Genomic DNA, 288,358 nt, shown 5'->3' with positions numbered 1-288,358 from the left:
TTGGTGAGCACCTGGCAGGCACCCCACTACAAAAGGATATTGTGAAATTAGAGGTTGAGAGATCATTTTTTTCTGACTGCTCTGTGAACATTCAGAGGCTGGGCTATGGTAAACCACTGAAGCTGGTTACTACCTGTATAAAACACAGCAGGTATGACACTTATCCCGCTTCTCTGAGCCCCAGCAGAAAGTGCCAGTAATACATAGCAAGCACAGACCAGTCATAGACAAATTTGCTTATGGATATACAGAAGAAGCAGCAGTAAGCTGGGAGGCTGAACTCCTTCCATCTTGCTCTCTTGCTCTCTTCTACCACCTGCAGCACTGAAGGGCTGTGCAACAGAATCATGTCATGGCACAGAAATTATAATTGCTCAGTCCCAGCTCCCCTTTGGTCCAGAAAACAGCTGTATTCATCCTCTACTGAGCAAATCCATGGAGTACTCACCTTTGGTCTCCAATCGTATCTAATTTATCCCTTTTTATCTTGCACTATCACTATTTTCCTCTAAATGGCTGCCTTTATAGTTCATGAAAATACCTGTCTGGATGGGGAAAATACTGTCACAAAAAAAAAACACACCACACACAAAAAGCAAGCCTACAACCTGCCTCACCTAATCACAGCCATTAACTGTTTCCTCTGGCCAATAAATGTAGTCTCCAATTAATTAAACTCCACCCAGTTTAACTGTCTGTGTTGGCCACATACTAAAAAAGTCATGTGCTGTGCTGTTATCCATCTCAGCTTGGTAACAGCAAAATGTCTGTTTATTGTTGGCAAAGGTTCCACAGAGTCCCATTATTTCTCCCTGAATCCACACATAAACACCGAATAGGACAGGACTGAGAATGAAAGTCCCTTCCTGATCAGCACATTTCCCCCAAGCCCATCTGTCACCCTCGAGGCAGTATCAAAGCACTGCTGCTAAAGAACAGCGTGAGGAGACTTGGGAGGGAGTATGTTCTTCTTTATTCAAGGAAAACAGAGGACGCTTCAGGAGTTTCACCAGTTCTGTTTATTTTTAAGCAGAATGATTCATATTGCCTTGCGAGCATATCGACCAACTTACAGCAAATTGTTTAAACAAAAACAATTATCCTCTTGCCTCCCTTCTGAGGTTTGCTTTCCTGATACAGTACAGCCATATGGTCCCTGGAGTTTCTCAGGGTATGAGTGACAACCTCTTACAACATAAAAAAAAATTGCAAGCCATTATTATTGTAAAAATGTCAATCACTGACACAGTTACTCTTTAAAGAGTCTTTGGGTTAAAGTTTACTGAGCATTACGTGTAGACATATGCTCTTTGTTAGACTTTTGGTAGCTTCTGTACAACCCAGCAACAAAGCCTGCAGCATCCTAAGACACTGGTTAAACTGATGCCACAGAAACCGGCATCATAGAAGTGAAACATCAACTCTGACTTGGACACCTTCCAGATGAAGTACTTGGCCCAAACTGAAGTCAGACAATGGCTGCTTAACAGATTGCTTTTCAAAAGAAAAATACATATTCATCTTTCCTCTTTCAACCAAGAAAACATTCTTTATCTAAAAGGAGGGGATTCCTTTGTCTAGGAGCAAAAAATCAGATTTAGATGGTTCCACAGACTGGCAATGAAGAACACTAGGCCTCCTAGCAACATTCTTCAGCACCCTTTGCATGCAGACTTGGCTCTATATTTCTACTGCTTGCTGTAAGTGGCAGTCATATACTTCAGAATATGACTGTATATGGAGTCTGTGTCTGGCAGTAATGAACAGTAGGTGGTCTGAATTACTCATTACTCTCATGCCATCGGATGTGGGGCAGCAAGTTAAGCAGCGTGAACAGAGCTCTTGGGCATACAATCAGGAGAAAACATCATCCTTTGTGCTCGACTCTTGAACAGTTTCTTGCATCATTTCCTTAATATACAATGAACTGAGCTGCAAGCCTTCAAACAAGCCCCTAGAAATTCTCCAGGGGCTGCTCTTCCCAGGTGTTCTTCTCTTCCCCCAGAGACTGTGGGAGGTTCTTTTGCTTGTGAACCACCACCCCCCACCCCCCCCCCCATTTTTATGAACTATTTTCTCTATCTGCTTAAGAAACCACTTTTGTATCTTTTCTGCTAAGATCTTTGTTAAAATGAAATTACTTACATTGTGGCTTGGCTAAAGCAGTGTGCTAGAGAGAATTTAGCTAGGCAGCAAAAAACTTCAATTTAAGGGGGGTGGTGATGTTTCCCCTCATTAATCTGTTTCTACGGTACAAAATGTTTTCTGCAGCAAAATGCCTCTCACAGCAAGTTTGTATGGTTCTGTTCCTGAATGTTCCTTGACTGCTTTCTGCTTTCTTTAACAATGGCTCTATACCATGCGTCAAACATCTGATTTATTTTTACAGCATTACAAATGCAATGCATTTCATACAAAAGCTCTTTCATAACATCAGTTTTAATACAGCACAGCTACTTTAATATGGTATTTTCTAAGAATTCGTAAGAAGCCACAGGTGTATAAATGGCCTCTTCTGCATTTTCAGGTACTTATTGTCAAAATCACACAAATACAGAATCCTAGGCATGACATCAACAGGAAAGAGAAACTTTGGTATTTTTGCATATGAGACATTTTTTCATTATGCAGACAGAAACCACTAACTACTGTATAGACAATTCATCTATCAGCCCCCACAGACTCTGCCTGGTTCCTTTTGAAGACGTTTATTCTTCACAAACACAGAGGGCCTTGTCTGTACTTCAAAACTGCACCAGGACAACTGTATTACTGTAGTACAAGCACTCGGGGTGGACAACATAGAATCATTTTATATCCATGCAAATACAGTGATACGGGAAGGCCAAAGCTTAAATCTTTTCTATACTAGCAAAAATTAGACTCATTTGGGTTGAAATAGACTTTCAAGATCATCCAGTTCCAACCCCCTATCGTGGGCAGGGATACCTTTCATTAGACCAGGTTGCTCAAAGCCCTGTCCAGCCTGGCTTTGAACACTGACAGGGCAGCCACAGCTGCTCTGGCCAACCTGTGCCACTGCCTCACCTCACTCATAATAAAGAACTTCTTTCTAATCTCTAATCTAAACCTCCTCTCTTTCCGCTTAAAGCCATTCCCCCTTGCCCTATCACTACAGGCCCTTCTAAAAAGAGCCTCTCCAGATTTCTTGTAGCCCCTTTAGGCACTGGAAGCTGCTCTAAGGTCTTCCCAGAACCTCCTCTAGCTGAACCAGCCCAGCTTTCTCAGCCTGTCTTCAGAGCAGAGATGCTCCAGCCCTTGGCGCATCTTCGTGGCCTTCTGCAGACCCTACACAAATGTACAGGTACCAGTACACCTATAAAGCTCTAAACAGTCACGTGTGCATGTGCAGACCCACATATACACACCTCCCCCGAAAAACTGCTATTCAGCAATTTATCTCCGTCATCTGCCGAAACCAAGAAGTCCAAATCCCTACCCTCGCTACAGCCGGGGTGTGACTTGTGTGAACTTTCTAGGATTCTGACCTAACTTTTCAACCTCAACCACCACCTGCAGGACTCCAGGCTGACACCTCTACATGCTGGCCTGCCCAGAAACGTTCACTTCACTCAGGAAGCCAGAACAACGACCGAGCTCTCGAATAAGGCCTTCAACGGGAAGACCGTGCCCGGCTGACAGCGCCCCCCCGGCACCCACCATGACAAACACCCCTCAGCCGCGGCGCCTGCCGCTACGTCACTTCCTCTCCGGTTCGCCCGCGCCGCCGAGTGCTTCCGCCTGCGCGTTTCCAGGGCAACGCGGCGCCCGGCTCTGTGAGTAGGGGTGCCTGGGGCCGGGGGGAAGGTTCGAGCGGGGTTCAGTGGAGCCGGGACGGCCGGGTCGGGCGCTCCCGCTACCAACCGGGCTTCCGCGGGGAGGGCTGCGGGGCCCGGGGAGGCCCTTTCTCGCTCCCCGCCTGCCAGGGGCTGTCCCGCAGCGCTCCGGGGGCTGGAGGAGCGGAGCAGATGTCGCGGCCCGTCTCGGTAACTCCGCGCGGGTCCTTGGGCCGGTATCAGCGGGCCTGGTTGCCCGGGAGGAGCCTGCAGCCCGGGACCCAGGCGAGAGGGAAGGGTCTCGGCCTGCGGTACGGGTGAGGGGTGGGAGGAGCGGTTGGGCAGGTGCCGGTTCCAGAGTCCCGGAGCCGGGCAGAAGACCCTTTGGTGTCCCCTTGCGACAGGTCCGGGCGGGGGCCTCACGGTGACAGCTCCCGGGGGGGGAGGATAGGAGAGATGTCAGGAGCAGCCCCAGCCCCACTGCCCCGCAGAGCGGCACTGGTTAAGGGAGCGGTGTCCCAGCCAAAGGGCGCTGCACTGAGCCGGCTTTTACCAGTTGAACAGTTTAATCTTGGATAGGATCATGCATCTGGAGAAGGAATGGCATGGCCGCCATACAGCAGTTTATTATGATAGACTCAAGTACTTAATCACAGCGTCTTACCTTTTTGGCACAGCTTGGCTCCGTGGGAGATGTCAACCCCTCCCCTCGCCGGGGCCGGCATACCGCCAGGTGCCTTCTCAGGGACACAGGCTCAGGCAGCTCGGGAGGTAAATACAGCTTCCCTCTGTCGAATTGGCCAAGAGACTGTGCAGGACATTGTATTCCGGACCATGGAAATCTTTCAGTTACTGAGGAACATGCAGGTGAGAAATAACTTTCTTTTTGTGTGCCTCAACTCCCCATGTGTTTACCAGGCACAGGAGATAGCTTAGGACATTTAAATGCATGACTCAGTCAAACTGCTTTGAAAAGTTGATTGAAAAAGTGAATGCTAGTCTTAGTATATTTTCATACTTCTGTACATTAAGTAAGGATGGAGAAAGTTCAGAAATGCTGACTTGTTATTGTCCCCACAATAAATATACTTTAAACACGCTGAGTATTTGGGTTTTCCTTTATGAATAGTTGTCTGTTTATATGCTAGTTATGTTTCTCTGGTTCTGTGAAAATCTGGGGATTATTTTTTGAGGATTTCTCTTTGATTTTTGTAATATTTTTCACCTAGAACTTTTGGATAATTTGTTGTTACTAAAGTGGACATAGTGCTTACTTGTGGCTACTTACTGAGAAAACATACAAACTTCTGTTGTTCTTTGTTGAGAGCAGAAGAGAAATAATCGTTCCTATTCTCTCTCTATTTTCACAACTGACAGTTTTCTCCTGTAGTTGTCTTAGGTACGGGTATATATACTTAGAGTTTGCTAACTATGAATTCATTTTGTGTCTCTGAATTGTGACCTGGGGTTGAGACGCGAAGTCTCAAAGTGTAATAACAACAGTGTCATGCTTAAGCTTTTTGAAGACGTTTGCTGAAAAGAGTTAGAGGTGACAATGACCAAAGTGTAGAATCCATGAAGCCTTTTGACAGCAGTGATTTGCACAGTAGATGAGCAGATAAAATACAGAATTTTGCAGATAAAGAAAATAGACATTTCAGTGATTTCTGTGCGGATGCTGTGATTGTCTTACTTTAAAACGTACAAACCCCCTCTGAATTATTTTAGCTGATATATGTCATGTGACAGAAACTTTACTGTTTTTAACATTTTGGGGGTTTGGTTCTCAAAGTTACCGAATGGTGTTACATATCATACTGGAACATATCAAGACAGACTGGGAAAGCTGCAGGAACATCTCCGTCAGCTGTCGATACTCTTCAGAAAACTGAGATTAGTCTATGACAAATGCAATGAAAACTGTGCTGGGCTTGATCCTGTTCCCGTAGAAGTAAGTATCTTTATTTGTATCTAAATTAGAGATCAGAATAACCACTCTCTGCTTAGTGTATCACCGATTCTCTTGAGTTGCAGGAGACTTATAACAAGTTTTAAATGACACTGGAATTATTCTGTGGACTGAATTCTGTTTATTATTTGGAGTTGGTTGGAACATTGTGAAACTTTACCATTAACATTAACGATTCTTACCAGTTGGAAGGGATCCAATTCTGAAATCAACGTTAATTTAAAATTTTAGTCTTTTTCCTCAGGCTTTTTACTGCATTCACCAGTTCATTTCTCCTAGGAAAAAAAAAAAATGGTCAGGGCAAGTTTGTGGGGTTTTATTTTATCTTTTTTTAAGTAAGTTGTTGTAGCAGGAAAATGTCTGCTTTAAGCTCTCACCTGCCAGCCTAGCTCTCTGAGTAATAACCACTTTTCTCCTTGTTTTGGCCATCAGTCTGTACCTGCAACTCTTAACCTGTTGTGCCACTATCAACCAAATCTAAGTGTGCAGTGATGATGAGAAAGTTAACAGCGTAAGACTTCCAGGAAGCAGGATTGGCCAAAGTTTTTCCTAATACAAATGCTGTTCCTATTAAAATCACAACTTCATTTTTCCTCCTCATATGTTAAGTTGCTTCTAATTCCTAGTAATACCCTTAAAACCTATTTTGATTTGAGGAACTACTGCTCTATATTAACCAGAACTGCGAAGTTTTTTAATTAATGAGCTCTGAATTCTGAAGCAACTCTATTAGCAGACTTCTGATTGTCCATAGGGTTTTAATCATTTAGATATAATTTTTTATGTATGAGTCTCTTCACTGAATAGGAATAAAGAAATGAAGGAGTCCATTCTGTACAGTCCATTCTAGACTACTTATTGCTTTATGGAAAAACTCCTATTAGGTGGTCCTGTGGGCCTGGTCCTAAGACTAGCCAAACAGAGGCCCACTAAAATAGCAAGTCATAATTAGGGTATTAGCCAAGTAGCTATGTAAAGCCAGTCATAATTATGTTCAGTGTATCGCTGAAATACTTTACAGTAATGACAAGTTCATGTTTGTGGTATAGTAAATTTTAAAATCACAATCTGCAGAGTTTGAAAATACAGGGATTATCAGTGATAAACATCTTAAAGACTGAGTTCCACCTGCAGTTATGAAATTTCTTAGGTCTAGGCATTGTGATATGTGGGATTGTATCTTCTTGAAGCACATGAGTTTTCCTGGGCAGCAAACTGAGTTTACTGCAAGGCCTTTGGGTTTGAGGTGATGAAGTAAGCTTGTCTCCGCTTCCTCTTGGGAAGTTTGAACCTTTGGAGAAAATAGTATTACTTTCTGTGTCATATGGCTTTTTTTGTTTGTTTGTTTGTTTGTGGTGGGTTTTTTGTTTTTCTTTTTTCTTTTTTTCCTTTTTCTTCCTTATTTGCTTTTTTTTCCTAAAGCTGATGTTTCTTGTCTTCACAGCAACTTATTCCATATGTTGAAGAAGATGGCTCCAAGCATGATGATCGTGGTGCTGCAAGTCAGCTTCGTTTTGCTAGTGAAGAGAGAAGGGAAATCATGGAAGTAAATAAGGTAAGAAAGTTGAAATTAATTTGCATAAAACTAAAAATGTCAGTTTGTCATTGCAAAGCTTAAATTTCTTGATTGCTGTACTAAATGCAGCATGTGTGATAACTACTGTCAAACTTGCTATTAAATACTTCTTGCGGAACTAATTCAGAATTATGTTTTAGTGAGCAATTTTGGGGTTGTTTTTTTTTACCTGTGCCTCTGGATGTAAAGTTTAGGATTCCTGACAGTTTTAACTTGTGTCTCTTTTTCATGGGATCACAGAATGGTTTGGGTTGGAAGGGACCTTCAAGAGCATCCAGTTCCAGCCCCCCACCATAGGCAGGGACACGTTCCACTAGATCATGTTGCTCAAAGCCCCATCCAGCCTGGCCTTGTGCGCTGCCAGAGATGTTGCAGCCACAGCTTCTCTGGGCAGCCTGTGCCAGTGTCTCACCACCCTCATAGTAAAGAAGTTCTTCCTAATCTAATCTAATCATCTAATCTAATCTAAATCTTCCATTTTTCATCTTAAAGCCATTCCCCCTTGTCCTGTCACTACTTGCTCTTGTAGAAAGCCCCTCTCCAGATTTCTTGTCAGCCCCCTTTAGGCACTGGAGGCTGCTATACAATCTCCTGAGAGCCTTCCCTTCTCCAGTCTGAGCAACCCCAACTCTCTCAGCCTGTCTTCACAGGACAGGTGCACCAGGCCCCTGATCATCTTTGTGGCCTCCTCTGGATTTGCTCCAATAGGTCCACATCCTTCTTATGTTTGGGCCCCAGAGCTGGGATCTCGCCAGAGCTGAGTAGAGGGGAGGGATCACTTCCCTCCGGCTGCTGTCCACTCTCCTTTTGATGCGGCCCAGCGTACTGTTGGCTTTCTGGGCTGTGAGCACACACTGCTGGCTCATGTCCATTTTCTCATCAAACAATGCAACATCCCCAAGTCCTTCTCCTCAGGGCTGCTCTCAACCCGTTCTCTGTCCAGCCTGTATTTGTGCTTGGGATTGCCCTGAGCCAGGGGAAGGACTTGGCCTTGTTGAACTTAATGAGGTTGGCACTGGCCCACCTCTCAAGCGTTTCAGAGGCCCTCTAGATGGCATCCCTTCCCTCCAGTACACTGATTGTACCACACAGCTCAGTGTCATCAGCAAACTCGCTGAGGGTGACTCAGTCCCACTGTCCATGTCGCCAGCAAGGATGTTGACATTTATTCTTTGGAATACAGTGTATTATGTATATGCTTAACCCACTAGATATTAGCACTTCAGATTGAAGTAAGGTGCCTGTTGTACTTACTTCTTTTTAAAACTTATTTTAGGTGTTAAAAAAACAGGTATTGAGCATCAGATGTGTAAATATTATTTCAATGATGCGAGTTGTTAAAGAAGTTTCAGGGCAACCTTCTGTATTTTGACAGTTTGAAGAAGACCATTGCTTTTGTTAAGTGCTGAATTTATTGAGTGTTGGCACATTCAGAGAAAAAATGTACTATGTATGACAAAGATGCTGCTAAATTTTCAGTGTGAGTGGCAGTATGCAATCGAGTGCAAAGATGGACTCTAAAAATAAATATGCCGTAGGAAATGCTAATATAATATTGAGATTAAAAATACGTAGTTTTAGCAGACCACAATTTCTAACATGTTTCTTCAGTCTGTAAAGTACCAAGATAGGTTTAAATAAATGTTTCTGTTGTTGTAAATCAGTAAATGCTCAGTAAAATGCATAACCTACAAAAATAAATGAACAAAGGAAATAAATGAGTAAACTACTTCTTTATGGAGAGAATAATTGTTGGATTTTCAGCTTTTAAACTATTTCTGCTACTTTAATTTGTCTTCAGCAGTAAGAGATGTATTGAGTTTTTCATAACCAATTTATTTAGAAAATGTATGCATATTGTGTAGGACAAAATGAGGACTACCAGAAGTTAGAGAAAAGCAATTGTCAGCTTTCTTGTTGTATTCTTTCTGTTCAGTGCTGATGTAGCAGGTTTGTATATATTGTATATGTAATGTACTGTGAATTTATGCACATTTATTTGCAATCTTTAAGTGTTAATAAGTTTAACTGTCCATATTTGCTGTGTTTTTAATAGTTCTCTGACATGGTTTTGCCCTTGTTGTTGTATTTGCATGCTACTATGTTTTTAAACCTCTTTGGTGTGATCTTGTGAAAAGAATTTCATAAATGTTAATGATGAGTTTTGAATCTTAAAAGGTTGATGGTGTTACTGGACCATTGGTAGCAAATTTGCAATAAGAATGTGTTAAAGCCTTCACTTAAATCTGGTCTCAAATCCTGTATTTACACTTAAATTCCTTGACCCAATTTCCAGATTTTCTTGAGTGCATTGGGTTGGTTTTTTTTGCCTCCCTCCAACTGTCTGAGCACATCCACCACCACTTTCCAAGTTCCAATTGCAATACAGACAGAATAAGAAATTGGTAGAAATAAAGAAATTCCTATTTTTACAAAAAAAAAAAATCACTAGTATCGGGTTAATTGGCCTAATTTCTGACCGTGGCTGCTGGGCTCAAATAGCATTCTGGTTCTCAGCTGGCACTCCTGACAGCTTTTCAGTCCTCTGTAGTATGGAATGTCCACCTCTGACTCAGTTTTGCTTAATCTATTTTAGCAAAATCCCAGTAATACAAAATGTTGATGAAAATGCTGTGACAGGGAAACCAATGTGATAGATGGTGAAGCTTTTTACATTCTTGACCCACTGTCTTTACTTCCATCAGCTGGTCATCCTGCTCTCACCTAGTGCTTTTTGATGTGATATGCAGTACCAAAAAAGGCCTTATTGCAATAACCCAATACTTTGATGCTATTGACACATTTGAATTCTTAGACCTTTCGTGTGTCTCTTAATTTTGCCCTTCTTGATGTGATATCACAGCCAGTCTTATCTCTTTAGTGGTTCTGCATGTATGTGAGGGACACGAACTGCCCTGCAGTGCGGAGCTCAGCCAAAACTAGTAGACCCTATAAACCTTATGGATCATGTGTTCTCAGACAAAAACATCCCTCCTTCCAGGAGTCACCATACATAGCAGTTCTGCTTTGCTACTACAGTTGTCTGGAAGGGAGCATCCCCAGTGGAGGGGTCAAGGAACACCCTGTAGTTCCTTTATTCACCATCTCATTCATGAAGTAGAAGACCCTGTTGATGTAGCACAATTCCTAAATACTGCAGTACCTTTTGATGTCAGTTTACTGAATAATAGTGGCATTTTTTGGTCTTATTTATTTATTTCTTCTGATATATTAGACTTGTCTTTTTAGGTCGGAAAGTTTAATGTGCTCACCTTGGCTAAGTAGTACTTGTTCATTAATTTAAAATATAGATTAGCTTACAAGGTAATGAATTTCTGTCCTAGCAATTCAGTTATAATTAGCAATTGTAGGTTTAAATTCAAACTATTAAGCTTAAAAAGAAATGGAATTTTTTGCCTGCACTAGGAATGCCACTATTATTATAAAACAACCAAACAAACCATTTGTGGAACACCAAGTAGCTCTACTTTTGTACAAAACATTTTTGTACCAAAAATGTAGCTTATTCCTTGTTATCTGTATTTGCTTTCTGGGACTGTAAATTGTTGAGGTGATTGACTCTTTTCTGGAGTGAAGAATTTAGTCCTCCAGAATCAGTTTAGCATTTGCATTCGTCTACTAGTACAAGTCCTGATCCAGTTTTCACTGAACATAATTACTATTTGCAACAGTTGGAAGCTATTACCAAAATTTCCTCACTTGTTTGCATATTTTTTTGAGATGTTCTCTCTACATGTTTTTTACATTCCAAGTATTGCATCACCTGTAATATTTTTAAGATGTCAGGCTCACCTTGAGTCTGTGGTTTTGTAGTACATTTGACAGGACTTACAAAATAGCAAATCACAACTAAGAGCACTTTAATTTGTGTTGCTACCTTATCAACAGTTTACCCCTTTTTTTAAAAAAGAAATTGAGCAAGAACAGCATTGTTTTTTTTAAGTGTTGTAGGTCTGCTTTCAAATGAAACACTTGGGAAAGCCCTCCCATAATTCGTAGTCTTGATACATTTGGGTGAAAATGAAACTATGTGAAATAGCATTAGGACTTTCCAGGTGGCCCTTTAGAAAAGTCATGTTTGATTCTTAGTTAATCTTTGCTAACTGGTTAATAGTGATTTTGCTAAGAGAGGAAAAGACGTTCTACATGACAGGCATTTAAGTTAAGCTGTTACAAGCTTAGCTCTGGGCTTTTTTGATAACAAGCATTGTGCAGCTGATGTTTAGGGAAGTAGTCCTTAAAATGACAGCAATTTGCAATTAGCTTTTCCCTTTGGAGAATCGTACCTGAAAACTACTTTTGGCCATGCTGAAAACCTGCATTCTTTTTAAACTACCTTGCACGCTATTTCCACATATTTTTAATTTGTTTTGTAGTTGTAGAGTCCTTTTACACCCAAAATATGAATGTGCAACAAGGAACACTGTAACAAGAGGTGAAGAATTGCTTATTTGGACACCTTCTCAGCAGATTAATGTGCCCTACGGGCATTTCCATCCTGTTTTGGATACCTGAACTGTCTGTGCAATAGCAGAATTGTAGAGGAATTTAGGCTCAGTGGGAGGTCTGATTCAACCCCTACCTCAAAGTAGGGCTAGCAAGCAAAGTTAGATCCAATTGCTCAGGTTCATATCCAGTAGCATTTTGAATATTTTGTGAGGATGGACATTCTACCCTTTCTAGGCCCTTCTTAATTATTGATTTTTCACTGAAAAAGTGTTCCTAGTCTTACATTGGAATTTTCTTAGTTGTAACTCATGTCCACTGCACTCATCCCTGTGCTGTGTACATTCAAGAAGAGTCTAGCTTTGTCTTCTGTGATCTTTGTTAGGTAGCTGAAGCCAGCATTGTGATCCTGCCTTAGCCTTCTCTGCTTGAGTCTGAACAAATATAGCTTTAATCATCTTGGTGGCCTTCCACTAAATGATCTCCAGTATGTTAGTGTTTTGTATTGAGCCCCAAATTGGACAATCATTCTCCAGATCCAAATAGAGGAAATAACAATTTCACTTGAGCTGATTGCTGCTTTCTTCCTAATACAGCACAGCATGCAGTTAATCTTCATTGTTGAGAAAAGATCTGTTGCTGACTCATGTTCCACTTGTCAGAAAGTTTCAAAAAAGACCTCAGGTCTTTTACTTTAGTATCAATCCTGAGAAACATCAAGAGTGACCAGCTGCTAATTGGTCTTGATACTGATAATCACAGCATTTAGAATCCAGTAGCCTCTCGGTTTTCCATCAACCCTGTCATCCACCTTCCAAACCACATCTCTCCAGTTTGGCTACAAGGATACTGGGAGACTGTCTGAGCCTGACTGATACGAAAGTCCTCTGCTCTCCCCTTGGCCCCACAGCCAGTCATTTCTAAGTAGAAGGCAATTATGTTGGTCTGGCACAACCCATTTGGTAAATCCAGGATGACTGTTCATGGTCAATTTACCATTCATGTGTCTGGACATGGCTTCTGGAAGTCTGCTGCAGTCTTTTTGGGCTCAGGGGTTAGGCTGACTAGCCTGTAGCTTCCATAGTTTTCTGGATCCCCCTCCTCACCTTTCTTGAAGATGAATTGAGATGTTTCCTTTTTCATCAGGAGCCTCTCCCCATCTGCAATAGAAAATTATATAGAGTGATCTTGTAATGTCATCAGACAGCTCTCTCAGCACTCAGATGCATTTTATTCCATAAAATGAAATACTTCATTTTCTGTTTCATATAAAATGTTGTATTCAAAGCTTTTCATGAAGCTTTCTATATCAAAACAATATCATGTTTACGAAGCTGAGAAAAGTTATGAAACACCACACTTAAAGCTGTCCCTACAATCCCAATTGTCATATTGTCCCTTTTTGTCTTCATATAAATGCATATGGTACAACTGTTATTACATTATCACTTCTTCCCCTCCTCCCCCTTCTTTTCTGGAAGAGTCCTTGAGGTTATTCTGCTTTTGTTGCAGACTAAGTACTGTTTAGATTGAATCAGTATTGTGATAAGTAAGATTATAAGAGTCCTGGTTTATGTGTCATTTAACTTGCTTGAGTGTATTAAATAAGCAGGGAATTTGGGAATGAAAAGGAAGGATTCAATGTGAGTAGTAAGTAATTGAAGGCTGCTCTTGAAAACTGGATTTTTGTCTTTAGCTCTGCCACAAAATGTCTGTGGTAGTTGTTCATTCTGCCCTTTATGGTTAGTGATAGCTGTCCTTTGAATATGTGGGAAGCTGATAAAATACCAAGTTTAGTGATGCACTTGGATCTTAGATGCCTCTGGACAAAGTTGATAGGCACTCCAGTTTTATCCATAGTGTTCCTGTGACTTAGTTTGCCATCTGTAACTGAGAATCTTACAACTGTGTGATTTCATGTTAAGAATGGGGATGTAACACCAAGGAGTGTGGTGGAGGAGCACCTTGGGGAATGGATAATTCCATTACAAGCTACATAGCTTAGAGGTTACTCAGTAAATAACACCTCAGACATTATCGTTGGATGATAAATAATTGGTATGAAGCAAACATCCATCCATTTTAATGAGCACACTCCTCTTGGAACAACAGAGCGGAGTATACATGCAATTGCTGTTTGGTTCAATATGTGAAAAGTATTGAGCATGCAGTGGAGCAGAGGCTGTCACTGGTGCCTCTGCTTATTTCAGGAAGAGTGATGCGTGCAGAAGGAACAGTTTCCTTGCAGCTATCAGATGTAGCAGGAGGCAGAAAACCCAGTCTCTCATTTCCAGTAAGGGTAGCAGCTAGAATAGTTATGCCCGTGAGTGACATCAGGAAAAGCTGTAGTTATTGAACAATGAGTGAGTTAATGTTTCATGGCGCAGTAGGTAGTGTATTAGTGATGAATGCTTTTAACCATTTTTAAAAATATTATAAATACATGAATATGTAAATTTATTATGATGGCAAATGGGCCTTGCTATCAGTTAAGTAGCCATAAGTTCAAGCATCACCTGTCAGCTTTAAAAGAGTTTTTGCAAAGTGTTGAGTGTCCTTCTTTTTCCTGCTGTGCGCGTATAACATTGCGAGTCTTTTGACTATCAGACTGAAGGCTGGAGGGGAAGAGGTTTATCCACCTCCTTACTTCAGAGATTTCATTATGAAGGACTCACTTAAAAAAAACAACAGTGTGAATTGCCAGGGCAAGCTTTATTTTTCTCGCTCATCACAAACATTGTGTTTCTGTAGAGGGTTTGACTTTTACATGGAAAAGTAGAGGCCGCTGTTTGTGTAAGGCTTTCAGCAATCACTTCCTACAGAAGTTTAACGGTCAGAAGGAGTAATATGCTTATGAAAACGAACATGATGCAAATTCTCTGTAGTAGAGTCAGGATCAACAAAATAAACATAATTGGTTTAATTCTGCAGGTAAAAGCACTACTATTATTAATATTTAATGCTTTACTAAGCATAGATATACTTGTGGCATGTGCTGTTGCAGGTCTGGAAGAGAGCAGGTAAAAACTATTTACTTTTCATTTTCTTAAGCAGCAGAAGTGCCTGTACAACATAGACAAGTACTTCTGATGTTTTTACATGCATCAGTTGGAATATAGCATAGTGTTTATGCTATTATCATTGCCTGAACAAGAAACTTTTAACAAATGGATTGAGTGCAGAATAGTAACTCATAGTGATATTTAGGTTTTAAAATGATGGATGAGCTTAAGATGAGAAGAGAGATGGCAATAGTGTGCAAAGGAAAGTTCTTATACATCCCTGATAGAAAGTTGTAGATTGGTCTAGACAGCCCTGATGAATAGAATCATAGAATAGTTAGGGTTGGAAAGGACCTTAAGATCATCTAGTTCCAAGCCCCCTGCCATGGGCAGGGACACCTCACACTAAACCATGTCACTCAAGGCTCTGTCCAACCTGGCCTTGAATGCCACTAGCGTGGAGCATTCACAGCTTCCCTGGGCAACCCATTCCAGTGCCTCACCACCCTAACAATAAAGAACTTCTTCCTTATATCCAGTCTAAACTTCCCCTGTTTAAGTTTTAACCTGTTACCCCTTGTCCTATCACTACAGTCCCTAATGAAGAGTCCCTCCCCAGCATCCTTATAGGCCCCCTTCAGATACTGGAAGGCTGCCATGAGGTCTCCACGCAGCCTTCTCTTCTCCAGGCTGAACAGCCCCAACTTGCTCAGCCTGTCTTCATACGGGAGGTGCTCCAGTCCCCTGATCATCCTCGTGGCCCTCCTCTGGACTTGTTCCAACAGTCCCATGTCCTTTTTATGTTGAGGACACCAGAACTGCACACAATATTCCAGGTGAGGTCTCACAAGAGCAGAGTACAGGGGCAGGATCGCCTCCTTCAACCTACTGGTCATGCTCGTCTTGATACAGCTCAGGATACGGTTGGCTTTCTGGGTTGTGAGCACGCACTGCCGGCTCATGTTAAGTTTCTCATCAACCAACAGCCCCAACACCAGTTTTCATTCCAAATGACATGGAAGTGAACCAACAATGAGTTTAAGTTTAAAAAAAAGTATTTCAGTCAATGTTGAAATTCTTGTGTCCTACTGAACCCAACTCTGTATGAAACATGTCAAGTTCTTTATGGCATGCTGCAGCTATTTACTGGATGTATGTTATAGTTCTCCCACTTTGTTTCATTTATGTGGCTTTTGCGTTTCTGTATGTGTTTTCATAAATGTCCTGCCTAAGCCTACTACAGGTTACTGGAAGGTGCAGTCCTTGCCAACTCCATCATGCTGGCCACAGTACTTGCAGCATCAGTCAAAATGAAGTTACTCATGTTGAAAATTATATCACCAAAGAAGACCCACTAGGATTGGGTTTCAGTCAGACCATTTTTCTGACAGAGAGGAGCCAGCAGAAACATGCCTGGTGAGGTGAATTAGATCTCCTAAATTCACTATAAACTGTCTCATATAGGATAATTTTCCTGTGCTATCTGTTCTGGTTTCAGCTGTAAGAGTTTTTTTTCTTCCTAGTAGCTGGTAAGGTGCTGTGTTTTGGCTTCAGTCTGAGAACAGTGCTTATAACACACTGATGTTTTTAATTGTTGCTAGATAGCACTTACCCTGATCAAGGACTTTTCAGTCTCTCATGCTTTGCCAGTGAGGAGGGGCATGAGGAGCCAGGAGGGAGCAGAGACAGGACACCTGACCCAAACTAGCCAAAGGGGTATTCTATACCACAGTACATCATGCCCAGTATATAAACTGGGGGGAGTTGCCCAGAGGGGATCTGTTGCTGCTTGGTTTGGGTTGGGTATTGGTCAGTGGGTAGTGAGCAATTGTATTGTGCATCACTTGTGCTTTCTGAATCCTCATTTCTCTTCTTTTGTTGTTTCCTATTATTACCATTATTGTTATTGTTGGTATTCTCTGTATCATCACAAAATAACTATATTTTACTTCAGTTATTAAACTGTTCTTACCTCAACCTGTGGGGTTTACATTCTTTCAGTTCTCCTCCCCATCCTGCCTGGGAAGGGGGAAAAGGTGGTGGGAGAGCAAACGGCTGCGTGGTGCTGAGTTACCAGCTGGGTCTAAACCACGACACTATCTTAAAAGAGATAGAGTCAGAAGCTGTAGCATGTATGTAGGATGAAGTACCTTTTCTTGTTTGATACAACTGTTAATCCTGAGAAGCAGTCCAGAGTTCAGCTAAGTCTTTTCAGTAGAAGGAGGAAAGAGTGGGAGACAACTTGCAAGCAATCTGTTCACATGAAATTTGTCATTACTGCAGAAGCTGCTTACACAACTTGCCTGTTTTCCAAGAAGGCCATTTCACCTGTCTTTCCAAGGTTAGACCTGAGCTGAGAAGCTCTTAAGGGGTCCAGCCAAGTCTTAAAAGCAGAGGCCAGCACTGCCAGTGGTGCAGAACATAGTAATCATGTAGTACTTTGTGGTGTGGACCATTGCTTGTCAAAGATTGGTAACAAAAGATCACTACATGCATTTCAAACAGGAGACCATGTGCTCTGAAGTGGTGGTTTTTCCCCTCTCTTTATTCTTTTTTCAGCCTAGCAATCCAGAAATGGTGCTTCATCTTAGATGTTTTTTTTTCTATAGAAGAGCTAAGAAAATAGTTCTTCACTGAAGACAAGGATCTAAAATTATCTTCAGATGAAGTAACAGTCATATACGTCTTGTCTTTACAGGTGCTTTGAAAACAAATGAAAGCCAGTTTGAAGGTTCCCTTGTCTAGCATCAAGTAAAGATCAGGCAATTTACAGTTTCATAGCACTTGCCCAAGAAATGAAAACAATCTAATAGAATGAGTCTTTTGGGTAGCTTACATAAAGTTCATGTGAGCATACCTACATAACAGTATTTAACAGTACAATTAGACATGGATGGAGAGAGGACACAATTTGCATATCAGAGGTTAATGGTTCTTCTTTCTATCTGTGACCTGAGTAACTATCACTGACCATCAGCCTTCATTTCTATTAATGAAGGCTTTGAAAAACTGGACTTGCATGCCCTCAGTATCAGCGAATGGCATTTTGTGTTAAACTAGTATTTTTGTGTAACATTCATTGATTTCTCTAGGAATGAATGTTGAGGATGGCAAACAGAGATATGTTTTTCAATGCCGTAGGTATGAACATGCTTGTTTATTTCATCCCTCTTGTGCTTTCTCAGACATCAGAATCTTACATTATGAGCTTTTGTAGGAAGACACTTGCAATTCTGTCATTTGGATCCTGTGGTAACTACATGCTTCTCAGTTTTCTGTCTTTAGGAGCTGGATCTCTGCTGTAGATTGTGAAGTCTAGCAAACAGAAAAGAAAGAAGTATATGATAAATGCACATAGTTATCTTTAAAATATTTTTTTAGTCTGTCAGATGCTTGTTTAGAAATTCAAAGTTAGTGCACATGAATTGTCCTACATCTGCTTTTACATCCTTCTCAGGAGTCTGGAATTGAGTGTTGTCTCTGCTTCCAGAAAATTTATCCACCAAAGTCTGGGTTCAGGAATGTTTCCCTTACTCAAAGTCCTATGTTCCCTGTGTAATCTAAGTCTAATGACGTGTTACTTCAGGCCATTCTTACAGGTCTGAAGTGAACAGACTCTTTTTGTCTCTGGGCTTCTTTCCCAGCTGACGAGATGGACAGCTTAAACATATCAGTGTGTTGTCCACATCAAAATTCAGGAGACTGATTTTTCAGGATATTGCTTCTTTTGTTGCTTCCTTTATCACTGTTCCAGTTACTTTGGTTGTATTACTGATCTAAGTCACCCTTCTAGTGTATTGCCATTTGTGTAGTACAAATAACAAAGTTATGACAAACCTGAAACATTTGAAATAATTTGTCCTCTTTTGATGGTAACAAATCTTTCCTGTGCTTTCACTTTCCTTCGAACTGTGGACTTCCCTAATGAATAAGTAGTTTGATCTCTAATGTGAGAAATCTGACATCTTATCAAACTGGAATGAAATGAAGGAAACAGGTTTTTGTTGAACAATACACAGTAACTTAGTTCTTGACAGCTTTGATTTGAGCAGGAAAATGAATAAATCAGACAATATGTGTATTATTGTGAAACATGAAAGGTTAGGGAGATTGTGTGATGTCTTAATGCACTGATCTTTCTTCTGTAAAGACATAATTTTCAAGTTCTGGTTATGCACCCAAATAAAAGTGAGTTTGCTGGTATTCTGTTCCTTCAAATGCTTCTGCAGTTTGCAAAACCAGTACATAATTCTGAACAATTCAGACTGCTTGGGAATATCTGTTTCAAGACAGGACCCCTTACCTACATAGGCAGAAGGGCTGGAAAAGCTTGCTTGGCTTCACCTGTACCTTGTGCTTAGTTGAAGTTTCTGCCATTAGTCCCTCACTTTTCTGTGCGCCTAAATTATACAAAATATATTCACATAAATGTATCTGTGTCCTGATTTTTTTTCTTACTACTTGGAGTACTAGTTTGTGGACTTTGGAAAGAAAGGACCCATCCCCTCATGCCTCCAGTTTTTGAAGGGGGCAAGTGTTTTGATTAAAAGAAGTGTTGTGAAGTGAAACAGCATTTCCCCTCTTAACAGTGGTCCTTAACTTTCGAGGCTTTCTTGCATTTTTTAGAGTGTGCTTTAAAGAGGATGTACTATCCCATTAACACTGCTTGCTGACAACTGAGAAAAAGATCCATATACCATTTAATAATACTGTAATTTTGGTTGAATTTCTGAATGTGCTGTTTGAACTGATCACAAAAAAACTAACCATAAACTCTTCCCACAGAAACTGAAACAGAAGAATCAGCAGCTGAAACAGATCATGGATCAGTTACGGAATCTTATTTGGGACATAAATGCCATGTTGGCAATGCGGAACTGAACACGGAGAATCAAACTTTGCGATTGGAAAAGATACCAATTTGGATATACTTAATTTCTTCTGAAGAAGTAACATGTTTTTTTCCACAACCATTTTGCAGTAATGTTTGAAAAGTCTTCAAGATTAAAATGTTGGGGTTTTGTAATAACTTACATGGTGTTGGTTTTGTTTTTCATAAAAGATTCATCCTCCAGGTGTTAATCTGAGCAATTCAGTGAGGCTGAATATAATACAGCCTAAGTAAATTGCTGTAGTAATTTGGACTGCTATGCAAATGAGGGTTTTTATAAATGAATTGTTTCTGGATTTATTTTTTTTCTATAATACAGTTGACACTGCTTTAAAAATGTGTTTTCATGCCCTTCTGCAGTGCAAACCACCTCTACAGGGAGGAAAAATCACAATACAAAAAAGCTCTAGTAAGCCACAGGACCACAATAGGCAATCAGATATTACAATTCAATATGTTTTCCTATTGTGCGAGCATACACTACAGGCTACTATGCCACGTAAGCACGTCTTATTCCATATCCTATCAGTGGGTATATATTAGATAAATTGGAGCAAAAATCAAAACCTACATAAAATGACCCCTATATTATGGATATAATTAAGTCCTTTTAAGGCTACATATGTGTAGCCTCAACGTTAACTTCTTCTGTAACTATCTGTTATAATTTCTTGAGTACTGCTCCAGGTATTGTATGATGAAGTATTCCTGTAGTATTATGTATGGTTGGAATACTTCGGATTTGTTTACCAGAATGTACTGAATAAATGCCTCATTAATCTTTTCTCTGTCACTGTGAGTCCTAGAAAACTTTTGAGTACCTGAGCAGTACATTATTTTGAGTTAATCATCAACCTTCATCTGTCTTTGTTCTGCCTCTGGTATTCCTCACAGATTTTGTTAGCCTTAAATATAGCCTTAATAATTTTTGTTGTCCAGGGATGCTGCCAGTGGTGTCTCTTTTATCCAGGTAAAAGAATATGTAAAATAACACCATTTCGGTGCACATCTGTAGGGTACTGTACTGTTAATATTTGTCCAGTTGAAAGCAGACCATCCTTATGATTTGCTTCTTGTGTATTACTTTTAACTCTCACTCCATGCCCCATCAGATTCCTAAACAGTTTTATGTGAAAGATTTGCTCAGAACCTTCTAGAGAGCCCAGTTAAATGGTATCCTTTTAAAAGATACGGGGTTTCGATATTGAATGCTTATTAATCTGAGGTATATGGGGTTTAAAATTTTGTACTGCTTTTGCTGTTCTATCAGTCTTTTTATTTTGTTTTTTAATAATTTCAACCCATTTGCCTACTCCTTGAGGTAAAATTTTACCTTGAGGTAAAATAAAGACATGTAGTAGGTCTGATCACACCTGCTTAACAGTGTCTTTTCCCTAAAATTGGGTGCAGTATGGTTGTCTCTTGTTTCTACTTTTGAAGGCTTTATATCTTAACAGAACAATGGATGCCCAGTCTTATAATTGCAAATAAACAGTTGGAAAATGTTCATTTTGATTAGTTTACCCATTGTTGAACATGATGTGTAACTATGACCATATCTAGATGTGAGTAGATGTCGCAACATATTACAAATAAGGACTTTTTCTTTTCTCCCACATTACAAAAGGAGTGGACAGCTTACTCAGTGGCAGAGCTATCAGCAGAGCTGTTCATTTCCCATCTGCATTGGCCACTGTGGCAGACTTGTTGGTCAGAAATAATGGTTGATTTCGGCAGTTGTGAGAGGCAGAACTATTTTATGTACAAAGCTTTTGAAAAGAAGACTGCAAGTAGAGATTTTGATTCTTTAATACGCGAGCACATTTTTGTGTTTGCAAGCTGTAGTGGCAGCTTTCTGTTTGGTGTGTGTATAAGCATTCATCCAGCTCAGAAGTATTTGAAAGATCCAGGAAGAAGGATTTTGAAATGGCATCAACATTTTAATTGTGTGTGTAAAATTCACAGTACTTAGTATTTTGCTCTATTTTTGGAACAACTCTGGAAAATGGAGATTAGTGTAGACTTTGCTCTACTGCCTGTATACTATCTGTGTATTCTTACTAAGCATCTTTAAAGTTTGTTGACTTTTTTATTGCATATAAACAGAACAGAAGTAACCTAAGATATAAATAGGAGTGTAAATATTGCAACTAGGTGTTTGGCCAGTACAATATTCAGCTTTCTCTGTGCAGCTGCTAGCAGTAGCCAAGGTTTATACTACAATTTTTCATCTGGGAGAGAGGAGAAAACACTTTAAAGCACTACCAGAATAGATGGCACAGTAGCTAAATTGAAAGTGCAGAATTGACAGAATTGTAAATTATCACAGTAAATACTGTCAAAACAGGAACTTTGCAAGGTGTTGGACCAAAACTGTACAGTTTGACTTACACAGATGAAAGTAAGGGTAGTGAACATAATTCATATGCTGTCAGATCCATGAATAAGTATGGCCAAGGAGTTGGCCAGGAAGATTGCAGTTTTAAGAAAAGTGGCAAGTCCTCAGCTGTGAAACACTTTAGAAGAAATTACTGGGCATCAACATGTGCTGAAATGTAGTATTTTAGTAAGTGCTAACTGAACTTTAACTGCTGGTTAATGAAATGGCATCAAATGAAGTGCTTACAAATACCAGCGAAGCAATACCAACACAGATGTTTCCGTGTTTTGTTTATACATCACTGACTATTTCTGCTCAGGCAGAAGCTGGATAAGCGTACAGACAGCCCCAGGAGCAGATACCAGAACCTAGGATGGTCCCATATTTGGAATATAAAAATATTTGGGGAGGTTGGGGTTCTTAGGGCCCTCTCTTGCACAGAGGGGGTGCATGGAGCTATGCACTGGGGCTCTGGAGCTAGGATGCTGTGTACTTTGTGGCATGTTTATGAGAGCACGCCAAGTTAACTCACGGTTTCAAAGGGAAACCATTCATCCAACACTTTTGTAGACAATATAGCAGATATTCAGTGTTCAGTGACACAATACAGAAGATGCCGTGTAGGCACTATGCAAAGATCCAAGGGTTTTGTTAAGTAAAAAGACGAGAGTGCAGAGCATATTTATGCTTCATTCAGGAAAGGTGTAAGGAGTTTGCCTTTCCTCTTTTCTTCCAAAGAGGCAGCAAGGCCATATCGAAAGTGCTCTTAATAAGCCATGGCTGTTATTGTCCTGTAGAAAAAAACCTGCTCTGATTATAGTATTTCTTACTGATGGAGAAATTGGAGCTTGTGCACAAGTGCTACTTAAACTAATCACTGTAAAGAATGGATTTAGTTGGAGTAGGACAAGGATTCCAGTCTCATAGGAAACAAGATTTCATCCTTGTTCAAGATGGCTGCACAAGCCAGAAAGACTACAGCTGAAGGATGACTGATATCTGCTGTGGAAAACAATGAGCTCCAGATGTAGATTTGGAGATCTGAAGTTCAGAAAAAGATGTCAAAAAAGATACAATGACACCCAAGGACACTGTCAGTCACTGAGGTTTAGAGAATGGATTATTTCAGTTACTTTGTGCTAACAAAGAAAATGGGGAAATACAAAGGCATTTACAAATATATCAGTACAGAAAAAATATTTTGGGAAAAAAGCAAGTAGTTTGCTCACTCTCCTTATTGAATAGTAATGAAGACTGATACGGTAGAGCATCAGGGCTTTAACAGAGGGGGTTTTTGCTAAGTTGGAAGGTTACTCTATACATAAAAATAACAAGCTGGCTGATACATATCAGGATATTAATGAAAGTGACAAAAAGTATGTACCAATAGCAGGTTTTATTTAAGAAAATGTATTAGATAACTGGATTGTAAGAGGTAAATAAATGCAGTGTAGTGATTTTTTTTGTCTTGCTACATGTAACTTCTGTGTAAATTTAAAGGATTTTTCTTATATAAGGGATGCATTCTGGCTTCTGTTGCAACACTACACAACAAATAACACTGCTAAAAGCCACGAACGGTATTTGTATTGATGTGAATGTCGTAGGAAGTAGAATCCATGTTTGACAGCACTTCTTACTGGACTAGGTCCAGTGAAGACCGCAGGCATATTTGAGGCATGTTTTTATGTCCACTTCATTCTAGGAACATCTTAGCTTGTTGTATGCCTTGATGTTTGTTTGAAAGCTACCTAATTGCTTAGAGTTCTGCTTCTGCCCCTGTTCCCAGCAGCTGATGATATCTCATAATCACTGCTGAGGTTGTATAAACTCTGATTTTCTGCCCAAATCCTATAAGAGGCCAGATGTGTGAGGCCCTCTTTGGCCCTTCGTGTTCTCACTTCTCAGCTGACTTTACTATAAAGCTGTAGAGCAATGTTCTGGAATAGAGTTGAAAATGAGTGGCTAAAAGGATTGAATTACACACACACCTGTGATAAAATCCTTTCTGCTTGTGCTTTCTCATGAAATCTTGCTTGAAAAATACATTCAGATTTGCCTAAGTAGGAAGAAAGATACGTGATTTCAAAATTGTCTGAGTAGCAATGGATATTGATGCACTTGTCTTTATAGCGATGTAGAGGTTTTAGAAGTATTTACAGTCCTGGCAAGGGGGAAAGAGGGTCATGAAGACAGTCCATTACTGAAATACATTGTTGAAGTGGGAAGACTTTCAAACAATAAGGAGAAAATACAAGGAAATACAATGGCAATAATCAAAACTTAGGTGCACATGAACTGACCATAAAATAGAAGCAAGGAAAGAGGATTTGGGAAAACACATTTTAAACCTGAGTTAAAGAAGTAATTGGGATGCAGTGAGATTAAAAAAGCCACTGCAGTTTTGGGGAACATAAGCGAATATTTCATAGTAGTGAATGCAAGTGCTCTGAGACCAGTAATTCTGCATGATATACTGCATTAGTTTTGGGGTCACGTTAGTAACACAGTGAAAGACAAGAATACTGATGTGCTACCATATGGATCATCACTGAATAACTTGTGAAAGCAAAGATAAGGCTTAAATGTAGAAAATTTTGGGTAAATGCAAAGAAGAGGTCATTGAAGTAATTTGGAGTGGCCGCAGTGCAGAACAATGAAAGAAGGTAAGCAAGAACTTACTTCACCAAACAGCAATGAGGAGGAGTGGGTACAGGAACCTCTTAATGCCAAGATAGGAAGTTAAACTGGGAAGTTAGAAGATGTCTTTTGAGTTACTTGGAAATCTTAAAACTAAACAGCACAAAAAGACTAGACAAATGCATTGGGAAAAGGAAAAAAAAAAAACCCAACTCCTATCTTGCATTGGCAAAGCAAGAGGTGGACTGAACTGAGCCAGCTGGTTTTACACCTTCAGACTTCATAGTTGTAAAACATCTTTTATTGGATGAGTATCTGTCAGATGATGAGCTCCTGAAAGCACCTGGACTAGATGCCACCTTCAAGTATTAAACAGGTTTTCATGGCTTCTTTGTGGTGATTTGCTGCTGAAATTCCTCTTCATGTTAACATGCCTTCGTGGAATTTGTTAGAGGAAGTGGAGCAAAAAAGGAAATGCAGCAGCACCTTATTTCTCCCTCCCTGTCATCCCACCCTACATCCCCAGCCTCCTAATCCTTAGTTTTGGCTCCTTTCCCAGTGAAGAGCTGCTCTGTGACCTTGCTTCAAAGCTGAAGTAGTAGCTGATGCCTGTTGACTATGTAGAACTTCGAAAGCCTTCTACTAATGGGAAACACAGCGCTATTTATACACCCTTCCCCAACTGACACTAAACCCAACTGTAATGTTAGCATGCCCTGCAGCATGAATGTGCTCAGAGGGATCATATTTGTTCCAGCACAGGCATGGAGAGGTGATCTAAGTATGTAAAACCTGTGATGGTGTTTTGCCTCAGACCTAGAGTAGCATTAGAAATTGTTATGTTAAACCACATGCTACTTTTACAGCATTTACATATGTTACATGTGTTTTTGTTCAATGTGGGAGTTTTTAATTACTTTCTAGGAAACGAGAACTTTTAAAGGTCTTCAGTAGTCTGAGCAACCGCATCTAAAATGCCCTTCAGCAATCACAGAAGACAGAAGTAAAGGATGGAAATAGAATTTAGGCTTTGCATTTTCTCACAGAGAAGAAAATGGGGTTTTATGTGTGTTTAATTACTATTGCCACAGTCCCGATTTCTCATCATAATCATTTGGTAGCTTAGATTTTATAAAGCTACAAGCCCCACTCTAGCAATTTGAAAGCAATAAGCAGATTCAGGGTAGTTAAGCTAAATACAATTAGATCTATTTATTTTACAGCTCCATGAAGTTGTAGAGACCACTGTAATTTAAATTAGCTTTACAGAGTCAGAACGGACTTGGAATTAATTCATGCTGTACAGCTTTCAGATCTGAGCTTTTGGGCTTGACTCAAACAATTCAGCTAGTTTTCCTGCTGGACAAAAATGCAAGCAGAGAAACAGTAAATCCTACAGTTGTGCAAACTCGTGTCACAGACAAGAGTGACTGGTGGAAATTTCAGCCTGCTGACACCCTGAACTACAGTTACTGAGCAGATTAGGGGATGTACTATTGCCATTTGCTTCACTTAGCACGGTATCTACCACAAGAAGTTCATTACAAGGGCAGAGCCCAGGTGGGTAGCAGAAGACAGCAATATTCACCCTCGCACATGTGGACTGACTGCATTCAGGTTTGAGGCACAAGTATTTATTCCTGAAGTTGATTGCGTCCATGTGCCATGCATATGAATTTTCAGAAGCCCCTTGTATCAGTTTTAGTACCTTTTAAAGGCCTTTCATTAGCTCACAGCAAAGTCTCTGCAGATCAACACTATACTGGTATGCCAACAAAGATCTCTACTTGTATGGGTGAAGATGTGCAAAAGTGATGGGCATCTCTGCCTCTGAAGAGCAGAGTAAACAGGAGGGACTAATGACAGAAACAGAGCAAAGAATTGTTTCCCCCAGGACTGAAGGGTTTGTTTTCCCTTTGTTCCGTATTTTTGTCAGCTTTTTACTTGAATATGTGGAAAACTCCACTCGGTGCATGTGGGTTTCCATTTCCAGCTCCAAGACCATTTGCATTTGAAGTTTGGGTTCAGGCTGTCAAAAGGCAGGAATTATCTGCAGTGTGCAAATGTGAATGTGGAGCACAACTGCCCAGGAGCCTGGTGATACATCATCTCCAGGGTTTTTGTCGAGGTCTTATATTTTAACAGTGTCAGCCTCCCCAGTCTGTTCCAAGCACGATTTACACCCCTTCTGTCTCCTAAGAGGAGAGGAAATAGAGGCGACAGAGATGCTCCCAGCAGAGTGACTAATCGTTACCCTTCAGGAGTGTTCAAGGATAGCACCTCTACTAATCATTACACAGCTGTTTTTAAAACAAGGGAGAAAAATCAAAAAGCAAAGCAGTTAATCCCGTTTCCCAAATGCTCTGCAGTGCACATCGTTATCTATTCAGCTTCTCGTAGTCATTACCAGAGAGAAATTAGGTCTAGTAATGGTCAGTACGATGCTGTCAGTGACACACTTCAATTTTAAATAGAGTCTGTTTTCTGCCTGTATCAGCTATTAACTTTACTGTCATTGTCACAGAGCCATCAATCTCAGTCTGTCCCAAACCCATTTTCTTTGTGGAGTCAGCCCATCTTCCTTATTTCCTACACATGCAGATTTTAAATCATCTTGTAAACCTTGCACCACAGCAAGGGTTTAAGGCTGCAAGACTTGGCGGGCTGTTCCCCTCCACAACATACACTCAGTATTTACTATCAGACGACAGATTGCAGCTACTATCCAGACTGGGTCATGCCAGAAACAGGAAAACAGAAGAGGAGCCCTAAAGCTGATATGGAATGGGTGAAAGCCTGGTTCCACTGAAGCCAGTGGCAAATGCAATAGAACTCAATTTCCAAGTAATTGCTATAAAAATTGTTTCAGAGATAGTGAAAAAGTGGCCTTTGTGGATCTTGTACATTTTAGAGGTGATCTCTGACTTCATCAAAGCCCCTGAAAGCATCAGAAATGCCTCAGTTAGTTGCCTTCCAGTTTAATGTGGGAGAGTTTGTTACCAGAACATTTTAAGCCCTCAATTGGAAGAGTCTTCTGTTCTGGATTTTCCCTCTCTTCTGGTCTAACAGTGTCTAAGAACATTAACTTTCAAGGCCCATAAATTTCCTCAGAATCTCTGGAAGGGCACAGCTTAGGGAGCATCTGTGTGATTTATAAAGGCTAGCTGTGATAGGAAGAGTTCCTTGAATAGAGAGCATGTTCTGATCTTCATTTTATTCTATAAACATGAATCCTTCAAGCAAGAGTCGTTTTTAATAGCGACAGGGAAGTTTCTGCCTCTTGGGTCCATCACAGAAAGTTGCTTCATTAACCTACATCTCATTGGAAAAAAGTTATAAAGAGACCAATTCGTTAAATACAGCAACTGTGATGTTGTGTTTCATTGGTACATAACACGGTGAGTAATGAAACCTGTGTGATTCTGGCTGGGTACCTGTGCAATTACTTTGTTGTTAAAGTGGTGAAATTGGTGGGCACTCGGAATCTGAATACTGCAGGAGCTGTATTGCCACTTTGAGTGCCATGTCCAACTAGGTGACACTAATATTTGTTGCAAATCTTGTGCTCAAATCCCATCTCAACCTGGAGATGTCTATATTACTGCAATGAAGGCTAGGTTTTGCTTACAGGAATTCTCAGGCTTTCTAAGCCTTGATGTAACGGAACTGCTGTGACCCTTAGATAGCATCTAGATGTTGGCAGAACTCCTGTACTGACCCTTCTCATCACTTCTCACTCGGGAGCTGGAGCGAGTAGTCAGTTTGTAAATGAGGGACAAGAGACTGCACAAGAAGATGCAACACCCATCCCATAGGCGATTAAAGCACTTCCTTGAAAGACCCACATTCAGGTCTTAGACCTTTGGTAGCACATCAGGCTCAGCTTGATGTGGGGGTGCAGCTTGAAGGGGGATGCAGCAGCATGAATCAGGCCTGAAAAGCGCCAACTTTATGCCTGGAAGGTGCACTCTCATATGCAAGTCTTTTTTTGCATACATAGAAGGCTCACTGCAGAGAGAGAAGGCAAATGTGTATTTCAGAAAGCTGGGAGATGCCATGGAGTACGTGCATGATTTACATTTGTTGGAAGGTACCACTCCTGAGTATAAATCAAACAGTTGCATCCAGAAAAGAGAAGAGCAAAAAATACTACTGTCCTGGGATTGCATGGCAAGGTGCTGGTAGCAGGGGGACTACAGGGGTGGCTTCTGTGAGAAGCTGCCAGAAGCTTCCCCCATGTCCAATAGAGCCAATGCCAACTGGCTCCAAGACAGACCCACCAGTGGCCAAGGCTGAGACCATCAGCTGGAGCAGGTTTACTGACAATAGCTGTGACCCCGCGGGGGACCCATGCTGGAGCAGTCTGTTCCTGAAGGATACACCCCATGGAAGGGACCCACACTGTTTCCTGTGGGAGGGACCCCACACTGGAGCAGGGAAAGAGCATAAAGTGTCCTCCCATGGGAAGAAGGAATGGCAGAGACGTACGATGAACTGACCACAACCCCTATTCCACATCCCCCTGCATCATTGTGGGGGAGGATGTATGGAAAATCAGGAGTGAAGCTGAGCCAGGGAAGAAGCGGGGGTTTGGAGAAGGTGTTTTAAGATTTGGCTTTATTTCTCATTACCCTGCTCTGATTTGATTGGTGTTAAATTAAACTGATTCCCCCAGTCAAGTCAAGTTTTGCCCATGACAGTAACTGGTGAATGATCCCTCCTTGTCCTTATCTCGACCTATGAGCCTTTTGTGATATTTTCTCTCCCCTCTCCAGCAGAGGGCAGCGATAGAGTGGCGTTGGCAGGCACCTGGCATCCAGTCAGGGTAAAACCACCCCAGTTACACAAAGAGAACCAAGCAGGTATTCCCTTTAGCTACAGCATCAGAGGATAAAGACAGAGGTGGCATCATGTAGGAAGCCCACTGCAGCAAGGCGCACCGGCTATTTTCACCACCAGGCTGTGCCAGCTGCAGTGAACTGCTTCCCTGGTCAAGGAATGGCGCAGATGTGTTGGTCTTTAAACCGGTGTTACAGCTCAAGCATCAGCAGGGCCTTTCCTGCAGTCTCTAGAACATCCTTTAGCATTGCATCTGATCCTCTAAGGCTGCTTCTGCAATGACAGTGAATTTGCAGCTGTGGGATTGAGCATGAGACATGGTCTTAATACCTTCTCACCAGATCTTTGCAAAATTGCCTGATAGTACTCTATTAGAGAAAATATACAACACATCCTTCTCCTTATGCTCTCTTCACACACTTGTAAATGGTGCATAAGAAACAGAGTCCTATAACTGTTCTTCTCACAACAGACACACACCTCTATAGCACCAGCTGCACACATAAAATCACAAAAGTAAGCTCCCTTATTCACATTTCCTATGGCTGGAAAAAGCATCCTTTTCTGATTGCAATCAGCATTCTTGGCTAAGCCACTGGATCTGTAAAGTATCTTGCCTGATGGGGCTCCAATAGCCAGGTGAGATCCTCCACAACTCCTTGGGAGGATGAGACTGCAGTGCCTCTTCCCTTCTAGGACTTCTCTACGTAAGAAAGATAACAGCTAAGACCAACTATGAGAAGACGCTTCATGGCAGGAGAACAACAATGTCCTGAGCTTAACCTCTGCCAGTTAAAGATAGAGGAGTTCTCAGGAAACCCTGGTTTTCACTCTGACTGTTTTTGGACCTGGGAAGGGTCTCCGATTCAAAAACTGTAACAGCACTCCATCTGTAAAATAAGAAGGATAAGAAAACTTAGCTGCAGTCCTCTTAGTTTTATTAGTTATTGATGTCTAGAAGTAGGTTGGCATTGTGCAAGACGTGAAGAGTGCTGCTGCCTCCAGGGGCTTTTAACCAATCAATCACAAATACAAGCCTGGAGCTTATCAGTAGCCAGAATGTGATATAGTTTTGGCAGTGTTTGGTCTTGTCTGAATGGCAATGTCATATTGGAACAGGGAGATCTGTAAAAGCACAGATTGACAGAGGAAGGTGTGCTTTGAGAAAGGATGTATGAAAACAGAGGTGCATTCCTTCCTAAACTGCATGAAAGAAGCATTCAGTTGTTGAAGATGGTCTGGAGCATGGAGGGGTGGATAAAGGCATCACTGAGGTGTGATGTGATGGCTTGAGTGGAAACGAGAGCAGGAAATATTGCAGTTGATGCTATAGGTCAGAGCAGTGTTCTGGGGAGCCTTGAAGGGAAGCACAAGCAGCTGAAATTTAATGCAGGAGGCCAAAGGAAAATGATGGAAGAATTCAGAGGTGCCGCTGGTGAGGCAGATGATTTACTGAGGCATTTGAAATAGGTTGCAAAGGAAAGAGATGAAAATGAAGAGGAGGCTCTGGTAGTCTTGAGGAGAAATGATCAGGGCACAACCACAATTTTTGTCGCAGGGCTGATGAGTGAGCCTTAGAGAAGTTGCACATTGTGAAATGAGGTAATTTGGCAAACGTCTGGCTCTTGTCTCAGACTGGGAGAGATGAGTCCCGGGAGATTTAATTAACATGTAGGACTCCTTGTAGGAAATTGCTAAGTGTTGCTGCGCCCAGAAGTTTCTCAAGAAAGAGAAAGCAACTTGAAAGATGGTCACGATTCCCTGATTTCAGACAGAAGCTGCCAGAGTCGCAATCTGTGCTTGCTGTCCAGGTGATGAATATTCCGATCTGTTGTCTCCCCATGAATAGAAAGCTCTAGAAGGACCAATTCCTTGTTTCTTGAGCCTCCAGAGGGTTCGCTTTGAATGATGTTTGAAATGTAGCTCAATAAACCTTTATGGAGAGGTAAAGTATAAATTCTATCTTGATTTCATATTGACCTGTTATAGACAAGCAACTGTTCCAAAACTGTTTTCACATATTCATTCATCTCCCTTTAGAGAATGCAGTGTGCCAGTTTCTGAGAGAGAACAAAATTACCATCTATTATTTTTAGATGCAAGCAATTTGCGGTTAATGTTACTCTGCCGAAACAGGGAACCAAACTCCCCATTTCAAAACCAGTTTATTGGACAGCTGTAAAACTCAGTGTGAAGGAAAGAAGAGGTATTTTCACCTAACTCAAATAAGCCGACATGTACTGCCAGCCTACAAGACTGAAGCTGGAGGAGCTCAGCAAGAGAAGATGAAGAATATTAATGTGCTGAAATGTCTATATATGGATGCAAGGAGCATGGAAAATAAGCAGCAGGTACCTGAAGAGGTACTAAACAATGAAGTTTACGAACTAGTGGGCACAGCTGAGGTGAGGTGGGCTGATTCCTGTCCATGCTTTGAATCTATAAAGAGGGAGACAGTGTGCACAAACAGGCAGGGGTGTGGTGGCAGGGTGCAGCTGTGTTTTCCCACTTGTGGTGCATGCAGTGGACTCAAATGATGTTCTGTTTTCCTCAAGAAACTTCAAATTGGTGGATCAGAAGAAACAACGAGCATGGTGGATCCAGCTTTTTTGTTCTTGAGCTCCTGGAAATCCACAAAGTCCTGACCAAACTGGTGTTTGTGATTAAAGACAGCTCAAACACTTTCAGTTAAATTAACACTCGAAAGCTACAAAACACTGGATGCTCTGTTTGCATGTTGGGTGTGTTCTTATGAAGCTTCCTAACTGCAGTAATTAGTACCAGCCTTGGGACAGGCCACCCACTTTCCCACTTTGATGTCAGCTACTGAAGGGAAGAATGTAAATAGAAGCTGGACTGTAAACACAAACACCTACTGAGGTCTTTGGTCCAGTATTGTAGTCACTGCTTTAGGTTAAACAGCTCAAACATATGAGAAAGAACTGTCCCATGAAATGTGAAACCATAAAAAAGGACATTTTAGCCAGCCCTAGGCATAGGTAGTTTGACCATTAATTGTTTGCACTTCTCTTTTGCACACAGTGTTGATCACTGAAATCCTACATCCATTAGCTGAACTCCAGTGCTCGGATCCCAGTTTTACAGTGGAGCTGAGAGCCACAGCTGACCTGAACTGGCCAAAGGGATATTCCATACCATATAATGAATGCCATGCTCAGGCATAAAAACTGGGAAAGAGGAAGAAGATGGTGGAGTTTTGGCTTCAAAGGTGGCCATTGCTCAGCTTCTGTGCCTGTGGGAGGAGGTGAACGATCTCCTTTGTCTCACTTGGGTTTTTCCCCTCTTTCCTTCACCTGTTAAACTGTCTCAACTCATGAGTTTTCCCACTTTTGTTCTACTTGTCCTCTCCCAGTGGAGCTGGAAAGCCCATGGAAAAAGTATTCTTGTGAGCACATCAGTGTGAATACAGCAACATGAGACATTGTACTAGCCGCAAGGTCAATGCCAGAGCTATTTCTGTAGCACATCAATGAAGAGTGACACCTTCACCCTGTTGTGGCACCCGCTCCCCAATCCTGGGGTGATGAGATATCTCAAGAGTCCATGTGAATTATGGAGTAAGATGTTAGGTACCCAGGTTGCCACCTTCTGCTAGGAAGGTGCCTTTCCAGTTAGCTTCCCACAGATGTATGTGCAGGACTAAATAACTATCTAAGGATAGTTCATTCAGAGACACTTTTCCACAGGCAGTATGGATAAGATTCCACCAAGTTTGTCTCTGTCCTCCCTCCATTAGTGAACGCTATCCCAGAGAGCCTTGAAGCTTACCTTCTCCTCAAGCCATAGGCCACATCGTACCAAAACACCACTGTGGAAAAGAGTCTCACATCAGTTGAAACACTCTGGGAGGAAAAACACCAAAACTTATTATGTATGAGGTTCTCCACAGGAATCCTTTCTGAGACAGAGGCTGTATGCTAAATGTATAGATTGCCGATTGCCAATTGCCTCCAGGACAAGCCCCAAGCTGTTGGGCTCTAACCCACACTGTGCCACTGGCCAGGCTGTGTATTCCCTGTTGCAAATGCCTGTAGGCGGGTAGGCACAGCCTAAGCCTTGTTGAAAACATGATGGGAAAACACAGGTGTCTACCACAGCGTACCTGCAACGAGAGGATGCATGCCTCCAACAAGGCAGTTGCGGGGGCACAAGGTCCTGGTCTGAATAAGGGAGTTGAAATGTCCTCCGGTGCCTACTCTGACCAGCAGCATGACTGCCTAGCCTCCTTTCTTCCTTGAGACTGGTTTCATGGCTGGTTGCTGTGGAGGAAAAAAAGATATGAAACCATCACATCTCACAGTGGCTGGACAGTGTGATAAAATACATGGAGGAAGAATTCTGGTTTGGCAGGGACAAGCAGAAAGAGCCTCACGGGCTGCTTACCCAAGGGTGAGCTTTACCAAAGGTATTTGTGGCACAGCCTCCCGGCCTCGAGAGGCAGCAATGCTGCTTGCTGGTGGTGGGGCTTTTTATATCCAGGATGTTACTGCGGTACCTGCCCCGTACTTGGCACCCTGTGATGCCACTATGACACCCATGAGCAACCCAGAGCTGACGGGATGAAGCCACACGTGCACCTGGTGCTTTAGACTCTTCAGACACACGTTCCGGATTCTGCTTCTGTTGTGCTTGCCGCTGCCCTCATGCAGCTGTTTCCTACTGTCTCCCCATCACCTCCAAAGCTGATGTCTCTGCTCCTCTCCCTGCATCTGCAGAGCTCCCTCCCAGACTTTATTAGTTTAGCTTAAATGCTTTTCAGCAGTCGATGCTTCCTTGCCTGGATCAGTCAGAAGACAGGGAATACTTGTTTGACTAAACTACCCCTTAATCCTTCAACAGGAAGCTTTTATCTAGCAGAACCAGGGAGTGAAGCACACAGGACAAAGGCTTGTTAGCAGAAAATATTGCACCTTCGCGTTTCCTTTGGCAGCTTGGCAGCAGACTGCAACACTTTACAGACACCCGTGTGTCAAAGCAAGTCATGCCGTGGGGCTGGATGCAGCCTGCTGGGAGCAGCAGAGGGAGGGCAAGTGGAGATGGGTCTGGGATGAGACACTGCAGTCTGCAACTGCCCCACATGTATTGTTAAATCTGCACTTTCAGATGTGAAAACAGTGTGGGCCTGTCAACACTAAATATGTCAGTCACAGGTAGAAATTGCCAAGCGTCCTGCAATCCTTATTTGCATGAAATCAGGAATAGTAGGAGGAAATCTGCCCGCAGCAGACTTTCAATTTACGTCAGTCTGCCAAACTCTCCAGTGAAAGCAAGCGCTGTGTGAACACTTAGTCATCGCCTTCATTTAACATCCAGTGGGTGTAATGTTTGGCAGCCTAGCCCTCTGAAGAGACAGCCCTGGCATCTCATTTTAGCACATTATCCCATTATATTGTGCGCTGTAGTATCCTGGTGTAAGGAGAGCAAGGAAAACACATACCTGTATGTGCACAAGGGGCATACAGGCAAAGCTGGATGGTCTGGGGCAAGCAGAGTGCCTGTGATTAAAAAGCTGGAGGGTGGGAGATAGAGCAGGTAAGGCGAGGGGAGAGCTGGGCCTGCCTGATGGGACTGGGGGATAGACAGCAGCACCCCTCCATCTGAGGAACTTGTTCCAAACCTGCTCCTGGAAAGAAGCAGAAAATACCGTCAGAGACAGAAACAGGAGCAGCATTGCTCTGCCGCACTCAGCACAGCTTGGGAACTTGTCCTCAGCTCTTGCTTTTTTTGGTGCTTTGTGTCTTCTCTCCTGAGTGGTGCTCCAGCTACAGGAAGCGTGATTCCTTGGGCTTTGCCAGGCCTTCCCAGGGACATTGGTCGGGTCACACTATGCCTCACAAATGGTCTGAGTGGTGGAGACTGGAGGTTGGCCTGTGCCTGAGCTGGCGGGTCTCGGTCAGGGTGGACTTAGGTATCCTTTTAGACATCAAGCTCATTCCAAATCTGTCCCTACTGGAAATCAAAGACAGGTTTTCAAGGATACCCAGGTAGATGCATGATGCCAAGTGTGATTAGAAAGTATCGAAGTGCACAGCATTGATGTTTGCTAAATCTTCATCATCTCTTTTCCAACAAATGTTATGAATATGTATTTATATCTGCAAGCCCTAAATATCTATTTTGGTCTTCAGGTGCTTAATATCTGCCTAATCTAAAATCTAAGGCCCAGATGGACCCTCAAGGGCTCCGTGCCTTCAGTGATTTTTATGTAGTTGGCAATTAAGAGCAGACTCATGCAGCTACAAGTGAGACACTGCAACACGTAGCTTTTAGACCTCCCTGGTGCAGAACACAAAATAAGAGTGGGTAAATAGAGATTACAGCCATCCTGGTAAAATAAACATACCCAGAAGCATGCTGTCACAAAGGCCAGCCAGCATTGAAGCTTGCAGAGGTAGGAAGCCACAGGCAGACTGCCTCCTCAGAGAGGTTCTGCAACATTCCCACTCCCAGATTGTGGGTAGATGCTCTTTGGCAGACCAAGGTTTGGCACAAGCCAGAAAAGTTTCCAGGAGCCATTCGGATGGTTTAAAAGCACACATGACTGAGTTACAGCTTCCCTAGAGCCCGCCTGGCGCTCCATAGCTGACCAGCACAGAGACTCATGGGCAGGGACCAGCAGCGGTGGAAGAAGAGACCTTTCATCCACCTTCAATAGGTGGCCTATCTGCTATGCTGAAGCGGGGTGTGTTACTTGTGCCCCCTCTTCCTGCCTCCAGAAACACTGACATTTTTGTACATGCTTCCTCACTATTTCTTTCAGCCTTGGGCTTTGCTGGCCAGGCACTGTCCATCTTAGACATTCATCTGCCCCAGGCAGTTTATAGGGAACTTGAACATCATGGATCTTGAGGCAAAAACTCCTGCAAGGGCTTCACTGTTGTGTGCTCAGCTAAGTGACAGCAAAATCCCTCAACTGCATTTCGTGCCCTTTAAAATGTTATCCCTAGAAAAACTGGTTGGAGCTAATGTGATGCCTTTGAAACCCTTTAACAGGCTGTGATGACAGGAGCATCCCTGAAATTCCACCAATGTTAAGGGCGAAGGAGCTGGGTATTTTTATTTGCAGCTAGCCTGTGACCTGATCCCATGAAAGTCTGCTTGTTAATAGGCCTGAGACGAGTGGGATTACTCTCATTACTCTGTAAAGAGTGAGCCCACCAGCAGAACAAACACTGGCAGAATCAAGTAGCAGATGAGCCACCTTTTCCAAACACAAAAAAGCCAGCAAGCCAATAAAAGAACATGTTAGTTAAATTAACTATCACACACAAACTCCACGTATATATTTACATCAACCTTGGGATAGCCACCGCCACTTACTAACATACAGTCTAGACTCTGTCCCAACAGAAGCGTCTCCAGCTAATGCTGCTCCAATGCACAGCAATGCCCCTGCCGCAGCTGTTCCCAGCCAGGGGAGTGCTCCCTATAATCCAAACCATGTGCCAGCTGAGCGCCAGTGGATAAACTAATAGAATCCAGCAAGACAAATGTCTGCGAGGTTAACTTCTGCTCTCCTCGGCTTCCTCTGTGACCTCCTTGAAGAGCATGGGATTGTACAAAGTAAATTAGATGGGAATTGTGTTCACTCTGTCTCTGGTGTGAACATAACACTACCATGTTCCCTATGGGCATTTCAAATAACTTTCAAGAATCAGTATAAAAACATTACTACTAAATTAATAAAATAATATTTAAGCTGGTAACTCTTCCCTGAGGGTTGGAAGCCATTTTTTTTTTAGCTAAAATTACACAGGTGAGCATCTCCTGAGCAAACTGATCCCAACAGTGCAAGGATGAAGCAAAGCAGGGGAGGATTACTCTCCAAGGCAGACATCTTCCTTGCAATAGACTTTTGGTGTTCTTTTCAGATGTCTTCCAGAGGACCAAACAAGAAACATCCGATAGGATCACGCCATGGTCAATTAGACCTCACCTATGGGAAAGTTTTACCAATGTTCAGTCCACATTTTTCTCGTTAGATTTTATCCTACTGCTCCTCACTGGCTCCATCCCTGGCATCCTTTACAGTAAGAAACTGGTCACATCAACAGTGTCTTTAAAAGGCTGGATTCAGGGCCTGCTGGAGCAGTGGGAGCACTCCTAGTTACCACAGTGTTGTTACTGGTCGGGGCAACCTGCGGCTGTCCTTTAGTCAAAGCAGAAATCCCTGTTCTAATAGAGATACGAGGTCTTGTCCTCCAGCAGGAATCTGGTGCACTTATTTCCAAGAGCTTCTGAGTTAGAGTCATTCTGAGCAACAGCTAGGGACTGTTTTTCAGTGAGGCTGAGGAACCAATATGTATAATGTGCTTATTGTCTGTGAAAGTCAGCCACATGTGTAAGGATATAGACAGATGTGTTCTGCACTGGGGAAAACAGAGCTGTTTGGGAGTTTTGATGAATATGCCATCTCTGCATATGGATATTGTGCCTTTCAAAAGAGAGGGCTGTGTGGTTTGTATGGACTTTTGTAGCCTGAGGTGTCAACTTCTAAATCTTAATGAAGCCATCTTTGGGGGGTCTTTTTTCCTCTCAACATTGTATTATCCACAAAGACACATTTTCCCATCGTATTTCATTCTTAGGAGAAAAATGCAGCTGACAGTGATGCTTGCTGAGACTCCGTCAGCTCTAGCCTTATTTCAACAGCACTGTAAATGTATTACAGGACCAATTATGCCTACAGTGTTAGCCATTGGTCCCGTTTTGATGATGATTTTGACATCTCTAGTATCTTCTTCAAAGCTCTGTATGGGCTGGGTGCCATGCAGTTTGATGGTGAGCTTTCCCCATTGAAATCCATACAAGTCTAGCACATGGGCAATTTCACAGAATGGAAATTACATTTCCAAAAATGCACAGTGTTGATATCTTTTCCTTGGGCATGGGGCCCACTTGCTGCCTTCTGAGCTGAAAAAAACTCCAGTTGTAGCAGTGGCTTTGTGCAACTTATTTAAGGAGCAGAGTCTCAGCTGCTGCAGGCTTAATAGTTCCACTGATTTCTGTTTCCACCTGATAAAATTACAGCTTGTTTGTTTGCTTGTTGGTTTCATTTAAGGTTTGAATTGTGGTGATGATCCTCACAATATCCATTTCCTTCTGCATCTTCTGTCGACACATGGGTGCTGAATTGGGTTGAGCTGCGATTCAGGAACAATTCGTCTTAAAACAACTGCTGGGTGAAGCTGTGATGCAGGCTGTGGCAATGGGAATAGGGTGATGGACGTTGGTGTTGCTGCAACAACCTGGTTATCCGTCGCTCCGTCCTCTTACATGTGCCACAGAACCAACAAGATAATGAACGTTTTGACCTGGGAATAAAACCCCAGTATTGGAACCCAGCACAGTCACAGCTCTGAATTCTTCCTGATCATTTATCAGGACAAAACACACCAGAGCAAAACAAATGTAAAATGTTCCTGTTCTTATTCTGTAGAGCCAGTTCATACCTATATAGAATCTTCTCCACATGGTTTGATTTCAGCAGTCTGAGGACACAGCATGCACACCGGTGGAGAATCAGACTGTGTCATTTTACTATGGAGTTTTAGCTGTGTTTCATTTCAGTAATATTTCACAGGAGGCTACTGTGACTGACAGGCACCATATAAATAAAATATATGATCATTTCAAAAGCATAACCTGTGGGTTGCTCTCTTGTGCTGACTACATTTGCCACTAATGTTCTTCCTCAGACATAAATACAATGAATCAATGAAGCTGCTGGACCTGGTGGTTTAAAACCAGTCTATAAACTAAGCATGTAAAAGAGGTACATAAACCATAAGGTGGAAAACGTGTATATATATATATTTATATATATATATACACATATATATGCCAGTTACTGTCACATATTCACATAGTACCAAAATGTCAGTTTCTTCCTTCTCAATCATATAGTTTTAACAAATGTAAAAATAAATCACCAGTAAAAATGAGTCGTGACTCAGTTGCCCACATAATGTGAACTGTGATGTGCCCTGCTTGTCAGTAGGTGTCATGCAACACCACAGTTTTTAAACACCTGGCTTGCATGAAAATGTCCCTTAAACAGGCTATTCACCTCCAAATGGGTTTTATTGGTTTTTTAAGGTCACAAATATTGTCATCTGGGTGACGAACATGTCTAATGGGAGCATCCACTAATGAGGAACTGCAACTAATTCCCATCTCTTTGATTACTCAGTTGGCTGTGTTTGGAAAGGCAGCAGTAGACAACATATCAGTGAGCTGTGTAGACAGGGTAGCAGAGAAGAAAGACTAAGCACAAAGGCATCAAGCCTAATACCTGCTCACCTCTATATTACCTTTTCTTTCCCCTTTTCTCCCCATGCCTAAATAATCCAATAAAAAACTCCTTTGTTTCTGTCATAGCTGCAAACACAACTCAATAATACCATCATACAGATCAGCCAGCTCAATTTTTCTCTAATCCAATCAATAAAATGACCATGCTGTGCTTCCGGCTCCAATTTGAAATTGAGGATGATAGCCTGAAAGAAGTAAATCCCAATCTGCTGCTGATCAGACCTTAGGGTATCATTTCATTCAGTTGCTGTTTTCACAGCTCGGTCATACGCACACTGATCCTGCAAATGCAGCAGTGAAGCTAAATGAACTGAGGAGCAAAACAAAAGTTGAATTTTACAGGTTTAGGTTGACTGGAGCCCTCAAAGAGCTCAGCAGTTACCCCAGCCATGAGTTAAGTGAGTACCTTCATATAGGAGGAGGGTTCAGTCGCATGCCTGGCATCACATGTGCAGGTGACATGACAGACCACATGGATTTATGCTTCTGCACCCCAAACCTTTTATTGATTCACACCCCCTGAGAGGTTCAGACTGCCCTGAGACAGGGCATTAGATATAGTGGTTGAGATCAGCCAGGTATTTCCATTACAGCTCCCCCTGGCTAATTCCTGATAACGCTTTGAATGTCTATTGATCAGGTAGATTTTTTTTTTCTATTTGCTCCTGCAGTTGAGATCTCATTTGATTTGTTGGCATGAAGCCATCATTGTTGGCTTTTTTTTATATGAAGAGAATGACTTTTTTTTTCAACTTCTATAAAGAAGAAAATTATTACAGCTCCCTTTTTTTTTCTTCAAAAAACATCTTTAATGCCAAAGCAGTTGGGGGAAGCAAGTCTGACTTTGTCAGACAGATAGATAGGCCTCATTGTAGAGAAGTATTTTGGAGTGTTCCAGTTAAAATTGGTTTTGATTTGCAGAGTTAAGAGCTGTTGAGAACTGCACATGCAGTAAATGTTTTAACACTGAAAATGGTGAGCTGGGAAGAGGCAGGAGCTCACTGCTGCAGCTGCTCTCCGGCCAGGTTTGCTGAGGCATGGGATGTTGGAGGCCCCCAGGGGTTGTAAACCAAAGAGACCACATGGAGGGATCCTCAACACTAAATGAAGTGAACTGGAGCCAAAACAGTGCTAAAGTCTCCATGGGCATCCAGCCTCTCAGACCTCTACTAAATGCAGCCCTAAGAGAGGGTGAATAGTTTTTTTCCCTTTGCCAAAGTCACACTTGGGAGGGGAGATGCCATGCTGGTGTCGCCAGTAAGGCAGCAAAGTGCTCTGACAGCATATTGATTTTGCACAATGTAAGATACTTCATGGAGAGAGATTTACTGTGTGACTGATAGAAAGGCAGGTAGCTGTGTAATCAGAGAAAATGGAGTCTACTAGCAGCATCTTATTTATGGTTGTTTATTGTGAAAACAGAGCACCCAAGAAGGACTGTTATTTTCCTTTTAAAAGCTCTTGGAACAGTTTCCCTATACCACATGCTGTACTGCAGTCAGCAAACTACTGGAATAAGTAACTTGGACCAGTGTTTTGTTAACAGGTATGTATTACTAATAGCATATTCATTGATCTATCACTTGAATGTTGCCAAATCTTTATTCTAGTCAGAACCTCTGGAGTAGCTATAAACTGTTCAATGCCATGGCTGTACGCCCCCAACACAATATCAGTCCCTTCCCTAGAGAGTGTATTACCTCCTATTTATGTCATTGTTTCTGCATCCATACAGGATGCAGAACCTATATGCAGAGCATATCCATCTGCAAGTCCAGCATCTGGTGGTGAAGACAGAGAAGACCTGGAAGGGCGCTAAGTAGTTGTCTGTCAGGTTGTTGATACAATCTATAGATTGAGGAAAGTATGTAAATGTGGAGTATTCATACAGCTGGAATATAGAGAGATGCAGAGATGTAAAGAGATGTGTGTGTATGTGAGTGAAAGACTGTCCTGGGTTCAGCAGTAGCAGTCATGTTTCTCCTTCTTGGTAGCTGGTGCAGTGCAGTGTTTTGACTTTCGGCCTGGGAACAGAACTGATAGCGATGTTTTGGTTTGGCCAAGGACTTTGTGAGCCTCATGCTCTGCCAGGGAGGAGGGGAAGCCGGGAGGAAGCAGAGACAGGACACCTGACCCAAACTGACCAAAGAGGTATTCCATACCACAGCACGTCATGCCCAGGATGTAACTGGGAGTTAGCCGGAAGGGCTGGGAGACGGCAGGGTTGGAGGAGGTATTGGTCGGAGCTTGGTCAGGCTTGGGGGGCAAGTTATCGGTCAGCTGGTGCTGAGATGTTGTATTCTCTTCCCTTGTTATTTCCTTTATCATTATTATCATTGATGGTAGCAGCAGTGATTTGTGTTATACCTTAGTTACTAAACTGTTCTTATCTCAACCCGTGGGAGTTGCATTCTTTTCGATTCTCCTCTCCGTCCCTCCGGGAGTAGGGGGAGGGAAAGAAGGGGGGGGGTGTGAGTGAACGAGTTACCTGACTGGGTTTAAACCACGACAAAGACATAGCTTCATTCATAAAATTTATCCAAATATGTGTCTGCAGATACACAATTTCCAGACATACTACAGAGCAGTAGAAACAGAAGGGTGGATGCGCATTTGCAGAGATATCCAGTGCTCTAAGCAAGAGAAAATACATAAATACAGCAAATAGCTTAGAGCAGCAGAACTAATGCAGGCTGTTTTCCTATAGATTTGTGTCCTGGCTTGACTGTACAGCATATAACAACATGTGAGCTCCACAAGACTATGTCCCATGTCTGGGAACCTGACAGGGTTTCCTAGCATCGAAGAAAGAGATAGACAAAGCTTGTGCTGCAACCTTTCCTCCAGTGGAGATGACAGTACATTTGACAGTACTTTTGCTGCCAATTTTCATTAAATCTGTAGGGATACAGTACCTCTGAGATATTCTCAAAAATGGGTGAAAATATATTAGTAATACATATCCATACACTCACACATGTGCAGGGAATGCTTACTGAAGCATGGAAGCCAAGATAAGAAGAATATATAAAAAAGCTCTCTGATCTCTAAGCTGCACATTCCCAGCGTGACTCAAAATAGCAGAATGTATTAAAATATTTCTCAATGTGCTCTTAATTTCAAACATGGTTCTTTCTATAGAAGAAAAAAAAGAGGTGCCCCTCTCAGGAGCTGAACAAGAGGCCCATGTGTAACTGTTAATAGAATTGAAAGCAGCGGGACAATTGCACTCATGTGGTCCCATGTCCTGTATCATGCCAAAGAGTGTACAGTGAGGTAGCTTCCACATGCACAAGGCACAATTAGTGCCATAAGCTGAATAACTCTTTGGTAAGACTATACCTGGAGCCCCATACCAGTTCCTCTGTCATGTGGTAACGAAGAAGAATTCAGTCTGGAATAGGAGAGAGTAGGCCTTTTAGGGTATTCAGGGATTATAGCATTTATTTTTTGAGAGGGGCTACAGGGATTATAAATTTTTTTTTTTTTGAGAGGGGCTACAAAAGATTCACTTGTTTAACTTAGCAAAATAGAGGCTGAGAGAAAGCATGGTCACTGTCTGTAGAAATATATGTGGTTAAATGTGGAGATTACTGCTAACGCAACAGTTTAAGGTTGTAAAATAATCTTCTAAAGTTACACCAAAATTCAAAAGAAACCATCTAGTGAGCAGAGGAACAAATTTCTGGATCTGCATTTTAACACAAGGTAAATAATGAACTCATGTTAAGATGTAGCTTAATAAAAGGTTGCCAGGAGGGTGTTTGACACAGTGGTATGTGACTAGAAGAACTTGGTCTCTGCAACCCAAGATGTTCTGTATCCTTCAGGAGGTTCTAAAGGACTTCATTCAGTAGTTCAGATGCTGGAAATTTGGAATTGAGCTCTATGCTGTGTTGGAAAACATTGTGTCATAGGGTAGGTCCGCAGTGAAAAGCCACATTCAGCATTGAAGTAGGATTGGGATCTACCCAGGAATAAAGGGGAACTTAGGCCCCTTCCCCTACGCACCACAGCAAATGGCATGCCGTGCAAGCCTCCAAGTGATATGGTTGCAGCCCCATCACTATGCCCACTTAGCCTGGCACCATGTCAACTCCTGTTAAAGGCTATCCCATTAGCAAGAAGCACAGTGCTCTATCCTGTTTCATGACTTTACCATTTTCTTTGCTCATGCCTATTTACTGGGCTTGTAAAACGTGTAGAGCCTACAAGTGGCAGAAAGAGTCTGACTAAAAATATAATGAAGGGAATTCTGTACAACACAGACATGGAAACTGTGGAAGGCGTCAGCTATAACGACAATGCTGCTGGACACGCATAATTGAATGTCACTAAGCCACCCAACAGCATTCCATGTTACGTGGGTTTGTTTTCTTTTTCCCGGATACTGCTGAACAGATTGGTGGGAGTCTGAGGGGAAGAAACCAGAAAGAATTATATTCTGACTTGCACCCTGGATGCTGAGCCTCACCTTCCACCACCCTCCAGCCTGAGATCGTTTCTCCCAATGTGTAGGTGTAGGAGAAATCTCATTCCTAATGTGGCAAACAGTCTGTATTTCATTCTCTCTTTATGTTTATCAGTAACATAAATCTCTTTTCTTACAGTACAGAACATCTCTTGGAGGCAGGAACTCATTGACCACATGCTGCAGCAGTTGGAGAGGCATGCCTACTAATTACTGGCACTCTGCAGCACTTACATCAACATTTGCTGTTGAAAGTAATAATAATGAGCCACAGCACGGGTTGGATCATGCAACCAATGGCTTTCTTCCTACCTCTTTGTTTTTACCCTAGTTTTCTCTTTTCACTTTCCATCCTTGCACCCTGATCACCTCACTCATCCCCAGACCATGAACAGGCTCCAGGTCTGACAAAACTTCCCAGTTGAAATGAAGGAAAATGAAGGCATTTGGCCTGTCTGGAAATTTGTCTGAGACAGAGATTTCCCCTGAGCCACCCTCATCTATTTTAAAATGTATATTTAGGCTCATGTTCCCCAAGGTATGGCAGGCCTGGCTGTGACTGCATGGGCTGGTGTTACAGAACAATTTTCCTATACTGAGTGAAGAAGGAAACCTTTGTAGATCATAGACATAGAAAACTGGTTATATATCCATCCAGTTCTGAGGTGTTAGCCACCTTCATTCAGACAAAAAAGATATCATGGGAAATGATGGTGCATTGAGTTAACAAAGTGAGGTCCACTTATATGAATTGAGATCCAACGCTTTAAAGAATATGGTAATGTTAGAACTGAGGTTTTATATGGCTAGCTCTTTGCATTGTCCTCCTTTTAATCTCTTACATCTCTGCAAGTTCCTCATAAGCAGGTAGCCCCGGCTAGACAACTTACAGACAGCTGTGGTGGATGCTTCAGAATGCTGCTGCAACCCTGACTGCCCTTGTAACAAACATTTCCCTTCAGATGCTTCATAAGTTATTTCACAATGACTTATGTCTATGGTCTGAGAGCTATTGCTGATGTGCTGGACTCACTTGCTCTGGTTTGTGACAGTGCCACCCTGCCTGAAGCAGGGCACTGTGCCAGCACAAAGAGCAGAGCATGGTGCATGCCTTCCTTCTCTTCTGCAAATGGTTGTGTCCCTGGTCCCCTTTCCATGCAACTTGTCTCAGAGAAGTCAGCTTTCTCTGTATGCCAGTGAAAGAAAATTGTCAATCCCTCTGAGGCAAACAGCCAGCCAGCATCAACTCAAGAACTCCCTGCCTCTTCCTGCAGTATATCAAGAAATTAGATGTAGTATCAGGAAGTTCAGCTCACATTGTCTTCTTGGTTGGGCAATACAAAGGGTGACTCCCAAAAGGTGCCTAAGCCCATACCCCAGATCTTCCCTCACCTGGAACTTACTTCCTTGTTACTTTTCTACCTGTAGAACAAATCAACTTCTTTCCATGCATAGGCCACCTTAGTATCTCTTAGCTGAATTAAGGTATACTAGCAGTCTGGAGACTCACAGATATGCTTTTGGCAACACATGCTTGGCTCCTACAAGTCCAAGGAGAGCACCTAGGTGCCACTGAACAAAATGAAGCAAACTACATCCCATGCAGCACGTGAAGCCTAAAGTTTAACTGCTTTATTATCTACTCTTATCTTTCTTTCTTATTTTGATTAATACTTAAAAAACCCACTACCAGTAATTGCCAGTATTTTAACTGGTAACTTGTGCTTTTGAGCTGAAGAAGCTAATGTTGTCATAACACGTCAGCCTAAGGGACATGTTGTCCAATATCCTATTTCTGAGGAAAAGCAAGGGAAGAGCGCAGCCACATATACTGGTACTGCCATGAAATATTCTCCTTGCCTCCAGCAGCTTGGGGACTACACAGGCTGTGCAGGCAGTTTTGTATGAATGATAATGTGATATATAGTCTTTGTTTTTAGTCAGCCAGCACATATAAGAAGCTTCTAGGATTTTAGTCTGCTCAAGTACAAGGCAAAAAGATATTTAGACATTATTTCTATATATGAAAAGGAAAGTACTGTTTCTTTCCCTCAAGGTATTCCTATTTTTCTCTTATTCTCAAGGTTCTCCATGCTGGAAAAGCAAGTACACCTGTGAGTTGAACACATCTTTTGAGTTGAAACTGATATGAGGACTTAATGGGAAAAAAACCCAAAATGAAACAAAAAACCATAATATGTGGTCTCAGTTGAGTCTGATTTTTTCCATATAAAAATCTACATTGATGAATAATTGTTAAATCAGAAGATGGATGGTCAACTGGTAAAACAACCAGGGTAAGTGTTAGTTTGCTGACTGTTTTCCCAAACCAAAGCCTGGATTTTTAATACTACCAAGGGATGTTAAAAAAAAAATTAGGAAATTAGGAAAAATTTCTTCACCAGAAGGGTGCTCAGGCATTGGAACAGGATGCCCAGAGAAATGCTGGAATCACCGTCCCTGGAAGTGTTCTAACCCATGTAGATGAGGCCCTCAGTGACATGGGTTAGTGGTGGTCTTGGCAGTCCTGGGGTAATGGTTGGATTTGATGATCTTAAAGGTCTTTTCCAACCTAAAGCATTCCATGATTAAAGATGGATGCCAGTAAGTGCCAAAGATAGTCTGTACAATGCACAACGGGAAGTTTTAGTGGTTCTACCAAGTCCCAAATTATACTACGTGCTCTGAGTGTCCTGGCACTTGCCTGTTGAACTGCTACATACATATGTGCTATAGCATAGCTAATTTGAAATACTACTCAGTCTTCAACCCCCACTGATCTCAGTGTTTAGTTTCTGGGGGAAAAAGACCAAAACACACAAAACAAAACAAGAAAAAGATTTGGCTATCTTTTCAGGAGTCTGGATATGGAGACAGAAAAATGGATATTCAAAGCTTGGCACCAGATGTCTGATGGCATGTTAGGAGAATCAGTAAGATTGGATAGACAAAAATGGAAAGTAAGGTTCACCCAACATAATAAGAATATATCTGCAAGCAATTACTGTGTCATTATAATTTCACAAACAATATGTATTAACTATTACACAAATCTCCGCAAGTGCTAAATGAAATGTTCACCATTATATTCCAAATGCTTTATCACAAAAGACATTTTGTGACATCAGAAACTAGTTTTCCTTCCACTCAATTATCTCCATTAACTGGTAATGGAGACTGAATCCCTGTCATGTGTTTTGTAACACCGATCCTCATTAACTGAGTAAACAGAAATACGGCCTCATTGGCAACATGACTCAAGTGACCAGAAAGCAGAGATCACTTTAGCCAGCGATCATCTATCATCAGTTGCTATGCCAGGACATGAAGTTAGCATGTAATTAATAGGCACTCAGGGTGAGCAGGACCACAGATGGAATCTGGAGCAAGCACCACACTCCCACAAAAGCCCACAGCTACATCAGAGTGCCAGGCTGCTTTTATAGTAAGCATTTTATAGCACCAGGTAGATTTCAATCCCCCCCAAACCTGGAGCAACTTATAAAGTAAAATGACACAAACCCCAAAAGCACAGCTCACACAGACACATAACCCGCTTTTGTTTTCTCCCATGCAGAAGTGCAAAATTGGACAATTATCCTTCCCTTGAAAGACTTGAATTATAAATGACATTTCTAGATCTCTATAAATGGGTAATTCTCACACTGTCATGTAGTAGGGCTGATGCTTATTAATTCTGACCTCACGTATAAAATGCTATCAAACCAAGGACCTGCTTCAGAAAAACATTTAAGCATGTGCTTAAGCTTAAGTGCTGCAATGAGGTCGGTGGAAATAAAGTTCATACTTAAGCACTTTGCAAAGCAGAGGTGTCATTGTGAGTTGAAAAGCAGCTCTGGACTGAAACTGCTCTGACTCCAGAGAGGCTGCATCCGCTTTGTGTCACTCACTTGAAGGGCTGAGCGGGGAACACAGCTGTGCAGACACAGCCCCAACCCCAAAACCCACCCACTTCAGCCCTGTCGGCCTCTTTACCACATTCAGCATAATTGCATGAGCACAGCTTGAATCTCTTCTCACTTCTGCAAGTGTAAATCACAAGTAAGTCCTCTGAGGAGGGGACTGAACAGTGGAAACGGGGAGGGAGTGAGGCCAGCTCTTCCTCTGTAGGTACTCCATAAAATGGTACCAGTGCTGGAAAAGCAATCCCAAGGAAAGAGAAAAAAATAAAAAGGAAAAATGTTTGCGTAAAACTGTCATGCACAAGAGCACAGGATTCCCTCCTGTGCTTCTGTCATCACCTTCTGATTGCCCTTTAGCTCTGTCACTTATCTAATTCTTCCTGAGTTTGCTGAGTCTGGTTCTCGCTGACAACATTTTAGTGCAAATCCACTCATTGCAGTTACACACTGTTTGTACCAGCAGGAGTGGGTGAGTGGCCCTTACCTTCCCACCACCAAGCATCTTCAATTCACAAACACAAAGGATCACACCCGGCATCTTGTCCCTTGTGGGTTGGGATGTACAGGCATGCAGTTATGGGATTTATTAAAGGAGAAGGTGTTCTTCCTGCAATTTCCATAAAATCTGTGCAGAAAGTGGGAGAAAAATTGTGAACATCTGGCTGTACCCGTAGCTGGTACAGAATTCCATTACCATGTTGGCATGAGTCCGTGAGCATGGCACTGCTAAATAATTCATTAATTAGCAGAAGTTGCACGTGGAAGATGTACACTAATCTAACACAAAGGAACATTGTTCTCCATGGTAGAACAAGCTTTACAGAAATGAGGTATTTGCCATCTGATGTCGAACCAAAGCATAGAAGGATGTTGTTCTTCCTCCAATGAATTTAGTATGTGATAAAAGCTCAGAGGAGACTCATTGCCCATGGATGCTCATTCTGCATCGTGGGGACAAGGACAGCTGCCTTCCCTCCCCATGGCAGTTGTGTCCCTGGGCTGCAAAAAGTACTGCCAAGACAGAAGGTGTGGTATAATCAGGATTAACACCAAGTGACTTGGCATAGCAGCCCAGTCACCCCAGCCCTCTACACAAAGCTGATGAAGAGCTTTCAGGCAGGCAAGACGTGGCTTCCGCTCCCTTTAAACTCTTCCATTGCACAATATGTGTTCCCAGTCACTGGATGAGAGTCAAGAGGACAGCATGGTGAAACTTGCTCATGAGGTTCAGTAGGGCACACTGAGCTCCACAGGGCAACATCCAGGCCACCAAGAGCCCAGGCTGAGGTCCTTAACTGTCCCAGAGGAGGTGGGAGGAAGTCCCAGTGCTGGGACTCCTGCTGCCATTCAGTGCATCACCACACTCAAGAGAGGCATTTCCTCACTCTGAGTCATAAGGCATCTTGATGTCCTCGGTGTCTGCAAGCAGCAGTTCAGGTTCTCACAGGATTAAGCCTTAGAAGAATGTGCTTTAACAGCAATGAGAGCATAACTAGAAATCAACATCAGCTGGAGAACCCAGACAGAAGCAGCATAATGTTGGTCACTTATTCATGATTAATTCAACCATCTCTAATTTGCCTAAAATACAGAATTTGCATTCATTCTGAATTTGCTATATTAACTTCCATAAAACATGACTTTGGCTCCCTGCAAAACCCATTTCTCATTTCTTTGTAAGCTAAATATTTCCATCCTTTTTCCTTTCATTTTTTTTTTACCTCTTTCTTTTTTTTAAAGCACTGAAATCAAGTATAGTTACAGTCTATTGTTCTTGCAAAGAATTGCTGAATAAAAGAGCAAAACTCTGTCAGGTCTCCATATCACCTGAATAAATGCCATTCTCAGAAAGGACAGTGCTTTCATCTTAATTGCTAGCTAGCAACAAAAGTGCTGGAGTTCAGCACTTCAATATAAATCAATGATGGAAAAAAAATCATAGCAATTTACTAGAAAAGAGAGTATCCTTTATTGTGGGTATTTCATAATTCTGCAAAGGTAGGAGTATTATATAGCCTGCTTGCTCTGCTAACACGACATTTATAAATCCCTATTATGCCGGTTTCCATCATTTGAAACTTTTCCTTTTTATATTCCTGAGCAATTTGCAAACAGTGTTCTGTGCCCTGATAAACACTGAAATACAGATACCTTGCTGTACCCAGTACTTGTGAGTTTATAAATGAGCTGGACAAAGCACTTGTGATTTAAAACTTAGTTTTTTAAAAAAAACCTACACACCTCTGAGACTGCAGAGCTATAAAATATCACCCTGAATAGGTGTGTGATTCATTGCAATGCATTTAATGTCAGGGCTTTCATTATTTAGCATGAAACCTGGCCAGAGTGGCTGGCCCCACTCCAATGGGTACTACAGTTCCCAAAATCACCCCCTCATAATCATGTAGCCTGATCTAGTGTTTGCTCAGCCCAGTGCAATGATTACAATGCTAAAAAGGGGACTAGTGACTTGAAATATCCATCCATTCTCCCCTTATCTCTGAGCCTAATCTCAGAGATAAGGGGAGAAACTCCAAGTGTATTGAGTATGCAGAAGCAGAGGGGCCTAAGACCACGGACGCTGGTGGGTATCACCTTTCCCAGGAGAGAATGTTTTCTCACAGAGCATTAAATTGAGAACTGCTTGAAAAAATAAAGAAGACTTTAATTAAATAGGATTAATGTTTCTTGTCATGAAAGATTTTTTATTTTTTTTGCTAAAATGGCAAAAATTTATTATAGCCAAAACAAGCCTTTTCTGGTGGTTACGGTGGTGAGACATTGGCACAGGTTGCCCAGGGAAGCTGTGGTTAACCCATCCCTGGCAGTGTTCAAGTCCAGGTTGGATGGGGCTTAGAGCAACCTGGTCCAGTGGAAGGTGTCCCTGCCTATTGCAGGGGGTTGGAACTGGATGAGCTTTAAGGTCCCTTCCAACCCAAACCATTCTGTGATTCTGCAATTCTATGAGTGTTTTAAACGTATACCCATAAGCCAGTGTGAATCACTCACATTACTATTTGAAGCTGACATCCAAACTTCTCCAGCAGCTGGTCCCTGTATCCAATTAATTTTCTTGACAGGACCTGAATATTAAGTTGTTGTGGGTTTTAATTAAATATTGAAGAATTATGGTGGCAAGGCATGACAGCCTGCTGCAAAATAATTTACAGTATCCTGTTACATTGTTATTTTAAAACAATTTTCCTAGCATGTTTAATCTTCTTAAAACCTGCTGCTAAATGAAATTACTGTATTTTGCTATATATCAAATAATGATAAATGGCATCTTGCATTTATATGTGCCTTCCATATCCAAGGAGCAGAGTGCTCACTCCTCCTTACCTGCCTCCTTGCTTCCCTTAAAGAGAAAAACATTGCTTTCCATCACTGAGAAGCCTGAGGGTTTTTATAACAAATCCTCAAGGGGGTCACTTATATTTTAAAAACTGGGCTCATGCTGAACATGTGCTATTACCATCAAAGGCAGAGAGGTCAGAATGGATATTGCAAATCTGCACAAACCTGCTTTGTCTAACAGCTCGGGTCAGAAAGTGCCAATTCATGTGTCTGATATTTTAATGCAGTTTGTGCATTGGCTGATAAACGATCACAAAATCCACTGTTCAACAGTGACTAGGTGTGTAATAAAATGGGCTGGATCCTGTCTTCCCGTTCAGTTGCAAAACCCCACAGAGCATGGTGAATTCCTTCATGAAGTTCAACCCAGAGCAGGATTTATCTGGCAAGTGCCAGTATCAGCAGGTATTGTGTCAACCTAGTCTGGAAATACATGTAGAGCTGGGCTGCTGCTTCTTTCCAGGTCTTTATGCAGTGCTCATCCCCTCATTAGCCAAGCAGTGATCCACCGCGCTTACCCTTTCGCACACCCTGAGATTGTCTGTTTAAAATAGATCTCCGTGGTACCAATATTCGAATATCAACGGCTATCTGAAGGATGTTAGAATAGAATTTTCATATCAGCTTTGTTTGAACTAAACCAGATGAGGAACAGAAGATCTCTGAGCACACAGTGTATTTTCCAAAGGTTAGAAAGATCTTTTTTCCAGAACGAGCAGGAAAAAATGCAGTTAATTCTGACAGCACAGACACTGCTGCCATTGTGCAGGCAGAAACTTGAACTTCCCAGCTGTCTTGCTGGCTCAACACTCCATTAGAGGTTTGAAAGGGAAGAATACATGCTGGAAATGTTGTTTGGAAGAATAGCTCAAGATAGGCTGCTTTCACAATCAGTGTTCTGGAAGCCACATTATTATTATTACTATTGCTGTTACTATTACTATTACTATTTATTATTATTAATTGTTAATTATTTCTGTCCTCCCCTTTATAGTCTTCAACTTCCAGGGACATGATAACACACTGCTATTCCTCAAAACCATAATCATGGCAAACGAAACTTAGGCCAGCATCCTCAACAGTAGCAGCTAAAATCACACAGCATTGGTGCCACCTTTGAGCTTTATGAGGGCTATAGCATACGGGGGCTATAGTATATGGATGGCTCAGCTCACTCTCTCCTTCCCAGACCATGAAGAGCAGGGGATGCCCAGGCAGTGTCAGCCTGCTCCACCACTGGGGGGAAAGCATTTCAGCAACAGATGGTGCTGGAGGAAGTTATTTGCTGGCAGTGAGATCTTCACTTGCAGAGCCCTATTCAGTTTCTACAGTGATATTTAGTTCCTGCCTTGATAGTGCATCCCCACAGCTTATGTGCTGTCTGCAGAGTGGGGGACATACATGCCTGCCTGAGACCCACCTCCCAGCCAGTGTCATCTCAGGCCTGGACTCCCCATGGAGTGACATACCTTCGTGCAACCCTGCCATCACAGAGTGTTTGGCCAGGCTGCCCATGGACAAGTCCAAAACTTTGCCCTCTAGAAGGTATCCCCAGTTTAGTTTTTGGGACCTAGGGGTGATGTGGATAATGTGAGAGCAAGCTATCTGCAGGTTTTAACAGCCCTGCTAAGCACACAGGTCATGAGGAGTGGCAGAATTCATTTTACTGTATAATTCTCGATTGACAAGACAGGCACAGCAAACAAGACAGGCTACAGCAAACAATACCAAACTGAGCAATGCCATTCTAACCTGCGCACAAAACCAGGCAAGGTGCCTGTGGGCCAGCCTGAATGTCACTGCAGAAATCCTGCTCAGTGTTGGTCTTGCATGGTATGATACAAGGGATGTCTGTCTTCTAAAGCAAAAATCAGCAAACACAATAATTTCAATGCAGCTGCAAACACAGCAATGAAAATCTTCATTAGGATGTGGGAAATAACAACAGCACAGATTAAAAAAGAAATCCATAGTCTTCCTTTCATAATTTTTCTATTGAGCCTACTAGCCTTCCTCAGACACACAGTTCATTTTCTTTGTATGTTGCTTTGAAACATCTTCCTACCACAGCACTGCTCCTCCATGGCACCCTGCAGAGAGGCCATCCATGCTAGTGGTACCCTGCACGTGGCATAGGTGACAACTTCATGCTGGAACAGAGGAAAGAAATTTTCCTCTCCCTCTGTTTCTCTTAATGTATATTCACCTTTCAAACCAAGCGACTAGGATTGCTGCCATGGAAGGGCTTTGGGGAGCCCATGTGACAAAAGCTTTAAAAGCATAAAGCGAACTATTAGTTTTTATGAATCCCAAAAGGCTCTTCTGAGAGTTGCCCAAAGGGAACACATGAGCAATACTTGAGAAGAAGAAATATTATTTTTCAATAAGGTATAAAATATTTACTATCTGCCAGTGATGGGCGCTGAATGATTTGTGGATATTACTTTGACAGCACAGTGTTTAAGGATGCATTTCACCCTACATAGGCAATCATCAGAGTAGTATATCAAAACCTAAAAATCTCCTGCCAGTATAGGTATTGACTGCATCTGAAAACAAATGCATGTCTAAATCCACCATGTATAACTTACCTTAAATTCATGTGATTCTTAAATGTGTGCATACCTATTGTATGCATTTCCCGATGGGCAAAACTCACAGCTGATATGTTTCATTGCTCAAGAAAAATCAAGATTCTATTTTACATCACATGCAGAAAATGTAGATGCCTTTCCTGTTATTTGCTTAGGCAGGGTGGCTGTACTCCATCCTGCTGAATGATAAATAAGAGCTTCCTTTATAGTCAGAGCAGAGCAAAAAGTAGCCCTAGGAATAATTCATCTTCTTTATCAATATCCTGTCTTCAGATGGGAGAAGATGCTCTGTGGAGGTGCCCACTTCTCACTGATGGGCTGCTCAGCCCAGAGTCCATGGAAAGGAGAAAAATGAGTACTGGTAAAACAGACATTCAGTATCTTGCATTTGCTCAAAAATACTTTCTCAAAGTTTGTGATCAGCCTCCTCATAGCTTGTGGATCTGTGCAAACCTCCCAGGAACAGTAGTCTTTGCTCCTCTGGTTTTAATCCATTCACACCCAAACCCAGTGGCTGCATTTTTAATTCTGGCTTCCACTGAACTCAAAGTGACCTGAAAGGCTATGGATATCACTGTTCAGGATACAAGTATTCAAAGCTCCAGGCTTTTAATGATTTCAGAGCAAGGGCAAGGTAAATCCCTTCAGTTTCTCACTTTTCCCCCAGATGTTATGTGTATTCTCAAATTGGTTTGAAACAGCAAATTTAAACTAAGACTTCACATTTGCACCAAGGATGTAGTGCAGGTGCGCATATACAACCCTAGGCCACTCGTGCGATGTTACCTTCTGAGTGCATCAGCCGGTAGTAGCACTAGACCTCTGGAAGCCTAATTACATGCTACTGGGTTATTCGCAGGAGTGAAGCCTGTAAGGTCAGGCTTCCCTAATGAGAGAGAGATCCCTTCACCCAAACCTGACATGGAGCCACCTCTGGTATGGACTGTGGTAGTGTATAACAGTGCACAGCAAGACAACCTGACTGAATTAGGACAAGAAGTGGGAAAAGAATAATGTTGTCAACAGGAACTCCAGAGAAACTGTGAGTAGGCAGATTGCAGCTACCTGCGCTGTAACTGGGCCAAAGAGTGGGGGGACTGCTCTCAGTAGCACAATAGTAGCTGCACTGTCCCAGTGATCTGAAGGAACTAAACCCTGATTTATCTCTCACACCTCGTATTAAACTGCACAGTCTCCTTGTAACTGGCTTGGGTAGGAGTAAAGAGCAATACCTTGGAGTCAGCTCTGTAATGTGCAAAAGGGCCTGATGTGGCTGCTACCTGGTGCATCCTATGCAGCAGATGACCAAGCTAATCCTGCCTGGTTGTGTGCTCTGAAGGGAGGGCTTAAAGCTCTAGGAAGTAATCTGCTTATAGTTGCTATTACTTTCCCTGTGCCAGCTTGCTTTATGGAGCTGTCTGGGGTCATTAGGAAGTTTCTGGATTTTATGAGACTTCTAAATTCTTCAGGTACCTATGAATAAACTGAACCACATGAAAACATAGCCTAAAGGAAATGAAGCTTCTGAGTCTAATACTGGATGCATGCCTGAAAAAAATCTATGAGTGCACCAGCAAGCTTAGATGCCTTCCCTTCATACCAAATTCCTAGTGAGTCCTTTGTTGCTTTTTATTGTTTTCTGTTGCTCAGCTTCAGCTTGACAGCATTTAAAACGACCACAGCAGAGGCACCTGAGCTAGCAGGGCTAGAAAGCATCAGTCTCAACCTCTTAAATATGAAGAGACTTCAAACTATCCTGAAACAACCCTTTTGCTTGCTGATTTTCTGTGATTCTGATCACAGAAAGCACTAGGAGGAGCATGAAGTTGTTTCCTTAACACTGGGAATGCAATTGTTCAGGCATCCCATGACACACCAGCATACAGATTAATATTGATGAGAAAGCTGCCTCTGCTGATCTTATCTCCAGCATTAATTTCTCAGCCAACCCATGTTCTGTTAGCCTGAAACCACACGCGGAGTCCATGTGAAGAGCAAGTCTGGTGTGTCACTGGGCTGGGAAGCTTGGAGCCCAAACCTAGCCCCTGGAAGGATCCCCTGGGTCTTTGCTGGTGGAGCAGTCACTCCATGTCTGTCAGTGCTAACCTGTTGCATGAGTACTTGCACATGGCTTCTGCAGTTGGTTGGGATGTGTTACACGCCAAGTAGCGACCCACTTCAGTTATTAACTAGTACATCACTAATGTGATATACCTGGTTTAAAGCATTCGGGCTGTACCTGTCCTGGGTTCAGCAGTAGCAGTCAGAGGTTCACACAGTGCTTCAAAAAACAGAGCTGACCTGAGGAATCAGATATTTCCTCCAGATCTGGTGTTTGCTTCCCAAAGACTACCAACTGGAGTTTACAATGTGATGGATCGTTCAAATGATTCGTATCTGTCGTCCAAAATATCTTAAAGACTGCTTAAAGCCCTCAATAAAATATGCACTCGGTAACTTTGTTCTGCTGCTGGAACTGGACGTCCCCAAAACTAGGGCAAAGCTTATCTGTGGAGACAGAACTGGTCAGCCTGTGACTGGGGAATGAGTTCCCTCAAGACTTAAGGTCCCTGTTTCTCTAACCTTGCCTTTTCTAAAATAAATACAGAGCAACATGAGCATTTTTCAAAGAAAACAGAGCCAAACAAAAACAAAAGAGATAAAGCTGTACCAAAAAAATACATTGCATGGTGCATGTTTCCCTCCAGAGGAGGGGAGAAGAGGAAATATCACAATAGATATTAATCACATTACTTAATGCATCACTGTAAAGAATTCAGATACTGTCAAGAGCAACCGATGCAGGTTAAAGATCTGAATACTCAGCCCTTCAGCCAATTTGTTGAGTGGTCAGCTGTGATACTTTAAATTCTCTCTTAAAACTACTTTAGAACTGGAAAGCTACAATCTTCTTCCTTTCTGTAGGGGAGATCAAGATTGATGTCCAAGACTGACATGGCTACCAGACAAATTAGTAGGAATTTTGGTAAAAATAGAAATAGGGGATGTCTGAATACGTGTGATATATTTTGGGAACACAGCACAGCTTTCATAAAGATAAGTCTTGCATTAGAATTCTATGATAAGCCTCTGAAGGAGCTGACAATCAAGTGGGCAAAGGGGATCCAGTCAATAAAGGGTTCTGTGCTGAAATTGTTTTGTATAGTTTCACTGGACACCCAACAGGTCAATGGGAAAGGAAGTAACAATCATTCCTTGCACAGTAAACCTCTGAGCTGAAAGTGGTTGAAAGGTGCTCCTAGTATCATGTATGTTTGTCTTGTTCTTACAGTCTTCATTATACAAATATCTTCACTCTTCCCTCCACACAAAGGTAGCAAACTAAATAAGCTTTGATCTGACTGCTTGCCATTTTATCCAGCTATTGATCATTTCAGCACCTTTCATCCATTAATCAACAATAAAGGATTAGCATCAGAGTAAGAGACAAGGTTAGGAATTTGGGAATGAGTTTGAATGTCTCTTCATTCATTTCTTCCCACTGGACTCAAATCCTTCCTCCCTGAATGGCAGTGGCTCTACTTTCCCATCAATGACATGATACGAAAAGACAGAGGTTCCTTGACTTCGCAGTAATGAGGGACAGTAGACACCCTATTTACAGAGAGGACAGTAAAAAATATGTTGTAGGAATACAGACATGGTCCGTCCTTGGGTTTACGAATGATAAATAGCAGAATTCACTTCAGCAGAATGCTTTAATGACTCCCAGGTTCAGGGCAGGTTAAAGAAAAGCTACCTGGAAGCATAGAGGTGCACAGTAACACAGTGACAATGAGTCTCTTTCTTTTAATGACTATTTGCGGTTCTGCTGACAAAGCCCTGTAAGCCATGTCGCTCTGAAGTAATGAAAGAAAGCCCTGGGTTACAATTTTCAGGTTCTCAGAGAAACCTGCTCATGACTTGGTGTGACTTCTATCATGCCACCAGCAGCATTAGCAGCCTGGAAGGAAAAAACTAGAGCCCTTCAAAAAGTAATTTAAGAGAGATCTGCAGGGAAACTAACCCTGTGTGAGCTTTGGTTTGGTTTAAGGACTATCTCTGTTAGCAGGGGTGAAACAATTTTCTTCAGTGGTGTAAGGCAGACAAAACCTGACCCAATTCATTTAGCTGCAAACTGGCAACTACAATCTTTTGAGATGCTTTTAGGTACCGAGGACAGCCACGTGAGGCTGCCCAATGAGGCTCTGGGTTTCCAGGGGACCCATTACTTTCAGAAGGTTAGCCACAGAGAAAGAGGAATGGGGGGCATCTGCAGTGGCACAATGAGCTGCACTCAGTGTTTTACGAACAGAGAATGATTGAGTTAGATTGGCTGCTTTGGATTTTGGCCCCTGAGGACCATAATGACAGCAGAGGCCTGCCCTCCTGGTCAGCATGTATGGGACCTTTGTCCTTTGCAGTGACAGAAGAGAGCTGTTCTTGTAGCTGTGAATCATGGCCTGCTGACAAGGTCCTTCAGCTTTATGGGGATGATGATATTTTCTTTTCAAAGCTGTGAGCTACTTTTCTACACTGTAAACCAGATGCCTTTTATCTCAAGCCCAGCACCTATGTGAAAAAATATCAATATACACAGCTCTACTTTGAGGTACAGCAACCATGAGATGCATTGCAAGAAACAGGCTCCAGAAAACAAGGGATAATCAATGTCAAGCTGCAAACAGTGCAAGAGCTTTTTCTGTTGGATGGTCTTCAGCATCAATTAGATATTCTTCTATTTTTACCTGACTTATTCTGTTTTTATGTAAAGGGCTCAGAAAATCACTAGTAAATAAGTGTCCTGGAAATACAAATATAAAAATATACTTATGTCCGTATTTTTCAAATCACTTCTTACAAGTCAAATCTTAAGGCCACAAGAAGGTGCACTGCACGCGTAACTAAGTGCGTGCAGAAGCAACTGAAGTGAAGCTTGAGTCCACTGAGAAAAACCCATGATAAAAAAAGAAAGGCTGAAAACCTCCTGGAAAGCTGTAAATATAATTAAAACATGGAATGGAGAATGTCAAATGGATTAAGGTTAATGGTTCATGCACTGCCACAGCTTGCTTATGAAGAGCATTAATGGTTTTATTGGAAAAGAGTAGAAAAGGAGCAACGTTCCTCACTTCTAAAGCAATCTGCAGAGCTACTGACCTCAGACATCTTGTGGTTTAAGCCCAGCCATGCAGCCACTCTCTCACTCCCCTGCCCCTCTTCCCCTCGCTCCCGAGGGATGGGGAGGAGAATCGAAAGAATGTAACTCCCACAGGTTGAGATAAGAACAGTTTAGTGACTCAGGTATAACACAAATCACTACTGCTACCACCAATAATAATAATGATAAGGGAAATAACAAGGGAAGAGAATACAACTGTTCACCACCCGCCGACCAATACCCAACCTGAGCAGTGATCAAGCCCTTACGGGTAACTGCCCCCAGTTCTACATCTTGGGCATGACGTGCTGTGGTATGGAATACCCCTTTGGCTAGTTTGGGTCAGGTGTCCTGTCTCTGCTTCCTCCCAGCTTCCACTCCTCTCCCTGGCAGAGCATGAGACACAGAAAGTCCTTGGTCAGACCAATCATTGCTAAGCAGCAACTAAAAACATAGGTGTTACCAGCGCTGTTCCCAGGCTGAAAGTCAAAACCACAGCACTGCACCAGCTACTAAGAAGGAGAAAAATGACTGCTGCTGCTGAACCCAGGATAAGACATTTCTCCATCAGGTAAAAAATGTCCACCTCAAGAATGTGGTGTATTAAGGTGAGTACAGAAAACACATGGTTTTGCATCCTGAAATCTGATTGAATCTCACCTGCTTTGCAATCTGATACAGAAGAAGATGTAGCAGGAAGCTTGGGCTGACTTGAAAAACTTATCTCAGAGCACCTCTTTCAGCTCCTGCATCATTTGGCAGTGTCGTTTGGTACCACTGTTCTCTCTGTGATTTCAGACACTGGTGGCTTTCCTCCAGGCAAATGCTGGCTGGGGAGATGGGGGAGAGGCTGCTGAGTAGGAAAAGCCTTTGTTGGATATGCTGTGCATGGAGAAGAAATCCTAATGGTGTCCACATCATGTGGAGGGAGGTGGGAAAGCACACATAGGGGCTGTACACTGGGGAGCCAGATAAGAAATGGAAATCCCAAATCCAGCATAAAATGTGAAATAAGACACCAAAAATGGTAATACTTGGAGAAAGGATTCAGAAGGGTAAGGTTCTGGTTTCTTCGGGGAATTAGTAACACAAAAGTCAGTCTGATTTTGCTCAGTTAAAGAGAAACAATACCTTCCTGACAAGATACCTCCAAGTACAGGAGATGACTAGTTAGATTACTCCAAACAAAGGCGGCTTTGGTGACAGCAAAGTTTCCTTTCTTGTGTCTCATGCTCTTAACAGATGTTTACTGAGAGCACTTTTTTCCACTGTCTCTTCAAAAAGCTAGTTCAAAGGACTTAGGAATTCATGACCATCAACATAACAAAAGAAGCAATAAATTTATGCACATCAAGACTGATGTGCCAAAAGCTCCAAAGACTAGACCCAAGCACGCAATATAGTGATGTGCTATGATACAAATAAGATGCTGTGATCTATCTCAATAAATTATTTTTATTACATATTCAGAATGTCTCAAAAAAAAACCCCATACCTTCTCAAGGGAAGTGTTTTGTATTAGAGAAATGTTTCCCTTATGAAGAGGTATCTGTTTTATAGGCATTCCAAGTGTTCTTTGTTAATTGGACTTTTTTTGCTCTAGCAAGAACATTTCTATTCTAGTTTTGCTTGCTGTGGTGTTGTTTCTATCAAACTAAGTAGGTAGCACCACCACTAAATATAGACAGGCACTCTAAATATATGGACTTTTCAGCTGTGGAAACAGAGATACCTTTACCTTCAAGGGATCAAGACTAATATTTCTAAAGTGATAGCTTCTAGTCCACATCTCTCTCTGATATGAGTACATTTGTCTTGTTTATTTCTATTTCCACATTTTGTCCTAACTTAGCTGCTTTGCCATCACACACTAGCCTCACATTAAAGATGGCGGAAAAAAGTGTGCTTCCTGATTTATTACCCTCCAAAAACGTTTTCTATTTTTAAGTAAGGAGTGAGATTAAACAAAGACAGGGAGTTATAGTAAGGAGAAGGTGATCATATTTGAAGCTGCCACTGTACCACTGTACACTTTAAAACCTAGACAGCAATTAGTAAGAATGGCATCCATCTGCAACAGCCACAGAGGCTAGTGAGAGTCACAGATTTACTCGGGTTTGGCATGAGAAATCGAATTATATTTATAGACTAACTGTTGTGCTGGGAGGTGCTTATGGCAGTCAATAAGCAAAACAGAAGAGCCCATATTTTTGGTTAAGTATTACCAAAAGACGGTATCTGTGTTTCAAGAAAAAAAGTCATTGCTCTGGTACTATCATCCAAGATTTCAAATTCAATCTACAAGCTCATGGGCAAGAAATGCAACTTCTGTCCATGCTGCAAGTGTAACAATTGCCATAGTAAGTGGTGTTTTGCATCATGAACTTGCTTCAACTTCTGAACATCTCAAGGGTAATGTTAAGGAACCACCTGAGAGGTGCAGCTGTGGGGCAGCCAAAACATCATTGAAGCAAGGTCCACATTCATAAAAAAGAAGATGCTTCTTCTACCATATTTCATGGAAAAACATTTGTTGGACAACAGTCACTTGTATTCAGTAAGTGCCATTTGCCTCATTGACCAATATCACATCCCAGCTGCTGTGCACACAGTTTGGCAAAATCAAAAAGCATAAAAATCATCCCCCCCAGCACTATGTTTACGATAATGTCCACTGGCATAGCCTCATCCTAAGAGGTGAGGATAATTTGACCCAGTCTTCTTACTTGGACTTTAGTGATAAAGCGTTGAAATTAATCTCAATCAGTGTTCTTCCAGACACTGATGTACTTAACTGACTCTAGTTGCCATGATTGGTTCAGCTGTGAACACTAAGGCATGCAGACAGAAATGTGATACTACCGAGACTTTGGACTTAGGCCAGTCAGACGTAAAGGCAGGGAAGTTAGAAAGTATTTTCCAAGCGAGGAGGCACACATACATCTGGGTAAGTTAGTGCAAGCAGGAAAGGATGGGCAGTTAGCCACAACTTCTGAGACACACATGTATTATTTTAAAGTAGTTTTCCTTCAATATGTCTGTCACACACAAATTTATTATCGTCACGGAAAGCTCATTCCTTTCACAGAACTGGCTTCTAGTTGTATCTCTCTAAATTATATGGGTTTCTCTAGCACAGGTTTGCTGTTTGGGAAAGGCACTATAATCATCTGGAGTAACAAGGCCAATTCACACAGAAATACTTCTTGTAGAAGCTCAGCATTAAGATGGTAATATGCCTTAGGCTCAGTATTCCTCTGTTTGAGAGATTCTGAATTTCACTGAACAGATTTACTCTCAAGAGCTAAATAAATGCTTATCTGTACTATCTGTACAGTAGCTTCAACTGCCACATAAACTCAGCAGGTTACTGCCCTTCTGTGCCACCAGTCTTATGCCATGCCTGCATGAGCAAACACTATTTCTCTACCTTTGCATCTGCTTTGAGATCTCAAGATACAAATTGGTGATCAGAGATGGAAGAAAACCAAACGGGCAAGTCCATATCATGGTAATTCCATATCAGGGCTGCTAGATTCCTATCCTGGCACAGTCTAAGCTCTTGCACGTTGTTTGGATATGGTCCCTGTCTGCTTTGGTCCAAATGCCTGAAAAATTACATGAGAAGAAGAAATAGGGGATAAAAGACTGAAGAAAAAGCTTCTGAGAGTATGGGCTGTCTTTCAGTACAGCAACTACTTAGCTAGTGACCCTCTTCAGCTGGCATCCAAGGTGCCACCAGGCATGTCCTGTGGATCCAGAGTTATTGTGACTCAACCTGCCTGAAGGGGTGCAGCCCAGGCTCAGTTCCTGAAAGTGCTTGTCTTAGAGAAGAAGACAACAGTTTAATACTATAAACTGACTCTGGAGATCCATGTTTCCCTTCTCTGCCTGTATACCTACCCCTTTCCTTCCAGCTCTCTTGAAGCTAATCCATCCAGTGCTGCCAGCTTGCTTTTGCACTTACTTTTTGGGTTGTCCTTGACTGAACCAGACACAAATGTAGAAAAATGTCAGGTTTGATACTGCTGAACACTTTTTAGTGTGATATGGAAACCTGCTGAACCAACTAGAGGCCAGATTGTCCCGTTACGTATGGCCCTGTTCTGCTTCAGGCCGGTGAGTAATAACTTTGGGCATATTTCTGTCACTTGGAAAGAGCAGTGTGCCGAGCAGCTGGGAGCTCACTGGGCTTGTCCACCACCTCCCGCTCCAGTCCTCCCACTCCCACTGTGGTCATCTGGAGGAAGATGTCTCTCCAAGAGCTCCTGGAGAGGCCACATCCCATTCCTGCAGACACACAGCCTGCATGAGAAGCAGGGCTGGCCACGTTGGCCATGCCGAGCTGCCTTTAGCACACAGAGCAGACATCTCTGCAAGCCAGCAAGCCTGCTGGCTCCTCAGCTCTGGCTGCTTTGGGCAGTGCATCTGGAAAGCAATGCCTAGCAGAACAACTGCCAACAGTTTTTAACTCGTCTTGAGCATGCTGTGTTCTCCTCTGGTCTGGAAATCATGTCGAATCAAGCTATCTTTCATGAAGTTCATACCTGTGCCAAAACAGTGTACCTGCATATGCTCTATGAAGCAAGTAGGTCCCCATATGGTGTTCAAAGTTATGGAGTGAGATAAATGGGAAGGAAAAGCTCCTGCTCAGATCTTTCTCGTCAAGCCCAGAAGACAAAGCAACAAAATCAAAACCTTCCCTCTGGTGCCCTTGACAACAGAGAAAACCACCTATAAACTGACTGAGATACTAGAGAAGAGCCGTGAGGAGGAAGAGGAGGAACAGGCAGCAAAGAGTCCCAAAGCCCCACAGCAGCTCCTGCCACCAGCCTGGGGCTGTTCTGTGCTCACCCGCCCTACTCAGAGCTTGCACCCCCAGCACAGCTCTGACAGAGTGTTGAGCTTTCTACTTGTCCCTGGGCAAATAGTTTGAGGAAGCATTCAGTCTTTGTATTGTCAATTCATTGTATTCAGTCTTGTCACGGGGCAAGCAAAAGGGTTAATCCATCACTGCCACATGCTATCACCAGCTTTCTGATGTTGCCTGATTTCAAAACAAGGCTTAAAGCATTTCTGACCAGCAGCTATTACCACGCTCTGCTCAATTGCCTTCCTCACACATTTCTGCAGCACGTGCAGGTGGTTTCGATATACTGCAGACACTATTTAGCCACAGGTTAACCCAGACTTTCTCCTTCCCTCTTTGCAGTCAGTGCACTCACTTCCAACAGGTATCACAGCAATTACATTTTTTCCCCTTTGACTTATCAGCCCCTGTCCTTTCCCACCTAATAGACCTGTGTGCCTGTTGGAAGGTTTTGAGAATAGGATGTGGGAATCCTAGCCATCCCAAAACATCATCTCAAGCTATGCAATTTGTAGCGCTCTCAGCTGCTTCACTGGGAAGCTTTCATGGCAAATTAAAGTAAGGATTGTCAAGACATCTACCTTCCAAGACCACAAAATTGCTTGGTTTGGCACTTTTTTAAACAATATTTTTAGAAAGACTGTAACTGAAACAGAAAAACAGAACAACAGAAAAATTTGACTCTTTTCTTCACAGATTTACTCACAATGACAGGGAGCTTTGTTTTCTATTGCATTGTTTCCTATTCAGACAATGTGTGGATATTTATGAAACCCCAGAAGTTTCATACTTTGTGGGAGGGATGCCTATCTGTCTGAGAACACCCACTGAGTGTATACTTTCTGCAGTTATTGTTTGAATTGTCCAAGCTCCATACAACTCCCAGAGGAGGCCTCTTCTGATATTGTAGATGGCTATCTCTGCAATCTGGCAAACTACCGAAACCCAGAGAAGTGCAGCAATTTCCCAAGATCATTTACAGTACATGTAGTAAAAGCTCTTTCTGACGCCCAGCCTGATACCCAGATTACAGAAACCAAAGCATTTCTTGGTTTGGGTGTTGGGGAAGTGTTGATTGCTAATGTTCAGTGTTCATCTTTTCAGTCAGCAGAAATAACATCCCAAGATAGAGATGACCAACAATTTTCAAAGTAATAGAAAAGCGCAGATCTCATCAATAGATGAGGTTAGAGAGATGTGGTCTGTACTGCATTTATGACTGGCCTGCATTACAATGAACATGTGCAGTTTAATGCAGTTAAAGATAATCTCTATTGCTTGCTAAACACATTCCATCAGTTTTACATTTATGCAGCTAAAGGCAAATGTTTAACATTTGGTTAATGCCCCATATGTCTAAAATATTCTAGTTCCATCTGACATTTTAAAAATATTTTTATTTCCGTGGTATTCACTGAGTACATTCATTTCTTCTAGAGCCGAGTACCCCATCCTCCCTTTTGCCACAGCATTCCTAGACTTGTCTGCCATGATGTCTTAATTTTTTGGCTCACTAATCTAATTTAATCTAATGTAATTGGTTTGGCAGCTCTATTAACTGTTTTCTTTTTTTCTCTTTGTATGTAGGTGCTAAATGAGGCAGAATGCGTGCATGGGATGTGAGCCTGCCTTCTTCTACCCGCCCATTTTAAAGCATGATTGCAATTTTCTGGACAGAGGCAAGAAAAGTGGGACAACACAGCCCCTCTGTGCAACCCACCTGGCAGCAAATGAAGCATCCTTCATGGTAGATTAGCAGTGAAGCCTGCTGGCAAGCAGTGGCCCAGTGCAGATCAGGATCAGCTTTGCACACACTGCTAAGGGTGACTGAGGTGCATGAAAACTGTACCTTGGTAAGGTCTTTCACAGACAAATACAGAGACAAGGGCGACAATACAGAAACAAGGGTGTCTTGCTTCATCCAGGTGAATTCAAGTTTGATAATGGCTGGGAACCCTTACCACTGAAAGCTGTGCTTTGAGCTCCTTGTAACAAAATTAGGCAAAAATACCCAAGCAGATATAATTATTTCAGTGTTTTCATTTGATAACTGCTTCTTCACACATAACTAGCACCCTACTTTCCAAAAAGTTGTAGTTCTCTGGTAATTCTGTACTGAGGGCAACAGTGCAACAGGTTTTTCAGCAAGACACTAAAGCCATTATAATAAATATCAAAACAGCAAGTCAGCCTTAATGTTTAATGTAGTGAGATTCGAACACAGCTTAATAGATCTTCAAAATTCACAGAAACAGCATTCTTGGTTCTGAAGGAAAATCTTCCAGTTTTCTATGTAGATCAGTTTGTAAACTAAAATTGTAAGGAAACCCAAGCAAGTTTTTATTTCTGAATCCTCATCATGCAATGTTGTGAGGAAGATTTATTAGTGTGGTACTGAAATCAGAGCCGCTGCTCTGACTGCAGTCAGAGCAAACCAAATTCTCTGCTTATGTAACTTAGTTTAGGCCGTGGGTGCTGTGCCCAAAGGATACTTTGCCTGATGCCACAATCAGATTGCTCCAAGAGGTAGATTAATTTAGATTCAATGGATTTCTGTCAAGGGAAAATTTAGCCTAATATTCCTCACTGGGGCTTCTATCTAGGGAAATATTCTAAGAGGAAATTTAAGTGGGTTTTGACTGATTTTATTTATCGAATTCCAATAGAAGTCCTTACTGGAGAAAGGAGAAGGTCAGCTTTTCCTCAGCACAATCCAATTTAGATGTCAGAACAACAGCAGGTGCTTTTGAAAAACCAGTGATAAATTTTTTTCAGAACTTGGGGACAATTTCCTTGTCATGGATGGTGAGGCACTGCTCAGTCATGACAGGCTGCAATTTCCAAAAGTACATCTTTGCCTTTGCTTGCATCAGCACTGGTTTCCCCAGTGTCGGTGGAAAGAGGCATGAGAGAGGTTTGCATGGCTGGGGATTCTGGCCACAAAGGATGAACAGTACTTTAAGAACAATTTACACAAATATCTATCAGGGAAAGCACATGGCAGGTTTAGTCGGGTCTGCCTTGGACATACATACATACTGGACAGCTTCTTGTTCTGCACTCCTTGGCTGCTTTGATGTCATCTCCTCTCATACAGATTCTACCCTCTTGTCAAAGGAGTAGAGTTGTATACTTCTTCCCTCTGCAAGATGTTGCTTTATACAAATGCTGGCAAATGAATCCTGATAAAGTAATTAATCAGTTTAATAGAATGAAAGCCCTGTATACTAAAAGGTGACATGAAATTATTGCCTAGCCTATTAAAGGAATAAGCCTGCTGTAGCCCAATTACACCTTCACTATATACAATGAAATAGCTCTCAAGCAATTCCTCAACAAAGGGATAAACCTGTCATGAAAGAAAAACTTACTGTTCATCAAGGCTATGTATTCAGGAAGTAATACTTCTTTCAGGGTCATGCTGGTAGTAACTCAGCATGAGATTAAAGGAAATCAGAGGGTGTCTTCACTGCATTTTATATTTTCCCTTTGTTGAGCTACCATCTATCTAAACCCCTGAGCTCCACCAGCAGAGAAGTATTCAGTATAAAACAAAAGTGTAAATACAAAGACTAGCAATTTATATATATATCATATTTTACTTTCTAAGGACTTTCTTCCTGAAAATAATCTTCTTACGAGTTACATCAGTTAAAAACTAAAGCAACTACTCTGATTTCTTTTTTTTTTTTAAATTTTCTTGATTTACACTGGTGTAGCTGAGATTAGAATCAATATGAAGTATTCAGACTCCAGGTTCCTGTATCCATCTATATTCTGCTCATAATCTAAGAAAGAAGTGTGAGGTGAAATAGTTCTAATGATTTTCAGTGTTAAGAAGAATTCCCCTATCATTTTTTGCAAAAAAAGGACATACTAAAATAGAAAGGATCATATCACAGGCTCTTGGATAGCTGAGCAGCAGGTAAAAATCACAGGGAGAAGAGGCTGTGAAACAGGCTTAACTATTGATTGGATGCCGAGTCTCATTCTGAAAAGTTTAAGCTGTATATTCCATGAACTTCAGTTGCTAAAACCTTTTTTAACAGCTCTTCCAGGCTATGCAGGCAACTGTATCTCTCACTAACTACGTATCTAATCAAGTGTAATTAGCATGGTTTTCTTCAGAGAAAAATAAAAAATGACCCAATGCTATAGTATAGAAAATGCATTTTGTGAAAGGAAGAAATTCAAGAGATTTAAGAACTGGCATTTACAAAATGAGCGATGCTTTTTCCATCATAGATTTTTGTGAAGATCAGTGGAACAATTGCTCCAGTTAAATATGATTCCTGAATCATTTAACAATCATTTAAAGGAAAGCAGGTTTTTGCTTCTGAGCAATTAGAGGTATGATCAGAAATCACAGAGCTTCTGAGCAGGGAAAGCAGAGCTAGTTATAATTCTGCTTCTCCACAATGGGGTGAAGAATTGCAATATAATTAAGCTTCCACAAGCTTTTATGGAAATATTTATGAAATGAGAACACCTTTTAAATAAATTACTAGTCTATTTATTATTCTAAAAGTGTTGTATTTGTAAAATATTCACCCTGGCTTTATTGTTAAAGTTGTTCAGGAGTCAGGCTCAGCGAACAGTCAGTACCCAAAATACTGAACATTACACCACAGTCCATGCCGACTACATGACCCCGTCAACTCAGGCAGAAGAGACAAAACATACTGGGATCACAGCAAGTGGAATGGGGAAAACGTGCCTCCCCAGCATTGTCTTTCTTTACCCTGACTACACAAAGGCTGTCAAATAAACACTGTGTGAATTACGGGTCCCTTTATTTCAGAGAGAATATTGCGGAGCCTCAGGGCTACAGGAAAGTGAGGCAGGTCAATAGACACAATAAAAGTCTTGGAAACATTCTCCTAGGAGAAGAAATTGCAATGATTGGAGTTATTTACCTGAAAGTTCCATTTCATGAATAGGAACCATCTAGCTTAGGATGGCTGAAGTGGTTTCTGACCTAGAGATGTTGGCTCTACCCTCTTAGCAGATCCCATTTGTGCAGTAGTGCTGCCAAAAATGTTTGTAGAGCTCCTGCTGAGTCCCATGGTTGAGGTCAGCTGGAGGGGAGACCACTATGACCAGCTCCCTTCTGGGCTGTGAAGACCATAAAGAAGGCAGAAGGGACATTTGTGCTTTTCCTGTCTCAAGGCATAAGCTGGAGGCAGGAATGGAGATGGTAGGAAGGGAATAGCAGTGAAATTAAACACTGAACCAACTCAAATAAATACCAGAGAAAATTTGTTCCTGACAAGTGGACCTAAGCCATGGACCTTGATTCTGCTGGGCACCATTGGCAGTGAGAAGGTGAAAGAGCTGGGTGTGAATATTGCTTTTTTACAAGTGGTGTAAGTGAAATTGCTACAGTTTTGACTCTTACTAAAAAGAGTAATAATCTGTTTTATGCTTACTTTGAAGTCTTACTTCACTGCTGAGCCAATTTGTAATGAGTAGCTGAAAAGGATCCCCAAAGCATTAGCTCTCATCAATGAAGGGCTTCTAGCACCTTCCTTTAAAGGGAGAAGTATGGGGCACTTCCAGATGTACCATCAGAGCTGGCCCACTGTACTGCATCCTGTGCTCATGGCCAGCCCCATTGGGCTGCAGACACGGGACTGTCTCCAGAGTTCCTCTGCTCAGAGTCACAGTGAAGGGATGAAACAATGGTCACAGGTCACACAGCAAGGGACACTCCAGCCCAGCACAAAGAGAGAATATTTCACAGAGAGAGTAGGGGTCCAGAGAGGCAAGTGCCACCTCTGCCTGTGGAGGGATTCAAAAGCAGCCTGGACAAGGCTCTGAGCAACCTGGAGTAAGCAAGCTCTTCTTTGAGCAGGAAGCAAGAGTAGCTGGTCCCTCCTGTCACATTTATCTGACGGCCTGATGTACTTCACCAGAGAACATTAATACCTCAGTATTACTGAGACTTGTCCTGTGAGATGCTGGAAGTAAAGGTGGAAATTGATTCCACATACAAATGACAGGAAAGACAGAAAATTGACTCCTGGGTTCTACAAGGCTTTACATGCAGAAGAGCCAGTGCTGGATGCCACCAACCCTTTACAGACCACGAATGGAGGGGAAGGAGAATATCAGTGTATGACAGCACTGAGGATGTCTATCACAATAGCTGGACTCTTAACTTGCGAATGGATCTACTTTAGAGAGAAGCAAGTTAAATAAAGATTAATCTTTGTATTCTTAGGGAAATGAGAAAGAAATGTAGAACGACCTTTTACCAATTCACTGATACACTTTTCTCACTGTGTCTGGCAAAAGGCAATAATAATCACCCTACAGAGACTCAAGGAAAGTCATCAGCGTACATTGTTCCCATTTGATTTTTCATCATTTCTGTCTATCTCCTGCCACAAATCATCTGAAATTGTCTTCATTCATTATAAAAGAATATAATTAGGAATCATATGAAAACATTTCTTTTTTTAAAGAGCGCTAACTCTGCAAATGTCTGGTGGATCAAGAATATTTTCCAGATCCCCAGGCTGCACTGGAAGGAAATTGAAGCTGTATTATTTTTCCGAGATCCACAAACCTCCATTTTCATTTTATTTCAATTTTTTTTTTTTTGTTGTTGTCCCTACTGACCTCAGAAACTCATGCCCCCAGGGCATGGAACAATCAACTTTTCTGTTATTATTTGAAGAGAGATGTTTGTTCCATGTTTTTAAATAGCAATGCAATAATAAGGCAGAGGTTTATTTGACTCACAGACATCAGCAGCTGCAGTTCCTCTCAGCAGAATAACCACAGCTTCCCAGGCTGCAAGGTTTACATGACATCCTTACACATCCTATGCCCAGATTTATGGCCAAGTCCATCTGCTAGGCCATCTTAGAAAAATGATTGTGTTATTCTAGAAACTGGGTCTCTGAAAAGCAATGTAGTATATACCAGCAAAAAGAAACGCATTTCAAAGCACAGGAACACTTTCAAAAGATAAAAATTCATTCCATCACAATGAACTGTGTAGGTGTTTGTATGTGCACTCACATAACTTGCATAGTCCACAAGACCGTTTAATGGCTTCATGCACTGGTGCTAAATGCAGACAGACTTCACTGGTTATCTCTCCACTGCTTTTTGCCTTTCATTCAAGTCTCCAAACATGAAGCATTTCATATACCTTTTTGGCCACTTATCCAGTCTTCTTTTAAAAACAACACATTCTCAGTAGATGCAGTTCTTTCTTTGCTCTTCCCTGTAATTTCATGATATACTATCAAAGTGTAAGCCCTTGCCTTTTGAGACTACCAAAACTCCTGTGGGCATCAAATCAGGACACCTACATGTTATGCAAGCATAAATACTAAGTGCAGCACAGTTATTTTCTGACTTAAGTACTGTGGTGTAGCCACTGACTGTTTTTATTCCTCCATCCCCTTCATTTTTGCTAGCAGCATGTGAAGGCACTGATTCTGCATACGCTCCAGTGAAGAGCACAGGGTGTCTTTTTCTCCACTGACATCAGTAAGGATGGGATACCTTCCATGAAACCTATTTGATCTTGAAAAACAGTTTTAAAATTAGCTGAATAAATCTGATCAACAGCAAATTTCAGATCAATTGACTTAAAAGTGTCACATCTGTGACTGTCTTATATTCCAGACCTGCTCAGCCAGAGGGAATTTGCTTATCTTTCTTGATGTCAGCAGAGCTTGCCGTTTTACACCAATTAAGGATCTGTCTCAAATTACAAAGCAGAATAATAGAAAACCTATTTTCTTTTGTTCTGTGACCTTCCCTTACAAAATTGCATTCACCCAGTGTGAGTAATTTCCATTGAATAAATTTTTCCCATTACGATCAATAATGGAAGCAGAGAGCAGATGAGAAGATACCGTAGCTATGTTGGCAAATTTTCCCAACAGATTTGAATGACTGCTTTATTACTCACAAATACTACATTTTTAAAGCAGTCTTACATGTTTTAACTGCAATGGGGAACATAGCTCGCTAGACCATCACTGCAAAGCACTGCCTGAAGCGCTAAAACATTGAAACTAATGATCTAAAATTTCATAGAGAGAACCACAGGCTACATTGTGGGTCTGTGCTTCTGCAACAATAAAGTATTTTTATGTAAACCAAAATGACACATATAATCTCACGGATGGAGCATAGACCACGGGAAAAGAAGTGGTGTGTACATATATGTATAAAAATATATATATATAATCATAGAATCATAGAATCGTTAGGGTTGGAAAGGACCTTAAGATCATCTAGTTCCAACCCCCCTGCCGTGGGCAGGGACACCTTACGCTAAATCATATCATCCAAGGCCTTGTTCAACCTGGCCTTGAACACTGCCAGGTATGGAGCATTCACAACCCCCCTGGGCAACCTATTCCAGTGCCTCACCACCCTAACAGGAAAGAATTTCCTTCTTATATCCAACCTAAACTTCCCCTGTTTAAGTTTGAACCCGTTACCCCTTGTCCTATCACTACAGTCTCTAATGAAGAGTCCCTCTCCAGCATCCTTATAGGCCCCCTTCAGATACTGGAAGGCTGCTATGAGGTCTCCACGCAGCCTTCTCTTCTCCAGGCTGAACAGCCCCAACTTCCTCAGCCTGTCTTCATACAGGAGGTGCTCCAGTCCCCTGATCATCCTCGTGGCCCTTCTCTGGACTTGTTCCAACAGTTTCATGTCCTTTTCATGAGGACACCAGAACTGCACACAATACTCCAGGTGAGGTCTCACAAGAGCAGAGTAGAGGGGCAGGATCACCTCCTTCGACCTGCTGGTCACGCTCCTTTTGATATATAAAACATCTCCTGCAAGACACAAACAGTGTGACTGGTAGAATCTATCTTTCCCTGTCATGTCAGCCTAAATGCATGCATGATATTGAACGGGCTAAATTAATTTTACTTCTTCTTTTCTCATGCCAACAAATTCATCCTGATGATGAAAAAATGTCATTTTAGTTTTCATACCAATTCTCATAACGTTTGATTTTGTTTTGTTTAAAAATGTCTTCACTAACATTTGACAGGCTAGAAAGGTCACCAAACAATTTGAAAGACTTGTCTGATGATTTTCCTATTGTGTTGGTGAGCAACATCTTTATTTTGAGTCCAGGAACAACAGAACATGCTTTATTTTCCTTTCCCAACAAGCAGCCTCAACACCATGAGCTCTTGGAATTTCTGCTTCACATTGGAAACTTAAGCAAATCATTTCAAGCTCAGTATTCACCATTTTTTTTCCTGCTTCAGAAATCAAAACAATGTTTACTGAGTTTGTAGTCACAATGGTCTTTCATGTAAAAAGGATTATAAGGTAAAGAAGTACAGGATGGAATAACAGCTATGTCAGATGCAATGCAGCAATGGAGTACAGCTTGTCATTTTAGCCAAAAGGCCACTAAGGGAGCATTTAGAGTGGCAGGATAAAGGTAAGCTCTGAGTTTTTTTCTGTATCTTGTAATATACATGCTGGGTACGTTTCAGGCATGCCCCTGCCCAGTGTAGGCTGGTGGGACAGGATCACTCCCTGAAACCCACTTGTTTGCATTGTTCAGTGCAAAAGTGGAGATTCCATGCCAGCACAAACCAGTACTCCTGGTTAGAGGCAGGACATGAACTACAGTCCTGCACCCAGCACGAGTTTGGAAGCAAAAATGCCTGCAGCCAGGTTGAGGAAGGGGACATCCATCCTACCTACCACTGCATGCTGCTGGAGAGGCTGCCCACCTTGTGTGGCCCATGCACTAGCTGTTCTGCTGCAGGGATCACCAGCACGTGCCATCTTTCAGCCCCTGAGCGGACACCGATGCCTACAAGGTTGTTGTGTCACCTTGTTGTGCCACCTCGGATGGCCACCCAGATTACACTGCAAGTGCTGCACAGTGAGGCAGTCAGAGTCACAGCATGGGCATGTATGAGAAGTGCCAGGCTTGGGCATCTTCTTACAGCCACCCATTGACTGCTGTAGAGCCACGGACAAAAACCTCTGCTGTTTGAGTGTCAGACAATGTCCTCCACTTGAGGCTTTATTGTATGATCTTCATGGGTGGTAAAGAGCTGGAGGGGGAAATACTTGTCCCCCACCAGGAATTATTAATGCCTTCCTTTATGAAATGAGAAAGGCATGTATGAGCAATCCCTAAACACAAGTTAGATGGCTACCTCAGGGGGTTGCTGGCCTGGCGAGGTGCCATCTCCTATTTTGCTGTGCACTTTCAAGGGAGGCCTCCAGCATTTCCTTGATATTCTTCCCAAGTTGGGATGGGCCATGCGGGTAAGTGCAGCAACTGTGCTTCTTTCAAGCAATAAGCTCTTCCAAGCAGTGAAGAAGGAGCTACTGACACTTGACATGAACAAAAATCATGTCAAGTAATTGTCTGCAGGGGTATGGAGCTGAGGCTAATGTCATAAGCCTGCTTTTAGAAAAATGGATCTCTGTAAATGTTGTATGTACACATTCTACATATTATATGCATCTATTTGCAGAAAGTATAAAGATGCACAATAGAGTAACAGCTGGGAATACTTAAAGCTCTTGAGCCTTATTTTTTAATAACTCCTTAGTGAAAAACCAAACTGAGAAACAAACCAAAACAAAAAAAGCCCTTGCAAAAGAACAAGAAGGAGAACAGATAGCCAGGAGCAGAATGGGTTTCTGATTAGGCTAGGAGAGGTAGTAGGTTACAGCTGTGTCTGTAATTTATGACTTTGCTGAATTATCCTTACCTTTTATAGAAAAAAACAGCAAATTCACAGGTATTCAGTAAAATATTCTATTAACTAATTACAGGGGGATTTGTCAAATGTTTTGAAATACTCAGATAGGGAAACATCTGTGCTGAAGAAAAGGAGCAGCCTTCTACCCTGTAACCAGAACTTCTAAGGATGAAAGTCTGGACTGAAAAAAACATCACCCAGAGCTGACACCCTACATAACCTAAGTGCAAGTACTAAGGAAGTGAAAAGCAGAGATTTCTTTAAAAACGCAAAAAAAACAAACAAACCCAAGAGCAAATTTTTCTGTGATTCTTCTCTAGGAAGGACGTTGTACTTTGTATTTGTACAGACCATGTAAAACTTAATAAAACAAGACTACTCCCACCCTTTCGAAATGCATACCAAGCCCTTCCAGGCATCTCTAATTCAGGGGTGATGCCTGAACTTTGTTTTGCCCATTGTTCAATTCTGGCAAATACATTTAGCCATATTTTATTAGTATATTAGCTAAGATTCTATTATGGGAAGAAACCAATGGATTTAGGGACACTGTGCAACTCTCAGAGGAGCCAGTCAGTAAAGTTCTGTGATCCTGTGTCTCCCATGGATTAGGCATGTTATTTAGCTTTCTCTTTCTAGAGCCTTGCTCATGAAACAAATGAAGTGGTGCCCTTCAAAGCTTTTTTGTGCAAGAAAGACTTTAAACAGGTTACACCACACCCATGTCTTCTGGTAACTGAGATATAATATGCATGTAAATTAGATAGCAGTGCTGCACATCCAGGGAGTTGTCAATGCAGCCCACATGGCAGAAGGACTCCTGGGTTGTTCCATTGCTCCTATATTCTCCCACAGGAGAGAGAAGGAAAAGGACTAAAAAGAAAATGGAGTCTTGTGGATTTGCAGCTTTCCTAATATGGGTATCAGGCTCCCAGTAGTCAGCACTTTAGAGAACAGCAATATTAGAAAATAACTTAGAAAAAGGGGAAAAAAAGAGTGATACTAAAAATAGTGAAAAAGCCAAATGTTCCTGTGCTCCTGCTAGATGAAGTGCAGCAATTCACATTTAACAAACAGTAATCAAAGATAAGAATATAAGTCATAAAACACAGCAGGTATGCAGAGAAATCTGAAGCATGGGGTGATGGCTGTAACAAAAAATCCCACACCAAACAAACAGGAAAAGCAAAAGAAAGGATGAAGACTGCACAAGAACTTGGGGTAAATAATAGAACTTTTTGTCAAATATATTGAGAAGAAGAGGTCATCAAAGGATTCATTTGGGTCTTCCAAAGACAAAAGTGCAGAGCCCAGATGCCAGAAGAGGTAAGCATTACAGAACAACGAAATGAACCTTTTGCTGCACTGTTGATGAGGGAGGAGGATGAAATGTTGCCAAAGAGAGAAACGCACTTCCCCAAGTGAGAAAATCAAACACAAAAAAGAACTCAAGGTCAAAGAATAAAAAAGTGATAAAGCAATTAGATTCTGGAAATGTTTCTGAGGTTCTGGAGCTGAACAAGTCCCATCCCACTCATTGGGAAGAGTACAGCAAGGGGCCCCTTAAACTGAGCCAGCTTGGATTTATTGAAGTTTGGTCATCCCTGATCACTTTCTGTGATAAAATAACCAAATCTGTGGGAGATCAGTGGGTTCCCAAGTGATTTTGATTTCAGTGGAGATCAGTGGACACCAATTATGTCAACTTTAGCAAGGCTTCTGTCAGTGTCTCCACAATATTCTCATATCTGAGCAAGAGAGTTAAAAAGGATCATACAGGAGTAAGGGCAGAGTCCACAGTTCAAGACAGAAAAGTTGTTGCCACCAGCAGTGTCTTGGCTTGCTGTGCAGATTTGGAGCAGTCTCAGGGAAAATTCTCCCCATTGGTTAAACCCCTGCTGTTTTCTGCCTGACTGACGTAAAAACAGGGTCAACCAGCAACCCAGCCATGGGACCGCCTACCAAAGCAGGGGCAGCTTTCCTGGAGCTAAGGGCATGATGATGACTGTGCTGAAGATATGCAGGTATGTCCACAGGCATGTTCTCTGCAGCAGAGACCTGTGGTACAGGTCTCTGTACCTGTACACAGGTTCAGAGATTCTTTCCCACCTCTGGAGAAACCACACAGAGAACTTCATGAGCAGGAGCAGCCACCAGAGCAGGAACCACTCAAAAAAATTCCACCTTTCTTACCAGAGTCTTCTTCATCCTGGGTTAAATGCCTGTTTGCTGCAGAGCACTTGCAAATACAAACATACTGACTCTGCCTGTAGAAATCCCTGAGAAACACAAGTTGCTGAAGACTGGAAAAGTATCCTAAAAGTATGACTGCTTTTCTGTCCCGTTCCTGAGAGGGACTGGGCTGAGTAGACTGTTTTTCCGGTTGTCTTTTGTAACATTTTTTTCCCAAGTGATTTTGAGTTCTATCCATAAAATGGGAAGTTGTTCCAGCAACACAGGGACTTTGTCAGACTATATTCACAGTAATAAGGGGCTGTTACATCTTCAGGTAAATGCAGATCACGAAAAAACATGCTCTTATGCTTGTAAACAATTACGATTTAAAATGTCATGAAAAGAAGTCAATAACCCGTTCCCAGGAGATCAGCAAGTAGCATTGTCCAAAGATTATAACCTGTATTCTCAATAGATAGCTGTCTCTTTTCCCTTTCAAAGAAACAGCCATATATCACACTGCAACTCATCACAAAAGTGTAATAAAAGGGAAGGGATAAAACATGCTGATGAAACAAAGATAAGCCAGCCTAACCAAGACAGGAGATTGTAAGGAACTCAAACTGGACTAAACCAAACTAGGCAACTGGACAGGAGCAACTAGATGAAACTCAGCCTAGACATGTGTTTTGCAGGGAACAGTTTAAAACTACTTGTGAACATCTGTGGGCTCTGGATCAGCTATAACCTCTAAGGAAAAGATCAAGGCATTATTGTGGACAGCTCAATGAAGATATGTATCCAATCTGCAGCAGCAATCACAATAATAATAATAATACTAATAATAAAAACAATAAAAATCTAGGGGATATTGAGCACGGAACAGAGAATAATACAGAGAACACTGGAATCAATGAGGTATCTTTGGCCTTGCCAAGTCAATAGGCATTTATTTTGTATGCCATGTCTCCTGCAATCCACAGCCCAAAGTGCCTTGCAAACTAAGGCAACCTAATTGCAGAATTAAATAATAAGAAGGGGAGATAAATTTGATTCTCTTTCAAATTTCACAAACTGGGCAAAGGGTTGAAATGAAGACTGGATGATGGCTGCAGTCCTTCACAACTGATGGAGAGCTTCTGCCTAGACAAGACCAGACAGAGAAGAAGAAGAAAAGAAAGCAAAGAAAAAAGACATGCTCTGAATGCTGAATAGGAAGGTTTGCTAGGTTTGTTTGTGAGTAGACATTCCCATGCATAGAAAAAAAATCTATATATAATGGATTATCAGAGGTTCGCCTTAGGGGAATCACAGTCACTGATTCAGTGACTGCAGGGGAGGACCTCAAGTGAGGCAGCCAGGGTTCGAAGTCAGCTGTTTCAACTTTCTGTGCCCATTTTTCATTTCCCCTTTTTTGCCTGGTTTTTCCCCGTTGGCTACATATTTTGTAGGTTACAAACTATTTATTTACGTTTTCTGTATGTTTGTGCAGAATGGGAAAAACACAGGGTATTAACTGAAACAAATGTGCAAAACAATGCTGACAGGCTCAGAGCAGGGTAGCTGAACATCTGATCTGTCAAGGCCATGTCAGATGTATGCAGTTTTACAGCAATAGCAGTAGGGTAGATTTGCAGACTCAGAAGGAGGAAAAGAATGCAAGGACACTGCTGAGAGAAACTAATGGAAAGTCTGAGTTAAAGAGGCATTAAGAAATGCAGGTAAAGGTAGCTAAACCTCAGATGAATGAGGTCAAAGGCAAAGTAATGATGCTGAATCCTGCTGGAGGGGTTCACATTCAAACTTTTAAAGTGAAAATGAGTCACTATGCCCATCATGCAGATAGAGAAGATAAGAAGAGAGGAGTTAAAGATCATCCACAAAGTCATAGAGTCTGGCACTAGTAGACTGGGGAATCAAACTCAGCTTTGCAGTGACCTACCAAGAGTGCAGAAAAGTCAATAAAATGTTCTACTATGAGAAACACCATTAATGTGCTCTGAAAAATTCCAGTTAGAGGTGAGTTACAAAGAGTAAAAAGGTGAATAAGGGAAAAAAGAAATCGTGTCCTGAAAATGGCATTAACTTGGGTCACCTTATTTCACAAAAGGTGTAACAGAAACAGAGCTGATAGAGAAAGAATAAGTAGGTTGAATTGGCACTGCTCAGCTTTTGGGTTGTAACCTCAAGAACAGGTACAAAATCAGTGCAAGAGGGCAAGCTGAAGGAGAACTGGCACTGTAATATGCTGAGAGCTTAACTTTAGTCTAAGGCAATCTCACTCACCCTTTGCCTACACATCCTTCTTTTGAGGTCAAATATTCGCTGCCAATCTCTCAAAACACATACTCAGATCCGGTATATAAGCTTGGCATTAATATCATGGATATATATTTTATTCTTACATGCAGAGTAAATGTAAATGTGCCAGGAATTTAAATTTTATTTTATGTAATGAATTGCAATCTGAAAAGGTTGCATGGAATTAAGTTAGAGAAAGGATCAGCATGGGCAGACTTTTGAAAAATAAAATAAATAGAACCACAGAATACCAGGCTGGAAGAGACCTCAAGGATCATCTGGTCCAACCTTTCTTGGCGAAAGTAAGGTCTAGACAAGATGTCCCAACACCCTGTCCAGCTGACTCTTACAAGTGTCCAACACGGGGGAATCCATCATTTCCCTGGGGAGATTATTCCAGTGGCTAACTGTTCTCTTTTTGAAAAAGTTTCCTCCTATGTCCAATCAGAATCTCTCCAGGAGTAACTTAAACCCATCTTTTTCATGTCTTTTCTGTGTGACTTCTTGTAAGAAGGGAGTCTCCATCTTCTCTGTAGCCACCCTTTAAGTACTGGAATGTGGGGATAAGGTTTCCCCTGAGCCTTCTTTTCTCTAGACTGAACAAACCAAGGTCTCTCAACCTTTCCTCATACAACAGGATTCCTAGCCCTTGGATCATCTTTGTGGCCCTTCTCTGGACACTATCCTTTTTGCATAGTGGGCACCAAAACTGAACACAAATTCCAGGTGTGGCCTGACAAGCGCTGAGTGAGAAAATGACACCTTTATCTCTGCTGGTGATGCTCTTGCTGAGGTAACCCAGCATCCTGTTGGCTTTGCCACAGCTGCACACACTGTTCACTCATACTGAGCTTGCTATTCAGCAGGACCCCAGGTTCCTTTCCACAGAGCTTCTCCCCAGCTGGGTAGATCCCAGCCTGAGGTGCACTCTTGGAGTGTGTTTTTCCAGCTGTAAGACCTTACACTCCTCCTTGTTGAACTTCATGAGGTTCTTGTTATCTCACTCTTCCAGCCTAACCAGGTCATCCTGCAGGGTAGGTCTCCTTTCCAAAGAAATCAGATATTGAATATGGATCTATTTTGTAACTTTTAATAACTGAAAAAAAGACTGAAAAAAAAGATCTCTTTATTGAATGAAAAACTATTTTAATGAAGAACTGGATGCAAAAATAAGCCACAGATTTTATTTAGTAAATTCCCTCTTCTGAAAGAGTGAAATAAAGGGGTAGTAAGGGGATGATGGAGTGGGGAAAGATGCTGAGCATCATTTTTTAAAGAAAGAAGCTTCAGTCTAAATTTGACTTTGTGTAACACAGAGCTAACCGTCTCTCTTTTAAAAAGGTGAACAAGTAAAAAACGATCAGAAGTGGTACTTTTAATTAAAGACTCAATATTGTTTACTTACATCTGCCTTCGTGTTAAGAGGGAGAAAAGGGAGAGGGGAGAAACTGCAACAAGATAGTTTGAGGTTTTGAGGTTGTTTTCTTCTTGTTTAGGAAAAAAAAAAAGCAATTTTAAAATCTAATTTTGAAAATTAAAAATGGTACAAAATAGTCTGAGGAGATGCTGTTTGATCAAAGACAAGGAGTCACCTTGGTCACATCCATGCAGGTCACTGTTTGGGACAAGAGTTGAGGAAGACACACATGACCCTTTTCCCACTTGCACAAAGTGGTAAAGCATTATATGGTAGAAATGCAGAAATCTCAGAAAACTGAACTGGAAACTATGTCTTCCCTATAGGGACCTCTGCTTCCATGTTTAAATCCTATTCCCTGCTTTCAGTTCTGTCATAGCTTCCATCTCAGTGCTCCCTCCTTTTAGCACTTCTCAAAGTAATACAGTTGACTAGATTAATTAACCTGAAACCATCATCCAACTGTAAAATCCATATTATTCCCAAGGTAGTAACTTCTTTTTGTTCACTGATGGTCCTGACGGTACTCTGGAGACAAGAGTGAATCTGGACTGTAATAAACATAACATATTTCTAAACCTTTTTTTTCCATATGCAGCTATGCTGAATAGACACCACAGCCAGGTGAAACAGGACGGAGAAGTGCTTGAACAGTCATGGTCTCTAACCGCCTGCAAGTCATTTTGACTTGTTCAGCTGCTAAAGGTCCTTTGCCTATGTTGCTGATGTCAAATGGCTGTACTATATTAAAGCCAATAAGCTTCCTTGTGCAGAACTCCATTATCTGCTGTCTGAAGGCACTATTCTCACTGCTGCTGGTGCCACTTAAACACAAGTGGTTTGGCTTTTTTTCCATTTTTTTTTCACATCACTGTCTGTGATCTGTTAAATGAAATTGTTGGGACAAACTTGCTCATTGACTGCTCTTTGAGGTCTTACTTTTTCATCTGAAAGACTTTAGATGTGTTTCTCTAAAATATTGGGAGATTGAGAAAATATCTTTCAGCCTTAGCCAAGTAAGTGAAAAACCCACGGCTATGCCAATGAAAGGAAGACCTAGCAGCTCTCCCCAGATTCTCATTGACCTCCCACAACAAAGTGATCCTGCAAGAAGGTCCATCCATCTAGGCAGAGCAGCGTGCTCTGAGCCACTGTAAAGTGCTCTTCACTTTACAGAGTGATAAAGAAAGAGCGTGTTTCCTGCCTTGCAGCACAGCACAAGAATGCCTGGCATGTTTAGGGGTGAAGACTCCATTATCCAACTTAACTATATGTCATTAATTATTGTCATGGCTGACTTGCCATCTTCCACATTCGGAGAAGTGAATCAATCCCAGAAAGATCACCGAAGTCCCCCCACCTATTTTTCAAATGAAGCATCAGGTAAACAAACTCCTTTAGATGCTATGGACTGACAGCATCTTATCTTCATTCTGAAAATGGCACCTCTGGTCTCAAGCCTTCCCTAAACCTCTGCCTCATACTACATGTAACACACTTCTTGGTTAAAAAGACAGTAAGAAATAAATGAATACATTATTAGCCTTGTTAGTCAACTGAGGAAGGGATCTGGAGTCTGTAATGCAACATGGTCCAGGACTCTTTTCAGAAACTACTAATACAAAATCCAAGCGTAAACCCAACTTTTAGAACCACATATCCTAAGGTTTCTTGGAGGCGTTTTTTCATAATGTCTGTGTATTGTAGTCAGGACAAGCAGTGTCATTTCAGTTTCTTTTCCCCTCTCTGCCTTGTTGTTTTCAAGTGAAAAATGTCCTGTTCTACATTTACACTGCTCCGGTTATTGTTCAGTTATGACTTGCCGCAGGAAACATCCTGGCAAGAGGACATCCGAAGGGGATGTTACTTCTCCAAAGCATCTGGAAATTAATCTGCTCCTCTGAGTATCCTGTGAAGGCAGGACAGGCAAGTCAAGTCCCTTTTGCTCATGTCTGGGCCCATATTAATATATTTTATCCTTCAGGTATTCATGTAAGGAATAAATGGCTGACTTACTAAGCAGATTCGAGACCACATGGAGCTAATGAAACAATACACAGCTGCATCCAGTCAAGAAGACTTCTTCCCAGGAGAGAAATACACTCTTAGTATGGCAGGTTATGGTTGCCGTTCCTGATACTATATGCTCCTCCTCTCTCATATTATCAGTTACCTTGATATCTTCCCTCTTTTACAGTCCACACCCATTTCAGAAACCAAATAGCACTCTGAAGAATTTATTGCTCGGGAGCACTGTAGAAGTAAGAAATATTTCTGGAAATCAGTTTCCCCAAATGTACAAGATTTTTATGCATAAATGTGGGTTTGGAACAGGCTTTCTGCTTCTCAATTATGCAGTAAAACTGTACCAAACACAAGGAGGTCGAAAGATTGCCCAAGGTCACAATGGGAATCAGTATCTCAGGTTGAGTGAAGCATACAAACATGTGAGCTCTGATTTTCATCATCTAGCTATTGGACAACACTCTTAATTTCCAGTGACTATTGATTTACACCCTTCTACCCTCGGAAACAGCTGGCATTTTGTTAATTCAATATCCAATAGTTCATAACGATCCTGCTAAAGATAGACTGCTACAGGGCAGTCAAACTCCATGAAATGATTGTGTAAAAGTGCGATCAGGAAGTAATATTTCTTACATAGTCTGGTATATAATTGCTCAGTCTGAGGAAACTTTTTGCTCAGCTAAGTTTTAGGTACAGTTGGTAAAAAGATTTCCAGTGGAAACTGACAAATTCAGTCAAACTCAGCGTTGTTGGGGTTTGGTTTAATTTTGAGGGATGCTATTGAGATTTTCCATTTTGAGAACATGGAAATTCCTAGAAAGGAAGAAATGAACAAACAAACAAACAAACTGCTCAGGAGACGTGACTACAGGGAAGATCTCCTTAAAAGAGAGGTTAATAAAAAACAGAAAGGATTTTATCGTGTTGTTCATTTTCCAGATTCTATGGATGACACAGCATGTCAACCAGCATCATTCACATTATTTGCCATGATACTGAATCACAGCCATCAGGGCATGTGACTGGCAGCTGTTGGTGTAGTGGGGCTGGTGAATGACTGGTTGTCACTTATACCTACTGCATATGTGCCTACTGCACATATGGAGAAGCTGTGGTTGCACGTGCAGCCAGCTGCTCATGGTTTGTTTGCAGATTCAGATAGCAATAGCAAGGCACAGAGAGCCCTTTTCAGCACTGCTGTTTCTTTCTAATTCTCTGTGCAAAATGACTAGAGATTTCCATTAAAACATCAAAATCTCTTTCTAGATGTAAGACCAAGTATGCTTAAGATAAAGAAATAAAAACTGTATAAACAATATTAGCATTCAAAAACTTTTCCAAGCCAATTGCAGTATAATTAATTCAGTGTAAATTTGCGTTGACCTTGGATACAAAATGATCTCTTTCTGCCAATAATTTGCATAGTGGATATTGCTTTTGAGTCAGGAATGCAGTAAATTGCAGTGTGAAGGTTTTAAAGAGTGAAAAGGAAGTACAGGCTGAGTCTCAGCTAAGAGAGATATGCACAAGTCAGGAGGGACACCAAAAGAGTCAGAAGAATTTCCTTCCTCCGTTGAGGAGAGAACTGAATTGTTTTTAAGGAGTAAATGCCTTTTTGTTTACTCAGGTATGTTAATCAACCTGGAAGCTTATAAAGTAAACAGTATGTAGCACAGAGAAGACAGAAAATGGCAGTTCAAACTACATCTGCTGTCCTGACAGCCTTCCCATCAACCTGGGCACACCTTTGTGTGGGAAGGGGGTGGTGTGGACCTGGGCATCTCACTCCATGCACTTGTGAACAAGCAGCTGATCCAGACACAGCCTGCATGAAAGCAGAACAGAAAGGAGAATCAAGATGTTTTCTGTCCTCTGCACTAGGTTTTGCTTAGACTCATCTCTGAAGACTTCATAGGCAGTAACTGGTGGAACTTCTGAGATCCACCCAGCCACAAGGAGAGTGCATCAGAATAGACAGAGCAGGGCTTAGTCCCTCTACCAGTGCAGCCTCTTCCTTGGAGGATCTTTCTCCAGCCATGGGCAAGGCACTGAATAGTTCTGATTCTCCCTCCTCTTGTCCATGCTTTTCTCTTTCTTCCTTACCCTTATATTGCACCAGTTCCTCAGGGTGTATCCAACATCTCTCTACAACTTCAAACCCCCCCAGTCCTACCAATAGGACAAACACTGCTTGGATCCTTTCAGAATACTGACAATTAGTCCAGGGCACCTCGCATATGCTAAAGCACCTCTACCCTGTGAGCAAAGGATTCTCTGAAATGGTGGAAGGACTCAATGCATCTGAAAGCTGCAGCCCTGCACCTTCAAAGCAACTTTCTTGACCATGGTTTGTCATATGCACCGTGCTTGTTTATTCTCAGTGTAACATCAAGCCAGCATGAGTATTTCCACTTACTTACTGATTGATATTGCACAGCATGAATTGTGGTTGCTATTTCTGTGTCTCCTTTTAACACATACAACTATTTAGTGAGCTATTCACACTACACGATCTTAATCTAGTTCAGTCGCAATAAACATCATCTCGTGTTTGTAGGACTACTTTGTCCCACAGGATCTGAAAGTACTTAGCAGAATTGTACTGTTTTCCTGGATAGACTCATTTTTATTCAATAAGATCATAATGTGCCTTGTACCGGCAGAGATTTTTTAAGTGAATCTTAAGATGTGTCAGCCCTTGCCCTAGAGGATTTCAGTAAATATGCTTAGATCATTGATTCATGCAATTCTGGACCTCTTCCACTTTATTTTGAAAAGTCAATATTTTTGAAGGATTCGGTATAGAAATGTTAGCACAGTACATTGGTAGAGACAGCTCTTCTTCTGAGGGGATATGAATGCTAGCACCAGAAAAACACTGTAAATATTAAGAGAATATTGCTCATGACAGAGTAGTAGATGAAGTAAAATGAGGCCCTAACTAAGTACATCTGTTGTTTATTGGCAGGCACTTCCAACAGTGAGGAAGACTTTTATGCTACATGGCATGACACAGAAGTTGTCAACAAACACAGTGTGGTTTACAAACCATACTTTACTTGCTGCCTGAAGGCATATTCCACCACCTTCTCCAAATCTTGAGCACCACAAGGGAAAGGGTTGGATGGCATTTCAGAGCAGGCACCACAATGGAGTCCCACCTCTGTCCATGGCACATAGCACTATGGATGTCACAGAAGCCAACTGGACCACTTGCACTCGATGGTGCTTTTGTCTTCCTGGAAGCTCAGAAAAGAGCCATGTTCAGCTATCTGGCCCCACCATTGCCCTGGGCTGCCCCTGTCATCCCTGCTCTTCTCATCTGTACAGTGGAAGAAAAAAAACCTGCCTACTGCAGTGACATGAAGGGCTTTGAGACAATGCAGTGTAAGCACTGGGTAGATGTATATGACAGCTGGGTCAACAACAGTAAAGAGCATTTGACCTTCCTCTGTTTACACAAAAGATGGAAGAGGAGGGGGTGGCTGCGAAGTAGACATGAGCTACTTCAGTTGATATTGTTGGTGCTGAAGATTCTTCTACATGAGCTGAGAACAAGGGACTCAAACATACACATCTACTTACAATATAGTAATCGGCCACTTTGCAATGTCTTTGTAGCCACAGGACAATAGCCAAGTGACACTCTGCCTCATGACACCCTGCTCATTGATATTGGCAGAGTAGGCAGATGAGTGACACTGCCTTTGACCAGTATTGGCAGTATAGACAGACTGACAACACCCTGACCCTGCTTGACATCAGTAGTGTAGGCAGGATACTCACGTTACTCATGTAAGATATCTTCTCTCAAGTCTTGCTAACATTGGTGAAGACAAGGGATGGCACAGCTTTTACCACATTCAGAACGTATTTCCATCATTGGCTGTTGCTGTCAGATTTGACAGTGTTAAGGCTGAAAGTACTGCTACTCTCACCCAGCTGCTGCAGCCACAAATTCCATTTTGTGGATGAGCATTCCTGGGCTGTGCTCAGCAGTGCCTGGTGATTCAGTACCCTATGTCCATACTGTTGGCCAGACCCCTGTGCAGCACAAGTGGGACTTACAGTGAGGGTGGAAAGACTTCGGAGCTGCTGGCTTGAAGTAGCCTCTGTGACACTGACTTTGCAGTTAATTCATTGTTAATTCACTATTCTTTTTGGTGCCCAGCGTGGGGCTCAAAGGGTTGAGATAACAGCAGATCTGACCGGAGTGTGTCTAATTGTATTTGTGATAAGCATTCCTTGCTTTGGATTAATTCCCACTTGTCACAGTCCTGATTTATCGTCTCTCAAAGTCGCTCCTCTTGATCTCACAGTTTCAGAATGTTGTAACTTACTTAGAGCCGGTATTTGCTGTGTTAGTGTTTATCAAGTGCGGGGCCTGGGCTAAGGTTCTTGTCTCACTGTGCTTCATGGCAATGACTTGTAACACGGGCGGGCTCCAGCAGCAGGGCGGGACGGACGTGGCCGTGGACTTGTACCTGGCCGTCCGGCTGCTCTTCACCGTCCTGGCCCTCGCCCTCGCCTCCGTCTTGTGAGGCCGCGGGGAGCCGAGGGGGAGCGGCCCCAGGAGCCGGCGGCTGCTGAAGCGGCCCGGGAGAGCGGCCCCGGGGAGCAAGCGGAGGCGGGAGCGGGGCCGGAGGCAGCGAGGGGACGGCTGCCGGTGGAGGAGGTCGGGGCGGTCGAGGAGAGGAAGGAGGCGGCTGCCGAGCAGAGGGAAAAGGCGGCGGAGGAGCCGAGCCCCGCGGAGGAGCCGAGCCCCGCGGAGGAGCCGAGCCACGCAGCCGAGCCCCGCGGCGTCTGAGAGCATTTCCCGGAAGCCGCCCGCCGAGCCCCAGGAGGATGCAGGAGACCAGGCAGCATTTCCCAGCAAGGCAGAGGAGGAAGAGCTGGACTCCGGAAAAGAGAAGCTGGCGGTGGGAGAGCCGGCAAGCACAGCAGCTACACCAGCCCCAGTGACAAGCACAGCAGCATCGTGTGAGAGTTCTGAAGGTTTTGAATGGCCTTTGGGTATCCTTGGGACCTGCCTGCTGATTGTGATGGGGATCAGCATGTTGGCACACACACAGACTGTTTTACCCACAACCATTTTGTCTGATCTCAAAAGTTAAGCAGTCAGGTTTGGGTCTTGACTGGGGGGGGACCAAGAGATTTTCCCCAAGGCTGGAGAGTCATGAGTGGCAGGGTGTGTGTGACAGTATGGGCAAGTATCTAGTTCACTGGGCCCCTCCAGTGCTTTGGAAGCATCGGAGATGAAAGGCAGATGTATGGAGTCCCCAGCAACAAGCCACAGAAACTGCTGAAGGGGACAGTGAATTATTTTGGGCCTGGTGGGTCCATGGCACTTCAGGCCATCAGAGCAGAGATGCAACACAGAGATGGACTCATGATCAAGGGGTGGACTTAGCAATGGACACTATTGCCCAGGTTATTCACGAGTGTGAACACTGCACACAGTCTCTCCTGCTTTGGAAGACTGTTACAAGAGATGGAACCCTACGTCATGGACCGGTTGGACTCAGCAGCTTTATATGGATTGGTCCATGCACTAAGAAATGATCTCTTTCTCTCTGTCTGTGTGTGTATGCAGATGTATATATGTAAGAGCGATGGTATACTGAAAACAGGGGATCTGAGCACGACATGAATGGTATGGAATAAGGGGTGGATACTGTCCTGGGTTCAGCAGTAGCAGTCATTTTTCTCCTTCTTAGTAGCTGGTGCAGCGCTGATAATGCCGATGTTTTTAGTTACTGCTCAAATGTTTGGTCTGACCAAGGTCTTTGTGAGCCTCATGCTCTGCCAGGGAGGAGGGGAAGCCGGGAGGAAGCAGAGACAGGACACCTGACCCAAACTGACCAAAGAGGTATTCCATACCATGGCACATCATGTCCAGGATGTAACTGGGAGTTACCTGGAAGGGTTAGTTCCCTTCGGGGTCGGACTAGGTATCGGTCGGTGCTTGGTCATTCAGGGTAGGGCGATTTATCGGTTGGCGGTGGTGAGGTGTTATATTCTCTTCCCTTATTATTTCCCTTATCATTATTATTATAGGTGGTAGCAGCAGTGATTTGTGTTATACCTTGGTTACTGGACTGTTCCTATTTCAACCCCTGGGAGTTGCATTCTTTTGATTCTCCTCCCCCATCCCTCCGGGAGCAGAGGGAGGGCAAGAAGGGGGGGGGGGGGGCGGTGAGAGAGAGACTGTGTGGCTGACTGGTTTTAAACCACGACACCACCATAGCTGCTGTTGGCTGCAGACTGACAAGAAGCCTAGGAGCAGCCCAGGACAGTCTCCCCTTTCCTCCCAGCTGATACAACTGATGTTGATGATGTTCATGCTTTCCCACAGAGCATCAGCACTGCTTGCACTGGATGAGTTCCTTGCAGTGCCAGCCCTGGTGCCCTGCCACCACTTACTCCCTCCTATGTGCTTGTCTTTCGTGGGTACCAGTGTGCGCATGACCGTGTGGCAGCTCCGTGGGGAATGTGGCCAACACCACCCATGAAAAAGGATGCTCCTCAGCTGCACCAACATTCTGGTCTGCCTTTGTGGCCACACAAATAGCCAGGCCAGCCATGGGCAGCAGCATGAGGACCAGAGATCAGCAGGGCTGCTTAAGAGAGAGCAATGCTGATGAAAAGGGATATCACAGCATGGCTGCTGAGCAGTCTTTCTCAGCCTGAGCTTAGCAGGAAGGTTGTTGCTTCTGTTTAATACCAGACAGAGGGTTCAAATGCCTGAGAACCTGTCTACTTTCTTCTAGATGTATTAATTGGTCTGATATAAAACCCCTCTCCCCATGACCTTCATCTCATGCAGAACGTAAACAACCCTTAACGTAAATAGCAAACTCCAACTACATGATGATTATGTAGTATTAAGCGAAAATGGAATATGCCGCTTTATATTAGCTGCACAGGAAGGCAATGACACGTCTGTTAATGGCGTACACAGCCCCAGTACAGGAAGATACTTGCAGACCCCAAAAATATGATGGAGCCAGTCTTATGGACATGCGGCTTCAGTTCCCAGCCCATGCATAGGCAAATTCCTCACTCCTGGATGTAAAACAAGGGCACTATTGGTTCTCACATCCCAGGAGCTTCCTGGGGACTAAGGGGCTGATGCTTGCAGAGTCTTTAGCAGCCACAGGCACAGAACCTGTTTTGCTGCTATTGGGCTGTTTTTGCAACCAGTGAACACAGGGCAACTCAGCCTGGAAGAGCTGGTGTACACAGGGTGGTTCTCTGTTCAGTCTGTGAAGAGTGGGGCTTATGATGGTCCATCTCACAGGGGTGAGCACAAGGGTGAGCAGGAGCGTCTGTTACACCCACCAGCGGGGAAAGCTGCAGAAGTAGTGGGACAAGACAGCAGCTTCTGCCATCCCCAGCACTGGGTCTGAGGCAGGCTGACTGCCTGTGCCCTATGCAATAGCAACCTGGCATTGATGTCAGCACAAGCTGAACCCAGATTTGAAGAAATCTGTTTATCTCAGTCCTTACACCCTCTTTCTCACCATCTAGAGGTAAAGAAACGTTCCGCATGAGGTAAGGAGGGTATCCATTGCTGGGAGCCAGGAGGTCAGAGATTTGCTGTTGTAGGTGCCAACCAGGCATTCCCCTGACATGACGGATTTACAGACAGGGCAGCACCAAAGGAGAGCGGCTGCCTGCTGATGTCATGGAGAACATAAAACAAGTGTTACTGACCATAAATAATAACTTCATCCTTGTTCTTTGCAGAACATTAATAAAACAGTATAAACCTACTCTTTGCACAGATCAATAATTGATCAATAATGAAGTCCCAGCTTATCACAAGCAGGGACTCTTATGGTCCCAGTTAAAGTGCAAAGTGAACTAAAAGGGGACACCTCTCATAATAATTTCAGTATGTTTGCATGTTTAAAAGATGAGTGGTACTGTTCATTTCTAGTTTTTATCTTCAGAGCCACGCTGCAAGCAATGGAGTCTAAGAAGCCTGCTGACATCATGCATGCAGCACCGGGAATGGAAACATCCTGGTGCTAGTGCTGCCTTCCTGAACATGCTCCCCATCCAACAAGCAATGGGAGGTGATCCCATGTGGTCAGAGCTGCTGCTGGGATAGACAAGTCCCATGAAGAACGTGGCAAAGGACCTCGGGAAAATATATCAAAGCAGAGGCTTCATGGAGTAAGTGGTAAGGCATCAGCAGCAGCTGAATTTGGGAGAAGAGCAAGGGCTTTGGCTCAGCACTCCCTTTCCTTCTTGGCTGGAGAGAGCCCTTTTCCATTGACTGTCAGTATCCAGGCAGTCTTTATTCAAGTTTCTACAGACAAGTCCAGGGGCCCAGGCAGGGGAAGTAATTAAGTTTTTCATGGGAGCTGGATCTACCATTTCTGAAGCAGACTGATGTGCTCAATGTACATCACAGGCCTGGCCTTTGGACAGATTTCAGGAAGGCAGAGGGACACGTTTTATCCATCAGTCTTCTCATTTCTGCACTGGCATAACCAGAGCTGCAGCAGTAGATCTGCACGCTTAAGGCCTGTGGGATTGTGATGGTCGTCTCATCTGCTTGCCTGTATATGGGAGCCCATCATTTTTCCCTGGCAGTGCCCACATCCAGCCCAACACCATGAAGTTCAGCAACAGCATGCTCCTTGGGAAGACAGCCAAGCCTGATTTACAGCTCCAAGTGATGGAGATTCCCTCCCATCCCTGGATAACCTGTTCCCATAATGAATTATGAGGGGGAAGGGAGCTGTTTAGTCAATGGTATTTGTGTAGGATGATTTTACACGTTGCAGCCGTGCCCACTGCAGTAAGTAAATTGCCCCCTGGCTTTCATAAACATCATCTGTACACAAACATTATCCAGAGCAACTGTATGGCAGAGAAATTCTCCAGTGTAAGATAATGTCATCTCCACAGCAATAAGAAAGGTAAAACAGTACTTACCAGCTGGGAAAGAGGGAGAGGTGACAAACAGCAGCCAGCTGTAAAATGACCCTGTCAGGGCTGCAGCTGCTAGGGTCTGCCTGATTTAAAGCATCAGCCCCACAAAGGCATGCTGAGGAAACTAATTCTGTAAGAGAGTCACTTCATAGGCAGGAAAATTACAAGGCACCTAAAGGTCAAGCTGCTTCTGTGGGTTGGCCTTGTAATATGGCCACCAGCAGAAAAAATGTTGGAAATTAAGTTCCATCTAATCCAATGGAATTGGCAATAAAGCTGGGACTGCTCCATTTATTTATTTATTACATTAGGTCCAAGGGAACAAGAGCCTTTTTTCTTTCTAAATTTGAATGCAATGATAGCCAGCTCTTCATTAGTGCTTTCTAACCTCCATCTTGGAGCACTTTGCAGAGGAAATGATGGCATCATTCCTGCTTTACTGGTGGAGAAACCGATGCCCAGAAACTGAGAAGTGATTTGGCCAAATTCTTGCAACATCCCAGTAATAGAGCAAAGAAAGGAACCGGACCTGCTGCACTGTGTCCCTTCCCTGTGTCCTCTCAAGGTGTGTGCAGCAGGAGAAAAGCCCTGACAGTCCAGTGGAAATCTACCACTACAAACTAGGTACATTTGGCCTGAATGATCCATTTTGACCATCACCAACTCACTGTCTCCATCTCTGAAGGCTGCAACAACCTTCTCCATCATGTGATCAAGGGGGCCAATATATTTGCTCATATAGTGTAGACTTACCTAATAATGCTGTAGCAATGATAGCAGCTCAGGTGTCTCTGTATTAGGCTATGTGATCTCTCACTTGAAAGATGGGACACAACTGCTTTAGGCCATTTAGCCATTGCTTTGGTCACTGAATGTTGCTTTCCTGGATGGAAAGCCTTGTCTTGTGGCTGAGAGCCAGGCACCATTGCTGACAGCTTCCACACTCAGCCTCCTCCCCACCACCCTGCTCTGACCGAGGGAATGCTGCTCCCAGCAGCCACACTTCACTGAAAAGCAAGAGAAGGAAAGAAAGAAGCCCTCGGTCTGCAAGCCAGGCTGTAGAACTGGTGCTGTAACCATTAGTAGGAAGGATTGTAAAGCAGTGCGGTGCTGAGGAGCAATGGGACCTTTCCTGTAGGTGCCCAGAGTACACAGCAAGGATGCAAAGAGGCTACCCTTCACTTCCAGAGGTTTTCCTGTCTGGCCATCAGCCAGCTGAACCAGAGCATCTGTTCTCAGCAGCCCAGCCCTTAGAACTGCAGCTTCTCTCACCCTGATAGCAACCTGCCCAGCAGAAAATTTTAACCTGCTTTTAAAACAGGAACGGGTCTGTCCGAGGTGCACTCTGACTTCTTCACATATGTTTAAAAATCAACCCTTCTTCCTCCAGCATCCCTCTGCTAACACAAAGCAAACCGGGAAATTTTGTTTCTACCCACTGGCGTCAATGAGCAGCCTCTTTATGCACCAGGACACAGCAGGAATCTGAAGCCTTCATCTTCCATCAGCATTTTCAGCTTCCATAGAGGACACAAAGCAAATTGCTATGAATTCCTCCAAAGTGTGGACTGAGGAGTTAATTGCATACACATCAGGACACTGGCCCAACACTGAGTCCCACAGTACCAGCAAAGGCATAAACCAAACAGCAGTTATTGCTCCAAGGGCTTACCAACGAACAGTTCTGCATGGTTTTTTCATTTTCTTCTGTCTGAGAACTCTCTGATGAAGCGTCCCAGGGGAGGCAGCTGCCTGATGAGTACTTCAGGAAATTTGGCCCTTATCTGCAGGTGCTTAAATGGGAGCTGAGCCCTGGGGAAAAATCATGCCTCTGAATAGCATTGTAAGTGGCAGTGAGGATGGCAGGGAGCTATTCCCTTGTCAGGAGAGCATGGATGTGATCCAGTCTGGACCAAGGCAGGAGCAGTGAGAGCAGCATAACCTTGTGGAGCACTCCTCAGCCCAAGCATTGAGATGATGCAGGCAGCTGAAGGGAAGCAGGAGGAAAAGAATAGACAAGGACCCACGGACCCATCAGCCACAGTACCAGAGGCAGCACCTTTCCTCCTGTCAGCATGGAGACACTTCTTGACCTTGGCCAACACCAACACACACACAAAGCAAAAGAAGGCTCTAGCAAATCAAAAACTGCACTAAACTGCCTGTACAACAGGTACTCTGCTCTGGTGGTTCTGGCTATTCAAGCACCCCAGGCATCACCAAGCATTGGCTTTGTATTGTAGATCCCCCTTCTCAGTCCATTAACAGCTTGGCAGTATTCCTGCCAGTAAATAAAGCAGGACCAGAGCACCCAGCTGCCTGCGCTGTTCCCCATCAACGCGCTTCCTGGTGGAGTTCTGGCCTGTGCCAGCACCCCCCACCACCATGCTGGGAATGGCACAGGCTGGAGACTGTTCCTGCCAGCATCTGACCATATTCATATTGGTTTGAAGGTGGAAAGAGAGGGAAGCATGTGAGTGCATGCAAGCCGGGACGTGGGACTCGGCCTCAGGGCTGGAGAACAGACCCTGCACTGTTTCAGCCTTATATTTGGAGACATTTCCCAGCCTTTCCTCATTTCCAGCCCATGGGCGTCAGCAAGGTCTCCCCTGCTCTCCTCTGTATCCTCGGTTCCCTTTCTTCGCACCAAGCACCAAAGTCACAGGCCAGGGTCTAGCGTGCTTTACTCCAGCAGTGGGACTTGATGCCTTCATCAACACATTATAGAATATTGATTTGGAAATCATGATCCAGTCAAATTTCTATGCCTCAGAGACATCTCTCAAGTTATATTTCTGCTGTCTTTGCTAAACAACCAGTTTCTGATACAACCCAGTGCAGACTCCCAGCCAGCCATTTTTCTCCCACTCTTCAAATCCTGAGCTTATCCCATCTAACTTTTATCTCCACGGTTTGCTTGCAAAAGAAACCAGGCAAATTACATGTGACCTTCTCCCTGTGCTCACTTCATTCTCACTTCCCTCTCCCCCCCACCAGCAGGCCATGGGTTTGCTTCCCTCTAGTCCCTGAAGTCCCCAAGGAAAGAACATCCACAAAAGTAGAATTTCGATGCTTTTCTTCTTACAGAAAATCTGGCCCAGTTTGTTTTTCCCTTCCTTTTCACTCTGGAAACCTTTGCCTTTTCCCCTGGTTGCTCTCATATCTTTTTAATGACTCCTCAGGGCCTTTCTTCACCTTCTTAACAACTTTCAGGGAGAAATGATGTGGATCTCTTCTCCCATTTCTCTTCGCTTCCTCTTCCAAAGCTTATTCACAGCCTACTCTGCTCATAAACTGATAGTTCCCAGACCTTGCTTCTCAGTTCAGATCTGCAGGGACCCAGCTCAGTGTGTTCCTCCATACGTTCTACCACATCTTTCTGCTCACTTGCTCTCTAAGCAAATTAATTGCCAATTAATCATTAAAAGTGAACCTCTCCAAAAGAAACAAGGAAAAACCAAAAACAAAAAAGAGAAGAGGGAGAAGCAGACAAAGAAACAGGCTCTGCAGCAGAGCAGGGAGGGTGGCTGTGGGAAGCCAAAGCTTGGCAGCTTCCTTTCCCTTTGCTCTCACCTTCTGAAGCATCCGACCTACTGGCAGCTTTCCTGGAAGGGAAAGAGCCTTTGCCGCTCCCCTTTCCTCCTCCTCTATAGAAATGGCAGCAGAGAAAGCCCCTCTGAAGTCTTTGGGAAACAGATCTGGCTTCTCAAAATGCACAACAGCCCTGTGAGCGTGCCACTGCCTCATCATATTCCAGTGCCAAGGGAATAGTCCAGATCAGGCTCTTCTCACATCCCAGACTCCCTCCCCAGCCAGCTCTGGGGTGTTCCTCACTATTCAGTTGGTCCAATGGCAGGTTTATGCTTTCATTGGTACCTTCAGCATAATCAGGTTGTCCCTTTCTTTCCCTTTAGTGTTTTTAGGTACAATAGACACCTACTGAGGAGCAGGCAAATCCCATCCCTGCACTCCCATCAACAGAAAGCAGCAGCATACTGCTGCCCCTAAAGGGATGTTTCCAGCTGCCTTCACTGAATATATGATCACATCTATAGATGAATGACTTGTGCTATCCATCTCCTTGCAAGGGCAAGATCTGTGCCCCAGATAGAGGACGTATATATATTAAACACTGAGGATACCAATTTCTGCTGTGCTCCAGCTGCTGAGGGCCACTCTGATGCAGCAGAGTAAACATAAATCCAGTTAAACTGGGTTTACGGCTGCTTTGTGTTAGTAAACTGGCACAAAGCAGCTGGAGTTTACCAGTAGAACTGGCACTTGCAATATTCCTGGGTCCACATCAGACCTTATTTTATCGCCCCACTTCAGATGGCAAAGGTGGGAACTGTACATCTTGAGCAGAAATGCAATTAAATGTGTTACAGACAATGATGCACTTTCTGTGTAAAATTACGCTATAGCAAGTATTTTATGGGAAACCCTTCAAAGTCAGCTGCTTTTTAGCACAGAGCAGAGAATTGAGGTTCCCAGGAGCAGCAGTGCTGCAATGATCTTATCCCACAATGTCGTCCTCACTCCCCAACCCATGGTTGAGCATTGTAATTAATTATGCTGTAGGGTGTAAAAAAGCTGATATGTTGCCTCCTTCTAGGTATTTATATACTGACTTTCTACCAGAGTCAAAGGGGCTCTTCTAGCCTGGAGTTACATGTGGAAAGTTCATTGTTCACACAAGGTTTGCAAAACCCACTAACACGATGTGATTTAAATTTGAAGTAGTATAAATTTGTAACCGGATAAAAAGGGGCAATCGCAGGAGAGTGCAAGACAGAGCACGCTTAAACCAGTGGCTTGGAAATGTAAAGTAAGTAAAAGAAAGACTCAGCACTCTTTAGTAAAGGAGGAGGTTGTGTAAGCACTTGAGAGGGGAAGAAAAAGAAGAAAGAAAAAGCGTTTCTTACATGGAGAATTAATCTTCACATTGACCTTCAACCTGCTCTGGCACTTACACAGTGGTGCAAGGGGAAATGCGGACATAGTGCAGTTGACATAAACAAATTCCTGTGGAGGAAATGCTTCTGATGGAGACATCCATTCTCCAGACTCCAACCCAGTGTGCTGAAGCACAGCACACAACTCCTGCTCTGCTCGTGGAAAACTTCCCTCACAAAGCGTAGTTTACAAGAAAAAAATACATATAAAAAACACCCGTGTGGGCAGGTTTGGCTTTCTCCAGCGCCGGAGCTGCCATTCTTTGGCAGTGAGAAAAGCCTTTGGCTTTGCAGGCTCTCCTAACTCACACTGAGCCTGTGTGGGTTGCGGGCCTGGAGTATCTGCAACTCTCTGATCTACTGCATTGCTCAAGGCAGGACTGATGGCAGTAGGCTTGGGTTGTCAGCTAGAGTGAGTTACTCTGTCCGGTAAAAAGACGGATGCTATTGCCCATTCAGTAATAAAAGGAAAAGGGAAGCAGAAAGAAGAGATAGAGACACTTATAAGTTTGATTAGGGACAGAATTAAGCCAATGCAGTAAATGGCACTTGATCTGCTTTAGTGACCTAATGCATTTACTTCCTCATACTGCGCTGTGTGGCTGATCACATTTGACGCGTAACACATGAAAAGAACTAGAGGCCATTGCTGGAAAGTCCCAGGAAGCAAAGCAAATTGTCTGGGCACCTCGGGTTTTCAGTGTTTCTGACCTGCACAGCACACTGTATTTGGTAGCATCTCTCAGAGGTCGCCTGGGCACCAACTTCATGCTCCCGCTGATTTTGCCTTGTTAGGATCAGCAGTCAGGGCTCCAGCCCTGCATAAGTCCCAGCAGTTTACTTGCTTTGGTTTGATTGAAACAACACAGCTGCTTTCTTTTTCAGACCGAAACCCCAAGAAAACTTGGTACAACCTTGGAAAACTAAATAAGCTGGTCAAGTTTGCCAGCTGCAGAGTACAGTGGAGCTTCACTTGTTCGCATAGCATCAGTCCATACACACAGATCAGGCTGGCTGTCTTCAGAAAGTTCAACCCCGAGGGCTCAGTGGAGGCTCAGATTTCTTCCTTTACATTACTCCTTGGGGAATATCCAATGCCAGAGCACTGGAGATGTGAGAAAGGCACCAGTCTTAGAAAGATGCTAATTGTTGGGAACGTTGAGTTCTCCTCCTCGTCCTGGCATTGATTTGCCATTTTTTTTTGATCCTTGCCACCATAGTCAGGGAAGAGGCTGAAGACCCAGACAGCCCCTCAATAGCTGCTGAGTATACATCTGTCATACCCCCAGAACAGCTAGAGCTACAGACACTGTATATCCACAGTTGTAACGAAGTGGGACTCAACAGGGTGGGGTGGCCATGCCTCACAAGCGTGGATCCAGTCCCAAGGTGACCTCAAGCCATGCTCACTGCAGTGGTCCGCAGCTAAGGAAGCTCACTGGTCTGCTGTGGGGCTCAGGGGAAGCATGAGGAAGGCTGCAATAACTTTGTATTTACTGCAGTTGTTGTTGAGAGCAGAGCTTGGCCCTGCTCTAAGAGAGGGAGAGAAAAATATACACTGGATTTATTTGCCTTTGGAGTGAACTAGACAGATTTCAATACTTAAGGGGATTGCATTTAAATCATCTGTGGATTTTGAAAACAACATTATTGCTTGGTATCACAAGCTATTCCCAGTTTTTAGATCCTCCTGAGCTAGACTCGGTTTTAGTCCTAATAGCACCAATTCTGTTATTGCTGCAAGGGAAATGGAATTGCAATGAACTGATATACATTTTCCTTAACAATTATCAAGTGACAAATGTTTTATTTCAGCTTCTCTTGAGGATTTGCTGGATATTAAAAATAATCTTAATGTAGTCACTGGTTGGCATTAACACAGTGCTCTAACTGCCTGTTGCAGGGAAAGCAGAGAATTGTGTTTTCTTGGCAGCCTCTTACAAGGTGCTGCTCACATTGTAAATGTACTTTGCTACCAGGCAGTATCAAGGCATCACCGAATGAAAAGATGTTTTAACATCATGCTTTGAAAGTCTAATTCCACCCTTTTTCAGCTCAAACCAATCCATTGTCTTCCACACAAACAAGAGGGATTTACACCAGTTGAAGGCATTTCCTCTTGCTGTATTGCCCTTCATTACTGTTTTTTAAATTCTTGGATTTTGGACACAATTTCAGACACTTTTAACTTGCCCATTTTCATATTGTCTTTCCAGGTCCCTGATGTTCCATCAGGGGTAGCAATAGTGTGTATATGGCAGTACAGGCCACCGGTACATTATCTACTGCATCTTAAAGTTCCACAGCAAGTTGAGGTGGTGACACAGTAAAATGGGGCAGATTTTCATAAGAAGCCTCTTACCCACATAGCAAATCATGGGAGAGCTAAAATCCTGTAATGCCTAAACATCTGACTTGTCCATTTCAAACTTTTACTTTGAAAGAGAATTGCTACAGATGCCTCTGTTTCTCCATCTCCATGTCAAGGTGCCATAAAAGGTCCTGAACACTTTCTAAAGCTTTAGGACCTTTTCAGTCTTCTAGAGGGCTATCAAACGAAAATCCCATTGGAGCTGCTACAGACCTCAGGATACTTAATACAAGCAGGAGCTGAATGTGGATCCCTTTCAGAAACAAAGAAAACCCAAAATGTACCCCTCCGTTGCCAGCAACTGATCTGCCTTGTGGTATTTTGTGATGGCGAATGGGAGCTGTTTCTTCATAGAGGGGAAGGGAGAAATTTGAGGGAACATATCTTACAGACCCAACATTCTCATTTCTGCTGCAGCTTCAAGGGAGCATTGTGTCGGCTTTCTGCAGTCACTGCCTCACCAGTTGTTACCATCACATTCTTCCTATGAAATCTCAGAAATGGCTTTTTCTGCAGTTTTCTGGAAAGAATAGCTGTTCCTTAATTCACTTCACCAGCAAAACAATAGTTAATTGCAGGAAGAAAATGGGGAGGAGCCCAAGCTGCACAGAGCAGCCACTGCAGCACGGAGCAGCCCTCCATCCTTAATACGCAACAGAAATACAGGTAATGTGCAGAACGAGCTACCCAGCACTAGCAGAACCTGGGGCAGGCAGCTCATAAAATCCACATATAGCCCTGAGTGCCATGCAGAGAAACCTAAGTGTGGAATAAAGCACATCATGCGGCTACTGGAATGTCACCGTCACCCTCCTCGAAATCTTGAGCAAAATCTGTTTCTGTGTGATAACATTGCGAGCACCATTAGCTAATGGCTTTAGAAAGGAAAAGCAGAGACTTGTTCCTTTTCTCTCTAATATTAAAAAGGAAACTAAAATAAGGCGATCAGTGCCAGCTCTCTTATCTATCTCCATTCAAGTGATAACACATTGAGTTTCAGTGAGATCAGTGAAAAAAAGCCCTGGAAAGTGTATTTAAAGTTGAACTGATTCTGCATTAAATATTTTGGGCCAGATTGTCCGTTCATGTAGGCAATAAGGCAAGGTCCCAGGGACTTCACAGACCTGGCACTGGTTTATTCCAGCTGAGAATCAGTTTCTATTCCCAGTGCGGCAGGTTAGCAACCAAAACCGACACTTCAGTGTGGGGCTCTCCCCACCTAACAAGTGCAAGGCAGAGAAGCTGTGACTGTCCCACCCTTGGCAGCACTCAAGGCCAGGCTGGACGGGGCTTGGAGCAAGCTGGTCTAGTGGAAGGTGTCCCATGATCTTTAGGGTCTCCTCCAACGCAAACTGTTCTATGATTCTGATTCTATTCTATGATCTCCAGTGGAGTTTGTTCTTCCTTTATAGACCGCTTTTCTCTACAATAGAGATGAAACAGGCCCAAGTCTCTGAGGACCCCATTCATCTGATTCAGTATGGATTTGATCTTTTTGCTGCTATACAGGCTAGAGGAGTGCACAGCCATAGCAGTGGTTGGGTTCAGCTCAGCAGTGCACTTTGGAGGTAACTATTCCAATTGCCCCCACTTACCTCATGTGGTTCACATCAGTGTCCAGGGCAGTGTGGAGCACACAAACTGGATCCTTTTCAGATGAAACTATGCTGGAAGGTGCAGAGGCAGATCCAATGCACTCAACCTCGACATCTGAATCCCCCCTCCAAGATGTCCATAGCATGAAAGACAGGTTTCACACTCCAGCCCTACACCAGGTAGCCTATGCTAATTGCTGATGTAGACAGCAGTCTTCTGGTAGGTCCTGCAGACATAACTATCTGCATTTAATCAAAGGAATTACACTTCACATTGTTTTGTATAAATAACACAGTGGCAAACCAAGAATTCAAGCGTAGAAGGACTAGGAACACTGTTCTCAGCTTGTTTTCTGGCAGGGAGAAGCCCATAGCCAGTATCAAACACTGATGGCTGTTGAGATGCTCTGCTTTGGAGGAAGCCCTGCTGACTCCAAGAACCAGGAACAGAGAAGACTCACCTACAGCTTTCAGCCTCTTCCCAAGATAAATCAGTCTTCCATGACTGGCAGATCAGACAGGATGACAACATAAGGACCTCTCCATGCTCTGGCAGTCTGAACCCCAGAAGGGATGAGGCCAGCCTGGACACCTCTGATGGGAACAAACAGGTGACCCCTCAGATTTACAGCCCATTATCCTGATCCCACTGGTGCTACCAGGAACTTTCCCAGCATGGGGTTCCTCTGACCAGATGTTGCTGCCGGACCTGCAATCAGTGTGCTTGCACTGCCAGCAGACAGAAACTAGCACACATGAGGTGTGCTTATCTCAGCTAAAGCCAACATCTGAAACAGGTGAGGAGGATAATCCTAAACAATACTTTCTTCTGCCCATTGACTGCACAGAGAGGTGTAGGTGGAATTAGGTGGGATGAACGCAATCCCCGATTATGACAGGATTCCAATAACCCCCTAACAGTAAATACAGGTCAATAGATGAATATGTTCTTTGCCTGCAGGTATCAGCTTTCAAAGACCCCTGGGCTGGTGGAGCAATCATTTCTGCACATACACATTTACAGCGACTGCTCCTAAAATTCACTGCTACCTACCAATGACTGTGTCACAAGGCAGGATGCTGGCCTGCCACACACAGGTGACCTGGACTGAATGTTCTTCTGCCCTTATGTAAGATCGTGAATGCCTGTCAATGTTGCTGGACAAGTTACCACTTTGCACAGATGCTATACCATGTGTATTACCCCTGTAACAGGGACACAGGGTATACATACAGCCATTGCTCAGGTCAAGCTGAGGAGAAAGCAGCTACAGAGCCACCCATTAACTGCCCTGAACTTGAGACACTTGGCAATCACTTGGCAATTTACGTTCTCAAGAGCACAAGGAAGATTTGTTACTCTACCTTAAAAATCAAACCACACCGCAACAGAAATGTACGTCCTTTATTAACAACTTTGCAAAATAAATCTGGAGAAAAAAAGTCTTTGGTGACACTATCTATAAAAAACAACCTATCTTGAGATGGCAAACCTATGATGTTATACAAGTTAATGAAGTAAACCAAAGTATATGGCTTCTTAATTTCTCATTCTCTCTTTTTCTCTCACACACTTGCCTTAGGTTTAATTGCACCATGTTGTCAACAGTCAAACAAGGAGGGAGAAACACTTTAAAAAAGATGTGGCAGCACTATGAAAACATTGGTAATGCATTAGAAAATTATTCTCAAAAATGTACATTTTATACAAAATAAGATTGTATTTTTGTTTGCCTTTTTTTTTTTTTTTTGCTTTACATTTGCCCATCTAAGAATTCCCATTCCAGGTTTCCGTTCTCCAAACACTATACAGATTTCCTCTCAAAATAAATATACAGAATTATGTACAAGGTCACAAGGCCCACTGGATCATCACTGATCCACTGTGGAACAGCCACTAAAAACATCATGAAAAAGTGGGAGGGAGCATCCCAAAGCATCTCATGAGTCCCATACCTTCCCTCCCTCCAATTTAACCCCTGCTAATTTAACTTCAACTTAAAAACCGTGTATGAAGATGGTTAAAATAGCGGTATAAAGGCCAGCTCGATTTAGTTTTAAACAAGGGTGAGATGTACAGCATTTTGGAAGATGTGTTTTATTTCCAGCAGACACCAGATAAGACCCTGCATGGGACAGGTCCCTTCTTGGAAGAGTACAGGCTTGTCCCATGAAATCCCACTAAAGCCCAGGGGAATGGCTCCATCAGGCTGTGGGTTCTGCAGTAGGCAACAGAGCCAGCCTGGAAAAGCCATAGAGCAGAGCACCAAACCACCCCTTGTGGTATGAGGATGTTTAACTGGAGGAATTGATCAAACTGTTGTCAATCAATACAAGTGTTACGGCAAACATTGTCCATTGGTTCCAATATGGGGGGAGCGAGGAAGAGGAGGACACAGCATTTTACACTGGGAATGGGAAGATTAAATAAAATCCTGATCTACTTCTAGTTGTTTCTTTCATTGCCTCAGTGTCAGATGATGACTTCCATTCTCCAAATGATATCTTTTGGTAAATGAGCTATTTTAAAAGGCGCTCATTGGTGAAAGATTAATTCCTTTGTCAAAGTTAGTTCTAAAAGAGAAACGGGAATCTGAAATTGATCAAATCCATGATGTTTTCTGATGGAAAAGATCAAAGCGCTCGATATGCGTGCATTAGCACACTGGTGTGTTCACTAGGAAATTGTTACAAAGCTTAAACGTTTGCCTCTAGAAAAAGCTATGGTAACAATTAGAGTTCTTCACAAAATAGAAAGAGGTCAAACAAAATCTTGTACAGGCCCAAGGGACTGCGAGGAGAGCCAGGCACTATGTTGGAAGTTTGCCCCTGTTTTTGTGCCACGTTTTTCTCATGAAACCCTCCTCCTGCAATAGATCTCATTAAAATTATAACTGGGAAGGGTTTTTGTCTCTTTTTCTTATTTCTTTTCTCTTTAATAAATTCAATTAAAAATTCATCAGTTCTCCCAAACTCTAATCCCTGCTTTTATTCTGTTATAATGGCATGGATCTATTCACATTCATCCATCCATCTCACCCCTGATTAAATTAAGGTCAGTAACCTTTACGAAAGGCCACATGCGTAACTCTCAGTCAAGTTATCAGGCATTCAAGTACCTGTAAAGTAAAGGCTAACATAGCCTGCTGTTAATGAAAAATAATAGTAATTAAAAAGAACTACAAAATGAGCAACAAGGAGAGAACCTTGTCTCAGCACCATCTGAATTAAGGGGGGGCGGGGAATTAAAAGGAATGAAGAACCATTAACTTGCATGCAGGGCATGACAGAAGGGTGATTTCATTCACTAAGGGAACAGCACAGCTCTATCCAAAATGGATACATAAGGGAGGTGTGGAAGCATGCCTACTGTCCTTCTCAGTGCTGGCTGATAACGTCTGCACTGAGTATTACACAGCAAGTCCCTAAGCCGGATCTGTGCCCAGCTCTTCCCTGGGTCCCTGTGCCATGGACACAGAGACCAACAGCCGTTCTCGAGACTGGCTGTGAGGCACATTCTTCCCTAGGGAGACGGCTCTGCCTGGGTAACGTGCTGCAAAGAGAAATGCTCCTACCTATCCACATCCCTTCTGGAGCTAAGCCTGTCATTGTTGCTTGTTTAATTAGGGATCTGTAAACAGAAAGGGCCTTGAGTCACATTGAGAACGAGCTTTAGCACAGTCTCCTTCAGCCACCCCAAAAAGCAACGGTAACAGAATGTCAAACAGCTGAAAGCCTTGGCCTGACTCCCTGCACCCCAAAAATGGTCACCTACTTTACTGAAAACCCAGCCCACGTGCACCAATATGGCATTAACTAAAACCCACACAGAATCCTTGTTTTTGTAGGGTCCCCTCTGTGCCACTCCCTCTCCCTGGCCCTCTTGCTGGCTACTGACCATTAACTGCTTCCAAGAGCTGCAGATGCTGCTGCAAATGAGGACACAAGCAAAGTGTGAGCCCTGATGAACTCCCCCAGTGCTTGGCACATTCTCCAAACCCAAGGCTAAGAATGTCTATTGCAATCCCTGAAAGAGCTGCTTGATCTCCAAGAGGAATTGTTCTGAGCCATTCACTCTGGAAAATCAAACCACTGGACTTCACCTTCCCTGCAGCTCAGCAAGCACAGACCTGAGAGCACAGGAAAGTGAGGTTCAGGTTTTTATGGGATGTGGGGAGCTGAATTAGCAGCTTACAAACAGCAGCATATCCTGCTCCCCTGCCTCCATACTCCTTACACGTCTCTCCATACGCTGATATAACTCTCTAAAATGGCATTCAAAAAATCCAGCAAGTCACCAGACAGTTTTCCATTATTGCAGGGTTGATGGGCTCACAGAAGCATCTGGTGAGCACCAGAGTGGCAGAAGGTGTCAAGTGAGACTGCATGGCCAGGGGCTGGAAGAACATGGCAACGGGGGGAAAAGCAGCACCTCTTCCCTTCAGCAGCATAAGTCACTAGCTGCAGTGTTTTGGAAGGTTCCTTTAAAGATTTAGTTCAGATTTACAAGAGGATGTATCGATAGGACAAGGGTAATGGCTTTGAACTGAAAGAGGGTAGACTTAGATTAGAAAATAGGAAGAAATCCTTTACTGTGAGGGTGATGAGACACTGGAACAGGTTGCCCAGAAAACCTGGGAATACCCCATCCCTGGAAGTGTTCAAAGCTAGTCTGAGCAACCTGCTCTAGTGGAAGGTGTGCCTGCCTGTGGCAGGGGGTTGGAACAGGATGATCGTGAAGGTCCCTTCCAACCCAAACCGTTCTGTGATCCTAACACAAAATGTCAGGAACCTGATGTTTCTGCCCTAACTCACTGTGCTCTATTCAAATACTGCAATACATATGCAAAAGTCATTCTTTACAAATCTTTACTTGTCAGGTTGCATACACACATTTAGTGTACTTCACACTTTTAAGGCAACTTTCTGTTTAGGGCTTCTGATCTTACCAGCAATAGAAATTATTTAGGCTTCACAGTATTCTCTCTACAACCAGTAACTATTACTTTTACAAATGAGGAAACTGAGGCAGGCCTTGGTTATGGGAGTTCCTTAAAGATGCATAATAAATCCATGCCTAAACCTGAATAAAATGTGATCATTCTGGTCCACCCTTCCTAGCACTCCAGCTAATCTTCTCCCCTGCTTCCAGACTGCCTGTTTATAAAGGAATGAGGTATAAAAAGGCTTGCTGGTCTTCTGGGCATCAGCACAATATTCTCACTGTGACTTTAACAGAGCTTTTGGGGGTGGCAATTGTTACAGAGCGCCCCAAATGCCCCTCATCAAAACATGAGAGTTCAAACTGCTTTTAAAGTGCTTATTTTTTTAGAAAATCAGAATGGCAACTTCCTGACCCAAATCACTGCTTTTGTTTTCATTCTTCAATGTAAAGAAGCACATAAATAAGCAAAGCACCCAAGAGAAATAAACAACTGGAATATTTCACTTAAAAATACTTCCATTTGAAAAGCTAAACTCACTTTGGAGTGCAAGCAATGCTGGGATTCAGGGCAGGTTTTTTCCCCAAGTTACCCTACCCTGAGTACACCTGGGAGCACCCACTGCTGCCAGCACCAAGTGTCTGATCATACACTTCACTTCACGTGTCAGACCTCCAGGAGGGAATCTCTCCATTTATTTGCACTTCCAACAAAAAAGGAAAATAGAGAAGCCCAGCTTTGATTTCAAGCAAACCAGTTTGTTACAGGCCAAATTCTTGCGCTGCAAGCACTAACATGCTTTCCTGCTTTTGCCAACACCCCTTCTGCCCTCAGAACAAAGCTACTTCTAGAGATTGAGCTGCCCTGGCCAAGCAGCACCCTTGCCCCAGGCAGCAGGGAGTCACGCAGGGGGTGCAGCCACCTCGCTGGCCCTGCTGACTGCCCCTGGCATGGCTGTTTGGGATGGGATGCGCCTCTGCTACTGGAATACACAACCTGGTGTGACTGAAGCCTCTCTGTGCTCCATGTCACCTGCTTGCTCCTCCAGCTTGCTCCTTGGGAGTAGCGTTCTTCCCTCCCTACACAGCAAGGCCGACTGCGTTTAAAACGGGGACCCCATCCAGAAAGGTCTATACTCTCGTTTGGCTCCAATGGAATTCTGCCACAGTGGATGCTACTGGCTTGGCGAAAACAGGAAAGGAAATTGAAAAGTCAGAGTAAATGAGAACAAAGTTTCTTGGTTCTGTCCTGCTTGTGCTCAGCTTGTTGCTGAACTCACTGCATTTTCCACCCATGAGATTCAAGTGTTTAACTGTGCAGGGGAAAATGAATGAAAACTGCATTGACAATCAAATACACGAGAGAAAGAAACGGCAGCTTTGAAATACTCACACCCAACACGATGTTGATTAAAGAAAGAACTCTGTTTTTAATAGGGTTTTTTTTTTTTGATCATTAAAAAAGTTTAAACCTGCATAGCAATCATTTCAAAAATAATTATTTAATGTTCCATAATGAAACTGTACACGACCTAGTCTCGAGCGGCAGAAGCCTGCCGGGCAGCTGGGTGCAGTCCGGAGCAGCGCACCCCAGCATCCCAGCATTCCAGCATCCCGGCATTCCAGCATCCTGGCATTCCAGCATCCTGGCATTCCAGCATCCTGGCACGCCGCTCACCGGGGCCAGGTGCTTGCTGTCTCTGGCACAGTCTGGCTCCGTGCGCTGATGGCTGTGCAGGGTGGCTCGGACCCATCAGCAGCGCTCCTCAGAGTCGTTCGATGTCTCGGTACTTCTTCCTCAGGATGGAGACCTGGTCTTTAAAGAGGACAGGGTCGAGCCTCATCTGCGAGTGGATCAGCGGCATATAGCCAAACCAGCTGGCAAAAGTGTTCATGCAACTCTGCCGCTGGGCAAAGTGGTCGGGGTCGGCCCAGCGCGAGGCCCGGGATGTCTGTGTGGAGAGAAGAGCAGGAGTCAGACCTCGGCCACGACACAACACAATGGGGAATGTATGGCAGGAAAGGATGGGCATGAGGCTGAGCAGCGCCATGCTGCAGAGCAGCGCTGGGGCTCTGAGGTGGCTGAAATCTGGGATGCACTGGGAGGAGTGTGGACAGAAGGTGAAGGGAGATGATCCCGCCCCTCTAATCAACCCTGCTGAGGCAGGTTTGAGAAACATCTGGAGTGCTGTGTCCAGTTCTTGCCTCCTCCATACAAGACAGACAAGGAACTACTGGAGAGGGTCCAGCAAAGGGCCACAAACATGATGATTATGGGTCTGGAGCACCTCTCTTATGAGGAGAGATTGCGGAAGATGGGCCTGTTTACTCTAGAGAAAACTGAGAGGGGATTTCATTAATGCATTTATGTATCTCAAAGGTGGGTGCCAGGAAAACGGTGCCAGACTCTCTCCAGTGGTGCCCAGTGACAGGACAAGGAGCAACGGCCGTAAACTAAAGCACGAGAAGTTTCGCATCAACTTTCATACGCTGAGGGTGTCAGAGCACTGAACAGGCTGGTCAGGGGGCTGTGGAGTCTCCCTCTTTGGAAGCATTCAGAACCTGCCTGGACACATCGCTGTGTACCCTGCTGTAGGTGGCCCTGCCTTGGCAGGACTGGATGATCTCCAGAGGTCCCTTCCAACCCCAGTGATTCCATAATCTGTGAAACCTGCTCAGTGGCAGGGTTCAAACAAGGCGAAGGACACGCTGCCCGCAGAACTTGCTGGTGATGATGAGTTGGCTGACTTCCAAAGCAGCACTGAGGGCAGCACACCCGAGTTCAGCCATAAGCCAGTTTCACCCGGAGCATGACACCCGCCAGCAGCCCTCCCAAAGCCCTCCTGCACACTACTTCACCCAAACCCCTGCTCTTCTTTTCTCCCAAAAACTCCAGCTATTTTGGAGATAAAACAAGTCCTTGAAAACCACCAGGAAAGTCAAGAAGGCCACAGCTTCCCACTGGAGGAGCACAGCCAAACGCAGGCCCGCTGCTGCCCACAGCTTTCAGCCATAGGATGAAAACACGTTGCAATGGTTTCTCAGGTTAAAAACACACTTTTGCAGTCCAGATCTGCAGAAATTTATACACAAATAATTTTAACCAGCTTCTAACTGAGCTCAGTGTAAGTCCTTGTGTACTTGGCATTACTCATGCGCGTAAATGTCCTGCAGGGACAAGCAGGGTGCTTCCGGGAATCCCGCTGGCTGAGGCCAGTGCACAAAACAGTACTGTCTTATGGACAGAGAGAATTAACTGGAGCTCCCCATTACATTATGTTAAACCCTGACCCAAGGGAAAGACCATGGTCTTTGTATGCATACATGCAAAACATTATGGCCTGATATTCCAAAGCTCAGGGCAGCTGTAATTCCTACGAAAGCCCATCGAAACTCAGCACCACTGGAAAAATAAGGCCTTAACAGCTTTGAAGCAGTTACCATTCTTTATCTGTACCTAAACTACATTTATAAACATAATAAAACTATTATTTAAGATAAAGCATGAATGCTGAGAACCTAAGGGTTTTTTATGCCACTTCTCATGCATTTCTCTCTAGCACTTATGTTTCCACTATACTTTAGAAACAAATACAGATTAATAAACCCAAAGTATGCTAATTGGAACATGAAGAAACTGATAGTCAGGGACTTGCCAAATGAATGCTGTATCAGACTTGATCTTTGTCCAAGGCCTGTCCAGTGTAGCTCAAGTGGTAGGTTATAATGTGCATTGATTATAACGTGCATTGACTACAGACTCTTATTATACCGAGCCACTACAGAGCAAGCAAAAGCTTGTTGCTAGAGGATTATAGCAGACATTCTGGCCATTAACAGTGAATTTCCATAGCACCATTAATCTCTGTCACAACACCGAGGTTATGTTAATTTTTTATTTGTCTTTCAAGGAATTATGAACATGGTCCATTACATTTCCCAAAGCTGCAGGAACAACTTGTCTTTAGGACAGAGTTATAGTTCATGGCTGACTCATGTCACCCGTGCTATAAGAAGAAAAATGGATGTTCAGACTTTGCCAAACAACCAGTGCATGCCCTGTGGAGAGGTGAAGCTCAAACTGGAAGAAATAGGTACTTTCTGGATGGCACCTTCGTGTACACAGAAGGACTCCTGGGTACCCAGATGAGTCAGAATTGCTGAATGCTACCTATATCTCATATGAAAGCACAATGGCATACAGATAGGCAGCCTACAAACTGGCATGGACATTCCCCAGTCAAAGATCCAAGTAATGCTAATAGGAGAAAATGTGAGGGGAAAGTAGCGGGCCCCTTCTTTCTTTGGATCCCCCCCTAGTAATCATGGTAGTGTTTGTAGTAAGGATCACAAACACCATGACATCATGGATGGTAGGCTGTTTAGGACTTGCAAGACTTGCTATTCCTTCCATCCCTCTCCCACACGGGGCAGGAGGAAAAGTGCCCTCAGGTTACCCTGTATCCCTGTTACTGGAAGGTATATGCATTTCTGCAGTGACAGAGTGCTTATCCAGTAGCTGGAAGAGGATCTAAATCAAACATTTCATGACTGCTTGTGAGTGATGGCATGACCACAGCACAAAATGTTCCCTGTAGAAAAAAACCTTGAATATCACAAATTACCTCTGTTGTGACAATCTGATGTCAGTGACTGAATCACACTGTATGCTTTACGATACATACAGTGTGATTCAGTCACTGACATCATACATACATTACATACATACAGCATACAGTACAGGGACAGCCTAGTACACTGTATTAATTAATAGTAATAAAAATCAAAAGAGTTTTCTAGAATTTACTTCTGCCTCCAGCATTCCATGACTAGGTCTCTGGTCTAGAATATTTAATTCTAGACCTAATTTCATTAGAAAACTAGAGTTTAACTGAAATTTGGTCACCACAATTATCAGTTCCATGAGTTTGGGATCACTGTCAATAACACTGTGAGAAAACCATGAAGACCAGCGGTCATCCATAGTAGATGTTTGACATTTCTTCTTTTCTTTCATTATAATAAGCATATCTAAAGTCTATTTACAGTCCTGCTGAACTAAAAACTGCAAGAGAAATGTAAGCCTAACCTAGAAGTCAAGCCATTACATTATCAATACTTCCCAGCTGCTAAAACATGCTGTGGATACATACCTGTCCCATCATGGTCTCCTTATACTGTTTTTTCTGTGTTACTTTGATTGGAGGCAATTTTGTCACAGCTGACACCAAAAAATTCATTAGAATGTCCTCACAATTGGCCAGTTGGTCCACCATATTCTTTAGGCTGGCAGGCAGGTAATGAGTGTACAGGTAGTGATAATATCTGGAAACCAACAGCAGCGTTATTAATATAAGTCACTGGACTTTCAGGAATTACCAACTCCAGGAAATGCCTGTCTCAATTCAGACACAAGTTTTGTACTCAACTCTGGCTATACCACTTCTTCTCTTCAGCCTTGAACAAGAAGAGAGAGCAATTCAGTGTCTCATCAAGACATTAAATAGTGCTGATGGTGAAACAAAACGTGCCTTTTTTGTAACTGGGTTGAAAGAATTAAGGCAGACCTAAGTATCAACATAATGGAGAGGCATGGAAGAGAGCACCACATTGCTATAATGTGATAGACAACATTGATGAATTCATACTCCACAGCTTCTTTCCAAGTTGTTCAGTTGGAAAGAACACTACTACACCGGCCTACTACTGTCCCTACCATCCTTGTGGATTCCCCATTCCTGGAATTGCTCAAGGTGAGGTTGGCTGGGGCTCTGAGAAACCTGGTCTAGAGAAAGGTGTCAATGCCCAGGGCAGGGGGTGGGACCTGGATGATCTTTAATGTTCCTTCCAACCCAAACCATTCTATGATTCTTATTGTTGAATTTATTCTCCTCTGGGCATCCCCCATGGCTTGTCTTCTCCTTTGCAGGGATGTGGATTACATACTCCAGAATTTGCTGACTTTTTCCCAACATCTAGAGAGGTCTTTGGTCTGCTGAAGCCCTAACAAGAGGTTTTTTTTCCAACATGCTGCAGTACGCTGATCTGTGACGTGTCCACTGTACTCCATTTCTAGAGTAGCCAGGAGACTTTGCAGTCTGTGTATGTCAGCCAACACATACCCAGAGCTGGTCTGGAAGTAACCTCCTTTCTGCTACGCTACAGGCCATTCAGCAGAGCAGCTTAATGAATTCGGGAACTCTTTGAAGTGTGTAATTCCTGATGTTAAAAAGAGCAGTCCGACTGCTTCAAAATACAAGTGACTTCAAAGAGACCAAACAAGCACAATAATGACTACCAGATCCCCAGAGCTAAACCAAGAACTTAAATTATTACCCCATAAAAAGTAGACCCATTTATTATCTTTTCATTTTTTCCCCCTCCCCGGAAGAATGTTCTTCACCCCCTCTTCCCACCCCCCTTACTATTTTGTTTCATACAAAGGAGGAGGACAGCAGATGCTCTGGGTTCTTACTTGTGGTAAATAGCAGCTCCTGTCAATACCATGGAATAGTCATTAGTCCATTTGGAGGTATACCCCCACCTCTCCTTAGTGTTGTCCCAGAAGTGACTGCGAGCAGGGTACCCTACAATCCTCTCTGGAAAACTCTGCCAAACTGTAAAGGCAAAATCCACCTGCAGACAAAGGCACAGGCCAAATGAATACTGAAACTGCTTCAACAAATGTCAACAAAACAAAATATTACCTTGCCACTAATTCGTAATTCAGAATCTTGGAACTGTTGCAAAACGTTAATTCCATGTATTCATCAGTAAATTAAACTGACTGCTTGACATTTTGCCCTGTAATTATGCACATTTTAATGGTTCCTGTTAAAGAGAGTTTAGAGTATCGCAGTATTACATTAACATTTTCAAGCTTGCCCTTTACACATCAAACCTTTTCTAGTTACAGAAAGAATGGGTGTAGGTGCATGTATTTATACTTAGATGAAATATAAAGTGGTATTAGCTATGTGGAAAACTGAAACTTTTGCACGCCTTTGTGCATCTCACCAACCATCTCAATCTGTTAAAGCAAAGCTTGGAAAGCCAGGCACCTTAAATTATTAGGGTGGGTCAGCGAGATTAGAACAGGCAATCAATAAGGAGTCCTTTTATATTTTCCATCCATTCTGAGCCTTTAAGGACTGTGCAGGTTGTACTTTTAAGGCTGTCTATATGACCAAGATATTTAAACATACAGCCTAATAAACAGGAATGCAAGATTCCCATGTAGTTAAATGGCTTTAGAAGCCTATACAGTGAGAAAAATGCTCGATGCTGTATGAGCCACAAGAAGAGGTCAAATGCTGCCAACAGGGATTTTTTCTGTTTATTTTATTGTCTTGCTGCAACTACCTAAATAACTCGGATATCTGAGAATTGAAAAGGTGAGAGGACGTTGCTATCCCAGGATCCCTCCAAACAAATCCTGGTGACACCAGGAAAGGGATGATTTGGGTCATTTGCAGAAGGCCTGTCCGCACTAGATTTGAAAGGGGATTGGTAAAAATACATATGGGAAGACTGTGACCACTGTTAAGTTGGATGGTTAAAGTCTCTCCACTTCAACTTAGGTTCTGGAGCTCAAGCTGGCCCGAGATTTTAAAAAGAGCTATAGACAATTCTGGTTGCCCCAGTCCAACCCAGGAGAATGAGTTTTGTATCTGCACTGCACTCTGATTTCCCTCCAGTACCAGAGGGACCTAAAACTGCTCAAAAATGCTCGAAAAACCTTCCAAGAACCCAGCCAAAGTCAAGTGTGCAGAGGTTAGATAAAGAATAGCTGCTCTGAGAACAGTCACATTGTGTGATTACTGCCAGACTTCTCACATTTACAAGTGTTTTTATGAAACAGAAGAGTCACACATGTACTGGAACACAAAGTTAGGGACTGGTTATTTTCTTTCAAGCTGTGTCAAGGAATCTGAGGCCAACTAGAAAGACAATGTGCACAAACCAGTTACCGTTGTGATAGTTCTGATCTCATCCAAATCAATACCACACGAAAGAGCTGAAGTGGTTGGGTTTCTTTTTTTCCTGTAAAGGCCCTTCCCATAAAACGTGACATCTGTTTTCTTTAGTGAAGTCTGAGAATCTCAAATAAATAACAAAGCAGCTGCATTTGGTGCCCTCACTTGTGCTCTCAAGTACTGGTCCAGAGAGATGCACTAAAGCAACCACTGTAGGAGAAAATTCCCTTTAAAAGAAATCCCCAGTCACCATCCTGTCTCATTTCCCAGCATTATCACTCAGCTGATCAGCAGGAAAAGCCAATCATGCTGCCAGTCTCTGTACCACTTCTGACCCGTGCTGATTTCTAATTGCTTCCCAGGCAAACATCTCTCTGCTCACATGAAACAGCTTCTCTCATAAAAGCCATCATGTGCCATTCTGTTGTGAATGGAAAAACCTCTACTGCACTAGAGCTGGACAGTGTGGAGGATGTGCTTGGTAATGGCTCCTCTCAACAGGAATGTGATCGTGTTTGACCACGTTTCTAAATTGCCTTTTCTGGGCTCTGAAATTGCCACAATGACCACCCATGAGCAGCTAATTTCAAGGGAAGCTTCACGCCAAACGCTTCATGTCAGCGTTTCAATATACTGTTTCTTTGCCTAGGCTGTACGACAAGGGAAGTGAAGCAGTAGAAAGGCCTCAGTTCCTCACAGCCAGCCACCAAAGAGAGCTGCTTTCCCCGTCACCCATGCAGAGGGCACGCTGAAGCTGCAACAAGGCTGATGCTAGCAAAAGCTGCCTCGTTAGTTCTCTGCAGCACAGGGGACACTGGGGCTCATAGGGCCAATACCCTCCATGCAAACATGCAATATCAGCTACAAGCTGCTCACAGGAGGGAGGAAGCCACAAAGAAATGTGTATGTTGTCTCACACAACAACAAATATTTATGTTTCAGAATGTTTAGGGGAAAGCAGGGCCAAGCCAAATGAGAAACACTATTTACTTCGTATGCGTTCCAGAAGCCTGAATGACTCCGAAGTTTGGATGCTGACTAAATACCAGTCAAAACAAAGCAAAGCCCCAAATCCTTATGAAATCCACAGGCTGGATTGCTGTAAATACCACCTCAGTGCAATGAAGTGCATGAGAGGTCATACCATGGCCCCCACGACAGCTCAGATGGGACCCTTCAGCCTGAGTAACAACCTACTGGGGAAGCCAGTGCTAGGATAAATGCCTTCTATTGGTTTTGGGGTGTTTTGGCTGTGCAGAGCTTTGCACACAAGTGCTCTGGCAGCACCGTATTGCTCCTCATCTAGCAGAAACTACTAACGTGTAATCTTGGTATCAAATGGGTTTAATGCCAACTTCTTCCATCTGTGCAGCAAAAGAGGGCTAACCCTGGCTGCTTCTGGAGCAGTCTAACCACAGCACCCGTACTAGGGAGAAGAGAGGTTGTTATTTCATCCTTCATTTAAATCCACCATTTCATCCATCATTCATTTAAAATGAATTCAGTGACATCTTATGGTATACAGCAGTGTCTGGTGACCAATGTCAAGCATGTCTTCACTGACATATAAGTAGTGGTAGCATCAGTGAAAGACTCTTACCACTGAAATAAAGCATTTTTATAAAGGTGAACTGGGAAAAAGGGAATGGCCATGAACAAGGGGAAAAAAGGGAAAACCAAGAAAATCAAGTTTTTCAAGCTATTCCCTGGCCATCATTAATAATGTATCTCCCAAATATTTCACTTTATATAAATTGTCATCAGTTTCCCCTGTGTTTCTCAGAAAGAGGTTCCAGAAATCAATACTCATCCCAGTTGTAAAAATTGGTTTTCTACAGTATGTTTCTTTTCTTAGCACTCTCTTGCTCTTGGCACAAACACTCCAACATCTAAACTAGCAAAGCTCTCCAGTTTTATGGGGTGACAATGGTGAGAGAGTATTCCTCAGTGAAATCCTACACCAGAGTGGCAATGCTCTTTTGGAGTGACAGCATTCCCTTGCTGCTGACACCCCTTCCCTCCCCACCTACACCCTACTGATACCATGGGGGAGAAAAAGCTACCCCAATCAGGAAAGTGAGAACAGAGTATTAAAGCTGACTGCTCTTGGCTGCCTACACCCGCCTGCAGCTATGTTACTAAAATAATAAGGAACGGAAGAGCCATATGCTAATGATGAGCCAATTAACCAGGGCAAAAAGCTCTTCTGATGGCAGGCAGTGGCAGGGTTGCTGAAACAAGTGCAACCTGTTATATCTGAGGAACAGTTGCTCACTGACAAAGCCAAGAGAAGAACTTATCTGCTGTGCTCAGGCTGAGCTGAGGAGCCAAGCAGACTCCCCCAGGATGACAGAGACCCTTACCTCAGTGGTTGAAAGCACGGTGTCCTCATCCAGGCTTAGCACTGCATCTGTCACTATGTTGTCGTAGGGTAGGAAGCGACTGCTCATAACCTGTGGGTATCGAAGGCAGGAAGGAGAGTTAAAAAAAAAAGCACCTGAAGGACTCATTTCCAAGAGAAATTCTCCATTTTACTCCCCACTCTTATCTCCTCTTGTCTGATGTACATCACATATCTCTGTCTGACAGAAAGGACCCTTCGGCTCAAGAGTGAAATAATGTCTACTGTCATTTTCATCACCCCATCAGTCAGCCTACACCTTCTACCTGAGGAGTAATTCCTGATCAGACCCCCCCTCTTTGGAGCAGGCTCCTCTCCTCTTGTGACAAATTGCAGTGGTCTGTACTGAGGATTAGATGTACCTACTGTTTCATTAGGGAGGACTTTTTCCCTGGTAGCTAGGACTGTCCCTCTGCTCTCCTATGGGGTGTGAGGATCAAAGATAATGACTGTTGATAAGGACTTTGCAGCATTCATAAGGTGATGCAGCTGGGAAGACAAGCAGTCCAGGTTGTGTGTGAAGGACATTATGCTACCAGGATGGTTCCCCTGTAAAGTGGTACAGCTCCATCTCTGTGCTGTTGTATCCACAGGGAGCTGCTACCAATGGTACAACATCCTCCATCAGAAAAGGAAAATATGCTAAAGAACATATGTATCAGCTGAGCTTCACCTGCATCAAGAATTATATTGGTATTGTAGCATTTTGAAAAATCACATACAAATTCTATATATATACCTATATATATAATTTATAAGCAGAATAAGCTTTTAAAAACTATGTCAGGACAGCTCTCAAAGTAGTAGGAAATAGATCAGCAAGTGGGGATCAAAAAGGTAACAATGAGAAATGAGAATCCATATGGTTTCGCTAGCAGACTAATTAGCACCTTTTGAGAACTGATGAATAGTAACAAGGACACAACACGATTTGTTTCCCTCATTTGCTGGGAAAAATACCATGGCTAGTTAATAGAGTTCTTTTCCAATTTATGATCCAAGAAAACACTGTAAAAACCAGGCCCAGTAAGAGGGAATCACTGTATGGAAACAGGGAGATGGAGCAGCTTTACATGTCCCTCACAAAAGGCATGAATGGTTCTGCATCCCCTGCAACCTCTTTGGAAGCAAGTCTTTGGAATCTATGCCTTGATTCAGAAAACGCTCTGCCTCCATAATCAGGATGCTCCTGGTGTGTGTCTAGAGTATTCCTGAATCACTACAGTGGCCTTGGTCTAGGGAGGCAGTGGCTGTGAGGAAGGGGTGATCTAGCTGGGGCTGATGGCTTGGCTTTGCTTACGCTACGGCAAAGCTGAGGAAGCTCAGCAGGAGACCTGGATTCTCAGACCACCTCTTTTACAGACAGTGTAAAACTGACAAACAGTACATGAGTTAGGACTACCCATCTATTTGCTTCTGTAGCTAAAGCTCCCTTTTGTAAAATGGGTGTGATAATACCCCTTGATTTCATGGGGAAGAGTGAAGGCTAGGTAAAGACAGACACCTGCACGGAGTAACTGTGCCTGCCAGTATGCTGCAGTTAAGTCTGAAGACGAAAATCAGTTCCTTTGTGCAACCTTTGAATTGCACTGCTCTGGCTCTGCAAGCTTTGTCCAAACAGCTTTTCCGTGCAAGAAGCCATTTGGCATATGTTGGGATATTAGAGGGAAGAGACTGTCCACTATAAACACACCTCTGTGTACTCAGGAGACTCATTTGTAATCTAAACAGTGCTTGGGGCCAATTTCCACAAACACTGTAGAACTGGTCAGAGATTTTCTCCTCCATCTCACCTCTGTAAGTTTTCCAAAATGAAAGAAAAAAACTCCACAAATTTCAAAAGGCTCAGAAATCACTGCAGCCTTTCTTGGCCCTGCAGCAACTCCCCAGATACTCTTTACATGGCCAGCTAAGGCAGGAGCCATTAGCTGCCAACCTTGCAGGGCTCTTGCTTTCCCCCTGTTAAGGTGGCTGGGGGAAAAGACCACAGACAGGACTATAAATTCAAATTAGGATTACACTGCCAGAGCAACTACAAGTTCCCTTTGTAAATGTAAGAGCCATCTGACAGAGACTGCAGAGGGGACCAGCCAAAATCTATCTCTGAGTCCAGAAGCAGTAAGTCTTGCTTCTCAGGCCTGCATTTGGAAAAGAATCATCTGCTTCAGTGTGGATTTTAAACAACCCCTATTCTCTCATCTAGGTGGTGTCTATTTCAACTTTGTGGAAGTAAAAAAAACAAGTGCGTGGCACAGCAAGAGATGACATGGTGGTTTTGTTCCCACACAAGTGTCCCTTTTTTATAGTGGTAGGATCCCATCACTGGCAGCAGTACCCAACAAGGCCGTAAGAGAAGGCACTTTTCAAAGGCAGTTTAATACCACTCATGCTCATCTCTTCTCTGCTTTTGAATCCACAGCTAACCCCCAAACCTAGCATATGACTGCTCAGACTCAATGAATCCGGCTGCATCACTCCTTTGATGCACCTGCAGAGACAGAAGGGTCAGCACTACCTACTCTTGAGGCCACGTTTCAAAACTGTGTCCCACCTGTGCATCTCAGATTCATGGCATCAACTGCCATACTGATGACTTCTGAGTGCATGGGCCTCATGCATTAAACACGAATCTGTGCCCAACTGGCACAAAAGGCCAAGGAATAGAAAGGAACTGTCACAGCTGTGGGAACTACAAAGGTTTCACCAAAGCAGCTGGAAAACTAAATTCTGGTCCCACTGGAGAATACAGGCAACCTTTTACCATGCTTCTCTCTACTTACCTTGCTCTCTCCTTCAATGACTATGACAGGCACAGAAGTGGCAGGCCAGCGGTGTTTGGCTGGGAGGGGTTTATCACAATTCCATAAAACAATAATCTGAAAGACAATATTGCACCATGATCAGAGACCTTTGTGGCAATGCAGTCCAAACACTAAGGTCTCAGATCTCCAGACATAAATGTTAAATCAAGTTAGGAGTTTCAAAATCAACAACAAAGATACAAATCTGCATAAAAATAGCACTTCCAGCAGCAATTTCACCCATCCCAGCTATTTACAATATATATTCTCTCAGGCAAATATGGGCTGGACAGCAGCTCAGGAAGTCTCTATCTCAGCCAGGCCATACGGATATAACTGATTTACTTTGGCTCTCATTAAAGGCCAAACCACTCATGACACACCACTGCAAGAGGGTGCTCCCACTGAACTCCCGAGGGTTTCTTCTATGGAAGCCAAAATCCTGGCGCTGCTGAGACTAAGAGCCACAGCAGGAGGAAGGAAGATCACACAGGGGCTCTTGAGGCACAGACATCCTTTTGCAGCTTGCAGCACACACAGTCCTCATCTTTAAAGTGCAGACATTATTTTACCTGCCTCATGAAACAAAGGGGTTTAATGACTGTCTCTATTCCACTCCCACCATACTCAGACAGACAGCAGGAATATCAGAGAGAAGAAACATCCAAATTAAAACAGGGGATCAAAACAGGACTGAGAAGATCTGAAGTCAGGAGGCTTTTCAATCCTGGGACAGTAGTTTTGTCTCCGGTGTGACTGACAGTCAAACTGCGCTGCTTACCTGTGCACAGTACTGGGACTTGGCTACAGCAACCAGGAGTTTCAGCACAGGCTGAGATTGGGAAACCAGGGGAGTTACTGCGTGGATAACGGCAGTGAATGTGGAAAGAGGCTTCAGACCTAGAGTGAAGAGATATGGGTTCAGTAAAAACAAAACTGCCCCCGTTCAGTACAGATTAAAGGACTTTGGAGATGGAAAAATAATCTGCACTTAATACAAACCTTGCCATGTTTTTTTAGGCCATATCCTTTCGGCTCGGGTACTAAGAACACCAGATGCTTCAGAGAAGATCACACTTCCCTTTAACTCCCACACCCTCTGAAATCCTTGACTTCAACACAATTACTGCTGCCTTTTCTTACTCACTATTTCCCCAGATGTCCTGCAATCTTTTTCTTTCATCCAGTTTGTCCCATGGATAATATTGACATCTAGCTTCTTCAACCAAACGTCCTTCTTGACATGGGCTCTGTTTTGCTGCCCGGCTCTGGATGCTTGATGTTTTCTACTGATTATCTCCACAACTTTCAGAAGCTTGTTCAGTTTCCCCAGTTCCTTTACAGCCTCTGTCACATTTTTGCTCTTTCTGGGTCGATCCCCATCCACATGCACCTTCAGCTACCTCCTGAGCTGATAATTGTGCTTGCAGCCTTGCCTTCCATTCTGATATTTTTGTCTCGCTATGATTTCCTTTTCTGCCTGAAATAACAGATCCTGCTGGCATCTACCCTTCATTACTGCTCTCAGTCTCATCTAAATTCATTTGTGTGGGGTCAAAGTCGTTTTTCATCAAAATTCCCACAGAAACCTTCTTCTCCCTTTTTAACTGTGAATTTTTAGCAGGTGAGCAGTACAGATCCACACAAGTGGGATGGCACAGGCTGAGCCAAAAGCAGCAGCAGTCTGGGAAGCAGGATCACTTCAGCCTGCAGGCACATTCTCCTGCAGAACTCATTGTTTAAGCTCCACTTCAGGAAAAAGCCATAAACCTGAGCTCTATTCATTCCTTCTAGTAGGATTCATATGAAGACATATATATGGAGAATAAATTATATTGAAAATAAATTCATGCCAACTATGCACTCCAATAACAAGTGTCATGGGTAAATTACCACCTTTCCAATTTGCCAAGCACAAATAAACAAAGAAAGCAAAAAGCTATTCCTAGTATGTCCCCTCAGGCCATGAATGGGTCAGCAACTCAGGCATTAATTACTGGCAACTGAAAAGTATGAAGGGACATAGATTTTTTTAAAGCAATCTTTGCAAGCGAGAGGCACATGATGCATGTTGATACATCAGAGACATTCCAGTCTGCAGTGGTCAGGGAAGACTGAGACAGGATAAACACAAAGCATCATTAACTAGAAATGAATGGTAAATCACTTGCCACATGCTACTCAAAGTCCAAATTCCAAATGCCTACTAGAAATTCCTAATACCATTAGAGTATAGCTAGGATTCACTCACCGAGATTAGCATAGTAGTAAGGAAAATCTCCCAGATATGAGGAATACTGTGGCAGTACAAATAACCCTCCAGGATGTTTGTTCCATATTAAGCTGTTACGTGATATGTGCTTAAATATTCTGTCCTGAATAATCTGGAAAACAAGAGAGGTAATGATGTTTAAATAGGCTGTAACAGTCACTGATAGAAGCTTCAGGGACTCCAGCTGACCGGAATCATCACCCATTCTGCAAAAAGCTGAGGCACACAAATTACTAAACATTCCTGCTTAATCTCTCTTAAAATGACACAGAACCTGCACACTTGGACACCACTTCAGCAGCCCAGGCTCTGTGCAATAGGCTTCAGAGCACCTCATTAGTCCCTCTGGAACTGGGGACCTTGCATTTCATTGCATTTTGTATTTTAAGACAAATATTTTGTCTATTAGAGTGTCTTAGCAGTTGTAAGCCTGATTAGTTCATTGTCAGTTTTACTATCCAGGACTCACAGAAGATAACTATTTGAGGATGGCATTACAGAGCTAGGTATTATTTTGAGATAATGAGAGCATTCAAAACCACAAAGACTTCCAGCAAATCAGGCTGCGCTAATTATTCATTTGTGCTTAATTATAAAGGGATATTAGCATTCAGATACATCACTGATTCCACATCTCAGTTCTACAACAGTTCCTTGTCGGATGAAACAGAAAAAGGTATTTTGGCAACTCTCGTCTGTCTCTGTAGAGGACCACAGACTTAGATTCCTAGATTTTTAAGGTCAGAACAGATTGCTAGGTCATCTACTTTATCACCTAGCCACAAAAAAAAACCAAAACATAAAAAAGAGACAAGGCTTTGTATTTATAAAACTACAGTTACTTCACACCAGATGCCTGTATGCAAGAACCACAGCGGCTCTTACACCGATGGGAGCTTTTTCAAACTTGCTGTAAAGGCGTAACAAGGTTCAGTGGTGGGAAGCTGTAACTGGACAAATTCAGCCTCCAAATAAGCTGCAGTTTTCTAAGTGCAATCTTCTCATTGGGCCACACGTTCTTGCTTCCCTCAGAGCATACGAGGTTGGCAAGTCAGGAGACAGGACACTGCAAAGGGCCAGGGGGTGGTAAAGGAAGAATTTTCCCCTAAGTCAGCTAAACAGGATTGCCTTGCCTTCTCCTGCAGCTCATTTGCCATCTCCTAAGGAGATTTCATGGAACTGGCAGTTTATGCACTGCACAGGGCTCAAGTGCCAAGAACATGTTGGTTCTCCTAACTTAGTATATCTCACCTTAATATAAGTATATCTGGGTGAAAATCCATGGGTCTGAAGCTGGACTAAATCTGATCCCTCATCATTCTTTCTGGCCTTAAAATCTATGAAACTAAAGAAGATGTACACCCACAGCACAGGAAAAATAAAAGCAAGCAAAAAGACCCAACACAGGCTGAACAAAAGCAGCTGCTGAGTCTAAACAAGCCAAAATCTCTGTAAGCAGCTGAGTTCAGGGACGTTTGGTCAATACAGAACCATGAATAAGTGTTAGCACGAGCAGTTGTCTTCCTGGAAGTTTTGATTGCCATGACAAGAACACATTAAAACACCAGTTACATTGTGCTAGACAATTCATTGCTGGTGGCAATATACGCACTGCAAAACTGGGGCAAATGCTGGGCATTTGCATGCTTGTCTGAATTCTGCCTACAGCCAATTACCATAGCTAATACGCACTAATTCGCTCACTTGAGTAAGTTAATTTAAGGGTTTTTTTTGGTCTTTGAATAACGGACTGAGGACTGTTTCCTTCACTGACAAGAGCGTATCCGAGTATTTCTCCTTGGAAAATGAGGTGTATCAGTTGTCAGATCTCCTGCGTGGTACTGAGGAGAGATAAAAAAAAGATGATGGCTCTTGTTTCTCCATCTGCCAGTTATGCCACTAAACAAAACCAGAACCTAGAAAGTACATATTGTCGAGTGTTTACCACAAAGTCTAAATATTACAGCTCCCTCCTCCCGCATTCTCAGAACTGGGGCATAATCAGGTAAGGAGAAGTCTGTGAATTTACGTGGTCAGGCAGTTTTCAGAGACAGTGAAGTTTTCCATTGTGCTGGCTGCAGGGGAAACACATGGTTGGCATTCAACACACCCGGAGGGAGCTCACCTCTAACCGGAGCAGGGCCCCAGTGCCAGCCCGCGCACCAACCTCAACAGCACCAGCCTGGGGAGCTGCCCGCAATGATTTATCACAGTTAACAAATGGAGGATTAATTTATTACACTTCTGGCCTCCAAAAGGAACCTAGCTGTCTGTCATGACAGAGAGGAGAAAAGACAAGTTGGCAGAACGAGAACAGGAAAGTATAAAAACAGATAATGTGGAGGGCCGATCAATTAAAATGCAGAGTGTACCGCACTGCACATACTGCACAGGCAGACAGCAGTTACACGGCCTCTCTAATGATGAGGCATGACAGGAAGTTTAATAAGAGAAGGAAGGGGTTAGGATCTGGTGAGATCTCCCTTTTCTTTTTGGAATTCATTAACAGTCCAATATTTTTGTCTCCCTCATCCTCACACTTCAAAAAGCTCACATATTGCCTTAATCATTGCTGCTTCTCAACGTGCCCCGGCCAAGCATCAAACATTCCTTGCCTGTACTTTGTGCTGTCTCTCTCCCTTCCTCTTCGCCAGTGGAGGACTGCACACCACAAAGGGATTTAGGGATGTTTTGGGTTTCTTTCCAGAGAAGACCAAGCTGAAAACATGCAGATTTGCTGGAGCACATAACTGGGTAGTGTTTGTAGCAGTCCACTGCTGTGCTGCCAGCACTTCCACCTACTAGCCTGCAGCAGACGTTTCCCAACCCACACCATGTCCATGGCCCTGGGCAGCTCCTCTGTGCTTGCAGTATGGGGTTGGTGGCCAAATGATTCAAACCTCTTATTCTGGGCTGTGAGCTGTTTGGCTTACAGCACCAAATGCTGTGAGAAGAACAAGGACCTTTAAACTTTCAGTGGTGTGCAAGATAAAGGGCAGAGGAGAGCTGTGATGTCCTTGCAGACACCTGGTGAAGACTACTGACACCCTCATACATGGAGACCTACTGGCAGGGAAGTGATTATTGTGGTGATGTGTAGCATTATCAGAGCACTCTTGATGTAACAGAGTTACAACAGAAGATGGGTAACATCCATCAGAAAAAAAATATTCCTGCTAGGAATTTACTTCCAGACAACAGATTTGAAGAAGAGGATATACTACTGCTGGAAGATTTCGGACATACGCAAAAAAAAAATCACTCTCAACTGCTTTATTCCTTTCCTAAGGAAAAATTAACTCCAGCCTTTACTTGTGCTAAAAACACACTGGTGAGCATTGGAGCTTGACATGGCAGACACCCAGGCCAAGGGGGCTGCAGGTTATATCCCCTCTAGAGCAGCCCCAGCACAGGCAGAAGTACCGATCCCTAACAACAACAGGGTGAGTGCTGGGAAAGGGCACCCTGTCTGTCCCTCAGAGTACTTCCGTAAGGGTAAATCAGACTGTGAGCAATGGCACATGGTCTTCCAGCTTTGTGAGTCTGATTCTGGCATAGGCTGTGATAATTATCACCACTTCATCAGTGCTTATGGGGAGGCTGAGGATGCAGAGCAGCTCCCAACAGGCAGCACAGATGAAGACATGCTCTTCTGAGGGTGAGGAGAGCACTGTGAGGGTAGCTATGCCAGGGGCTCTGAAAATGTTCCCTGGCTGGTTTTCTTTACTGGCACAGAAAATCCTAAGGGACTGTCTTGCAGCAGCTGGAGGTAGATGAGCCACAGGCAACCTGTACTGCAGGCAGCAGCACTCATTTGCAGTTTTCCAGGGTAAGCAGGCACAGCGGGAAATGTGGAGCTTTACAACTGTGCACAGAGACGGATGCAATTGCAGAAGCATTAGCATAAGACGAATGCATTTGCACCTACTAAGTGAGGCACTTGCAGTGGTAAAAGTGTGTCAAAAATGTATGTGCAAAATTGCACAACAATTAGAAGCTAAACCTGCTTTTGAAATTGTCGCCTGGGCCCTACTTCTAAAGAGCCTTTCATCTCTCCTGCCTCTGAATTCAGAAAGCATTCTCTCCACATCTGAGATCATCTGTCTCCCTGTTTAATAGCAGTCTAATTATGATTATTTATTAATATTTTATATGGATGATCAGGCCTTTCCCTTATGCTGTGTGTGAAGATAAGACACTGATTTACAAGCCCTCCCTTTTCCCTGAGCCAGAACAATAGCCCCATCATAAGGCATCAAAATGTTAAGGAATGGTCAAGGAGGAGCTCTACAGTAATATTTTTCCCAAAATAAACTCCAGAAAGGTTTCTTAAAGAAACACATTCACTACCAATGACGAGGACGGTGATTCATAAGCCATAAAGCCTTGTAAAGGCAAGATCACACACAACAACTTTTCCATGTGTTGGGTAGCTCCCATTTTTCACCACGGCAGTTTTCTAATGTGGATTTCGATAATGAAGAAAGCATTTCCTTAGGGGAGAAAAATGATTAAGATTCCGAGCTTTCTTCCCAGTGACCAACTGCATGCTATGAAAACCAAGGTCTGATACCAGCAGAGGACAGGAGCAGCTGGACAGGTAGGAAAACCTCGCTGCCTGGCAAGGTCCCAGGCAATTTTACTCACCTCTAGTGTAGTCAATACAATCTTCTCAACTGAAGAAAAATAAGCCTCCCACAAGAACTGTGTCTGCTGTCTAAGTGCTAGGATTTTATCCTGATGGATAGACCTGATTGTAGAAGGAATCTGTAATACAAGATGCAATATAGTCAGGACCTTCAGAAAACAATGCAATCTCATCAAATTAATATGCTGCTGACAAGCCCTCTCCTTATTTGCAAGCTGCACGGCTTCAGCACTCCTGTCCGACCCAGACGTGTGCTGCAACAGTTAAAGCCTTGATGTAAAACGAATGGGACACAACCCTTTAAAGCCTTTGGTATGGAATATATGAGTTTTTTAATCTGCCTTTTTTTAGTTTTTGGTTGATTTATGGTAACAAAAGCTCCTTCTCCCCAGAGCTGTGGCATGGCACAGTAAGGAGCTGTTTCATACATCCCTCATGCACAAAGGTTTTCATGGACTAGTATTTTAACAAACGAGTCCTTGCAGGTCTTGAGAGTCTAACAATAATCCCTGCTCTGAGAGTATATTAAAGGGATCTGGAATTGCATTTACCACAGCATGGCAACACTAAGTGCCCTAAGGAAAACATAGCAACATCTTAAGTAAGATTCCAATTTTTGGGAGCCTGTGGATCAAATTGCATTTTACTAATTACTGTGGGTGGAAAGAGTAACGCCTCCCACAGCACCTGTTATTCACAAGGGAAAATACTGCTTCTTTTTCCCCCTTTCCATTAAATCAACACATTAATTCTGGTATAAGTTGCCTTACAAATAAAACCCCAAAATTGTCCTGCTGCAATGCTTTGCCATGAAAATTATGACTGCTCAAAAGGGGAGGGCTTCACTTCTACATCTTTCCCCAACCCCACATCCCTCTTCCAACACTAGAGAGAAACTAACGCGCATATGTGTCCTGTAACTTAGGACACTGACCAAGGCCTCCAGTACACCTCTTTGACAATGCAAACTAACATTAACAAGCGAATTTAACTGGAATTTGCTTCAGTTACAAGGGCTATCCCCAGCACCAGAAAGGCATCTTTGGTGCCATCAGCAATGGTGCAACACATTGTTGATTTGTGTTCACTTTATTCAGGAATGAAGAGTTGTGCTTTTGTTTTGTGATTTCAAATTAGGCCACCTTGTGCTCAGACACTCATTTCTCATGAATCTTTTACCAAAGTCATTAGTCGTAAAAGCATCTACCTGGGCTGTGTGTTGCTTTTTGCACACCACAGCTTATTCTGGAGTTTTCTTGCACGCCACCGCATCCTGTCCTGTCCTGACCAAACCACAGTTTGCTTATTCCTTAAATACGCTGAGAGGTGGCAGTGACCATTATTGGCTTTCACATGAAACATTTCCTGAAGAAAATTTGAGATTTTAAGAATTTGTATGTAACAAATTTCCACAAGAATCAGAAATTCCTTACTCATAGTTTGCACCCTAGACACTGTGTCCTAAAGGACTATGGCTCCACAGGGTGCAATGTCAGGTGGGGCAATCTCTACTTTTTCAGCCCTTTGTCTCTTAGACCTTCATCTTAAATACACTGCTAACTAGAATACAGAATTTGAGCTTATGAGAGTTAGGACTACAGCAAGGTGGAACACAAGAAAATGGTGAGAGTGTCGAAGATGGTACTTTACATTCCCTTGCTATAGGCCCTTTAAGTAAAATAAGGTCTTTAAGTAAAATATTCCCTGCAAAACTACTATGAAAGACAGATGCTACAAACATGTATTAGAACGTGTTTTTCTAACTGATCATATCACTACTCAAGACATGATATTAAGTAACTGCATCAAAATTTCACCTTTTAGGTGAGTGTTCTCTCTTTTCATTATTTAAACAGTAAGTTCCAGTAAGGAGAGGGATAATGGACATTGCCTGCACTGGCTTGTCCATAGATGTGTATTAATCACACCCAGGACCATTACCAGCAGCAAACACAAGATCAAAGTCACTTCACAGTGGTAATATGGCATTTTCTCTATAAACTTAAACATTTCACTGCATTACGTGCAACCTTGTGTGCGTATGTGTGTGAGCACCAAATAAAATCAATACTCATTCCCAATGATGCCCTTTGAAAGGGAAGGCTGCCCTGATTGTGAAGGTTACTGCGGGTTGTTATGATTTTACAGACCACATCATGCTTTGCAAGCGCCTGCCAACACACTGCCAAGGTTAAAAAAAAGCCTCGGTGCCTGCTCTCTTACAACAGCTGGAAAGGAAAATCAGAGCTCCCATTTTGACTGCATTTGCCTATTAGTTATTAATCTACTTGTCAAGCAAGACAGGTGGGGAAAGTGATGTATTAATACTAATCTGGCAGGATTACACTGGAATTATTAGAACCTTAATAAAAGGTCATTCCAGTAATAAGTAGGGAGAAGAGAAAAGCCACCCTGCGCAAACAAACGCAGAGAGGCTGGATTAAGCTCTCCCAGCGTCGTGATGAGGGGAATATGCAAATAAAAACATCCGAGCGGCTCTCAAACAGGAAATGAAAAACTGTAACATAACAAAAACATTTCCCAGAGCAGACATTCAGGCCCTCTGCCAGCTCTTTAAAACCACTGTTAATAACGGTGCAGTAGCTGTTCAATATGGCAGCAGCTGGGAAAGGAACAAATGGCATGGCACCAGAAAGCACGCGAATCAGCAAATTATTGTCATTATTCAAAGAGAGAAATAATTCTGCTCAGAAAAGATGTGCTGTCCACAGATGCAAAAATCCAACGGCTCTTTTATACCTGCAGCTTGGATCACATTAAGAAGAACAGGCAGCACTTTGAAGGGCTTGCTAGGGCAGCTCTTCACAAATATTTACTTCTTCAGACAAGTAAATAGGCATCTCACCAGACTTTCAAAGGTACTTTGTTTTTGGGGTGCCAGGACCTTTGTAGGCTTCTCTCCGTGGATGACAACAGCTTGCCACCTTGGATATGAGTTGAATTCAATCATAAAAAAAAAGCCTCTCTTACTGACTACTTAGTGGCCATTCCAGGTATCGTAGATCTCAGCTTCATGCTGGGCAATGGCATTTCATCAAATGCTACTAAACTTTCAAGAATGTCTCCTAATATCAACTTCTCCACATAGCTTATAGAATGTATTTAGAGTAGGAAACCCACTAGGGAAACAGAAGAAAAAGAAAGTGAATTTAAAGCCAAAGTAGATGCTGAAGGTAGCAGGGAATTTCTAACATCTCAGCCTGCTTTTGTTCCATGATCTCAAGGAGACTGACAGTAAGTGACATAACACTGCTTCAGAAAGCCATGTTAGATGGTCCAGACATCAGAAAAGGGGCTGATTATGCTTCCCAAAAAACTGGTAGGTGGCAACTCTTGCCTTAGAAAATACCTGCTTTCCTGAGGAGTCCCTTCAGTGCCTGCCAGCCAGACACACAGCGCTGGTGGGACCCCTGAGGACAAACTACTGAAGGACTAAAGAACCTGCCTTCAAATGTTTTCTCTTTCATCACAGCACCCAGCTCAGGCCAGCTCTGCCTTAAAGAAGCATCCAGGTGCTTCACACCAGAAGAGATTTCACGCTCTTTGGAAAAATAAAAGTCTACTGCATTTAAGAACTTGGCCTGGAATGTGGCTGCAGTGACCTTCAGGTCAAAAAATGAATGATGTCATATTAAATGAGTTCATAGCTAGTGTGACACAGACAATCCTTTCATGATAAAAATTCTTTTACAGTCCTGACCTTTTGGATTCATCTTCCCCGTCCATTTAGATGGCAGCAGCAATAATCAACTGATGTGCTGAAGGCCGCGGTCTTTCTCTTACCTGTAATAACAATCTCTCATCGCCTATGACGGCAGCTTGGTTCCAATCAATCACTTCCGAGAACGGCAACTCCCATCCGTTGCTGAGCATAACTGGGACGCAGGCAGCCTGCACGCACACAGAGGCATTGTGGTTGTTAGGTGACCAGGGCAAGCATTGAGGTTTGCACCAACACCATGACCACTGCTTTCTGCACAACCCCAGAAGGAGAGGCACCACAGCAATTAATACCAGAAGCTAGAAGCCACAGGAGGGCAGCCCAGATGTCTATGGGTTTTTGTACTTACTCATATTCACTGAAAGGTGGGATTTGCATGGAGAGTGGAATTTGACATGTGGTGCTTACACTGCCAGATGAGGGCAGAACTGTTATAATAATGCAGATGTAACACTGGGGAACCTCAATACAACATGATGGCCTCCCTCCCTGCTTTGTGAACCTTTCAGCAGGGAGCTAACTCCCTTATTTTTATAGTATGTTGCAAGACAACCCTACAGAAAATATAAATCATATTTAATTCCAGGGCACTTTTCCACAAAGGAGGAGTGAATTCCCTATTCTGTTTGATATCAGCTCTCCAAACAGAGGCAGTTTCACAAACACAACTCATCTGCCATCACCTGCCTACAAAAATAGGAATTGCTTTCTGTCCTAAACCAAACACAACGCAAAAACATTTAGTGTCTATTTCATACCAGTATGATCTGTCTAAATTATTTAATCTTTTCTGAGTTGCACAAGCTCCTCTGCACTGACAGCACATTTGTGACTATTCAGTAAATAAGGCAGTAATTCCATAAACAAATGATTGCCGCCACATTTTGGTCAGCTGGATCTCAATACAAGATCCAAACCACAATCCTCCTGATGTGATGCAAGAGCCTATTATCAGAGGATCTGCATCAAGCCCATGTTCTAGTTCAGTTTCTTTGGGACCAAGTCAAGCTTAAGTGCTCTGAATTAGGTCCAGAGTAGGGTTCAGATCTTGCTATAGCACCCAAAAGATGGTACAAAGGGGAACTTTTCAGACTGGTGTACCTTCCTTGGTCACAAGTATTTGACACAGGACTTTAGACTGGTCAGGTCTCTGTATTGCAATAATGGGGAGTAAGGAACTGTGATCTTCTGTAAAGGAATGACATTTGTGCATGAAAAAAGCCAACCAGAAAACACTTAGCAATGTGTTTTCATGTTTAAAACAATCCATTAATGTGGATTATGTCTCTCATAATTATGTCTTTCATTCCACTTAATGTGGATTATGCCTTGGAGCCAGACAGATATGGGGAGTTCATCATAATCGGTGAATATTGTTGCCAGACTGAGAGGAAAATCCTCAGTGCCTGCATTTTATCATCATCGACCTGGAGCCTCCAAGTTCTGTACAGTGAGGTGCACTCCCTGCTTTCTTCTCCTCAGATAATGTATCTAACAGAGGCTGCATGACTTGTGGCCCAGATGAGAGAAGATCTGAGCAGTGCTCTTCTGGAGAATCTGAAGTGATTTGTCATTCCAAATAAGCCAGTCTCACTTCTTCCTCCAAAAAGGTTGGTGAAGGAACAGCACTTTGCAGGCTATTAATCTTCTGAGCAGGAGCAAAGAGGTGACAGTCCAGAACTTGGATCTCAAACTGACAGTAAGTATAGGGTTCAGAAGTTATCCTAAATATTCAGCACATTTGGGATGCTCTAGGATACCAAAGAAAACCATCAAAGGCTGGCAGACATGACACAGGATCTAATGAGACCTTCTGGAGAAGCACCAAAAAGCCAGAAAGCCATTTGGCTTCTAAAATGACATTATACACCTACACTCAGGTACCTGAATTCTAGTCTGCACTGCAGTAAACATTATTCTTTAGTAGTGGCTGGGACATTTTGTGGTTGATGAAGAAAAGTGATGTGATGCTATTCAGTAACAGCTTTATTGCCGATGCTGGGACGCTTCCCATATTGTAAAAACACACCCAGAGGCAGGACCCTGTAAGGTGTCCTCATTTGCTACCTCACTGACACCAAGAACCCACTCAGCCTTCCCTCTGCTCCAGTCCCCATGTAAATCCGTATGTCAGTCCTAGAGGGGAGATGCAGCATCTCCCAAGATGCTCTGTATGGCTAACTGAGGACACTGAACTGATGATTGCTAGTAAAAAAGGGTCAGGCCCGCTGCAGCTGGAGTAGGTCGGTGTCAGGTTCCATCACCCAGTGTCAGGCTGCCACAGTGACTCAGGAGCCCCTTTGCATAGCTCTTTGCTGCTGGCCAACAACAAAACAGGGAGACCATTAACCAAAATGGGTTTAAAAGGCGAAAGGGATTCAGGTGCTGTCCCAGACACACCGTGAGCTCTGTGAGACCAGCCTATATCCACCTTCATGTGAAGCTTTCATCTGGGGCTTTACAACTTCCAGGACACCTTCTGCAGGTTCAGCAAGCACCACCTCAAGACAGGCAATGCATAAGCAGGTCTGTTTGGGCTAAGTGAAAACAAGCCCGTACTTTTACTGCCCCGGGGCTTGTAAAGGCCAGTGTCTCCCACGGGAAGTCTCACAGCTTGATACTGTTCTAAACCAAACCAACCTCTCAGCCTCACCACATCCAGGGAGACCCTTTTTCCTGGAGGTAACCCAATTCAACCCTCAGATGAGCTCAGTGCTCAGCTTCTCCTGGGAAGAAGCTGCCAACTGCTTCAGAAGTATGACTAGAGGCTTTTGCAAAGTGGATTATTGTCCACTAGGGAAATGAAACACACTTCCCTGCTCCCTACCTCCTTGCTTTTGCATGCTGAATTGCAGCCAGCGTAGCCAATGCTTTAAACTGCAGCTCTTACCTGCAAGGCTTCCAGAAACCTGAAAGAGCCAAGCCTGCGGCCACGGGGAACCAGACAGAAAGTGGCATTGTGCAGCATTTCACGGTAATCATACCTAACAAGAACAGGGGAGAAAAGAGAAAATTCAATTAGCATGAGTCCTGGAGTCACTGGGCATGAAAATGCAAACAGCTGTTGAGATCCATCTGGATAACATCATCCCTGACCAAGACCGCTCACCACCAGGTTAACTGCCTCCGTGCACGTGTGTGTCAGCCACCTCCCTGGCTCCTTTTTGTTCACCTTCAGGAGCAACCACCATGGGAGAGAGCTGGGGAGAGTGGTAATGGAACTGAGGAAGTACAAAATCCTTTTGCCATTGCAGTAATGAGCCGTTTCTATATAAGCAGGTGTGCACGAGCTCTAACAACAAATTTTATCATATGCAATATGCTGATACCCAAAGCACCGTTGCGGCACTGCAGTGACACTGATTTCTATTCAGATTTAGTCAAGGCCATGCACAACTGTGTTCATTTCTGCACAAGAGGTTTGTACAAAGCAAAAAAATACGCAAAGTATGCCAAAGAAATCTTCCCTTATCAAGCAGGCACTCAAAAAGGGACAGGAGGTTACAATGGCTCACTTGGTGGTTATTGTCAAGTGTGCTGAGACGGATAAACTGCCCAATTTTGGCAATTAACCACATAGCTGCAATGGCCCCTGCTCCTCTGAATTAAAACTCAAGTGCTTATAGACACTCCTGGGTTTTTTCCCATTTCCATCAATCACCTTGAAACCATTCACCAAAACCACACATCAAATCCTAACAGTTTCCAGCCTGTTATTAGCTAATTGTACCCATGGAGCTGTGAATAGCACCAGCCTCATCTGAGACAAAAGGATCTGGATTGAACACCCTCCGTTCTCCAGTGTCCTGGACTCTGCAGGCAGATGTTCTTCTGACAGCAACTTGTGGCACTGAGATTTCTAACACTAATAATCTAATTTAACTGTAGCCTGCAGGCAGAGCAATGTTTATTGTATGTGTATATATGTGTACGTATATACATTTGTATATGATTATATTTTATATGCAGAAAAGTCCGGATCTACGTTCCTATTCTCACACAGGCCAGACAGATGGGAGTAAGCCAATTTTCAATTATAAGCTTCAGTCTTTAAGAAGAGACATCTTGCAAAGGCCCATTTGCTTAAACAAGCGTGTGTAGCTAATTTGCACAAGAAAAGGTCACTGTGAATGGATTAAGATTATCTCCACTGAGAGTAAAATAAAAACCCTCGTTGCATTAATTAAAACTACAAAACAGACTTCAAAGGGCGTTTTGGTGTTTTTTACACCATATCGCAACTCTGGTTAAAATACATATATACATATTTCATCTGAGTGGCAGCAATTTCTTTTTCTCTGTGTGGGATATTGATTGGCAGCCATGTCCCAGCTCCCCAGCCAGCAGCGACACAGCTCACAGGGGAAAAGACAGGGAAATTGGAATACCAAGAAAATAAAGGAAGTTGCCATTTTTAAGCATTCCTTTTTCACATAGCGAGAGGTCGGAGGCTCGTCACTTTCACTGTACAGTGTATGACAGGAAATGTTAATATACACCCAAAATAGAATACCCTGTAGGGCCAGAGTATCCCAGGCAGAAGTCCCCCATCATTAACCAGCTATAAATGTAAATTCCTGTTAGTACCCTGGCATGCAACAATATCCACAAAATATCGATGGCAGAACCAGAAACACAAAGAAAAGCAGAGGACAATGCCAGTGGAAGCGAGTCCTCCATATGCCAGCAGCACCTTACACTGGGCACCTTTACTTTCCTATCTCATTTACTGATATTAGAATAGATTTACAAAGAGGGGAAAAAAGAAAAGGATTTTGTTGACCATTTCCCACCTGGAAATCAGTGAGCATCTTGCTCCTGTTTGTGCATTTTAAAGCCTAATGTGTGATTTATTGCTGAGCTCTAGAATAGCACGGTTCATGGTCATCAAGCAATTTATCTGCATCATACCTACACTGAAAGCCTTGCCCTAACCTTGATGTATAGGCACAAATTCCCACTCACTTTAGGGAGAGCCCACAAATAGAGGAGCAGATCCAGAGTAAAGCAGTATCCATCAAGAGCTGCTGCAGCAAATGAATTGCACAGAGATTCTTCTCATGAACAAATTTCTCTGCAATCTCAACCCAACTGTTTTAAGGTGACCCCACATGACCTCTGACTTTCAGTTTAACCACCCAGCGACCACTCCAGGATCAAGCATCTATGTGAAAGCCTTAGACACAAGGTGCTAACTTTAACTCTGCTAGTTCATGGGTAGCACACAGAACAATGGGGGCACCCTGACTTAGATGAAAGAAGATAGCCCAGTATATTTCAATGTGAATTTGGAAACACCTTTCACACAAACACGTTTAGCCAGCCACAAATACATAAACATCCCTGGCAAGCTTCAAGCATGTATCTGCAATGTGAAGCATTGCTTGTGTAGGAAATCATTTACATGTACCAAATAGAACTTCGGAGTTGAGTTTGCAGCAGAGACCATTCAATGTTTCTCTCAGCCGCCAGGCAGCATTTGGAGGGGAGCTTGGCCACAAAAACATCATCTAGGGAATGAAGCTCCACCCAACAGGCCATGGGGAAGAGAGAAGGTGTCAGGGCAACCCTCAGTTTCAGACTCCTTCCCATTCAGCCCTACAGGAACCATGCACGCAGCAGGAGGTTTGAGCTTTGCCACAGTTCTGCTGAGGAGGGAAAATTGCTTATTTACAATTGGCATTTTTTTTCCACTCCAGAAGCCTACACATCTCACCTGAAACCATCTCTGCACTTCCCTTAACTGACCTGAAATGCTTTCAGTGAAGTCAGTGAGATAATCTCCATGATTAAAGACAGGTATCTAAGCTAAATCTTTGCTGGACTTAAAATTCCTTCTTCACTTGTCCAGGAGAGAAATCAGAGCTGGCCCAGATATTCAGGATCACCCTCTCAGTTGGAGCAGGACACTTGTACATTGAGTACTCACCTGGCATCTACTGCAAATACCAGTATCACACCAATGATGGGCTTGATTTCCCCACCATCTTCACTGACTAATCTCAACAGGACCTCGGGGAAGCAATGGAGTAGTATAACCCTGCTGGAAACTGACAGAGAGCCTTAATTTACAGAGAAAATAGTCAAGTGCTTAGAAGAGGTTCTTCCAGAAACTCCTCTTCTTCTTCTCCCCTGGCAATAAGGGTTAGATCTGTTTTCAGAACTACTTATTTCCATTAGCCAGTAACATCTGAAGATGGCAGGGAGATTTGTTACGGTCTTCCAGCTTGCATAGCTGTGGCTTCTGCACACCCGGAGCTGCCAGCTTGTGGGGACAGCTCTGCATTACCCACCTATCTGGAGGCTCTGGTTTTACCCAGCCACAGAGGTTTTTCAGGCTCCACTTGCAGCTGAGGAATTGGAGTGCACAGCAGCACCATGGGGCACCACACAGGCAATCCTTCCTTGCTTGTGCTGCCTCGGTGTTGCACGCCTCCTGGCACTTTCCTTTCCTCTACTGCTGGCAGTTAATTTTCCTGAGCATTTACTATAGGAAAGCTTTGAGAGGAGTATCCTGATTTACTCAGAGAGTGTTTGTTTCCAGAAGCTCCTGGTTTCCATGTTAGAAGACTGCACATGCTTTTTGCTCGTATTCCTATGTTCCTTCATTCTGCGTGCTTGCACAGAGGTACTGTTTTACTGCCAATTTTAGGGTCAGCTTGGCCTGGGCCTCAGCTGCATCATTCAAACACGTTAACATCCAAAATGCATATGCCTTTCAAATGACAGTTGGGGCTTCAGAACTAAAATAGATACAGATTTAACCCAAAGCTGGCATTCCTCTGAAAGAATCAGCAGTGTGTTTTATTAACTTTCAGGCTTCCTTCCATTATGATTAAATACACCTTGTTCACAGCTAATACCATTTTAGGCAGCGTAAACAAATAGCTCTATTTGTAATCAATTCTAATTTATTCACACTTTAATTGAAATATCCCCTCCTTGATACCACCCATAGCTGAGAAAACATGTTCAGCCCCATCTATCACGCACAGTGCAGTGCTGTGTCGGCAATCATCTGATGGAGAAATGCTGCTAGCCAAATGTTCTTACCCTTTTAATGTCTAGATCCCACCTCCCTTTTTCTTTTCCCTCTGATGTACTGACCTTGTCTATCAGCATGTGGATTACAGGGCTGCTTGGGATTCCTGGTTCACCATTATCCCAAGGAGCCTGGGCAGGCTGCAGAGACTCTGCAGTGGCTAATCAGCCATGCCATACATTCCTTCATACAGTTTAAGCATTTCCCCATGTCACTACACTTAAGAGATTATAAACTGGCCTGGGAAACATTTTCACTACCAATTTTAATATAAACTATTTTTATTTCCAAAGCCACATGGCCACTGACTGAAGAGACATCTGAAGAGACATGGGCTATTTAGACCAGTAGACACATCCAGCTACCCAGATGTAATGATTACCATACTTTATCCATCTGTATGTCACCTGTCACATAGAAATCACAAAGCAGTGTACATATTTTTTTATCTAATTCTCTGAACACTGATAAGGGATACCATCACCATTCCCAAACCCGAGATACAGATGACTGATGGCTTCTCCAGCATCTAGAGAGACCTTGGCAATGATAAGGATGCCACAGAGTGCTTGCCTGCCTCCCTCCTCTCCTGATACAACACTCATCAAAAACTACCTGTATGCTATGGCTACCAAAATTCATATGGAAATGCAGGAGCAGAACCCATACCAAATACAATGGGTTTAACGCAGCAGGATGTATTTTAACAGTGCCACACATAATAACATCTTTTGGAAGATGCTGGAACTCATCGTTGGCAGGGAGTATCTGCACATACTGCTGTAGATGTCAGATGGGACTAGAGCTCTTTTTTCCTTTCCTGAGCCAAAAATTGGATGGCACTTAACCAACTCTGTCCAGGGCTCCCTCATAGAATCTGAAAACCCATGAACACATGCTGCATATTCCAGAAGTCTCTGCATCAGCTCAAGTTCTACAACAAAGACAGATATTAAACACCTACAACGCAAGGCTAAATGGCAGAGTGTTTCCCAGTTTTCCAGGATATTGTTTCAGCTATTAAGCTATCAGCCAGTTTTCCATGTGTGAATGCTTAATGCAGATGGCCCTGAACTACTGGCTGGAGAAGTGAAAAGAAACCCACCCTGTCACAATGAGCGTCTCATTGCTTGGTTTCCATTAAGGTATGCTGGCTTTTAAACAAACCGTCAAGTAAAACTTGGCATTTAGAGCACCAAAGTGAGAACGTGTCTTTGTAGAAAAGCTGACAGCTCAGCTGTGTGCCGGATAGAGAGCTGCCCAGCACTGAGCTCGAAAGGATAACACATCCTACTTGGAAGGGTGCCGTTGCCATGAACTGCTTGCTTTTGGATTTATGGCTGTGCAACGCTTTTGGGGTGATCTTACTGCTGGTTAACAGGCTACTGGCTGGCAGCTCACCTCCCTCTCCGTGAGCACCGGTTCTGGAATTAGAAAGTTTGGAGGTGCAAAAACATAATTGGAAAACTTCTTTTTTTTCCTCTTTTCCTCCTGCTTAAAGGGCTAATTGATTTCACAGGTGTTTAATTATCATTTGCTGTGAGATAATACCTTGTAGTGCCATAAAAAATGGATTTAATTTTCGAGTGCTTGCAAAAACCATCGCCAAAGCCAAGTTAGAGCGAAAGCTAGATAATTATTCTATAAATCAAACACACTGCCTCCTTTCTTTGAAATTTTTAATACTTGGCTATAATGATATCTGACGACCTTGAAACTCACATAAAAAGGATTTTCTTGCCAAGTTCTGTAAGGCAGCCATTGAAGTATTTCTTTCAGCCTGGTTCATTACTGCAGCCACTGCAGCCATGCTGCCCTAACTGCAGGACTCCAAGGGATGCTACGTGTAAGTACAGCAGCAGCATGCATGAACAGGGATGGGGATACACAGGGAACAGCTGAGTATGGGTGTGAGCATGAGCCCAACCTGAAAATGCTGCTAAATTAATGGGAATCCTGCACAGTTCTTCTAGGCCTGACAATGGAAATGAAACTCTGCAGTCATTCAGCAACTAATGTCAAGGTGCAACTGCTTTTCCCTTTCCATGACAGCATAGTCTCTTAGTCCAGAAGTTTGGAATAACAAAGACAAACAGGGAAGTAGAGCTTTCACTTCAATGTACTGTTAAAACGACTTTGTTACAGTTAAGATGGACAGTAACCATTGAAATTTAAATCAACTTCAAAGTCTTCAGTGATATCATGGTTGGATTCAGTTCACTTTGATATTACTCACAGAAACATCTGGACAGACAAGCCATTGAAGTCAAAGTGTATTCTGACACGTAAAAATGCTCTTAACAATTTTTGTCCAGATGTTTACACAGAGCACCCTGTAAATCTAGATGGTGCAGGCAAAACAGGCACAACATTTGGATTGCCAAACACTATCCAACTGGCTCCAGTGTGATGGTTACACCAGTAGCAAATGTGGTCTTAACCAAAATCATCTGCTGTTTAAAGATAACAAGTGTGCCAGAGAATGTTTGCACGTCGCGTGTCAGAGGCAAACCCTGCTGAGGTGCCTCTCTAGGCAGTCTTATGCCCCAGTTACCAGCAATGTGCTAACAGCATCATGCAGTGCTGCTTCTAAAACTAAACTCTAGCTCCTAGGCTTTGAAGTCCTGTAAAAGCACCTGTTTCACAGCAGCACTTCGCTGCACTGGCAGCAAGAGAACACACAACGCGCCTCAACAAGAAAGGTCCATAAGGAAGCAAAAGCACCACTCGCTTGTATCTTCTGAGAAGGTAAATGCAGCACCACACATTGTGAATTCAGTACCCTCTAGGTCAGTGGCAGAGCGCTGAATATGCTGATGCTCACAGGCACACATGCACACACAGGAACATGCATGCACGCAGCCACAGGGTCAGACCCACCTTTCCTGCCACCCCCTGTAAAGGAACATACGTATCTTCTTTACCTGAAATGTGCTTGTCTGGCACTTATTGCCCATCAAGCTGCTGAACCCTTATGAGGTAAAGACCAACCTGTAATGATGATCACTGGCTCAGGCAGGCTCTTTCTAAAGGGATTCTTCTAAAAATAAATCACATCAACACTTTGCATCATTATGGCACCTCTACCTTGCCTTTTTCTGGAGATCACAAACTCCCTTTGGAATATTTTAATGTAAAGAACCTTGGCCTGCTGGCAGGAAATAAAGGAGCATCTCCATTTCACTGATGAGGAAACCACCAAGCAGCCTGAACTCAGGCTTCATCTACTCAGCCTTATTCCCCAGTACTCTGCAAGAAAAATGTAGGAGTAAGTTCAAAGAATGAACTCCTGTCAGCGTGCTTTGGCATTTCAACTGGGAACTAATATGCCTGGGCGGCATCAAAAGGACAGTGGCTAGAAGGTTGAGAGAGGTAATCGTTTCTGCCCCTCTGCTCCACTTTCCTAACATCACCCCCTGCAGTCCTGTGCCCAGCTCTGGGGCCCCCAGCGCTGGAAGTACATGGGCCTGTTGGAAAGAATCCAGAGGAGGCCACAAAAATCACCAGAGGCTGGAGCATCTCTGCTATGGAGGCAGGCTGAGACAGATGGGGTTGTTTAGCCTGGAGAAGAGGAGGCTCTGGGGAGACCTTAGAGCAGCTTCCAGTGCCTAAAGGGGGATGACAAGGTAGCTGGAGAGGGGCTTTTTACAAGGGCAAGTAGTGACAGACAAGGGGAGAATGGTTTTTAACTGAAAGAGAGGAGATTTAGACAAGACATTAGGCAGAAGTTCTTCCCTGTGAGGGTGGTGAGGCTCTGGCACAGGGTGCCCAGAGAAGCTGCGGCTGCCCCATCCCTGGAAGTGTTCAAGGCCAGGATGGACGTGGCTTGGAGCAACCTGCTCTAGTGGAAGGTGTCCGTGCCCGTGGCAGGGAGTTGGGACTGGATGATCTTGAAGGTCCTTTCCAACCCAAGACAGTCCAGGATTCTGTAATTCTAATTCTTAAAATTGGGGATATTATAGTCTGTCCTTCACAGAGTGACTTTGTTCAGACTTTAGACTTCTTCTAGCAGTGAAGCAGTGTCAAACACTTGTCCTCATCAAATAGCCTCATCTGGTCCCATTACCTGACCTCACATGCTGTGCCAGTCCAGATGCGAACATCTCTGGGGTGTTTTCCCACTGCAAAGGCGGTTTTCTTATTGATTTATTCTCTGACTTAAAAAATATAAATGAAAAAAATAGCGAGGCCAGTACTGGAATTCCAGTTATTAAAGCGTCAGCTCGGATTAAAGATCCAAACAAAGGAAAATCCATACTGCATCTTCTGAACAAAGAAACAAATTTCAGCTCATCTGCCACGCACTCTAATTCTGAGATTACAGGACATACTGAAAGCCTCAGAGTGCAGAGGAAGAAAAGACTTAGTGTGAGATCTCTTCCTTGTCAGCACCTGTCGGCTCTGAAGCTGGTGATTCCCTCCTGTCAAAATAACAGAGAATCCTCCAAATCTTTCTTAATTATTTTTAAATAGCTCTTTATTGAAAACTTGAGGTTAAAACACGCTGAAAAGGAACAGTTCTCTAAAGTCTCATGCTTCAGTATCTGGGGCTACTGACTGTTTTAACTAACTTAGAGAGAGAAACAGTTGATTACAAGCCCTTAATGGTAAAATATGAGTAAAACCAGTGCTCTGCACCTGTTTATGCCACAGTCCAGTAACAGGACCCAGCAGAGTCCAGTGTCCAAAGAACACAGTCCTCTCCATTAAGCTGCCTGTAGGACCAGGACTTCAGCAGTATAGTACAGACAGTGCAACCCCCTGAAGATGGAATTAGAAGGGGTTATCGTTGCTGTTCTTGTTTTGGATGTCTGGATGAGCTCTTTACTGAACGATTTAGAATGGTCCTTATGAAGCTTAGCATTTTCTATTCAGCTCCACAGATTTTCCCATTACGGCTATCGAGCTCCTAAGTGGCTTGTTGGCATCTTTAAAAGTTATAGTCCTCCAGACGCAACATCTAAAAATGGAAAGCCAAGACGATGTGCAATACTGGCTCTAATTATGCAGGAGTTCATTTCTATGAATGACTGGACTTGTTTCCAAAAACACACCACAGAGGGACTTCACAGAGGAAGTGCTGGCAGAGCCCCATGTTGTCTAGGCATGCTGACCCAAAATGTGACCATGCTTGGAGGAAAAAGGAGTTCAGCAAATCCACAGAACAACTTTGACTGAAATAGAGAAGTAATTTATTTTTACTCAGAAGAAGTCAGCTGCAGCTTAGTCCCCAGGAGTGGAAACACCACGACGTATCTGGATACTCCAATATTCTGGCTGTTTACCAGTTCTCATATTTGCCCTCATCTCAGGATCTCAGATTGTTTTATATCTCCTTTCCATAAGTGAGAGCTCCCAGAACAGGAGCAGGACACAAAGTAGAGGATGAGAACCCTAATTCTGCGTAGTGTGCTTTTGTAGGCTGAACTTTAGGGTGACATCCCAGCACTGTTACAGTCCAGGGTAGGTTCCCACTGACGGACAGCGGGTGCTGATCTTTGGGACTCAATGAGGACTAACTGCTGCAAAGAAGCAGTGCAGGAGAGGGAGCTGTGGAAGGGCAGGAAACTCTGCAAATGTTTTACCTATTGCACTCAACAGTATTAATGTTCATTTTTTAAGGGACAGAAAGGAGGAGACAGCAGGAAGAAACAGAAAAACACACTGATAATTGTCTTTCAGTTTTGTTAACACAAAGCTAAAACAGGCCACCCCATGTGCACTTTGAGAGAGGCCTGGGAACAGCCAGGTAAAAGGGGATGTGTCACTCTGGAGATCTGCTCCTTCGCTGTGCTCGTACTTGTGCTGACTACAGTAGAATCAAACTTTTCTATTATTTGCTTTTCTCAGCGAAAAAGACAGCTAGAAGAAGAGCACAGCTCCTCCGCATCTCTGCATCACCAAGCCCCTTTGGAGCAGGACTTTTCTCCTGAACAAGAGGAAAACGCGAGCAGCACGCCATTAAGTTTAGAACTGCAGCTGGCTTCTTTTTAGGTGTTTTTTTTTTCCTTTTACAGGGTTGTTTAGGCAACTCCACTGGTCTTCAGCTGACCTTACACCAGATGAGGTGCAACAATGTTCCCTTCAATAGGGCTGGACAGAGTCTTACCCACTTTCGACAGGACAAGGGGTAATGGTTTCAAACTAAAAGAGGGTAGGTTTAGATTGGATATAACAAAGAAGTTCTTTATTGTGAGGGTGATGAGGCCCTGGCACAGGTTGCCCAGAGAAGCTGTGGCTGCCCCATCCCTGGCAGTGTTCAAGGCCAGGCTGGACGGGGCTTGAAGCAACCTGTTCTAGTGGAAGGTGTCCCTGCCCATGGCAGGGGTTGGGGCTGGATGATCTTGAAGGTCCCTTCCAACCCAAACCTTTCTATGGGTCTATGATTGCCCCTGGTGGCACATGGGACTCAGGCTCCAACCTGATCATGACAAATTGCTATATAAAACCCCCACAAGCACGTTTGCACCCATGTATACTTGCATGTACACCCACCTCTGCACTACCTAGAAAGGACTTTCATCTGGAAACCCCTGGTGTACGTGCATATCCTTCTCCTCCTGCCTGACCCTGCCCTGACACACAAAGAACCTTACATGTGATTTCTGCAAAACTGCTTGTTCAAAACTCAAGACCCATTCTGAGAACAGAGGCACAACCAACCAAAGCAAACTGAAAACCTCGGTTTGAAGGACAGCTCTCCTCAGCCATGCAAAGCGAGCCTTTTGAAAACCGGTTTGCAGACGTACGTGCCAAACACTATCTAAAGCAGCCCATAGTGCAATTCTGAGCACCACTTTTTATCTTGCTCCTAAGAGTGCCAGAGAAACCACATACCTGCTGATGGTGAATGCCTGACTACTTGCATCTGTAGACCTAATGCATCACTGCAGTGTCAGGCACTGGAGCTATATCAGGACCAATCCTAACAGATGCAGATGGTGTTTCTCAGCCTATTGATGGCTGCTCCCAGTGCTCAGCACCACACAGAATCATCTATTTCAGTTCTGTAGCATTCTTGCCCCGCTGGGCAGTGTCTGCCTGAACGCGCTACGTCTGCATGTGAGCTAATACATTATTTACACAAACTATTCAGGCATAGCAGCAAGGATATAAAACATTTATCAACAAAGGGACCAGTTTGTCATTTTAAAATAATTACGTTTCTTTAAAGAAACCAACAAATTCAGTTGTCTCAGAATTATTTATTAGGTTGAAAGGCTTGAAAGGACTCTCTGTTCTGGAGGGAGGAGTCTCCACTCCACATAATGCTTTAACCATGAGAAATCTTATACATCAGCAAGGGAATCTCAAGCTTGCAGGTTTCATAGCCAGAACTCTAATGGGAAGCACAGGTCAGGTTGGATGTGTGGTGGCACCTTCTCCTGTGATCTGCCAGACACCAAAACACCTCAAGTGAACTGTAGGGCTGCAGGGCAAGGAACTCCCCAGTGCATCTGCATTCTGCTCCACTGTCAGTAGCTGGTGCACGCTTACACTACATGTGGGAGCAGCTCTACCAGCCCCAGCCCTTGGGGAGATACAGCCAGGCATCTCCTGCAGCCCTGGGGGGAAAGCTGGCACAAAAACCCTTTGCTCTCTGCTTGCTCCCTGCCCTGCACTACTTTGTTATGCCTCCTCCAGCAATTCAGGCATAAGGGCAAATGGAAAGGGAAAGGCATCAGCATGCAAGCGCTCAGATCAGAGAGAGACCTGTGGTCTGGCGCTCTGCAGACTGCCAAGGAAAACAGGACTGTCCAGACAAAAGGGTTTACGAGGGGATGCCAGCAGTCATCAGATTAGCCGGAGGAACAACAATTCTTTTGGCCAAGTGCTAACAGCCAACAGATGGAGGGGAATGATGTTCACTGAGAGAGAGGCCATGAAATGAGTATGTGCAGGATGCAACTGGGCTGCTTTTCTACACAGGTGCGCTAACTTTGATACTAGTTTTTAAATATTTAATATTATTTTGAACTTCCCAGGGATAAGCACAGAGCAGGTACAAAGACATCCATAAGGAGGCTTTTGTATCAGGGTAGCTCCAGCTTCCCACCTCTTCTGAACCATAACTGCAGCACCCTGCACTGGCGGGAGAACAGGCTGCACAGCCCCTATCTGAGCCTGGGTTTTATGTGCCGCATCCCCAACGGGTATAAATGAGACCGTGAGCTCTCGCTGCCAACTTGTGAGCAGCTGCTCTCGCCCAGCTCCCTCTCTCAGTCTGCAGATGGGCTGTGACACAGGCGTTTTCCTACAGCAGCGCCGCAAATCACGTGCCAGACGTGTCAGCAATTTCTGCTGACGTCGGAGGCTAAAAAGGTGCAGACCTGGAGCAGGTTTTGTGGAGCATCCTCAGGCAGAGCAGACATCCTTTACATACTGTTTAAGAGACTATAAAATGCAGTAAACCGAAACCCTCTGCAATGCCTTGGCATCTGAAACAGGACCTTTTACCTTAAAAAGGAGCAATTCCATAAAGAATTTAGAGTGACGAGCAGCTCAAGTCTCTTAGAGAAGAGCAAATGAACTTTTAGACACATCAAGCATTGCTGTACGTGCAGTGGAGAAACTGCCCCTGTGTACCTGGAGTCAGTGAGGCAGATACCAAAAATCATGCAGTGCTAAGAATTACTCCCACCCTTAAGAAAGATGCTGAATAACTGAAGATGAACAAAAGGGAACAGAAAAGTTACTGAAGGGACTGTAGTAAATACGCTTCTGAGAGAGACTTACAGACCTCAGCTTGTTCAGCTTATCAGAGAGAAGAGGAAGAAGCTGCTTGATCACAGCACATAAGTGGCTCTACAGGGAGGAAAAGAAAAGGAACTGAGAGTTCTTCAACCTGCTGAAAAAGGGCACAACAAGCATCAGGAGGGGGAAGTTAAAAGTGAAACAAACATCAATAGGAACCTGTACTAACACCTCGGCACCAAAGGTATTTTAACCACTTAGAATAGAATCATAGAATAGTTAGGGTTGGAAAGGACCTTAAGATCATCCAGTTCCAACCCCCCTGCCATGAGCAGGGACACCTCACACTAAACCATGTCACCCAAGGCTTCGTCCAACCTGGTCTTGAACACTGCCAGGGATGGAGCATTCACAGCTTCCCTGGGCAACCCATTCCAGTGCCTCACCACCCTAACAGGAAAGAATTTCTTTTTTATATCCAATCTGAACTTCCCCTGTTTAAGTTTTAACCCTTTACCCCTTGTCCTGTCACTACAGTCCCTAATGAAGAGTCCATCCCCACCATCCCTATAGGCCCCCTTCAGATACTGGAAGGCTGCTATGAGGTCTCCACGCAGCCTTCTCTTCTCCAGGCTGAACAGCCCCAACTTCCTCAGCCTAGCTTCATACAGGAGGTGCTCCAGTCCCCTGATCATCCTCATGGCCCTCCTTTGGGCTTGTTCCAACAGTTCCATGTCCTTTTTATGTTGAGGACACTTGTAACCAAGCTGCCACGAGAGAAGGTGGCTCCACCTCTGACATCAGTTGTAAGCAAGTGCTTTGCTGGAGGACACGCTGTTAATGTGTCCTGGTTTACTGGATGCAGCACAGGAGTAAAGCGGGTGACACAGAGTGGGCTGCAGTGCACAGATCAGAGACAGTAATCTCCTGTTCCATCTGGCCTTCCATTTTCTGTAAAAGCTACTAGTATCTGGTACTTTCTGATCATCCCCAGCTCAAAACCTCACCTCCAATATTCCATCATGCAAACTTCATCCTATTAGACTGCACTGAAATGCAGGGGGACACTAAAAGGGACAGGATCTTCTGATAAGCAACCTAGAGCAAACTATCGAATAAATTCTGTAAGACTAAACAGTAGCACACTGTACTTAATAACAAATAACCTTCAGATCAACATGTTCAACTTATTCAATAATCATTTATCTGATAAACAGGACAGTTTTAAAAGTATCTATTGTCATATAGAGATCATTCTATTTCTATAGCTCTCAATTGGTTTAATACCTATAAAATTTTTTTGTAAGACTTTCCCACAAGGATGATTATCCCAAAGTACCAAGTGAAAAGGTTCACTCTTTGATTATAAATTTGGTAAATTTAATGGAAGCATCCATAAATTAGCAGGGAAGAGGAGAAAAAAGAAAAAACCAATCAACAAATCAAGAAATTACTGTTCCTACGTGGAAATTTTTAAGGGATTTTTTTTTTTTAATGGATTACTGAAACCCTCCTGAGTTTATCTGCAGATACTGGAAACATGAGTGGATAACACTAGAAGCCTAGGGATTAGCAAAGTCATTACCACAATCGCATTTTCCTCATGCGGAATATTTTGCCGTCTCTTCCCTCCACCTTTCAGAGGTTTATGATCTCTGTCTGGCAATGCAGACAGCTCTTCTACAAAGCATACCAAGTCTTCTATAACTTAGCTGGGAACATCGGCGTTTATTATCTTTTGCAGTGAGCAGGTTTGTTTAAAACCAGTTTCTTATCACACATTAATATTCTGCTTTGGGAGGTTTGCAGAAATGGAGAAAGAAGGAGAAATTAATTTGAAGGCAGCTCCTTGCCTGTTTTGTCATCCCCCAGGTTTGTCTGCGTTCGGAGGGGAGGAAGGTCTGAGCGCTGCGCTCACACCTCACAAATAGTTTGCTTGGTTTATACCTTGCTCTGCTTCAGGTTTTCTTGCTCTGCTGAGTAAATACATCACTGCCAGAACCCAAACGAGTGAGGGAACATGAGGTTTGTGCCTTGCCTGTACCTCAGCACCTCGAGCTGGCTGTGGTTCCCACAGGTGTCTCCCAGCTCTGTTCAGCTGGCACCGAGAGCAGCCCTGAACCTAACTTCACTAACAGCATCCCTCACCCTCTTCTCCCTTCTTGGACTGACAGGCTCTGTGGTGACCTTTTCCGTGGAGTTTTGAAGGGTAATGTAATTGCTGCCTCAGCAGATCCCCAAGAAATTCATGAGAGAGCTCTCGGCTCTGGTTTTGTGAGGAATTTGGAAAAAATTAAGCCTTTAAAGTGACACATGACCTTACTGTCTATCCCAGCGCTGCCACAAATGTCAGAAGCCTCAGCAAACACTGCTTGAATCAGAGATTTGATAAAAGCCCCATAGAGAAGCTATGGCAGATGATGTTAACCCGTTACTCTGTGGATTTTATCATAGCCAGTAATTTTTGGGTCTCTCTTCGGCCCCCTGACTCCTGAAAAATGTGCAAATGCATTTTGCCTAAGGACACCAGCACAGTTACTGAATCACTGTGCATTTAAATGAATGCTGCAGGGAAATGTCCATGTACATCCTCTGTGGCTGTTTATATTCATCTCAGTTGCAAACCAGCAGGCTCTTAGCCTCGGGTCTTAATGCACCTACACTCTTACTCATTTGCAGGTACATAACTAATATACATGTGCTGCGTGTGGAGGGAAGGGCAGCTTTAGCTGGACCACAAGATATGCTGCTCCACAGCATCCCTGGTGCGGAGGGGCAGTACTGCTTCCCCAGTAATACAAACCACAAACCAGATCCCACTAAAAGCTGGTACCTGTCTCGTCCAATTTGACTTCCAAGCAGCAGAGAACTCGGTAACCCCTGCTGTACAAAGAGGAAAGATGTGCCAAGGTCAGAAGGGCGCAGGCTCAGGAGACAGCCAGATGCTGCGTGGGAACAGGAGCTCCCTGCCTGTGAAGGGAGAGCTGGGCTCTGGGGTTAACTGGGATTGAAAGGCCAAACACCCAGCAGAGCCGTCCCTGTGGGCTGGCTGGGACCTGGCAGTGCTGGGTCCCCAGAGGACAAGACCGCAGCCTGCAGGCATGACCCAGCCATGGAGGCTCCTACCTGCACACAGCCAAGCCATGCTGCCCTCAGGCCAGCTCAGCCGCTCTCATGAATTAGTGCATGGAGGTCACCACACAGCCAGGCTTCTGCATGTCCCAGCCTGCAGCAGCCCCAACAGAAGCTGTGCTCTGTTCCCAAAGGCATGCGGTAGCTGGCAGCAGTCCTGGGCCATGGACACATGCCTGTGCCCAGCTGGCCACAGGGGCTGCTGCGGTGCCTTCTGCATCCCTTAACCTCAGCCTGGGCTTCACCCTCCAGCTCCAGAGCTGGAAAATCTGGCTGCAGTTTTCACATCTCAACAGCAACCAGGCTCTTACTTTGCTCTGTCTGCTGCTTAGAAAAACACACCCAGGTCAAGGCAAGAACAGGATCTGAAGGCTCTTCATAGCAGCATCAGGGTCTCGATGCCTAACAGAGGTTACACCAGCAGGAAGAATGCTTCTGCCTCTGACGTCTGTATCGTGACCCCAAACAGCCAGTATGGGCTGAGTTCTGTGCTCAGCCTGAGGACTGTTTGTAAAATGATCGGTGACGCACACAAATGGGCTCTTGTTTGTCTTAGCCTACATTGCAAATATTGCTTTTAACAATGAGGTCTTTTGCCAAACGGTTCTGAACACACCCAAAATGGTATCCGGGAGCTAAAACTGCAAAAGCAAAGTAACAGGTTCATCAGCTGTCTTCCAAGACGGATCACTGTCTTCCGATTTGGGCTTAGCCTGCAGGACTGTGGTGGCAGAGGTGAAAAAGAGACGTAAGTAATGTCACCTGCCCACCTCTGTGGCTGTTAGGATCAGACCAGATTGCAGGGAGCTGTTGCACTGTTTTTAAGCTGAAAATCCTTTCCCACTGAGCTTCTGGAGTAACTCTAGTCCTTGAAATTTGAATTCTCTCAACTTCTAAACAAGACTTAATCAGGGATTGTTCCTGAAGGGGGTTTAAGTTAATAATGAACACACAAGTGCAGGGTTTGGTAGCAGAATCTCTCATTACTTTTACCCATCAGTAAAAGTAAATTGGTGGTTATCACACAATTGTACCCTGTCCCCAAACCGAGCAAACCTGAATTCATGCCTCTCTGAAAATGAAGTGTAAAAGGCTTGCAAGAGGAAGGCAAGTGAGCTACTCCCCATCCGAGCCCTCTCCTGAGGTCAGGTAGATGATGTTGGCCAGATTCTGCTCTCAGTTACTCTGGTGTGAATCTCAGTGGAGTTGCTCTGGATTTACACCGATGCAGCTGAGAAAAAAACCTGCCCTGTCAGTTCTCCTTCTTCGGTGACCATTCTTCTAAATCCTGGGCTCCATCTTAGATCTGCTGCTTCTTACGAGTTGCCTGACTTCACCGCGATGCCAGCTGGCACCTCTCTGCTGATACTCCACTGCTTAGGCTCAGAGGATTTGTATGCGGCTTCATGGATACTTGCTAGTTGTTAACAAAACCAGCAGCTCGAGAGGCACCTCGCCTGTTCTAAGTGCAGCCATTTGGCTAACAGGTCCAAATGGCTCTGCCCATGCCCCAGAAAGAAATCAGCAGCACCACGGAAATTGGAGTTTAATGTTCTGCATTTAAAGCTGAAGGGTTTTTAATCTCTGGCACCCGTGAAAGGCACACAACTGAGTGATAAAACCCTGTAAGAAACACTCATCCCCAAACTATCTGTGTGGCTTTTGCACACATCTGTTTCTCTGCTGTCCTCAAGAGATGTCTAAAATCTAATTAACCAATTAATTTGCAAATATATTCTAATTTATTCAAGGCAGATTTTCTTAGTGTTAAATTATCTGACAGTGAACCATACGCTGTACACAGGAACAGGACTTCATTAAAATACCAAAGGTTACACAAATGGAATAAAAATTATATTTGTACTACAGTCAGCACATCCTTCTATCCCCTAATGAGAAAATGTGTTTGTATTTCCTTATTTCTAATTTGTTTTTGCATGTTTGGTGTAAACCTGTGGTTAATACGTTTGCAACACCACACTACTACACCTAGTGTGGAAACATGAATATCCTGAGAGGTTCCCATGTTCATTTAACTTGAAACAGAATTTAAATACACAGATAATCCAGCATCAGCACTGGTAAAACTCTTCTCTCATCCCAAACGATGCCACAGCTCATTTGTTATTGAGAATTACATCTGTGTGGCAGCAGTCACAGCTCCACTCCATGTTCTCGAAAGCACAGGAGATCACAGAATCATACAATAGTTTGTGTTGGAAGGGACCTTCAAAGGTCACCTAGTCCAACCCCCCCTGCAATGAGCAGGGGCATCTTGAACTAGATCAGATGTGCTTTTGTACCCAGTAAAAACCACCCAACAACAACAACAAACACAGAAAACCCTTCCCTAGTTACTAACTGTCCAAGCATTTTATTATTCCCTGTTAGCACAAACAAAACTGCTTTGTATACACTGCACACAGAATTACTTCTTGACATTAAAACCAAACAGCTGTTTCCTTCACTTGACAAGCAACTTAGTGTTATAGCTCATTACATTCCAGTTGCACCGCAGCCAACGAAGACCAAGTTACAGTTCCAGGTGTATGCATGCGTAAGGGACCGCTCCTGTTCTAAGAGGCACCGTGACTGTACCTGTAATGCATTAAGGAATGCCCTCAGCACACACGGGATCAGAGGCTGAGCTAGGATGGCAGCCGGGGCTCTCGGTGCTGCAACTCCCGGGCTGTGGAGCTGCACCGAGCCTGTTTCCACACCACAGGGGCTACGTGCTCACAGCAGCTCCATAAATCAAGCGCTGCTTGTGGCCACGGGCACCGCAGCAGCAGGAATCCATCAGTAGCAGCGCCGAGTCCCCAGGAAAGGGGATGGAGCCATGAGGGGCACAGCAGCACTCTGGGCTTTGACAGCCCCACGGGATGGTCCCAGCAGGGATCCCTAGTGCCGGCAGCACTCTTTGTTAATGAAGGAGAAGCAGTAGGACCAGAAGCTGTTCTGGGGCTGGGTGAACTAGGCTTGGAAGACCAGTAAACGGAAGTGAATGAACCCCGACCTCTTAGGGCACAGTACTGATTTAAAAATTACACTTTTCACATTTTTCTCCACTATTTTAAGTAGCAATATTTAAGGCAAGTACATACGGAGGCAGAAGTGCCCTACCTGCCCAACTCCTTATACTTAGAAGCGTTTACTTTGAGCATGCACTGACCTGGAAGAGGGAATGACCTGCAAAGCAACCAGCTCTGCAGGTGACTAGACGTATAGCCAGATGTATAGCAACTGACAGAAGGGCAAGTATGAAAGCAACAGGATGAAGGCAGAGGAAAGGGCCATTAGAGCTCAGTGGCAGGATATGAATGGGCAAGCAGTCCCAAATGCTCCCACAAGAGAATGTGGTTTGGGTCCAAATACAGCTAATGAGAGGGAGTAGAAACAGTTTCCCAAAAAGAAAGCAAGTGTTTAAGCTGAGGGAGGAGATTGGAGCCAGTCTGATGGGGAATGCAAAACAATGAGCAGCACAAGCAGGGAGAATTGGCACTCCCGTTTGTTTTCAGCTGTACAATAAGAACAGCCAATAAAAAGAAGATGGATTTAAAGCGCTACGAGAGTTTAATTTTTTTTAAGCCACAGTTTGTAATTAAGATGTGGAACTAATTGTCCCTAAATATAATTGAGGCCAGGAACTTCTGGGGGATCAGAGAAAGGACTCACAATAGATATTGTGACTATCACAGCTATATTGTATTCCACATGAAATGAGTGAGGGATACTTAAACTCCACATCTGTGGTGTACCCTGGACCAGAGGTGAGGGAAAAACTGAGCCTTGGGGAGTTACTGTATAATCATCCCTTAGGGACTGTAACATCTTCACACATCAGCACTGACCACAGCCAGAGGCTGGAGGAGGCTGACCACAGATGCCAGGGGGCAAGGAACAGCCCCATCAGGGGTACAACTTCAGGAGATGCAGAGGGGAACATACCGGAAAGTTGTGGCAGACTGAGGAGCAGAGATTGGGTCTGAAAGCAGACACCCAGGTCCAGGACCAGGAGCACAAGGAGCAGCTCTGGCAGTTAGGTGAACTGCTTGAGTTTCCTGTCACGGCCCATCACGTCAGGAGGACCTGTCTATATGGCTCAATGTGACCGATTATTCCTCAAATAAAGCTTTCAAATTCATTTATTTTTGCTCATATCCCAAGCAAAGCATTAAGCAGTGTAGCTATTTTTATTTACCTGCTGCAGCGGTCACCAACAGAGCTACCTACATCCACTGAGGTCTGAAATTGAAGCTCTTGCAACTTCACAAACAGACCACAAAAATCTCCTCATAAATGCGCTCAATTATTTCCAGCCTTTGACTTGAAACCTGCCTGTTCGAGCTCATGCTGACTGAACTATAAAATGCAGTCACACACCATCAGCTCGATGGGTGGGAGGAGCGCCGGGGTCATGTTGGTTGTCTTGTGGGTCAATGAGGTTGTGAATGTACGTGGGTACAGCCTTGTTCCCCTACAGAAAACAGAACAAATTAATTGAATTCATTAACTGAATTAACTGATTTCATTAAATACCTGAGACTCTTTCCTGTTTGTGCTGCGCCTGATTCTTCTGTCCTCAGTCTCTGGTTGAAGACCTTTGAATAACAACAGAAGATTGCCTACTATCCCCAGCTTAGAAGAGAAGCTTTCTTGTCCTATAAGCTGTAGATATTTGCCATACTCAGCTATAACGTACCACTTCAAACTGTGCGATCAGACAACACTCTCTGGTTTAGTTATTAATAAACTACAGATGCATCCAGCACTGACCAAAGATGCAAGGGTTGTGAAACATGAAAAAGGTTGGTCAAAACCAGCCCCTATTTTAGTGACAGTTTATGCTATTAAAATACACTCAGTATCACCTGCCTTATTGTCAACCACAGTAAATTACTGTCCTGATACAGAGGATTGCAGCAGCAGAGCACAATTTCCTCTCATTTTTCTTCTAAAGCAGATGACACTTTTTACCTCTCTCAAGCAGGGTCTACCACTGACAACACATTTCATATGCACTGAAATGGCAGCGTATGCTCTCAGATCTTCCTGACAAGCTTTAGCTTATTTAAGACTCGCTCAATAATTCCATTTTAGCTGTTGGGAGAGGAAAATAAGGTGGGAAGAAGTCTGAAATTGTCACACCACCAAAGGGCATTGCCTATAATCACACAGCTGTGATTTAAAGCCAAGTGACAGTCTGTAATTGAATTGTCTGGGGCTGCCTATGGTTTATTTGCTGAATTCAGACACACTGCTGAGGAGGGGGGGGCAAAAGAGTGCAGGTCTTTACTTATTTATGGGGCAAGCATGAGGGGTCCCTGGTGCTCCAGGTAGCTCTGGTATTGAGGAACCCTACATGTGTCGTGGCTTTCACATCAGCTTCAGCGGTGCAGCAGCAAAATATCACCGCGTCGAGCAGAGCGGAAGATGCCCCATCAGCATGGGACTTACCACCTGAGGAGAGGATGCAATTCCTCACCTTGTCTCAAGACAAGGCCTTGTGGCTGAGAGGGCAGAGATATTTCCCATTCCCTCCATACCCTCCTTTTCTCCCACACCTCTCTCATCCACACAGTACAGTGTCAAGATGGCCTCCTGGAAGCAGACACAGCTTCTTTATCATACTTAGAGGTATCCCAGATTAAAACCAAATAGCCATGATAAAGCGTCCAGCTGAACACATCCTGCTATCCCACAGCAGGGCTGCACAAGGCTGTGTCATTCATGCCAGCCCAAGCTCCCAGCAATACGCTCCTGTTGGAACAGACTCCAAACCCAAATGAATAAAGGAATGCAAGTGGTGGAAGTGAAGGACTGTGAATGCCTTTGCTACAGGGAGCTGATGCTCCAGCCATGACCCCAGCCTCTCCATCAGGGCCATAAAGAACAATTTGGACATCTGTCCACGGCAAAATAGGAAATAGGGTCCAAGGCCACCAATGCGTTTAACACCAAAGAGCTTGCACAGTCTGCTCATCTGCACCATCACAATGTGTTAATCATCAGCCCCTGCCAGCTGAGGTCTCTGCTTCTCAGGACTCACAGAACAAAAGAAACATGATGGTACTCCACATCACCAGCAAGCACGTACCCCAGTACTTTAGATATAGCTGCAATACTTACAGGCAAAACTGCAGACATACAGAAATGCTTCTTCAAACCTACTGGAATGGCTTTCACATGCTTTGCCATGTGGGCTTTAGGGACACACCATCATCTGCCCTGTTTGCCCTGCCAATGAGCTAACACCACGCAGGTGCTAGGAGTGTTAGGAGGGATGAGATCTCTTGCACCAACCAGAGTAGTAGGTAGGGAGAATCAACATACATGTACACACACACACAAGCACACCCAGATCCAACCTACTCCCTTCGACTCAATCTGGTCTTGGGTCTGTTTGTGGCCAAGGCGCCCCATCCCCTCCTGGCACAGCGGATGCACTGCATGCTAGGAAAGAAGATGGAAGTGACGCTTCCATCTGGTTTAAGCAGAATAGCCTGGGTAAGTCCTTGCCACTAAAAAAAAGCTTTCAAGAGCCTTTGACAAACTATCTGTACATTTCCGTGTGCTTTAACCAACTCCAAAACCATATAATCATAGACTGGACACTCCCCAGTGCTGATGTGAAAAGTGCCTTGAAACACCATGTTTTAACCACAGCATTTTCTTGCCATTTTTTTCAGTTAAGGAAACTCTGGCTTCACCCACTATAGATATTTTGACTCATCGTGCTAACCCAGGGACATCCAGCTGAACCAGCTGATACCTCCTGGTGAAATGAAGGGTGTAGAATTAATGAAGGATCAATTCTGGGACTTTGGGATGGTATTCACTAGTTCAATTTGCTGCTCTCTCAGTAAAGCCCTAAGGAGAGGAAGGAAAACACCAGGTTCTAAGTGAATGAAGCCCGAGTGTTACAGACTTGCTGTTCAACTGTGGCAAAACTATGGCTGGGAGTGAGAAAAATTAATTAGGTCCCAAATCTGCAGGATTTTGCTCTTCAATTAGGAAACTATTCCTACACACTCTATTTTTAGGTATTTTTTTATTAAAGAGATCTGAAAATATCTTCATGTTTCAATTTGTCGGTGGGAAGCTTTTAAAGATACTTGGAACTAGGATAATCGTGACAGAAGAGGGGAATGGGTGAAGACTGTTGTCCCTGGAAACACAAACATATGGTTGGAGCCAGTGCAGGGGCAATGAGGGGCATAGTTGTCTTGGTCACTGCAGCAGTCTGGGTGCACCTTCATTAGCCACAGCTCATTTGTGCCTTATGATTACTTGCAGAGTAATTTCACGTACTTTGGGATAATAAACTATCCACAGTACTGATTATCAGTTTCATTCAAACAGAGGAAGTCCAAGCACCAATCCTTTTGACCTGGCTTCACTGAGACAAGCATTATACTTTCAAGCCAAAATCCAGAGCAAGCTTGGGGACATTCTCGAACAGGGATGCTCAGGTACCCCCTGAACTGCAAGGAGGGAGAGCAAAGGGTGAGGAGAGAGACAAGGCTGCAGAGTGAGGTGGCTTGAGTAGGGAAAGGGATATGGAGGGCTTTTTGTTTGCTTTTGAGATGAAAACCAAGGCAGCAGCCTCCTCACTGCTTTGGGAAGCCAGCAGGAGGATTTTCTGCATCAGTCCCTTAGTAGCAGATGCCTGATTTCATTTCTGTTTGGATCGCTTTTGAACAGACTGCAAGGTCACGTTCCAGCAGAGCCTCAGTGCCCTGGATTCAGTTCTCAGGCTGATGCCCAAAACTCTGAGGTTTTCGTTTCTTACAAATATGTTTTGTGCATCCCCCTGAGTCCAGCCTTGCACAGCCATGGCATGCATTGCTGGGAGGAAATTATCTGTCCACACCAGAAGCATCATCTGTTGCATGCTTCCCCTTTCACACAGAGGGAAAATCTCACCCTAATTCCTTCCAACCCACCCAAACCCAAGTCTTTAACCCTTCAGATTCACAATCTGCACATTCCCACCCACCAACAGCCAGAAAATCCCCCCTCGAAGATGCGCTCTTCAGTGCTCGACCAACTGCGCTTTGTTTGTGACTGGATGACTCTTTGGAGACACACGTGACATTTCATGCTGTCAGAGAGAAAAGAATTGCCCAAAAAAGGCTGCTTGAACAGCAACTTCTTGCCTTTTTGCTCGGTACCAATTAAAAACAGTATCAGGAAGGAAAATTCCAGTGATGGAAATGCTGTCTCCGGCCTCTCCCTTGGCAAGATGCTGAGCAGTAGACAGCAGTGTCGAACCACATGGCATCCCTTTGTCCAGGTTGAGGGGGGATACGCTCCCATAACAACTACTGACATGCTACCAACAGCTTTCAAATCTAGGCATGAGGGACTCACTTCCACGCACCCGGCTGCAGGACGCCAGAATATCATCTGATATTCATCTATTTGCTTAACACAATGGGTTTTAAAGGCCTAATCCTGAGGGCCACTCGTAGTACTTACCAAAGCCAGTGATTCCAATTACATTAAAGATTAGGGAGAGCACCAGTGAGGTCGAAAATTACATGTTTGCTTAATTCCCATTAAAATAAATACGCAGATGGTGCCTATGTGCATAACTGGGCTGGAGTGTTTGCTCAGCTCTGGGACATGGCCACCAAGAGCACTGGAAAGGGGCTGGAGCCCTCTAGATCCTCAGGGAGGATAAAGCCATTGTGAGCATTCACAGCACAGCCATGGGCCACCTCTCACCCTTGTGCTGCCACTTGCCTTAGTGCCACATCTGCCCCAAACCCAGATTTCAGGTATTTCACCACAGAAAGAGGTGTGGGAGAGAGGGTGTGAGCAAACACAGTGCTGAGGAGTGAACTGAAACAGCAATTTATTTCAGGCTGACATAGAGAAACTTTATTTATCTGGACTTTGGGAGGTATGTAATTTGGACACCAAGGGTGCCATGGAAGGTGGATCCATGCATCTCCTGCAGCACTGTGGCCTGGAGCCGTGCTAGAGAAGGACACAGCACTAACCCAGCCAGAGCTTCCACAGTGCCCTCCCTCCTCAGAAAGGAAATACAAAGCCTGAAACCCTCTGAATAAGAATTTTAAGTCATCCCCCATAATGAGAGATACAAATAATACATTTCTGGCATCATCCGGTGAGGACATCGCATCTTGTCCCATTTCAGACTGAATGTTGATGATTATTTAGGTTCCAGAGCTTCCACATTAACAGAGGAGCATGCAGTCAGTGCTCTCTGTGCACGACCAGACTCGCTGCGATCCCAGGGAGCTGCCTCCCAAGTGCACAGCCAACTGTCTGGCTCCAGGCTGCAGGCAATAACCAGCAGCAGACACAAGGCACGTCACTGCATTTGTGCAATGCTGATGGCTGTTCTAGGAGTACCTAAGAGGCTCTGCCATGTCACCACTCATTTGAAACAGCTCCCAGTGATTCAAGCAGTTTTCCCTGTAAAGATGAGGACACTGCAATTCCAGAGCAGAAGTAATGAATGTCTGATGGACCAGAGGAAATCCCGGCCCAAGGTAAGTTTTTAACCCGGCCAGTTTTGGAAAGATTATTTGCCAGGGTCTGCAGTGTGTTCAGAGACCTGGGCTTTATTCTACCATGCTGATGAACTCCACTTTTGAACTTGCTGTGCTTTAAGCCTTTGCCCATTACCACTCATAATGCTGAAGATTTTCAGACACTGACAGAAAATAAACCTGTATCTCAAGCAGGTTGCTGGAAAACAGAAAGCAAGCAGGAATGAAAGTTGTGTGAATAGAAGCCAAGCTCGCTGGCTAAGCCCTGTTAGGGTCTGGGTGAGTATCTACCTGGTTTGGCTCCCTGTTAGCCAATGACATATGCTATACAGCAATGTCCCTCTGTAAAACAGCTAAACCATGAGTGCTCATCCTAAGCATCTGGGCAACAGAGCAGGATATAGTATCCTGCAGGGCACAGGGTGAAGACCAAACATGAGGGAAGTGCAGTGACATGCCCCTTTATCGAGTACATATCAACCAGTGACACAAGTCAACCATAGCCACAAGTCAACCAAGAGCTTCTGACCAGCTGTAGGTAATGGGCTGCAGCCCAGAAACATTCCCCAGTTTTCATGTGGGCAGGTTTTGGCTCACTGCCTAAACCACTTCCCTTCCCATCTGCAATGGTGGCACCTGAACCACTCAGCTTGGGAGGGCAAAACCATGCAACGGGGAGCAGAGGCTCAAAGGAGTCATTTTTCTTTCAGAAATACACTTCTCTTGTTTTGTATCAAACTTGAAAACAGCATCTCAGTAGGCTTCTGCTTACTTGAATAGAGGTTAATAAATTACTCTGCTTGAAAAATATCCATATGTTTCAGACAGTGAGCTTCTGCTCAGAAGTTTCTCTAAAATCTGTTTTTGCACTGACAGAATAAACCCAACTGTTTTTCAACTTCTTTTTCCCCCCATGGCAACATCTCTCAGACACCAAACAAGCACCAAAACTTAAGCATGGGTGCAGATTCACTCTGGGTGAACCCCTCGGGGCAGTGGGCATGTTTCCACCATGGTGCTATGCCTGGCACAAGGACACCAAAGCGCTCTGAGCACCTTGTGTAACCCTGCTGCCCGCTCCTGGCACGGCCACCCACCTTCCACTGCTGTGCTCTGGATGTGGTTATGGAGATGAACACCCCTGATGAGGCTGATGAGAAGGAAATCTGCCTTACATTCACTAAAACCACGCTCCACAGCCGAAAGAAAAATTGCTTTAAATTGAGGAGAGCATCTTCATTAAACATGATTATGAAAAAACCCAACTATCCTTCCCTGATTAATTCCCTTCCAGGAGGCACTGCCCACTCACTCAAATCAACAGTTTTAGTGAAAGCTTTTGATTTCCGATTTTTTAATGCAAAATCAAATTGTCATTGTATTTGGTTTTAGTATTTTAAGCAGTGGAAAAAGCCTGGATTTCTGTTTAAAAAGGCTTCTGATTTAAAAATGGATTGAACTTTAAAAGAAAAGCAACAGCTTAAAATCCAAATGGGGCCAATTCTCCTTCTTTCATTTCCTGTTTTCTTCTGTTTGAATTTTATCTCTGCCTCAGACTCTTCCCATATTTTTCATGATTTCATAACCATATTTTCCCATTAAAAATACGGTTCTTGTTACTGGAAGAACATCCTCAAAATCGCAAGAGAGCAACTTACTGCCAAACACGACTGGAAAAATAATTATCCACGAGGCACTGTCACATGGAGTCAAGGTAAACCTCCTTCCCATGAAGAGGTTCACCACAAGATTTAGGGAATTCACTTAATGCAATAGAAAAACATACTTTTGCTATTTTTCCTCCTAACGTTTCAGTTATCCTAGGTGTTGTTTGTACTGCACCTTTGTAAAGCACCGTGAGGCTTCAACTGCATGTCCCTAGAAGCTGTCATTTCAGAAACTGAGGAGCCTGAGTCCTTTAAGAGAATTATATTCTGAATATAATGCACAAAGCCTGTGACTTGTGTGCAAACCATCATGGTGCAAACAGGAGATACTACCGCTAATAATCGGTAAATAAAGGGAAAGTGGCTTTTTCGATTTCCCAATTAAGCAAGATAATACTTTCATCAATTATATTTTTATGTGACATTTTCCCAATATGGATGTAACAAATGGCATTATGCTTCTTTGTTAACAGCTCAGAGAAAATCCATTTAATTGTCTCTGCCTTTGCAGAAAGTAACACGTGGCGTCTGTAAACCATTCCCAACTCGTACGCACGACTGGTGTATTTCTGGAAGCCCAGCTCAGCCTTGCATCCAGTACTCGCTAATTAGCAACTTGAAAAATCTCAGTCTGACACCACTCCTCCATTCTTCCCTCCAAAGCAACGGCTGGATTGTCCCAGCCCCACAGAAGTCCCCAGGGAAAGGAATCTCTTTGCTGATGAGAAGAAAATCTGTCTTACAGATCCCTGTGCCGACGGTGTGGGATTGCCAATGTGCATGAGCCTCTCCTGAATCAGAGTGATGGGATCTTGGCCAGTTTCCCACTGGGAAAGCTCCAGAGCAGGGTGGAGAGGCAGGTGGGAGAGGCCTGGTGAGGTTCACCCTTTGGGGGCAGTTTAAAACCATCACCCCCTATCCTATCACAACAGGCCCCACTAAAAAGTCTTTCAACCTTCACTGTTGTAATCTCATCAACTGCAAACCCATGAAACAGGATGAGACAAAACTTTGGTAGTTTCTCCATGCTTTTCCAACAGTGATGCCTGAAGAGCAAATGCACTGGGAGCTGGGACCATGCTGGATGCTGTGCTGTTTCGCCGCAGATACCTCCTCATGAACACCACTGCTGCCTCATGCTTAAAGTTTCCCCCACATGGAATATACTGTACCAGGCTTATGGAAAATAAGATGACATGTACCTGCTTCTAGGTTTTAATTTCAATTGAGTGGGTGGTGAGAGAACAGTTCAGAAGCAGAGCCGAGACACAGAAACCGGAAACTTCCATTCCTCAAAGCTTTGTAAAGTGGCAAAAAAAGGAAAACCAAAATCTATTCTTCCCAAGGCAGGTTGCTTCCCCTAATTAGTGAGTCAGCTCTGCTAATACAGATTACAACAGGGCATGAAAGCAGTGCTGAGGATGGGCGTATTTATGCAGGTCAGTGGGGGTTTTCCTAAACATTTTGATTACAACTTTAAACTGCGCTAAAACACACGCAAAAACCCTATCATTAAATTTAAACAGCCTGATGATATGCGGTCCCAGACTATGAGAAGCGCAAATAAATTGCTGTAATCTGCCACACTGTCACTTACTCCTGCTCCAAAGCAGCCATAATTGACTAATAGGATAATAAGGTGGCAGCTAGGAAGCTGAAGGCTCAACTCCATTGTTTTAAATGCCCTCGAGGAGAAAACTACTCCAAGGCAAGAAGACAAAAGTGGCTTAATCACAATCATCTCCCTTTACTCAACATATTTCAAATGCTCATCTGGACTCCTCAACTGCTTGGTGTAAAACGTGATCCCAGCCTGGTCTGTCCTGCAGGGTGACTAATGTCCAGGCAGTGACCTTGTTCCAGAGAGCCCCCAGCATCGCCCCTGACCTGCACAGCACTGTGCAAGCCCATAAAGCCACAGCAAGAAGCACCCTCTGGGGCTGAAGAGGTCAGTGAGAGACCCCAAGCTCGTGCAGCCCAGGGAAATGCCCCCAAGGGGCCACCTTCACCTGATTTTGGAACCAGAGCATCAGGAACTGTCTTGTCCCACGCAAGAGGTACCAGGGAGCAACCTCATACTCATTTCATCAAGCAGAACATCGCTGTGCGAAAAGGGTCCTGGTGAGCTAGGCCATGGTGTACTGATGACTGGGGCAGATTAGGAATATCCACTCTTCAGTGCTATTTAGACAAGAGTATTTGAGGGGCTAAGAGCAAACAACACATTTTCCAAGAGGCCAGTCTGGATTAGAGAAATTGCCTTTTCGTTATCACAGCATTCCAACCCATCCCATAGTTGTCCTGTGGCTGGATCAAAGCTCACATAGAGACCTCATCCTACGTGTGTGGACACACACAGAAAGCTGGACCACAGGAAACATCCTCATGTCCTTACAGACAAAATCCTAGGCAAGATAAACCAATGTGATATGGCCACACGGGTACCAGAGCAACCCTTCATGCCAGCGAAGTCTTTCACAGAGCTGAGCCGCACTCTGGTGTAAATGGAAAGCCAGGGATGAAAAATGAGTAAGCAAACTGACCTCCAGGGTCGATTAGCATCTGTACTTCTGCAGTCAAACGTGCTCCTCAAGGCAGCTCGGTGCAGGAGGGAAGGCTGGAATTGGTGCCAGGCCTCCACCTCCCGCAGCTTCCCTCCCTGCTGCTCCAGCCTGCATCCCAGGCGAGCGCTTTATTGCTTCTTCCCTGCCCTTTGCCTTTCTCAGATATCAACAGCTTGCTCCTCCTGTGCCTTATCAGGAATAAAGCTGCTGTGCCGTGCTTCCCACAGCAGAGCTCCCGGCCGCCAGCCAGCACCATGCTGTGGGGTGGCCACTGCCGCAGCTTCATTTCACCCTGAACCCACATCCCTTGCCCTCAGCGGCCACAGGGATGTTGCAACTGAGAGCATCACTTCTCCATGGAGAGCACGCAGCTTGCTCCAGCTCCTTCAGGCAGAGGGAGTCCAGCTGCCAGAGGAGGGGAGAGCCCTGCTCCATCAGGAGCATCAAAGAGAGGAGTTTGTCCAGGGATGGACTTTAGGAAAAAGGGATGGCAAGCCTCAAAGCAGCAATGCATGTCCATGATCAACAGGGAAAGAGGCAAACCCAGATGACAGAAAACCCCAGCCAGAAACAGGATTCCAGAATCAGAGATGGGATTGCTCTGGAAGCACTCAGTGCCAAAAATCAGGATTAGGAAGTACTAAAGGAGCTTTTTTTTTATTTTTAAGGATTTATTTCCCTTGATTTAAGAATAAGGATTAACTCTTAATTTGAGCCCACACCTTTAACCCTACCAAAGGACAGAGCTGGAAAGGACTGCTGCTTATCCCTGATTCAGCCTGTTTACAGTAGGGCACGTTAAAGCAATTAAGGGTCCTTAAAGATAAAATACTCCTGACCAGGATGCCATTAGGTCCATTTGAGCATGCAGTGTCAGCAAGCAAAACAGTATCTTTGACTCAGTGCTCTAAGGAAGTTTGAGCCTGGGCAGTAACTTTTCTTTAATAATGCAAATTACAGAAAATAATGAGAACATTTGCATGCTGCCTCGACAAAGAGGGGCATTTCAAAGTCTGAGGGAGCAGCCTAGGCAGTAAGAAATGTTCTTGTTCTCATGTGTCAAACTGCTTTGCTTTTCCTCTTTTCCTGCTGACCGAAGGGCTTCACACTGGAAATGCTAATCACGCTTGCGTCTGCCATAGCTCACCCTCTTGTTCTTACTGTCTATAGAAACCTGCAATTCACCCAAATCACCCTCAACCACAGCATTCACTACAGCGCATCTATATGCCCACGCATGCTTTACCCAGGAACTCCTCCACACATCCACACACATGAATCATCGCAGGATTCAAGGCAATGGCTGAAACCTCCTAAGTGTTAAGCTAAAGAAGATGAATCCTCTCGCTTTCCTCCCTGCTGCCAAGTTCTTAGCTTTATGCTCCCATCCAATCATCAGATTAAAACGCTTGGCTTCCACAAACTTTGAAATCGAGCTTATTTGAGAGTCAGAAGATTAGAAGCCAAGGGTGCCTTCTGCTGAGGCACAGGCCCTGCCTGGACAAGCTGAACAGTCGTTAAGAAAAGTTGAAAACAAAGAAGAAGAGTATTTTCCAAGGCCTCGGCAGGAATGTAAAACAACTGGAATAATAATATGTAAGTAAAAGGTGCAGGGGCCCTAAACCGGTCCAAGAATACTGCTCCAGGCTAGCACAAGCCATTTGAGAGAAAGCCCTTTCGACCAGCATATATGGGAAAATCAAGGTGCAAGATGCAAAGTAGCACTATATGATAAAATCTGGCTTAAGGCTTCCCAGCACCATAACCCACACACCACAGAGGTCTCACCCAGAGCACATTCAAATGTGCTCAGAAGATCTCTAATAGGCTAACTTTGAGTGGTGCTGACCCTGGGAGGGCAGCTGATACATCCAAGTGCAGATGTCTACATCTTTTTGGGTGTTCCAGGGTCTTCTGGCCAGCCTCCAGCAGCTGCTCCAAAAGGGTCCACTGTGTCCCAAGCCACATCTGTGTGGGAAGATGCCTTGGATACATCTCGGCTGCTTGGGATGCCCAGATCCCTCTCCTGGGATCCTCATGGTGCTGATGAGGAAGCAAGATTGTGCGAGAACCTTCAAACCCATCTGGTGCTGTGCTTTGGCTGTCCAGAGGGTAACAGCTCAGCCGTGATTGACATATGATAGCCTCATTAAAACAGCATGGGGGCTCTGAGAAATCTTCCTTTTCAATTATATTTGTGGAAGCCAGAATGATGCTGGAATGCTGAATGCCCGAAGAAAATACAAATATGGGATGATTTTCAAGCCACAACAGCCCACCACTGTCTCAGGGTTTACAAGCCAGGTAGTTCCCTCACACTTACACCACCCACACACAAGATCTCTAAAAATTCGCTGTTTGTTTTTAAACAATCTCTCTGTATTTTTCCCTGTGCCTCTTCTGAGAAGGTGGGATGTGAAGCTTCTTGAAAATGCTGTTAAAAAACTTAAGATTTCATATATTAACTGAAAAGAAGCAACAATGAGTATGAAATAAAGACTCCAGTTTTTCCATTTCATCTGTGCTATTTATTTACAATAGAAAGCTCTGCATTACCTGCCAACTCTGTTTGCTTCACAGGGCAGAAACGAATGAATAGCACTTTCTAGACCTAAGATAATGACAATGATCAGCTCAGAAGACAGTGCGGGAAATGACTTTGAGCAAAGTCCCGATTTGCTTTGTTACATGGGAAAAAAAAACCACCTGAAAACCTAAAACTCTATTACGTTTTTCTAATCTACACAAAACTTTATGATGGATAATGGGCTCTTCAAAATTATCCTAAACCATCTTTTGAAGGAAAGGTCACTTGCCTGTGCACAGAGCTATCTGAATGCACTTATGCCAATGTAATATACACTCTCCCACTACAGAGGAAAGGTAGCATTCATGGAAAGCACTTACCAAGATTAAATTTACATTTTCTGAGATTGTCAAAAAGTGCTTTTCATGAAGAACAACTGCAGAAGCCGCGCTCTCATTTAGAACCACTGCAAAAAGCACTTTCTGAAATAGGCTTTACTACTCCTGAACCTGATGGAGCTCGAAAATCCACAAAGGGGCTCATTTACTGTTTGTAAAGAAACATGTTGATGGCTCTGAGATTAAAAACAATAGAGAAATTAATTCAGAATATAACTTCAATGACAGAGAGGTTCATAGACTGAACTGCACACTTAGCTACATCTCAAAGGACCTTTCTATGCACGTATATGTACATCAGCATGCACAAAACACCTTTACTGTATTTACGTAGGTCTCAGCACAGTAAAAATAGATGTCATATATGCGAGCTTGCACTTTTACATCAGAAATGCGTGCATGTTATACACTGGGGACACACACACAAGAAATTCCTGAGATTGCAGGAAAAAGTGTTCCCAAGTTATACAAACCACAGTTTTAACACAAAACACCCGAAAACAAACCAGTTCCAGTAAGGCTCAGCAGCCACCTCTGCTGCTTCAAGAATCTACACTTTGAACTAGAACCAAACCCTGCAAAGCCTGATAAACCAACATCCATAAACAATTTAATGCATTAACAGCTCTGCTCCTCTCTCCTTCAGTGCACACATCTGAGGGTTATATTCTCATTTCGGATAGCAGGGAAATTTATACCTATATCAGCACTTGTCAACAAAAAAAATATACTCTCTCAAGTTTAGTGCGTGAAGTTGGGTTTTGCAGACGATGTCAGCAAAGTCATTTGCCAAATGGGTTGTTGCAACTCAGAATTCCTGACCACATGAAGAGAGTTATTGGGCAAATTAATCCTTCCTGGTCTGTGCTCCGAAATATCAACAATTTGTCTGTGTTACAGTCTGCACTGAACCTTTTCCGGTGTCCTATGAGAAATAAGTCTGGTATGTGTAGTCTGGTTGCCAGAGAGCTAATATTTCTGCACCACAAAAACTATAACCTCAGTTATTGTTCCCTTTGAGTTCTCAGCAGAGACCTCAAAGACTGAATATGCCTCAAAAAAGAAATGTGTAAATGCTGGAAATGGCCTATTTTCAATTGCAGGGCTCATTGCTGTTGCCGTCAATAGACCCAAGGTTTCGCTTCATCAACAAGGAGGAACCCAACGCTCAAGTGAAACGAAGGACTGAAGGAGTTTGCTGTATTACTGCTACCAGTTCTGGGACTACATCTGCTTCCTAGAAATGTCAATAATTATCTATTATTGAAAAGAAGCTAAAAGACATAACTTAAAAGCATTCTCATTTTGATTAATTTTTGCCACTTGTAGGCAGTTACTCATTAAACATTCAGGCTTGAAATAGGTGATGCGGGGAAATTACTATCATATTTGCAAAGGTCCAAAGCAAAGAGCTTTGGTGCAAAGCAAAGAGCTGCTGCCTTTTAAATTTTTTGGCTAGAAATTATTTCAGAAAGCGTAAAAAATCAGTGTCCTCCATTGCCAGCTTCTTAGTTCACTGAGATGGGTTTATGTTTCCCTCTGATTTCTGAATGCATTGAAGATATTCTCCAGTGTTATTTTAAGAACTACATTACTTCAATGCCAAAACCAACAGTAATGAACCAAAAGACCAAGCTGGTATATTTGTTTCTATGCATATCCATATATATATATATTTATCAAGCAAGAATACTGCACAGCATTCTTATCAGATTATCTCTTTAGATCTAAAAATATTATTCCCTGAACACTCTTTTCTTGGCCGAATTTGATTTACCTTGATGAATATTCCACAAAGGTGGATTCCCTCCCCCCCCCTTTTTGTCAAGGCAGAAAAGAATCAAAGTGATTAAAGAACATGAATAGCTTCCTCCTGACTCACAATAAACACTGATCATTCCCACAAACTTCCCTACTTGCGAACAGCACGCTGCTCTTTCCAGTCCACATGAAACTCTACCTTCATCTTCAGCAAGGAGCTGACACTGACCTCCAATAATAGTAAATGTAACACTTTAAAGTAATGGAAAATGAAAGCAGAGCTTTTGACAATGAAGATGAAACCTACAGCGTCTGAAGGTGGTGGCCCAGGGCTGGAAGCACAATGGGTTGGAGTACTACTGCTGGGGCTGCTTTTACAGCACCAGGATCGTATCACTGCAGCATCACCTTTTAGGTAGGCTGCCCATGAACTTACTATCAGGAGCTAACTCAGGAACTATCCTGAGCAATTCTGCTGCTCAGGCACTGACATGGGTAGAAGGTATTTAAGATCAACCACGTTGTTGTGCTGCTATCAGCTATTTAATACAGCATCTAGCTGAAATCTGGCAAGGGTATTCTGTGGGAAGGATAACATCTGCTTCTTTCCATGGTGGTCTGACATCTCAGGATGATAAATTTGACCTCCCTTCTCCCCTTCCTTCTCCTTCCTTGAAGAGCCAGCATGCTAGAAATCAAGGCTGACCAGCTCAGGTTTATTCTGATATTCATCAAACAAAACCTCAGCCCAAATGAAAGGAAATTCAGGAAGGGCAGAAGTGATGTATTCACAAAAGTTGCTCATCTGGTGAGCACATACGAAAACAAATGAGTGAAAAAAAAAAAGCACTTGTGGGACAGTGCTGTGTCCTTCCTCCAAGCTTATGCACCATGGAAGCAATTCAAAATCATACCAAAGATAAGGTCTGGTGCCAAACAGTGACTACCACAGACCTATTGTGCACTCCAAAACTGCTTGCACACATGACTTGAAGCATAGTCTATCCAGTATTCATATTATCTTGCCTCTGCACAAAAACACAGGATTAAGGTTCCCCGCATCCTGCATGAGCCCCCAAACATCGTAATTCCAGGAAGAATTATCTCCATTAACATTCATAACTATAAACTGGAGCAATGTAAAGATTGAGCCCAACCAATTTAACTGCTCTACAGCCTGCAATGCTGCATGGAGCTGAGAAGTCAGACCCTAAACCTCTGCCATCAATTTAAAACAGGAATTCCTTGCCTGCTATGGAAATAATAGTTAATTTATAGCTGGGGAAAACAAAGTTGGCAGGTTTAGTAACTCCTCCAAGGCTGTGGAGAGTCAGCGGCTGGTCAGGAACCGGCTGGTGGAACCTAAACCTCTCCCTGCTCTGTGTCAACAATGGGTTCACCTACTCCAGTGAGCGCACACAGGGCTAGAAAAGCTGTTCTCCCAAAGCCAGCTGATCGTATTGTGTTCCCCCTGAGAAAAACAAAAAAAAATACATATTTTGAGCCCTTTCTGATGACAAACTCCTCCCTGCAAGCTCACTAAGATGACTGCAAAAGAGCAAAAGTAGGGGGGAAAAACCCTCCCCCAAACCAGTATCAAAGATTAGAGTCGATAAACTTAATCCCAGGATGATTTAAAGCTTATATATGTGGACATATGATGCTTTCAAAAAGACTTTGGAAAACCTCTTGGCAAAGGGTGCCTCCCTTGTCTCTTATATGCGCCCATCCGAAAGGAGACAGACAGCAATATCTGCCTCCCTGGAGACCAGTGCTGCTGGAAACAGCCAGCGACCAGAGGTTAATTTTTTATTAATTAGAGCACAAAGCATCCTGGCTCGTCTCTCATTAGGGCATCTCCAGGCAGTTTGGCTGGGCTAAGCACAGAGCCATGGAGGCAGCAGGCACCTTGCGACAAGGCTGTCGAGGAGGAAGCTGATTGCTCCCGCTCCAGGAAAGCTTCTCCAACCAGGACATGGCAAGTTTGATAAACAGCGGTTTCTCAGGCTGGATAAAGGCGATCCCAGTGCATTGCTAGCTCTGGTTGTCTGACAAGGCTCCTGAAATCTGAGCCTGCAGTAACAAACCCCATCCATTTTAGCCAGGCTGTTTCTTTTAAATAGTTGGTGAGGGAGAGAGCGCTAGGGAAGGCAGGCAGGGAAAATCATCAGGAAAGCAAGCAAAGGGAGATGAAAAGGGAGTGAGAGTGGATATTAGAGATTCATATATTTAAATATAACCCTACTATATCTGAAACACCAGAGCACAGGGTCTCAATATGAAGATTAAAAATAGCTTAGGCTATGGAAACGAGCCTCGTGGGCAGGCACATCTTGAAATACATAGCACCAGCAGTGACCAAACTTGATTATTTTCTTTTCCTCATTGCAAAACAGACTCCCAGCATTGAAAACCTAACCCCTCCAGATGATCCCCAAATCCTGGGAAGTCAGCTGCACATCTTCAGACGTGACTGAAAAGAGAAAGAACATATAATGCCTGCGAAAACATCACTGTGTATCCTTTCCCTATGATAATGCGCAGATAAGCAAGGCTCCTTCCCCCAGGACAAGATGCAGGGAGGTGTGTGTCCGTCCCCACGCTCACGTGCCAGAGTTTCCTCTTTTTTCATTTCTCCTTCTCATTTTTCATTGCTTGTTCTCCTGGGAAGACAGCTCAGACAGTGTCTGGCCTTACCCAGAGATAAACCTCCCTGTTCTTGTCAAAAGCAGTGCTGGAAGAATGGCAGCGCAGCATTTCAACTCTTCCTCTTAAAAACGGATTAGAGAATGGCAGCACAGCGTTAGCACGGGTTATGCACAACTCACTGACAATGCCCACATCCTTCCAGAGCATCTGGCATTTCATTTAAGCGCCAGCCAAAACATTCTTATTTGCAATTCCTAGCAGGAGAATATCAAATGATACGTGCAAGATGGTAATATGCCACACAGAATTAAGGGAAGTTTTGAAATCCAAACCGATCACCGGTTTTGAATTGACTCCTCGGGAAACTCGGTGTTGCTGCCTATTGCTGCTTCTGCCAGGCACAGGAAGCTTTGTTCCTCAGCCGTCCCTTTCAAACACTGTGTTTTGGATTCAGCTGCACTGCATCTGCCTTAAGATCAAAACACGCTCTTCAGAAATTACAAACCCCTGAATTAAGTAAATAAATGCATCAGCTGAGGTTGGAAGCATCTAGGAAATACACCCCAGAGTGAAGTGAACAAGCAGCAAAGTCAGAAATAAAGCTGATCTCTAGATTCAGATCTCTTTTAAATTGGAAGCATTTTCAAAGTTGTGAAGAAGCTCAGCCACTGGGGTGCAAAACCAAGCGTCTATTTCTGTAAATGACTTTAAAAGGTAACTTTAGACATCAGAGCCCAGGACTGTTCAAGTATTTTCACAAAACTTGCTGAAAACTCATCAGTATGCCTTTTATACGCTAGACTGTAGCCCAATACGGAGGCAATAGCCATAGGTACCGCATTTGCATGTTTTATGCAGACATTTACATGAATAAATGAAGTGTTTTGTATGTCTGGATTCCCATTTAGACACAAATCCCTGTTTCCGAGAGCACATTTTCAGAAGCATGCTGCAAACAGAGCCCTTAAACAACGCCTTGCTGAAGCAGCCTTTCCCCAGTGAGGCAGTGAGCTTGCAATTTTAAACTCATTTTTCTTCTGTATCTCTGGAGCTGTGCAAGACCCTCTGAGTATTTTAGGGCCCTCTGAGCATGCCTGTTTACCCATGGCAACGCTACAGCTTACAGCAAATCTATTCCCTTGCAAATGATCCTCTTAGCACCACATTTTGGAATTTGCTCCATCATTTCCAGAGAATTGTAATATCAACCAGGTTGGAGAAGACCTTTAAGGTCATCAGATCCAACCATTAACCCAGGACTGCCAAGACCACCACTAACCCATGCCACTGAGGACCTCATCTACACGGGTTTTGAACACTTCAAGGGACGGTGATTCCAGCACTGCCCTGGGCAGCCTGTTCCAATGCCTGAGCACCCTCTCGGTGAAGGAATTGTTCCTAATATCCAATCTAAACCTCCCCTGGTGCAGCTTGAGGGCATCACCTCTTGTCCTATTCTTTGTTACTTGGGAGAAGAGACCAACCCCCACCTCACTCCATCCTGCTTTCAGGCAGTTGCAGAGAGCGATAAGGTCCCCCTGAGCCTTCTCTTCTAAAGACTAAACCCTCCCATGTCCCTCAGCCGTTCCCCATCACACTTGTGCTCCAGCCCTTCAGCAGCTCCATTGCCCTTCTCTGGCCCTGCTCCAGCACCTCAATGTCTTTCCTGTAGTGAGGGGCCCAGAACTGAACACAGGACTTGAGGTGCAGCCTCACCAGTGCTGGGTACAGGGGGATGATCACTGCCCGGGTGCCACACTGGTGCTGACACATCCAGGATGCTGTTGGCCTTCTTGGCTGCCTGGGCACAAGCTGCTCGTGTTCAGCTCCCTCAATCAGCACCCCCAGGTCCTTTCCCACAGAGCACCTTTCCAGCCACTCTTCCCGAAGCCTGAAGTGTTCCATGGGGTTGTTGGGGCCCTAGTGCAGGACCTGGCACTTTGCCTTGTTGAACCTCATGCCAGCGGCCACAGCCCATTGATCCAGCCTGACCAGATCCCCCCTGCAGAGCCTTCCTATCGCCCCACAGATCAACACCCCCAGCCAACTTGGTGATGTCCACACCTTTACTGAGGGTGCACTCAATCCCCTCATCCAGATTATCAATGAAGATACTAAACACCACTGGCCCTAACACCGAGCCCTGAGGGACACCACTGGTAACTGGTTGCCAAGCAGATGTGATGCCATTTACCACCACTCAGCCATCCAGCCAGTTTCCAGCCCAGAAAAAAATCCACCTATCCGGGCCATGAGCAGCCAATTTCTCCAGAACGCTATGGGAGAGAGTGTCAAATGTTTTAGTTAAGTCTAAATAGACAATGTCTACAGCCCTTCCCCCATCAACCAGGTAGGCTGATGGAAAGTACAGTGAGACCTCCAGAAGCATCCAGGCACATGCATCCTGCACCTTTTTAGCTCACTGGAAATCCAAACAATTTAAAGAAACAAATGGAAATGGGAAATAAAAATGGATGATGAGGGGAAAAAAAAGTCATTAACCAAAAGACAGTTTCCCTGCAGGAAGGCTCCTTCAGCCGCAGCTTCTCCCAGAGAGATGGAGATGAGGAATTACCAGGGACTTTCACACCCTAATCAGTCCCTGGGGAAGCGTGCTCCAATAGCAGCAGATGATGGCTGTGGTCCTAGGTCTGCTCTGAATTTCCTGTGGGACTGGGCGAGTTATTTAACACTTGTAGTGCTTCAGCGTTTCATTAATTCATCAGTGGGTCAGGTCACAGTTTAACACCAGTTCCAGCTTCAGGAATGTGCTCGGTTCAGAACTCAGTTGCACACACTCTACTTGCCATGAGACAAAAGGAGAGAGAAATCTTTTATAAAAAGAAACAACTATTCAAACTGCCCCCCACTGCAGCACTGCCTTTCCTGAAATCCTGTGAAGTACTATGATGAGCTGTTTGCTTCCATCCCCAAGGAATTCCCCTTAAAAACTCTGCAGCTCAGTTGCAATGTCTTTGTTTCCAGCCTTGGGAAAGCCAGGTTTCCTGAAGGACACTGGAACCTCTGCTCTGCCGAGCACTGCAGTACACCCGCACCCGGGAAACGCAGCTGGCGGAGCACAGGGCTGCAACCCATGAAAGCCAAGGACAGCCTGGAAAAATACCCCAAACTCCACAATTCCCTTAGGGCACATGTGTTTGCTGTCTCTGAGGCTAAAGCTCTGAGGCTAAAGCTAAAATAAAATCCTATGAAGTGTCTAAGTTATTCCATTATTTTAAAAGGCTCAGGAATTAAACTATTTGGTGAACAACTGTCTCTAGGCATGAAAACAGCAGATGAACCATTATTTTACACAAGGTCTGTATTTAAGGCAAAAATTCCCTAGAGGAAAAGAAGACTGTGGAGAGACTGCCTTTGCAGATACAGCAGCAGAGGATAATTCTACTCTGCCATAGAAAGACACCACAAAATATTTAGACACATACCCTTAAGTCCTTCTTGTAATAGCTCCTTACCTGAAGACACTGTTTGAGGTGTGCTGGACCATTCTGAACCTAGGATTGAACGCTGTGCTGCTCAGCTATCAAGTAAAAACCTGCTGGAACATCTGCCAGCCCCACCACCCCTCCTTCCTCCTTGCAGCCACTAAAAGAGCCTGCTCTACCACTGGAGCTTCAAAGCCTGGGTTTCCCTCTCACAAAAAAGCCAAGGGTGAAGTCTCCAGAGCTGTTCAATGTCTAAGGCCTTGGTTTTTCCCCAAGGGACAGGCAGGGTGCTTCACCTCCAGCCTGCCCTCAGCTCATCATTAGCGTTCTCTTTTTATCTCCTCCCGCTGTGCTCTGAGCTGGCTGGAGGCTAATTGAAGAAACAGCCCAAATATTGCTTGCATGGTACAATGCTAGCATCAGAATATCACACCTCTCCTGTGAGGTACGGCAGAACACACCCTCAAGCTCAGTCTCAGATGAAGGATACACTGCCAATGGGTCCCCAATAGTCTCCGAGGCTATGTTGGCAGCCACAAAAGGGAGAATTTTCAGTCTTCTTCACTCAGTCATTTTAAGCTTAACAAAATGAAAACCACACCTTTTGTCCATCAAACAAAGGTGCTGGAGGACCAACTGAAACTGCTGTCTCAGCTCTTTCAGAGTTACTTGTGTTAGTGTGTGTGTACAGTATGCCTGGACTCCTTTCACTACACTCTCCGTGTCCAAATGTGGTACCCGAAGCACCTCTCTTTCTCCTGTCTTTAAGATGGGTGAAGGAGCCTGCCTGCATTGTACCAGGCCATGATGCAATTCAGCTGCTGTTTGCAACACATGGATTTCTGGAGGAATGCAGCGCTTCCATTAACTGCCTGGTCACTGAAAGCCACACAACTCAAAAGCTGTTTTCCTACTTGGCTCTTCGGTAGAGTGGAAATTTCTACAACAAAGGTAAAACCATCAACCACACCAGGAGTTACTGCAGCACAGAGACTTGTGCTCTGGCTTTTTGAGTCTGAAATTCCAGTGAGCCTTGTGCAGGGTGCTAGGACAAAGCCGGCATGGAGGGAGAGACCTAGCAATGCAGAGAGGAGCCTGTGACCCTGCAGTCACTGCTTTTCAGCCTGATTCATTCCTGGTCTATCCAAAAAGGCTAAGATTCTTATTTCCCTGCAAAGTATCCGGAAGAAACCCCAGAGATGCACAGAAACCTTTCTGGGGCACCAGGGATGTGGTTTTCCTGGCCAGAAAAGCCCTCATGAGCTGTTCGTGCTTTACCCCAAAGACTGGATAGAGTATTTCACGTGGCTAAAGACTCTGGTTGGTAAGAGGCTGTGCAGCCCTACACTGCTAGCACAAAAAATTCCGATGCTATTGAACATACTAATAGTGTGTTGATGTGCTGGAAAACAACTCAGGCTGCCTAAATGGTCCTGTGGAGAAGGAAGATGGGGTTTGTAGGTCCTGTAATGCCAAGTAATTTTAAGTCCCTACTGAAAAAAAACGCCTCCTCTTAGCACAAACCAGGGAAAGTGCCTTCAGATGTTTGGCGTTAGCCACCAGGAGGCAGGCAAATCCAAACAAGTCCACGTAGACACAAAATTAAACCGGACAGCCGTACCGCTCCTCCGCAAGCACACAATATGACCAAAGGGAAGCGGCAAAATGCTCCCCCGTCTGTCAGGCCAAGCTTCATTGTGAGCAGAAATCCCTCCCAAGGAAAGGTATTGAGAACTGATGGAAACCGATGACATGGTCTGTCACCACGGGGGGCATTGTGCGCTTAGCCTGGTGCCTCTGCCCCTCGAGCACTTTGTGGCTGGTGGCCCTTGGATCCCGAGTGAACTTCCCAAGCACAGCCCAAGAGGGGGAAGGCACACCAGCAATGCTGTCCTATCCCAGTCTAGAAGGCAGAGGAGGAAGGAGCCAACCTGCCCCTCATCCTCCAGGCCCTCCTGCAGAAGGGGGTTACCACTAAGCGCTGGCCTGTGAGCACAAACGCCCAAAAAGTCCTTTAAAATGTCTACGTATAATTAAGAAAATGCCATGAACTATGGTGTGTAAATCACAGGTCTCTGCACAGACTCTGAGGAGGCATTTCAAGGTAGCTGAGTTATCTTGACACAAAGGAGTTATTTATACATAAATTACAGTAACTTTGCCCATGCTAACGAGGCTGTCATCCCCCCTGTGATTTACCGTGATCTGGTAATGGAAAAGCTTCATTTCCCTGACACTGGTGTGGGGATGGAACCGGTAATTCCCACTCCGCAAGCGCTTCCCCCGATGGAGATGGTGCTGAACCCTGGGTGCATTGGCAGGTCAGGGGGTCCCACTGCCTGCCCCCAGCCCAGGAAGGATGCCCCAGACGCTGGGGTATCACAGCCAGAGCTGCTGCCCTCGCCTAGCAACCACCTCAGAGGAAATCACATCAATACAGCAGTAATTAAACCAGGGGAGATGGGGTCTGGGGCTGAAAGCTGAGCAGGGAAATTAAAACGTGGCTGAAGTGAATTCTTTCATAATAAAGGCATGAAGAGTTAGCCTCATTTGGGCATCGCCTTAATCAATGAGGTGCCTTTTTATCCACCATCTACATCAGTCTTTCAGGCTTTCTCCCACCAGGCATGCTCTGGCCACCACCCATAGCAGCAGCCCCCTAAGCTAAGCAAAGGGAGGGACAGTGAGGAGAAGGGCCCAGTGCAGGGCACGGCTCGGCTGTGATTTGGAGGTGCAACGACAGCTCCAGGCCCAACTCCAACAGGCACCCTTCCTCTCACCCCTGCAAAAAACACTCCAGTTTTCCTTCCCAGACACAGCTCCCACTCACATATGAATCTGCACTTTGGTCCTTTTACTTTTTTCCCTGTTTATGAGGCAGTACAAAGATACTTATCCCAATTTCAAAGCAGCAGTCGCGCTGTGCAAGCCTAAAATTTCCTATCTGGCAGTGTGCTGGCCCTTGATGAATGTACAAAGCCAAAACTACAAGAGTCAGTGTGAAATCTGCATTTATGCTAAGCTGGAACTCAACCTTAAGTAAAGTACCTGATGGGGAAAGTACAGTGACCAACTCACAGCAATGAGTTGAAACACTTGAGTTTTCTCCAGCTGGACCTTCACAGAGCAAAATCCTATACACCCCACCTAGCATGGAGAGACATGGACCAGGAGGAGCCCAGATCCATGCAACAGTACAGGACTGGCTCCAACAGCAGCAGCCCTTTTGGATGAGGAGGCTGCAGTATACGTGCTGCTCAGCCAGCCCCCTCCTAGGCAAAGGCCACCCATCCAGCAGGAAAACAAGGAGGCTAAAACCAAAAGAGGAATTCTCACCAATGTGTGGAAGTAAAGCCCACAGTGCCTCCCTAACCATCCGCATGAACTCTTCAGTTTCCAGCCTTTCCCCATATTTAATACAAAAAATAGTTTGCTGCTATGTTGGCAATTATAAAGGTCCCTTAAATCCCTGTTAGAAAGGAAAATGCTCCCTCATGCTCAGCGGGGCTATCCTACTGAAGAAGATAATCCGTTTAGGAACGACTGTAACCGTTCTTGGAAACAGAAATCCCCTTCACAGACTTACACCTCAATTCTCAAAACTCCTAAGTTTTGAGAACATAGGCTGCTACCTAGCAGCAACAAGGCTGCTACCCCTTTTCTTTACTGCAGGACCCAGGAGTCTTGCTTGAACATGAAGAAAAAGGAGAGGGAAATGACAAAGTAAAAAGAGGCCCTCCTCAATTCAAAGAGAACTATTTAATTCTGATTTTCTGTGAGTGGACTTAAAAGAAACCAGGCAAATTATTTCACACTTCTTTATTTCTTCAAACTGGGACCAGGCAGTGTAAATGCTAAGGCCAGCTACCAGCAATGGACATGGACAAGAAAAAGGAGTAGTTTTCCCCAGGAGAGCTGGCTGCTTTTCTAGTAGTACTTAGGAAGCCACTCTTGACCAGAAGCTCACCAGGGTATTTCTTGGCTGGCAAGGCTGCTGCAAAGTGAACTGGAATAATGCTAAATGAGGGGGAATCCCTTTGGTTGCAGTGCTAAAAGAAGCTAAAAGAAAATTATCTATTTACACCTTCATGTAACAGCCTCTCAAATCAACTGAGCACAAAGGTAATCAGCATTTGCCAGCGATTGCTGTGTTGCACGGCTCATGGCAACCTCATGTTGGCCTCATGGGTTATATCATACGCTTCAGAGAAAAAATAATTATCACCGCAAGCCTAAACAAGTCGAATAAACAGGAGCTGTGACCTAGCGCTGCCATGCTGTCCAGCAGGTTCAGGGAAACAGAGTCCTTGTTCCTGCCATACCTCGGAGGCATAGAAAAGGAGGACAAAATGCACAAAAGTAATTAGATACACAACATTTAGCACACAAAGCAGAGGGACAATGAGCGATTCAAGAAGCAAACACCTCCAGCCAGCAGACTAGCAGCAAACCACACATCTTCCTAGTTTGCTTGTTGCGCCACTCATGACCTTAACGTGGCATGAACGTCCTGAAAAGGCTGGCTCTCCACAGCCAAAATTTAGTGGGAAGCCTACATGAATATTGGGACCTCACATTTACCTTTCCAATGCACGTATGGCTGCAGAGACAAGAAACCCCATCGACAGCACTGAAGTGCTTGAGAGGCAAGAATTAACGGAGAAATAATGCGAAGAAGTGGGTCAGATAAGAGATAAGCAGAGCACAGCACACATTTCACGTGGGCAGGGTAGGCACAGGAGCTCCAGACCGCTTGGCTGTTTCAGCTCTACCCTTCCAGCTCACTTTAGGGTGTGAAGAGCCCATCAGTGTCTCCTCCATGGGCTAACTTCTACATCCACAAAATGGAAAGAGGGGCACCCATCTCATTTGTAAAACTTTGAGATTTACAACTACAAAGCACTCTGTAAGGTTTTTACTATGCCGAGCATAGGTGACACATGCGTAGTTTAAAAAGGATTTTCTGAAATGAGCTGTTCCTGTTGTTCTTAATACACTCCATGCAGGGTGGGGAGTGACTAATGAGATTATAGCCTTTTAGAAAAGGGCCTGGTGATTACAGTGAATCATAAACGCAGCACAAGCCAGGATATATCCTCCTGTTGGGAAAAAAACCAACAGAAAGAAAAACCCCAAACGCCACCCAGCCTGGAAAGCAGAGACAGGAGCACAGGCTGCAGGAGGCATGAAGTCATCTTTCCACTGCTGTCAACAGCCCGCATGGCCCCAGCCAAGGGAGCAGAGGTGACGTGCCTCCACAAGTATGTAGGGCAGTTGAGTTTCTACAGAAAGCCCAAGTGAGGCCACGTTGTGCACCAGGGGAACAGGGAATGTCCTTGGACCGGAGAGCCCTGCTGTTCCACGCTGCCAGGCTGGCTGTGGTTGGAACACTGAGGTGGCCAAGAGGATGCATTTGGGATTAGCCAGCCCGCTACTGCTGCATGACTGATACAGAGGTTATTTGGCTGCCCTGGCAGTGAACAGCCAGGGAAGCATCCAAAGCCCATCAGAGAGCCCCCTGTGCTGTGTCAGGGTTGGCACGATCCTGCTGGGCACCCTAGCAGCTGCCCAAGAAGGAATCCTGAAAGGTCATGAACTCTCTCCTCTCCCTCCACATCTCACACTTGGCCTTAGCATGTATCCCATTTCCAGCACGTTAACAGAGCTGCCTTTCAGGCTCTGCAGGTGAATCACTCGTGGTCAAAACACTTTCCTCCACTTCTAGAAGACCTGCTGTATAAAACAGTGAAGACAAGATGTGGTTCCCTCTTCTCCTCCCTTCTCCAACTGAGTCTGTGCTTTTGTCTCCTCCCTCCTGGCAGTATTTCCTTGGGCTCAGCTGGAAGGGTTGTAAATAGTGGGTCAGGACATGCAAGCTATTCAATATTTGCACCAAAAGAGGTCAGGTGCCTGGGGAACCAAAAAGCCCATTTTCCTCCCGGACAGAAGCATTTGCACTTTCTTAACAAGACTGTGCCCAGTTAAATTTAGCGGCTCAGCACACACGTTGCACAAGGTCACACTGGCTTTGCAGAAGCCTCTATCTAGCTTTGCGATCGTCGCACCTCATTTCTTTTCCCTATATTTGCGATAAACCCATTTGTCATTCACGCTTGAACATCTATCCTCTGAGTCATGTCTAGGCACACGGGGGTTTTAAGACTGGCGTCTGGGGCCATGAACAAAAAGGCCATTAATGGCAGTGGAGGCTATGGACAGTCAGAGGTTTAACTCACCCAGTTTATGAAAGTAATTTGTTTTCAGGTTAGTGGTGCTGATGGTGGATATCAGAATCACATTGCAAATATGAGGAAAGAAAAAAATCAGACTTAAGAACCAGCCTAAAGAAAAAAGCTGCAAATGAGTAACTGTGGAAAACATTACTGCAAAATATTATATATCCTCTTTCCTAGAAGGGATAAACCCGTGAAAAAGAGGCCAGGTCTGGAGACTACTTATCCTACAGTCTTTTTCTCATTTCCCCATTGTTTCTTAATACTTCATATTCACTGAGTGCAATATTAGATTATGACTTGCGTTTCTCTTATGTGGCTTGCATTAGAGAGGGGCCCAAGCAAGAGCCAGCTGGAAGGAAAATGGGAAAACATTTCCCAAAATTTTTCATTAAAAAAGTATCTGCTATGAAATCCACATCTGGATTTTGCTGCTGAGACTTCTCTCTATTGCACTTATTTCAACCGCTTTATTATTTTTGCATATCTATTATTGAGTCCTCCTTATGCATATACCATTATGCATACTTGGGGTTCCCAGATAATCTTGCAGCCAATAAGATCCTTTTCCATCTAAAATCAAATTACTGTCCCTAGTCACCCCCAGCCCTGCTCTGGGTGTAAGGCCTACCCAGTTTTTGAGTTATTAGTTAAGCTGGATAATGAACTACATTCTACCTGGGTTTTCCGAGTTGAATGATGCCTTTGTACAAGTGGTTAAGTAGATATCCTGTTTTTCAGAGATTGTGACGTTCAGTAGTGAGCAAAAAGAAATAAAATGTTTGTGTACAAGTTTATTTTTTTCCAAACGTTTAAGATCTTTGTTAGGTTACATAACCTTTTAGAATGGAAGGTACCACATGAACATTTACTCACACATATGAGAATGATATGTGTACATACACACTTACATATAAATATATTATTTATGTGGGCATATATATCTCAAATTACATGTCTGAGTTTCAGTACTATCACTTAAACAACATTACCAGTTATTTGTGGTAATAACCACAAATTCAGTGGGAAAAAATTCAGTTTTTTCCCACTGAATTTTCCATGAGACTCACAGTGATTGAAAACAACTGCACTACCAAGGTCTCCTTGTTAATGGATGTGTCAAAATCCCAGAGGTAAAAGAAGTGGCTGCAGCTCCACATGTTACACTGCATTTCTCATCCATTTCACAGCACAGAGCTGAAGTTATTTTTTAAGCCATATGGTTTCGTTATACTTGCAACCTACAGCTAACACTAGACTTTTAAGTGCATGAGTAGGCATTCACATACACAGACAGCATACGAAACTCAATCTCCCAGTACTCATTTACATGTGTATCTTTGCACACACATGAGAGATTTATGTATAATGGATGCACTTAAGAAGCCCCTTCTGATCCTCAAGATATTGCCACCTCCGGTAATATTCTCCGAATGGAGGCAAGTATCTCTCTGTTTCCTACTCTTTCCACATACTTTTGGAAGGCATACACTGGTCTATATAAGCATTATGTATTTATAATATATGGCACATTTATACCCAGGGAAGTACTCCCCATGCATCCATTTTGAGCAGCCTGTACATAGATTGCTGCATACATCATTGCTGTGATCTCGTAAATCAGCCACCCCTAAATTGAATCTCCACTGCCACAAGCATATCTTGTATGAAGATGTTATAACTCAGCAACAGCACAATAACCACCTCTCATGACCTACTAAAAATTGCATGGCCCTGTTTGTGACCCTACTGCCTTAAAAGTCAATGGCACATAAAGTTGCTGTGCTCAGTTGTACACTTGTGTTTGGATATGAGCAACCAAAACCAGCATACACTCAGGCACAACCACCACCAGCATGTCCTTGTCTTCCATTATGTGAGGAACTAAACCCATGGACACCTAAAGACATCTCAGCCAGGGAGCTGAAGATAAATAAATAACGAGAGCCAGTAAGAGACTACCTTTTATTCAGATTGCTCATTCTTGAGGATAAAGCTTCCCTGCCCCTATGGACAGGCTCAGCTCTCCTGAGTCACAGCAACACAACCAATGAGAAGAATTATAAGGGGACCTTCTCAAGACTAAGTGCTATGCAGACAGGGGACGGACAATGGCTTTGAGTTTGGTCGGGTATTTGTCTTCAACAGGCCAGGGATGTATACATCAGTGCACACGCTGCACTGATGTATACAGAAAATATATGCTGGGGAGGAGAATTACAAGGCTGTAAAACACATCATGGGGTCCGGCTGGCATCACATAAACTAGAGAATAGAGCTCTAAGGGTTTGTGATGCTAAAGCAAAGCTGTGAAGTGTTTACCACTGAGTTCAATGTCACTGTCATTTCTCTTTTGTACAGTCCTGTTATTCAGATGCTGCAACATGGACCATTTCTGCATTTCATGGCTTTGTGAAAGGGTTATTCCTGTTCTGCTGCCTTTTCCCTGAACTACATCAACATGAATTTCAGCATTAATTCCCGCCCGTTACCTGATCTGCAGATGGATATGCACATAAATATTTGTGCGTGCCAATCATGTTGATTCAAGGGAATTATTCAAATATAAAGGCGAGCAGAACAGTAAGAGCAACAGGATAATAGCAAATAACTACAGATGTACCTTGTTCAAGAGTCTTTAAAAATAAATCCATGTTAAAAGATACAGTGTCAGAAATATTCTTCAATTATTAATGAAATATGATGCTGCATGATGGTTCATTTCTTACTGTTACTTGCCTGACTTAATTAAGGCAATAAGTTCATTAAATAAATGAGTGGCACACACAAAAAAATCTAAAGAACCCCAAGGTACTGCTGTTCATATTCTGCCTCCAATGTCATCCACAAAGCTACTGCCTGTGAGTCCTCCTTGAACACCTTGAGACTAATTTGCCTATAAAGCCAAGGAGGCTTATTTTCCCCATGAGAAAGAGTCATTTCATTCTGGAAGCAATGTGCTACACAAGCAAACCCAGGACCAGACAATGGAGCAGCTGCACGTGCGGGGTAGGAGCACAGATGCTGCAGAGGAGGAGATGTGGCAGGCACCACTGCTCCCCTCCAAACACCTAATCCCCGGCAAGACCTACCTGGAGACCTGTGTCAGCAGAGAAGCCTCACTGCTTGACAGGCATGCTGGCATTTCAATCACCAGTGCCTAGAGCCCAGCAACAGAGCCTGGGCCAGAAAACATATTCATTGTGCTTTTAAAACATGCATGGATGCGAGGAGACACTGCAAAGAGAGATGGGGGAGATGTTTTCCTTCTTGCACCCATCACTCCCAAAATCAAGTGAAGAACTGAAGAACTACAACTGAGGAGGGAGGATGTGGTGCAGCCAACAAGCCCAGCTGGCGCAGCACATGCAGGGTAAGGGCAGCATACAGGCAGCTGCCTGCCTCAGCTGAGCACAGCCCTGTGGGGCAAAAGGCTCTGGAAGCCCGGGATCTACCAGCCTGGGTGATTATATCCTGTTTAGGGAAGCAGCCTTTTCCATGCATAGCATGGGGCTCAGAAATTAGACCCTTTTGTTTTCAGAAAGGAGTAATTCTAGCTGACTCCATGGAGTGATTCCTGTTACAAATGAAAGGCTGAGGAAGGAGGGGAAAGGCTTAACATGTATATTAAATTTAAATACAGACATTTGACATTTGTAAAAAATTAATCTGCAGTATTTAACCACAGAGCTGTACAAATTGGTGCTTTCTGTTTACATAGAAGGCTTATGTAGTCAATTCTCATAGTTCAGTGGATATTGTATTTTAGCTTTTAACTCTATTAAGCTTATTTTACTGTGACAGAGCGGAGGGGTCCAGGGAGCAGGGTGTAGATTACACTCAGAGCAGATATCCTACGAACACATCTGGAATGGTTTAACGAACGCTTAAACTGACAGCCAGGACGCGATAGCTTCGTGGAGAAAGGGGTGGGAGGGGAAAAAAGGAAACAAAAAAGGTCATTTTAAGACCGTTTTTGCGCTTTCCGGATGGCGAGCTGTTGCAGAGCTGTTGGATAAACCTGGGGTGCTTCACAAGTGAAGGACTCCCACTGCCACAGCTGTCTCATCCCACCAGCTTCTTGCTGGTCCCCACACCAGTGCTGCCCAGCACTCAGCTTGGTCAGGGGCTTGATCCTGCCCCTGATGCGCTGCCCTGTGCTGGCCCTGCCGCAGGAGCGAGCGGCTTCTGTCCACTGCTTCAGATGTAAACAGAATGAAAGGAAAGTGGTATTTCTCAACAAAAGAAAACCCCAATTTCGCCTTCCCCGCTCTTTAACCGAGGGTGAATTATCTATGTGCTGGTGGAAACAAGCAGCTGCACGCCCCGCATCTCCTGAACAGCAGCACCATTTATCGCCAGTCCTGCATGATGATCTATCATGCCCTGTTTCGGCTGCTCATAAATTTACCTCTGTAGATAACTTAGCATGTAAAGAGAGAGGGAGGGAGGGCAGGAGAGGGAGAGAAAGCACGACAACACCACTGCCACTTATCCCCAAGGCAGTCTTAACAGCTCTTGGCAATCTGATATAAATTGGGTTTTAAAACCTCAACTAGCATCTAACAAAATTTAGGATGGCAACATAGAAGGGCATTAACGTCTTTAAGTAAATAAAAGTTGGGAAGCTAACATTTAAAAACCCCAAACTTGTTCTGTGAAGCAGTGGTTTCAAGGAGGTGCTTTGTAATGCCCTGCAAACAACCAGGCCTGCACAGTACTGATGTCAAGTTGTCAGACGCACAGATCTCCACCATCAGTCAGGCTGATTAATATTTGAATAAAGCTCCTATCTCTACGTACACAGGAAAATATGTGCAAATGAGATACAGCAATGTAAGGGAGATTAAGAACCCAGTACAACATGAGATTGAAGATACTGCTTCTGCCTGGGGTCTGAGGTCAACATCACTCGCTCTTCCTGAGATGCAAAAGCATCTCTAGACTGTATCCTAACGGTCCTTCGAGGTTTTTTGGTTGACTTAAGTTGGAGGCGAGAAAACAGGTCCCTTAGTCTGGTGGTGATGTGCATTTGGATTACTTTATGCTTGGATTCAACACAAGCCAAATATCAGAGCGAGATGGGATGCTCAAGTGCCCTCCTTCCAGGAAATGCAAGGTCTGTAGAAAGATGCTGAGGAGCCTGGGACAGGGTGGAGCACCCCAGCACCTGGTCAGTGGTGCTCGAGAGATGGCAGCACATGCTCTTCAGACCTGGTACCTCCATAATATGGCTTCGTGCTCTCAATGTAGACAGAGCTCTCGTCTGTAAAAGCATGCGTAGTGCTTGCTCATGGCTGCCTGTGTAGCACTGGGAAGCTGCCAGCACATGTGCCAGCCCTGCTGTAGGTGGCAATGGGGTGAGGAACCTCAAAATGGCCCGGAGCCATCCAGTAGCCAACAGCTGGCACCAGCTCTGGGTCACTGGCAAGCCCACATCTGCCAGGAAAGTGCTTCTGTTGGTTGACCTTTCTAATCCTGCTGCATCTCATACACACCACAGCGGATTGAGCCAAAGTGCTAAAGTTAGGCTTGGGAGCCCTGTTCCTCAAAAGCCTTATCCTTCTGGCACAGCTCATCATCTAAAACAGAGATTTTCTCAGTCCACTGGATCTGCTCTGAGTGCCTCTCTCTGAAAGAAGGCCAAGAGCAGGGATTCAGGGGAGACAGGCCAAATACCCTGTCCTGCATGCCAAAACCCATCAGCTACTGGTATTAGGTGCTGTTGCCAGCTGTTCACAGGACAAGCACTGAGGCTCATCAGCCCGGATGAGCGGATCTGGACATGCAGCCAGAACAGTCAGGAGCAGTGTGGTGGCACAACGCCAGGCGATGGCACACCCCATGGGGCAGTGTGGCTGAAGCCAGGGCACCATGAGCAGGTCCTGCCTGGGGATGGCAGTGACACACAGCACTGCTGCTCCCCTTCCCCTCCCTGCCCGCTCAGGCAAAGTGCTGGCATGCCTGTTTCTAACAGAAAGGGTCCTAAACCAACAAAAAAACCCCAGACAGCTCTGCTTTTCTGCCGCTTTGTTAATGACACACTGGCCTCCTGTCAATACAAAGAGATCCAAAGGAGGATACAAAGGTCACGTTAGGAGAACGCAACTCCCCAGACTTCAAAGAGAAATGCAGAAACACTGGCAGATTATGGCTTAAGACTGCCTGTGGGTTTCCCGGTGACACATACCACTCACATCCCTGTGTGGACCTGGCCCCTGCATAAGAGCCAGCATTGCAGCCCCACTCTGCAGCTCCCTTGTGTCACTTCCAACACTTCATGAAGATCTGCTTGCTCCTTCTTAATTTAACTGCTTTCATTTACCAGCATATGCTGGACATCTGACATACAAGAACCTTTCTAGAAGGCATCATGCCTGCTTCCTGACACGAACAAGCTCATGGAAGCACTCAAGATTAGGATGGACCAGGCTGTGAGCAACTTGATCTAGTTGAAGATGCTCACTGCAGGCAGGTTGGAACTATATGATTTCTGAAGGCCCCTTCCAACCCAAACTGTTCTGTGATTCTGTGATTTCAAACAAAACATGCACTTGAAGGAGGGCATCCTGTGCTGAAAGGCAGAAAGAGGCACAGCAATCACTTCCTCCCTGAAAAAAAAGCAGCAAAGATTAAAACCACTCTGACATCGAAGTGTCTGACAAGGATGCCGTTTGTTCCAGCACAGGAACAATCAGACACACACGTGCATTTGTGCCTACCGCAGCTGCAAACCGTGCTACAGCCACACTTGGCGAATAAAGAGCAATCAAAACCAGATCTTTACTGGCATGGATAATGGCCGCACAGTGCTAATCATACAGAGAAAGTCAATTTTCAATTATATTGTAGGCAAATTATTTATTACACTCCCTTCCAGTGCCTTTTCTTCCATGCAACTTGCATGAGTAATGGATATACTGGGAAATTTTGAAAGCACTGAAATGCCTGGCAGGTCACCTCAATCTCACGGACTTCAGTAAGACCTAAGTCGATTCCATCACATGTAAATACACCTAAAATACCTTTTACACAGTCCTAAAACCGTATGCAAAATGGAAGCAGAGTCCCACCACCTGAACACAGGCTGTCAGTCCTGAACTGGCCCTGATGGCAGCTCTGCAGAAGAGTTTTGGTAATTCACTTCACTCCTCTGCCTGTAATTTTTGCCTGTGTGCTGAGGATAATAATAACAGGGTTTTACTGAGTATAAAGGGGTTCTGTTGGGATTAACATTTAAGAAGCACAGTGTGATCTAAGCGTTACGTTTGATTAGGAGCAAGGCTCAAACCCTGACACAGAGAATATCTAAGAAAATGAGGATGTATAAAAATCACCATAAGAAAAGCAGCTCTGTTGCAGAGGAGCCGTTCTACCCATCCCTGCAAGCCCATCCCAATTGGAAAGCTTTGAGCTATGATTTGGCATTTCTACATAAGATTTCCTCCTCCTCTGTATCCTGCTCCCCCCCTCCATGATTAACAGCTTTATTAATTTAACAGCTCCTTGCTTAAGAGGATTCCATCAGCTTACTGGAAGGATCCTGCACAGACAGCACAGACTGTAGTGTCTAGAGGAAGGCAATATAAGTTCATCCCAACCTAACACCTTCACACAGTACTTTAATAATTAAAGGCACACAATAAAAGTATTCTTCCCAAACTAATCAAACCATTAAACCGCCAGCTTCCGCCCAGATGCATGGTGTTGAACTGGCGGGGAAGCAATCGGAATGGCACCTCCCTGATTTATGGACTCTGACTGCTGGGCTTCACCCCTGTACCCCTCCTCGCTTTGCAGCCCTGTGTGTCCCTGTAGAGCCTGAGCAAGTGGATACCCCCAGCACACCCCAGGCATACAGCACAGAGCAGAGGCTGCTCAAACCCTTCCCCTGCAAGGCTTTCCTGAACACTAAATGCAAAAGAAAGATTAATAAACACATGCACCTCGGGATGCAACACTGCTTCAGAGTGTTCTGCTCCATGCCAACCGCTCAACAGCCAACTCGTGAACAGATACAACAGAAAGAGCTAAAGAAACCCCCTGCATGTAACATGCAGCGAAGAGGGAGTGGGCCGGGGTGTTCTAGCAAAGCAGCACATACCCACAGGTCGGATACAGACTGATTACTCAGCAAGCAGGAAGCCGTTGTCATGATCTGACTCACATTTCTGAAGTCACTGTGTAATGACTACAGTATCCACAGCCAGAGATGGCTCAGATTGCTCCTAAAGAGGTAATGCCAAAACTATGAAGAGCTGGTTTATAAGTTCATGGGAACTGCATGACTTTTTTTCACTTGAGAAACATCCAATCTAACCCAGACAACAACCTTCCTACCCCCTCTGAAAAATGCTTATCTCTCCCAGAGCCAGCTCCAACGACACTGAACCCAACCTGACACAGAGGTTAGCAGCTACAGGCCCTGTGAATGCTCTTCTTGGTAACTGTGTTCACACACTACAAAGATTCTGTATTTTCTTCAAAGCAAGGTTTTCATGAAACTTTTACTTTCATTTTTAGGTATCAATGATATCTTTAGTATCTGTTCCTCTTCCCTCTGTTCTGCTGTTTTCTGCAAAGCTGTATTACCTTCCATAGCACAAGCAGTAAACCTGGCATAAGACTGACAGCCCGCCTCCTGCCCCAGTCCCAGCTCCTCCATTTCCCCAGCTCCCCCACCCTCCTCAGGCAGGGATGCTCTGACCCACCGCCTATGACAGCCCATTTTATTCATCCTCCCCTAATAGAGGACAATTAATTCACAGCTCTCCTCCAGTCTATTTCAACAGTACAGACATAGGGAGTACAATCATTGTGCTTGTAAGAGCCTCCTCCCCGCATTTAACAGTAAAGAGGAGCGAAGCTCAAGGGCAGGCTTGTCCAGTGACTCGGCTTCCCACCCCTTGTGCTGAAGGACTCAGCTGATGCCTGCTCTGCTCTTCCCTTGGGCCACAGCCCCACATGCAATACTGCATCTGGCTGGGAGCACAGAGCCAATCACACAGTCCAGGGAGGTCCATTCTGCACCGCAGAGGATGTCAGCCATCACGCCAAGGAGAAAGCTCCCAGACTTCCCATTCCCTGGAGAAGCTGTGGGGAGGAAACGGCATACACTTCTTTGACTGTCAAACATGGAGGAAATGGGGCAGAGTAACATCTTCTCAACACATATCAGAGAGGGCAGCTCATGCCAGCAGTCTCCCATGGTTTATTTCAGCCCTTTTTTGGGTCTCATCAGGCAACATCTTTCCCATCAGTTTTTCCCTATACTTTTAAGTCTGAGTTTCAGCATCACAGTGCTCCCGTCCTTCCAGTGAGTACATTCTCACGCAAACCCTGTTAGCCCTCCAGACACATTAGCTGGTGACATCCTGGACTGCTTCATTGTCCCTCTGCAGAAACTTATTTCCCCATTCCAGAACATTTCCATGGCGATAGTCTTGCAACCAGAGCTTCCAGCCTGAGAGCAACACACATTTCTTCTGGTGGCAGTGATCCTTCCTGCACCCACTGAGCCCTGAATGCTCAGCCTTCTGCAGGAAGCCCTGAAACAGGTTCTTGCATAGAGCAGTCATGTCTGATTCTCCTCCAAACCTTACTGCTTCCTTCTTGGGACAGCACTGGCCCCTAATGGTATTTTCTTTGCCCTTCCCACTCTTCCAGCATCACTCACACGTAAGCTGAAGGACACCTACAACCTCAACCACATGAGCATCCTGCAGTCCTCGCAACAGTTTCCTCCTATCAATTTTAACCACAATGACTTCTCACTCACGAGGAAGTGTGAATGTATACAAAACATACCAGAATGTCTCTCTGGGGCATAATTCTTGTTTATTAATTATTTTAGGATTAGAAATAGCACCAATGAGCTTCAAATGAACATCCCTCCCATCCTGTAACAGGAAATCCTCTCCCCTGGCTGATGGCTGAAGCTATTGCTAAAGTCAGATAAGATGGCATCACTCTCCTCTGCTCCTCTTGGTAAGAACTGACGTAAAGATGGGAGCCAAGGGAGCTTTTTCCCATGCGCAGCAGCACAGAGCACATACTCTGAAGATGCTCAGTGAATCTGCTTATGGAGTAAACTGTTAATCTACCTGCCAGCACAAAGGACTAGGGAGATGTTCCTACTGCACTCCATATCCGCAGGAAAAACCTTCCTTTTCCACCTTTTTCCGTATTTAAAAAGATACACAGAGTAGAAGCTGCCAGATGGAAAACACAAGGGAAGCACAAGGCATAAAACAGGACAGCACATGAGACTAACAAATAGGAGAAAGAAAACACTTTTTTCTCATGGTGTGGTGTGATCTTGGACAAATAAGCATAGCAGGATTTGTGCAGGTTCATAACCTGCTTCAATAAACACCAGACTTTGCTCCAGAAGAGAAAATGTCCCTAATAATTAACTTTCAAGTTGCTCTGTGGGATTTTCTGATGATCCCTCGCTGCCATTTGGCATCTCTGCATGGGACTTTCTGGGCCTGACTCACATCTCATTATGCAGTTTCCTTACGCCACTATCATTTAATCAACCCCAGTAAACTTACCCATGATTTACATCCCCCCCAGCAAGAAGAGTCGAGCCCTCCGTCAGTTCCTCATTCTTAAGCAAAGCTCATTTTTTAATTTGGCTAAGCTGTGTTCAGCGCAATTTCTGTTAGAAACCCAGACACGAGGAAAGCTAGCACAAAGCTACTTTTTATTACAGGGAAAGAAATAGTTTGATTTAAGACATTGATAGGATGCTGTCTGCAATGTGAACACTACCAACACAAGAAAGACATGCCCAAGTCCTTGTGAGAAACTACCTATGTACATGCACAAACCCCTGCAGTTCCACACCTACAGAACCAATGCAATTTCAAACTCTTCTCTGCTTTTTATGTGACCTTAAATATCCCATTCCCCTTTATTTTTAACTCAGGGTTCACATAACTGTGCCTTTCTCCTTCTTGTATTTAATGCTCTTAAAAAAAAAAACACTAAAAAGAAGAAAATGAAAAGAAAGCAGTAACCTTTCTCCAGCATAAGGGAGAACAGCGGGAATGCTGCAACAGCACTCTGCCTGCTCCATGACATCTCTGCACTCTCTGGTCAGGCAGGACCCATCCATAGGTGCCACTCCCTATTCCACATCTCCCTGGGCAGGGGCCAGCCAAGCACATACCCACCAGCAGCAGGCTCTGCAGACCAAGCAGCATGAGCTATGCCTGAAGCTGGACCAGCAGGGACTCGGTGCCTCCATCCCTCCAGAGCACAGCTCTCCCTATCCACAGAGGATTAACATACTAAAGATTGCTGAGTGTTCAGGAAAACATGCATTCAGTCCCTGGAAAACCAGGGCCTCATTTCTCCTACTCATTTGACCTGACCTCCTAAAGACAGCTACTGAGTGGTGCTGCCACGTGGCACCGACACCGGCTTCATGCGAGAGGCAGGCACCCTCCATGAATTACATTTAAACTTGCTTGATTTTCCAGCAATCAGACCCAGAGACTGGGAACAAGCTCCCTGATTTCCTTCCTGACTCAGTTGTTTATGCATTTTCTGCCTCGTGTCTCCAGAAAGAGTAACCAACTTCAAATGCACTTTCACAGGCATGTTGAATAACGCCTTAAGCAGCTGCTAGTCATTCAATTCTTCAAGGATTATGAGACTCGCTTCAGTGATCTCTGCTTCCACGTCCCCGTATAAACCAGCTGTGCCTTAGCCCTCCCCATTTATGGTCACTGACACTTCTTGGGTAGTGTTTAGATCTAAACCCAGGTTGTATAAACAGCACAAGGCAGGCTGCATTGTGATTTCTTTCATGCACACAAGCCGGCTTCTTTCCTTTCTTTTAATGTAAAAAAAAAAAAAGCCCTCCATTATTTGGTCCTTATTTGCTTTTCAAATAAGGAGCTTTAAATGAGGAGATCTGCACTGGAAAAGATTAAGAGGGATCATTTCAAAAGCACAAAGGCCACTTACGCACCCAAGACCCATGGCAGGGGGACAGCAGTGGGGAGAGGAAGAAACCAGGAAAATGCAGGAGCTGAACTTGTGCCTTAGGGCTGCCACTGCTGGTCCTGCCTTCCTCCAGCTTGGCCGCTGTTCCCCTTCATCGCACATCTGCTGAAACAGCACTTGAGAGCTGTCTGATGCACGTATTGCAGCCTGCACTCAAACTGATGGTTAATGCCTACAGTTGCCATTGTCCTCCAGCAGCAGAGCCCACTTCACTGCTGGGGACCTTCCAGAGATCCCTCTTTGGCTCAAGAAACAGAAACCAGTAGTTTGTAGCTGAAAATACTGGATTCTCTGGATATTTTCGTAATGACATTCCCAACAGTTTAGTCTATTTTGAAACACAACAATGTCCTTCGGAAGTCTCTGTCAAACAAATGTTTAAGGGCATGACATGCTTTCATACTGGGAGGGTGACTATTGCCATTTATTTCTGCATCCTTGGTTTTGGCCTAGGATTTCCTTCTTCTATGCTATTAGTTTATGGTGTTGCAGCCCAGAAGTGTCTGCTTCTCAGAAGACAAATGTGAAGAGCTCCTGAGTCTTATCTATTACAGTCTGATATGCAAGCATCAAATGAAGACAAAAAGGTAAAAAAAAACAAATAGAACAAAACTCTGGAGCATGCAAAAACCTCTACTGAACCCTCCCACACACACCCTGAAAAACAGTGTCAGCCACATGTTTCTGAAAGCCACGTGGGGCTGAAGAGGCATGAAATCACAAGCCTTATAAAGCGACTCCCAGGCTCTAGCAGCTAACTGCAGGAAGGAATTCACGTCCTGCTCTGCTTGGACAGAGCGAGCCAGCAATAATTTCACCAAAGAATGCAGCCTCATCTTACACTCCTCAGGAAAAAAAAAAAAACCAAACCCAAAACAAACCAAACCAAAACTCAACACGCCTAAAATGCTTCTGCTCCTGTCTAGACTTAAGCAGCCGAAGGGATTAATCAGCTACTTTTGCCCAAGCTGTGAACCATCCCGGCCAGCCAACCGATGCTGATGATGGAGGGGGATGCGGGGCCCACAGCTCCATGGTCCCTGTAGGGGAATGTTTGAAACAGCGAGCGGAGCTGTGCGGCTCCACAACTGCTCTCAGAGGACGCCCAGAGGCCTCAACCACTGCTGTAACTTCTTCCTTGGGATGAAACCATAGCAGTGCTACTTTGGTATAGACAAAGTCAAACTTGGCATTAAGAGAAGTGAGCCGGCCATCCCTCCTGGCAGGGTGCGTACATCTCACTTGATCAGTGCAGCTCCCACTCACTTCCACGTCATCTTCCGTGCTGCTGGCTTCCTCTCCAGGCTAACCTACCCACATGGGGACATGCTGGGAGTGGGGTGAGAAGCAGGGATGCGTTGACCATTTCCACACTGACTCAAGAAGATGCCCACTTAGAGCCCAAAGCATCTGAGTGGTTTAACGCGCTTAACCACCTTACATTGAAACGTGTTTCGTTATAATTGCAAACCAGTCTCAGCGAGATAAGGCTATTGGGATTAGATTACCCAAGTGATCTTATCCATTTAACTAGCTATTAGCAATAGCTTTACTAAACACACAGCCAGAAAGCAGCCAGGCCAGCCCAGGGCAGAGCAGCCTCTTCACCAGACCTCACCATCTACAGCCCCAGCCCCAAAATGTCTGTTTTCCAGGAGATGCCTGCCCCCTTCCAGCATGGCAGACTGAGCAGCGAGAGCTCATCAGGGCAGAAAGAGGAGAAGCATACACATAAAGAGAAGCTCTCACTATATAATCTTACTAGTAACTTCTTCAATAGGAATCGAGAGCTCTTCTTGTTCTAAGACCTGCAAAGCAGTGGGTGAGGAGGAGAGCTGGGGAAGCTCAGCAGCATATCACAAAGCGGCTGCATTAAAGCCTCTTGAAGGGGTGGCTGGGGATTTTTTATGATTTTACAAGAATCCCTTGTAAACAGAAAAACTCGGAATGATTCAGAGAGATCTGATTTAGGAAACTGTGCTAGCTTCAGAATGGAAATTCCTGTTCAGGAAAACATCTGTGTTGATTTAGGTATCGGTGAAACCGAATGTGTTCTCTAAGTAGCAGCACTCCAGTCACAAAAACCACAAAAAAGGGCAAAAAAGGCTCATCACCTCATACCGGATCTGGATCTCAGTTGTGCAGATGCAAAGCTAGAGGAAACACCTCTGACTTCAAAAGGAGCACCACTACAGATTTACACTGGGATCAGAGATTAGCAGCTCTTACCTCCAGACTGATATGCAAGGAAAGGCGAAGCTGCAGTCGCAGGGGCAGGGAGCTGTAAGCCAGCGGTGCAGCTGCAGGGCAGGCCACTCAGGAGCACAGCTAGCACAGAGCCACGCGTGGTCCCACTACCACCTTTCCTCCTGATACCTGTACAATGCTGCACCTCAATTACCAACTCGCAGATGTGACACATTTCAAGCACGGCACACCAAACATTTCAGACCCAGTCCAATCCTCCTCCCAGTCAGTAAATGTCCAACATGAAACTACAGCATTCAATTAATTAAATAACCTGAAGGACGTTTCTAAGAGACTGTCACGCACATTCAGCCAGAGGAACCTGAAAGGGTAATATTCCTGGTCGCCTGGTGCTCAGACTAACGTTCCCAAACTTTCTGCTCATTAAAAACTGGCTGCTCCCAACAAAAAGACCTTTCATAGGTACAATTCAAACACCACAAATGGCAGCCAGTGAAGAGTACATCAGAAAGTTTCAGGAGTGCTGGGTATTAAAGACTCAAAGCTAATTTTTAATATCAAGCATATCAAACGGATAATACCCATTCTTCATGCAGCACTAGTGGGGAGCAAAACAAAGAGGGACCTCCACAGAAGGGATGGGAGTCCCCACTGGGCACAGCAGAAGCCATCTCCAAGTTCACGTGCTGAGAAGCCTTTATCAGCATGGCTAAAGCTGACTTGAATTGGAAATGACAAAACCAGTAATTAAAATGGTCTCTCTCAGCTGCAGACAGCCACCTTCCTGATGTGACAACCTCTGTGACAGCAACAGGCCAGAAACCAAGAGCAAGATGGAGGAGAGCAGCATGTAAAAGTAATTATATAACGCTCTCTGTGTAAGGGAAAAAAAGCTTTCTGTGATCAATAATTAATCTGGAAGAGAAGGGAGGGTTGTTACATCCTCCTGTTAAACAAAGGGGTCACATAATGATCTGACTCTGATCTCAGTGACACTGAGCTAAACCATGATCACTTCTGGAGATTTCCATCGAGTCAGGCCTGGCTCCCAGCAGAAATGTGACAACACCCCCAGGGGTCTGTGCATGGATGCTCAGGGATCCTGAACCAGGATTTTCTGGCACCAGTATTTAGAACATTAGTTCACACCATGTCCCTGCCTCACGGAGCAGCGCAGGGCTGTTTTCCACTTCAGGTGGCATGTCCCTGGTTGGGTTCCTAGAGGTTAATCAGTGTGGGGATGGAAATAGTTCTGAGTGCCCCCCATGAAGGATGTGTCCTCACCAGTGAACCAGGGCTGGACTCCAGCTGCACGCGATGCTTCCCCAGGCAAGACCAGCGGGGGTTTGGCAAACTGATGCCGTCCATGCTGAACAGCAGACTCCCCCAAGGGCCCAGGCAATCAAATACAGAGGACATCTGCTGTGTAGTAAGACCTCAGAGTTGTGAACAAGCTCAATCCTTTGCCCTCTTCCCCTTCTCCTCCTCATTTAGCAGTTACCAAGCATTTTCTACATGCTGCTTTCATCACTTCAGCTATTGTAGGGAGTTTTTCCCATGTGCTGCAGTTTGCAACAGCAGCCAAAGTGACTTTGGACTATTTGCATACTAATTTATAATTAAAAACGGAAAAATATTCCCAACAGGGTAATTTTAAACTCCAGCAATCTTTGTTTTCCCCTGTAAATTTAACAGGTAATGCTATAAATCCTCATTTCCTTTTACACTGATAAACAACGACAGAGCCTTGCTCTACAAAACAGGTCTGGAAATCAATTCATTTTCTGTCCACGTCCCCCCAGAATAAGCACGGGGGCTGGCAATGGGAGCGCAATGCCTCTCGTCTTCATCTGCAACCCAGTGAAAAGCTTCCCTGAGCCCGGCAGCCACCGGCACACAACGGAGCGCCCGAGGAGCTATGCATCATGTCTGGCTGGTTGTGGATCTCCAGCCAGGCTGACACTTCTACAGCTAGGTCAGCCCGGGAGGCGAAAGGGCAGGAGGAGAAGGGGGGAGTGTTCAAAGCGAGCCCCCAGTGAGCCTCAAGCTCCTTCCTCCAGATGCGGAGTTGCCTCTGAGATGTAAACAGAAGGGACTGCTATTGTGTCCGGCTTGGCTGGTGATTTAGACACGTTATTTGACTTCAGAGCATTGCAGCAGCATTGTCTGGCAACAGGTAAATCTTACCCGCCATGGGAAAGTCTGAGGGGGGAGGCTGACGTCTGCTGGTGCTACTAACAGCACAAGGGTGCTTTCAAATTCCTGACTTAAATACTCTCCTCTTGTGTTTGCATCAGAACCTCTGCAAAGACAGACACTAATTAGCTTTGACTAATTAATGAAGAAAAAAGCTAATGAGCAACCCTCCAAACTCTGTATGACCTCTCTTCTCAATGCTTGCTGCTGCAGCCCATGAGTACCCATAAATTCTTTCCTCAGTGCAAAGGGAAAAGACAAAGGGTAACAAAAGGGTGACTTGCAGTGGCAGCTAAGGGTCAAACCACAGTCTTCCTTTGGTAGCCCTCCACCACCAGCATTAGAAGGGGAAAGGCTGGTTGAAGATGCAGGAACGAATGGTCCTAGATACCTGAGAGCGGGATCCTGCCCCATCATCTCCACCTGAGGCCTTACATGCTGTACTTGCAAACCTTTCACACCACAGCCCACCTCTAGCAAAGGCTCTGCCAATTCCATGAAGGGTTCCACCATCTACCAGCAGTTATGTGTCACTCTATCACAGAATCATGGAATGGCTTGGGTTGGAAGAGACCTTAAAGATCATCCAGTTCCAACCCCCTGCCACCCCCACACATCTTCCTAATCCCTGAGTTTACCCCTGCCCTTACCCCTACCAAGACTAGATAAGTAAAAGCCCAAACTCAAGATCTTCTGCTCTCCTCCTGCTGGGGCAGGGGCAGGCATTGGGTGCCTTCTGCTCTGAAAAGCAGGACCCTTTCTGGTGGGACCTCAGAAAGACAAATGCTCCTGAAACGTGAGCACTCCACCCCACCTGATGGCATCAAAAGTTTGCATTTTGAGAGCAGTGTTCAGTGGTTTGAGAGCAGCACCTACAAGCAGCACAAACGTTCTCATTGCAAATTTAGGGTAAAAACACAACATTTACTTTGGCATGAAAGCCTGAGCTATTCTTTCCTCAAATTTTCCCAGAACAAGGAATTTATTTGCATTACAGGACGCCCGAAGAGCTTATACTGGCCAATAACACTGACCCTGCGGTATCAGGCAGTGCAAACTGAGGGCTCACCATCCACTTGGTGAATTTCAAAACATTTGGACTGGAATCAGCTCATCCCACCCCAATTTTTCCCTTCCCAATGAAATGGGATTAGCAACCCACTTTAACTCCCCAATTTCCTGGCTGAATGAAAAACCCAAATTACTGAGGAACATGTCTGTTTAGAAGGCTTCAGCTTCACAATTCCCAGCTAAAATAAATCTGAAGACATGATTAACATTGAATGCATTGATCTATCTATTTATCCCATAAGATGACGTTTTAATATACCCACGACAAACGGTAATTCATGTGCAAACATATCTGAATTGAAAAATGAAAGTCAACCATGAATTATTCCACTATCCATCATATTTACAAAAGCTGCTATGGCCATTTCTAGCTGACTAAATCATAACATTGTCCCCAGAAATACTAAGCACTCTATCTAATAGTCCCTTCCCTGTTGTTGTGACTCATTTTTTATTCCCTTTTTTTTTTTTCTTTTTTTAATGTACTCTGTCAATTTACCCTTGATTTCTTTAAAATTATGTGTTTGGTATCTGTTTCCTGCTATTCCTAAGAATACAGTTACAATTACTGCTGCTGGGAAAGAAAAAAATCATTTTCTGGTTTCTCACCCCGTTTATTTTGTATATTCTGAGCTTCTCCATTTCATCTGAATATCTGGCAGTTTCTTTGTTTTGTGTGTTTTCTTTCACATAGCAACAGAAGAAAGAGCAAGGATAAAGGGGGGGGGGGAAACCTTCACACGGGAAAATACGAGCTACTCTCGAATCCAAGGAACTCGGTGCACTCAGAAGAGGTAATTAACAAAGTAAGTAATATACTTTGGAAGCAAACACTGACGCACAAATGCAAAACAAGGAATGAGAATCTGAGGGTCAGGGCAAATCACAGCATAAACATGAGTCAACAAAGCAACGCCGTTACAACAAAAACCCCAAATCTTGATTTTTAGGAAGAGTGGCACACATAAGAAATGGGAGATGATTGCTGTGTTTATTCAGCCCTTGTGAGACCTCAGCCACATTCCTGTGTCCAGGCTCAGACAATACATTTGGAGACAGATACAGCAGCAGACAGATTTAAAACAGCCCAGCCCCTGAATGGAGGAACAAAAGTCAGAAGAGATTTAAGAAATTTAATCAGTGACTAAAGGGTAATTCTATTATATACCAAGTTTAAAATAAAAGAAGATTATAAAGTAAAAATATAAATAGCAAAACTGAATAAAACTTAAAACAGAAAAAATAAAGTTGAAGATGACTGCATCAAATGGCAGATGGACAAAAAGTCTCCATTTGCAAGAAAATGCATTTTATTTGGATATCCAGTGGAAAAAAAAGTAAACAGTATTAAGGGTAATGAAACACTGGAACAAAGGCATCCTAAACCTGCTGTGATACAAACTTCATGGAAGTTCTCAACAGCAGTTTAGACAAATGAGTTCAGGGCAAGACTTTTTCTTGTCCCAGTGCCAGAAAACATAATTTCTTGCAAATGTGTGTCATTGCTTCAGGATTCTTAGGGAGCCCTGATGCACGCCTGGGGCTGAGGATGGAACAGTAATACAGGTAGCAACAACATGGGACACAGCAAACTAACAAACAGAAGTGAATCACACCCATCCAGCGCCTCTTCAGATCACGGGAGGATAAGAGTTTGACAAGAGACATTCATTGCATCTGCATTTCACTAACATTATCCCGTGCCAAGATCCTTGATGTTCATCTTCACACTGATGTATTCCTATATTTAGCTGAACATCCAGCCCTGACAAATAAATGTTTCATCAGCCATCCTGATTAGCAAGGATGGCAGAGTACAGATCTCCGCTGCAGCTACGTTTCTGCTCCTGAAAATATTCCCCAACCAGACTGCAGAGAAGCCGAGTGATGGGCCTGTGCTTGCTTTATGGACCAGAAGCAATTGCAGAAATCACAGTTCCACCCCTTGGCTGCACTGTGCTGGCAGCCAGCCGCCCTGTGCCTACTGCATGGGCTCGGAGTGCGGCTTCCGTGATGCCCAGTATCACTTTCTTGACACACCTGATTCCCCCATGGAGCCCATATAAAATACCCAATTCATTATGTCCACTCCATTCCCAGAGGTGATTGAAATAAAAAGCTGTTCTGGCAGAAATGCTTAGGAAATGAAACACGAGAGAGATGGGGAAAGAGAGGGAGAAAAATAGAAATCAAGAAAAAAGCACTCAACCAGGTGGATGGAATGAGTCCAGAATTACTTACAGCTCCAGAGCTGAAAGAAAAAGAAGAAAATGAACACCTGGGCATATTGTGAGTTTAAAAGTGTATTTAGTATGTGTCCCCCAAAAAAGGGCAAGTCGTAGATCTGAACCCTGGGCTGAGAAAAGAAACTCTTTCCCACAAAGATGGAATCTCAGCATTTAAGTTCAGGAAAGAAGTATTTACTCATAAAGATATCTTTCCCCTTCCCTGCCAGAAGTAATGAAGATCACACTCAAACCCCACCACCTGCACATGATTATCAGTTACTTAACCACAACCAAAGTATTTTCAGAAATGCAAATGAAGTACAGTGATGGACAGCAATGCCAGTTCCAGCCCAGGCTCCCTGCAAAATTCCTTCCTAGAGCTGCAATTGCCAGGGGCTATCATTAAAAAAATTGTCCATGTTTGATGTCCCAAGTATTTTCCCACAGCAAATCCATGGAGAGATCCAAGATTTTTATGCTCTGTAGCAAGCATTAACACAGGCGCCAGCAGTGAGAAGGTGCAACTTGGGAACAGCAAAATGGAGACTGGTTCCCCGGCACTTCTGTAGTGTTTCAGTACCTCTTACTCTATTTCTCCTTTTTCCTCTGTTTTTCATGAAGGAGTATTCAGGAGTACTGCTCCTACATGGTTAACTTGAACAACAAACTACATCTAAACTGAATCTACTACCTTGAATCAAGTCTCTTCCTTTCCCTGTCTACTGGGAGACCTTCTGCTGCAGCTCATGCTGACTTACTGCAACACTCTGCCTGCACAAACTGCCTTCCAAAGGGGATAAAAAAAAACACAGATAGAAGGCGTTCATTCTGGTGCTCCAGACAGGCAGGCAGGGAAGTCTACCAATGACAAAGCACCAGGGCATTGCCTCCCAAGATCTCCAACATGAAAGCCTTTTTACATGACTGAGGTTCAGCTCACCCCACAGGCAGGTCTGCAGGTCCAGCCAGGCTGCATGCACATGCTCGTGTGCAACCTGACACGGAGACCACTGAGCCACCCCGGAAGAATGATGGATGCTCTTCTGCACAGCCTTTCACTGGGGAGGGATTCTGTGCCAGCTCTTGGTGGTTATGCTATAAAAGGAGTTGGGAGTGATTTGGGTTAGACAGATATGGGTGGTTGCAGAGGTAAATGGGCCACTCCCTCATCTAAGCCAGAAGCTTGAAAACACCTCTTAAAAAGAGTATAATCTGTTATTAATAAATCATCAAAGGCTGCTGACATGCCCAAACACACACAGAAAATGAAGGTTTGCAAATGACACAGCATTCAAGGCTAGTGCCTGCTTACCATCCAGTCAAGAACCACTACGGAGAGCAACAGAGGACAGCTCTTACGCTAATACAGACACTGGAAACCTTAAAATCTGAGTAGTATCCCCAGCCCATTGGCTATCCTGCCTATGTTTTTTCCATTTCAACACCACATTTTCCTATTTTTATGAACCTGCTTCCTGCAGCTATAGGAGTGAGCCATGGAAACAACAAGGGGAAGCTGACGACAAGGGGGAAAGAGCGGTTGCCTAACAAATGTGAAATACATCATGTGAAAAACAGCGATCTCTTTCCTCTAAACTCATGTAGCTACAACAAGTTCCTGTAAAAGGAATGAAGAAAAACAGATTTCACGCAAAACAACACAATGGATCTTTTTTTTCTTGCTGTTGTTATGCTGGCAGTGCTCCTTGCAAAATGTATCCCTTCTTTGATGGGGGCCTTAATCTCAGCCTTCAGAAAGGGCGCTGGCGAAGTGAAAACATGTTTAATTCAAAACCAAAACAAACTTCTCTTTCTGACTTGCAAATATTACATCACTGAGGTAAGGGATTGGCAATACAATTAATCAATGAGGTTCTTTTATCCTGAAGGCTACCTGCACGTAAGCTTGGCGATGGTCCCCAAGTGACAGCTCTTCATGGTGGCTTATTCCAAGCAGATATTCCTTGGCATATCCTTTAGGTGGACTGTTATAAAACAAACCTGTAACAGAGTTCATGACTAGTACCAACCAATGAGGGTCATACTAGGGATAGATGGCTTAGACTGCATGTGCTTTGGTGTTGGGACAGCTCTTTTGGAGAGGCTGGCATCTACCATGACAAGACATAATGGCAAAGTAAAGCAACTAAGAGAGTTACTGTTGGACAGGAGTTGGCCAGTCTGCCAAGCCCATAACTGCAAAGGCTGCTACCATCTTTAGAATGATAAAAAATCAAGTTGTTCCTGTTCATCATAGGTCGTCCAGGACAGGAGCGAGGTTATGGGCAATGGAATCTAAAGAGGTGACTTCATGGCTGCTACGCACCTTTAGGCACAATGATGCTGCTTAACACTCTTCCTTTTTTCCCCCAGATCTCTCAGCAGGGTTCATGGAAAGATTATTTATAAAGCTCTCTTTGGTGCACTGTGATTTAATCAGATACAGTTTGAATATCCCAAGATGTATTAATTACCATTGATGCACAAGTGCAACTGAAGAAGCAAAATGTTTTTCGTTTGCGCAGGCTGAGTATTTGTTTAAGACATTCTTGGTATCATTAGGATCTAATCAAAACAGAGAGCACGATAGTGATGCAGGAAATAATGAAAAAAATTACCTGCTGCTTAAGGATCCAGTTTTCTTGTAGTACTGCAATAACGTCTTGACAGATAATTGGCTTCCCAGTTATAATGGAATTCCTTATCTAAGTTGGTAAAATTACCTATTGGTATTTTCAAAAGACAAGGGAAGGTTGGGAAGGAAATGCTAATTCTCGCCTGTATGGAGAGATGTAATCAGGAAGATATGTAAAGATATATCACCTGACTTCTTTTGGAAAATAAAACTAAAAGTGATTGAAGTAAGTTTCACAAAGGCTCCAACCCTTTTGGAGAATTATGCAAGTGCAATTTTAAATTAAAATGTAGAATAAATAGATTCCTAACTGCTGGCTTGTTTCTAATGACCTGATTGAAGGTCCCAGCAGGTAGAAAACCTGATTTGAATTTTATGAAGAGAGGTAGGAAAAATACAAAATATTGAAACAGTTTTACTTCGAACTGTTACTAATTGTGACCTCTCCTTTCCTCTCTACTGTAAATAATGCATAAAGGGTGAATTTTTCATATACTTCATGGCTGCCTTTATTTATTGTTGGTTATCCCAGTCCCAAGAACTATAAAGTGCTTCACTGTCCCACATCCTGTGCGTACAACCTTGGAAAAGCGAAATCTCCTAAAACTTCCCAGAGTACTCTTCAAGAATTGTAACACTGCTTTTGAATTTAAGCAACAGGATTTAAGGAGCTATCAAATGTTCTTCACTGTGAACACCACCAAAATCTGGAAGCGTTCATCCATGCAGCCAGTGCTGCTGGGGGCATTCTCCTACGCAAACCCACATTTCCAGTCTTTGTGGCTTCAGTTCTGCAGCTGCTTCTGCAGCCTTTGGTTTTGGTTGGTCAGTTCACTGCAGAAATGCATGGTTCAAGTCACAAGCTGGACTGCAAGTCATTTACAAGATCTTAGTCTCCACAGTGTCCTGTGAAGTACAATTGCGTAGGACTATATAGCTAAAAGATGTTGCCCCTGACTAAGAGAAGTGAGCACTCAAGCTAGATTTTGCATTTCCCCAAGCTTTAAAAAAAGTTTTTGCAAACCTTTGGGTTTTTATAAATCAATAAATTGCTTTTCTGGTTTAGGCCAAGCACTTCTTTAAATGACAGCTCCTTTAATACTACTTTAAAACCAATGCTAAGCCATGAATTCAACACCTATCATAAAAGCACATCAAGTTTTGCCTATTCTTTTCCAAAAGTGTTCAAGCTTTCGTCTATAATCTTAACTGTTTGGCATTTTACCTCATTTTGGACAACACATTTCAGAAGCACGATTCTCTCTTGACAAAATGTCTTTCTGAGGAGGTATCCCTTGGTATGGTCCTACTTTTCCGAACAGTTAGCAATGAGCTAGCAAGTGAAAATCAGACACTTTAATGTGACCATAAGAGAGGCTGGAGATGTGGGGTGGGAAGCAGAGAAAGCTATGGTGTTATCGCTTCTAAGTAAATGTCTCTGTACTATGAAAACCAGAATAGTCAGCTACAACCACTAGCTACTAGCATAGTACAGATGGTATCAACTGAAAGTATATCATTTACTAGCTGTGAGAGTTGTGCCCTTTTGCGGAAACAAAACTGAGACAGACATGCAGAGATGGTAATTCCTAAGTAGTGGAATTTGTTTAATGCTCTTTATCATGCTTTGATAGTTATCACGCTTTGATAGAAACAGGTTCTAGCCACAAAATCTCACGTCCTATCTGGGCTCTGGTGTCAGGCTCCAAAGCGAACTTTTATTCATTGTGCAGCTGAGAGCTACATCCACAATTTCACTTTACGTCTAAGTTTGGATGGAGAAACTAGCTGCTCTTTGTCCCTCAGGTATTCAGAGGGTTTGAATCCAAACGTCTTGTTGGTCTATGCTCCTCACAAGGACGATAAGCCAAGTAAGTCTCTATAGAGTACATATGTGCAAGTGGCCTAAACAAAAAAAAAACACCTTAGCTATTGAGTACTGTACAAACTCAGCGATATAACTCAGCATTTGTTCTTCTGGAGGACTTCCTATCTGATGATTTCTGTGTACTTTATTAACACTTGAGCTTCAGAACACGCATGAGGCATTATCTTAATTTTACAGATAGGAAACAGAGATATTTATTCAGATAAGGCACAGAAAGGTGAAGTCACTTGCCTGAGGTCACATCAAGGTTTCTGGCAGAGACAGATCTTTCCAAATCTTCTGAACTCTAGGCCTCTGCTTTAAATTACAAGACTTCATCAGGTTTATAGCATCTCACCCTCCCCTCCTACCAATCGTTTGCAGAGCTGAATTTGCTCCAAGCAAAACAATTCATTGATGAACTCTATTACTTGCTCCTAAACATTACTTACGGACTGCAACTTCAAATGAAAATCTCTGCACTGCAGTCATATTTTACCTACATGGTTATTCTAATTGAGTATTGAGCAAAGTGGCTAATTAGGAGTCTTCAAGGGACTGTTTGTTTAATTTTGTTTTGGAATGTGTGCTTGCATAAACGCCATACAAGAAAAAGACTGGAGGCCACAATCATCTGCAATGTAAAAATATTTCGGTTTCTGTGAAGTTTTCCCTCCCCTGGGGGTTCTAATTCATCCTCACTAGTTGATAAATCAAGTCAGAAACACCCTCCCCCTCTTTGCTTTGGTGTCTAGCAAAAATATGACCCTTTTCTTGTCCAGGCATGCAGACAAGTGATGAATCAGACTTTCCCCAAGAAAACGCTGCAGCTCTTTTCCTAAGGCACATTGCTGCCTGAATAACTCAGGTTTTCCGACAGCAGGCTTGCTTTAACAGCCTTCATTTACATGAAGAGAACGCAAGAGGTATGGTCGGGGTCTGAGCTGGAGAAGGTCATCAAGTGCCATCCAGCCAATGCCTACAGAAAACCGAATGAGCACTGTCCTGACCCTGTCTGACTGCTGAGACAGTGACAAGGGTTTCAGTTCCTTGCAGCAATCCCAGCCTATTCTCTTCTGTTCACTAAAGGAGCATTTAGGGACCCTGGGCACACTGAAATTAAGTGTGAAGTCTGCCAGACATGACTTACCACTGCCTGCAACACATACCAATATCTCTGCCTCCTGAAAGCGTTAAAACATGAAACATTACTGTTATTCATTATGATCTAAATCACAAGTATTTCAAAAGATTTCAGCTCACTAGAGCCCTACAGCAAGTGGATTTCCCCACAAAACTCTTTCTTCCTTTTCAAAGTGGAACAAGGCCAATTTCTTTTCTGCCCTATAGAGAAAAGAAGAGATACAGGCTGTTCAGAAACGTGAAAGTGAGTCTGCTATACCTTTAAATATGTAACTGCTCCCTTGATTACCCAGGCTTTCTATGCCTCCACTGGCTCAATTCATGCCCTTCCTTAGCACCCCCCTTCAACTGTGGTTACTGAAATTTTTGCTCACAGCTAGGCACCAACATGACTGCGCCAAGAAAATACAAGTTTGGTCGATGTTCACGCAATAATGAATTAATCTGTCCTCACAGTATTCCTGCAACGTTTATGAACACTCCCATTTTACACAAGACTTCTGTACAAACACAAAGCTTACTGCCTCATTTGCCACAGGTCAACAACAGACCAGGTAAGAAATGTGGGGTCTGCTCATTTCTTGGTTTTGTACCCTGGAGCATACAACTACTAAGTGCAATGATTTGGGTTTTGCTACCCATGTTCATTCTCTGTGATCCTGACCTCAGGTACAAACAAGGCTCAACTGAACTCACCAGAAACTTTCACAGTATTATTTAATTATACTGTGATTAAACTGTGATCACTTTCTCTTGATGAGCCACTGGTCACAGGGAAAAGAAGCACTTGCTCACAACAAACTGAACCGCAAGTGTATGGCATGGCAAGGAATCAATCTAGTGAGGAGGGAGCTGAAATTGAAATGCAACTGAAGCAGTGTATTCCTTCTCACTTGCTCTAAAAGCAGAGGGGAGACTGGTGGTGATCTTTTTATCTTCCAATTGCTGTTGCTGTCTTCTTTTTTTTAGTTCTAAATGAACTAAAAATTGGCACATGTGCCAACTACGTGGAAGTGGAAAGAGAAAGCAAAGGACAGAGAACCCGCTCCTGTTCATAATACCTTGCAGCCAAGCAGGGTACTTTGAACTCTGCCTGCAGCATATGGTTTGCACAGCATATGCTCCACAGAGTACTAAAATCAGGAGAACAAGAGGATAAGAGTAAAGAAGTCCTCCTAAGGCATTAAGTTTGTATATGTTTTGACCATCAGGTCAAGGGAGGTGATGCTCCCCCTCTACTCCGCTCTCATGAGACCCCACCTGCAGTAGTGCATTCAGCTCTGGGATCCTCAGCACAGGAAAGAGATGAACCGGTTGGAGCGAGTCCAGAGGAGGCCATGAAGATGGTCTGAGGGCTGGAGCACGTCCCATGTGAAGACAGGCTGAGAGAGTTGGGCTTGTTCAGCCTGGAGAAGGCCCCAGGGAGACTTTACAGCAGCCTTCCGATACCTAAAGCAGCTACAAGAAATCTGGAGAGAAGCTTTACAAGGGCCTGTAGCAATAGGACGAGGAGGAATGGCTTTAAACTGAAAGAGAGGAGGTTTAGACAAGACATTAGGCAGAAGTTTTTCCCTGTGAGGGCGGTGAGTGTTGTGGTTTAAGTCCAGCCGGCAACCCAGAACCATGCAGGTGCTTGCTCACTCTCCCCCCTTCTCCTCCCACTCCCAGAGGGATGGCGAGGGGCATCAAAAGAATGTAACTCTCAGGGGTTGAGATAAGAACACTCCAGTAACCAAGGTATAACACAAACCACTGCTGCTACGACCAATAATAATAATGATAAGGGAAGTAACAAGGGAAGAGAATATAGCACCTCACCATACACCGACCAATACCCAACCTGATCAAGCAGTGATCAAGCCCTTTTGGGTAACTGTACCAGTTCTACATCCTGGGCATGACGTGCTGTGGTATGGAATACCTCTTCGGTTAGTTTGGATCAGGTGTTCTGTCCCTGCTTCCTCCTGGCTTCCCCTCCTCCCTGGCAGAGCATGAGACTCAGAAAGTCCATGGTCAGAGTAAACATTACTGAGCAGCAACTAAAAACATCGGTGTTATCAGCACTGTTCCCAGGCTGAAAGTCAAAAACACAGCACTGCACCAGCTAAGGAGAAAAATGACTGCTGCTGCTGAACCCAGGACAGTGAGACACTGGCACAGGTTGCCCAGAGAAGCTGTGGCTGCCCCATCTCTGGCAGTGTTCAAGGCCAGGTTGGATGGGGCTTGGAGCAGCCTGATCTAGTGCGAGGTGTCCCTGCCCATGGCAGGGGGACTGGAACTGGATGAGCTTTAAGGCCCCTTCTAAGTCAAACCATCCCATGATTCTATGCAGGACCTTCCTATACAGTTGTTCCCAAATCTCTTCACACTTGATCATGTGTATTTGGTTTTGTGTTTTTTTCCAAACTGCTTTAAAATACTGCTAAGAACAGGATTAAAAAGCAAAAGCTACATAAATTGCAAATGTAAGTACAGTGCATCCCATGGCTTTGCAGTCATTAACTGCTCATCATTTGTGTAAGGACACCAAAACTTAAAGAGTTTTTGTACCAAATTTGGCAAGCCACTGTAACATGGAACAGACTCCAAATCCTGAAAATTTTTTCCACAGTCTTGCTCCCATTTCTTCCTTCTGAGTAGACACTAAACAGACTTTTTTTCATCTCCCAAGAGCTGTGTAATAGAAACAGAGTGCTGCAAGATGTGTGCATCCAAATGATTGTTTATTTGGATCACTATAATCTAGACTGATTTACACAAGAAGGGTCCCTATTTTAGGAAGCTTGCTTCAGTTGATTCCTACTTCACACTTACACCAGGACTCCCAAGCCCTATGAGTTAACACAGATGTTTGAGAGATGGATCGGGAACAGAGACTTAATATAAAGTTTGCAGACACTGAGCAAAAAGAAGCACAGCTGTAATGCACAGACCCCCATTGTGCAAATGACTCCAGCTTCCTCTCTAAAATAGCTTGGAGTATTTTATTATTTCAGAGAAGGTCAGACTCAGATACCAGCATCCACTGGCTTCAAGACAGTCTATGCTGCATGTTGTGAGATTTCTGGGTACCTGACTACCCAGGTCAGAGGAATAAATACTCTCCATGGGGTCGAGACCAGAATTCAGTTCCTCAAAAGGTAAACTGAGCACAGCATGCTGAACTGAAAGCTTTTGCTAAAGACAGTGAGCTGACATTTAGGATGATAACTGGGAGGGATAAGCTTTAAACTAGGAAGTGTATGTGCGCACTGTGCTACCTCACCTCACCATGTCTTCTGCTACCCCTGCTCTCAAAGTGCTGCTCCATATCCTTGGCAATCACATACTCCACATAATTCCAGAGAGATGACTGAACTTCTGCACTCACTGTGCTGCTCTGAACATGGCACAGGCAGAGTGGCCATAGCTGTACCTCACAGACTCAGCTTTTAAGTGCTGTGCCCCACACTTGATGGGACCACTCCTTGCAGCTCATACCGTAACGTATGGTGCGACTGCAGATGACTGGAAAGACCAAGATCCAAGGTATTTATTACACTGGTGGAATTAATGAAGTAACATCGATTGCACTGAGCTTCACCCTCCCTCTGCTAACTGAGCCAGGCTGACAAAGGAGGTCTAAGGGGATCTTAAACTTCCTACCTACTTAATACCAACTAACTTGAAAAATTAATCAAGGAAATTCACATTAATACAACTGACAGGCAAATGTAATTACAGTGTGCATAACATTTAATTCAATATGGTTACTGAGCCTAAAAAGCACATTACTTTCCTTATGAGATTGCTTTGCTATTTATTAGGGAAAAGGTCTTTGTAAAATGACTCTTTATCCAGCTGCTGGGAAGAAAGAGAGATGTGGGAGCTACTCCCATGGCATGGAAATTGCTTTATTCACTTCAGCTAGATTAGCTTTTTAAGAATGAGATGTAAATCAAAGCCAGAACTGCATCACTGCTCTTGCACTTCTATAGAGCAACTTCTGGGTGACCACTGGGAAAACCCAGCCTGAACTGCAACCCTCCATTCCTCAACCCTTCACACAGCTCCTACACACATTCCAAATTGCTGTTTGTCTTCTTGTTTTAACATTTGTGTGCACCCAATGAACGTCTTCTTCAATTCTAGGTTTTAAATCTATATCAGATGGCAGAGTTTTATCAGTTTAGCTTTCTTGCTTCTTGGGAAAGGAACGAGAGGCAGTGGTGACAGAAGAGTCACCTACACGTAGACCTCGGCAGAACTCACTAATGCCTTTTAAATTAATCTGAAAGGCTGTCTTGGCACAGAAAGGCCAGACCTTCCTCTTTTTAATTAAAACTTAAAACAGAAAAAAAAACAGGGTGAATTTATGCCTTAATCTCCCTCTCTGGTCAAACAACGCAGCTTTCCTCACCGCTAGCAAGTGGACTTTTTTCCAAGCCCTGCCCTTCACTCATAAACAAAACCAGCCAGAGCTCTGTCTCATTATAGCCTGCACAGACACATGGTCCTGCTGCGAGGGCAGCCCCATGCAGAGAGGTGCACACAGCAGAAGGAGCAGTTGTCTGCTAGTTTCTTATTATAACAGCGCCGCCGTTCATACAGCGCTGGGGCTGCTTAGAAATTCCATTTCTAAGCCCTGTTCCAAGGGTTTGTAAACCTGGATGGGAAAATTCGTTACGGATTGAGTCACCACACCCCGAGCCCTGCTTGTGCAGCAATACGTGGTCCCCTGTTGATGGACGCTTATGGATTCAGGGCGCTGGCCCTTGAGCCCCATCCCCTCCAGCCTCTTGCTCTCACGCAAGCTGACTCGTGGTCGCCAGCTGCAACAGCAAACTGTGGTGTTCGTATCTATGTGCTAGGGAAACACAGCAAGAGGGAACAGTGAAGTGTAGATTTTCTCATCTGACTTCAGTTTTGGATTTGGGCAAACCATGACAGATTTGGCAAGCACTGAAGACAGAAACAGATACGCTGGTAAATAAATCTATTCCTTTTGTTAGCCCAAGCAGCGCTAGCCTTGGCTACCCTTTTGCACTTTCTTAATGAAGTTTACAACTCTGTCAATACAATTAGAAGAAGAAAGAGTTCTGAATGACAATTCTGAAGTATTTCAACTATAATAATTCTGAAATAACAATTATAAAATTAATCTAGACCTGACAGATATGCCAAAACATGCACCAGGACAAGCACAATTTCTTGATCTGCAGATCAGATGTTACAGCAGGCCTGTCAGTCAGCCACTGATGAGCGCAACAGCCCTGAGGTTTGAATGGCAGTGAAGACAGACTCATAATTGGAATAAAAGCGTGGATTGCTAACTCCTAAGACAAGGGAGGTGCTCAGCATGGCTGCTGATTTGGCTGATGGCCCCTGTGCTCCTGTGGCTGGGATGGAGGCATGGATGTGGGCAAGGACACGGGCAGACTATCCCTGTGGGTGCAGGTAGCACCCTGCTGCTTCTCAAATGGCAGCGCTCAATGCACGGGGCCATCAGCCACAGGTAAGCCCAGTGAGAGCCATGTGTGTTGTAAAAGCAATCCTCTGGACTGTTCAGTCTTACCCGGGGGCTGCTTTCCCATCTGATGGCTGGGAGAGAAACACTGCCTTCCCTTCTCTGCCCTGTCTTTAGTCATGCACACACCATGTTGCTTCACATTGCTCTGCCATCCCTTTGGGAACAGCCGGGCAAAGGACACCGGACACACCCCTCACACAGCCCAGGCTGCCTTGTTCCCAGGGGATGTTGGGGGCATCACCTGCTCGCTGCTGGGGTCTCTGCACATCCGCTTGCCTGGAGGACACGGTCCTGCATTCACACCAGACAGCTCCATTGTAGCAACAGACTTCTCTTTACATTGCCTTTGTCAGACTCAGTGGCCCAGGGAATAATGGAAGCAGGAGGTGGCTGCCAGGCACATGCTGGAAAAGCTTCACCTGGGTGCTTTGGTGTTTTGGAAGGGAAGGATGCAGCCAATACAATGCTCATTCTGTCGCTTGGGTGCTTCCTAACCATGGAAAAGAGCCGAAGGCTGCACTGCCGGCAGGGACTCCTCAAACATGATACAGATTGAGACATACAGGTATTTGGGACCCTACAAATATAACCAACAAATATGAAGTGACCCAACTTTAAAAAAATATTAACAAATCCCTAAAACCCTCCTGCAAGGAGAAGCCTTTCAGCTCCATGCTCCAGGCCATTTTCCAGCGAGCTGTCACTTTTCACTTCAAAGGTTATTCCTTAAAGTGAAATATTTACGTTATCCAGTACCAGGCATGAAAAATTTGTTTTGCCCATTTCTGCACACGGGTTTGAGGCCTGCCTGTAATTTCCTTTCTGCTGTTTGCAGGTTTAGCTGTGAATATTAAGTGTTCATTACTACTAAAACTGAAAACCCAACAACCAATCCCAAGGTCAAACCCGGACATTAAGTGCTGGGTCGTTTCCTGCTTCAGTGACAGATCTTCCCCAAAATGCTCACTATCACATCAAATCAATTAGAGCTTTTTCTTTCTGCACCAGAGGTTATCAAGAGCTTATTTCATCAGTTAGCACAAGATGGACTTGTGCTCCGCAGGGAACCCTGTGCAGGTTACAGACTGCCAGACCCCTATTGACATGCATGCAGTAAATGTAAATACCAGTGCTCAACTTATCAAATAGACTTGGATTTATTTATTTATCTCAATATATCAAACATATCCAACTTTATTTTCTTCAACCAACTCAGTTAACAGCTCACTGCATATCCTGTGTAAATAGATCTCATTATATTGCCATTCCATTTTTGTTTGTTTGTTTAAAACCCCAGCTTTAGAGCCATCAGCTCCAAATCAGAAATGAAAAAACAGGTTTATTCATCCCTAAACAAATTTACCTCCTGTTAAATTCAATGTTATTTTGCTACTAATTTCATTTAGGCTAAGAGAAATTCCAAGGCTTTCTATGTCCCAATCTTTAGCATTAAAACTAGAGTTTTCACCAATTACTGGAAGCTAAAAGCACCATAAAAATGCTACCATTATCCATCTACTCCCTGTGCATTTTCTAGCAAAAACTAACCTTTATAAAGGCCAACTTTTCCTGTAAGTTTTGCATTGTAAATTTAATACTGTTCTACTGATCTCACTCACGTTTTTCTGTCATACTTGGTTTAGGCAGGCTCAAGCCATGTAGACAAGAACCAGGTATCTTCAGAGACACAGGATTTACTTTTTGCAAACAGTGGCCTCATCAGAATAGGTGCTGGAATCCATCAAGTAAGAGGCTTGATTAAAGCATTATAAATATAAAAAGATAAAGATTAATAAAGCATTTTACTACCTTCAGTGTAAAGGACCACAACACACCTTCAGCCTGTACCAGATGAGAGGGAAATTCCTCCCTATACATGGGAGTTATCACCCCTGCCAAAGCAAGCATGAAACCAAGAGAAGCTTAATGACCCAGAAGAACCAATCTAACCTACAAAGGAAAATGAAACGTTCACTTTGAGTTAGTATAACCAAGTATATTTCAAATGCAACATCAGGAAGCCAATTTAAGGATGAAGACTGCATTCACACATGAGCTATGGCCGCAAGGTGCCAACATGTCTTCTCAGATCATATGGACACAAACGAGTTTTAGTGCAGGCACAGAGATTCATCCAAACACATCTGGAGCATCATCAGAAGCTGATGTACACCAGGATGTTAAAATATAACCCACTCAGTGTGATGATGCATGTGTGGGGCCACCCTTGCTTAACAGTCACCCAACAGGTGAAAGAACAGCCCAATCTAAAGAAAAATTTGAAAGAGAGCCTGTTGTCACAAACCATGAAATGAAGTTGTCCTCATCTTGACAACATAAGAAACATAAATGAAGAATAATCCGGTAAGTAAACTGTTCCCAGATGGGGGATTCAAGTATTAGAAAGAAGCTCCTTAAAGCCAATTGGGAGATCAAATATTAAATAATAATGCATTAGAACTAATAAATTAAAGATGAAACGTGCTTTACTGTTTGAGTCAGAAGTACTACTGGCAACATAACTAAGAACAACTGAAGACGGCATTAATCTCTGAATTCAGTGCTGTGACAGGGAAAAATAAACCGGAAGGTCTTTAATCCCGCATGAGGTTTTATCTTGCACTGGTTTGATTTGGCAAACTTACTTTGAGGTTAGCTTGTTTTCACAACATTTACTAGAGAATGATGACAAGGGGCCAAGGTCCTCTGCTTGGCCAAAGCTTCCCGGCAGCCACCAGTCCTGCCGTCCCTGCTCTGCAGATGAAGCAGCAGTGTCCAACCTCCGCTGGCTGCACCTCCATATTAGAAGATAAGCATGCCTGCAATCTGTTCCACTTCATGCTAATTACAGACAAATCCTGTTTAGTCTACTCATGAAAGTAAATTGATTTGCATGGGATTATTTACAGGGGTAAACAGAATCTAGACTGGCCCTAAGGGTTTGGGGCTTTTGGTGAGATATCGATGAAATCCCCAGCTGGATGAATTTTAAGTGTCTTTTACATTGTGTTAATACAGGTCACCAAATGTGATAGAGAGATATCCTGCCCCCACCTACACAATATAACTTTCTCAATAACAGGGTTGGTTTCCTATTGCAAATCTTAAGCTTTGCTTTGAACAGCCAAGGGATCTGGTAAGTGTAGATAACTGTAAATTTGTCTTTTTTTAAGGTACTCCCAAAGGGACTACCTTCTTTTAGACCAGTCTGCATTTCTGAAGGAGACAGATAAAGCAAAGCTACAACTTGTCCCAAATCTTCCCTTTGCCCTGTTTACTCCACTCCTCAGGGACCCATGCATCTCTAACAACGCACAGCTTATATGCCTCACACTTTACTAGCACAGTGTTTTATCTCCAGGCTTCCCAAGCTCTCAGCTCCCTGCAGAGACACTGTTGACACTTCACATGCACCTACTTTGTAGCCCCTTTGTCTAAGGACAAGATAATCAGTGCAAGGCAGACAACTTCCTTTCACATAGTGGCTCAGGTGGCTCTAGCACAGGGTAGTCTACCTTCAGCAATGAGACCAAGGATGACATGAGGAGGGACAGCTGTAACTGCCAGTCTCTGAATTCCAGCTCTCTGGAATTGCTATAGCGCATGACAGGGTTGGCAGAGAGGAAAAGGGTGGTTCAGCCTCTCTCCTGTCATGTTGTGAAGCTCACAACTTTGTACCTAGAGCAGCTCCATCTTTCAGCAACTGATGCGCTGGGCAGGGAGGACCACAGTTGGTTGGATCCTTGCTTTTCTTTTACATACATACGGATGTGCGTTTGCTGTCTTAGCAGCAAAATCTTTCATCCCTGGATGGGTCTCCCAGTGTCTGAGATCTCACAGGTCCAGCACAGCTCTACAGCTCCTCCATCTCAAAAGAGGTATCATAGATTAAATTGCTCCCTCAAAGACCACTGTGTTTCTGCACTGACTGCAGTGGATTTGTGGATATTAACAGGAATGTTTCTCTCCTGGATATCTAAACTCAAGTGAGCTTAGCCAGGTCTGGCTGTGACCCATCCTCTTTCTCAGGCCAGGCCAGGAGCATGGCACTTTCCGGCCTTACGCATTCTCAGACCCCACTGATGCTGCTGCACCCAACAGAACGGGTGGGATTTGTTTAAACCCAAATGTTTGCACCTAAATGTTGCACCAGCTCAGAAGAAATCCCTCTGCTTCAGCTCTCACAGCTGGGTGGCTCCATGAGGAGGTATTTTTCCCCAGAGGCAGATAACCCTGCCCTTTAAAGCTCAGCAAATGTCAGGTACTTACAGTGTCACTGCTCCTCTCAGGTTTCTAAGGCCTCACTGATACAGATACTCAACCATATCCAGGGCTTGTACAAGAGAAGCTTTTTTTGTTTGTTGGTTTGCCTGCCCTAACAGCACTTAAAAGCTTTTTAAGCAGTAAATTCCAAGTCAGCTACAGGACAAGAGACAAGAGTTCCCTTCACCCAGCTCATTTGCTGTCCCTGTGATCCTTGTTTACTCTTCCCATCAGTGACCTCACATTAACATGGCAATTTTCCCAGTTTACTTCTCGTACCCATGACAGCCACTCCTCTGCTGCTTAGGACAGGCAGCATCTTTTTTGGTAAGCAATTGCAGGGATGCAGAAAGGCAAACCCCAACACCCTCCAAAACCCTAAGTCTGCTAATGCACAAGAGCAGCAAGACAACATCCTGCAGTCCAGATGCATGCATAGTTCCAAGTCCTGGGAATCAGTGAGCACCATGAAGAATTATATTATGACCCTAAAATACAGCTCAGTAAACACCCCAGCCTGCAGCAGCTTAGGGTCAGTCACAGATCTCCTGCCTGCCAGCACCCGTGGGCAGTCTATCAGCAAGCCAGCAAGCCTTCAGGTGAAGCAGACCCTTTGCCAAAGTCACACGATGTGTTCCTTACTCCACAGCATCTCAGTTCATAACAGCTCTGGGATTTGGCCAAGGAAACAGGCTTGTTCAGTCATTTCATCTAGCATCCCCCACTTCCAGAGAGGCTTATCTTTCCTGGTTCAGCCTGGCTAAGAAATGCTGGAAGGCATTCGGCTTTGCTTAACCGTGGGCGTATCTAGAACCAATATCACAGACAGCACGACAATAGAAGCCTGCAGTTCCCAAACTTAACTAATTAGAAGAACAAGAAAAATTCAGGCAGGATTGGGAGATCTCCTCTGCTAATTCAGTTTACTGTCTGTATTGACCGGCACAATCTGGCCAAATCCCCAGCGCAAACAAGCAGTTTTTGCCAACATCGTCACAGAGCCAAAAAGTCTTAATTTGCTACAGGAAATGCTCATTTTACTGTATCTTGTACATCTGGCAACGGCTAAAATGCATCTAACTTAGTCAACAGTCAGATGTGATGAAACACAGCCAGCATTCTTCCACTGGTGTAATGCAGAGCTCAGCAGACGAGCTGAATCCAAAATGCGAACACCACTGAACATCAGATGTTTCTACATTCATTTTCAATTAAATGTTTTTGTGCAGGGCTCAGAGAGAGAAAGAAGCTGTCTAGAAATATGCTCCATGACAGACATACATAAAGGAAAAATAAACAGAAGCACCTACACAAAGTGCAAGCCTGTCCCAGTAGCATGACAGAGAATCATAGATTGGTGTGGGTTGCAAAGGACCTTAAAGATCATCCAGTTCCAACCCCCTGGAACGGGGACACCTTCCACTAGACCAGGTTGCTCCAAGCCCCGTCCAGCCCGGCCTTGAACACTGCCAGGAACGGGGCAGCCACAGCTCCTCTGGGCAACCTGTGCCAGGGCCTCACCACCTTCATAATAAAGAACTTCTTTCTAATCTCTAATCTAAACCTCCCCTCTTTCATTTTAAAGACATTCCCCTTGCAAAAAGTCCCTCTTCGGATTCCTTGTAAGCCCCCTTTAGGCACTAGAAGCTGCTCTAAGGTCTCCCCTTAAGGAGCCTTCTCTTCTCCAGGCTGAACAAGCCCAGCTCTCTCAGCCTGTCTCCAGAGCAGAGATGCTCCAGCCCTTCTACTATGCTCGTGGCCTCCTCTGGATGCATTCCAACAGGTCCACAACCTTCTTCTTCAGGGGCCCCCGAGCTGAATGCAGTACTGCAGGTGGGGTCTCATGGGAGCAGAGAATCACCTCCTTTGACCACTGGTCAGAGACCAAAAGATCTCTTCTGGCTGCAAACCAGGTCCACACACACACACCCCCCAAAATACTCAGAAGCCGGTTTAGGTTTTGAAGGTTCAGAGAGGGTTGGGATTGGGGTTTTTTTGACAGCTGCTCAATAGTAACAGTTAAGTTCGATAATCTGCTCCCATCTAAAACATATTTGAGCCTTCTGACCCCCATTAGATTACATCTCCAGTATCTGTTTTGCATTTGGATAACATTTTGTAAACACACGGTTTCCTTCTAGCCCTTTAGTCAGAAGGGAGCATGGTCCTCTCAGGTGCCAATGCACCTCCAAAGACAGAGCAGCCAATTCCCCTATCTACCCTCCTCCCTCCGTACACACACATTCTCCACATTGATTTCAAGCTTTCCAGGATGGAAAACTGCTCCACACAGTCACGGGGAGCAGACTGGGAAAATTTTCCTCTGCTGCTGGAAAACATGAGTAACCAGCATCTGAGATAGCTCCAAAACTGACATGTCCTCCCTGCAGAACAGAGGTCATCGATTGCTAATGTGGAAAGCGCAAACTCCCAGCAATCATGCCTAATTTCTGACTCACTCCTGTTGGCACTATTCGTTCCTCCCTCCCCAAACCTTTGATTTGATGTCCCCTCCACCCGCAAATACAAAACCTTGGGAGCAAAGTAATAGAGTATCAATGACCTCATATTTTACATCTGCTTTGAAGAATTGTCTCCATTTTCCTTGTTGATCAAAGGGTCTCATGATCTCCACACCTGAAAATAACAGTTTCAGGATAATTCACTGATAACACCCATTTAGAAATGCCCTGACCTTGACAGCAACTGGCTTGCTGGACTTGGTTCATATGAAGTAGTACTTCCCTTCTCTTTGACCTGTTTCTCCTACAATAGCAGACACAACAAAAACAGAAAAACATTCTCCACTTAATTCCTCATTATCTGTGTTTTTCCCATGGCACTGGGTTTGGTGTTTAATACCAACACTTGATCAATCATACAGACACTGAAGGTCCAAACAGGGGCAAGAAACTGGGTCTCCAGTGAAAGCTGCCATCTACTGCCCTCTAAGCAAGCAGAGCTTCATACAGAAGTCAAGTGTTTTCTTGCTCTCTCTTTCCCTTCTTCGCTCCATCACTTGTTTTGGGAGCCTTTATTTTGGTCTGACACTTTTAACAGGGTTGAGATCAGCTCTGAGATTTGCCAGTTTTCCCGTGGGAGGGATCTGTTTGGTTAAGAGAGAGTGGGAGAGGAAGTGTTTGATTTCGCAAACACAACCTGCACACGAAGATATTTTTATTCCCTTGCCTTCCTATCAAAAGGTCTCGGCTCGAAAACACTGAGCAAAAGGTGGATTTAAAAATACCAAGATTAACCAGAAGGCTGCAGGTGGGAGGACCCGCAGTTTTCACAGGGGGGTTAATCCTGCTTTGCTACAGCCTGGGGGATGAGGTGGGCATGGTGGTTTTTCTACTGCTACACTGCTGCCGGAATCCTAGGAGCTCGTCCCTCCCGAGGGATGGCAGCTGAATAGGGATCACCATCAGCTGGGACCAAGGAAGCTTTCAGTGGGGCTTGGCCCCAGTGCTTGTCCTGCCCTTGTCCAGCAGCACACAGCACAAAATAGACCTTTCCAAACATCATTTTTTCATCCCAAAATGCACAGCCTCTCTAGGGCTGAAAGCACCCAAACCTCCTCTGCCCATCCCTTAGGGAAAGGAGCCATAAGGCTCTTGCACTTAATGGTTGGAACAGCATGACTCCCGCAGAAACCTCTGGGGAGAGACAAAGCCAGCAAACCAGTGCTACACTTTATCCTGAACAAAAGGAGGTTCCCTGTCAGCCTGCCCTAATGAGATGCATTGCTTGGGCTTTTCACATTGAATCAGAGCAAGTTACTGTGTGTTTCCCAGCCTCTCACCAGCGGGACCCTCTGGCCCAGCACAGCCCCACACCTTCCACGGGCTCCCTGGATGGAACCGTACACGCTGTGCTGCTCCCATGGCAGGAGCATCCCAAAGCTGCTGCCGGAATGAGCTTCAGCTCAGCAATGAGCATCCCAACACAAGGGGCCACCTCTCCTCGGTCTCGCAGGAGAACAGGGCCATTTGCTAAAATTATGCAAATGAGCCAAAACCCCTTAAAACCAGTGCTAAAGGTAAAGTAAAACGGGATTAACTGCCAAACCCGCAGAGCACTGTAGTGCTACTGAAGTCAGCAGCAGCACCTGAAGTATTCAGCACATCTGAAGAATCCATCAATAACCTGATGGATTTTTTTTCCCTGTGTGGAAATGTTGCTTTAATGTAATTTCCCCAGTGCATTTAAAATGACAGGATGTATATTTTTCTTCTGATCCAAAGTAAAAATGTGGGGTTTTTTTACATCTCAAAGCCAGCTAAAAATATCTATAACCCATGAATGCAAAACACCCTAGGAAACAGAAGGAAAACTCCTTATCTGTACACTCATTTTTTCATGCAACAGATCAGCACTGACAGAGGGCTCTGGAGCTAGAACAGGTCTTTTACTGTGGCAAAAATTGTGACAACTCTTCAGCAAATGCAGGAGAATCCAAGAAATGAATCTTTTATCTGGTTCTAGCGTTCCGTGCATGGCACTCTCCCTTCTGAGCAGTCTTGGGATTGAGCTCTGAAGGAGAACCTTTTCCATGGTACAATAAAAGTTTAAGTCCCTTAAGTAATTCCCCATCACCAAGAAAAATCAAAGATGGATGGGGGGGAATGGATATACCCACATTCATATCTGGAGGGAAGAAAGCCAAATGCATTCCTTATTAAATTCCAGCTAAATATTCCCTGTATAAAACAGCAACATGCTGCAAAAAGGCAGCAAGATAAACTTCATTTCTGTGGAAAAGAAATACCTGGTTAAGAAGAAGTAGTTCGTATTAACCTGGTGTAGATAATGTAACGTAATCCTCAAAGCTATTTCCAGCTAGGCAACAGTAATGGGAAAAACTCTTCAGCTGAAGAAGTGGGTTATTTTAAAGCTTCATTCCTTTCCCTCTGGATTTACTCCCTTCTCCTCTTCCCTAAAATACGCTATACTTATGGAGCAAAACTGTAGAAACTGGGGCGTATTGTTTCATTTTGTGTTTGGTTTTTGTTTCGGAGCAACCATTTCATAACCATAATATTCACAAACACTGCTTTTCAGACAGATGTTGCACTGTAATTCTGTCCAAATGAGTTGGTTTGGGTTTTTTTTCTATTTGATTAAGGGAAGAAAGCCAGTTAGGGCAAAACCTCTGGGGCTACACAAAAACTGTAGGAGTTTTGATGAACCAACTTGCGAGATAGCCTGAAAACAAGACCACTGACCACCTGCACTTCCAAGATAAATTCATTCAACTGCTTTTTACTTCTTCCTCCTCAGTACATTTCTCAAAAGAAGCATCAGGCAGATCTCCTCTCTTAATCCATTGGAAGGTTTAGGACTAACGAGCTCCTGGGGACAAAGGTGAGAGAAGAGGAGCAGGACCCTGGGGGCAGAAGGGTGCTCATAAGCCTTGTCTTATAGAATCATAGAATCATAGAATCGTTAGGGTTGGAAAGGACCTTAAGATCATCCAGTTCCAACCCCCCCACCGTGGGCAGGGACACCTTACGCTAAATCATATCACCCAAGGCTCTGTCCAACCTGGCCTTGAACACTGCCAGGGATGGAGCACTCACAACCTCCCTGGGCAACCCATTCCAGTGCCTCACCACCCTAACAGGAAAGAATTTCCTTCTTATATCCAATCTAAACTTCCCCTGTTTAAGTTTTAACCCGTTACCCCTTGTCCTGTCACTACAGTCCCTAATGAAGAGTCCCTCTCCAGCATCCCTATAGACCCCCTTCAGATACTGGAAGGCTCCTATGAGGTCTCCACGCAGCCTTCTCTTCTCCAGGCAGAACTTCCTCATCCTGTCTTGCCATGAGCCCACACTCACCCAGATTGTGCAAAACCAGATCAAGGTGGCAGAATGCTGCAAAAGGACCTAAAAGCATGTCCTGAAATGAGGCTTGTTAAAGAAGAGATGGGGGAAAGCCCAGTGGAATACCAGTGGAAAATGACAGCCCCAGAAGGTCAAATGCTGCAGCAAGGAGAAAAATGCTGGCTATTATGCAGTATGATATAAATTAATGGAGGCCAGAGAAGCAGCAGCTGCTCTGCAGATGGCACTTTCCACATCTTGACTTCAAACTGGACAACTCGGGATTCCTTATTTCCGTTAATCTTCTCGGGCAATGCTGGGCCGCAGCAAGTCACGTTCGAGTATCCTCGGAGGCAATGGAGAGCCTGTGGAGAATGATGGCTCTGGGGTTAACTGAGCCATGATGCTGATGAAAAGCAGATGCCATTTAATTATTGGGGGGGGGGGGAAGGTTTTCCCCTAATTATAACCCATGGAAATGTATTTTATAGTACACCAAAGTTCAGAATTAACAAGAGCCTGAGGCTACTAGTACACACAGTTCCTCGCATGGCATTGAAATTGGACTAGTGGGAAGAGCAACAAGCCACTCCAACAAAAAGAGCCATCATTTCTGCTGTTACACTAAGTCCTGCATCTTGATAGAGGAGTACAGCCTTAGCTCAAGCTCCTCTTCTACTTGTTTGAGAGACTTCCTTCACAATAAGAACAATAATTCACAAATGAAACCTGCACTAATCCACAAGCTTCTTCCCCAGCCTTCACCCTCATGAAACGAGTGTCTTTCCTGACTCAACTGCAGCACAGTCTTTGGCAGCTGGTGATTTTAGTTTTTAAAAACCCCTCTGTTTCACATTTTCTGTATGTAGCAGCCCCTGAATTACGTAAAGGAGCTTGGTCAAAACCTAGGAATTTTGAACACTTTTTTCCCCTGCCTGCATGGTGACTGTAAAGGCATCTAAACCACGAGCTCTGTTAAGCTATGAGTTCCCATTCTGCTATGTTTGGAAGAAAATGCTTTCTATGAAGAGTGAGGTAGGAGGCAGTGGCAGATATCCAGACAAATTCCTTGCTTTGGTCCATATGAAATCATTTCTCAGTACAAAGAAATCCTAATGACCTCAATTTTTGTGCCTAAGGTTCACTTTTCACAGTATTTTAAACATACCACAGCCCCAAATGCTCTTCAGATCTAATACATGCAACAATCCCAGGAAATTCCTTTTGGTTTACCCTTTACTTACAAAGAAAGCCTCACAGATGAAATTCATTTCTCTTAAATTCTTTACACAATATGCAAGCAGCACAGGCTTCGAATACAGTGCTAATTACGAGTAGCAGGACATTTCCTAGCTAAATGGTGTGGTTTACAGACTACAAAAATTCCTGGTTTAGTAGGTAATGTTTGTGGCCCTTGCTCATGAGGATCCTGCCTACAACCAGGGGGAATGGCTTTAAGATGCCAGAGAGGAGATTTAGATTAGATTAGGAAGAAATTCTTCACCATGAGGGTGGTGAGGCGCTGGCACAGGTTGGCCAGAGAAGCTGTGGCTGCTCCATCCCTGGCAGTGTTCAAGGCCAGGTGGGATGGGGCTTGGAGCAACCTGCTCTAGTGGAAGGTGTCCCTGCCCATGGCAGGAGGTTGGAGCTGGATGATCTCGAAGGTCCCTTCCAACCCAAACCATTCTGCGATTCTATGTATGTAACAGTGTTAAAATGAACATCAAAACATAAAGAGCAAGATTTTAAACCATGTGTAGGAAAGCCTAAGTTAATCTCACCTCTAAGTTATAAAATGCCACAAGCATAATTCTCCTAGTGCTTTTACTTTCACATGGAGCATTTACCACATGAAAGCTATACACAGGTGTCAAGAGAGAGACAAAATAGAAGCAAGAGTTTACATAGAAAGGTGACTTGCCATCCTTTGTCAGAAGAAAAGTCAGCCTGACCCTTCGGTATCAACACATGGCAGAGACTCACAGCTTCCCTGGTTAGCAGCAGTTTACACATCCCTTATGGTACATAACATGTCTTTCAAGTTAGGGAGGAAAGACAGGAGAATGCCTGTGCAAGTGGCTTGCCTCAAAGCCCTCTTCCTCTGGGGTCAGGCAAGAAATGACACCGGTTTGGATTCACAGCTGAAACCACTCCTTTTCCACCTCTCCTTTCACTCAGCCTAAGACGCTCTTTTTCTGCTATTCAGGCCTTGCACCTCCTTCCATTTCAGCACTGCTCCTCTGGCGGGTGGGAGATGCCAACGGACTGCAATGGAAAGGCCGGAGGGTTCCTCCTCTCTCAAGAACAGGCAGCACACCGGCTATCCTGCAAACCTTCACCCCATCAGGAAGTATCCAGGAGGCCATCCCATTCACTGTAAATCCCCCAGTAAAGACAAAATCGGATGTGCCAGGTAGCAAAGAAAGCTTTTTTGTGCCACAGCTTCCTCCCTTCCCATGGTTAGGATTTACTTGAAAGGACTGGTTTGAATTCTTACAGGGCTTCTCCCCCTTCCTGAGGAAGCTCTGGTGTTCTGACCAGATGCTGGGAGCAATTCCAGCTCCATCTGTTTGAGAGTTTTGAGTTGTGCAACATAAATTCTATTTTAATGTGTGGTAATAATGACCTCCAAAACCCCATCTTGCCTCGTTCAAATGTGCTAGCTGAAAGACAGTTTTCATATACGTTAACACATTAAGTATCACAGGGTGCATGTTAATGCTGTTTATGAAGATTAAGCCACACAAATTCCCATTAGCGCTAATGGCGGTTTCATGACCTAACCCCCAAGAAACAGAAAAAAACCCTGTATCCTTGAGAAGATCAAATCTCACCCCCGTACTCCCTCCCTGTGCTTGTCTGATCGCTCCCACGTTCAAACATCCCACGTGCATCTATTCTCATTAGGTCTCACCAGCTCGGCAGGTTCAGGATAGGTCAGGCCTTCAGACTGAAAAGGCTTTTACAGAAGTTACAAAGTGCTACAGGAAACAGTATTAGTGCTCATTAAAGTGGGTTTTCCCTCTTCAGGTAGTATCACATCAGTGCTAGGGATTGTCAGAAAGCTCACAAATCTTAAACTTTGCTGGGAGTTAGTCTTTTGGCATTCTTGTGCAGGCATCTGCATGGCCTGTTTTAACAAACCAGAAACAAACGCTGGCTGTGCTCCCTTGCTGTAGTTCTGCTTTTTCACAGCCAACCTATCTCATTTCACCTACTTTTTTTCAGTGGCAAAATGAAGACACAAAAGCTGATGAACTGAATGTTTTCAAATGTAAATCTCAATTCTCCTGTGAAAAGGCAGAAAGCACTGTATTTTCCTCCCACAGGATGCTCCCCCCAATCTTTGTTGCTTTGCTTTAATTCACGTCCTAGGAGATACAGAGAAGCACTGAAGTGTTGCTTTCTGGGTGATGTATTATTACCATAATATATGTTATTTGTGTTCACAAGCACATACTTAGAGAGGAAGAAAAAACTATCTGCTCTTTTCCAGGTGGCACATGTTATTCAACACTTCTTCTTATGCAAGCAAGCACACATCCAGCTTTGGCAAGAATCAGCATGATGGTTCTTCCTTTTCATTCTGCAAAGATCTTTGCAGAGGTCAAGGTCACGGAAGAAAGAGCTGTGCAAGCAGCAAGTTTTGTCAGAAACTAAGGAGGGGGCAGAGTCAGGTCCTGAGGAAGGTTCACACTGAAGCAGCCATTTGCACTGAGCTAGGATTCCCAACAGAGCAGGTTTCCTCTTCACGCTCTCTGACCTCCTCTATCCCAAGACAGATACTAGAATCAGACACCTCCTTCCTCTCCCTGCTTCAAGCCCCCTTAACCTCAGAGCACCCCTAAACCTGAAGGCTGGGCCTTCCATGCCTGTTTGCTCTGCACTGCCACACACAAAGCAGCTCAGGATCCATTCTCAGTGGATGCAGGACCCTCACCTAGAGACAGATGACAACACGTTTCATGCCATTCCTCTCACTAGACAAACTTAGGTCATGGCAGTAAGCTGCACATCGGACAACGAAGTAAAACAATGATAAGCAGCATTTACCAAAATTATTCAGCTATTCAGACTGAAATAGTGTCTGTGTATCCAGTTACCACAGAAAAATGTTGTCCCAGTGCACACAGAATGAAGTCACACATTTGGCCTTTGAGGTAAAGGAATTTTTCTCATGAACTGTCACTGGTAATAGATTAATGACAAAGTGGTCATTTACTCTTTGTTGATACTGTATAACACACTGGGTTATATACGCACCACACCGAAGCTTGCCTTCTAGGTCTATCTAAATGGCTAATAGATATATGGACTAGTAGATATATGGACTTCAAATGCATGCTCTCCCTAAAAAGAATCAAAGAAACTGATGTTTATAAATATATCATAATTATGTCCAACATAACTCTATGCATACTGAAACCTAAATGCATTTATCAAGGAACTTGTCTTGCATTCAGCTATTAGGCATAAACCTTTGTTCATGTTGAAGTCACTCCCAGCAGTAAGGTGATGGACACAAAATTTATAGTGGACCCAAAAGACTACCATACCTCTGATTTCAGATCGTCTGTATTTATTGTTCCTAGCATCTTATACTAACCACAAAGGGGGGCTAACAATAAATGAAAAAAGGAGATTCTTGCCTACGCAAAGCCAGAAGTTTAAGGGGAACTAAGCAGCTAAGGAAATTGGATGAAATCTGGGTACAGAACAGATGATAATATACATTGAAATAAGCCCTAAGCCATGTTTGCAAAGCTCCCGTTGGATGCAGTGAACCAACAGTCGGGACAGATACGAATGCCAGCGATGAATAAGGAACAACAGAGGTAGGGCCAAAACACGATGAAATCACAATTTATTTTGTTTAGGGCGGGAAGCCCAGACTTTTCCCACTGGCCCTTTTCTAAAATAAATAGGAAAAACTAACAGTGACAAACTACAGAAAGTTCAACAAGCAAAAGGATTTAGCCATGGGTTCCAGACAACAGATCCTAATAGCTGGCACTGGCATCCTTCATCCTGTTCTGGCTTGCTTTTAACCGACTTTTCAACAGCTCTAAACAGTCAAAGAGAATCACATTTTGGGCTTAAGAGTTTTGGAGCAGGGGAGAATCCAGACCCTCTCTTCCTTCTCACGTAATGTAACAGAAAGGCTTAATCTAGTTTCCCCAGCAGGGCTCACTGCCAAAATATTTAGTCACTTTTAGTCTGTTTGCTTTTGATACAATTATATGTTTCTGGTTTGTCATATCCTTATCTGATTCAGTTTGATATTTGCTCAACTTGAGTGTTTGGGAATGGGGTATGCTGTTAATGTGCACATTCACCTCTGACATCCTTCTTCGCAACGCACACATGCACGCACTCCCCTATGCTCCCACACAGATACAGGCAGATTTAGGTAACTGCCACGCAGAAAACCAAATATGCCCAACATACCCTGAGAAAGAAGGGTTGTTGAACTCCCGTGAGTACATAAAGAGAGGTTTCAAGGTTTTTATTTGAGGAAGAGACCAGGTCATACCACAATTCGTTTTGGGGAATTTGTGTCAAATTGACATTCCAATTCCGGCAGCAAACATAAACCCACACAATTATTTTACATAACTCTTGAAGTTAGTGACTCGATTCATTTTCCTTCCGACTATAAGACAGATTAATCTGAAATGAATTAAGACAGGCAACCAGAAGTAATGTTACTATAGCTGGTAAACATTCTTTAAACTGCTCTATCAGTAAGCTGCTTAAAAGCCTCACTATCATTGTATGCTACATCTGCTCAATAATTACTACCTCTCAAACCAAGGATTATGACTATAACAGCGTACTGCAACAACACAACAGGCAAAGCAGTACAGGTAGCTTGCAATCCCCAAAGCAGACTTCGGTGAATTACTTCATTATGCACACACAAAATGTTAGGCCCTAGAAAATCAGGTGGCGCGGTAACCCCTCCCGTGTACAGGCTGATGCTCTCTGAGCCTTGAAAGCAGAATTTCTACCTCATCTTACAAAAAAATAACAGTTAAGACACCATGTGCTGTGTTAAAAGAGGCAGAAATACTTCACAGAAAGAAAAACTGCAGCATTAAGGACAGGAGCGTATGTAGCAATTATAGTTTACTAAGGTTAACCAAAACACAGTGCCCAGAGAGGGGTGGAGGAGGAAGGAAAATATTCCTCACGCTAAAAAAAAAGGCTTTAAATTTGGAGACTAAGACAAGAAGCACTTTGGGAAAAGATCTGTTAAATCTGATAGGAATGTGGTTCTGTCGTGGTTTAGGCCTCTTCACCTAAAGGAAATGCAAGTGTTTAACAACAACTCCACAACTCCAGACAAATCCAGGATAAAACATAACCTCTGCCCACAAGCACTTCAGTCTAGAAAAGGTTTCCGAGTGCACAGAAAATGTGGCAATTGTGCACTTAAAGAGTTTGGGCTGGTAGAAAGGAAATCATCACCACTGAGTGTGAAGCACTTGTTAAGTGCTAGATTCTATCTGTATGCAGAACTGGTATTGCACAGCTGCAGTAGCTGCACTAACTGCAGGAGTAAAAATACCCCCAAAACAAATATGCTGTTCAAAAGGCAGGCAGAGACCACAGCATGGAATAAGAATAAAGAGAAAATTGTAGAATAAGAATGTTTCAGTTGTAAGTTTAAAATTAATTTCTGTAAACTTGCCAAAGTTTATCTCCAAGATCTTAATTCACTGATGTCTCAGTCTACATGGTGAGAGACAGAAAAGAATCAAAGGAAGAACTAACTGGCAATCCAACAGCTTCCAGTTTTGAATTGGTTTGAATCCTCCAACAATATCTTGCACATACATGTTCTAATACCTGACATTGGAGGCACCTGAATTTTGCTCTCAATCCCCAAGAAGAATGTAAGAACACAAGAAAATAGCTGTCTTCCACCTGGGCACTTGTTTATATTCTGCTTATCAGATTGTTTCCCTTTAAAAGTAAAGGAAAAAAATCAGTTCAGTTATTCACACAGCAAGTTTAATTACTGAAGCTAACTCCCTGGCTACTGGGAAGCTCTCAATCTCTTGTCAGAACTGATCAAGAAAAATGCATCCAAATACCCAAAGATACAGAAGTTTAAAGGGAAACAGCCGTACTATTAACTCCTTAGTTTCAGTATGTTTGGTAGCACAGGGACCCTCTCCTCACTTAAAGGCTTTTGAACACTAATTTCAGGTAGAACCAGAAACAGGTTTAATTTGTAGTTCTGGAAGAGACTCAAAAGAAACACAGGGAACACAGGCCTACAAGCTGCTTTTTTTTCAAAGCCATCATGTACAATTTAATATCAAGTAAAATTATGGCTGGCTGGCACAGCTTTCCTGAATGGGTGTGCTTCGCAGGACTTCAAATGTGCTATTTAACAAATCAAAAGCAATGGACCATGCAAATGTTTCAACAAAATAGGAGCAATGCTTGATATAAAATTACTTAGTGCCTAAAGTAAAAAATACCACAGTCTACAATGAGAATACGATAACTCTTCTATGAAATAAGCCCTGTCTTACTCCTGCCCCTTCTTTCACATCATCAATTAAGCTGGGCTAGAGGACAAAACAATGCAAGGACTCCCACGTGGGGTATGTTCTGTCATTACCCACTACAAAGGCTATTAAATACAAGCCTGAAAAGAGCCCCAAGCTTTTGATTAAGTCCTCTAGCATATTTATACCCTCACTGCTCTTATATGGCTTAAAAACTTTCAAAAAAGATGAGCAAAGAACGGGAGGGATCAACTCAAAGAGGAACTAAGGAAATACCCAGTTACTGTTTCTAGCCTGTTTTCTGGCCCGGTCTCATGCGCCTGCACGAGAAGGAGCCATGTCCAAGTCTGCACCATGTACAGACAGTGCAAGTGGATCAAAAATCATTCGGGGGGGGTGGGGGGGTGGTGGTGGTATCACACAACCACCCATCCCTGGGGACTGGTCCTATGTGTTCCAGTCAGCCAGCTGCTGCATCCTCATACTCCCCCTGGGACACAGACAAGCATTTAAGCACCTAAATGTTCAATTACCAAAACCACACAGGGCTCCCAGGTGGATGTCTGTGGATGTCACACTCACTACTAGTGCTATGACACTGATGCTACAACACAAACACCTGCACAGACCCCTGCTCAGTACTGTACAAAACACACAGAAAACACAGGTGAAAGCTGAGAATGAAGCACCCACTGGCAGTTACAGCAGCAGAGTACTCACCCTCTCCTCCTATACTGATAACCTTACCCTGCCCCATCTGTTTTTAAAAACCTAATTACTTCTACATCCGAGAGCCCTTTGCAGAGCACATCTCCTCCAACCCAGTAACCCATTTTACACATGTAAATCTGGTTTGTGTCGACACTCCTGATGACTTGCTATCTACTGGTCCATCAGTTACACGACCAGTGCTGGTTTTCTACCTCAGAGAGCACTGCCTGATTGTTCTACTCCATACCAGACCTGGCTTAGGCTGACAAATCTCTGTACAAAAGGGCTTCAAATGATTTGGGGAGGGGGGGAGAAGGTGGTAAGGCGAGGGGGGAGAGAGAAGCATCTCCTTATCTCTGTTTCATTAGGAAGCATTATGGTTCAAAAATCCAGTATGAAAATTTCACTGCAATATCTGAGCAGACAGAAAACGTGAATCTTTTTTTTCCAATATACAACTGCAAAGCATTAGACAAAAGACTAGTAACTAATCCTCGTTTAAAATAGTGTGCTTTGTTTAAAATACAACATATGCCCCCCTGGCATCTACTACTTCAGATCTCAGGGGCTTGAGGTTATTTCAGGATTCGGTAACTAATGGAATAATTATATTACATGGAGTTTAATCAACAATGTCTACATAGTTTAAGTATCTTCTTGTAATTGCTTGGTGATAAACTACATTACACATCCTCCAGAAGGCAATATATTGTGAATGCTCGGACAATATTTACGAGTTTGTTTCAAAGGTTTCTGATTTTATTTAGAGTGTTCAAAGTGTGTAGGCATAGTCAAAGCAATACATTTTAAACCCCACCATAAATCATTCACTGAGCAAAAGCAAACTTTCATTAAAAAGAAAGCCCTTAATTGGTGAGAACTTCCTGAATGTAAACTTGTCACTCAGGATATCACCTCTTGAGCCTTTCTTGTAGCAGATGGTCATTAACTCGGGGCAGGATGGGCACTCTGACTGCCCGAATCATCCGGCTCTGCTGTACCACCTCGGAGATCCCACTGATGGGCCAGAGACCTCCCCAGTTGGCTCAAGCCCCCTGCAGCATAGACACTTTCATGATCCAGGGGACCCAGCCCATCACTGTACCCCCTGTCCCAGCCTGAACTCCAGCATTTCAGCACCTGATGAGGTGGCTCTGACCTGAATCAGTGAATAACCATCAGCAGAGAAACCCAAGATCTCTTCTGCCGTTATTCATTTTCTGTCTGTAGTGCGTGTTCTTCAGATCATCCATTCAGCCTGGTGATGTAAATAGGTATTTATTAAGCTTATGGATGTTAATGATTGTCTGTTAGGATTTAAACATGCAAAACAAGATCTGAGAGATTTCTAAAAGTCACAAGCTGACAGTGCTACAAAATGTGAGACCAAGTTCTCACCACTTCCTTCCCTGCCTGCACTTCTAAAGGCATTTCACACCTAGATGAGACCATTCACATTTTAATGTACGTCCTTTGACTTCACAGAGGGACTTTGATTTGCCTCCATTTCCCTCCCTGCTCCACCTGAAGAAGTCCTAAGGCACATTGACACTGCCTAGAAAGGGACTCAGCAAGGATCCTTTCAAATGCAAGGATGCCCAGGCCCAATCCAGGTGACACTATCCTGTTAGCCAGGAGGGATTTGCATGTGAGAGTCAAAAGACAGATGTTGAAAACACATGGAAGGTCAGAATTCAAAACTTCCTCTGAAGATAAGACAGTGTCACATTAACAGACCTGAACAACATACCCAGGAGAAATAAAAACTTTAGTGGAAAACAAATCCAAAAGGTTCCTTCAAGCCAGTTGAACAATAAACAGGAGAGAAAAACAGTACTTTCTGAACCCAGTAATTGCTCAAGATACGGACTCTGAGCTGTACGCATCACAGCTTTTACATCTGCCCTCTACACCTGCACACAGGTAAATAACTCGGAGACAACAGAAGGTGAGGGAAGGAGAGGAACTAGAATTATCGATCAACCCCTGATACTACTTACAGGTATTCTCAGAAGAAAGGCACCTCACCCCTTAAAGCTCAGCTCCCAGCAAAGAATGGGACAATTTCACCTAGAAGTGCACAGCACTGCTCTTATCTTTCTTCACAACCCATCTCCTATCAGGTCCCTTAGCTGGAGACATTGGTGCTGTGTCCCAGGTCACAGCTGCTCTAGTAACCGGGAAAACTGAGCAATTCTGCCATGCAATGTCTATTAATATCATTTAGGAAGCTTCGTAAGCATTAGAAAAATCTAATTAATTTCATCTACATTACAGAAATCTAATTTATTTCTTTCATAAGCACTAACTGGCTTTGCTTATCCAGATTTTCCAGCAACGAGCCTTGCTTTTAAAAGCTGGTCACTGGCTTATTTGTGACCATTTTTCTTGTACTGACCAGATATTTCACTTAGCTTTAATCTCACTTTGTATCATGTAATTGAGAAAAGAACATTCTGTAACAGCTCTTCACAATGCTATCATCTCCATGAAATGTTACACAATAGCTTTATCAGCTGCTGTGGTGGTGATGATGGGCAAAACCACACTCCAGGCCCATTTTCACCATTATGAACATTTAGGGAGATTTCCAACTTCCTGTCTTGTCATGGACCATGACGCAATGTTTGCCAGCATAAAGCACATATATATATATTATAATACACACTGCAACTCATGTAATACAAGATCAAACTCAGTAAGGAATGGAAGGAGAACAGGGACAGCCAAGCACAGTAACAGCTGTAGATTAAACACATCCACAGTGCTTTGCTGGGGGGAAGACAATAAATAAACGTGGAACTGCTGATCTCAGCTCAGTCCTTGAGGAGCTGTAAGGTCCAGGCCACAGAACAGGTACTGGCATAAAAATGCAAGAGCCACACTGATAAATTTAGTAGTGTCTTTCAAGATAGAAGTCTAGGCTTGAGCAGGGAAGGATCACAGATGTGTCGCTGCTAAGGAGGAAAACCCAGTCAGGTAAAAAGATTTAGGTCACCTGCATCGCAGGACAAGGAAAATCCATGCCAGCTACTTGCCCTGCATGTGATCCGCTGGAAAACAGGCCTGAATTTACTCCCCAAACAGACAGCTCTTTGCAAAGGAAACTGGAGTTTAAGGCTCCACTGGAAATTGCCACTTTGGAGATTAATATGTGCACGCACACACGTGTGTACGCACAAGCACATCAAACGCAGTGCTGGAAACAGCTCTGAACCAGTGAAAACGCAGCCCAGACAGCAGTGTGCAGGCTGCTCCGGGCTGTGGGGTTTAATGCAGCCGTAAATATTACCACCAGTCACAGCCATTCCAGCTCGATGCTCCTCAGTATCACTGTCAGCTCCACGCTAGCAACAAGCCGCATGGCAGCCACGGGTCACCCCTTCCCCCCGGCCAGGGGGGACGGGCTGCGGATGGAGCTCGGCATGCCCACACACCCTCACGCAGGGGCAGAAGGAGGAAAGGAAGGGGAAGCTGACACCGGGTGTCATCCAGGAATGCGGCTGATGGCAGCTCTGTGATCGATCGCTCGGGGTGGTGGGGGCTTTTCAGGAATTACCCAGGAACGAAAGGCAGCCAGAAAGCTCCCTCTGAAGCCCTGCTGCAGAGAGTGACCTGCCTAAAATGCCAAGGTGACGGATGCCTGCGTCAGGCAGCCTGTCCTCCCCTCCTGCCCTTGGGGGTGCTCAGGGGCAGGGAAGAACAGAAAGGCTTTGGTGTAGTGCACAGATACACGTGTCGGAGGGTGTCTATGGATTGCTACAGAGCTGTCAGACCACTTTGTTAATACAGCCAAGCCTTTAAAACAGAGAAAGTGAGAGAAAATCTCCTTAACATTATGATTATTTTTTCTTATTTCAAGTTCTTCTCAAGCCACTTCCGATGGTGAACTAGCAGGGAGGGGGTTTTGCTCTTTCCTTTGCTAAAAGGACAGCTTTTTAAATGGCATCTGCAGTAAGGTGCATCAAAAGCAAGGTTCGATTTATAAGGTTTTAGAAAGCTTTTATTATTTGCTCAGTGGTATTTGCTTTGCGTTCCTTAAAATACTCCATATTCCTCTACACTTTCACATTATGTCTCCTATAACGTATCTACAAATGGGTTTGATTTTCAGGAGGAGCCAGCTCTGCCACAAACTCATCCCTTCCTAAACCAAGAGTAAAAATGTCAGTCTTTGATCAGTCATCTATTGACTGCACCGCTAAGGAACCTCCACGAGGAACGTTCACTTTCAGATTTCACTCTGAGTTTTCATTTCCAAACTTTAAACACCTTAGTGCACATTCCCCACAAATCAAGCAACTTCAGCACAAGATTCATGGGCTTTGGTGGGTCTGAGTTCAAAGGTGCCAACATGCAGTGTCTTTTGGGGAAGGCTGTGCCGAGAAGCAGGCTAAACTCTGCAGAGAGGAAGAAGTAAAGGAAAGCCCAGTAAAAGAAGTATTTTCTCTTGGTCATGAAAGGTTTTAATAGGTGCTGCCACTGCAACCTTCCTGCAAAAGGACTGGTGTAATTACACACCGGCCTTCACACAGCCCAGGGGGAAAGCCTGGAACACTGCACGGCACCAGATATACCGAGCTGCGATACTTTGAAGAGACAAGAAAATGAGTTTTCTAGTTATTTATGTAAGCAATTCAGAAAGCACATCCACCCGTTTCTCATCTCAAAGAGGTTTTATTTTTGTGGGGCCTTTTCAAGGACAAAAGTTTCAATTCCAAAACTTTACCCAGGAAAAGAAAAAAGCAAGACAGATAAAAACCCATAACACTGTTTCAGTGACAAGCAGCGCTGCACCAATTGCTACCATCAGTAACGTTCTGGTGTCCCTGGCATGTACAAGGGCCCAGGTCACACACATTATGATGACAGCATTTACTGTTTGGTCTTCTTCCACAGTGCTCCTGATGGATGCTGCACTGCCCATGCCATGTGGCATCCTCCCCCGGCAACCAGAGGCACTGCCTCCTGAAGATAAACCGCTCCTGCTGTAATAAGGAGTCAATAATGAGATACACAAATAGTAGACTCTCATTTCCTCCGGGCAAATTAATGGGAGGATGTGAGTTCACAGGAAGGTTTGAAATGGAAGGTAGGTGGGAAATACACCCCCAGAGCCTTACATGGTGCAGTTTATGTATTCTCCCCTCAAAGGTGAGTTATATATCAAACAGGGATCTCTACATATCTGCCTGTGTGAGCTCTGAGGGACAGCCTGGTTAGTGTGCTTCAGTTGTCAGAGCCAAGCTGAGGAGCTTGATGGCCCTGCTCACCCAGCACCAGGAGGGATGTCTGGGGTACACGGCGTGTGTGCCTGGCCAGTCCCAGGGACACAGCCGATAAACAGGATCCCGCCGTCTTCTGGGCGTCATCCTGCAGTCTCGGAGGGGACTTAGCCTAAGGAACAGTCACAGAGGTTTCTAGATCTCAGAGCAGAGGCAGGAGCACCTCTTGCATCGCTAGCACGAGCTGGGCTGAGTGAATCAGTCCATGGGTGGCCATCACGCATGGCAGGGTCGCTGGCCCCTCAGCCAGCACTGAAGCCAGCCAGGAGAACCCTCTGTGCCCCCCTGCCTTGCCCCAGAGTGCAGCAGCCCTGAAGCAGGGCTGTGAGGCTCCTTTGCATTTTCCTTCCCTTCCCAGTTCTCTGCACTGTAATTATTGCTGCCCACGGCAGATAGATAAGTGACAATGAGAGGGCAGGCAGCAGGGAGGTGCTGGCCTTGCTGCCCGGGTCCTTCCCCGGCACTGCGCGCAGGGCGGAGGCTGGCCTCATCAGTCATGAAGCCAGAAATTACTGAGTCCCAGATCTGAAGATTTATAAAAGGCACTATAAGCACCTTCATCTCCCTGGTGACAGGAAAGACACAAGCGACAGGTCTCTGGAGCATCTGCACTAACGACGGGGACAGCAAAGCAACAACCCACCATGGAGGCCAAGGGCATCTGAAAAGGTTGTGTGCAGGGGAAAAACAACACTTTTATCAGCACTTCTCTAGAAAAAAACAAGTGACAAAACACAGCATGGAAAATAACCACTGTTGCATTCTCAGCAGCACGGCATCTTATTACCAACACTGTCCTGTTACATACAGCTGGAATATTCCTGATTTAAGGTATTACTGTGCCCAAGTCAACAATAGCAGAGTTGTTCAATAAACAGACAAAAAAAGCATGAATCTGAGAGAGAGTTAACCAAAGCAAATGGAGAGGTTTGCAAAAGGCCACTAGACAGGGTAAATAGAAGTGAAAAAACTGAGTGGCTGTAACAGAAAAACTTGAAGGCAGAGCTGACTTCCTCCTTCTCAATATTTCTAAGGAATAGCACTGCGAAGTTTTGACAATTATGAAGCACGTTAGCTAATCATGAAAATTCATCAAGTTTGTCACAAGTGACAAGGAAAGAGTACTTGACTGCTAAAATTGGATGAGCCACAAAACCTCCTGACAATCACTTACATAAATCACAGGAACATATCCATCATTTGACACAGAAGGTGTTTCCAGAGAGTAATATTTTCATGCCAAGAACAAGAAAGTTTGTATACCTCATTTGGAAAACTACCATATTTTGATCATTACCATATCAAAGCATCTCGGGGGGGGGGGGGGGGGGGGGGGAGGGTTATGCTTTTATGGTTTAAAACTGCCATATTTGCAACTGAAGCAGAGGACCCTCTTGTCCACACCAAGGCAGCATGAGCAAGGCAGAGCCTCATGCCAACACCTGAGGACTGCCACTGGCATGGAAGTAATGAGGAGTGACAGTAAACACACATGTACACTTTGTGCAGTGACACTTCGATCTAGGAACTTGCACCAGATTACAACATTATTGGAACAAAAGTAACAAGGCAGGAGGTTTACTGCATTTTGTTTCAAGGACCGTACATGTGGCATTACATCATATCAGAAGTTAAGAGCACTTAAGTGATTTCAATTGTGATGCTTCTGTTTTCAAACCTCAGGTTCTGGTTTTGCCTCTGTAACTAGAAATGTTCTAGTTTATTGTGGCGTTGTTTCTTAACTTGTTTCTTCCCCACCCTCCCATCCTATTTCAAATATGAATTTATGTCATAAATATGAAATTTCACTTCTTCCTACTACAAATACAAACCCAACGTGCAACCTACTGGAAAAGAAAGTGTCCTCTGGTTGGATTTTGTTGTTTCAAAAGGAAGACCTGCTCACCTCCTGCACGCTCTCGGGAGCTGATCCCAGTCAGCAGTCATAACTGCTCTGCTCTTTAAACATTTGGCTGCATCTACCCTACACTGGGTACTCTCTGCATGTGTCCCATTAGAGCAACCAAGTACCTTCCTTTTCCATAAATCCCAAGTGTAAGGCAGGAAACAGCATGTGAACTAACACGGATTAGCAGCTTCCCACCCCCCAGGGCATGGGTTTCCCTTTGGGAAAGGGCAATACACAATATACAGTCGGTAATTCTGCATACAAGGTAGCAGGAAGATGCAAAGAGCAGCTGTAAAATACACATTTATTGACATATTATTCCAAGGAGAAATAACCTGCCTTCCACCACCTCTTCCCTTCCTTCTGCAATTTTTTTTCCTTATTATTCTGTCTTGATAGTAGCTCTCAATATCCCACCATGGAATTTTATATAATATTATGCATTGTCAACATCCTATGGACTTTGAAGATGTCAATGACAGCTTAAAAACCAGCACACTTGTTCTGTTCTCTACCATTCTTGAAATGCTGTCAAGAGATAGATTGGTAATTAAATCTCCATGTACATCAAAAGACATCCCTCAGCCAGGTAAAATGCATACACTCCAGCAGCACAATTAGTCTGCAATGACATCCTAGATTTTCTAGCTAACAAAGTTAAAGAGAAAAGATGGGAAATAACACCTATTCAACTGCAATCATTGCTGGCTTACGTCTGTGAATACGTTTGCTGTATTTCTTTTTTAAATTTAGAACTTGTTTTGCTAGCAAAAGATTGATTTTATAGCCTATGCACTAAAAACCAGATTATAGAATATCCTACATGTGCCAGCAGGACCAGTATGTGCACAGCAGTTCTCATCACCTTCATGTAAACATTTCTGCACTGTTGCCACTCACTTGACAATGTAATAAGAAGTACATCGCCCCAATAAAAGTAAGGCATCTCCATTTAATATCCTGGGCAAGTTACCTTGGCTACCAGAATCACAGGCAGGTGGGTATTTGAAAAACAACTTATCTTCAATTATTTTACAACAGTATTTGCCACCAAATGCGCTCAACTAAATTACTGCCAGTGTACCTGTGCATGAGCATGCAGAAGCATGGTAAGCAGCTATAACTCTCCAACAGCAGCACTGGTTCTGGCCGCACAAAGGGAACAAAGAAGTCACTGGTATTTATATTTTACTCTGTTTATGTGACATTATTACACAGAAGTGGATAAATCCAAAATCCCAGTTCTCTGGATGACCCGCAGGGTATGCAATATAACACAGTTCAGTAATTTTGCTCTTTACCTCTCCACAGAAGCAGAATTGCATTTCTCTCCACATGCCGTGATTTATAGCACTCTGTTTTGTTTGTGTTCATAGATTCCTATTAAGACCATTAAATCATATAGCCACTGATGGATCTCAATTAGCACTGGAAACACACACAAAAAGCTTTGTTAAAAATAAAGTTAGCTGACAAAGGCATCTTCAAATCCAAGTTTTCTCATAGAACAAAACAACCTGATGAAACAAAATACAATGGGAAACAAGTTGCAATCATATCTATGGAGAAACACCCCTTCAGTTCATAATGAGCATGGGACTGTCATTTATCCTGAAGCTCAGAACAAAGCATTGTGCATCCGCTCCACCAGTTCTTTGCTATTATTCCCATGATTGTTTGCAAGCATATTCAATCCAATTAACAGGTTTCAGGAACAAGTCTCTGGCCTTTGCTAGGAAATGTAACGAACACTTTGGAGGGAAATCAGAGCCTCTCACTGAATTCCCTTCCCCTGCACAAGGAATCCAGGCTCCTTCCCACCCCCAAACCCAGAGGATGGATTTTGTCACGGTCACTTTACTCAGGGCTGAACCCTCAGAAAGCCACAAGAGATTCAAATGGATGGCCTAGAAAAAATAGTCTTCCAGAAATCCATTTGAAACAAAGATACATGGCACAGCTTGAGTGTAAATTCACACTCTTCAAGGGCTAAGGGGTGATGACAACTTTGAACTTCCATCAACTTCGGCATTTGCACCACTGTAATCACAAAATCAAATGAGTGACAAAGCCAAACAATCATGATATATTTCTACTTAAAAGCCTATCTTCAATCTGTTGACAATACTACAAAATTTGGTGGGTTTTTGAAGATCTGCCCAATTGGTACATTAAAAATCCATCTTACAGGTACCAACAGAAGACAAATAATTAAGGTTATATTGATAACCATGAAAACAAGTTAAAGCACCAAACAACCCTCACTACTACCTTACTTTCTAGAAGATGCAGAACAAGACAACTTCCTTTCTAACATCTCCAAACAGATTATTTCATGGGTTATCATCTTTGCTGCACAAATGTCTAGCTAGTAATTATAAACAGAATGATATTTTGCATCAAGACAAAACTAATTTTTTTCTTAAAAATGCCTTAAAAATCTGTAGTCAGAGTTACACGAGGGGAAATAAAGCAGTAAAAAGACGAGTTTCTTTTTACCCATTTTCTTTCTTGCACACAGCTGGAAATGATTTTTTAAATATTCAATTTAAAAAAGCTTGCATCAGTTGGCTTGGTCAAAACCCATGTAATATGGTTTTAATTAGCATAAGAGTAATTGTTCATGTGTTTTGGACAATAACAGAGGGATTCAAATAGAAAAATATGAAACACAATAAATGAACAAAAAGAACTTTCAAACCTTTGCACTGGGAGCAACCTGTAAAGCCCAACCACTGGGTATGGCACTATCCTTCTGCAGTCCTAGAGCTAATAGCTACTCACTGTTTTAAGCAGTGCACCCAAAATTAGACAATGCTGGTCCTTAAAAGATGGTGGGACACTAATAATGCAGCTAACGTGAACATCTTTAATAGCATGAACATCCTTACTAGCAGGCTACTTCCTGATCAGCCAGCAGCGGGAAGAAGGAACCTTGTGGGATGCCAAGAAATTAAATTTGCCTGCTGGAAAGAAAGCACCAGTTACTGTTCTAGGTGCAGGGGTAAAAAAAAGAGTGAGAGAATGTAGCCACACCATGGCCCCTGCTCCTCAGCTTAAAAAGAGACCTAGCAAATTACTGTAAATTTTCTTTTCCCATCTAATCTGATGAAGCCATGGCCAGTTTAGACCTTGGGGGAAAGGAAAAGAAGTTTCAGAATAATCCATGTGGAGTCAGAGTCTGATGATCCAGGGATGTATAAATCAGTGGTGAGGAGCTACAAAGAAGGAAAAACTATGGATATATTTGTGCTGAAGTAGCCGTGGGGAACTTTTACACAACAGGCTTTGCAATTCCCAATAGAAAAGGAAAAGCAAAACAAAAAGCATTTTAATTGGAATCATCTCTTATAAATTAAATATCCAGTCTCTCTCTGACTGAAAGCAACGATCCTCATTCCATTCACAAACAACTGCAAACTTGTGAATGTTTTAATTTCCAGTTTCCTACACCTGACTTCAGGCACTTAACAAATGGAACACCAGTTTCTACAAAGGGAATCGGCATGCATAACGTTGCCTTGTAAAACCACAATCAGGAATCAGGAAAGAACAATACCTGAGTCAGAACTGCCATCCTGGTGCAGGGAGATGGCCATGCTTTTTTAAGTGTGCACTTTAACAAACGCCTGTATAGCTCAAATAAACCAACTGACCTAATTAGCAGACCACAAACCACAGGATAAACAAGGAGAAGCTTCCTTGACAACTGTGTATGCCTTTCCATTGGTGTCTAGGGCCATACTAGGTTTATTACTTTTAAAATATTCTAAATAGTCCCTACTTTGAGTCAGTATCTAGAAATACAACTCTCCCCTTTCCGGGTACTTTAACAACATTTTAGAAGTGGTAAGAGAAACAGTTCTGATGGCAGCTCTTCGAAGAGGAAAGGATCTGGGCGAAACACTGTCATTGGCAGGTAGGCTCTTGCGCCTTCCTCCTACTTCTTTCCACCGATTTAGCACATCCACATTAGCAGATGGAAAGACGACAGGGATTTATTTGCTCATAAACACCTCTCAAGTCAGCAGCAGACAGCTACCCTCCATCTCAGGAAGAACACTATTCTGACAGGCATGCTGAATGCATTTGTCAATATATATTTGGGCATATTGATTCCCACTTCCTCTCATCCCCAAGTGGCACCTCTTCACCACTCCCATGCCACGTGACATGAAATCTGACTTCTTCTTAGGAATAAATGAAGAACATGTACATTCACATACACAAACACACACACGCCCCTCTGATCCATATAAGCCCAAAACACAATAACCTCCCCTCCATTATTCTTACCCTGACATCTGACAACTGCAAAAGGGAGCCCAGCCCCTTCAAAGCGAGATGGATTTTGAACAAGTCATTGGAGGAAAAAGAAAGGCACACTCTCAAATAGGCAAAACACCTTGATCGGACACAAGCCCAGGCTCCTGTGATTTCAGAGGCGCAAGAAACCTGGGTTTGAGTTTTGCCATTTGGAGCTCACTCCAGGCCACCTCCTTCCTCCAGCTGTAGCCTTCCATCGAGGCAGGTTGCAGCTAATGAATTCATACAATTTAGCTGATTCAATGAAATCATCCAGACGGGAAGGATCCTTCCTCAAATGTCTGGTTACCTTAATTAGATAACAGAGTTTTAAGAGTTTAACAGAGTTTTGTTTGGGCTGCTAGGAGGCAGACACATACACATGATTCATGGAAATGACTCTGGGTAAAGTTCAGCTACCTCCTTGCACGTGCACCCGAGTAGCATGACTGCCTCTTGCTCCTTTGCTACAGGCCACATCAGCTCCTCGAGTTCCTGCAATTTCCCAAAGTGAGACAAAACTCCGTCTCGCATGATCTCTTCATGAAATTGATCTCTGGAAAAGGTCTCTTTTGCTTTCTCTGGAGTAAGTCTTTTCTTTCAGCCCCCACACTATTCATGCCAAATGGAAGAGGCTATACATACTAACCAAGCCAAGAAAGTAAAAAAGGTCCAGATGGTTTAGTAAGGAGTTTGACATGATTACAGAAAGTTTCCAAAAAACTAATAACTTTCATGGACTAAGCTGTGTCCTACATTAGCAGAATGATTTGTTTTCCATGATCTCCTTTGGTCTTTTGAAACCTCCCAAAAGCTGCACATTTCACACGGTAATTTGCTTTAGGTCTGTTAATTTTTGCTACATTCTTCACAGAAAATGCTCCTCTTTCCCTTCACAACAGACGCTTCAGAAATCTCCTTCTGTTCATTTTCTGAGAAGCTCCACACGTTCTAGATGTGCTACTCTAAGAAAAGCTCCACTGAACGGGGCAAATGCAAGTAGACACAACTAGGTTGGAAAAGAGGAATGGTACTTAAAACTGCCTCAAAATAAAACACAATTACAGCCACAATATCCACAGCTTATATATAAACTGATGACAGGCAAAGTTGTCAAGTGAAGTTCTAGAGCTTCATTAAGGATCCACTGCTAGAGTGAGACACTTAGGATGAGTCCCCTGACACCTAACTTCAGCCATCTGAAAGCCAAGCACTTTAAGTCAAGAGAAAGGGATGTCTTTCCCCAAAACCCAGTTTATTCCATCTGTCCATGCCCACAGCAACATCGGTGCAAACCATGTGGATACCGCCTGAGGAGGGCACAACCAACCCCTGGAGCTGCTCTCCCTTCTTACTGCCTAGAACAAGAGCTTGGTTGCCCATCCTAGATGAGGTGTTCATGCTTCAGAAGACTAGCTCTGAGCAATACAAGCTCTGCTTTAACAGCAGGTACTTTATACATCTTGGAGACATTACATACTTTGCATACAGATCTCAGCACATCTTGTACACAGATACTGACAGAAATTACTGACAGAAGTAGCACACACCAGGCAGGACATCCTACTTTTGTGACATGCCAGTGGCACACAACAGCGACTCACTGAGATCTGCCAGACAGATGCAACATCTTTAACTCTACTTCATATACCAGAATAGGCATATACGAGCATGCCCTGTAATATTCTGTACAGCTCACCACTGCCCTGATCTGGCATATTTGAAAACGGAGACTATATAATCAAAACAGGAGCTGATCTAGTGATGGAGGTCTAGCAGCAGGAAGCAGAAATACTGAAAGTGGCTTCTTTATGCACAGAAAGATGACTCCCCAAAGGAAATAACTCGCTTTCTTCTTCACAAAGCAAAAATGACGTGGCAGTCATGAATGAGTAAAAGAGAGAAGAAGTAACACAAAAAGAACTGAACACAGCCTAAAGCCCATTGTGCAAACTGTGGAATTTCAACCTGAGAGCACTGTCTTGAAGAACTACTGCCACTGGGCTAAGCTGAAATAACCTGCTGCTTCCAGGACACAAGGTAACACCTCACAGTAAATGGCTCTAAAGGAAGTTATTATGAAACAAGATTAGCTGCACACACCATGCATGCAAAATCCAACATGCAACATCAGGTCTGCCCTTCCACAAAGGAATAGCAGTGAAATAGAGAGCCTGAATTTACTCAGAACACGATCACTCATTTTATTTATCAGCCTAGGGTATGCAAATCTTTAAGGCACTATGTGAATAGCCTATAACAATTTATGACCCACAATGATATTTTAATACATTCTTAAAAGCTACATATCCATGTCCTCCCAAGTGGAACTGAAATATATAAGGCCCTTATGCAAATACTGAAGCAGTGTTATTAATCTAGAAGTCCCAGCACAACTACTGTAGGCACTCAAAAAGAAACCCGGCCCTGGCAGGCCACAGATCAAAACTAAAGTTTTCTGAGATAAACAATATCTGGATATAATCAAAATACAGAAGGATGTTTCAAAGTTAAGGCTGTCTGGATCTACGTAACACTGGGTCCATTCTGTGCTCCAAGATACTGTCATTATTAGTTCAGCCTTTAAATTTCTTGTAGCTACAAACAAGGGTCAGGCTCAAGCATGGCTTCCATCCAGTGATCTGAACACTTCCTCTTCTCGCTGCCTGCCATACCCCAGCTGCAGATCAGGTTTGTAGCAGTCACATCACTTTGGAATAGCTCAGTCCATCTGAGATGCTCCGGAAGGCTTTACTTCTGCCAGATCCCATGAAGACCTACAAGGCAGCTGGACCTTTCTTCTTAGGAGTTCCAAAGCTTCAACTCCAGACCTGAGCACACGCACACTCCCAGCAGAAGGGAAGGCATGCCGTGCCTTAGCCTCTCCATCCTACAGCCTGGATTTGGGGGCAAACCTATTTTTACTAGCAATTTACATTAATATTTAGGTCAGTAACCCAGAAGCTCAGCTGGCATACAGGTGCACACAGAGGGCTCACCAGCCCTACTACAAGCCTATCTTCCAGCTGAGCTATAAACAGCTGACAGCAGCAGCATCCTGAAAGGCTGCAGCAAGATGTACCAAGTCTCAGTGGCGCACAAAAGCCCAACGAGGGAGGAAATTATAACCGCCAGCACGCCTTCAGCCAAACAGAACCACTGATAACCCAAAACAGAAGCCAGATTTTGCAGACATCAACCTGACAGATCATGTTAAGGTTTGTTGACACAGGTGCCAACAGCTAGGATGTGAAATGCAGCTCGGGGCCTAATTTCTGAAGGGCTGTAGACAAGCAGCACAGAACTGCTAGAGCAGCGTGAGGAGCTTGAGGGAAAGGGTCACTGCTGGCCATGGCAGGGGATCACTGCTGCCTATGCAGGGCTCGGTGTTGTTACCAGAATGCTTTCAAATCCCTTTGCAGGGAGTGGGAAGGAAGGGAAGAAGCACTGTGTGCTGGAGAAAGATAAACCAATATAAAGATGCTGATTTTACAATGTGAAGGATGCTATCGTGAGCACCCTCATTACAAAGGGAAGCACTCAAGGGAGAGTTGGAAAAGAGAAGGCCTCTATGCCCACCTGGGCCAGAGCCTTGCTGAACACCATCCTTACAATGACTGTGGCTGTTCAGAAGCATACATGAAAATGTAGTTACTGTAAAAGAGAGATCAGGGTGAGAAGGGAAATCTTTCTCACCTACTCCCTGTTAGTTCTGAGAACTCTCATATTCAGATTTCCATAGGGTAAAATACTTCAGATTAAAATCTTCCCTTCACATCAGGGAGAACAAGCTTGTGCTCTCCAACACCAAAGTCAGAACAAAGCATGACCGTGCCCTGGGTACCCAGCCAACATCATGTGGCTGCAACTCTTTAAACCAACACCTCCTTGCAGAGCTGTCCCCATCTCAAAGGCACCATGTCCTCCGAGGGGTGACCAGTCTCTCACACCACTCCATGCCTTGTCTTTGCCTCTCTAAATGGTTTCTCATCCACATAACCAGGGATGTGACAGTGCTCTGGGACACTCCCAGGTAAAAATGATGGGTGACATTATCAGCTGTCTTATCAGAGAGGCTGGTGAGCAGGGAGTAAGCATTACAGGGAACCTAATGAGAAAATAAATACCCAGTGGCAAAGTTAACTGCACCTGAAATCACTGGTTTGCCTTTCAGGTGTTAAACACCCTAATATACTAGAGAGATCAAGACAAACAGACACAGAAGAGAACCAGAGGAAACAGTAAAACAATCACATAAACAGAGCAATTTTGGAAAGGGAGTTGGCTCTCATAAAACGTTAAGCACACTAAACTCTAATGTGTTGATTTTCTAATACAAATGTAAATTTTACTTAAAACTTAGTTTATTTTCTGTGCATTTTTCCAACACACACATTACAAGCAAGTTGTTGCTGGTGGGCTTACTCAGCTATGAACACTACACTGCTACTATCAGTAAGATCAATCATGCACTAAATTGCTACTGAAAATACACTCTCTCTTCTGGCTTTATTTCTCCACATGGTTGAGCTGCTATTTTCCACTGTATATTTTTTATGTAGGGAGTAACTGCATTTTGAAGTGCCCTCCAACTTAACCATTGGCTTTTGCACAAGGGTCAATAGGAAATACTTTTTTTCCCACACTCTGATGATATCAAAAGCTGTGGCCAATATAAACACACAGGTTGTGGCCCTGTTCTGTCTGGGACTGCGCTGTTTATCTAAGGAGTTAACAGGCTCTTTAAATGGAACTACATCTATTTTCATTGGTTTTCACTGACAGATGAACCCACAATATTTTCCTCTTCTCTTCACAACAGGCAGATTTCAAATCCTTCTCTCACTTAGAAACTAATTAAACAATGCTCACACTTTAAAAAAATCTATTAGCAAAAAATATCTATCAACAATTTAGCATCACCATCTGAAAACTGAAAGACGCTTAAATAGAAGGCTCAAAAAGCCTCTGCTTGGCTGTGACTTACCAGCAGTTAAAACTCCAGGAGGAACCTGGGCACCCTTTAAAAGTTTCCAGCTTGATAAGCAGATAGGCATGAAGTGAATGTGTGGCTGTAGGGTCATGGGTAACCCTGAGGCAGGTGTTTCTGATGCTACAAATACCGGTGGACTTAATGACCACCTTAAAGGTATCTGGAAAGGAAGTTTATTTTCCTAGCAATTGCTTTTTGCTGTTGGTTTCCCCCCCCTCCCAACAGACTGCCTGTATTCTCTGCTCCTTTAGGGGATTTAAAGTAGACCTGGAAAGCAGGGGAGCATTGCTGGGTTTCTCAGTTCATTTTTACCTTGGCGCTCTCAGATGAAATCTGGTTTTCCCCAGTGGGATACTGAACAGTGAATCTTAAAGACACCTTTGTTATAACTGAAAGCTTTGAGGTGTTCTACTTCCCTGGGCTAGCTCATTGTGAAAATTCATCAGATGCTGAATTTAAATCAGCTTTACAAAAGCTGAGACACTCCCATTCAAGTGTTATTCCTCCCACAGTTTACAATTGTGGTAACAAGTCTGCTCTATGAGTGTGTGCGTCTGGCCTGTTTCTAACATGTTTTCCACTGCATCTCCCAATGTTACTGTGGACTTCAAGAACTTACACACATGACACTGTCAGCATGGCGATTTCTGCCATCACTGTGCTGTTCTGTAGCTCACAGAAAACACTGCATACCAGAGAAGGAGGAAACAAAGACTGCAGCATTGCACTAAAAACTGAAAACCAAGCACTTTGGGTTGGGATCAGCACTGGGTTAGCAAGTCTAGGTATTGTAACACCAAGCACACAGGATTTCATTTTCTGTGGTCTTGAAGATACCTGATTCAGAAAGTAAAGCCTCAGTGTCTCTTCCAGTTCTCCAGCTCTTTGATAATTGTTATTTTAGTACTCACCCAGCCCTTATAAATTAGGTTTGGTAGCATGAAATACATTAAACCTCACCCTCAGACTGAGGAACGAATACCAAAGAGACTAGGATTGAGGTTGTAATTAGCTGTAAACATGGCTGTATAACCCTGAACATGCCAGCCAACCTCTCCATGCTTCATTCACCACCAGAAAAGCTGGAATAATGCTCAGATACTCCAGAAGTCTGCTATGAGGCTTAATCAGCATCAGGGCCTTAGCTCAAAAGTACTTAAGTGGTCAAAACCATCACCTGGTTTCTCTGAAGCTGGGGGTGACAAAGGGAGGCATTCTGCAGTGTACAGGGTCTCCAGGAGTGCTGCCATTGATTGGTGACAACAGCCTCCTTAAGGAGGGGTGAAAAATAAAGTGATATCTCAGTCAGGACAACCTGTCAACTGCAACCCTCAACTCCTAAGTACCTGCACAAGTGGGCACTAGCATGGTACCATACCAGGGGGCCATACAAGCACCTCATATTTGCTCTGAACACTTCTTAGCAGACAAGCTGTATTATCTGCTCTTAGCAAAACAAATTACAAGGGCACACAGTGACAGGTCTAAGTTGACAAAAATTCTCCATCAGAGCTGGGACTTGAACCCACCTCCAGTCCAGGGCCTTATCTATTAGGCAAAGCTGCCCAAAAAGATAAGCTCTGTTTCCATGTCCTTGATAAGGAAGATTTTCTGTATGGCTTTTTTTTTCCACAATGAACTAACTCTTTCTCATTACTGTTTCCATTGGAAACAAAAATGTATTTTGCAGTTTCCTTTGGATTGCCTTTTTTTTCCATTTTTGAGAATAATTCCTCCTAAGATTAAGGATTTTTTGTTGTTTATTCAGGTCTATACAGCACTTTCTGATAAATGCAGAATGAAAGGCAAATCAAGTTTAACAACCATGTTACTGAATAACCTTGATTTATGGATCCCAGCACCACTCTGAGCAGACCTGATCCAGAAGCCAAGAAATCTTGGCCTTGTGCTTCGGCAAGGTGGCTGCTGGACTAGCAATGTGTTAGGTGGTTTTCAGGCTTTCCAAGCTGCATTTCCTAAACATCACAAGCAAAATGGTCAGCATGCTGGATATTAGTCTATAGTCTAATATACAGACACTGTGTCAGTAAAGACTGCATCTGTGCATTTGTGTTGATGTCCTTATTTTGGGGAGGAAATTCTGACATATTCCATCAGAAGATGTCCTGGGTTCAGCATTCTTTTCGATTCTCCTCTCCGTCCCTCCGGGAGTAGGGGGAGGGAAAGAAGGGCGGGAGTGAGTGAACGAGTTACCTGACTGGGTTTAAACCATGACAGAAGAAAACACTAAGAAGATAATACCTAAAATAACTGTCCTGTCAGGTACCCTGAAGTCCCAAAGTCATCTATTTTGGCAATGTAGAAGCCCGACAATGTTGCTTAAGACACCTTACCCAAATGACAGGACCTGATGTAAAATTTCAGGCAGTTTTCCACAAGGAAAACCTTTTATGAACAATGAACACAGACAGAGTAAAGTATAGATTTTGTTTGTCTAAGAACAGCACCAGGGGACCATTTTCGATGGGACAGGAGCTTCACGTCTGTCTGAAGGACCCTGTGACCTTATTAGTGCCAGGGCTCTCTGCTACTGCTTCTCTCATCAGAATTGCTGCTGGCCCTTGCTGCATTCCCATTGTATGGTCGAAAGTTATCAGAGATGAATATCAATAAATAAACAAGCTGAAAATATTTTTAAGACCCAAACGTTCTACACAAGCACGCTCTCAGTCTTTGATTAATGAATATAGCAAAAGAGGGCAGTGGCAAAACCAACCATCAACTTTGCAAGATCAGCAGGAGTACAAAGAAAACATGGAAACCCAGTTGACTGTGAATGTACAGCTCCCAGACTACAGCCTTAGGTTTACAGAACAGGCTGGGTGGCATTCAATCTCCACCAAGCTTACCTGCTAAATCACAGTAGAAAATACTAATACTCTTGACCGTTCCATCTCTTCATAAGCAATTACAACAGGAACACAGTATGGACACAAGTGGATGAGAAACTGAGGATGGCCTATAACAAAGTTTTGCTCAGACTGGAGCATCTGTGAAAGCACATCTTGCAGTACTGCTAATCTTCTGCCAAAAGTCACAGAACAGATCCTATTTCACCTCACACAAGTTTATTTCTTTTTGGAACCACTAAAAGTTACAAAGCCATTTATAAAGTTCAGTGAGAATTCCATCAATTATCTTCCTTTCTTTCTTAAATACAGAATGCAATAAAAGTCTCATTTCACTGTGTCAAGAGTACTACTCAAAATCAAGTGCTAAATTATTACTCACTTTCAATTCATCACTGCTTTGCAGAATTAACATACACCAAAATCTCAATAAAAACAACTTTGCAAGGGTTGTAGACAAGGAGACAAGCAGGACGTGGACAAGACTGTACAACAAACATGACCACTGAAGCCAAGCTTCTACTTTTTCCAGTCTGTAAACCTGTGTGCTAGCACCTCAACCCCCAAACTGAAAAGTGGAGGTATAACAAATTTCTTCAGCTGCAATAAACTGCAGAAGCAAATGTTTTCTGTAAGCCTTAAGTTCTTTTGAATTAATATTTACTTATATGTCTTTAAATAGCCAGGAAGCCAGAATTTATTTCACCATACATTCCCCTTGTCTTCTGGGAGGTGGAAAAAAGAAAGAAGGGATTGGCAAGACACATTTAAACTCCAAAATAATCCTTTCAAATGACATTTTGCCAGGACATTCCCTTCAATGTAACACAAAAGAATTAATGCAAATAGACTGTCCTTGTAAAGAGAATTGAAACATTCCCATTTTCTCTCTGGTGCTAAAACCTTTTAGCAGAACCACTGTAAAATAGTTTCATTCAGGAATGTGAGCACATTACACCACACTCCTCCTTGTCTCGTTTCAGAGATACTGATGCCCTTATTGCTCTAATCCTCCAGCAAGCACCACACCACTCAAGGCCCACTCTGTCCTAAACTGGGGCTACACAGCTACGCTTGCCATGCTATCCCTAGCAGAGGCACGTGCATGCAGAGAGCTGCAGGCAGCAAGCCACATTTGCTGAGCAAACCTTGGGTCAATACTTAACTGCATCTCCTCACTGTCCCACAGCTGCTTGAGACCATCCTGCTCCATGGGGTTCAACTCCCGTCACATAGGTACAAGTTACTCCCAGGGAGATTCCAGCTGAACGCAAGAGGAAAGTTTTTCACACAGAACAATTAGCCATTGGAAAATTCTCCCCAGGGAAGTGATGGATCCCCCAGCACTGCACAACTTTAAGACTTAGCTGGACAGGGTGCTGGGACATCTTGTCTCGACTGTGCTTTTGCCAGAAAAGGCTGGACCAGATGATCCTTGAGGTCCCTGGTATGCTATTCTACAGTGCTATGATTCCTATAGAACACAGGCTCTGCACAGGGCCAGTGTGTGAGACTCCAGCTGAAGATGGAGTTTGGTTTCCCCTGATTTAGCATAGAGGTGATTTAGCAAGCAACTGACCAAGTGAAACACAGACATTTAACATTTCTGCTCCCTCAGTGATGTTCCCAGGGAGGAAATCCTCCCCAGCACAGGGGGTCACCACAAAGCCAAGATGCTTTGAACCACCTATGAAGTATTTTGGCAGACACATGGGATTTAAGTGACATCTAGATCTCACTCAACACAGGGGAAATACAGCTTACCACAGATTAAAACCTTTATTGGATGTTTCTCTGCATGGCCTGGAAGCACTGCTCTCCAAAATGAAGACTTGTACCTGTCTGACAGAACTCAGCTATTGAACAACACACCATGGTTCATCCTTAAGGCTCTCTAATATAAAAAGCATTAAACTCCACTTTTTTCTAAGCAGCCTATGCAGCTACAGTTTTGTCCAGGTCTGCCAGCAAGATGCTTTCTAAAACCTGTAGCCCAATGCAGAGGAGATGCACTGGGGACCACTACAAGGTTACCATATTCATCCTCTTCATCATGTTTCACTATTCAAAGGAACTTTGCAAATGAGAAACTGAGAAAATTCTCATTTCTGCTTCCCCCCATGACCTCTTTAAGATTTCTTTCTATTTTACCTTCCCCTTTCTTTGTCATTGTTTTTATTTCCTGACATATTTAGATAACACAATCCCTGCTCTGCATAGCCTGGAGCTGGCTCCGAGGTGAACTACCAGCCATGGCCCAGAGCAAAGTCAATATCCACCACTACCTCAAGAAGAATAAGCCATGCACTACAGAAGCCAACAGTGAAAACAACTCTGTTGTTGTAAAATCTTCAAAGACAAGAGTTTCACCCCATTTGTCTGCTTTTCTTTTTCTGTAAAAAATAAACCTTATAGGCCCATTCATCACTGACAAAATTTCCCCCTTATCATAGCTGTTATATCTGTTTGTAATATTTGAAGTACTAGAGGGGTGGAGTAAAAGGGTAATAGACACTTCACTCCTTTAGGGGCCAAAGACAGAACTGAACAAATTCTGCTTCCAGAATAAACTGGCATAAGCAGAGTAATATGGAATAAGCTTCACTTTCGAATTTAGTGTTTCTGGTTTTACTGAAAACACTCTTGGTATGTTTATATGGCAGATACGTGCAGTATTTATACTGTGCGTGTGACTCAGAAGTTGGAGGCCAACTGGAGAAATGTAAGTAAACGGTGATGGTTTGACTCAGTGACAGCACTGACAGTTCATTTATATTTCAACTTGTTTCCGTCTGAAAGGTGAAGAGGAGGTTTGGGTTTGTATCAGTTTCAGAAAGAAAGGGGGGAGGAAGATGCTTCATTTCCTTCTTCCCACTTGACAGTGCTGGTAGTTTATGGATTGTGAACTCCTCGGGTGAAACACAGCTGAAGTTTCCTACACTAGAACCCTGAACTCAGCTGCAGCAGCCCCTCAACAGCTGGGTCAGCCCCATCACTCCCTCTCCAAAGTGCATCTCTGAATGAGGAGCACATGGACACCCACGAAAGACCAGCTTCCAAACTCAGCTATGTACGCAATAGCACACAGGCACTGCCTTGCGTAGAATAGGAGCTTTCAACAAGCACTTCAGTATTAGAGCAGGGCAGTCACTTTATAGCTATCCTAACCAACTCTGGTGCACTCTTTGGTGTTACCTGAACTCAGGTACAACACTGGAAGATGAAATTCTTTCCTCTTCTTGAGAAAAATGGGAAGTGGGACCAAAAGCTCTGCTCAGCAATCTGGATACAAGGGCAAAGGTGATTTAAAAGAAGAACTGGCTTTTGAAAAGATTTCCTATTCATATATCCAATCACTATAGTACAGACCGTCCACACACCATTCAAACCCCACTAAAAAAAAAGGCAGATTGATTTCATGAGTTGTAATTTCATGGGGTCTCTATGTGTTTCTCACTGTGGACAGCAAGCATCACTCGTGACAGTAAGCAGTACACAGCCACGGTGATCAGCAGTTTTTAGAGATCAGGTCTGCAAATCAACATGCTCACAGACCTGTCACTTATATCAGAATGATGTTCCCACTCCTGTACCTACAGACCATTTGCCACAAAGACATTTATATGCAAGGGCAACATGCCAATTCCAAGGGACAGGGCAAACGGGGTGTTCTGCATGCCCAGGGGTGTCCTTGCCTGCCTGCGAGAGTAGGACAAAGGTAAAAACACTGGGGGACACTTCTGGAGCCAAAAGAACATAGAATGGTGCCTCTGAACTTTGCCCCAGTACAAGATCCAAAACAAGCACAGGAAAAGCTGTTCATTTTCCAGACAAGCTCAGTATGTAGCTTTTCCACAGGTAGTGGAAATAGAAATATTTGTCCTTCCATGAATGCACCACCTCTGCTTAGACTGGTTTTAAGCCCAAGACCATATTCATCTAATGCAGGTACAAGTCATATCCTCATCAAGTAACTACCTACAACCTGAGCTAGTTATCTCTCTGCAGACGGCATGGTCAAGCTTTTAGGGCCTGAGTCATTTGACCTATTTTGAAGGCCACATCAGGAGGAGAGGAATTGCACTCTGGAGCAGCAACTATCATAAACCCAGACACAAAACACATCTGCATTCCACTGTATGTCCAGCCTATTTAGTGTGCAGAACTGATACTCAAGGCTGTATTCCACCCACACTGAGACTTAACGCTGGTCACAGTATCTACCTGGGGTATGAGTGGCAGGGATACAACTGGCACACCAGTCCTGTGGCCCCTCCCAGCAGAGGGGCTGCAAGCAGTGTGAATCCACCTCACTCAGGGCACAGCTGTCCCAAGGATACCTCAAGGCATGCACACAGGGTGGATTACCAAGAACACTATGCTTCTGAACATTTCCTGTCTGCAGACACCAAAAAGGACTTGATTGGGGCAGAACACAAACCCTTCTCTCTGCCTGTGCTTTGCTGGGATTAGATAGATTCACACCAGTTACAGCTTCAGGTTCAAGAGACAGATTTCCTTTTCCTTCCTCTTGAATGTTTCTTGTTAGAAGAGATTGAGAGAATGGTTCACCTGGGGATCAGACCTAATGGATTCCAGAACCAGAGTCTCCAAACTAAATCCCACCGTTGCTGAAATGCTGCTAGGTATTGTTGTTATTCTTTCCAGTACCTGTCTTCCTATTTCGGTGCTGTCAGAACCATTGTGTTTTCTTAGCGTGCAAATGTCCCCAGTGCCATTGTTACCGTGCCCCAAGAGCTCGCGTAACATTTCCAGCTCCTAGGAAATAAGAGGGATTACTGCAGCACATACTGCTGCCTGGGAACTAGCAGGGTGTAAGGACTGAAGAGCAAAATATTAAAAAGCAACAGGTAAGTTGCCACAGCCATTAGATTATTCAGTCATTATGACCATGGAAGTGTTAGCATTCGTTAAAAGAAGTACAACCAAACAACTAAGAAAGACTGGGGGACACACGACACGCACATACGGTTTGCTACTGGCAACAGCACAAAGACTACCGGCGATTGCATCTGAGTCCCAAGGACTTGTTAGCTCCAGCTATCGATCCACAAACTATATATACTTTCCTGGGAATGTGCAGCCAGCAGTGTCCACACTGACTGAAACTACCGCAGGTTTAACAGGTCACTGGTGGACTGTAACACCGCTCTCCGTGTTCACCAGGTTCATGCCTCCAAACACATTATTACCCACCAGCCTCCCCCACTAAGTAGCAAACTGCTGGGATTTGATTCTCTCTTTGTTCGAGGGTACTTATTTGAGGGGGTGATGGGCTACGAACATCAGGGTTCAACTCAAGTACACAAAGGCCAGGAAATTCACAGCTAGGGCTGAAAATGTGTGCTGACACAGCAGCATTATCTCCTGCCGTTAAGCCTTCTCTGGATCTTTTGGCACAACTGCCTGGGTTAAAGCCTGCATGTCAGCCAAGATTTCTCAGGCTTTGCCATGAATTTCTTTGCCCAAGTCAAGCTGCTAGCACCACTCACATATATCCTTCTAATATTATACGATGCACACCTCATGAAGCACACAAACCCCCCTTGCTGCCTTTCCATGTGTGGTTTCACCGTCGTTCTCCCCCAGGCCTGTGAATACAGCATGAACCAACTTGCAAAATCCCAGCCGTCATTCCACAGTGGACACAAAGGGGGATTAAGCAGAGTTGAACGACGCTGACAAACAGACCTGGGTAACCGTAGCAATCGGTATTTCAGAGCAGCATCACATCCCAAGGATCCGGCTCTGGCTCCCCCCCAAAGCTGGGAAGGTGGATGGGAGGAGGACCCTGGGGATTAGCCATGGCATAGCTTTCTTTAGGGGAAGGGATGCCAAAAATGGAGCCAGGGGAACAGAGCCTTGGCTCTTTCAAGCCACCCCCACTAAATTAATTTAGCTGCTCTTTAAATAGGAGGGTGAGGACAGGAACGTTTGCGGGATCTCACTGGGAAGTGACTTCCCAGAAAGGGGAAAATCTCTATTCTGATGGCACCGGTGGGCCTGGGCTGGGTGCAGGTGGGCACAGCCACTGCCCTCGCCTCTCCCCTACTGTCCCAGACCTTCACAAAGGGCTTCTCTAATGGAAAAATACCACAGAACGGGGCCGGGGGGGGGGGGGGAGGCTTTCCCCCATTCCTGCTGTGTGGACTAGCGGCTTACACGAGGTGAGGCGGCTTAAATAGGGTTAAATTGTGAAACACCGCAGTGGGTGAGCCCACTGCTGCAGGACAGCTTGTCCCGGGATCTGGCACGCACAGAACATCCCACGGACGTGACACCAGCACCACACACACACAGCTTGAATCAGGACCTATATGGGGCTTACTGCCCACACCCATATTTTCTCCATCCACTTCTAAACCCCAGATCAAGGCTGTTTGCAAGTTTAAGAAATGACTTAAACGACAGCAAATGCCAATCAGATCCTATCTGATTGGGAACACAACCAGCTAACTTGGCTCTCTGAACAGGCACTTCAGAAATTACAAACTAATCCAGTTAGTGACTTTATTTTGTCAGTTACAAGGCACTTGTTACAGATTTATACGTGAATTAAGAAAAAATGGGAGGTTACTTACACTGGCCCCAAATTTACCAGCTTTATACAATGGACTTGCCAGAATGACTCAACATCAAATAAAAGGGCAGGGATTTTACAGTTTTAAAGACATGTCGTTAATTTAATCTATAAATAACTGAAACTGTGTTTCTGAGTGAAAGGGCCATTGTTCATTTTTATTGCGGGGATGAAGAGAAGTGCCATGGGGAAGGCAAGGGAGGCTTTCCAGAGGAAAGCTACAGATTTATCTTATAAAAACCACAACCCAACAATAGAGAAGGATACCTTTGGGGAAGCAGCTTCAGGTGCACTTCAGTACAGGGGCAACAGCTTTGACAATACGGATGCCAAAAGGATGAGCTAACCAACTTACACTGGAAAGAGAAAGGAGACACTGGTGACAGATAAATCTGCATTTTATTGGGACTCTAAAACCCTACAGAATTAAAGCTACCATTAATATAGCTGCTTAGGAGGACTTTTCCAGATGAATGTGAGCCATTCTGGACAATTAAGCAGTTTCACAGTCACTCTAAGCCTAAACCTAAACCAGTCCTTAGCTTTAAACCAGATCAGTTCCCAGTTCTGGTTCACTGGGCAACACAGAAGGATTTGCCTTACCACAGGGGAGGCAAAGGCACAGTCAGGGGCAGATGTGCTCCTTTTGATGGCAGTGACATCATTTTGACAGTAAAGCAACAGTAGAAATTTAGCAGGTAATAAATTCCTCTCCACAAACACAGCTGCAACAGTAATAGCTGTCAGGAGCAGGCCACGTCTTGGTCTTAACCAAACAAGTCTGCACCTTCGCCCATTAATGCGACTGGAAACCAGTGGGTCCCATCCTGCTTCCCACAGGGTCTGTGCAGAATCCACAGCACTGTCAGTTGTCAGAGAGAGCAGAGCTCCCCAGATTGACAGGACTGGCAGGAGAGCCAATTAGTCTGCCCTGCAAGGCTGCCCAGCTCATGTTAGCCCTGCGGGGAGACCAACCCCTGCTCCAAGCACACAAGGGACTGAAAACCTCGGGTCAAGATCACTAAACCTTCCTTGCAATTAACTGAAATGAAAAGATGAACATCAGAGCTGAGGAGGTTGCTTAAAAGAGGTGGCCTTAAAGCCAGGGAGTAAACAGGAAAACAGGCAAAAAATACAGTCCGAAGCCATCCTGTATCACCCTTCCCCCAAACATGTTTTATTCCATCGATGACGGAGGGCTCTGTCAGTCAAGATCTGCAAATTGGTAGGCAGTACATTCTGTGCTGTCTGTCAGTATTACACATCCTAAAGGGCTGAATAAATAATTGAAGAATAAATAATTGTGCCAGGGCTTTGTCTCATGGGCCATTTTTATAGATTGCTGTCTAATGATAGCACCATCTGCGACACTCTGCATTAATATGGGATAAAATTACACAGCGCTTTGTTTGCTCTGACACTGTGATGTTATGATGTCTCTTAATATTATCTTGAATAATAGGCTAGAGCAATGATGGAAGTGTCCCAGTTGCTTGTAAGCTCTCATTTAGGGAAAACCAAGTTTAAGCAATCAGAGACTTTTCTTCCCCCCAGGCACAGGACAGGGAAGAATGGGGAAGCCTCACCACTTCCAATGTTTGCCATATCAAGGTAATTAAAAAGACAGGAGCTCGTTAGTACGTTTTTGTTATGCATGTCCAATTCGGAGGCTGTAGGTTAAATGCCCTGTGCTGGCAGAGGCAGCCCGGCTCACCTCCAGGAAAACCGAAGTCCAGCTCCAGTCCCTTCCTCAGCACAGAAAGGGAAGCAAACGGATTAATCACAGGTTCTCACTCCCTAAATCCACAGGAAATAAGACAATTTACATCAGTTTAATCTGGCACAGAAAGCATTCCATGGTTGATGGGGGGTACCTGCAAGGAGACAAAGGCTTTTTGCATGGGAAAGAAAGCAGGCTTCAGCTCTACCATACAACCACCCACCACTGGCTTGCTGGAGCTGCTTTACACTTCTTAACAGTTCTCCACCCCAGAAACACTGTCCTCCTTTTTCTTGGAAAGAAAAACCTGAAGCCATGGTTAACTATTCACTGACAATATGGCTTCTGTACACTTCTCCACGCCTGCAGGACAACAGCAGCAGTCCATTTCCCTTCCCTCCTGAAAGGGTCCTGTGGGCATGGCCTCTCCCTCCTTCCATTCCCAGCAGAAGGCACCAGCAGGGCCGGTCAGAACAGAACACTAGCAGCCCTGGTCCCTCACCCATGTGCATCTGCAACTGCTGTGGTGAGCAGCTGCTGGCCAGGTAGGTCTGCATGAGCAGGAGCCAATTTGGGTCCCAGGGAGTCAGAACAAATGCATTTGCTGCCTCAAAGCTATTATTCACCTGAGGAGCAAATCGTGACATTTTAAGTACGTTGCGTAAAGTCCACTCTCAGCAGCATCACCATCCATCCAGCATCACTGCAGGGAGGCTGCAATGAGGAGAGCTTTGGCCTCTCAAGCCCCAGCCCTCCATCCCCAACCACCACTTGGCATCACCTGCATCCAGAACTGAACATTTCCATTTTCACATCCCAGCAAAGCGGTCCGGGCAAGGTGCTGGGCAGATGGGGCCCCTGCAGTTATGACACCCGTAATGTCATGACTGTGATCACAGGCTTCAGGAACCAATTTGCAAACCAAGAGTTTTCAAACTCTCCATGGATCAGGTTGAGCTCAGCTTCAGAAGTACCGGGACCAAAGGAAGAAGGCTTGCAGGAGGCTTTGGAGAACAAAGCATTGTGGCAGCTGCAGTCACAGGGATGATGGTGAAGGAAAAGCCTCTTGCCTCCAAACCTTCCTTCTACCATCAGACAAAAATTCTTCAATTGCTCAATCCCACCCTAGTAGAAAGAGCTGGCATGCAAAGCAATCTGGGATGTATGGTTAAAACGTGGCTGACCAGAGGCCAAATGACATTTAGATTAATAATTAAAATAAGAGACCTACTGATAGAACCCCTGGCAGGAAGACACCTACAACCAGTATAAGTCCTCTCCAAACAGATACATGCAGCATCCTACCCGTGTTCTCACCAGTGTGGACCATGGCTGATACAACTATGGACCTGCTCATGGATTACAGCATGCAGTTTGGTTTCTCTCAAACCTCAGATACCCAAATGCATGACACAGGCTCCTGAAGCACACCAACATAGCATGACATCTGTGGGAACCTGCTTCTGCAAAAAGGGCTTGCTGAGGCTTTCAGACAGATTTGGCCACCTACACATTAACCAGCACATGCACACACAGAAATCAACTAATCGATGACTGCAGTTCATGTAAACCCAAACTTGCATTAAAGGAGATATGCACCAGGACCTAAATCCAATGGTGGCAGTTTTGCCCTTGGTAGCACTTCATGGCTCTGATGTGTTTCCAGGCCTCTGTTACAGGCTTCCCACACTCCAGCCAGCACAGATGCTGAACAATGAGGCCATCTGATTTATGTAGGTGCGTACCTGAGTCTACAAATCACTTAGAACAAGCTCAAAACCAACAAGGTACAACTGAGAGGTGCGTTTACCACAGATAATGTACTGATAAGTTTCCACTTTATCACTTTAAGAGGTTCCACCTAGAAAACCCTTGTAAAACAATTTTAACTCCAGGCACACACTCTTCCTGTTGGCAACTTAAAACCAGGGAAAACTCCATCAGTGGCACTGGGAGCAACTAAAACACTAAAAGTGGATTCATTTGGGGAAAACTAAAAGGCGAACAGACAGCAATCCCACCACTGCAAAGGGAACATTCGTAACCTGGGGTACATAAGGCACTGACTTTAACTGGGCTTATGTTTTGGTACAGTTTTGTTTCTCAGGTTGGAACGTCATCAAACAAAAACAAGCAGGTCTCCTCCCAGGCACACAGATCGCTACTGCTCCTCCCTCCAGAGAGAACGCAGCAGTGGCTTTATGAAGCACTCAGCACAGATGTGTGGAAAACTCCTGAAACCAGTTAGTGACTTTCCGGCACAACTGGGCACCACCAGATGAAATCCCTGGTCCACAGCTTGTTCTGCTGGTGGCCACAAGGCTTATTCAGAGCACAAGCAATGCCTGGGAAAAGCATCTACATCAGAGGCTGCAGAGGAGCCCAGCACCCTGCCCTTGGCTCTGACACAGAGATGCTGCGCAAATTCCATCATCTATCCTGCACCTCCGCCTAGCCAGCAGGGAACATCAATCCTTACCCTACCACAACAACTGATGGCTCTGCAGTAGTGATTAGGAAATGTTCAAATGCACCCAAGCAGACACCACATGCCATGTAGCAAAACTTACCCTAATGCCAAAACACCACTCCTATTGCCTGGCACATCTGGGTATTGCCCGCATGCCTTCCTCTTCCTCCTGGAAGAAGTGCCTTCCCGGAGCGCAAAAGGCAGAACACAGACTGTAGATACGCACAAGAAGCAGGAGACAGGAGACAACACAGACACTGGAAGATGACAAGGGAAAAAGTATTCATCAAATAAATTACCAATGAAGAGAACTTGGGCTACAAATTGGAAAAATGTGGTTTTTTCAGCAGACATAAAACACTCAGGGATGCCCCAGACACGGTGGATCCACACGCACCCTCAGAGGTGGCTCTGCCTTGCAGGCATTCCTCCATTTCTGCTGCAGATAAAGAGGGGCCAGTGACCCATAAAGCATGGGGAATTCATCCCACAGCACCCAGGCAAGGCACGGAACAGCCATTGTGCTCCAGTGAAGTTCCACTGCAAATCCCGTTGGAAATGGCATGACTCCCTGAGGGCTGCAGAGAAGGGGCAGGAGAGGGAGGAAGAGAAGAAGTTTAGGTCCTTGCCAAACTGCAAATAAAAAGGGGGGATAAAAATATCATATTACGAAAAGAAAACTAAAGGCCACTAAAGCATTAGGGTAAAGTTTCTCATACCTACAGCCAAACAAGGGATGGGGTAAAGCTGAAGGTGCAAGTGGGGTGTGCAGGGCATGCCAGCCACTGCCTGGTCAGAGGGTGCATACCCACTTCTGTTGAAGCAGAGCAACCAAAAAAAAAGAATAGTAATAATAAAAAGTACTGCTCCTGACATTAAATATTCATGGCAACAGCTACGGTGCGGCTAATGGAAAGTGTCTGTGAAGCCTTTAAGAAGTTTGTTAATGCACAGAGAGCAGCAAAGGTCACAGCACGCTTGGTGCAAATCAGGAGCAATCGAACAGAAATAGTTTGTCCCTTTTCAAACCAGCACTATAAAGGTGTCCATTTATTGCACCAAAACCACTGAAGGCACCAGGAAGGGTCATAAACACTCATTAACACTGTTCCCGGTAGCCAGCCGCTCTGCTGCATAGCCATTAAAACCTCCCTTTGTGATCCTGACACCAGATTTCAGTTGTCAGCACAAAGGAGGCTTCCCAGACCCAAGGACAGAGCTGCACATTAGTGCCACCTTCCCCTACCCAACGAAAAGGGCCAAAACCCATGTACGCCTGTAACCCCCACCCTGCAGTGGGGCTCAGTCGTAGCTAACGAGCACAACATGTCTACAGGAACACCATGCAGGCCACTTGTCTTCACTATCCCAATTTCCTAACAAAGCCATATACAGACCTCAGTACCCCTGGGCTTGTAGGTGAGAGAGCAAAACATCTGATGCTCCATGGCCCAATCAGCACAACTGCAATTTGCCAACATGCCCAGTTCTGCCCCTTGCCCTCTTCCTCAAAATAAATCATATTTGCTCAATATAAATCATATTAGCAAAAACTAAATTTGCTACCCCAAACTGATACTAGCAAACTCTAATTTTTGTGGTTTCCATCACTCTTTTAGGCTGAACAGCGAACAAGCTCAACTTGCCATCCCACCCCACCCCAGGCCATGCAGAACATCTGGGTTTCCTGGGCAGAGCAGGAGCTGCAGCAGAGCACCATTTAAAACCACCTCAGGCTATTTTAATGGAGAGGTCCTGCAGAATCACATCAGCCAGAATAAAAAGCACCACTTTTGAACACCTCATGCTGACTCTTGCCTCTTCTTCAAGGAGAACTGCAGAGGCAGCCAGAAACAGCAGCTTTCTGTTGGGAGCTCCATCTATGCATCCACAAGCCCCAGGACAACAGTGTTTCAGGTCTGACACCAGTCTTCTATCATTAATGCCATGCAAATAATAAGGATGATAAATCACAGAGCCCTGCCACCTACCCAGACACAAAAGCAATTAAAAACCTGTAACATCTACATGATGAATACTAACTGCATGGGCATCTTTGAGAGTGCCAAGTGCATGCTGCCTGCAGATCTTCATCAGGCACACAACACTTGCAGCCCAAAAACCGCAGGCACAAGCATGCCCAGCTGGTTTAAATGCATATTGGAAGCCTTTAAAGTAAAAAAAAATTGCCCAGATCTCTCTTGCTCCCCACTGAACCATAATTTGAATCAAAATGAAGCTCCTGATGCATCAGCACTTCACTTCTAATGCTATTTCTACTGGCAAAGATCAAGACACCAGTTGCTTTGCTTCACCCTGGATTTTGGAAAGCGTAATGCCCACAAACCTGTTCACAATGCACAAGCAGATCATGTGAAGATACCAACTTATTAGTCATGTTAATGAATTTATGGCAAGGATCTGAAGGCACAGGAATCTGTCACTTCCATTGCTTGGTTCAATTGCTCTGTACCAGTTTATTCATCTCCTATGGCTTGCTCAGCTTTACAGGCACCTGTATGAGAAGGTTTCCTCTCCTTCACTTTTTAAATCAAAACTGAGTGGAAAGAAAAAAAAAGTGATTCATTCCCAGAAAAATCCATTTGTGATGGAAAAGGAACCACCAACACATGTAAATATTTCCTAGAAAGGAGTACCTGTTGGTGCGTCTTCTTACGCTAATACCCACAGTACTCCTTGGCTTTATTTTACATAGAAAAGGTTGCCATCAATTGCGTTTTCCTCCTGAACATGATTAACCTTGCATATTCCACTGGTCTAATCACCGGACTTCCCCTGTGGAAGAGCTTTCCAAGATGTCATGGTCCTTTGTGAACCCTGAACTCTTCTGTGGAGCACAAGCACTGGTTAAACCCTGCCCAGCACAGGAAGGGAAGCAGGGCTTTTGGGTTGGGTTGCACTGCTGTTCTCACTTGCCACGATCTGATGAATGGATTTGTGAAATCCATGTGGTCGTGAATAAAGCCTGCAAAACTCACTGTGTCTCACGTGCTGAGCTGTTTGTGGTGCCTGGGCTCTGTAACACCAACTCTTCCATCTGCGTGGGTTGGTTTGGTTTTCACAGCTAACATGAGGTGCATGTTACCTCAGAGAGTATGCAGCAGCCTAATTGTAAAGATGATTAAATGCAAAGCAAGGAGGTTGAGCTGGTAGGATGGCAACCAGAAAAGAAGTCACAGTGTATTCAATTCCATTAAAAACATTGCGTGCGTGTGCATGTGTGTAAATGAAAGACGTGGTCTACATGTCAGTTCTGCACATGCAGAGAAGCACTCAAATCACATACCCATAACAGAAAAATCTGGACACCACAGAGGACACAGCTTTGCAAATTTAACTTTGGTACAAGAAATTTCAGGTTGAGTGAAAGCTTTTAAGAGCATTTACTTTTATAAGCATCCATTTGGCTTCCTGAAGTGATGCCCAACCCAAATAGAGCAAGACGTACCAGAAGACCATGAGGCTTTATGCTCAGGTTACACCAATCCATACCCCTCAACCATTCCACGTGCGCTCACGGTCATCATTTGGCCAATTTCCTTCCCAGTTTCTTCATTTTTTAGATTACCAAATTACTAATGTACTTGCACACACTTCCTGTACACAAACAGTGTATAGACACTAAATAGCAGAACCTTTCACATGGTAATCATTGAGCTTGGTTTTAAATAAGGGAAAAAAGGACAGACCGGATGAACTGTTCAAAGCTGCAACCACAGCCCAGAAGAATTCATATTTAGGACCTTCCCAGATTCAAATTCAGCATATTAGATCACTCTTTCCTGCAATAGTGTTATTCTTTATCTAGACTTGGCCACAACAACAAATCAAACCCATCCAAGCCAGAAAGCATCAGAAATGCCATTATCCACAATAGACTTACATCAGGATGAACTGACTTGCAGCACCCAGAGGAAAGAGAGTGCTGAAAATAAGATATTGAGCCAAATTAATTGGTGACATAAGCAGGTACAAGTACATTGAGTGAAATGGAGTAGCTTATGCCGGCAATGAATATAACCGTAAGCATTTAGTAGGTTCTTCTTCAAGCCTTTGTTTAAACAAATCTGAATTTATTAGTCTGCTGCTGAATAAATATGATAAATTCTTATTGAAATTATCCTCTGGTGAGCAGCAATAAATACCAGGCAATATTATTTCAAGTGATCCATTATCTTAATCTGACTAAGAGCAACTCCAGGTTTTCTGCATGCAGAGAAAAAAGCTATCTTCAATACAATAAGTGAATGTAAAATGTGCTGCAAATTTGGGGAGGAACAAAAAGACATTCCCAAGCTCAGTACCAAATCAAGAAGCTCAGACACCCCGCCTCCATGAAGTTCAAACAGTAACAATACAGAACATTTCCATACATAATTTACAAGCTACTATGAAATGCTAGAGGTCAAAACTTCCAGGGCATAATTTAACAGGGACAACGTGAACGGAATGTCAGTTCAGCCCTTGTGATATTCCTAGAAAAACGTGGAGTAAAAACACAGACAGCATTTGTGATTAGGAGGGGAAAAGTCACGTTTGTCAGACATGGCATGCAAAAATGCTTTGGAGTTTATTTCAATAACAAGTACTTGGACACACACAGGCCCCATGAAGGAAAGAAGTTGGGGGGGGGGCGGGGGGGGAATGATTTACAAAGCATATTATTTGTGCTTTGTTACCTAAATGCATGCTCAGAGTCACCTCAGCACTTCCCAGTGCTCTCCAACTGTGGCATTAACAAACCCTGGTGTTGTGAGACACTTCCAAGCACTGCATTTTAGCACCATAGAAGATGACATTCTTTGGATGTTTCAGTCTCTGGAAGCTGAAGCTCAGGCTGCTGTCTGACTTGATCCTTTGCACAGGGACCAAAAGCAGGCAATGCCTCATCTTTCACACCTTCCCTCCAAGATATTATTAAAGACAAAGCTTCAACCAGTCTTAAGCTCTTGGTACAGCAGCACTGAGCAGCACACTGAGTACCTCCTCCAGATGGGCTACAGAAGCCCCCAGCAGTTGCCCATCCTGAGTGTATCCTCCCTGCCTGCACCAGCTCTGCTCTGCTGCCCTGCCTGCAGCTCCCATCCCATCTAGCAGCAAAATGTCTCAAGCACCACTGCAACATGTGCTTCACACAGCAACCATGCCTGATCTTTGTACAAAAGAACCCCAAACGTGAAACTCCCAAGCACATAATGAGACCCCACCTAGAGCAGTGTATTAAGTACTGTGTTCAGTCCTGGGGCCCCCAACAGAAGAGGGATGTGGAGCGGCTGGAGCGAGACCAGAAGAGGCCACAAAGATGATCAGAGGGATGGAGCACCTCTGCTATGAAGACAGGCCAAGAGAGTTGGGCTTGTTCAGCTGGAGAAGAGAAGGCTCTGGGGAAACCTTAGAGCAGCTTCTAGTGCCTAAAGGGGGCCAACAAGAAATCTGGAGAGGTGCTTTTCACAAGGGCAGGCAGTGACAGACAAGGGCTAATGGCTTTAAACTGAAAGAGAGCAGACTCAGATTAAATATTAGGAAAAACTCTTCCCTGTGAGGGTGTTGAGACACTGGCACAGGTTGGCCAGAGAAGCTGTGGCTGCCCCATCCCTGGCAGTGTTCAAGGCCAGGCTGGACGGGGCTCGGAGCAACCTGATCTAGTGGAAGGTGTCCCTGCCTGTGGCAGGGGGCTGGAACTAAATGATCTTTAAGGTCCCTTCCAACCCAAACCTTTCTGTGATTTAAAATTTGCATAACGGGAAGGAGACAGAAAATAAGACAGTTAAGACATGAAATCTCTGATGAAGGGACATGACACAAACATACTTTACTTAAAAACACATCTCACACACCACTTTTACCACATTTAAAAGAAAATCACACTGTAAAACAGAGTAATTTGCTAAAGTTCAGGGCTCCATCAGCCCTGGGCCTTCACCAAGGCCTGGCTGCAATGCTCAAGGAGCTTGTGGCGGAGAAGTCATCTCTCCACTGGCCACGTGCTTTCTGCCTCCATCCTGGTTTCACATCGGTTTCAAGTGAGATGGCACCTCATCTGAGTTGGGATACCCTGGTGGAGAGCTGGCTCAGCACCAACCATGCCAGATCTACCTCAAGTCATCCCACTTCAGTTTCTAGGGAAATCTGAATCAGTGGAGTGAGTTCCCACCAGTTTGTGCTTTGAAATCACGTACCTGCGGTGCACCATCCAGCACTGGCAGCTCTCAGATTTGGTTTGGTTTTGAACCAAGGTGCCAGACACAAATGCCCTCACACCAGAAGCCCTCCAGGTCAACATGGATGTGTTTCAAGCCACGGTGAGCATCTCTGCTGCAGGTGTGTTTGTTTCAACTATGTGGTTGCCCACGTGGTTTACAGTTTACATCTCACATTATAAATTGAGAGTAACCTTCTCACCTCCTCACCACCCAAACCAAAGCAGCATAACCCTACTTCTAGCAAATATGGGAAGAAACAGAGCTGAAAGAAAAGGCTACTGCACTGAAAGATGTGCTGCTTTACAAATCCTTAATTTTCCCCCTCCTTCCATCCTTGGGCTTTCACACACAACATTCATCTTCTTGATAACTCCTTGAAGCTTGCCCTGCTTCTCTTAATGCCCAGCAACCATCCCACATGTCCAGCCCTGGTGCTGAGCCAACCCAGCAGGACAGAGGCCACCTCCTGCTACTACCTTCTCACAGCAGGTTGCTTTAGGGTCTTCTTTGTGGTTTTCCCCTAACTCCAAAAGTTACAAGGTCCAGCAACAGACTAATTCCTAACAAAGATGCTGATATTCATGAACAGAAATTGGTCAGACAACAGCTTTGTCTATAGCTAAGGAAATATTGCAGTGCCTGCAGCCTCCAGCTTTTCACTTTGGCTTTCTTTCGAAACTCTAAAGCTGGCACCTTTGTCTGTGCATTTTTCTATCCCAAACACCCCTGCAGTTTACTGCTCTTTGCCTGTGAAAACACCAGTAACTGAACACATCTTCTGCCAAAGGACAGGCCTTGCCTCAGTTCAGTCCCTTTGCACAGAAGCCTCCACCTGACAGAAGTAACTGTCCTTTCTGCCACTTCTTTCCAACCCCACAACAAGCAGATTCACAAAACCAGCATCTACATGAAGGTATTTTGTCAGTAGTACATTGCTCTGAGAGGTTTCCATAAAACCTGTCCAGGAAACAGCTGTGTTTCAGATGACTCAAGGAACAATGCCTCAAAGTGTCACTGCATCTGCACTACATCTTCAGTTTCCTTTCCTACTCCCTTCTTTCCAATGGTTTTATTTCCCCTATCTTCACCCAGCAGTTGCAAGGAAAAGCAGATAGAAGAATACACCACTGTCATTAATGAATTGCCTCAGTCATGCCGTTAACAGTCCCACTTAATTGTACAGTAGTATGTGCTTGGCAGCTTCTCCCACCATAATGTAATAATAACCCACTGCACTGTCCCAAGTGAGCTACCAGGGCTCAGTTTACCATGTCACTTTATTCTCTACACCAACTCCCCGAAACACTATCCACTTGACTCCTACTGCCCTGTAATTAAGCATATAGTCAAGATCAGAGCAGTCAATATCTATCTCGGCTTTATGACCAACCAACCCATGGACATGAGGTCAAATAAGGAAGTATCACTGCTTGGGGATACCTACCAGCACCATCCTTATTACAGGCAAATCTGCCATTAATCATGGTCCAAGACGGTGGGTTTAACTTTCTGTAGTATAGAAATGAAGTCAAGATTATACATACAGCTGGTCTACCAACCCAAATCAACCTCTGGCTACAAATATGGTTGTCTTGTCTTGTGAAGTTTTCATTTACTGCCCAAAGCATTCAAACACAGAAATCTGGTTTCTTCCTCCCCACACTTTAAATGTTTACCTAGGCCATTCCCAACTTTTCCCTTTCAGCATTCCCTAACAAACAGCTACACTCACACTCCTGCTATTGTCAGACACTCAGGCTCAGCTACTGGTGAAGACTAGAAGTGTAGCGTGAGGATGGGGAAGGGGATCCAGCAACAGGACTCTGAGAAGCCTGAACCTTGCTTTCTGCTCTGCACCAGCTTCCCAGGCAACCTCAGTGAGCTGGCTGGGACCACCATTTCCCTAATCCCAGCACTTGGGGGGGACAATGGCATAAGATGCCTCTCATTCCATCCCAGAGCTCAGGCTCCTGATTTGGTCTATGCCCACAAGATGCTGTCACAGGTATTTGGGCTGACACCATGAATGCAACGAGAGCCTAAGGGAATCACCTCCCAGCAAATGTCAGTCACAGACACCCAACACAGACCCAGTCTTCTGGCATTGGTACTCTGAATGTCCCATCCTGTCAAGGTTGGCTGGAGAACACATCACCATGCCAGGGCAAGGGGGCACATGTAAGGTTTGTGTATGCTGCATGTTGAAGGACTAGGGAAGCTTGCTGTTTTGTTGTATTTTCATAAGAAAGCCATGGGCTAATTAAAGAAAACGCAGAGCTTGATGCTCCCAGTTCTGAAGTAATGCCTCTTCTGCTCTACAACTGCCCCAGTGAAGCGTCCCAACGTTCTTTCTTGCATTGGTTGTTCACCCAGACACATCACTCCATGCCAGGGAGCCAGCTGAGCTCATGGAGCTGGCGAAAGCCCCCAGCAGTGGGATCAGAGTAGTGCCAGTGCCAAGGCAAGAGGGGCAGTAACCATCTACTCCTCACCATGAGCCAGAGATATGAGGCTGCCCTGTGCCCAAGGGATGTCAAACCACAGCTGAATAAGCAAACCAACATGGCAGTGGTGGCTTCCCCTTCAAGTCTTCTGAGCCTCCCATTCAGCTCTTGCTTTCTGGGAAGCACACCTGAACTCAAAGTCTTTCTGAACATAAATACCTCCCAGGGCTGACACTGCAGGAGTTTTGAAGCAATCAACCTCCTGAGCCTGGAGTGGAGAACCAAGCAAGGAAGCCCACTGCTTGGTGCCAGGTTGTAGAAGCCTGAAATCCTCCTTTCCTGGCAGCTTTACCACCAGCTCCAGCAGAGCCAACATATCCCCTACCTGCCCAAGCTCCAAGTTAAAACATGGAATAGCTGGCAGTAGAGGGTTTAAGTGTATGAGAGCAGAGATCTTCAGCATGTTGTACTTCCTATAAGGAATCTCACAACTGGCTCAAGTTGCCCGAAGTGAGTTTAAGCCAGCTATTTCTTCCCTCCCTTTTTCACCCTACTTCTCTTCACAGGACCACACTCATAATGATGGAAGAGTTTGAGTTAAAAGTGCCATCTAGATAGAGGTTGCCTAGATACTTAGAAGACAAGTGCCACAGAACGCATGCAAGTAATGACATTTTACTTTATGTCACATTTAAAAGAAAACGCATCCGATGCTACCACTCTGCATACAATGAGAAAGAGAACAAATAATGAGTCCATGTCACACTGGTAGCACGACTGAAGCTAATGGCTTGGGGGGGACACTGGGAAAATGAAACCTGTTTCTTCTGGAGAAATACGGAGCCTGAATCAGAAGCTACCCAGACTTTTAAATACAATTCTGTTGTTGTGAATGCAAAGCAACACTGGTCTCAGAACACTCAGCAAACATTAATTAAAGGCTAGTAGACTTTCCAGGGAGGTATCTCCCAACTCTACACCAGAGAAGCAATACCCAGACAGAAAAAAAAACACGGAAAAAAGCATTCCAGACCTTGCATGAAAAGCTCAGTGGAACATTATACAGTGTGCAGGGACATCAAACTTCTCAAAGCATTTGACCCGTAGCTGGACTCTGCAGCCTCTGACACACATGGCACATTTTAGCTCACGCATGACACGAGGCTCTGCTGCTAAACGACACATTTACGCATCAGCGTGCAATGTGGCACCCATCCTCTGCTTCTCTTTGCATAGATCAAAGGCTTCTGGACATGGAAAATAAAGTAAGCTTACACAAGGTAGCCGTGTGCCTCCTAACACCTTACCTGCCATTGGCCATCCGCTGGCTGAAGACCCAGAGCAGCCACCACAGTGCTGTTGAACAACTGAAGCCAGCAACATGCAGATTACACCAGTATCCCCAGATGAGATGACAAGAAAAGCTTATTTCACAGAAAATGCATTTTGAGGAAATGACTCCAACACTGACCATGCCCATGCACTGCTACTGCCCACGGAGCATCTCCCAGCCCCGTCCACAGGTCACTGTGCCCTGGGCTGCATCATCACAGCCTCTTTCCAGAAGATGCAGGCAGTGAGGCAGATTTCTCTCTCTGCAAGGGTATCATTTAGCAATTTGTTTCATGCTCCCAACCCCATTGTTTCCAAGACTCAGGGAAGAACAAAAGCAGCTGCTAATCAAGATTCAAAATTACAAGGCTTGCCTTGCAGAGAGAAAGCAATACCTAAGTCATACCTGCTTTTGAGAAGGCTACAATTCACATAAAAGCGGAGCGAAGCTGTATTTCACTTTAATTAATTGTGCAACAGGGTCAAAACAAACCTATTCCAAAGCACGCTGGAGTTGAAGGTGCCTTGCCAGCCCACAGCTTTTAGTTTTCATTTAAAAAAAAATGGATTTTTCCTCATTAAAATAAATAAACAATAGGCTGTGAGTTTTCTGAAAGGATTTGGCTTTCACACCTTACCTTTAGAACAGCTGCAAGCGACTTGCACATGTCACTTTAATATCCAGTTGGTTTAAATGATCTAGTTTCACTTCTTCCCAGAAAAACACCCTCTAGCACGTGGTGGTGGGAAGGGCTTTGCAGAGTTACAGCAAGCTGAAGAGAAGCAAAATGGCATAGTGCCCTACAAAACATACAGCAAACAGCAAATCTAAGGTGAAATTAGTGTAACTAGCTCTTCAAAACTGCTGAAAGCTCTGCTGGAGTTCTGGCGACTGGACTGAAGGTGGATGAAGCCAGCAATGCTCCAAAGAGATGAAGATGCAGCAGTGGTTAAGGTCTGTCAGAAAAGCAACAAGGACCAAACCAGAGTCCTCACACACATCCAAGCATGCATGCGGATGTAAGTCACTGTCCTTCATGCTGCCAGGGATAAGGAGTGTGCAGAAAGGGCTCAAACCCAACTTTAAGGCCCACAGCTCAGAAGTGCTGACCTTGTTTGTGTAGCCCAGAGATTTTCCTCCCTCATACTTCACCAAAGCTTTCAATTAAAACCCATTGTTTGGAAGGGAAAATTTTCCAAAAGGAACAGAAAAAGCCTCTTCCCCACCTCTAGAGATCCACCAGTGCCACCCTGCACATGCACTCACATCACCTCACACCCTTACACACTGGGGTTTAGCACACTGAAATAACCAATCCCGTACTGATTCGAAGAGGGACTAAAACCATACAAAGGCATCCTTTATCTTGCAAAGAGACCAAACCAAAACGAGCTCATTGCTAGGCTTATAAAACAAGCCTTTAGAGATAATTATGTTTTATTACTCTTCCTTTTATGAGGATTTTGTTATACAAAACAAATACCAGATGCCTATTTGTTGTGTTTGGGGGGGATGGAGGAGAGGGGAAAGAGGAATCTCTGTGAGCACTGCTGTAAGCAGCCCTGCTTTTAATTAAACACAATAAATGCATAAAAATTAATAGTGTCTGAAACCAGCAGGTAGGAAGCAAATGCATGAAGTGTAGCTGCTGAAAGACCCTCTCCCCTCCAACCTCCTGCTGCAAGAACAGCCACTCATCACAAGCCTATTGCTCAGGGCTGGTGCTCTCTGAGCACGGCTCCTTACATATGTGTTTCCCTGAAAAATTAATACCAAACTTTCTAGATAACCAATAAAAAGGGGGAGGGAGGTGAAAGGATTTAATGCTTCTTCTGTTAAAGAAACACACATAGATTCAGCCAGAAAAACCCATCATAAAGTCAAATAGCTTGAAGATGGAAGAAGAGGGGAGAGAAGGCAAGACGTAAAGGGTTTTCTGGCAACCTTAAAGCAACCATCCAGAATAGGCTGGACCCTTCATCTGTTAACTTGCCAGATATATACAACATGTGTCCAAGTACAGGACACAACCAGAGAGAGGCACGTAAAGCATGCCCAATACAACAGCAGAAATGGGATACAGCTCCTCAAGGACAGTTAAACACAGCCAACTTTCCACCAACAGCCAGATGTCACCCCCCTCCCCAGAGGCATCACAAGGAAATCTATTTCCCATTTTCAATGGTGGCTTCCTGTTTGATTTTAATTGCATTAAGATCCAATCACAGGGTGACAATAGACACTTCTTACTCAAGGCCAGTACCAGCCCTACACAGTAAATCCCGTTTTCAACAGCTTGCCTGCTAATGCTTTAAAGTTCTGCAAAAGCAACTGAATTGTGCATGCAGGATCTCATTGCAGTGGGGACCCTTCTTCTATGTTTTTTTTTTTTAAGACAGACTTTAAAGACATGGTGCAGCAGTAAATGCAAGGTAAGGAGCAGTGGGATGGTTTCCACATTTTGCTGTTCATTTCCAGGTCTCCATCTGTTGTAATTACTGAGATTGAGGACGGGTCTCCTCTGTTATCCTCCACTAGTGCGTATTCTCAATCTACTTCCTAACAAAGTTTGTTTACAAATATTCATTAGATTCCATGCTTTATTAGCCCAGTCATGGGGGCCTACAAGATGTAATTATAGTAATCAGTACATTGATTATTCTGAAACAAAGTTACCCTGAGACTAAAGTTAAAGTAAGTAAGAACTACTGCTGTAACCAGCAACCATATCAACAGGGCAACCCGGTATCACATCAGTATCTCTAAATCCTTAGATCTCCAGTTTTATACCCAAACACCACAGACAATCTCGTTGTTAATTATTTTACTATCACCTGTGTCAGAAAGATTTTTCATTAAAGATGAGAGTAAAAAGAAAGGACAATTATTACAGACCACCAGAAATACCTAACATTTTGGTTATCCGCAGCAAAAGACACCAGCAGGCTATGGTCAGTGAAGAAGAGACCTGTGAAAGATGGCATGTGCAAAGTGAGATGGTTTTTTGACACCTTCAGACCAAAGGGTGAAGACAAGGATGAGGAATCCTTTGCACAAACACAGAGCAAGAGTCTGTTCAGACCATGGAGTTCTCAACCTCTGAGCTCCACAGCAGGCTTTGGGGAGAGGGCAATGTGGACAGAGGCAGCAGCTGAGGAAATAGCCAGCCCCCTAGTTACCTCCACGTCAGGAGATGTGCACAGGTAGTTCAGAGATGAGAGGGGATTTGGGGCTTCCCCTGAGCTAAAGGCACCCAAAGGCTTCACACTGGACCTGGAGCTCAGGGAGCAGCATCCACATGTGGCCAGCAACGGCTGCCTGTCCAGGCCGTGGGTGCTCTAGCCAAGACAAGACACACTGTGTTTCTGCCCATGCAGGGTCAAGCTGGGGCAACCAGGCACTTCTCTGACCATCCAGCTCTCCTCACACCACCTACAGCAATCCAGAAACACCATTTACAGCCAGCTAGGACAATAAGGTGCTGGGTTGTTCTTGGCTGAAGGTGAACATTAACCTCCTGGGTACTTGCTTCCTAACACGCTACATCTACAGAAGCCACCTTCCAAGGAAGAAAGCTAAGGCTTTATTACCTCTGCAATTAAATTTGGGGAAGGCTGTAGAAAAGCAATTGCATTTGTGTACGTGTAAGCTCACAAATTAACCCCAGGAACTCTGTTTACAGCAGAGGGGTCATTCACAAGGAGAGGCAAGAGCAGTGAGTGCCTGTACAACACCAGCTTTGATGTGTCCCCTACCTGCCTCCTCACAGCTCCAGCTGCTTGCACACTTTGATTACTCGAGCCTTCCCCGCCACTGCTGCACTCGGTTGCTTTAATCTTGCCACAACAGCAGCACCATGAAAAGAAAAGGGGAGTGGGAAGAGGGCGAGAAGGAGAAATAAAGAGAGAGAAAGAGATTTGGTCCTGGAAAAATCAACACGATGAGGAATCTAAAAAGAACTGATGTGCCACCAGCCAGAGATAAAAGTATTAGAAATAAGGGATGTGTCATGTGTTTATTAAAAGGGTGGCACGAGTCTCACAAGAAAAGCACATCTTTGACATTTTTGAAGAGACGGCTGCGTGAAGACCTTCTAGCAGCCTTCCAGTATCTGAAGGCAGCCTACGAGGATGCTGGAGAGGGACTCTTCATTAGGGACTGAAGTGATAAGACAAGGGGTAAAGGGTTAATACTTAAACAGGGGAAGTTAAGATTAGATATAAGGAAGAAGTTCTTTACTGTGAGGGTGGTGAGGCACTGGAATGGGTTGCCCAGGGAAGCTGTGAATGCTCCATCCCTGGCAGTGTTTTAGGCCAGGTTGGATGGAGTCTTGGGTGACTCAGTTTAGTGCAAGGTGTCCCTGCCCATAGCAGGGGCGTTGGAACTGGATGATCTTAAGGTCCTTTCCAACCCTAACTATACCATGATTCTATGACACCTGCTTGAAATCATTCTCATGGAAAAGCCGCCCAGCAACTGAGGAGTGCTAAATTTAGCACTGGTTCTATCTTTTGTCAAATATGCATTACAGCTCCTTAAGACACATGTCCAATCCAAAACTAAAACAAAATGCATTTTAAAGTCTTGCTTAGACTCATCCACATGCCAGACCAACCATCGAGCCTGAGATGATGCCAAGCAGTGAATGGAAACCTAACAGCAGCTTGAATTAAAACTCACAGAGCTGTAGCTAAAGCAATAGGCAGAGAAGGGGGGAAGAGCAGTTACAAAAATGCATGATCGTCTTAAATATATAATGAAAAAATGCCACCCTGCAATCCGTACCTGCTCCCCTCACTTGCTGCTACCAAAATCTTTTATTACTCTCACTTTTAAGATTTCCACTGGCACTCAGCATGCAGGAGCAGTGCGCGGGAATAGAACCTACTGCCACAGATAATGCGGTTCTAAGGGAAACCCATCAATTGTTAATGGCCATGCAAATTGTTGAAACTAGAGAGTTATTCACAGTTATCTCGCTGTGATTTGCTAAGTGTCCATGCCTGATGTGATCAGTCACTTGATATATTATTCCATTACAATTCAAGTAGTAGCCTTAGCTTTCGGGTTTAGGGAAAAAAGAGCAAGAAGCAGTGTGGTAGGGTGAAGGGATGATATTTGTTTTAAATTATTTTAAACAGTCATACACACCTTCTCGTGCAAAGGTTTTACAGTACAATAAATCCCTCCCTGAGACTACAGTCGTGCCCTATTGAAACGTTTAAATCCCTCCAGTCAGACACTGAAGGAGTTTAGCCTGCAATTTCAGACCCTAATCCAGCAAAGCACTTTTTTACATTTCAACCATACACATGGTTCCCACATCCTTTGTGGGAACTGGATCTTCCAACTGCACCACATTATGTTTTCTGATCAGGGTTTTCTACTGCTTATGCTAAAATTTACTGACACTTAATAAGCTATCGGTGTCTTCTCAAATCCATAATGCATTCACTCTCTTGCAGCACCAACTTACTGATCATTAATTTTCAACTTTACTGTGGCTCCAGCTTATCAGATGCTTTCTTTTTTTTGCTTCTGGTCTGAGATTTATTACTTTTAGCAAAGTGTACTTTGTGGGTTTTCTTTATTTATTTTGTTTCCTCATTTTTAAACAGCCTTTAAGAGGGAAATGTTACTCCTCCTTACAAAGTGGTTCTGAAATCACAGTATTAAAAAATAAATCCTATAATTATGTTTCCCATTAGGATAAGAGACATTATATTTAATTGAAAGAAAAATATGCTAGCACCCAGCAGAATAGTTGGTGAGGAATGGAGGAGATGAAACATTTATGTGTTTATCTTCCTGAAGCAGCTGAGGCTATGAGCAGACACACCCAAACAAGCCTCCAGAGATACAGATTCAGACATTATGAACAAAGATTTGGCCTTCCCTTCAGATAAGGGCTCTGGTTTTCAGAAGCAGCCTCTGATTTTATTCTTGCAGACTACAGCACCTACAATTCTGATGGGCTTTCTGGCAGTTACACACTGAACTACCCAACTGTACCAGGAATTCCGGTACTGCAATGAAATGTCTACAGTTATCTATGGGGCAAACAGTATCAGAAGTCAAGATCCTCTAGGAGAATGCAGAAAATCAGGATTCCAAACCAAACTCTGCCATGCTCACCCCTTACCAGCACTGCCGCTGGGCAGGCGATGTTCTCCATCAGCCTGATGGCTGCAGGGGTCATAACACATACTGCAGTTGTAAGAAATGATTTATACCATGCTCCTTTTTACAGCCTCAGAGAACTAATTATTAACAGGACAGGGTCCCCCATGTGCACTTTGCAAGCTCTACAGTATGTATTTCCCATTTAGGCATCGCTGCCAGCATCGCTGCACGCAGCCTGTCGGCATCCTGCTCTCAATTTTGTTTAGGAGCTGAAGAATGATTGATCGTATCGATTTGTGTCAACAGTCTGACACGGCCATATCGACCAGCAGTAATTTTGTGGGAGGAGCTGCGAGGGGAACCAGAGAGAGCATTTTCTGTAACACACCATCCTGCCTTAAAAGAAAATGCCGTTAGAGATGCTGCTGGTAGAGCCATCGAAGGGACCGCGCTGGGACTCGAACCGACACAAGTGAGCAACGAGACATTTCCCACGACCGTGTTTACAGCAAATCCACTGCTAAGCACCCAACTGTATAATTATACTCTATTACAATTATGCAAAGAAGTAACATTTCAGAAAGGCCTTCTCATTTCCCATTCTTAGCATTGAATACTTTTGTTTTGCAGCCAATCAACTAAATTAGCCCTATTTCTGTTTCATTCACAAACACAAAGAGTATATTAGAAGGAAAAAAGCGAACGAAAGGGAAAATCACTTAGGAACCCGGGAATTATTTTGTTTTCATGTACTTCTGGACTAGAAACTATCACGGGGAAAAAGTCAACTTAAGGCAGAAGAGCTTTGCTGAATTTGATAACTGCATTGTGAGAGCCCTCGAAGGAGTGATCAGAAACAGCCGTGCTTCAGTGCCTGGGAAAGTGGTGGCTTTTGGTAGCATCTGAGTGAAGCAAGCAGTGTTAAAAAGTTCATACAACAAATGTGACCATATCCTGACCTAGGACAAGTGTCAACCCCCAAAAAAGCTTTTGTGGAGATCTCCCCTCCCTATACACCCATAGAAGAGCTGCTTTATGCTGCTTCTGATGCTGTCAGCTTTTAACAGCCACAATTTGGACCTATACTCACTGATGCTTCCTGAGGAAGGGACACATTTGGCTAACAAATAAACTTTCTGTTTTACACAGCAATTTCTCTAAAACATTATAAAGCACTAAAGGAACCCCCAAAATGCTTAGGGAAATCAAAGCATTCTTCCCCATCTGAAACATAACCGTGGTGGCCAGTGACAATCCTGGCCATCGGACTGCAGTCCTGAGTCCATGTGTGCTACAGGCAGCAAAAGGCCTGGGACAGCCGTGCCTCTACCACATTTCACCCAGGGATTGCAAGAGCACACAGAAATGTGTCTTGCTGGAGTATGAAATGGGAGCCTGAATGAAACAAGATAAATACCCCAACTCCACCACCTTTCAGAGAACACCCACACAGCCCTCTCTCTGCCTCCTTGCCAAGCAGACAGCACTACACTACCCGAACAACCCAGGCTAAATCTCAGAGACGAGGTGGGAGAGATAAGAGAGTAGAAAGCCCCACAAGATACTTAAAGAAAACAACATTTTCTTTCTGTTATTATTGAGGAGGCCTAACCCTCATGACTGGCTTAAAGTTATGGGTTTTCTTCTCTTTGAAAAAACGGTAACATTTTAGGAAGTCAGACTGCATTTGGAAAGCCATCAGCCTGGCAGCACTCACGCCAGTTCTTTCACAGCAAAGCAGTTAGGCACAACATTTTGCTGAGACAAAGCCTTTATTTCTTAAAGCATTACTTCCCTCTTCTCGTGTGAGACCAATCTCCTCTCCTTTGTTCTTACTTGGAATTCATTCCTTGAAGCAGTTTCTGCCGCAGCACCGCAAGATGCCGAGGCCCCATCTCTGTTTCCAAATCACCTCCCAGGCCCTGTGGCACCCGTGCTGCAACACCAGGACAGGGACTGCTCTAACCACACTCTTTGTTTTCTTCTACTGCATGGGTGTCAACTGCTATAGATTATAATTTGCTCCATAAATGGAAGAAATAGTGATTCCCACCATCCTCTGGCCTGGATCTTTAATTGCCCCAGCTTCTTCCCTGCCTGCTACAGAGATGCAGGGATGAGTTGTATCAGCATTACATAGCACTGATGTTACCTCTAGTTCACTAAGGAGACTCCTGAATTAAGAGCAAGATAGTGATGATATGGCCTGTTTCCTCCTGAAATTTGGATTAAAAAGAGGAACATGAAATCTTATGTAAAAGCACAGCACAGCTGGATGAACAAAAGAGAAGGAACAAATCTACTAGTCAGTGTAAAACGTAAGACGGTTTTGAAATCTATACATTCCAAAATACTTGGCAATGTGAAGAGCTGCAGAACCTTAAATATAACCTGAAGTTACACTCACACACATTCCTACATGCTAAACTAATCTCCATATGACATGGGGCAGGACTATATATCCTGCATCATCATCTAGATATAGCCAAGTCCTTGAGATGTCAGCCACCTTTAGCAGCATGGAACACAGCACTTAAGTCCCTTCAAGGCCACACAGTTATCTATTTTTCCCTGGTTAGCAAAACATTCTGTTTATCTGAGACCACAAAACTCTGCAGCTTTTCTGAAAGAAGCCCTTCGGAGAGAAAGGGAAAACAATCACAGATAATACTCCAGAAATCATCAGATTAACGCACATTCTCTTGACTCACATCTGTTGAGTAAGTAAGTACTTCGTGCCGACCAGTTTCATTTACCCCCCTCTCCCACATGCGGCTGCCAGTTTACTTTCCAGTGCGCTGTACCAGGGCTGTATGTGGGGCAAAAGGATTATTTCCAGCAGAGTCAAACCAGCAGCAATTTTGCTACAGTGTGGGGTTTCTCTTGAGCTGAAACAACCATTCTTCGATCCCATCCACCTGCGGAGATGCACCGCTTCAGAGCTGCAAAGAGGTCCACAGCTGCGTGCATAAGGGAACAGCAAGCAGTAGCACACAGCCCCGAGGAGAACCCCAAACTGAGTCATCCCTCTCACTTAAGAGCAGTTTCAGTGAAGCTCACCTTTGCTGGTACAGAAGTCCTGCACAACCTGGGGTTTGTCTTGTGAATCACCTAGTCTGGGTGGGCGAGAAGATGGGAACACAGCGGGATGCTCTGCAGCACCTTCTTGCCAAGAGCACCTCACTGGGGGCACAGCAGGACTTCATTCTGCCCTAACAGGCAGCTGGAAGCATTACTTTTAGCCCAGTTCCGATGTGGGTTCAACAAACCATTCAAGCTACCCGTTTCAGGATTAATTCTGCTTAAAATGATAACTTGGATCATTTTGGGGTTTGAGTTCTGTCCTACCATAAAGCAGCCCTTCAGTGATAATTACTTATCAATAACTTATCCTAGAGCAATTTTCCTAGGCAATAAAAATAAAAGCAAAGCCCCCCTGGCTGTGAAAGAAGCATTCACCTACATTTCTGCATACAGAAGACATCTGACCTGGACCTGATCAGCCATCTACTGTACTGTCACCACAAAGCCTACTATGAGATGCTTCACAGAAAGACATAAAAAAGCCTGGGGCAAGCAATTATAATAACTTGCCCCACAAGAAAACATAATTACTTGAGGTTAGGAGGGTGCCTGGTTTAAGGCCCGCGGGCAGGGTGGGCTCCTCTGCCAGTGCCTGACCCTACACACCCGGCCACACACACTGCAGCACTTGGCACCAGTGGCAAACACACTCATGTAGATGCAACCAGCCTCTTCCATCCCTTTTCCAAAAACAAAGAGCATGGTGCTAACAGCCAGGCTGAGGACTGCACCACTGGTGAGCTCAGGCATGCTCCTGGCAAACCCTGCTCCCAGCTCCCACCATGGCATCAGCCCTAAGCCTCCCAGGTGGAAGCTCCTACCCCACCAGGGCACTGCTCACCTTAAATCAGCACCAACAGGTACACAGGGTCACTTCACAATACAGAGAGCAGGAGGAGGAACACGATGGAGCAAACCCCTCTTTCTCAGAGGTAAAGATTTGTCATTTACCTGCTTACTGCATTTTGAAATAAACAGGCTGTTAAGACAGGCAGATTTCCAGTTTCTTGAAAAATTATATTAAAATAAAAAAGCAGCCTGGTGGGGACAGGTCTCTGCAGGAGCCAAGATACCCTGGGAAAACACCCAAGCTCTCTCAGTAGTTCTTGAGCTTCATCCAAGCTCCCAAAGTAGGCTGGTGATACACAAGATGATGGCTCCCATCTCAGTTCAGATGTCCTGGACAACAGCCACCCTAAACCTGGGTGATTTCTCAGCCCTATCCTAAATAGCTGTAAAGGAGCTGATGTGTAAAGGCTTTTAAATAATCCTGAAGACAATCCAGTCAGTGATTAAGTGTGGCATTTGTATTTGTATTTCAATCCAAAACACTGAAGTTCAGTATGTTGAAAATACAAGAATTTCACCTTTGTTCACAACATGCATATACATGCATATGCAGCCTCCAGATTATCATCACATGTTGGACGGGCGTGCCTAAGCCTTACTCCACATTTTCATGCCAGTCTCGTGAGTGGCAAAGTCATCCCGAGTGTCTGCTCCTACCACTTCTTTTTTTACGTGTGTATTTTATTCCTGGTGGGAAGGAAGCGAAACTAAAAGTTGCTGCTCTTCCCCCTCTGTGCTTATTGCACAATGGTAACCTTCGCTCAGGACAGCATTTTCATGGCTAGGAGGTTCAGACGTGATTGAGACATGTTCCACTAGTATAGGACACACCAGGTAAACCTACCGGGTACCAGGGATCAATGAAAATGTTCAGCTGGATATTTTCACCTGTGAAAGTACATCTACAACCCTGCTCAGCGCTACTGTGTGCCCTGCAGAGATGGCTCACAGGCATAGGCATGTGGTGATGCTGCTTCTCCCAGCACCCAGCAGCGCCAGGTAGCTCTGTGCACACCTCCTTCCGCAGGCTCTTCCTCAACCACATGCCTCCAACCTCCTCTTGCAGAACTAGTCCCACCTTGTGAGGTCCTGCGTGTTTTCCCTGCCTTTCTCAGCTCAGCCTTGATCACACAGGCTTTTTGAGCACTGACTAGTCGAAGAACTCAAGTCTACAAAGAATACCCTTGCTACACTATTGTCCTCCATCATAAATTCATATTTCTCTAAAAAATACATTTTTTTGCTCACTTTTGCTTCTCCATCCTATTTTCTTCAACCCTGACCATTATTTGTTTTTTCCCCTTTGTTTCACCAACCATCATTAACTTCAGCTATCCTGGACACATACGAGGAAAAAGCCTCCTTGAACAAGCTTTTGATGAGACCTTATGTTTTTGGATACTATCACTGCTACTCTCCCCATCTTCCAAGGGCACAGTTGCTGCAGATCTGGAATTTTATTTACTTTCCTAGAAAGATCCCCATTTCAGTGCAAATCTCTCTCCTGCATCTGGCTTTACCAGAACACTGCATTCCTCCATTTCTTTCCCTATTCATAGCTGTTTATATTACCTTCCAAAAAGTAATTATTTGGAACCAGTTAAGCCTGTACATGAATTCTGCCTTTGTTTAAAACACATTGTACACATGTATATATTTAGACTGTCATTAAATATTTAAGAGGCTGTCTTCAGACTTCAGCAGCAGCACTGTTCATTCACTTAACCCTTTGTGAAACAGAAAGCCTGATGCTGAAATCCTACCATGGAGTAATTCAGAAAGCCCAGTTTGTAAAGAAAGCAGAGCTTTTCTTTGTTTTCTTTTATATCCTGTTTGCTAGTAGTCTAATCATAATGCAATTCATTTTAATCTGTATCAGCTTTATCTGCTGAGATGCATAACTGGGGTGCAAACTAATTAGCTGGAACATACAGATGGATCTTCCAATATAATTCAGGGGGACAGAGTCAAATACGCACATGCTCATCCCTCCTTCCCCCAATGAAATAAAGACACTGCACACATTTTTCCACAGGTCAAGAAGGCAGCTTCCTTGGCTTTTTCAATCCCCTGGAGAGGAAACAACACTTCCTGCAGACAGGTGGACCTTGCTCAAACCCAACAACGAAGGCTGTGCCTTAGATGAAACCCCACCGCAAGTAACTTGTAACATGCACTGGCACCAAGTGTGACTCAACTAACACTACACCCTGCTGACAGGAGATTACCATGGTTTAAAATCTGATCACCTGATTCACCTGGCTTGGCAAGGCCTCTACCTAGAGCTGATCACTCATATTTCACCCTGGCAAGGACTGGGTATCAGGGCACCAATGCTCCTGTAATCCATGTGAGGTAAAACAGTGCAAGTGCCACAGCAGAGGATGGGGAAAGAGGCACACAAGAGCGCAGTACATGACTTTCCCAACTCTATATGGATACGCAAATGTATGTATCCTGGAGAACATGTTTTTCTTCTTTTTGATTAAAACCTTGAGGATGCATTATTAAATCCAAGCCCCAAAAGCCTCAAGAGAGCAGCTCTGCATGCAGTTTTCAAGGCCTAGCTGTCTTTAGAGACATTTCTTTCCTAAGCACTACAGCCTCATTCACGATGCTGCTTTAGGTGGGGCGAATAACAGAGTCCCTCCTACAGCTTTCACACCTGGTTTACACATCAGCACAGAAGCATTTTACCCAGCTGACTGCTGTTACACTACCCTGGGGATGTGACCTCGTCGTTGGATTTTATGAAGGGAGCGAAGCGCCAGGCATAGTCCCTGTTTGAACGGGAGAGACAGAGAACGCAGAGCTGGGAGATCAGCAGATGGCATACTTTGCTGTGAGTCGGCACCAGAGCAGGAGTGCGAAGGAAGGGGCAGCAGCACGCTCTGGCAGGTGCGCTCACTCAGGCAGGATGTTGGATTGAAGAGCTTCAGCATTTGCAGTTCTTCACCAGAGCAAGCCTGTCCACCTCACTGGCCCACAGGTTCAAGCTGCCTCAATTCTTGGAGTAATCTTCTTGTAATCATCTTTTTTTACTTCCCGTCTTTAACAGCAGCATTGCAATGAATGCTGAAGCTCCCATACACCACCCCAGATACAGCCACATCACAGCAGCATGTATGGGTTTTGTATCAGTAGCACCTTGTACCAGTTGGGTTCATGCTTCCATATCCCCTGAGGGCTGTTATATACACCCCTCACTGCAAAATAAGTGACAAAGACACTTTTGGAGGGGCAGAACTTATGGGGAGATGTCTATCTTTTATTAGACCAAATGGCATAGCTATAAAAAAAAAAAACCTGAATATGGCCCTACTCACATCAACCCACATGCAGGTGTTTGCTTTTGTGACAATTCGACAGCTGTAGAATGCAGCAAACGACCAGGACTTTTCCTATCTGTAAATTAGCTCCAGTTGCTGAGATTCATGCCAAAAGCCAGCATGGCCTGCAAGGCTGCAATTATCAGGTCTCCTTCCCCCCCCCCCCCAAATCAAATATTCCCTAAAGGAGATCACAAGCCAAAGGGACTCTCAGGTCATGCATAACATGAGCTTAGCTTAGTATCTCTAGTAATCGCTCAGCACTGCCACTGTATCTCTTCCACATGTGCACCATTTCACCACTCACCCATCAGTTTTCTGAGAGTGAATGGAACTAAAAGCCCACCAGGTATTTGCACTGCTGCTTCCTCCCCCCCTGCAGCAGATTTACACCCTCACTGGCAGGTGAGCAGAGTTCACCCAGGCACATGCAGCGTTCCCAGTGCTGTGGTGCTGACCTTCCCCGTCTCTCCCAACCCCCCTGTGGACAGTTTCGATGGCAGCCAGCTGGAAATTCTGATCAGCATTAATGCCACCATAGTTTCTTCCCGGCTGCTCTCCAGGAGTATTTTTCCACCTACGCTCCTCTGTGCATCGCAAACCCCTCCAGCCGTTGGCAGCTCTTGGTGCAGCTCCACTGCACGCTACTCAGCGCCGTACGGCTGGTCTGGTTTGATTCAGTGTCTAATTCCAGCTACATGGAAACATTCTCATGCGAGAAACTTCATCTACAGACACCTACTCTGCAGCAAATGTAGTGGTGGTCGGCATTTAAATGAACTAATCAGTTGCAAACGGCTTAGTCAGCAGCGCAGTCCTGGAGGTAATTCCCAGGAAGCGATTTTCCCAGCAGCTATATATACAAACCTGAAAAGCAGACTGGAAGACAAGGGCAGCACCACAGCAGCACAAAATTTGGCTACACAGTGCCACTGCCAACAAATGAAAATAAAAATGAGGGAAAGCCTGAACCAAGAAACCAAGCAGCCACAGAAAACACACTGCACTGCCACTGTATCCTCTCACATTTAAGTATCAGAAACTCAGACACAGGACACGAGCACAGGCAGCTTTTCTTTTTCCTCCTTTCTTTACTAATGCTGTGCTGGTTTGAACCGAGAGGAGAAAAGCAGCAAGGCAAGTTACTGTGGAGATAGAGACACTGGCCAGACATCAGCCACTGTGTTTTGGAGAGAGCATCCCAGCAATCACTCTTAACAGCTAAGCCACCAGAGAGCCAGGTTCACACACACACACTGAAAAGGGCTGAGGACTCATACAAACTTTGTTTTGGAGCAGTGAAGGCACAAGGCACCCACCCCAAGAGACACTGGGTGTATGAAGGGCAGCGCCAAATGCCAGAGCATCCTCCAGCCACACCTCTGTCACTGGCCAGGGCTGCAGATGCAGGTCATCAGTACCCGGGAAAGCAACGCCAGGGCTGTGGGATGCGGCGCTGCCCTTCAACACCTCCCTGCCACCTCCCCGGCCAAAGCAGCACCGAGCCAGCCACCGATCCACCCAAAGGAGAAACCGAGGCTTTCCTCTGGCCGCTATCAGCGTGCCGGCACGCATCTGCTCACATCTGCCCAGCAGCCGGGGCTGCCTGCAGAGCCAGGAACGCTCGCATGGGGAAGGGGCACCGCTCACTTACTTTTCATACTCGGCGTTGTCTCGATCACAGCGCGAATCCTTGTGCTTTTGCCAGTCCTTGCCATGCTTGCAGGTGGTCAAGAGGACAACATCCTCACCGTTATGGACGTGATATAAGGCATTCCTGGTGTCTGACCCTATCCCCGTCAGGTACCTTTTCCCCTTGAATACCAACATGTACTTCCTGAGAGGAGGGATGGTGTTAAACCTCAAAAATCCCTTCTCCCCTCCTGTCCTAGGATGATCCTTAGAAAAGAGTGGGATAGAAACGTCAAAGTTGGGTCTGAAGTTTTCAGTACTGATGCTGGCTTTGGCCAGCATGGCCTGGCCGATGTCAAACCCCACATCCTCGGTATAGTCGGGCCAGGTGCCGGAGTATAAATTAAAAATCAGGTGGTTTCTGCCGTTGTTCCACAGGTGGAGACTCTGCACCTTGGAGCGCAGGTTGTGCACGTACTGGGGGGAGAGCTGGTCCCGGTCCAGCGTGTCCAGGCTGAGGACGAAGAGGCAGGCCTGGCCGGGGTCGGAGGTGTAGAAGCGGGAGCCCTCGATGGCGGCCAGGACGTTCTGGTAGCTCTCGGCGATCTTCTCCCCCTTCTGCTGCGGGTACACGTAGACCTTGAAGCCGTTTTTCCGGCACTGGGCGAAGTCGAAGCAGGACTCCATGCGGCAGCGGCGCCCGCGGTAGAGGCCGGCGCTGGCGTCCCGCCGCTGCCGAGGGGAGACGCGCCCGCCGCCGCCCTCGGGGCCCGGCCGCTCGGCCGGTGCGAAGGGCCGCAGGGCGTCGGGGAAGCGGGGCCAGGGCCGCTCGGCGCCGGGGCGCGGGCCATGCCGGCTACCGGCCGGCGGCCGCCGTGCCGCCTGCAGCCACACGCCTCCCAGGTAGACCAGCAGGACGAGACAGGTGCCGGCGGACAGCAGCGTCAGGTAGCGTTTTTTGGCCTGCATGTGTCCGGCGGGGGTCCGGGGGGCTGCGGAGGAAGGCGGGGGCGCCCCGAGCTCGCCGGGCGCCGCTCTCAGCTCCGCTCCGCCATCTTCCCGCCGGCGAGCGCTTCAAACTCTCTTCGCCCACCTCCGCTCGGCGCCGTTCCCCAAGCCGCCGGCCGGGGCCGCGCATGTGGGCGACCGCCGCAACTTTCTCCCCGCCGGTCTCTCAGGGGCGGCGGGCGGCGGCGGGCCGGCGGCGGCCCGGCGGGGCGCCCCGCATGCACTCAGGGGCCGGCCCCCCGCGCGGGGCGGGCACCGGGGCAGCCCCGCTCCCGCCTTCCCGCCGCTGCCTGCCCTCTCCTTCGCCACGCTCCCGCCCGCCCCTCCCCTCCCCGCGCCGCCAGCCCAGCCCAGCCCGGCACGGCCCAGCCCAGCGCGGCCCCGCCGGCTCACAGCCCGCGGCCGCCACGCCGCAGCCTGACGAAGCCCTGCATCGCCCGGCTCCCCCCGCCCGGCCCCGGCACCGCTCGCTCCTCGCCGCGCTCCCGCTGAATGGCCCCCGGGACAGAGTGGCGGCGGCGAGGACCCTCCTCCCTCTCCTCCTCCTCCTCGCCCCTCCTCCCTTCCCCGCCTCCCCCGGGCCGCGGCCGCCGCAGCAGCGCCCCGCCGAGCCCCGTGCTGCCCGCCCGGCCCTGCCCTGCCCTGCCCTGCCCCGCTCTGCCCGCCCGCGGGCCGCGACCCCCGCCTCACCCGGCCCCCCGCGCACCGCCCCCACCCCGGCACCGCCGCGCTGACCTCATCCAGCCACGCAGCCCCGCGCCCCCATTGGCGGGGCGTCACGTCCGGGGGGGCGGGGCTTCCGCTGCACCCATTCATAACGCGGCCGGAGGCGGAGGGGCGGGGGGGGCGCCGCCGGTGCGGTCGCCGGTAGCGGACGGGATGGGGCAGGTGTGGGGTGTGGGGGATGTCCCTTCTGGGGGCGGTGGCACCGCTGCGCCACGCACCCCCCGTGCTCCGGTGCAGTGAGGCCTGGCCTAGCCCTTGAGGGCCTTTTTTCGTCTTCCCACCCGGCCTGGTTTCCCCCGCCCCGGTGTGCTCCCACCGCCTCCCACCGGTACAGCCCGCAGCCCCCCGGCCGGCGTACCCCGCTGTGTGCCGGTGTCGCTGCCGCCCCCTGCCGAGGGCGGCGCCGCCGTGCTGGAGCCACCCCCAGGAACGGCTGCCCACCGCGGGGAAGAGACCCAATAACCTAAATACTGCCTTCGTGGTGCGGGCAGTGCCTGCTCTCCCGTCTGACGGTGGGGAAGGCAGAGGAGAGAAAAGACGTGGCTCCGCTGCTTGCACTGGAGCTGCCGTCAAGCCCAGCGCTCCCCACCAGCTTCTGCTGGGGTGCGATGTCCCTGGGGAAGAGGCCCTCCGTGCTCCGGAGGTGGATTCTTGGGACTGGCAGACACTGAGAAAACGCTGATCAGCTGAGTAGTGTGCAGGGAGCTGCCTGAGCACTCAGCCACCCCTGCAGCTACGTGTTTGTGCTTCGTGTCATCCCTCCTTGGCGTTCGGTTCAGCCGCCAGCAGCCTGGGTCCATCGGGAGAGCCCTCCTCTCCCGGGCAGGGCAGGCTGCCCGGTACGCGAGCGGAGGGGTGGCGTGCGCTGCTGGGAGCCCCGGCTTGCTCCGACACACGCGGCGCTGGAACCGCTGATGGTATTGCACATACGTGTTCGTGTTTCGGTCCTGCTAGCTCAGCAAGTAATAGCGGGGAAATTGAGTGGGATGGGCTTCAAGCTGCTTGCACAAGACCCTGGATGTCAAAAAACTCAGGTGCTAAAGCCTGTGCCAGTGCGCCTTCTCTGATGCTCCTTTCCAGTGTTAAAGCTTTAACAGATTCACCTTCCCCCGGCTGCAATCCCACCTTCCGCCCTCCTGCTGCCAGATCCAGAGGTGTCTCACATGATCTGAGTGACAAGAAACCATGTCTTGGCCAACAGTATCACCATCCCTGTGTTTTTCCGTGCTCATCCCACGAATGAGCTGTGGCTCCTATCGTGTTCTTTCCTCTTCTCCCTCCACTTCTGCAGAGTTAAGGGGGTAAAATGTAAGGGTAACTTGAGTGAAGACAGTGTGCCTCCTCAGTGAAAGAGGTGAGAACCTATCATGGAAGGGTACATTACTGGCAGTAAATAAAGTTTAATCTTGTTGCTGGAGCCAAGAGAAGACAATTCCCTTCCAAAGTAATCTGATTGTAGGGATGACTGTTGAAGGAAGGAGTCCAGGGCTTGAGGCAGAGGCAAGGAGTTGGGAATATTAATAATACGAAGAAATCAAATTCTGAAAAGTAAGCCGTATTTATGGCTGGCATAGATTTGGGTCCAGGGGGGCAGAAATTTTGGCCAACGACCTGATAGTGGGGAAGCAGGATTAAATATTAATGTGTTAATTAACCCTGTAATCCTTTCCTGAAACATTTGTCACAGCCCACATACAAACCCGGGATGCTGTTCAAGAAAAAAAGAGGTCAGCTTCTTGAAAGGTGAACCAAGGCTGCTTGCAGAGGCACCTTCTGTCAGGCACAGGAAGGTGGAATCCCATTACTGGCTGCAAATTAAGCCTCTGGGGACCAGTTTAAAACAGGAAAAGAAGCCTGTAAGGTTTGCTGCCTGCACCAAGGACAGTAGCTGTTGCTGTAGGTTTTGAGGATGGGGTGCTGGGGAGCCTGTATCACGAAAGTGCTGCTCACCACAACAGAGAAGTGTAGGAGGGAAGTGAAAGCTGTTGGGTTTCCAGCTGAACTGCCATGTGCTTGCGGCACCCACGCTGCTGCCCGCTACACAGCAGCAGTGAATACCTAAGCTTTGACATATTTGGATCTGGACAAGGGCAGTTAGGGTGTCATTTTAGAGGACAGAGAAATAAACCTCTGCAGATCACTGCAGCTAGGCTTTATCAATAGGATTCCTGAGAAGTGATTCAGAGCAGCCCTGCTGAGAAGTACTTGGGAGTGTTGGTTGATGAGAAACTTAACATGAGCCGGCTTCACTGTGCACTCGGAGCCCAGAAAGCCAACCGTATCCTGGGCTGCATCAAAAGGAGCGTGACCAGCAGGTCAAAGGAGGTGATCCTGCCCCTCTACTCTGCTCTCCTGAGACCTCACCTGGAGTATTGTGTGCAGTTCTGGTGTCCTCATAAAAAGGACATGGAACTGTTGGAACAAGTCCAGAGGAGGGCCACGAGGATGATCAGGGGAATGGAGCACCTCCCGTATGAAGACAGGCTGAGGAAGCTGGGGCTGTTCAGCCTTGAGAAGAGAAGGCTGCGTGGAGACCTCATAGCAGCCTTCCAGTATCTGAAGGGAGCCTATAGGGATGCTGGGGATGGACTCTTCATTAGGGACTGTAGTGATAGGACAAGGGGTATCGGTTAAAACTTAAATGGGGGAACTTTAGATTGGATATAAGGAGGAAGTTCTTTACTGTTAGGGTGATGATGCACTGGAATGGGTTGCCCAGGGAAGTTATGAATGCTCCATCCGTGGCAGTGTTCAAGGCCAGGTTGGACAGAGCCTTGGGTGACATGGTTTAGTGTGAGGTGTCCCTGCCCATGGCAGGGGGCTTGGAACTGGATGATCTTGAGATCCTTTCCAACCCTAAGTATTCTATGATGATTCTATGAGTTGTGGAACAATTGCTCCATACAGTTCTGGATCCTGTTGTGCTGGGCAAGGCTTTCTTGAGGAGATATGTGCATACTCCTAGCTGCAGGAGAGGGACTATGATGATCAGTTGCCTTTTTGAAGGCCACCTTTCTAAACCAGCTATCGCCCACCACTTGTAATGTTCC

At 44.3% G+C, this 288,358-nt stretch overlaps 3 protein-coding genes and 1 long non-coding RNA gene across 5 annotated transcripts; 3 read left to right on the top strand and 1 right to left on the bottom strand.

The window, feature by feature from the left end:
- Positions 1-3,706: 3,706 nt before the first annotated feature.
- Positions 3,707-19,844, top strand: MED30 (mediator complex subunit 30). The gene is made up of 5 exons (XM_061447830.1): positions 3,707-3,797; positions 4,475-4,664; positions 5,590-5,748; positions 7,211-7,321; positions 19,597-19,844. The coding sequence occupies exons 2-5, from the start codon at positions 4,491-4,493 to the stop codon at positions 19,690-19,692; spliced, it is 540 nt and encodes a 179-aa protein (XP_061303814.1). The 5' UTR covers positions 3,707-3,797; positions 4,475-4,490; the 3' UTR covers positions 19,693-19,844.
- An 87,291-nt stretch (positions 19,845-107,135) lies between these two features.
- Positions 107,136-284,815, bottom strand: EXT1 (exostosin glycosyltransferase 1). Of its 2 annotated transcripts, none has more exons than XM_061447829.1 (12): positions 283,597-284,815; positions 132,460-132,553; positions 129,632-129,739; positions 125,827-125,946; positions 121,159-121,291; positions 119,689-119,807; positions 118,887-118,982; positions 116,069-116,158; positions 112,205-112,365; positions 110,883-111,054; positions 107,393-107,681; positions 107,136-107,344 (listed from the first exon to the last, which is right to left on the bottom strand). In XM_061447829.1, the coding sequence occupies exons 1-11, from the start codon at positions 284,541-284,543 to the stop codon at positions 107,496-107,498; spliced, it is 2,226 nt and encodes a 741-aa protein (XP_061303813.1). In that variant the 5' UTR covers positions 284,544-284,815; the 3' UTR covers positions 107,136-107,344; positions 107,393-107,495. The 2 variants fall into 2 exon arrangements, with proteins under 2 accessions (XP_061303813.1, XP_061303812.1); XM_061447828.1 differs by having other exon boundaries at positions 107,136-107,359; positions 107,408-107,681.
- On the top strand, positions 195,348-197,424 carry LOC133266553 (uncharacterized). Its single transcript, XR_009742440.1, has 2 exons — positions 195,348-195,608; positions 197,394-197,424. It is a non-coding gene; the product is annotated as an uncharacterized LOC133266553 (long non-coding RNA).
- LOC133266386 (atherin-like) lies at positions 284,685-285,316 on the top strand. The gene has a single exon (XM_061447572.1). The coding sequence runs from the start codon at positions 284,711-284,713 to the stop codon at positions 285,314-285,316; it is 606 nt and encodes a 201-aa protein (XP_061303556.1). The 5' UTR covers positions 284,685-284,710.
- Positions 285,317-288,358: the final 3,042 nt, after the last annotated feature.

The sequence above is a fragment of the Pezoporus flaviventris genome, unplaced genomic scaffold, assembly GCF_033815535.1.
Source record: "Pezoporus flaviventris isolate CSIRO_AGI_PZ_B2104156 unplaced genomic scaffold, CSIRO_AGI_Pfla_v1 ptg000007l, whole genome shotgun sequence".
Lineage (NCBI taxonomy): Eukaryota > Metazoa > Chordata > Aves > Psittaciformes > Psittacidae > Pezoporus > Pezoporus flaviventris.
Note: the sequence above shows the minus strand (reverse complement) of the source record. Positions and strands in the feature narration are given on the sequence as shown.

Bases quoted from the DNA above. Each gene is read 5' to 3' on its own strand.
- MED30 (XM_061447830.1), top strand. From the start codon at position 4,491: ATGTCAACCCCTCCCCTCGCCGGGGCCGGCATACCGCCAGGTGCCTTC. The intron at 5,749-7,210 runs GTAAGTATCTTT...TTGTCTTCACAG, and splicing joins TTGATCCTGTTCCCGTAGAA to CAACTTATTCCATATGTTGA. The intron at 7,322-19,596 runs GTAAGAAAGTTG...CTCTTCCCACAG, and splicing joins AAATCATGGAAGTAAATAAG to AAACTGAAACAGAAGAATCA.
- EXT1 (XM_061447829.1), bottom strand. From the start codon at position 284,543: ATGCAGGCCAAAAAACGCTACCTGACGCTGCTGTCCGCCGGCACCTGT. The intron at 125,947-129,631 runs GTAAGAGAAAGA...CTTGTATTACAG, and splicing joins ATGAGAGATTGTTATTACAG to ATTCCTTCTACAATCAGGTC. The intron at 119,808-121,158 runs GTGAGTGAATCC...TCTTCACTCTAG, and splicing joins TTACTACTATGCTAATCTCG to GTCTGAAGCCTCTTTCCACA.
- LOC133266386 (XM_061447572.1), top strand. From the start codon at position 284,711: ATGTGGGCGACCGCCGCAACTTTCTCCCCGCCGGTCTCTCAGGGGCGG.